The sequence below is a fragment of the Malania oleifera genome, chromosome 7 (assembly GCF_029873635.1).
Source record: "Malania oleifera isolate guangnan ecotype guangnan chromosome 7, ASM2987363v1, whole genome shotgun sequence".
NCBI classification, from domain to species: domain Eukaryota; kingdom Viridiplantae; phylum Streptophyta; class Magnoliopsida; order Santalales; family Ximeniaceae; genus Malania; species Malania oleifera.
Window position 1 is genome coordinate 27,870,031 of NC_080423.1, and position 235,717 is coordinate 28,105,747.

The 235,717-nt window shown below is 35.7% G+C and overlaps 1 protein-coding gene across 3 annotated transcripts; it reads left to right on the forward strand.

Annotated features, from left to right (window-relative positions):
* The first annotated feature begins 252 nt into the window (after window positions 1–252).
* LOC131160513 (tRNA threonylcarbamoyladenosine dehydratase) lies at window positions 253–121,905 on the forward strand. Of its 3 annotated transcripts, XM_058116282.1 has the most exons (12): window positions 253–519; window positions 1,216–1,262; window positions 13,168–13,285; window positions 24,861–25,008; window positions 45,876–46,088; window positions 46,566–46,700; window positions 64,793–64,927; window positions 65,171–65,390; window positions 92,502–92,622; window positions 96,934–96,991; window positions 121,215–121,321; window positions 121,415–121,905. In XM_058116282.1, exons 1-12 carry the CDS (start codon window positions 428–430, stop codon window positions 121,416–121,418), a joined length of 1,398 nt encoding a protein of 465 aa, XP_057972265.1. In that variant the 5' UTR covers window positions 253–427; the 3' UTR covers window positions 121,419–121,905. The 3 variants fall into 3 exon arrangements, with proteins under 3 accessions (XP_057972265.1, XP_057972264.1, XP_057972266.1); XM_058116281.1 differs by having other exon boundaries at window positions 65,171–65,386; window positions 92,498–92,622; window positions 121,215–121,905; XM_058116283.1 differs by lacking the exon at window positions 253–519 and having other exon boundaries at window positions 1,240–1,262; window positions 24,854–25,008; window positions 65,171–65,386; window positions 92,498–92,622; window positions 121,215–121,905.
* Window positions 121,906–235,717: the final 113,812 nt, after the last annotated feature.

Consider the following 235,717-nt stretch of genomic DNA (forward strand, 5'->3'; position numbering starts at 1 on the left):
TTTTAAAGTTATGTTTAAAAGCATAAATTTTAAATCTTGAATTTGAATTTAAGTGAATTTAGATAAATTTTAATATAATTTTATATTATGTCTTATTCAAATCTAGTTATAATTCTAAACTCAGTACCAAATATAAGGAAAATCTAATTACCACATAATGTTAATTCATTTACTTATTTAGTAAATTGATTTAAATATAATCTTTATTTAAGGGCCTTAAGCTACACCCTCTCACAAACTCTAGACTGAGATCTTTCTTGTTGCTTGATTCAATAATTTTGAGAGGTTTTTTAGTGGACTCTACTTCTACTACTTTTGAAAAATAAAGGTAAATAAATACAGACTTCCCGCCGGAAGACGTCGGAAAAGGAAAACCCATTAGTCGATTGGAGCCTACGGTTGAATCTGTGAGTCACGCCGCAGAGAGATGGAAGAACGATTGAAGTGGCTAGCTCTGGTGGGAGCCGGCGCTCTTTTCGGCTCTGTTTCTACAGCTGTCCTTCTAAAGCTTCTTTCCGAGTGAGTCACTCCATCTCTACCTCCTTACTTCATCTCTTACCATTTGTTATCGGTTCTTGATGGTTCTGCAAAACTCTGTTCGGTTGCCGGGAAAGCCGTCGCATTTTCTTTTTGAACTCGACACCTTGCATCGTTGAAGTTTTTGCAGATTGAAAAAAGAAAATTGGCAATGACAGAGTCCGGTTCATATGTTAGGTTCTGTTGAGTAAAGGTGTAACGATCAGAGCAATCAAGCGGATTGCGTGTCTCCTCTTGTATTTTGAATCATTTTCTTATGAAATATTTGCGGGTCACGTGCTTTATTGGGTCCTGGATAATGAACAACTTATGTTTTAAATTAAACTTTATTGTCTTTTTCAAAATTCCATTACCAGCCAAATATAGATTTAACTTGGACAGCGCAGATTCCTTAGTCGCACCCCCTCTCCCAACCTTTTTTTTTCCAGAAAATTCAAGCATATAATTTCAAATTATCTGAACAATTTCAAACTCAGTAGAGCAGACGTTTTTGTTTTCACAGATCCCACTAAATGAAAAACTTGACATTCAAAATTTTGATTGCTTCTTGTTTCTCACATATTCTTCTCAGCTGAACAAGCATTGTTGTTTGCTGCATTTGTTGTTGTTATTATTATATATATATTTTTATGACTTTGAGAAGTGTTAAGTTCGATAATGTTCTTGTGTAATTTGCAGTCAAGTTGTGAACAAACGCAATGGTCGAAAGGCAGTCCAATTTGATAGTAAGTTGCCTAAAGATTTAGTAAATTTGTTTGATAGGCTTATAATGGTTATGTTTTTTTCAAATTTAATTTTCACTATCATACATGCTATTTTTTAGGCTTATGATAGGGTAAGTTGGAATTGTTTGGATAAGGTTTTTTCTAGGAAGGTTTGGGGAGAGGTGGAGGTCTTGGATGAGAGGTTGATTGTTTACTGCTTTCTTTTTCGTTATTGTGAATGCTGAACCTAAATCATGATTTAGAGGAACAAGGGGTTTTAGACAAGCAAATCCATTATCTCCATTCTTGTTTTGTTACTAGTTGATGTTTTGAGTAGAATGGTTGGGAGGGCAGTTCGTAAGGGTCTAGTGAAGGGGGTTGGAAATTGGGAGGGGGTAAAGAAGGGGTTTGTGTATCCCATCTTCAGTTTTCTGATGATACTATGTTTTTCTTAGATGATCCTAAAGATTATTTATCTTTTTAAAAAACTTTGAGAGGGTTTCTGGGCTTAAAATTAATTTAAGAGTGGTATTGCGACCACTAATCTAATTTCTAATAGATCCGGGGCTTCATTGGCAGGTTGTGGCTACTTGGATTGGCCCTTGTCTTATTTTGGAGTTCCATTTGGGTGGCCTAGGTAAGTAGGTTTTCGGGATCTAGTGAAGGTGAGGGTGTCTAAGCATTTCGATGGGTGAAAACACTGAAAAGGTACATTATTTACCGTAGGGGTTGCATTACTCTTATTCAGGCTTATGTTGTTAGTATACCTCTTTATTATTTGTTTATTTATAGGATTTGAGTGGGGATAGCTAGCAAGATTGAGAAGATTATTAGTGATTTCCTTTGGCGTAGGGTTGGGGGAAAGAGGAATCATTTAGTTAGTTGGGCGATTTTGCGTATTTTAAGGTGGATGGGATTTAGGTCTTGGTGAGTTGGTGTCTATGTATAGTGCTCTCATGGCTAAATGGTTATGGGGATTTCCGTTAGAGGAGTTCTCTCTTTGGCATAGAGTCATTAAAAGTAAATTTGAATTACATGTGAATGGGGTGGATGCTAAATTGGGAACTTGATGTTCTTTTGAAAGTTTGGGGAGGTTCGTTTTGTATATTTATCCCTCTTCATTTCTAATACTTATTCTATTTCATGTAATGGTTCTCTAATTTGTTTTTGGGAAGATATTTGGGTGGGCAATACTACATCGTTTGTATCTTTTTTCCTGTCTTTATCCTTTTCTTTTGGTCATAATGATGTTATTTCCTCTTTTTTGATTTTTGAAGATGATTTGTCTTCCTAGGATTTCGAATTTCTGTGAACTTTAATGAAAGGGAGGTGGAGGAGATTTCTTTTTTGTTGCTTTTTTTTGGAGAATTATTGTCCTCCTTTCGGGGTGGATGGTCATTCTTGGTCTTTAGATTCTTTAGGGGTTTATTCTTGCAAATCTTTCTTTTATCTTTTGACTAATGCTAATATCTCCTCTTCGCTCCATAAAACTATTTGGAAGGCCAAATTTCCTTAAAAAAATCGAGGCTTTTATCTGGTTCATTGTTCTTAATAGAGTTAACACAAACAATTTGGGTAGACCATAGAAGGTACTTTCACCTGATGTTTGTTCTTTATGTCTTGATAGTTCATAAGCAACTTTTCACCTGTTTTTGCATCGTACTTTTGCTTAGAACATTTGGAATAACCTTCTTGGTCTCTTGGGAGAAAGTTGGCTCTATCTAGAGTTGGTGGAGGATTTGTTGGTCATCTCATTTTCTGGTTTTGGTAGAAGGAAGGAAGTGGATGCTTTCTGGAGTTGTGTGGTTTTTGCTGTTCTGTGGGGTTTATGATTGGAACAAAATGCTCGAAAATATATGAGGAAAAATCTGAATACCTTTTTGTTAAGGGAGAAGATTCATTACTTAGCCTCTCTATGGTGTGCTGCTGCTAGTTGTTTTAAAGGAGTGAGGTCTTTTGATATTCATTGGGATCAGCTAGCTTTATTAGTTTGATGGCTGCTGTTTATTATTTTATTTTATTTTATTATTTTCTTATTTTTTTTTTAGGAGTAATTTTTATTCTCATCTTTGTATATTCTTTCTCCTATAGTGAATTTATCTTCTTTTGTTATCAATTTTTTTCCTAGTTAATTTAGATTGTAATTTGGATGAAATGTGGTTGAAATTATGGAAAATTTGCCAATGATGGTGTCAAAGCTTGATATAAATTGTTGGTCCACAACCCAAGAGCTTAAAATAGTTATTAAGGCTTGTGGTAACTAAGTAGGACGATCTTATTAAAATGCTTGGTATTTAACAACTCCTAGGTTTTTCGAAACAGGAAATATATGAAGAGGATAATGTACCTAAAATCTTTCGGATAAAATGGGTCTAAGTTTGATCGCATCCGAGGCTTAAAAAATAAGGTTGGACGTTGGTACGAGTTAGAAGAGAATGGGTTAGAGACCTTGTCCTTCAATCACGCAGTCTTCTCTCCTTTTATAATATTCATCTTTTATGAAAAGGGTAGAGAGACTTCAAAACTTAATAGTAAAATGGAATTGAGGAAAGACAAGCTTGGACTAATGTAATGCAACTTCTGAAAGAACAAATAGAACCCTTCCACCCATCAAGGTGTTTTGATACCTTAACAATCAGTGGATCCCAAAATCTCTAAAGAGTGAGGATTCTTAGATAATGGAACTCGTAAAATAAGTCAAAGGCAATTGTAAGGGTTGAAATTTTTGGTAAAGCGGAAGATCTAACATAATGAGAGGTCTCTCCCTTTGTTTATAATATATATCAAGTACATTCTAATGATCATAAGATCCTTACTAACTCTCATTTATTTACATAACACTAACACACTTATAAAATGACTAAAATAACCATTAACACTACTCCTCAAGCTAGAGCATAGATATCAAATGGTCCTAACTTGTTACAAATAAATTTAGCATGAGCACCTCCCAAATCTTTGGTAAACAAATCAGCAAGCTGCATATCGGACTTACATAAATGGTGATAATGAGTTTCTATACAAGTTTTTCCCAAACAAAGTGGCAATGAACTTCAATGTGTTTTCTTTGCTCATGGAAGATTGGGTTCGAGGCAATATGAAGAGTTGCTTCATTATCACATTAACTGCATAGACTGAGAATGTGGAAAACCCAATTCTCCCAACATGTTTTTCAACCAAATGAGCTCATATGTAGTGTGAGCCATGGCCCTATACTTTGAATTCAACACTTGACGTGGCCACTACGGTTTGTTTCTTACTCTTCCAGTAAACCAAGTTACCACTTTGAAAGATATAGTACCCGGTTGTGGATCTTCTGTCTGAAGGTGATCTGACTCATTTGCATCAGTATATCCTTGATTATAAGTGTGACTCTGATCTTGATATAAGAGACCTCTCCTAGGTGTACCTTTGAGATATCTCAAGATTTGAGTTACTACTTCCAATGACTTTTCCTCATAGAATCTGGAGATTAACTTGCAACACTTGTTGTGAAAGATATATCCGACCAAGTGACTATGGGATAGTTCAACTTCCCATCAAGTCTCCAATATCATCTTGGGTTAGGCAACAAATCACTCATATTTGAGTCATCCGACGTTAACTTCTTGTTAGGATTTATGGGATCTATCAACTGGTTTGGGTCCCAATAGCCTAGTCTCATTCAAAAGATCAAGAACACACTTACTCTATGACAAAGCAGTTTGAGTACAACATTTGGATTCTTTTATCTATACTACTTATAAAAGGAGAATGAAAAGATGTGTGTTTTCACATTGGGGCATCTTCTCCAATATTTATCCTTCTTTAAAATTAAAATAATTTTTTTAAAAAAATAAAAAACCAAATTATGCATCACCTTTCATAAGCGATACATATTCAATCTCTAAAGGGTACCTATTCTAGTAAGTGTATTTGAAGAGTTATCTTCTTTCACAATAGATGCCCTATTCATAATAGATTTGTCTTCTAAACGTCCCCTTCCATGAAAGGGTGTCTCTATCTGAATCTCCCCTTTCACGGAAGGGTGTCTTTATCGCTATACAAGGAGATAATTCTTGTACATTTAACATAGAAGAACACAACAATATCATTATCTCCAATCTATCTTCTTCTTCCTTTATTTTAGAGAAGTTCCAAAACTTCTTACTTACCCCTATTTTGATCTTACAATTTTATCATTACTCTTTAAATGCTACCATTCCAATAGATGTCTTTTAAGAGTTATCTCATCCCATAGGAGATGTCTAATATTCACTGATCTCTAAAAGATACATATTTTGTACAAGATACTAATCATAGCAATACCTTTTAAAAGATGTCTCCTTTCATGAAAGGGAGTCTCTATAACTATATAATGAAATAGTGTTTATACATTTAACTTAGAAGAACACAACAATAACATAATCTCCTTTCTTCTTTCTTCCTCTATTTTATAAAAGCTCAAGAACTTCTCAAAATGACCCCTAATTTAATTTTACAATTTTATTCTTGCTATCTAAAAGGTAATATTCCAATAAGTGTCTTTTAATTAAGAGTTATTTGCTTTGATAAGACATACTTATTCACTCTCTAAAAGGAATGTACTCCAATAGGTATCTTTTAGGAGTTATCTCTATTAATAATAGATTTCTATGAGATGTCTACTTCCTTGAAAGTGTGTCACTATCACTACATAAGGAATAGTCTTTTATACATTAAACACATAAGAACACAACAATAACATCTCCTCTCTTTCCTTCTTCTTTCTTTATCTTAGAGAAGTTCCAAAACTTTTCAAAATTACCCCCATTTTAATCTTATAAGTTTATCCTTAGTCTCTGAAATGCGCTTATTCCAATAAGCACATTTAAGAGTTATTTGCTTTGATAATAGATGCTCACTCTTTCTTTGAAATGTACCTGTTTCAATAGATGTCTTTTAAAGGTTATGTCTTTCTAGCTGTTCACCCTTTAAAAGGTACCCATTTGGTGTTTTTTTTTTCCTAAGAATTATCTCCTTCTATAAGAGATATCTTGTTCATGATGGATGTCTTCTAAGAGATTCTCCTTTCATGAAAGGGTTTCTTTGAATCTAAATAATGAGGTAATGTTTATACGTTTAACATACAAGTACAGAACAATAACATTATCTCCTTTATCTCGTATTTTTTCTTTTATTTTGGAGAAGTTCTAAAACTCCTCAAAATTGCCCCTATTTTGGTCTTACAATTGTATCCTTCCTTTCTAAAAGTTATAAAAAATAGGTGTCTTTTATCCCCCTTTCTGAATAGATACCTATTCACTCTCCAAAAGGCACCCATTTGAATTAATGTATTTTAAGAGTTATATCTCCTTCCATGAGATACCTATCAACTCTCTACAAGAAACCTATTCCAAACAACTATTCCAATTTGTGTCTTTTAAGATTTATTTCCATAAGCAATGCGTTCTAAGAGATGGCCCCTTTCATTAAAGGGCATTCTATCTCAAGAATATATTTGTTATATGTTTAACACAAAAGAACACAATAATAACAACATCTTGTCTCTTTCTCTCTTCTTCCTCCTTTGTTTTAGGGAAGTTTTGAGACTTCTCAAAATGATCCATATTTTAATCTTACAATTTTATTCATCTTCTCTAAAAGGCATGTCTATCTTTTAAAAGTTATCTCTTTCTATAGTAGATTCCTAATCACTCTCTAAACTTGAACCTATTCAATAAGTGTATTTTAAGAGTTATGTGCTTCTACTTATTACACATGCCACAAATGTGACCATTCCTAATTCCCAAGAAGTATTTCAATGTTCTTAATTCTTTGGTCTGGGACTTAATTTGTAGAAAATGTTTTAGGCCTTGAATACCTTGATCACCATCACTTGTAATTACAATATCATCCACATACACAATAAGAAGAATCCTGCTTGATGAAGTATGACGATAAAAGACAGAGTGATCCACTGCACATTGTTGAAGCCCAAACTCAAATACTACAACATTGAATCGACCAAACCATGCTTTGGGAGACTGTTTTAAACCGTATAATGCCTTCTTGAGATGATCGGCAAAACACATTAAGCTTGACTCCCCTTGAGCTACAACCCAGGTGGTTGCTCCATATAAACCTCCTTCTCAAGATCACCATGCAAGAAGGCATTTTTTACATCTAACAAATGTAGAGGCTAGTGACAAGTTTTGGCCAAGGTGATGAAGATATGTATGAAGGTAATTTTGGCAATCGGGAAAAAATATATGAATAATCCAAACCATACACTTGAGTATATCCCTTAGCAACATGACATGCCTTTAGACGAGCAACATAACCATCGGGGTAGACTTTCATTGTATATACCTAGCAACAACCAAGCACAAATTTGTCAGGAGGAAGTGATTCCAGTTCCCAAGTATCATTATCTTGGAATGCACTCATCTCTTCAACCATCGCATTCCTCCACCCAGAGTGGGCTAAGGCTTCAGAAACAGGTTCAGGAAAGGCAATAGAATAGATGCTAATAGTGACAAAACAATAATAGGAGGGTGACAAGAAGTCATAACAAACAAAGTTGGAGATGTGATTATGTGTACATGTGCGTTTACCTTTTCGAACAACAATGGGAGGTTAAACATTGTGGGAAATATGATCATCATGTGAGGAAACCAAAAGCATGGTAGTAAAGGCTAAAGGGGACTCTCTTCCTTGGAGTCACCGTCATGAATACACCTGCAAATTAGGATGATTGAGACACTCAAACTAGATGGAGACATAGGTGGATGATTGGGCAAGGACAATAAACTAGAATATGGAAAATTAGGCCAAGGAAGAGACTCATTGAGATTAGAAGCACTCGAGGGCTGAGAGTAGTATGTTGCAGACTCAAGGAAAGTAACATTGACAAAAGCAAAAAAAAATTGATGCAGAGCAAGACTATAATAACGATATCACTTTTGAATGCACGAGTAGCCTAGAAAAACACATTTTATAGAACAAGGATCCAATTTATAAACCCCAAGAGTTAGTTGATGAATAAAGGACTACACACCTGAATATACGAGGAGGTAAAGAGAATAGAGGTGAATTAGGAAAGAGAATGCAGTAGGGAATTTTACCATTAAGAATAGAGGACCACATCCTATTGTTTAGATGGCAAGCAATAAGTACAACATCACCCCAAAGCACTTTAGGTACATGCATTTGATTAAGTAATGTGCGAGTGACTTCAAGGATATGTCTATTTTTCCTCTTTGCAACCCCATTTTATTTAGGAGTGTGGGCACAGGATGATTAATGAAAGGGCTCGCTACTTGTTTATTGAATTAGGAAGCAAAAGGGACACGATGATGCTTTCCGAACTGATAAGACTCACAATCAAGACTAGACATAGGACTCAAATCAGGAAATAATAGTTTCAACTTTTCCAATGCAGGATGACCAAGGAGACAATGGATTTGGAGAGGTGTGACAGCAGTAGTGCAAACTATAGAAGGAGATTGTTACTCAAAGTGATAAGCTCCATTGCTTCAGTATCTCATGAACATTAGCAGTTATACATTGCACGATGTTAAGTTCATGAATACGCTTCATCTCTGTAAAATACTCTATAACACTCCTATCTCCTTGTTGTAATTGAAAGTACTCCAAGGATCATATATACGTGTAATGTTACTAGGATACATAAGCTTGGCATAATCCCAAATCTCCTCACATCCATGTAATCTAGGGTTCCATCAAGTTCAACAAGAGAGAGACAATCTATGGATCTTAATACACACTTCTTTTCTCTTCTCATCAAAAGGGCCAGAGTGGAACAAGTGGTCAGATTTTCCTAATCCCGTTAGATAAACATTAATAGACTTAGACCAGTGAGCATAATTCTTTCCATCCAACTTTTTGGTTGTTATCTGTGACAGCAATGAAAGAAACATGTTTTTGGGATTCATAGACTCCATCCCAACACTCACAAACTAGACCAATGTCAAACAAGAGGTACAATTGAACTGACTCGAACAACCACGAACAAGGTGAACCACCGAAACAATCCTAGACAAGTCATCAATAAACTAATATAACAATGTCACAGCCTTACAAGCTCAACATATGAAAACTGCCACTGCTCCAAGAGGCTCATGAATGGCCTTTACTAATACCGAACAACAACTAACGGATTCCCATGAGGGCATGGTCGAAATTGAATTTTTGAAAAAAAAACATGCCCAACACCTTGATATTATGGACTATGAAAGAAATCAAAACATGTGAAAAAAATTGCTGCAAAAACTAATGTGGAACTCTCACATGCTAGCGCATGGGGGCGGCACTGCTGGCAGTCGGCCGGCACATGGGGGCACATGGGGTAGTTTCTGGCGTTGATATTTTATAGGGCTTCTGTGGTTGGTTTTGTGAAATATGAAAGGGTTTTGGTGGGTCTGTGAAGGGCAGCGACAACAAGGTGGTTTCTGGTGATAACTGAGTTTGATACGGTGGTAGACTATAGGTTGGAACTTGCTTTGATACCATGATGATATTTTTTGGTAGAACAAAAGACTTAACACGATGATAGGTCTCTACCTCTATTTATATTTTATATCAAGTACATTCTGATAACCATAATACCCTTACTAACTCTCTTATTAACATAACACTAACACACTAATAATGCTAAATGACTAATAACCATTAACAGTAAGATACGAGAACCCATGAGAGCCCCACAACAGCTGTGAACCTAGAGCCAAAGGTCACCTATGGACTTATATTAACAGTAGCTAAACAATTCATATCCAAACTTAAGCCTTGGCAGTAATCCAACATTGAAATAGAAAGAATATTACAAAAAGACATCCCATCATCACACAAAAAAAATACTGTCATTGCTTTTTAGCAATCGTGTGAGACACTCACCCCATCCCCCTTGCAGCTATTCCTTGAATAAAACTGCTATCCTTTCTCAGCCATGCTACTCATACCATTCGCAAATAAGAGAAAAGGAAATAAATGGGCCCCTAATTTCATTGACCCAGGAGATGAAAATGAAGTCCTTGCTTCACTATTAATAATGAATGAAACAGAGGTGGAGCTGGAGAAGAAAGATGACCTCTAGGGGTGTTCATGGGTTGGGTTGGGCCCAAAATTCCAACCAATCCAATCTTGTTGGTTTGGCCAAAATCCAATCATAAGACAAATTGTTGAGGGTGTGGTTGTATAGGCTTGATTATTGCGTTGTTTGGTCAGGTCGGGTTGACGGTTTAGCTTTTTTAAAGGCGAAGTAAAAAAAAAGAGATGAAGGAATGTCTCAGAGTTTTTCCAAAAATAATAATACATGTTACATTGAAAACACTACTTACACTAGTGTCATTCAAGTTAAATATATAAAATTGGTAGATTTCTCATAAAAAAAACAATAATATCAATATAATAATATGCATGTAACATAATAAGTATTTTACAATTTTCAATTTTGCATTGACAATGCAATATAAAGAAGGTTCTAAAAGTACTCAAAATTATTATGTCTATTGTCTAAAATGTATACTATCAACCATATTAAATCATAAAATGCAAAATATGTCCATTGTCTTCCAAAAAGACCAAAACATAAAAATTAAAAACATTGTCCTGTTGGGTAAATAGTTGTGGAGGTTTCGTTTAGAGGAGAACTCTCTTTGGCATAAAGTAATTAAAAGTAAATTTGGCTTACTAGATAATGGGTGGGACAGTAATGTGGGACTTAGATCTTCTCTGAGAGTTCTTGGAGATGTATATCTGATCTTTCTCCGCCATTTATTTCTACTACCAAATTTTGGGTGGACAATCGGCTGCACATTTGTTTTTGGGACGCTCTGTTCTTTCTATGTCATTCCTCCTTTTTATTGTATTTCTTCGTTACGTAATGAGTTTGTTTCGTCTATTTTGATTTCTAATGGGCAAAATTTTTCTTGGGACACCCTTTTTAGAGCTTTGAATAATAGAGGGGTGGTTGAGCTTGCGTCTCTGTTGAGGTTATTGGAGGGATCCTTCCAATAGGGAGGATGTCAGGAAGTGGAGGTTGAAGTCTTTGGGGGATTTTTCTTGTAAATCTAGTGTTAAATTTGGGAGAACTTGTCTTTTTCTCCTTCTCTTAGTATTTTGGAAGGCCAAAAGTTCCCTGTAAGATTAAGGATTTTATTTGGTTGGATCATCCTGCAAAGACAAACCCCTGAAACAGCCAGGAGAAAGAACAGTGCAAAAACAAATAAGAGGCAGATTCAAAACAATCAAATTAAAAACTCACACATCCAGTGATAATGCCTTGGAAGGCCTCCTAATCTGCACCGAAAGTTCACTGTAAGATTAAGGCTTTTATTTGGTTGGTTGTTCCTAATAGAGCTAACACTAACAATCTGGTGCAGATTAGGAGGCCTTCTAAGGCCTTATCACTGGATGTGTGATTTTTTGCTTTGATTGTTTTGAATCTGCCTCTTATTTGTTTTTGCACTGTTCTTTATCCTGGCTGTTTCAAGGGTTTGTCTTTGCAGGATGTTCTGTGTGGTTTTGGTGTGTTGTTTTGTATTGATTTTTACGCTCTTCTATTTTTTTTTTTTCCTTTTGTTCCTTTTAAGGAGGAATTCTTATTCTCCAGCCCTGTACTTCCTTTTCTATTAATATACTAATCTTTTTCGATAAAAAAACACCAACAATTTAGGAGGCCAAATAAAGCTTTATCTCTGGATTTGTATCTGTAATGTATTTTATTAATATACTAATCTTTTTCGATAAAAAAACACCAACAATTTAGGAGGTAAAATAAATCTTTATCTCTGGATTTGTATCTGTGATGTATTTTATTATTGATGAGTCACACTTTCATCTATTCTTGCATTGTCTAGTGGCCTAGAGCCTATAGAATAAGTTGGTGTGTGTTGGTGTGCTCAAGCTTGGTGCAGACTTTTTTTTGATGGCTTCTTACAGAGGCTTTGGGAGGTGTAAGAATGCTAGCTGATTGTCATTTTTTGTGGTCCATGCATTGTTTCAGTGTATATGGTTGGGGAAGAATGCTCGTTTTTTTAGTGATTGCTTGCTCTATTCGCCTTTGTTTGCTCTGGAACATGTTTTCGTTGCTTCTATGGGCTTATTCTTGAGGTTGTCTTGTGGGATTTGTTCTTTGGATTTTCAGCAGCTTGCTGGTTTGGGATTCTTCTTCATTTTTTGGTATTTCTTCTCTTTTTACTTTTTTTAGTTTTTGTTTTTGTTTCTGTTAGGAGGTCATTATCCTCTTTGTTGTACTCTTGTTTTTTTTTTTTTTACTTTCTTCTCCTAATATAATTTATTTTTTCTAATCCAAAAAAGGCAAAATATCCCAATGGCCTATGCAAAAATAATGATTACCCAAAGAAAAAAAAAAAAAACTCTTCAACATCAAGGCTGCAGTAGTGCGAAGAGTGTTTGTGCTGCAATGTTGCATTACAGTACCATAGACTGTTGTGCTACAGTAATTTGACAGTACCCAAACCACATATTCAATTCAACTTCCTAGCCAAGCCACTTTTGTCGTCATTCAGCCAATCAATGCTTGTGCTTGATGAATTTGCCTCTTTATTTATTTATTTTGCCTTCATCTTATTGCTTGTATCTTTCTACTAGAAAATACTTTTATTCTACATGAGCATGGTTGAACTTCCTAGCAATTGTGTTATTTGCAATATTATGAGTTTGATTGTAATAATTTTTTGACATTGTCTGAACTTTCATTTAAACTTTGAGCTTACTTTTGTTACAATTCCAACTCTGACGTCAGTAAATGCACATAGTTGTGTGTTTGGGATCTTAACATATTTGTTCACATCAACAAATAGGTAATTGGTTTGGGGTGGGGTGTGATTTCATCCTTTGAGTCTTTGACTGAGTAATTATTAACTACTTTCATTACAAGGTAAGGGCTCTTAACTGTGCTTCTTGTTATTGTTCTTAACAGGCAAAGGAATTATATCTGAGCCGAATAGGAATGACTGCCTTGCTGTTGTAGATGGTAATCATGGGTTGGCTGGTCCAGACCTTTTAAATGATGAAATTGTTTCCGAGCAACTTACTAGGTAACCTGATTTCATGCCCCTGATTAAATGCAAAGACACTACCAGAGTTGGCAATGCTTGATACAGTGAAATTGATGTCTGAAGTGGCCACTTAATAAATGTTTTTTTGCTTATTTTTAGATTTGTAGATTATTGTTTACTGTAATTTGTTCTGTATCTAGATTGTGCTATTAAGAGTAATTTAAATTTGAGATTCTCTCTCTCTCTTCTCCTCTCTCTCTTGCACATGCATGATAGAAAAACAATTGATTATGGTTATAAAATAGAGACAAAGGGGATGATAAAATATCCCCCTAAAAGAAAATAAATAGAAAAATGTGAAAGTATGCGAACAGAAAATAGCAATGTTGACTCGACAGAACCTACTTGATTCTGCTGAAAATCCATAAAACAAGCTCCCATATAACATCTTTTCCTTGGGATGAGATTCAGCACTTGAATTCTTTATGGGCTGTTGCTGCTGGTTGTTTCAAGGGATTACATCTTGCAGATGTTCAGCGTGATTGGTCTGCTATTTTACTTTGGTAATTCTGTTTTTTCTCGTATTTTTGGAGTATTCCTTTTCCTTTTTTCTCTATTAATGTACTTCTTTTGCCATAAAATTATACTTCTTTCTTTTTTGTGATAGAAAATGCTCCCTTATGACACCTGAACGAATAAGCCTAACATGAGAGAAAACCAATTCTCTCCCAAGGCAACTACAGAGACATGAACCAACATTTAAAAAATTTAGCACCTCTCCATCCAAATCCTCCAAACACCACACTAACTAATTACTCAATTCCATGACCTTCTAGCAGCCTTTCTCCCTCTAAATGCTCTAAAAGAAACAAGAAAGTGCCTCAAAGAGAGTCATGGCGAGCCAATACTCCAAAATAACCACACATCCTGCACCACTATCTTTAAGCAACAAAGCAATGAAAAATGAGAGTGCAACTGATCTCTGTTAAAGCACATTTTCTAAATATCAGAAAAAGCAGCCTTGTGCGATATCCTAATCCATAGTTGATTGTTGGTGTTGAATCTATTATGGATTGTTAACCAAAGGCCTTAACCTGGATAGTGCCTTACAGTCCTTATCCTCCCAAGTATGATTGTCCAAAGGAAAAGGGTCATAGAATTGATCTAATGAGAGAGGAATAAACAAGTGAACTGGGTAAGGCAATCAAAGAATAAGGAGGGTGTTGAACACTCTCAAGCGATCAGTTCTCTTTCTCTTGCAAAGTCTTCCTCACCTCTCATCGCACTATTGCTCTTCTCTGTAGTGCTGTTAGTTCTTGATGATAGCGGTTCGTTCAGTCCAGATCAAAGGGAAATTCTTCATTCTGAGATTGGATAAAGTGGGGAAGCTTATAGCTTTGTTTATTTTTGAGAAAAACTGGCAACACGATCGCGAGTAAGACTTTCATTAGTTGCAGCAACATGGTTCTCGTATGGCTTTTTCGTCACTTGTTGGAAGGTTGGGTAAGGGTTTTCAAAGCTTTTGGGTGGATTACTTGAACTATTGGATGGCGATTTGAGCGATGAGGGCAGGTAAGTTTTTGGGGTTAGGGCATGGATGGAAGAATTTTGTGCTACAGTGAGATCTTTTCTTCATGGAACTGATGGTTTAGATAGAAAAATATTAGTGAGTATTGCTCTTGGAGTCAAGTGGTTTCAGGAAGAATTGTTGTTGCTGGTGATTGGTTGAAGGATGTGTTGGTGGCTGAAGTTTTAGTAGACGCTAAGCAGGTGTGTGGTAGCTGAGGTGGGGGGGGGGGGGGATGCAAGAGGAAGTCTTTTGGCCTCCTTCCCATGAAGTGATTCATCAATTGAAGTCGCTAAGGTCAAGGATTCTTGTTGAGGAGTTGATTCTGGAGGTGGCTAGGGTTTCCTTCATGGAAGAAAGGATGATGATGGCTGGGTGGGTTGGGCCTGGGTCTTTGATGATTATTTTAGAGCTGTGCCATTTGTTAGACAGCAATGGAGGCCTCTTAACACTGCCGATGGGCATTCAGATAAGCAAGCCCACAATCAGACTTTTGTTTCTAATTTAGGCTTGTGTAATGAGAAGGAACACCCTCCAGATAAGTCTCATCTGGGCCAACTTAATTAGCAGGCCCAAAATTTTATCACTATTGTTATAAATATCGTGGTTGAGTGTTAGATCGTCAATTGGAATGAAGTGCATAGTCTTTCTTTAGAAACCTGTGAGGTGGGAAGACTTGATCAACCTTCAAGCAGAAGCAAGATGCCGCTGTCACAGTGCTTTGCTTGACTTCAAATCGGGTTCATGGTGGTCAAGAGGAGAGAAGTAGCTGCTCCAAAAACAGAAGAGAGAAAGAGGTGTAATTAGAAGGATTGGTTCCTAAAAATTCAACTAGTATTCTGAAGGGCGATTTTTCTCCTGTAGAGGATCGTTAGTGGGCAGTTTGTCAGGAATGAGATAGGGGGAGTTTCCTCTAAAGAATTATAACTCTTGTGAGGATGTAATTCAGGAATTTAGTGCTGGTGTGGAGGGAAATTCAGCTGATAATGGATTAAGGCTTAGTTTGGCCCCCCTGTAGCTTTTCAAAAGGAACTTTTAGAAAAGAGCTGATGTAAAGAAACTTATATTGTTTTAAAGATGCTTGCCCCCCCCCCCCCCCCTGGGAAAAGGAGTTGTTAGAAAAAAAGCCGACTTTTAGTGTTTGGTTAAAAGGTTGTAAGGTGCCTAAAAGTATTTAAAATGACTGAAATGGATATGTACAACAACAACAACAACAACAAAACCAAGCCTTAGTCCCACTAAGTGGGGTCGGCTATATGAATCCTTTTCCGCCAATTTATGCGATCATGGACCATTTCTTTTGATAGATTCAAAGATATTAAATCCTTACTCACTATCTCCTCCCAAGTTATTTTTGGTCGACCCCTACTCCTTCTATTGCCCCCCACAGTAACTAAGTCACTCTTCCTCACAGGTGCACTATAAGGCCTACGTTGCAAGTGTCCATACCATCTGAGTCGTTCTTCCCTTATCTTATCTTCTATAGGAGCTACACCTAACTTACCACGAATATGTTCATTCCTTAATTTATCTTTGTAATATTTTAATGCATTTATAGTTTTGTAATATTTGAAAAAAAGTTAAGGACAATAATGGATAGAATAATTTGGTGGAGAAAAAGCTAGCTTTTAGCTTTTAAAAGCTTCAAATTGTAACTTTTAAAAGCTACCCAGAAAAACTACAAGCTGGCTTTTAAAAGTTGGAAAGTCATTTATCAAACACGTTAGACCCAGCTTTCACTTTTAAAATGGAGAATTGAGGCGAAAAAGGGGGGCGCAAACTCACTCTAAGTTCTGATAATTTGAGGAGTCAAAAGGTTTGCGCTCGCAGTTAGGAAGTGCAAGTGGGTTTTGAAAAGAGAAAGCATCTTGGAGAAAATTGATATTTGTTTGGTGAGAAAATAAAAAGAAAAAGATCGTAAGAGAGATTCAGAAGGTGATTTAAGCATGGCCTAAAACTTGCATGAAATTATTGAAATTTCTGTGAAAAGTTAAGGCTTTTGTATGGTTGGTTGTTCTTAATAGAGACCTTTGAAGGCACGATGTGGCTCTTCAGCTTCTTTATCGTTAAGATTCCTGCAGGGATGAAAATTCCAAGAGACCAAGTTCTGTTAATTGTGAAAATCTGAAAGGCGATGCAAGTGAGGAAAAGCAATGGAAAACGGAGTATCATGAACCCAAAAATCTTATCTAACCTATGCTACACCCCTTGATGGATTATCTAACCTATGCCACACCAAAGAAAATCCTATCCTTCTCTAACTAAGCAGCTACTCCAACTTGAAATCTTAGTTTTAATTTTGTCACTTTGTGCCTTTGATGCTGTTACGACTTGATTACATGTTGGCTCACGACCTTACAATTTAAGCTTTTAGGTTAAGTGGTGACATTACATGGTATTAAAATTCTGGTTGCCTGGAGGCCTTGGCTTCTATTCTTGTTGCATGCATTTATTTTATGCAATATTATCTCATTTCCCATAATTGGTGTTATTCATCATCTGTTTACCTCTCTGTGTGCAGTCATTGTGCATCCATGATGATGTACATTATTCAGTGATAATCAAATTACTAAAAAAAACTATTCGTTGGCTTATGTTGCTATTGACAGGAAAATTCTATTTCTTTCACTTTTATTAATAATATGTGTTATAGTTAAATTAATGAAGTGAAATACATTAGCTTTTAATATGATATTCTCCATCAATATATTAAACACATAAAACATACAATGAACTAAACAGGTTCTACTAATTTATTAGTTAAATAATAAAAATATAATAAATTTAGACCAGCAAGTTATATTGTATTACCTAAGCTTTAAAATTACAATATTATAACTGCAAATTTATCAATAAAAAAGTAAAATATCAACAAGTATCAACTACTTCAACGAGACAATGAAGGCTAAAGTTCTGTAAAGAGTTAAGGCTTTTATTTAGTTGGTTGTTCTTAATAGAGTTAACGCCAACAATCTGTTGCAGAGTGGAAGATCTTTGAAGGCACTTTCTCCTGATATGTGTTCATTATGTTTTGATAGTTCAGAAACAATTTCTCATATGTTTTTTCAATGTGATTTTGCTTCGAAGATGTGAATAAGCCTTTTGGTTTATTGGGAGTAATCTGGGCTTAAGATGGAGGATTTGTTGGTCATTTCTTTTTCTGGTTTTGGTAAAAAAGCAAAGAAGACATGCTGTTGTGATGTCAGGGTTATGGCTGGAACATAATGTGCAAATTTTTATGGGGAAACAAAGTTGAATATCTCTTTGTTATGCGACAAAATTTGTTATTTAGCATTGCTTTTTGCGCTGGCTCTGGTTGTTTTAAAGGAGTGAGATTCTCTGATATTCGATTGGATTGGCCTGCTTTGGTAGCTTGATTGTTGTTTTTCCATTTTGTTTTTTCTCTTCTATGTTTGCCGTGTTCTTTAGGAGGATACTTCATTCTCCTTTTTTGTATATCCTTGCTTAACTAATGAAATTATCTTATTTTGTTATTTAAAAAAAAAGAAAACTTCAATGAGACGAAAACTAGATGAGAGAAGAAGGCTGAAATTGAACATGTAAAATAAATATTGAATTACGACAAATTTTCAAAATAAATAATTTTTAGAGTAAAATATTGTTTTAGTCAAATTGTTAATTAATACATATCTTGTGAATATTACAAATTATAAATAATTTTGTATCATCATCATAATCTTCACCCCCACTCTTCACATAGCTGATTGAGTTTGGTTTATGAAAGGAAAAAAAAAAAAAAGAAGAGAAAATGAGAAGAAAGTATAAAAATGAAAAATAATTTTCTGTAGCAGTCCTATACTGGTTATAGCAGTCTTTTAACTGCCATAGCGGCTGTTACGTAGTGGTACTGTTCTGTAACAGCAGTTAGAGTTGTGATTTTTGTTCACGCTGATTTATTGTAACGGTATCGGGGCCTCAAAAGTCCTTTATGTAATTGCATGCGTAAGAGTTGCCGCTCTTATTTTTAAAATCATGATCCCATCATGGTCATTTCTATATTTGTTCAGTTGATCCCCATCTATTTGAGCGGATACATAAATTAAATATTTCATTTTGTCAAAAAATATAGGCCAAACTGACCACACAGCGCTACTTGTGCATGGTAGTATTGAAGCTCGATAATTGATATGCATTGTTGTCTCAGTTTAAACCTTAGTTAAAGTGCTGACATGTAGGTGCATGAAGTGGAAACATGGTTGGAGACTCACCTCCTGTTTTGTTTGCAGAATGAAATTAAAGTAGGAATGCTATGTTTGATATTGCAAGAATGGAATGGGATAACAATGGAGTGGATTGGAGAATGGAATGGAGTGGGGAGCGGAATGGAATGACCATTCACATCCGACTGTTTGGTGACAAACATAGAATCACACTAGAATGGAATGGGTATTCCCATTCCCCATTCCATTCTCATGTTTGGTATAAATAATTAATAATGAAATGGAATACTCATTCATTTTTTAAAAATACATTAAAATGTACAAATCTAATAATTTTTTTAAAAGAAATTAACTCTTTTAAAATGAATTTTAACTAAAGAAAAAGAAAAATTAATGCATTCATTTATAATGCACATGTAGATTTTTTTTAAAAAAAATAGCCAAAATAAATCCCGACAATTTCATTATATCAATATCGCAGGGTTTTAAGTGCATACTAAAATGAAAGAAATTGTATTCTATTAAGAAGTTCAATAGTTTGTCAAATAAAGCTAACATTTACATAACAAAACAAACTGAGAATGATCTTCACCCATTCTTCCTTTTCAGAATCTTACCTCACCTGCCGTGCAAAGCAAGTGCATTTCAGATTCTTCTGAGTTCCAAGTATAAATTTATATCATAATTTAAACGTTTCATAACTGCAACATATACACCCGAAAGAACAAATTATAAATATAAATGAAATAATTATAGTAATGTTAAAAAAAAAAAATAGATCTAGTAGCATATGAAATGGCAGACAAGTTGAAACTCAAGACTAAGAAAGACCCAAGACCCAAGCACATCCATTGGTTCAATAAATGCAATGAGGTTCACGTGTCTTCACTCTTCAAGATGTATGGGAAGATATTTAATTGGCAATTCATTTAGACTTCAAACAAGCAGTTAACCTCCACACAGTTCATTAATAAGGTGAGATCCAATTAAATAAAAAAAAGTGCTGAAAATCTGATCCATGACATTAAACTCAAGAATTAATTGGCAAGATGACTTTTTCTTGCGACCTTCTCCATCTCCACCACCTTCTCTATAACTACAGACTAGAGTGGTGCTTTCAGGACTTTTTGCACTAGGACAGGTGACTCTTACTTTGCAGTTGCTTCTCTTTCTCCATCACCACCACCTCCTCTTCCGTAACTGATGGTGCTTCAAGGAGAGTATACATTGGCAAAGACTGCTAGATGATCTAAACAAATCCAACCTAAACCTAGCCCTAATCTACTATGCAGCAAAAAAGAAGTCTCAAGACACAATTCATGATGAGTAACCATAGGATCTTGGATCACTATAATCTTGCCTAGATGAGTATAACCATAGGATGTTGGATCACTATAATACAACTAGCAAGCTACACTCACTATGGGGCTACAATATGTATAAAGAGGAAATAAGACAGACAGAAAATTCATGATAAGTGGGCAAAAAATAAACTGTTCAGGCCGAAAGCCTCCCATATAACATAATGATTAACCTGTTATTATCCCAGTCAACGGCCACATCAAAGTGGAGAGATAAGTTCCACATTTTTGGATGCGAAAATAAGCGTACCATCGACACTAATTTTGAAACACACTCAGACCCATAACTATAAACACTCCAAAAGGTTGTAGGAAGGCTGATGTAAGTGCACAAGCAAATACCATGCACTTCCCAGGTGAAAATACTTGACTGCTTTGCAATGCTTGATTGCAATATAATCCTGTATTAATTTAGTCCACTATGTTGAAACCACAGGTCTATGTTTCAAATATTGTTGCCTCAATTTTGTAAATCAATTTAATCCAGGGAAGAAGAATATTTAAAGTAGTACATCTGCCATTTTTTAATTGAGCAAGGAACCACATTGTTTTAGCTCCATCCAGTAAGAAAAAATCAACACACAGGTGGATACTAATAAAATGGACAACATAAGTTCATCAGATGTTCATTGGTCTTATTGGGGAGATTTAACTACGGATCTCTCTAACCCCAACCAAAACTTTTACCAAGGTTAATTTTAGAATTTTTTAAATAATGCAGAGATAGATGTTTATAAGAAATGGACGAATCAAGGGTTTATTTTTTTATTTTTTATTTTTTATTTTTTTCAAATAATCTAGCACATTGATAAGTTTTTGGCTTGTGTAGAATTTCTTGATATTTATTGTAATACATATTTAGTTTTTGGGTTTGGTTTTGCTATGAATTGGTTAGGTGTTATTTGAATATTGGATTTTTTTTCATTTTTTTAAGTTATATTTTCTTATGTTCTTATATTCTAAAGCTTCTAAATCTGTCTGTCTGTTTTTAAAAAGTTCGTTAACTTGCTCTTTCTCTGCTTTGAGCTCAATCATGAAGACAGTCTTATATTATAATCAGCCATAATCTACAACACAGCAATAAAGAAATCTCAAGACACAATTCATGATGAGCTTTATACATGTAAAAGATAAGCCAAAAATGCAATAAGAAAAAGCTAATCCACCCTATTCTATACCCTACCAAGGTTTGCAGATTCACAGCTTTGCAAATCACAAACCAGTTTCCTAGAATCACAATGAAAATATTCTATCAAAATTTACTTTCCTTTTCTTTGACTGGGAAGATCAACAGAGTCAAATGAAGTTAAAAGAAAAAAATGCATAGAAAACAAATTATGTTAACTATCAAAAGAAAAACATGTTGGCTAATGACATAATATTACATACCTCTCATAACACTGAATTGGTGCAGGCTCCTGTTCAAGGAATGCGACAAACTATTCAAATGACACAAACACAAAAAAAGTTTGAATCAAACATCACTACCACGGCTAGGCTTTAGCGGTTGATATAGATCAAGATTCAAACTGAAAAATTTTGATATCTACAAACCAAGATCGAAGAACAAGAGACTGACCCTAGCTTTGATTTTGGGTAACACTGCTTGATCCAATGGCTAGATCTGATTTGGTGTTCTCTTGTTCCTTCCTCAATTGCTGTTTCGATTTGTGAAAGACTCCATTGATTTACAGCAGGAGAGAGCCGAAAGAGTCGAGGAGACAAGTCGAGAAGTCAGGGGAGAGTCGAGCGAGTTGATAAGTGGGAGAGTTGGGACTGATTCCCACTTTGGGGTGAATGGTCATTCCTCCGACATTTGGAAGGAATCCTTATTACCACTACAAGTTGGAACGGGCATTCTAGGGGAATGGACATTCTTACTTCTATAAGCCTTTCCAAACATGGGAATGGAATATAAATGCTGGAATACACATTCCATTCCATTCCAGCGTACCAAACAAAGCGGATAGGAACTGAGGAAGGAATCAAGGTAGGAAAGGAATTACTTTTGGAATGTAATTACTGTGTTTGGTTAGTAATATGAAATGATTGTAGGAATCCAATTTTAATTTCTTTTCAACATTTGGTGTTCTTCAATGGCTTCTATAATGGAATGAAAAATAAACCATTTTTTTGTAGAAATCTCGAATGCATAATTATTAATTTTGTATTATTATTTTTTATTTTATAATAGTAATTTTTATTCGCGTTAATATATATGTATATATATATTTAATATTGTTTTTTGTTTTTTATACTAATTATTATTCGTAAAATAATTATTTTAACCTTATTATTATTGTTATTTTTGTTCTTATTATTTTTATAATAACAAATGTTATTGCCATTGTAATTATTATTAGTTGTTATTATTGTTTTATATATTTTTATAATAATTATTTTCCATAAATAATAAAAAATATTATTATTTTTTGCAATTTTTTATTATTGTTCCTATTTTTATTATTATTTTAATATTCAATATTATTAATTCTTATTATTTTTATTGTAATTATTATTAGTTGCTATTGTTTTTATAATAATAATAAAAATTATTAGTATTATTTGTTTGATTATTAGTTTTTTATTATTTTCATAGTAGTGATTATTATTAGTGTAATTATTATTTTTATTCTTGTTATTATTATTTTTATTATTTTATAATAGTTATTCTCCTTAAAATAGTAATTATTGTTATTTTACCCCTTTTATTATATGGTTCTTGTTGTTATTATTATTTTACAATATTAAATATTATTTTTATTCTAATTATTGTTAGTTGTATTATATTTTTTTTTATAATAATAATAATTATTTTAAGGATAATAATTATTATTTTAATCTATTTTTTATTATTGCTATTGTTGTTGTTGTTATTATTATTTTTATAATAATAAATATTACATTTATTGTAATTATTATTAGTTTGTATTATTTTTATTAGAGTATTAATAATAATTAGTATTATTAGCATTTGTTGTTGTTTTTAGAATTTTTTTTTAATTATAAAAACAGTTTGATTCCATGGAATGAAGATTGATTCCAGCCCATTTGGTCTAAATCTCGACTCCCCTATTTGCAGATATCGTATTCCAGCTGGAATACGATTCCATCCTTAATTCCGCAAACCAAGCACAGAAATGCAATTTCATTCTTGAAACTTGATTCCATTTTGGACTTGATTCTGCAAACCAAATTGGGGGGGGGGGGGAGTCAGAGTTTTGGGCCACCTAGAAAGCATTTGAACTATGCAATATGCTGGAAACAATATGGTGAAAATCACTGAGAAAAACATGCTTTTATAATCAAGTTTATAATTAGAAAACAAGTGTTCAATTTTTTGTGAGGAATGTGTATTTTTAAAATTTAATTAATATTTAAGCTAGTTGGTAATTAAGTAATAGACGGCCTTTTAAATTTTCGTATTGTATAAATTTGGATTGGGCTGGTGGACCAAACCTCATTAGGACATCCACTTGGGTTGTGGATCTTCCTGCATTGTCCTACATTGTATAGTATTATGATAGCCCTTCTCATTGATTAATTTGGATGAGAATGGTCTTTATTGTAATCCTTGTATGTGTTTTGGAAAATCGCTCATATGTAACTAGGGTTTCAATGTCTTTAAATAAGAGCGATGGGGGCCTTAGAAAGTGGGCAGTATTGTCCTAGAAAGCATCTTACATTCTCACTTGTCCCTGAGTCTTTCTCCCAGCTTTTGTTATTCTATCTCTTTTATCTCTTGAGTCAAGACAACAGTGCTTAAGGTCTTGCAGTGTGGAAACATGAAGGAAGACTCTAGTGGCCCTCTTAGCACCATTAGAGATCATTGGAACTGAGCACAAGGGCTGTGAGAAATCTAAAAGGTAGAAGGAGATCAATCAGGATCTTTGAGACTGCTTTTTGGGCATTTACTTTGATAATGCCTACGGTAACTTAGGCATTATCAAAGTGGATGATCACTGTTTGCAAACAAAAATTGTTCAATTTTGCTGCCAAATATTTCAATTCTTCATCTAATTGATCAATCACAAAGGATTTCTGGTCATGATTCTTAATTTATGAAGAGAATCACCTCTAGGAGTGAAGGGGAATGATTTTCTATCAATGCTCACCCTCCAAGCCTTACACACCCTTTCTCCAATTGCTCACCCTTTTTATATGAAATTCTGAATAATAATAATAATAATAATGATAAGTATTATTTTTATGTTTACCAATGTTAAGATTGATATGGAAGGTTGCAGAATCTATCTGAAATATCTCTGTGCATCCTCGTGCACAACTCCATGTATGTGACAATATCTTTAGGCAGACAAGTTTGTTTACAGGTCTGCAGGCACTTGTGCCACCCTCCTCTCCCCCACTTCCTTGATTTTTGATGGGGGTTGAAGGCAGGCAATTGAGGCCCATGGAGAGGGAGGAGTTGAGATATATTTATTTGCTTTAATTTTATTTACGGTTTGTTATCTCAAACGATTTGACTAATTTCCTGCAGTTAATAGGAATGTTCAATTTTTCGGCCTTCAGTCCCAACAAAAAGTGGCTGCATCCTATGTTGTTATCATTGGTCTTGGGGGTGTTGGGAGTCATGCTGCATCTATGCTTTTGAGATCAGGAGTTGGCAAGATCCTCCTTGTGGATTTTGATCAGGTATCTTCTTTAAACTATTTTATTATTTTTTAGAGCTTTTTGTTAGCATCCAGATTTTTTCTGTACGAAATTTGCATTGTCTGTTTAGTGTCGCTTCATTGATTTAAACAACATGGTTGGAGTCTTATTCCACCCTTCTGGGTTTGCTTTTCGTTGGCCAATTCACAACCTTTTGTTTTCTTTCCCTTTATTCATTATGTCAAATTATTCTCATGTCATTCTTGTCTTTGCGCTGGAGTTTTCTTTCTTGTGTTTGTGATCTCTTCTTTTCTTTCCTGTGTTATGGGTGATCTCTGATAAAGTCAGCATTTCCTTTGCTATAGTAAATTGGGCAAGTAGAGCTGTAGAGGAAGGGTATCATAAGCCATTTCCTGTATTTCTGAGGTCCATTTAGTGAATTCTGGATCCCACTTTAATAAAACTCTGCACTCAATATAATTAGTACAGACTGTGACTTGCATCTCTGTCCTCAATTCATTAGGTGGAGTGAGTCTTCAGTTTGTTTCTTTGTTTCGTTGACATTCTTCACAGTATCTGTACTCAAGTTATGCATCCAGGAGCAGTTGGAGTTCTTGTGGTACTTGTATAAAAGATTTTGTTGTTTGGGCTGATAATACAATTTCTTGAATTTCAGCTTGAGAAATTTAAATGAATCCAAAACATTGGATTATCTTCTTGAACTTTCACATATATTTTCACTTTCTTCACCTGTTGTAAAAGGTGAAGAATCCTTTAAAATTTAAAGTAATGTCATCTCTTCAAAATCTTTGTTTGAACATTTGATGGCAAATGATAATTCAATGACTTTATAAATGGAAGTTTCACTCAGGTTCCATTTGGTTTGCTTGTCAGAAATTTTCCCCTGGAATGACCTTCTTTGGGAATCCCATCCTGGGAATGGAATGCCTGCTTCATGGGATTATACTTGTTTGGTTTGGATTGTATGGATGCTTGTGTTGACCTTTGGTTCAACAAGGGAACATAGCAGGCATTTAAAAAAGATTATCATTATTGACCTGTGTAAGGAGAGGCCTTTTGATGAGGAGGAGGTTAGGGTAGATTGTTTAGTCTGGGGAGAGGGATAAGGCTCCTGGGCCAGATGAGTATAATATAGATTTTTTTTTTCCAAGGAGTGTTGGGATGTGCGGGGGAGGATCTAATGAAAATTTAAAAAAAAAATAAAAAAATATATTTTATATCTGAATTTCATGGCAATGGAAAATTCAAGAAGAAGGTTAACTCTACCTTTATTGACTTATTGCCTTAGAAAGGTAGGTCAACTAAGTTATCGGAGTCTCAGCCTATTAGTTTGGCATCTAGTTTGTTCAAAATCATTGCTAAAGTGCTTGCTGATAGGTTTGAATCTGTCAACGTACTATTTCTCTTGCTCAAAGTACTTTTTTGGGGAGGGAGGCAGATGTGGATACTATCTGATTGCAAATGAGGTGGTGGAGGGTGTTTGTTACAGAAAGAACAAAGTTGTGGTGTTTAAATTGGACTTTGAGGTGGTCTATAGTAGAGTTAGTTGGGAGTTCTTGGATAGGGTTCTTAGGAGGAAGAATTTGGAGTTAGGTGGAGGAATTAGATGAGGGGGTGTTTATCTGTGCTTATTTTTGTGTGATTTTTAATGAGCAGCCAAAAGGTTGGTTTAGCTCATGAAGGGTTAGGCAAGGGATCTTTTATTCCCTTCTCTGAGTAGATTAATAGATAGGGCAGTGGGTATTTTTGGGGGGTGGGGGGAATTGTGAGGAATATTAAGGTTGGTAAGGAGGAGATTGTGGCGTCTCATTTGCAGTTTGCTGATGACACCATTATTTACTTGGATGATTATGTTGACTCTTTTGTTAACATTCTCATTATATTGCAGATCTTTGAGAAAGTGTCTTGTCTTTTAATTTATTGTAAAGTTTTTGATGGATGAGGGAAGAAAAGAAAAAGAAGAAGAAAGCAGGGGAAAAGAATGAGGTGTCAGTGTCTAGAGACTTACATACAGCTCCAGGTCTGCCCTCTTATATATTAATAATGAAGTCTTACTGACAAAAATACCCCCACTCAGACTACCTAATTGCTGAAATAACCTGTTGTCTTCTAACACTCCCCCTCAAGCTGGAGGTGTATAAATATGACCCAACCCCAACTTGTTACAACCATTCGACGAGGCAGGCTTAAATAAATGCTTTGGGAAAACATCACTAACTGATCTACAGATTTTGCAAAAGGAGTCCTTGCAACCTTCTTCAACACAACATCCCTCACAAAACGATAGTCAACTTCAATGTGCTCTGTCCTCTCATGAAATGCTGGATTGCTAGCAATATAAATGGCAGATTGATTATCACAAAACATATCATTGGCTTCATTACCAAAAACCCCATCTCCGACACACGATATTTTAGCCAGATAAGCTCACTCACAGTATGAGCCATAGCTCGGTATTCTGCTTTTGCACTAGATCTTGCTACAATAGTTTGTTTCTTGCTACTTCAGGTAACAAGATTACCTCCCGCGAATGTACAACATCCAGCAGTGGACCTTCGGTCATCAATAAAGCTAGCCCAATCTGCATCAGAGTATCCCATGATCTCACTATTTTTATTACATTTGTTTGTGGGGAAACCTTTAAGATACTGCGAAATCCTACAAACAGCATCCCAATGTGGTTATTTGGGATTTTCCATAAATCAATTCACCACCCCTACTGCAAAAGGTATATCATGTCTAGTGACAGTCAAGTAGATCAACTTGCCAAGTAGTTGCCTTTATTGACACTTGTCTTCGAATTTTGGTCCAACATCTCTAGCCAACTTCATGTTAGGATCCTTAGGAGTATCAATTGGTTTAGCTCCTAACAAACTAGTCTCACTTAGCAAGTCCAAAGTATATTTTTGCTAAGATAGACTCAACGCTTTCCTACAATTGTACAATCTCAATACCAAAAAAGTAACCTAGAGCACCCAAGTCCTTGATTTGAAATTTAGCTTGAAGCCACTACTTAAATTTGCAATCATGCTCTAGTCGCTGCTAGTGATGATGATATCATCAACATAAACTGCTAGAAGTACCAGACTTGCCTCTATTTTGCGGACAAAGACTAAATGATCATAATAGCATTAGATGAGATCAAATGTTGAGACCACTACACTAAATTTGTCAAACTAGACTCAAAGAGACTACTTAAGACTTTAACCTACATGCTTTACCATCCTCCCCCTGAGCAACATACCTAAGAGGTTGCTCCATGTATACCCCTTCTTGCAAATCTCCATATAAAATAACATTCTTCACATCCAACTGGTATAAGGGCCAAACAAAAATAATTGCCAACGAGATCAACACACGAACATAATTTAGTCAAGCAATAGGAGAGATGGTCTTGAAATATTCAGTACCATATGTTTGGTCGTACCCCTTTGCAGCCAATTGATTCTTAAGACGTTTAATGGAGATGTCAAGAAGATTTTTAATAGTGTAGACTCGACGACAACTTACCAACTGCTTGCTGAGAGGAAAATCTACCAAGTCCCATGTCCCTTGAGTGGTCAAAGCATCCATTTTTACATCCATTGCATGCTTCCACCTAGAGACGGCAAGCGCTTCAACACGCGAGGAAGGAATAGAAACGGAGGAAATAGACAAGGCAAAAGAATGCATAGGACTAGGAAGATGAATAATTGAAACATAATGAGCAATATGATAAGTAGCTAAGGACCATGTACATGTTTGGGTACCTTTCTGGTGAGCAATGAGCAAATCCAAGTCACACTGGGATGCATCTCCAAAACTAAAAGTTGAAACAATTGTGGGCAAAAGAGGCAGCTGCATGGTGCTAGAGATATCTATGCTTGGTTTTTTTCATTCATAAACCCTAAATTGTTATCTTTGTTTGTATTTGATGGATGTGGAAGAGGAGCATGAGATTTTTGGAGAGGGATAACCAAAGGAACCGGAGGATCAGGACATTGGGGGGAATCAAAAAACGTTGGTGGATTTAAAGTAGATTCATCCAAGGAGGACCCTGCATCAGAGAAATAAGGCATCCCTTAAAAAAAGGCAACATTTGCACCAACATGTTTCCTGCAAATGTGGGGATCATAACATCTATAACCCTTTTGAGTTCTTGAGTACCTAACAAGAACACATTTAACAACACGAGGAGAGAACTTGTGTTGTCCAGTATGTGGAACATTAATAAAACATGTGCAACCAAAGACAGGCCTCTATAGAGAATATGGATGTTTTTGGATACATGATGGAGAAGGGTATTTGTCCCTCCAGAACATTGGAGGGCATCCTATTGGGTAAATAACAAGTTGTAAAAACAACAGTCCAAAAAGTTTTAGAAACATGCTTATGAAGGAGGAAAGACCGTGCTATGTCGAGTAAATGTGTATTTTTTCTTTCAGCTACTCCATTCTGTTGAGGGGTATGTATACATGATGTTTGATGAATAACCCATTTGGCCAAGCAAAAGGATTGAAGCTCATTTTGAACAAATTCAAGTGCATTATCAGATTGAAAAATTTAAATATCGATGCCAAGCTGAGTTTTTATTTCTTGGTAGAATTGAGTATATATTTTAAAAATTTCAGACCTATCGTTTAGCAAAAAAAATCCAGGTCATACGCAAAAAATAATCCACAAAGGACACAAAATATTGATGGCCAGTCAAATTCTTGAGTTTACACGAACCCCAAATATCTGAATGAATAAGAGAAAACAATGAGTTTTGATCCAAGTGGTCCTTTGTCATCTTGGGATTCTACTTTTGTAGATTGTTAAACGATAGGGAGATGGTAAAGCTATCCTCTTTGCTAATCTTATTAACTGTTGTTTTTCATTAGTGAAGGATAGGTGGTCTTGATCTTTGGATCCTTGGGGGGTTTACACTTGCAAATATTTTTGTGATTTTTTGAATAGGTATAATTTATCATTTCCTCTCTACAGTTCCATTTTGAAGGCCAAAGTCCCCTTTAAAATAAAGGCTTTTATCTGATTGGTTGTGCTTGATAGAATTGATACCAATAACTTGCTGCATTTTGGGAGATCTTTGAAGGCTATATCTCCGGACATCTTTGTTCTTTATTTTAATTGTTCAAAATCTTCATCGTATTTATTCATTCATTGTGACTATGCTTGGAGGGTTTGGAATAAGTTATTTGGTATTTTAGGCTAATGTTGGGTGAGTTCTAAGATAGTGTTGGATTTTTGGGTAGTGTCTTTTGCTGGCTTTGGAAGGAAAAATGAAAGGGCAGCGCTTTGGAAGTGTGCCTTTTTTATTTTTTATTTTTTATTTTTTATTTTTTGCAGTCTTTTGGGGGTTGTGGATGGAGCGTAATGCAGGCATTTTCTACGGAAGAAGTTTCAGTTGCTGGTCTGGGGAAAGATACATTATTTGGCTTTTCTTTGGTTGTGTGGGACAAGGGAATTTTATGGGGATGACCTTTTCTGATATTCAGCATGATTGTCGTTATGTGTTGGAGTGTTAGTTTGTGCTGGTTTTTCTGTCTCTTGTTTTTTAGACTTTAGGCTGTTTCTTTGTGTTTCTTATCTGGATTTTTTAGACTATGTTAAGGAGATGTCTTATTCTCCTAGCTGTATATTCTTATTCTATTGATGAAAATTTTGTTTTATTATCAAAAGAAAAAGTGAAAACAATGAGTTTCTATGAGACTCAATTCTAAAGCAGAAAAGATGTTCGAACATGCTTTTTCAATTGACATGCAGTAAACACCCAAAACGAAAAACATGCTTGAACATGGGAAAAACTTCTTGTAGTTTATGAAGGATGGATGACCCAAACGAGCATGCCACTGAACAAGAGAAACACTAGGAGAAATTGATGAAGTGGTATGACGAGCTAGATCAAGCACCCTCACAATCGAAATAGTACAAGCAGTATTTCTCAAGCCCTCCACCAATCCTCTTCTTTGTCTAAAGATTTTGAATAACACAATAAGAAGGGAAGGTCACAAAACAATGAGATTTTTTTTTGTTGTTTCAAGGGAAACCTAGGCACATATAGGACTGGGGAAAGAGACATAGAAGGCAATGAGAGAATATTGCCACAACCGGAAATCGGTGTCACTGAACCATCAGCAAGAGTAACTTTAGAGTGTAAAGTAATGGGTTTCAAGGGCTTAAATAAGTTAGGACTTCCTATCATAAGGAAGAGGCACTAGAATCAATAACTCAGGGTGAAGAGGATGAAGTGGAAAGAAGCCCAGTTTTACTTGAATGGGCCACAATAGCATTAGATGTAGAAGAATGAGTTTGGAGTCGTTGAACAATGTGGACAGGATTGTTATACTCTTCTCGGAACACAGTAGATGATGTACCCAACACCGCAATCGAGTGGTTAAATGCACTTGGAACTTTCCATAATTGAGTCACTCTCAGCAACAAACTTGTTAGCCCAAGTTAGTTTCCTGTGGAGATCCCAATAATGATCAAGAATATGGTTTTGTTTGTCACAATGTGTGCAAATACGAGAATTGCCACTACGGGCTCCTTGGCACCTCTACCTTCCAAACCCCATCCTTGTCCTTCAACACTTCCCTTACTATGGTTGGACGCTGTACTAAATATGGATGAACTATTGCGGAAAGAAGCTTGAGGAGAAGATTGAGAGCCATCTTTGGTGATCCGCTGGATTCTAGTGGATGCTTCATTCATGGTAGGCATGGATTCACCAGGAAGAATCTGACTGCGGATCGGTTGAAGCTCAGAACTGAACCTACTCAAAAACTTGGCATCCAAAAATTCTGCCTTTTGCCTCTTCATCATCTCTACGTTGGAACTAGTTGGTTGATAAATGTTTAGTTCCTCCCACACCCTTCAAAGTTCTATAATACTCACTAATGGACCTACCTTCTTGGCCATATTTGAAAAACCTCTCAAATAGGTAAAAAAAGTTTCATTTCTATCGTGAGAGAAGCTTTCACAAAGATCTTCTTATACAGCCTTGACTGTTCTATGAAACATCGTGTTTGTAACAATTCATGGTTCCATGCTATTCCACAAGCACACAAGCAATGCATCATTCTGGAGACTTACGTACAGCTCCAGGTCTGCCCTATTATATATTAATAATAATAAAAATATAACGGACAAAAATACCGCCACTTGCACAGCCTAATTTCTGAAATAACCTATTTTCGTCTAACAAAATTAATTTGGTAAGAATATTGTTGGGCTATTTAACCTTTGTCTTGAGAGGGTTTTGGAGCTGTGCTCTCTAGCTGGCTGTAGTGTTTTAGAATGGCTTGTGACATATTCAGAAGTCCCTTTAGGAGCTAAGGTAAACCTCGTTCCTTAGCCTTTTGAGATTTGGGTGTGAATAAGGTAGGTAAGTGGTTGGATGGTTGGAAGGAGCTTTGTTTGGTTTAGCTAGTAGAACAACTCTCATACAAGCCAGCCTTTCTACCATTCCTCTGTATTTTTTTTTTTTTGTATATCTCTTTTTAGGATTTTAGGCGGTGTAGTTCAAAAGCTTGAGAGGGTTATGAGGGATTTTCTTTGGTCAGGTGTAGCTTGTGGGGAGTGGAAAGATCATTTGGTTAAGTGAAAAGTGGTGTACAGGTCAAAGGAAGGAGGGTTAGATCTTGGTAATATGATGTCTGAAAACATTCTTCCTATTGGCTAAGTGGTTGTAGCAGTTCCCTTGGAGGTCGATTCTCTTTAGCACAAAGTAATAAAAACAAAAGAAAATTGCATACAAGGTAATGGGTGGGGTGCTACTTTGGGTTTAAGAATTTATTTGGAGAGTCCTTGGAGGTACATTTAGTATGCTTATCCTTCTTTTCTTCCTTAAACAATGTTTTGATTGGGCAGAGGTAAGCGTATTAGGTTTTAGGAAGATGTTTGGGTGGAAGGGAATGCATTATCCTGTTCTTTTGCTCATTTTGTTGACCCTCTTCTCACCACAACGGTGTCATTTCTTATTTTCTTATTCTTGAGAAGATTTCCTTTTGTTTGGACTTTCATTTTAGAAGGGATTAAAATGATATAGAAGTGGAGGAGCTGTCTTCTTTGCTTGTGGTACTGGAGGTTCCAAAATCTTCAGTAGGAGTGATGGTAAGACTTTGGTCTTTGGACTCAAAGGGGGATTACTTGTCTAAATATTTTTCCTCTCATCATGTTAAAGCTGATGTGGTTATTGGGGGTACTTGGGAGCCTAAGGGTCCTTCTAAGATAAAAGTGTTTATATGGTTGGCAGCACTTGATAGAGTCAACACTAACAATCTGCTGCAGAGTAGAAGGCCTTCTAAAGCTTTGTCTCTCAATATGTCTCATGTGTGGTAATAGTTCTACTACGGGAAACTAGGATTAGGTTAGCATCCTGGAACATAGGGACACTTATGGGAAAACGCATGGAGTTAGTTGTACAATGATAAGAAGAAAAATTAGTGTAATTTGCCTTCAATAGACTAAGTGGGTAGGGGATAAAGCTAGAGAAATCGGAAAATCAGGATTTATAATTTGGTACACTGGAAAAGAAAAACATAAAAATGTGGTGGGAATCATTGTAGACAAATGCCTCAAAGATAATGTGGTAGATGCTAAAATAATAAGGATAGGATCATAAAAATCAAGATAGCTATAGGCCAAGAGATAATAAATGTCATTAGTGCGTATGCTCCCCAACCAAGCTTAAAAGAAAACTATAAAAGAGAATTTTGGGGAAGATATGGATAATATTATACAAGGGATACCAGTGCCTGAAATAGGAGCTGATTTGAATGGCCACATAGGAAAGGACAACAAAGAATATGAGAGGAATGGGTTTCTTTTCCCTTTATGTTCTTGTTGAAGTGAAAGGGAGGGATCAATGGTGGGTTTCCTTGGCTTATGGTCCTCCTAGAACAACTCTTGGGAGTGCTTTTTTGGATGAGCTTTATTACGTTTTTTGGGTTTTGCTCCCCTAGGTGGGTATTGGATGGTGATTTTAATGTGGCGAGTTTCTTGGGGAGAAGAAGAGTGGGGGGGGGAGGCAGAGTTACTGCTATGTATGCAGCACTTTGACCTGCTTAGCAGGGAGTGGTTTTTGTCTTTATTTGTGTGGTAGTGTTCCAGGTGTCTTCTCTCTACAGAATGGGTACGCTGTATATGTAGGAAAGGAAGAAGTAATAATGTTGAGAGTCCATTTGGGTAGAGGCTGTTGTATTCGATGATGATAATGGGCGATGGAGTTGATCTTTGGGAGGCTACTAGGAAACATGCAAATTTGTGGAATTTTTTGATGGGTATTTTAATTGGAAAGATGGTGGCGGCAGAGGATTATATTGATTGCGACTTTTTGAAGCTTAATATCATTATTTTTTAATAGAAAAATAATCTCATTAACAGAAAAGAGGGAAAATAAAAGAATGGTGGATAAGCTATGCTCCCCAATCCCTCTGAAGATTAGACGCGAACTCCCCGAAAGAAACCCAAAGAAAGAGTCCAAAAGGATGTAAAGAAAATAATTCTATCCCATAATAGATGTATTTTCCCATTAAAAATCCGTACATTTCTTTCACTGCACAAGGTCCAGGAAAGGGCAAAAAGCAGTGCATCTCCATAAGACTACCCGTCTTCTACTCCTCCTAAAGCCTCTGTCGGTGGCAGGCCAAAAGGTGCTTAGCTGCCTGACAATGGAGAAACAAGTGGATGCTAGTTTCACTCGCCTCCTAGCACATAATATAGATCATATTTGTCAAATTGGGATTTGAATCATGAATTGACAGCCTAATTTCATGAATCGTGAATTGATAATTGAATCGTAAGATTTGATAACAACTTTGATAATTGGTTCCAAATGACATGCATATGTTTACAACAAACAAAGTAGTAATATATATTGGAATTTCAACAAATATGGATTGATATGCTAAAGTCTTAAAATAGTCAAAACTAAAGCACTAGGTTGAAAGTTTAAGATACATTAAAGAAATAAGATAAGGATTTAAGAAAAACTATGGAAAAAAAAATAGACTTTATTATTTATGATGCAAGTGTAACATGTTATGACAGTAAAAAAGGTCATTGGTTTTTTTATTTTTTTATTTTATCTAAACATAAGGGCAGGAGTTTAGAAAAATTAATAAAAAATAAAATTGTATGGTTTTTAAGGGAATGAATCAACAAAAAATAATAAAAATTTAAACTTTATAGTGCTTCGTAAAAATATCATTTTTAATGTGTCGGCTTTCTGTAATAAAGCAAACAAGAAGAAAAATTTAATAAAGACAAACAAAACTGATAAAAAATTTAAAACTAAACACACACACGCACACACAAATACGAACCTTTAAATCTAGAGAAGGCATCCAGGAGTTCACCCACTGGTCGACCAGCTTTCTTCTCAATGGCAGAAGGGTACATTGGTTTTCTTTTGCAGACTCAGGTTTTCTTCTCAATGGCAGTCTTGCAGAAAATAGAGGTGCAGAATGAGAAGGTCATGACTATTTTCTTGTCTAAGAAACTCACATAAACAACAAATGGAATGTCATCGTGCAAAAAAAAGTTTAGAAGGCTTTTGGGTGCGTTTGGAAGCAGTTGTATCCCACTGGATTGGGGACAAACTGAATTGATTCATATGATTGGATTCTGATTCACTCCATTCTGTGACTCAATTCAAATCGATTTGAATTTTAGAGCCAAAGTCCATATAAAGCTGTTGATCTTGAGAGGAACATTAGCCTTTGAAATAAAGTAGTTCAAGGGAAAATAAAAAGGGTTTGAGGTTTTCAACAACTAAGAAAACATTTTTTTGGGAAAAGAACCAGCAGAATCCCCAATCTAACTACTTGAATTTTCCCCATTCAAGGAAAAAAAGACTAGCACTCTCAACAATGGCCAGCTCATTCAGATTTTTGAAAAAATGTAAGTCCCAAGAGAGAGCCCCCCCTCCCAAGAATAAAAAGTACTGATTGAGGCATTATGCATGGAATAAGGTTTGAAAACTCAAAGGATTCCAAAGAAACCTCACCCACTCAATTGTTCCCTGAAAACCAAATAAGATTCCTGTTCCTACTCAACCTAGTAAGAGGATTGAAAAATTGAGCAACCTATTTAATAAACTTTCATGGGCTTCCCTAAGAAGCATTGCATCACCTTTAGTATCCCAGCCATTCTGATGCAAATCATACTTGCATTTAATATCTGGCATAAGGAATCCACAACTGAGGGAACCTCCACAACTATTTCTAGCCAGAGAAATGGTTTTAAACACCAAATTCTTGAAGCCCAAACCCTCGCTTCAGACTTAGATCTTCTAACCTTGTCTCAATTAACAAGATGATCTCTCTTCTTCTCCTCGATACCTAGCCACAAAAGGATCACTTATAAGGCTCTCCAAAACAGCAACCACCCTCGTTGGAACTCTAAAAGGGAGAGAAAATAAATAGGGATATTATGAAGAGCCACATTGATGAGTGTAATGCAGCCCCTTAAGGACAAAAATGGCTACCCACTCTCTAGATCCCAAAATATGGAATAATTGGGATTTTCACCCAGAGTAAGACCCCAATAAGTCAGAGGCTAGTCCAAAATAGTGTAATCAATTGAGGCAGCGAAAAACCTTAAGACTCAATCCCCAGCGCCCGTAGTAATACCTGCTACCCTAGTCTTAGATATGTTGATCTTTAGTTTTGAAATTTTCTCGAAAATTTAATGAGGTTAACCTTCTGAAGTTTCATGACACTATCCTTGAGAAGAAGGGTATCATGATGGGATACTACAACCGCCTCCTTGTCAACCTTGAGACCCCGAACCATATCAAGGCCTTGGGTGTGGGGCTAGGCATACAACTCAACAAATCAACTACTAGAGTGAAAAGAAAAGGGAAAGAGCATCCCTTTGTCTTAACCCTCGTGAGGCCTTAAACCACTATGATGATTGACTATTCACTATTATAGACATAGTCACTGAGGATAAGCATCCTTTAGAAGCTTATATCTGTCAAATATTTTGTGAATGGCCGAATGAATTGGCCTTGAGTTCTGTATATTATATATAGACTTTACAAGAATGCTATACATGGAAAGTAAATAAGGTCTAGCATGATTTTAGCCCTATACAAGTAAACTATGATCCGTCAAGCCCTATACATGTAAACTAAATATATGCTAACTGTACAGAATAATGAATTGAAATATAAGGAAATAAATGTGGGCTGAAGCAAGGAAAGAAATCTTTTGCTTTGCTGTTCCGTTGATAGCCTCCCTCAAATTGATGCGGGTTGATCAACAAGCTTCAATTTTCTACTTAGGAAGCAATGTTGATGAGTGAGAGCCTTGGTGAAGATATCCGCAATTTGTAATTAAGTGGAAATGTGTGGAAGAGTGATAACACGAGCTTCAAATGCTTCACAGATAGAGTGAAAATCGACTTCAATATGCTTTGTGCGCTCATGATAGACAGGATTGGCCGTGATCTGGATAACACTCGTATTATTGGCATGTAGTGGTGTAGGATTGGTCTCAGAAAAATCTAGCTCAGCAAGCACGCCGTGAAGCCAAATAATTTTAGAACAACGTGCCAAATAACATTAGAACAACCAAGAGACATCGTCCGGTATTCAGATTCTGTTCAATGACTTAGAAACTCTGTCTTACTTCTTACTTTTCCATGAGATCAATGTATCACCTAAGAACACACACCAACCAGTGATGGGGCGACGTGTATCCGCACAGCCAGCCCAATCAGCATCGCTATAAGCAGCGAGGCGAGTAGAATTGCCTCTAGGCTAATAAACCACGGGCAGAAGTGCCCTGAACATAGCGTATGATCCTACGGACAGTAGCCAGATGAAGATGACGAGGAGTCTGAAGAAACTGGCTGACTTGTTGTACAACAAAGAAATGTCTGGTCTAGTAATGGTGAGATAGACAAGACTACCCACCAACTTTCGGTATAAACTGGGACCAGCAAGTTAGTCGCCCTCCTTTTTGTGAAGCTTGACACTTGATTCCATGGGAGTATCAATAGAAGTACCCTTCTAAAGGCCAACTGTGGCCACCAAGTCACTAGCATACTTATGTTGATTGAGTGAAATACCTGAGGGACTGCGATTCACCTCAAGACCAAGAAAATATGTGAGAGACCCAAGATCTTTCATATGAAAGGACTCTGAGAGATGAGTCTTGAGCTGAGCAAGTAAAGTAGAATCGGAACCAGTAATCACAGTATCATCAACATAAACCAAAACAACAACAATACCCATGTCTGATTTTCGAAGAAACAATGAAGTGTCATACTTGCTCTGCTTGAATGAAAATTGTAATAAAATGGTGCGAAATTTATCAAACTAGGCCCTTAGAGCTTGTTTGAGACCATAAAGAGAACGACGAAGCTTACACACATGTGAAGTCAGAGAGGGAAACAAGCCTGGGGGTGGCTTCATATAAATACACTCTTTAAGATCCCCGTAAAGAAAAGCATTCTTGACATCCATTTGATGTAGTGACCACTCACTAGAAGCAGCAATAGCCAGAATCGTACGAACATTAGTCATCTTAGCTACAGGAGCAAAGGTCTCTTCATAATTGACACCATATTCCTGATTATTCCCAAGTGCAACAAGGCGAGCTTTGTAACAATCCAGACTTCCATCAGATCAGGCCTTGACTAAGTAAACCCATTTACAACCTAGAGGAACAATGGTGGGAGGACAAGGCTCAATGTCCCAGGTGTGATTGGCCTCTAGAGCAGCAATTTCTTCTTGCATAGCTTGTTGCCAACAATCATGCTTGGCAGCATGTGAGTTGGAAGTGGGAATATCTAAATTGTAAAATGCAGTGGTAAGAGCTGAAACAGAGTTACCAGAACTTGAAGAGGGAAACCCATACCTGTCCAGGGGTACAGACACTCGAGAAGAGGGACATACGAAAGGCTCTAGAGGTGTTGCAACTGACTGAATCTGGAGCGTGGTAGGATGAGATATCAGATGAGCTACTGGAAGAGATTGTGGGCGGGGGTGCTGTGTATGCACAATACCTGGTTTAAAACGAGAATTGACTGGATAAGGATCCGAGAACTGCTCCTCAAAGGAGGGGAGAATCACAACATGAGAGGAGGGTACAGAGGACACAGGAAAGAAATGTTGATTTTCAAAGAAAATAACATTCCTAGAAATGCATGTACGATGTAATGTAGGATCATAGCAAACAAATCCCTTTTGACACACATTGTATCTCAAGAATCCACATTGAACAGTTTGAGTAGATAATTTATGTCGCTCGTGAGGAGGTAGATGAACAAAACATATACTACCAAAGTTACGGAGGTTATCGTAACTAGGTTACTTAGCAAATAAACGGAAATAGGGAGACTCCATGAGTAGGACTTGAGAAGGTGAAGGATGAATCAAGTAAGTAGTTGTTTTCAGAGCCTCAACCCAGAACAAGGATGGATCAATGGATATCATCAAGAGAGTACGAACCACATCTAGGAGATGGTGCGATTTTTCCGTTCGGCTACTCCATTCTATTAGGGAGTAGCAGGACATTAACGTTGATGAATAATGCCTTTAGAAGCCAAAAATGCTTGAAACTCAATAGACACATATTCACCACCAGAATCTGTGCGTAATGTCTTAATGGAAGCAGAAAATTGATTGTCAAGATACGCTAAAAACTCAGTGAAAGTACGAAAAACCTCAAATTTAGAGCGAAGAAAGTAGAACCAAGTAAATCTGCTATGATCATCAATGAAAGTTACATAGCATTTAAATTTTTCATGTGAACTAACCGGGGAAGGGCCCCAAACATTAGTATGGATAAGCTTAAAACACTGAGAAGCTCTACCAGCATGCGAAGGGAAAGGAAGAGTTTTGCTTTCACCAAGTTTGCAAGTGGCACACTCAAGAGATAAAGAAGAACGTTCTTTATTACCAAGTAAACTAGAGTTCAATACATGAGATAAGATTTGAGTGTTGGGATGGCCTAAACGACGATGCCACACTAACTAAGATCTGAAACATTATTACAAGCAAAAGACTTAATAGAAGAAACTGGAGAACATGCTGGAACAGGCATAAGTAGTGGAAACAAGCGTCCCATTTAGGTCCCTTTGCGATCGGCTCCCCCGTTACCTGGTCTTGCACAACACAACTATTACCAAAAAAATTAATAGCACAATTGTTATCAACTAATTGACCAACAGAGATAAGATTCGTGGAAAGCCGAGGAGCAAGAAAAACATTAGTGAACTTAGAAGAGGCATCTCCAACAATGGCTATTGGCAAAAAACTGCCACTAGTAGTTTGAATAGCAAATTGACCAGCATAGGACTGAACATGACACAAGGTAGTGGGATTATTCGTCATGTGATTAGAGGCACCCGAGTCCACATACCAAAGATTAGTAGAATTGTTACCTTGGAGCCCATTGCTAATAATGCCGAAATTAGCATTTGTTGCACCATTTTGGGTGTGCAGTAATTCGCTCTGAGGAGGTGCAGGAACAAAGAAGTCACCTGAAGAAGAGCTTGGGGCCACAAAAGTCACTATGGGGGGTACACTAATAGAAATCCAAAATGCCTAGGCCTGATGATTCTGCAAGTGGATATGACATTCTTTGATAATGTGATCCTTCTTCTGGCAATAAGAGCAGAATATCTTGGAACAATTTGCAGCGATATGTCCAAATTCTTTCTAGAAAAAACACTGCAAAGTGCTAGAATGCACAGGCGGTCCTCGTCGTTGAGCAGCATAAGCCACAGGGACAGACCGAGAACTACCATGAGATTGTGCCAGAGTAACTTGAGTACTAAGCCGTTGTTCTTCACGAAGTAACTCACAAAAACAAACATCAAGAGAAGGAATAGGAGAGCGATTTAGCAGAGATGAGCGAACAGATTCATGCTTGAGGCGGAGTTTCATAAGAAACTGATCATGACGACTAGTCTTGTGAAGACGTTGAATAATGGGAAGAGAGGCAGCAGGAACATCCGTAGTAACCAGATCAAAATATTCAATCCAAAGAGTCAGAAACCCTGAATAATAGTCTTGGATGGAACAATTGTCATGTTGAAACATGGCAATCGCATGCTCTAATTGAAAACGACGGACACTGTTATCTTGATGATATACTATTTTGAAATAAGTGAACATGGATTGAGCGGTGTGATAAGGTCGCAAGTTGGGGACAATATGTGGTTCAACCGAGCCAAGAAGCCAATACATAATCCGAGCAACAAGCACTGCCCATGATGGACAAGCTACGGACTCCTTGGATTTATTGGGTGCACAATTTGTGCCATCAATATGAGCCCAAAGATCTTTTCCCTTCAAGAAAAATTCAAACTGAAAAGCCCATGTAGAATAATTGTTGCTCGTAAACTTGGCTGACACAGGTGCGGAGTCCATGCTAAATAATGGAGAAAATCGAGAAGCCCACAAAAAAAAGACTGTTCTGAAAGAAATAGACCACCAGAAAATCTGGAAGCCCAAAATAAACAACGCAGGTACAAAGAAAGACCATGAACAACCTCCCTGCACTAAAAAATTAAAGCTCGAACCAAAATCCTGCTGTGCTGAGAAGATAAGTTCCAGAAACAGCAACAGAAAGCTGTTGCCTACTTGCCGAGAGTCACAAACAGCAACAGAACCTGGAGAAATAAGTGGCAAACCATAAACCTGCTGTGCCTGCTTGCTGAAAGTCACAAACAGCAACAGAAAACTGTTGCCTGCTTGCCGAGAATCACAAGGACATAAACTGGAGGAATAAATGGCAACCCAGAAACCTGCTGTGCCGACAGCCATGCAGCCACAGAAGTACCGAAAGAACAGAGAAAAAATTCCAGGAGAGAAAACAAAACCACAACAGCCACGAAACCGAGAAGACAAAATATTGAAGGGAAAAAAACCTAGCAATCGGCTGGCTCTGATACCATGTCAAATATTTTATGAATGGCTGAATGAATTGGCCTTGAGTTCTTTGTATTATATATAGATTTTACAAGAATGCTATACATGGAAAGTAAATAAGGTCTAGAATGATTTTAGCCCTATACAAGTAAACTATAATTTGTCAAGCCCTATACATGTAAACTAAATATATGCTAACTGTCTAGAATAATGAATTGAAATATAAGGAAATAAATGTGGGCTGAAGCAAGGAAAGAAATCTTTTGCTTTGCTGTTTGCTGTTCCGTTGACAATATCGAGCTTGTGTCCCCTTGTGCTATTGAGTATGCGTTTGTTATGATCCAAAACTTGTTAGTGATGATATGACCTTTTTTTCCCTAGAGGAGGGGGGGGGGTATTATTTTTCTATGGCTAGTTTAGATGAATATATTCCAAATGTTGGTTTTTTTTTTTGACCTTTTGTTGATCCTCCTTTCTTACCCTAATCCCTATACAAGATATTTCTACTAACGTTTTTTGGTGATACACCAACTATTGCTCTACCAACTGTTGAAGGTGTGTGAGTGTCATAAGAAGGATCTGACATCATTGTTGCCATTCAACCTCCTCTTCAATCTTGTAGTATATCAAATTCTTTTTCTGGAGACCCTCCTTAGTTAGACTTGAACTATCCCGATGCTGATTGGAAAGGTACTAGATTTAATGCTTCAAAGTCCCTAAGAACTTATCCTATTTTTGAGCTTTATCTTCCATTTTTCGTGCATTTAATTTGTCTATTTCCATTGTTTCTCTTCTTGCTTCACATGTTAGAGGCTCCTTGAAGGGAAGCATGCAATGGATGTAGAAATGGAGGTTTTACTTATCAAAGGACATACGAGTGGGTGAGTCTCCTTCCTGGTTAGTTGGTTAAGTGCAATGAGTGTATACTTCTATGTGTCAAGCTGTTAGTTCCATTGGACAACTATAAGCCTGGTTGATTTCCAATATTCCCAAATGGAGTTGATTACTTTTGAGATTTTTTATTCTCTAGCTTGGTTGAATTCTATTCGAGTTTTGATTTCCTTGGCCATTAATTTTTGACTGGCTATTGTAAAAGTTTGATAATAAGAATGCATTCTTGTATGGACCTGGGGCAAGTGGTGTATACGGAGCAACCTTCATGATATGTTACTCAAGTGGAGTGGCAAGGAGTGCAAGTTGCATAAGGGCTTGCTTGGGCTAAAGCCATATCCTAGATCCTAGTTTGACAAATTCAGCACGGTAGTTTTTGGCTTTTAGATTGATATAGTACTGTTCCAATCATTATGTGTTTCTTTGAATGAAGGAGATGGGTGTGTTGGTTTTTGGTCTTTATGTTGATGATATCATCATCCCAAGCAGTGGTCTTGAGGAATCATGGATCTTAAGTGTTGGTTTTAGAAGTTTGCCCAAAGCAAGGACCTGATCATCATTCGATATTTTCTCGCTATTAAGGTTTTAATGTAGCGAAGCATTAAGCTTTTGTGGAGAAAAGATACTTTAGACTTGTTAGATGAGATTGGTATGTTTGGAGCTAAATGAGGCGATACTCCCATGGACATGAATGTGGAATTATCCTGAGATGCACTAGATTTTAAAGACAAGAAATTGGATGCAAAATTTATTTGTTTTACTCTCACTCTCTGGTTTTCAGTATTTGACTCCATTGTGGGCTGTTGGTGCAATCATGGTCTTAAATTTCGATCTCAACTAAAATTTCGAAGCTCCAAAAAAATGGAATAATATAGTATATGTATTAAACATATTAGGTTAGTATAAATGAAATTCATAAATCAATTAAATATGATTAATTATACAAATAAAGATAATTTAGACATGGACAGATAAATAAAATGTTGTTGTAAGTTTAATTTGTCATGTAATTTCAAAAGCCCTTGTAGTAATTGATAATCTTTTGTTTCAATAAAAAAGTGATAAGATAAATTAAGCGAGAAATTTCACCGTGCGCTTAAGTCTCACATTTGAATTCTAAGGAAGTTTCATTCTATAGTTAAAATTTCGACAAGTTTCGCTAAAATTTCAAGATTTCAATAATTTTTGGATGATTCATTGAAATTTTAATAGAAATTATGCAAGACAGAAATCAACTGCCATATCAATCTTGAGGGTGATGGAAAGTAGAAATTTTGATAATTTCGTGTAAATTTAAGACCATGGTTGCAAATTGTTTGAATGGTTTAGCTTTCAAGATGTTTAGTAGGATTGGTGTGCTTTTCGTATTAAATTTTTTTGCTTTTCTTTTTTTGTTCTTTTGTTCTTTTTAGGAGGATTTCTCATTCTCCATTCTTGTATGTTCTTTCTCTATTAATATATTTCTTATTTTTTAATTTTATATATATATATATATTTTAATCAATCTAAATATAGCATATGCTTTAAGTATTGGGTGTTCTCATGATTTTCTTTTATTGCTGTTGGCGAGAATGAGCTTGTATTTGCTATTTTTCATTACTTATTGATTATAAGTGAAATTTAATCTAAGAATTTCATAAATATAACAACAACAACAACAACAACAACAACAAAACCAAGCCTTAAGTCCCACTAGGTGGGGTCGGCTATGTGAATCATTTTTCGCCAATTTATAAGATCATGGACCATTTCTTTTGACAAATTCAGGGCTATTAAATCCTTACTTTCTATCTCATTCCAAGTTAGTTTAGGTCTACCACTACCCCTTTTACTGTCCTCTGCAGTAATTAACTCACTCTTCCTCACTGGCGTACTATGTGGCTTACGTTGCAAGCGCTTGAACCATTTGAGTCGGCCCTCTCTTATCTTATATTCTATGGGAGTTACACCTAATTCACTGCGAATATGTTCATTCTTTAATTTATCTTTTGGTGTTATACCACTCATTCATCTAAGCATTCTCATTTCGGCAACTTTTTCTTTTTGGATATTCTGTTTCTTCGTCGCCCAACATTCTGATCCAAATAGCATAGCTGGTCTTATAGCCGTCCTATAAAACTTCCATTTTAATTTTAAGGGTATTTAACAATCACAAAGGACACTTGAAGCACTTCTTCATTTTACCCAACCTGCTTTAACTCTATGCATTGCATCATCTTTAATCTCTCCTTCAGCTTGCATAATAGATCCAAGGTATCGAAATCTACAAGTGCTATTTATTTCTTCATAAATATACAAAGTAAATATTTCAAAGAAGAATACACGGCCCTTGAATGTGTTTTTGTCTTAAAATTAGGTGTTAGAAAAATATAAAAAGAAAAATTGAAGGGGCTTACAATATGCAAATATGTATTTTATTTTAATGATGAAAAATTATATTTATTTGAATGCTAGTTATTAGAGAAACAGATGCCAAAATCAAAGCAAATGAACCCAAAATTATTTTTTAACAAAAATTATTAATTAAATTAAACGAACTTAAAATTGAGTTTCTACACTAATATAGAGGATAAAGATTGATAAAATGGAGATCTAAACTCTATTGTAGGCATTCACAGCCAGTCTGAGAATGTAGCGGCCTGTAATGATCTGAACTGTCCTGTGGCTGTAGGTAATGGCTGTTGCAGTTTCTTAATGAATCATATTGGTTGATGTGGTTGTAAACTGGGGGTCCTCTGATACGACTCAGTAGGAATTGTTTGCAAATTGTTAGATTTGAAGCTTTTGCTACCTTGAATGGGTGTGTTTTGCACATGAGGAATGGAATCAATTTTGCCTGTCTTAGTAAAGCTTGTGCTGTCACCACAATTGTTATCCAGTCATGCTTAAATTATAGAGTCAAAAAGTTTTTAATAAAATTGATTTTTTCCTCTTGCAAATTTAGTCTTACTCAGTTTGCTTGTATGACATTGAGAAATGTTACAATGTCGGATTGACAAGCATTGTTAGCATTAAATTGCATGAGGAAAACAGTAATGTTAGATTACTTTAAGATTTATATCCATCAGAACTTAAAGTACTAGCATATATGATGTAAGTGCAACTTATTTTTCCTTTGTATGACAAGGTGTCACTTTCATCACTAAATCGACATGCTGTTGCTACAAGAGAGGATGTTGGTATCCCAAAAGCTCAATGCCTCAAGAAACACTTCTCATTAATTTTTCCAGAGTGCCATACAGATGCAAAAGTGCTGCTGTATGATGCCTCAACTGAGGAAGAAATTCTGTCAGGCCAGCCTGATTTTGTTTTGGACTGCATTGACAACATTGAAACAAAGGTATTTTATTCGGCTATAGTTTGTTGTACTTTTGGCTAATTGATTATTTCCAGCAACGGATTGTCTTCTTGATGAGCATATTAGTTTTTTTTCGAGCTTTTAACATTCTTTCCAATTTATCTTTTATACCTGGCATACTTAATTGTCATAATTCGGTCTGTGAGTTGCTGATTTAATTTGTTATTATCTAGGCAGGCTCTTAATTATCAATTTTGAGTGCCTACCCACCTACATCCATTTCGTACTGGTTTTGTTTATTAAGCTTGATATGTTTTGTGCTCTGTAAATTAAATTTTCTAGTTGTTTATTTCCTTTAGCTTCTTAACACTTGATGCTTGTTTGGTTCTTACAAGTACATAAGATGAATGCTTCTATTTTTTATTTTATTATTATTTTTTACTTTTTTTAATTTATATTACTACTGATACATACAGATGTTTCATTTTTTGATTTGAAAGTGCTTATTGTCATGTGTAGGTTGCACTTCTTGCAGCCTGTGTTCATAGGGGTTTGAAGGTTCTGTCTGCAACAGGAGCCGGTGCTAGAGCTGATCCAACAAGAATTCGAGTGGCTGATTTGAGGGAGTCAACAAATGACCCACTATCTCGAGCAGTAATGTTTTTGACTTGTTTTCTATCGAGAATATATAGTAACTTAGATTTTCGCAGCTTAATCCATGTGATTGTGCATGTGGATTTTAGTTTGTGTTGCATGCCTAGTATATTTAGTATAAGCCTTGTTCTCATGCCCTATAATCCTGTTATGTTGGTCCCAGTTTTTCCCTCGAGGACCCTGCAGATGAAAATTGTGTTCTTGCAAATTCCGATTTATTTGGCTCTCCATAAATTTTATTTCAGATTAATAATCCTGATGCAACTTTCATTTCTTTGTTGTTGCTTAAATAGTTGTTTGAAATTTGACTTCACTGTAAGATGATCATCTTGTTGCATATTATCCCAAAACAAGTACAGTTGGGATCTAGAGCAACTATAGCTATTTTGATTGGCTAAATCACAATGTTCATGGGCAAAAACTTTTAGGGCCCATTTAGTTGTGGAAAACAGTTTTGAACTTTTTATTTTCCATTTTAGTTTTCCAAAAAAGTACAAAAAAAAGTTACGTAATTTTTTAGTTTTAAAACATTTGAACAAAATAAATGAACAATAATAAAAATTTTTGGCAATATTTGTTTGTGGAAACAGTTTTTTTTTTTGCATTTCTACTTTTTTCAAATAATTACAAAAATGCCACCTTCTTTTCCAATTTTCTAAATTTATATAGAAAGTTGAATATTTTTTTTATAATTATTTTCTGTATTTCCAATTTCTTACTTTGCATATGGGATCATGGAAGTCGGCTCTTGGGCTTTGATTTGTGTGGATTATGTATTGAGTTTCTTTCAAATCCACACAAATGCTAATTTAAGCCCCAAAATCCATGATTCTAAGTAGTATCTTATATAATTTTTGGGAAAATTGAAATGCAAGCCCTTTTTTTTTTTTTTTTGTAAATTCTAGAAAGAAAAAAATGAAAAATTATTTTGCACAACTAAATAGACTCTATTTTCTACCTTTTTAGTATGAATCTTGATAAGCAAAAAAATAAGTTGAAATTTTTATGAGTTTTTGGAAATCTTGAAAGTGGCAAATGGAAAATGTTTTCTACAACTAAACAGGCCCTTAGGATTGCTGAGAGCGTATTACTCATGAGGTTTTCCAATACACTTGGGCTCTTTCTCCGTCAAAAAGCTTAAGGCAGTAACTTAGTGAAAGTTTTAGATGGGCTTGAGGCTTCGGGTTGGTGGCACCTTAACATGTTACCAGTAGTTTTAAGGATCTGGGTAAAGGAAGCTCGGGTGATAAAAGTTAATGAAGAGGTTAGAACATTGGCTTTCTATGAATTTGGCTCTTCTACTATTGCCAAAGGGGAGGTGTCAGGAAGGCATTTGGTCTACTTGATTGTCCCAGAGACCACAGTATGCTGATGTTTTAAGACACTGAAACAGCCATGGTTAGGCAATGAGGATTTCTTGACAATCCTTGTCACAACATTTGGCCTAGAGGATAACACATTTTGGGATTTTGGAGATAGGGAAGGGGATTCCCTGATGATTTGGAGGGTTGTTGAAAGTGATGGTGTAGTCCCAAGAGGGGGGTGAGTTGGGTTTTTTAAATTTAATGCGGAAGCTTGATTTATTTTAATACTAATTTATCACGCCCCCTTTAAATAATCTTAATCACCACAAATAACTAATCAGCAAACGGCTATACCAAATAAACAATCCTAAATATATATAATTGAAATACAAGCCTTATTTTATCTCAAGCAGATTTAAATAGGTGATAAGATATACAAATATTTATCTTGTATTTAATCAATGAATATTTCAATATCAAACAATCCTAACAAATTTAACCAAGCAAATGCTCTTCTTGTATTTAAGCAATCAACCAATCAATATGAAATCTCAGTCAATTGAATTAATTCTGAATTTGCAAATTCAGCAGCATTTGTTTTGTAATGAAAATTAAATCATTCACAATATCCACAAGAAACTTTAAGTCAATCTCAGTATTCTCAAATTAATCTCAGCATTCAACAATTCCCAAATTAATTTCAACTCATGCACAGCAGTTAATAATCAATAAATAATTGCAGAAAAGTAAAGAGATTAAGGGAAAGAAGAACACCCATATTTTTTACAAGGTTCGGTGTTCCGCCTACGTCCTTGCCTCAAGCAACCCGCTGTGAGGATTTTCCTTACTCTCTCCGTTTAATAGGTGGAGTTCCCTCTCTCCGTTCAGTAGGTGGAGACTTCTCTCTGGCAAGAACACCCCTCTTGCTAGGCAACGATTCTATCCCCGAATTGTCAAGTTACACAACAAGTAACAGCAGATTTTCATACAAGCAAAGAGAACGAATTCGTACAATATCAAATCACTAACATACTCACAAAAGGTACTGCTATGAAGCTCAAGGTGATAGGCTAGGTTTTTTGGGTTTTGAAAGCTTTGAACTTGAAGAACAAACCAGAAAATATTTTGCAATTGCAGAGAATGGCACACAACAGCTTACGAAAGATCAAATTAATGTGCTTTGATGCTATTTGGTTGCCCTAACATGTTTAGGGTTAGCCTTTTATAGTTATGTTTGAAATATGACTGTTTGGCCATGTTTTGGTAACATTATCTTTCAAAATTGGAAAGATTTTAGGCCATCCGCGAGACTTACTGCCCGCTTCAGGCGCCTGAACCAATTAAAATTGAATTTCCAAAGTGGCAGTACAGGTTCGGTTGCCTGAACTCTAAGTTCGGTCGCCTGAACCTGTTTGGTCGACTGAACTTGAGGTTCGGTTGCCCGAACTCCCTCAGAAATTTCAGTTTCGAACACCCTTTAGTATTTGGGGCATAACTTTCACAAGAAAACTCCAAATAAGGTGATCTTGGTATTGATAGAAAGCTAAGAAAAAATCCCAAACTTTCGAGTTGAAGACTTTTGAAGATAAGAAGATATAGATAGAGAAAATTGCACTTCAAGACGGCTGCTGAAAAAACAGAGGAATTTGGAGAATCATGTTTTGTAGCTTTTCATTCCAAAAATAATTTTGACCTTTTTGAAATAACTTTTGATTTTATGAAAATATTTTTCAAGTATTTTAAAAGGTAGGTCCAAGTAATTAACCTAAGAGCTTCATAAACAAAGACCAATTGAAGGGTACTTACATGAAACCTAGTTTACAATACTAATTATAAACTAATAAGGTCGTCATATCCTTAAGCTTGATCTTCATCCAAGCTTTACTTCGATAGTCGTCTTTGATATGCTTGTATTCTTCATGGCTTTGCAGTATTCATCTTTCATTGTGCTTTTCTATTGAAATACCTGTAAATACACTTGAAAGCACAATCAGATGCCTTGGTTTTTCATTATCAAAACGAGATTAAGCCTTGTTAGGCCAATAGTTGTGTCACTGGCCCACTGCCAAGGCTTGGCAGGTAATTGTGTGCATTTGAGTACATGCCTGGCCAGTTCGTGTGCTTCAGAGACAGTGATGGCTGTGGTCATACTCTGGTTATTTGCTTGATAGGGTGTGAAAGGATTGAGATTGCATTGATACTCTTTGAGGTGGTTTTTTGTTGGGGGGTAGGGGTGGGAGAGGGGTCTGGGTTTTGGAGTAAGAGGATCAAGGAGAGCGTGAAATTCCTTTTGATGGTGATAATGAGCTGCTTTTTGAGAAATTAAGGATGTTTAAAGACACTCACAATCCTTGTTCTTCAACTTCTTTGCTATATCTAGATTTTTCTTAGAAGAGGACACAATTTGGGGGAAAGCGAGAAGCAGGCTATTTCCAAGGTTGTTCAAGGCAACACACAGATGGTGAATTTTGCTTTTAGTGATCTTCTACCCTCTGGGCATAATGAATTTTATAATTGAGGGGTGATTTCAAGAGGAATACAGTGTCTTGATAAGAAGGTTATCTCTCACTCTTTTCTATTTGGTAATCTTGTTATTAGTCCTTACTCCCTTAACTCTCCTTTTTTATTCTATTCATATTTTTCAGGTACTTTGGTGGTTTGACATAAATTTGGGCCAAGGTATTTTAGTTATGCTTGTTGAAGAATTTGTACAATCATTACTGTTGGGGCGGGGGGGGGGGGGGGGGGAAAAAGACACGAAATGTAACGTATTGACTATGGAACCTCTATGGGCTGAGAGAGTCATCCAGGGCGCACTGGGTTGCTTGATAGTTTTGTAGATAGTTGGTCCAAGTGGTTAGGAGGTGTGAGTTGCCATGCCTCCTAGGATTTTTGTTTGAATGGAGAAGAGGGTAGAAAAAGAGTTGGAGAAATTGACAATAAGCTGTTATAATGAGGTTATTCGGCTGGATAGTTAGGGTTTTAGGGGAATCTAGGAAGCTTGTAAAATTAAACAGGTTATTTCAAAGGTTTCTATGGACTTGGTTGTGATCTAGGAGTCCAATCTAGGGGTGGTTGATAGTTTTATAGTTAGGAGCGTTTCAAATTCTAGGTTTAAGGATTAAGATTAGACTAACTAGTTGCCCTCTTGTGATTTCGCGGAAGGTAGCTTTGTTATCTGCGACACTAGGTTTTGCTAGTAAGGTCGAGAGGCTCTTCTGCTCATTTCCTCCTTTTATTCTTCTAGAAGTGAGGTGTAAAATTCATTGGTGTTTTACTTCAGTTATGACCCTAATTCTCCTAGGCTTAAGAGGTTTTTCCACGAGGAGCTTTCTTCTATTTCTTGTTTGCATTCCCAAAATCAGCGCCTCAGTGGTGATTTTGATGTTATTTGATATTCTTGTGAAACATTCAAGGGTTCAAGTTTATTTCTAGTGTAAGAGGGTCTAGTAATTTCATGAGGAGTGTGACTTGAGTTGTCTACCCTTGTCAAATTGCAGTTTACTTTGCTGTTGACTGTTCTTTAGCTACTCGAATTGATAGATTTTCGTTTACTACAGAGTGGGAGGAAATTTCTTCTAATTTGTGTCGAGAAGCTCTTTTATGTGTGATGTATGATCACTATATTCTTGTTATTGATTCGAATCATGTTTGCTATGTGCCACATGTGGTTGTCTCTCATCCTTCTTTTGTTCACTTAGTTAAGGCGTGGTGTAAAGGGTATACACTTGAGGAGTAGGAAGGTGTTTGTGCTGTGCTGGTGTCTTTAGTGACTCGGATGCGAGAAAGAGGTATATCTTGCAAAATATTGATTGTTTGGATAGGTTGCAGTAAGGTCTTTTGCCTTAGAAATTGGCTAGTAGGAGGAGTAACTTTTGAATAAGTTTGATGAGGTTACTTTGAGGGAAGAGATTAATTAGTTGTAGAAAACTATATTAAAATGGGTTCAGGAATGGAGTTTTTATACTGTTTTGATTGTCCTGATTAGGAGGATCTCTGATTCCCCTTTCTTGTACATTCTTTATTGCTTAATGCAAGCATCTTCTTTTGTTATCAAAAAGAAATAAAATAGGAGTTGCAATACTAGTTTTTTCAATACTCTAGTGAATGATAGGAGGAAGAAAATTTTTATTGAATAGTTGGAGGTTATGGGGGTCATGTAGCTAAAAATCACATGGTCATTGATGTGGAAATCTCAGAGTTCTATATAATTCTACACTTGGAGGAGAAGAATGACAGGCCTTTGACTTAAGGGTCAGATTGGTGTCAGATTTTCAAGGATAAAGCTATTCTCATAGAGAGACCATTCGTGGATGAGGAAAGAGGACAGCTTTTCAAATGGAGGGGAAGAAGACTCTGGGGCCTGAGAGTGTTACCATGGCAAATTTTCAAGGTTTTATGGAATGTTGTCAATGGTGGTTTCATATAGGCATTTATTGAGTCTGCAGATCGTCTGATTAGGATGAATATTTACTCTACTGTGCCTAAGAAGGATCTGTTGATTAGGGATTTTAGGTCTACTATTTTATTCTTTTCTTATGAAACAAAGAAATTTAGAAGGAAGAAATAAGGCATGAAATTTAACATGGAGATCCAAGAATTCTCCGACAAAGTAAAGAATAAGGGAAAAAAAATACTGCAGAACAGCATTAGTATGCAAAGTAATCCAAACTTGGCACACGTTGTCTAGAGAAGCACCCTGAAAGAAAACCACAGAGCAACAGCCAGACAAGAAAGACCACTCTGCCTCAAAGACCACATTAAGAGCTCAAGAGCTCCTCCATAATTACCACCTTAAGCAATCCCCTTCTAGGCTAGCCCTGAAGTCTGACAGCGAGAAAGCCTTTGATTCAGTCAGCTAGCACCTCATTCTCAACATTCTCCATTGCATGGAGAGCCCTCCATTTTCATCAACTAGGTTAGAGCTTGCATTACCTCCCCTAGGTTCTCCCTCTTCAAAGGCTCTCTTGAAGGCTTCTTCCAAGGAAAGAAGGCCTGGGGCAAGGGGATCCCATCTCCCCCTACCTTTTTGTCATGGTCATGAAAGTCCTCCCTAAAATGCTTCGCAGAGTGATTTCTGTTGAAGCTTGAAGTCCAAAGCAAGTCAGTAAAACTGGTCTTGCTAATCTCTGTTCTGTAGATGTCCTCATCATCTTTGCCCACTGAGACAAATTCTGTCACGGGTATTAAGCATGCTCTTACCTTCTACCATTGGAGCCTTCAAGCTAAAACCTCAAAATCAGAGAACATCTGTGCTGGCATCTCCTAAAACACCAAAGCCAGCCTTATCAGCATTCCTAGTGTCAAAGAAGGCTCCCTTCCCTTCAAATACTTGGGCCTCTTTGTCACTAAATGAATAAAAAAACGTGATTGCAACATCCTTGTTGGGAGAATCTCAGGTAGGATGCATTCCTGGGCCCACTAGTACACCTCTCTCTTTCTGGAAGGATGCAACTTATAAAACACTTTCTTCACAGCATCTAAAACTACTGATCTTCTGCCCTCATCTTTATCAAAGTCTGCTGTCTTTTGGAATAATGTTGCAAACCTCAAGAAGAATGTTTTGGAATATATTTTATAAGTACAAGTTGTAAAAAAAGCCTCTAGGCAGTGACTCCTACAGCCAAAAGCACGTGGTCTAGAGAAAAATTCTAAGCTATAGAGAAAACTGCTCCTCCTGCATTGGAGTCCGGCATGGCAATGGTTCCCAAACCAACTTCTCTTTTGACAACTAGCGCCCAGACAGCCCCTTATTGGAAACTAGCGGCCCCTGGATAGCTGTTGAATTTGGTCTTCCTATCACAGCATCAGTTGTAGTCATTGTTCACAACTCTTGGCACTGCACTATAAGAAGCTCAACCTCCCCCTCCCCTCCTGGCCATCAAGTAAAAAATTCAGGCAGTATCTCTTAACCCAAAATTTGAAGATACCACAGTCTGGAGTATCCGCTCCTCTGGTGTCTTCAATTTTGCCTCAGCCTGGAATCTTTTGAGGAAGAAACTCCCCGGAGTCTCTTCATCAAAAGTCATTTGGTTCAAGAACCTCATCCTCAAACATGCTTCCACCTGCTCCCTCATCATCCTGAGCTGCTTACCAATGAATCAAGGAAATATCTCTTCTTCAGCTGCCCTTTCTCAAGAGAGCTGTCCCTCAAAGCTTCCATTTGCCTCCAAATTCACATGGCTACTAGTGTTTTGGACATTGCATAAAACTGGGTTTCTTCCCTTCATAACACAAGTTTCAACTCTTTGTTAGAGTGCAAGCTCTGTTGTCAGCCCCAATATATCAAATCTGGAGAAGCAGGAGCTTTAAAGTCATTCAATATTTCTCCTGATATTAGTTGAGTTGTTTCTGTCGGATTTCTAGGGAATAAATTAAGAAATTCTATTTTTTGAATAAAATCTGAAATTACTATTTCAGATTCTAGTAGTTTCAGTTTCCTGTTTTCTAACCTAGAGATCTGCTGATTTGATTTGCTGATTTTGTGGCCTTCCTAATTTGGTGGTCTTCCTCTACTATTTATCTTGTATCAGAGCCTCGTGCTCTTTTTCTATTTGGTTCTTTCTTCTGATGATGTCATACAAGTCGGCGATGACCAGCGCCCAAAGAAACCCTACCGGCTCTTCTGGTACTTCTGAAACCATTCCGCCCAATCCCACTATTCCTCCTGAGTCTGTATCTTCTAATTACTATTCCCAGGATTCAGCTCTTTATCTCACAGTTACAAAACTCAATGGGCGTAAGAAACCATGGTGCGAGCATTGCAAAACCCCGTGGCATACGAAGGAGACATGTTGGAAGCTTCATAATAAACCAGCGAATTGGAAGCCAAAATCCAAACGTGGCAGTCATGCCTACCAAGCCACTGCTGAAGAGACTTAGGAGCCTTCTACCAACTCGGATGCAAACCCTTTTACCAAGGATCAATTAGAGCACCTGTACAAATTGTTTGAATCTCCAAAACTGTCCTTAACTCCGTCTTGTTCTTTGGTAGAGAAGGGCAACTCTCTTGCCACTGCCTTTTTAGGTGTTATTCCTAATTCTATTCATTCTTGGATAATTGATTCTGGTGCAATTGATCATATTACTGGTTGCTCCAAATTGTTCTCATCCCATAGTTCGTGTGCAGGCAATAAAAAGGTCAAAATTGCAGATGGTTCACTCTCGGTAATTTCCGGGATAGGAACTATCAAACTCACTTCATTGTTAACTCTCCATGATGTGCTCCACGTTCCAAATTTGGCTTGCAATTTGTTGTCCATCAGTAAAATTACCTCTGATCATCAATGTCAAGCTTATTTCTACTCTTATAGTGAGTTTCAGGAATTGACCACGGGGAGGATGATTGGCCGTGCTAAGGAAAAAGATGGACTCTATTATTTTGACGATGGACCTAACTTGAGTAGACAATGTCAAAGTACTTGCTTAATTTCTGTTTCTTTTTTCAAAGATAATGATATCATGTTATGGCGTTATAGGTTAGGCCATCCTAGTTTTCAATATTTAAAATACTTGTTTCTTAATTTATTTCGGAATAAAAGTCCATCTTCTTTTCAATGTGAAGTTTGTTAGTTTGCTAATCATCATCATGCATCCTTTTCCACCCAACCCTTCAAATCAACTACACCATTTACTGTGATTCATAGTGATATCTAGGGCCCATGTAGAACATCTACGTATTTTGGCAAAATATGGTTGGTGACCGTTATTGATGATCACGTAAGATTAAGTTGGGCTTATTTGATAAAGGAAAAATCTGAAGTGAAAACAAATTTTGAAAATTTTTACTCCATGGTACAAACCCAATTTCAATAAAATATTCAAATATCGTGGAGTAATAATGGTCGAGAATATTTCAAAAACATTTTGGGCCAATTTTTTCTTGAAAAAGGAATTGTTCGTCAAAGCTCTTTTGTTGACACTCCACAACAAAATGATTTGTTTGAAAGAAAGAACAAACACTTACTGGAAGTAGCTTGAGCATTGGTTTTTACCAATCACGTACCTAAATATCTTTGGGGTGAAGCCGTTCTTATTGCTACATATCTCATAAATAGAACGCCTAATAAGGTTTTAAGCTTCGAAACACCTTTTGCTGTTTTTCATAAGTTTTATCCAAAAAATTGACTATCTTCTTCTTTACCACTAAAGATATTTGGTTGTACCGCTTTTGTTCATATTCAGTCATAATCGAGGAAAACTTGAACCATAAGCCACAAAATGTGTGTTTCTTGGTTATGCTCCCATTCAAAAGGGGTATAAATGTTTTGAACCCATTTCCAAAAAAAATGTTTGTTACCATGGATGTTACATTCTTTGAATTACATCCTTAGTTTACACCTCATCTTCAGGATTGGGGGGGGGGGGGGGGGGGAACCAAAACAAAGATTCAGCCGCGTTTCATGATTTTTTCCAAACTGAAGACTCACAAAATGATCCTCTCCAACTTTGATTATTCAACCTGAAAACCAAAGCTTTATTATACCAAGAGAAAGTAAGTCGAGTTTTTTAGATACTGAAAAGGCTGGTCTTCCTATAGTGCCATCTCATGATGTTCATGATCCTATAATGACTAACAAAGGAGAAACAAAAAAAAACACCACAGCGTTGGTATCATTTGACATTGTCTACTCACGACAAAGAACAACTCGAAAGGAAGGGTCTTCCAATCCTTTACACTTTTTAGAATCTGTAAACCCTCTTGGTAATGTCCTCACCGAGCCTTGCCTCATGTTCATTCCATTTCATCTTCGAATTCTGAGCCCTTTAGTTTTGAACCCAAGTCTGGTTCTAATCTTGAGTTCGATGATTCGGAACTTCCGATTGCTGTCCGGAAGAGTGTGAGGTCTTGCACCCAACATCCATTGTCCAATTATGTGTCATATGAAAATCTCTCACCTGTTTTTCATACTTTTATCTCACAATTGTCTTGAATGGAGATTCCTAATACTGTGTAGGATGCTCTGAAAGTTCTTGAGGGGAAGGAGGCTGTCTTTGAGGAGATGAAAGCTCTTGAAAAAAATGGCACGTGGGAGATTGTTGATCTACCAAGAGGAAAGACAACTGTAGGGTGCAAATGGGTGGTTTACAGTCAAGTATAAATCTAATGGTTCTCTAGATCGGTATAAAGCTCGATTGGTCGCCAAGGGATTCACTCAGACCTATGGAATTGATTACTTGGAGACATTCTCCCTAGTCGCAAAGCTAAACTTCGTAAGAGTTCTTTTGTCACTTGCACCTATTCATCCCTGGCCTGTGCAACAGTTGGACGTAAAAAATGCATTTCTTAATGGAGACTTGGAGGAAGAAGTGTACATGGGTGTACCTCCAGGATTTGGTGAAAAGTTTGGCGCAAAGGTGTGTAAATTGAAGAAGTCCTTATATGGGTTAAAACAGTCACCAAGAGCCTTGTTTGGGAAATTCACTCAATTTGTTAAAAGTTAGGGGTATGCTCAAGGTCAAGGTGATCATGCGATGTTTATAGGATATTCACAGGATGGGGAGATAGCAATATTGGTTGTGTATGTTGACGATATAATTCTCATTGGAGATGACATGCTTGAGATGAATCAATTGAAGACTTCCCTCTCATCAACATTTGAGATCAAGGAATTAGGAACTCTCAGGTATTTCCTTGGAATGGAGGTTGCTTGGTCGAAGAAAGGGATTGTTGTTTCCTAACGGAAGTATGTACTTGACCTCCTTAAGGAGACTGGGATGATCAGTTGTAGGCAAGTAGCCACTCCAATAGATCTTAATCAGAAACTTGGAGATGACAAGGAAGGTGATCCAGTGAATACAACTCGGTATCAAAAGTTGGTAGGAAAGTTAATTTACTTATCACATACACGGCTTGATATTGCTTTTGCTATTAGTTTGGTAAGCTAGTTTATGCATTCACCCTACGAGAAACATCTTGAAGCAGTTTATTGGATTCTCAGATACTGGAAAAGTACACCAGGCAAGGGTTTACTCTTCTAGAAGACCACACAACGGACCATAGAGGCATACATTGATGCATATTGGGCATGCTCAGTTATTGACAGGAGATCCACGTCAGGTTACTATACTTTTGACTGGGGAAATATGGTCACATGGCGAAGCAAGAAACCATATGTGGTTGCAAGGAGTAGTGTCGAGACATAATATAGGGCTATGGCTAATGGTGTTTGTGAGATGCTATGGCTGAAGAGAATTCTTGAAGAGCTGCGGATGCCGGTGAACATGCCAATGAAGTTGTATTGTGACAACAAAGCTACCATAAGTATTGCTTAAAATCCAGTACAACATGATCGCACGAAGCATGTAGAGATCGACAGACACTTCATAAAAGAGAAGATTGATAGTGGAGCTGTTTGCGTGCCTTTTGTTCCTACTACTCAACAAATAGTTGATATCTTCAACAAAGGACTTTTTAGACCTAGTTTTGAGCTCTTTGTTAGCAAGTTGGGTATGATAGATATCTACGCTCCAACTTGAGGGGTGGTTTCAGATTTCTAGGGAATAAATTAGGAAATTCTATTGTTTGAATAAAATTTGAAATTACTATTTCAGATTCTAGTAGTTTCAGTTTCCTGTTTTCTAGCCTAGAGATCTAGTGATTTGATTTGCTGATTTTGTGGCCTTCCTAATTTGGTGGTCTTCCTCTACTATTTATCTTGTAATTGTGTCTCTTGAAATTCAATAAGAATGGTTATTCTTCTTCTAAAAAATCCATCAGTTTCCAATATATATATATATATATATATATATATTTATTTATTTATTTATTTAAAAACTAGATTTGGCAACCTAAATGGTCCCAACCCTCTATAACTGGAGGCTTCTTCCTTCCCTTTCCTTGTGCTAATAAATTCTTCTTACCTTCCAAAAAAAGTCTTTGCTTCATTGTAAGTACTTATAACTTTTGTACTTACCCAAAAACTTCTTAAATATTAAGATTTTGAGATGTTGGGAGATGCTGATGACCTCTCGTAATAGGTTGAATAGTATATACTTATATTTGACTTTGAAACAGTAATATTTTTTTAGTTACCAATATCATATGATAGTAATATATGATGCTTTAATATTATCTTCTATTGTATTGTCATAATATGTTATATTATTATACCATATTATATACAATTATGTAATAAGTAGAATATTATTTTTACAAGAATATAAGAATATGTATTGCCCTACAATATTTTATTGTTACAAATAATACAATATTTTATTATCGCACTACTATGATATCTGTAATAAAAAATTATTGTAGTATTGAAATTTAGAATATTATTATTATGATGTTTTAACTATATAATAGTAAATTGTACGATGTTATGCTGTGTTGTTTTACTACATATTTTATGCTATTATATTTATAAAACGATAAAATATTGTCTTTTACTTCATAATATATTATTTTCATCCACTATTATAATAATAAATTGTTATAGTATTGAAAATACAAAGCAATACTATGTTATGGAATAATGATTTAATATAAATATGATACCATAATTGATTTCAGTATTGTATGATATTATTATACTATAATACAATATTATAACATTACAATATAAAAATAAATACTATTATATTATTTGTTTAGAATATTATAGTAACACATTATCATAACTATATACATAATAATTGTATAATATTATGTTATATATTAATTATTATAATATTGTTATATTAAGTTATGGCAATATGATTGATTCCATGTCATTTAGAATTCCGATGCTATACTAATATTATACAATAATTTAATATTTAAATAACTACGTATTATTATATTATATATCTAGAATATTGTATTAATAACTCATCATAATTATACTTATGGTTACATGATAGTATTCTGAATTAAAACATACTCATACATTATTATTATTGTTATTTTTGTTCTTACTACTACTACTACTACTACTACTACTACTTGAGACCATATTATTGGTCAAATATTTATTTTTTAACCTTACCAAAACTACTTTGAAGTCTTGGTGCTTATGGCTAAAAGTACTTACTTAGGGCACCTATTAATTCTTATTTTTGTATCCCTAATGGATAAGTAATTTTTAGAAAAAAAATTTCTGAACTAAATAAGTACTATTAGTTTTGAATACTAAAAGTTAAGTGTAATGTTTGGTACGAATTGCCAAGCCCGCATCCCCTTTGCATTTGGGTTTTCTAACGAACTCCCAACTAACCAAATTGTCTCTTAGAAAATAGTGATTGATTTGATCAATAATATTCTCACAACAATATTATGTCATATTTTACTACAATAATGTTGTGTTATGAACTTATGGCAATATATATGTTATGTTGTATTGTAACGTATATAGTGTTGCATTTTAATATTATAATAACTTATCATTGTAAAGAAAACTAAATTATTATATTAATTTATGAACATAAATAGTATAAAAATAATTTTTTTATTTACTTTTTGTTATAAATTAATAGAGGAATAAGTAAACGTGGATAATCAGAAAGTAATGAAGACAAGCAAAAAAAAAAAAAAAAAAAAAAAATAATAAATAAAAGTGAGACCAGATTTACGTGGTTTGGTTTATACCTACTCCACGGGTGGATTGGATTTGAAATCTACTATTTTTAAGAGGAATTACAAAAGTATACCTGACTTTTGTACAAATATCTCACCTTCTTACCTTACAAAATATCTCACTTTCTCTTTTCTCTCCTACTTCTTTCTTTTCTATTTTCTGCACGCTCAATATTCTGCACTCTGTATTTTGCACTCTGCACTCTTCGTTTTTCGTCTCCTTATCTCAATCAGGTGATTCCATTTATATAGCCGTGGGAGAAGCAAGTGGGTTTGTCTGATAATAATAATGGATTCACATGCATGGGAAACATGAGGGAGATGGGGTAGGTATGTTGAAGACATGGATGGTGACATCCATCATTCATTTCACAACACTCCCCCTTGGATGTCACCCATATATTAACTTATCTAGCTAAGATCTTTAAGATGTCTCATTCCACTAAGATGAACCAGTCTCTTGAATGTTGTAGGTGGCAAAGCTTTGGTGAATAAATCTGCTAGATTATCACTTGATTTGATCTGTTGTACATCTATATCACCATTCTTCTGGAGTTCATGCGTATAGAAAAATTTTGGAGAGATATGCTTTGTACTGTCACCCTTTATGTGTCCTCCTCTCAGTTGAGCTATACATGCGCCGTTGTCTTCATACAAAACTGTTGGAATATCCTTGATTGACTGAAGGCCACAATTTTCTTGGATATGAGAAATCATTGATCTAAGCCACACGCATTCTCTACTAGCTTCATGAATAGCTAGTATTTCAGAATGATTGGAGGATGTTGCTGTAATCGTTTGCTTCACTGATTTCCAAGATATAGCAGTTTTTCCATAAAGAAATACATATCCAGTTTGAGATTTAGCATTATGAGGATCGGATAGATATCCAGCATCTGCATATCCTACTAGTTGAGATTTGGAATTAAACGAGTAAAATAGACCCAAATAAGATGTACCTCTCAAATAACATAGAATGTATTTAATTCCATTCTAGTGTCGCCGAGTAGGAGCAGAGCTATATCTTGCTAGTAGATTCACAAAAAATGTAATGTCAGGTCTAGTACAACTTGCTAGATACATCAAAGAACCGATAGCACTTAAATATGGTACTTTAGGACCAAGTAATTCCTCTCCTTCATCACGAGGTCAAAATGGATCTTTCTTAACATCAAGTGATCGCACCATCATTGGAGATCCCAGAGGATGAACTTTCTCCATATAGAATTGTTTCAATACCTTTTTAGTATATTTAGATTGATGAACAAAAATTCTGCCATTTAAATGTTCAATTTGTAGGCCAAGACAATATTTTGTCTTTCCTAGATCTTTCATCTCAAATTCTGCCATTAAATAATTAGCAGCTTTAGTGAGTTCTTCAGGAGTCCCAACTAAATTCCAATCATCAACATAAACAACAATTATAGCAAATCCGGATTCTGATATTTTAATAAAAACGCATGGACAATTTGGATTGTTTATGAATCCTTCTTTCACTAGGTACTCAATCAATTGTACCACATGTGCCCAGATTGCTTTAATCCATATAAGGAACATTGGAGTTTGACTGATTATAAATTACTAAGTTTTGCTTTAGGCAACTCAAAACCTTTAGGGATTTTCATATAAATTTCACTATCCAATGATCCATATAGGTATGCTGTTACTACGTCCATAAGACGCATGCTCAGTCGTTCAGCGACTGTTAGCCCAATTAGGTATCTAAAAGTGATTCCATCCATTACAGGAGAATGTCTCTTCATAATCAATTCTGGGTTTCTGCGAGAAACCTTGTGCCACAAGCCTTGCTTTATATCGAGTAATTTTATTATTTTCATTTCGCTTGTGCACAAATACCCTTTTGTATCCAACGGGTTGGACATCTTCTGGTGTCTGGACTATAGGTCCAAAAACTTTTCTTTTCAAAAGAGAATTTATTTCTGATGTGATAGCCTCTTTCCATTTTAGCCAATCACTTCTATATCGACATTCATCCATAGATTTTGGTTCAGGATCTTCATTACTTCTGATAATGTCAGTAGCTACTACATATACAAATGTATTATTGACAACAACGTTATTTCTATCCCTAATTTCTCCTGTGTAATGAATTAAGGTCTCATTATTATTTCCAAGTACCTGTCCCTTTTCAAGGGATGTCTCTTCAGGAGTTTTCTCTTTAGGAGATTCTATAATAGGGATTTCATTTTCAGGAGAAATGGGTTTGTGAATGTCGATTGGATTACTTACCTCTGTAACCTTTTCTGGAGCGTTTACAGATTTCAATTTTCTCCTTCTAGGAGTCTTATCTTTTGCACCAACAGGCCTTCCACGTTTAACTTGCGGCTTAGATTTATTAGCTGACTGTTGTCTTTCAAGGACATCAATACGTGCTGGAGTATTTGTAGCAGGTATATGGGATTTTAGTATTGCCTTGGTATCTGCAAAAGAATCAGGTAACTGATTTGCAATCTCTTGCAAATGTATAATCTTTTGAACTTCAAGTTCACATTGATTTGTACGAGAAACTAAATGAGATAAACTCATGGCATTCCAAGTGATTTCATGTTGTGTTTCGGGCACTAATTTTGCTCTCCCTAATGTAGGGAATACCATTTCATCAAAATGACAATTTTGAAACCGTGCTTTAAACAAATCACCCGTTAAAGGTTCAAGATTTCTAATAATAGAAGGAGAATCAAAACCACTATAGATAACAAGTTTACATTGAGGACCCATTTTAGTTCTTTGAAGAGGGGCAATAGGAACATATATTGTACAACCAAAAGTTCTTAAATATTACGTTGTTGCCCAGAGACTAATTGTATGGGTGAAACATACAAGGATAAGAAATGAATAGAGCTGCATGCCAGGTTTATTTTTAATTACTTTAAGCCACAAGGAATTCTCTCTGATGGAAACTGCCGATGCCATTGACCCATTGAAGCTCTGTTTCTAGATATCAACTTAAAAGGCCTAACCCCCCTTCCCCCTCCTTCTTAGACTTACAAGCAATCTACCAGTTAACTGAGTGATCCTTCCTCTCCCCAATAACAGATGAAATAAAATCTCTCTAGACTCCCTATGCTCTTAGCTAACCCTACTAGAATTCTGAAAATAGGCAAGAAATTAAGAGGGATACTTCTTATATTTGATAAGTGGTAGAATTATTTGTTGTAAGTGATAACAATAGCTAAGTTCAAAACTTATTTATCACAAGTGCTTCTTATACATTTTATCATAAGCAAGGTCTTATATTTCGATTTCGACTCAAATTTCGAAGCTCCAAAAGTACGAAAATTTCGACGAAAATTTCAATTTCAATGAGGATTTTGATTTTGATTTGAAAAAATAACGGAAACTAGTAGTAAAGCATGAAATTCTTTGTGAAACTTTAGAAATGGTTAACAAACATAAAAATATAAGTTTTAAGACTAATATATTACAAATTAAATACATGTATGTTTTGTATGAGGTGGAAAAGTTGTAAAATAGTATGTGTATCAAACATGTTTGTAAGATAATGTACATTAAACATATTCAGTTAATGCAAATGAAATTCATAAATCATTTAAATATTATTTATTATACAAATATTGATAATTTAGACATGAATGGTTAAATAAAATATTACTATAAGTTTATTTTTTCATATAATTTCTTAAGCACTTGTGATAACCTTTTGTTTCAATAAAATAAATTAAAAGAGAAACTTCACTTCACTCTCGAGGTTTTGATAAATTTCAACAAATTTCACTAGAATTTCGGGGTTTCGATAAATTTCAGATGATTCGTTGAGATTTCGATAGAAATTATGCAAGACAGAAATCGACTGCAATTTCGATTTCGAAGGTGACGGAAATCGGAAATTTAAGATCATGATCATAAGTACTTCTTAGAAGTAATTAAGTGGTGTAATTATCTGTTTTAAGTGATACCAATAATGGGCTAAGTTCAGTACTCGTTTGTGAGTGGTACCAAATGAAGCTTACTTCTTTTTTGGAAATAATTATTCACTTTTGGGCTAAAATCTGCTGTGTGTGTATGCGAGAACCTGATATTTATGTGAAATAATAAGTATATATGAGGTTTGGAACTTGTGATGTTTTTGGAATAAATGCTTTTGTATTCTAGCTCTTCTTTGGAATAACTGCTTTGGTACTCTTGATGCTCCCCTTATTTTTCTTGTTGTAGCTTTATGTTTTGGCGACATATAATTTTTTACTTTACAGGTAAGACACAGGTTGAGGAAAGATTATGGCATTGAAGGTGGCATTCCTGTTGTTTTTTCTTTAGAGAAACCTAAGGTCAAGCTGCTTCCATTCAAGGGACCTAGTGGAGAAGAAGAAAATCCATCGGACTATCAGGTGAGATGCTTACCTTTTCCTTTGAAGCATTAAGTTCTTTCTGTTTGTTATGATGCATGCCATAATAATGAGGCAAATTTACCTAACTATGTTAATTGTTCCATTTTTTTCATAAATGAAGCTCACAAATTTCCTTTGCTTTTGTAGCACATTTATATCAGCTCTGTAACATTCAGCTGTTATGTGTATCATTGTGGAAACATTATAATTTCTGACGCTTATACTTTGGGATTCTCATAACAGATAGTACCCGGTTTCAGGGTTCGCATCATACCTGTTCTGGGAACCATTCCCGCAATTTTTGGACAAGTTATGGCCTCGTATGTTGTGACGCAACTTGCAGGGTTGCATGTTCAAACAGAGCCAGTGGTAAATTTGGATATGGATCACTACAGGATTCTTCATCAACGCCTTATTGAGCATGAGGAGTTACTGTATGGCACCACTGTGCAAGTTCAGGTACGTACTATGTTTGTGTAGTTGCATTGTCTGAAGGATTTTTTGCTAAATGTTTTTTCTCCATGCGTAGGATAGGTCAATATGCATTGTCATGTTCTAATTGTTGTTGTAAATTTTGAAATGGATGAGAGAAGAAGAAAAGATGAAAAAACAGGTGGCAGTTTCATAGAGCATCCTTCCAGCTCCAGGTCTGCCCTCTTATGTATTAGTAATAAAAAAGCCTCAAAGACAAAATGCTTCCTCTCACGCTGTGTAATTAGTAAAATAGCGTGTTCTTTTCTAAACACCCTCTCTCCTCCCCCCCCTTTCAAGGCTGGGGAAAAAAAGTGGGGTGTATAAACATCACCTAACCCAGCTTGTTACAACCATTACCCAAGGCAGGTATAAATAAAACCTTCGTGAAAACATTACCTAACTCATCCATGGATTTCACAAACAGAGTCTTCACAACCTTCCTCAACACAACAACCTTCATGAAATGAGTCAATGACAATCAACTTTGATGTACTTTGCATCTTATGAAGCACTAGGTTGCTTAATACATAAATGAAAGCTTGATCGTTACAAAACATATTTATAGGTTTTGTAACTAAAAATTCCATCATTGACATAAGAGATTTGAAACCACATAAGCTTACTCTGAGTGTAAGCTATAGCTTGGTCTTTAGTACTAGAGTTGTTTGTTTCTTGCTATGCCATTTAACAAGATTTTTTACCAAAAATTTACAATATCTAGTAGTAGACCTTTGATCATAAAAAAAGCCAGCCCAATCTGCATTGGTGTATCCCATGATCTCATAGTTTTTCTTACATTTATAGGTAAAACCTTTAGCAGAAGAGCCTTTGAGATACCATAGAATCCTACAAATAGCATCTAAATGTCTGTTGTGATTTTCCAGAAACTGACTCACCATCACAGTTTAGTGACACTGTGAGTCAAGTAGATGAGTAGATCAACTTACAAACCACCTTCCAATGTTGACGTTTATCTTCGAAGTCCAATCCAACATCCCTAGACAACATCTTGTTAGGATCTGTAGTATATATTCGCTGATAGATTCAATCCTTTCTTACAACATACAGTCTTAATACCAAGAAAGTAACACAAAGTACTCAGGTCCTTGATTTGAATTTTTTCTTGAAGTCATTGCTTGACATCTGCAATCTTGCTTTAATCTCTCCTAGTTATGATGATATCAACAACATAAACTAATAGAAGTGCTATTTTTTAATTGTTTTTGGGAACAAAAACCAAATGATCAAAGTAGCACCAGATAAAACCAAATGTAGAGATTGCCATGCTAAATATGTCAAACCAAGCTCGAGGAGATATGGTAGGAAATTGAGGATCAACTCTTGTTTCTCTTAGGTAATTGATGGACGGAAGAAGAGCTGAAATTTTTTTCTGGAGTAACAAAGGAAGGAATAGGAGGATCAACTGACAACGGGGAATCAAAAATCATTTATGGGCTTAAAATGGATTGATCCAAGGGGGACACTATTATAAAAATTAGGTGTCTTTTTAAAAAGGTTACACATGCACTATCATATTTGAGTGTTGGGATCGTGACATCTATATCCCTTTAGAGTCCTCGAGTACCCAACAAAGACACATTTAAGAGCATCAGGAGAAAACTTGTCTTGATCCGTCCATGGAACTTGAACAAAACATGTTCACGATGATTTTGTGTACACAAGATAGAAAAGGAAATATTTCATTGGAACACTTGCCATCTTGTTGAGAAGAAAATAGGCTGTAAGAAGAGCATTAATTCAAAAAATTTTTGGAACATACATATGAAAGAGTAATGATGTCAAGTAAATGTCTATTTTTTTATTTAGGTACTCCATTCTGATGGGCATGTTCGCATGATGTTTGATGAATAATCCATGTTAAAACATTGCTTTAAGTTTTTAGGTAAAGTGGTTGTCTAACATGGTATCGGAGTTGGTTACCAAGAGGTATTGGGTTCCAGTTTTGTTGCCTATGTTTATTGTGTGAAGTTTAAAAATTATTGTACTTCCTATGATGGGTGTTATTTATCATTTGTTTATCTATCCACATGTTATCAGGCTGCACATGCGGGTCTGTATTAAAGCTTGATATACATTGTTGGCCCACAACCAAACAACTCAAGTTTTTAGGCAAAGTGGCATTCTAACAATCCATTTGACCAAGCAAAAAGATCATTTTGAACAAATTTCAAGTGCATTATTTGATTGAAAAGAATTTGAATACTACTGACACACTAAGTTTTAATTTAATAGAAATTCATAGTGGTCTTTTAACAGATAGATCCAGGTCATGCTTGAAAATCATCCACAAAGGACACAAAATATTGATGACTTGCGGACCGCAAATGTCTGAATGAATAAGAAAAAACAATGATTTTTACCTCGAAACTAGACTCTAGACAGGAAAGATGTTTTAATATGCTTTCTTATTTGATACGTATAACAAACCAAACGAGAAATAGAAAGGAACTTAGAAAAAGCTAGTTGGAGTTTTAGAAGGGATGGATGACCCCAATGAGCATGCCAGTAATTAATAGAAACTTCATTAGTAGAAATTGAAGAATCTGCACAAGCCATCCCTCTCAAGTCCTCCACCAATCTTGTCATCCCTAAATAATACGAAGGAAAGAAGGTTATGTAAGAGCTATGTTATTTTGTTAATTGACTAATAGATGAAAGTTCAAGGGAAATTTAGGCACATATAACATGTAGGAAAGAGGAATAGAAGGAAATAAAAGAAATATTGGGACAACCAGAAACCAGAGCTGTACCATCAGCAAGAGTAATCTTAGGGTGTAAAATAATGTGTTTCAACGATTGAAATAATTGACTACCTATCATATGGGAGACGCAACAAAATCAGTAATCCAAGGTGAGGAGGAAGAAGAGGCAAGAAGCCCAGCTATACCTGAATGGGCCACAATAGCACTAGATGTGGAAAACTGAGTTTGGATATGTTGAATCATGCAAACAAGATTGTTATACTCTTCTCAGGATATTGTAGATGATGTACTTGACTCTCTAGTGTAGTGGCTAAGTGCAATGGAAGTGCCAATGATGGAAGCACCCTCGACACCCTTGACAAGGGACTTATTGCCCCAAGTAAGCTTGCCATAGAGATGCCAACCGCAATTATATGATTGTCCATGTGACATGTGTGCAAATGTGAGAATTTTCAGGACCAACTCCTCATCCCAATACACTACCTCTGCCACGACTGCCATCCAAACATCATCTTTGTCCTCCAAGACTTCCCCAGAGGATGTGCTAACCATGGATAAACTATCTAGAGAAGAAGCTTGGTAAGAAGATTAAGAGCTATCTTTGGTGATCTGCTGGTCATAGTTGAAGAACTCTTATACAGGTAAAATAATAAGTTTGATTTCTATCTTGTGAGAAGCTTTGACAAAGATCAACCCATACGGCCTTGGCTGTTCTGTGGAACATCTTGTTCACAGAAACTCATGATTCCATGCTATTCCACAACCACACAAGCAATACTCAGTTCCCTTTCATCCCATCTTCATAATCCTTGGAGTTTGGAGACAGAAAAATGCAGCAGATACTTGGACTTCCCTTTTGAGTTGGTAGATGCATGTATCCCCTGAGACAGACCACAAGTCATAGTTGGAGGATCCAAGCAACTTGCTTACTGTGATCTGTTATTAACAGTATCTGATGAAGGTCTCTCAAGCCATCTAAACCACCCCCAATACTCTGCAACCAACACACTCCGGCATAGGGAATGAGCAACACAGCAACAATGCACAATCAGGCAGGATACACTAGTCATAATTGGAGGATCCAAGCAACTTGATGGCTATGATCTGTATGTTCACCGTATCTGTTGAAGGTCTCTCAAGCCATCAAAACCACCTGCAATAGCCTGCAATCAACATACACTGGCATAGGGAATAAACAGCACAGCAACAGTGCACAATCAGCCAGCTACTCTCATTATTGCTGGCAGCAGCTAGAAGCAAGTGCAGGAAAGAGCATGAAATAGTCATTGAACACCAAAAGAAACCACCCAGCAGTTGATGCAAGATTGCAAGCAATTAGTTACGAACACCTACGGCGTCAAAATAGCATCATCATGCCACAACCAACCTGTAGAATAGCGGAATCACAGCAGCAGTGTACCGGAAACACAGAAAAAAATGACTTCACAGCAGCAAACCACCAAGAAAATACACAGCATTCTATCAAGTGTGCTGCACAGCGTAACTGAGAGGAAGAGTGTCCCTAAACAACTCTCAAAAAACCAAACTGCTTGAGGTAAAGAATAATTGTTAGATTATCACTTTACCTAAAAGCTTAAGCTGATAGGTTGAGGACGAACGATGTATATCAAGCTTTAGCACTCCCCTGCACACACAACCCATTTGCATGTGGACATTGTGGAGAGATAAAAAAATGATAAGTAACACCCATCCAGGGAATAAGATAATATTTAACCCTCACACAATAATTGTAGGCAAAAGGAAACTCAAGACCTCATAACAACCATGGCTCCATGTCTGCCCTCTTATATATTAATAATAAAAAAGGAACAAAAATCAAAATGCCCTACTCCAACAACATAATTACTAAAATAACATATTCTCTTCTAACGACCTAATCACAGCCATAGGTCTGCCCTCTATTTATAATGTGTTGAGTACATCACAATGACCATAATATCCTCCCTCAACTTTTAGTTAGCAACATAAATAATAATTACTAAATAATTAGTGACCAATAATACTCCACCTTAAGTTTAAGCATAGATATCATGTGCTCATTGCTTATTACAAATCGATTTGACCCAAGCACCCCTAAACTTTAGTGAACATATCAGCAAGTTGGTGTTCAAACTTAATATGAGTGGGTTCAATGAGCTTTTGCACAAGTTTTTCCCACACAAAATGACAGGTTCAATATGCTTCACTATCTAATGGAGGACTGGATTGGATGCAATATGAATAGACAAATAAGCTCTATAGGTTGTGACAATGGAAAACCTAGTTCTTTTGGTATGTTCTTGAGTGAAACCAATTCATATGTAGTGTGTCGTTGGTGCCACAACAGTTTATTTCTTACTCGTCTAGGATAATAGATTACCATCTACAAACACACACTAACTAGTTGTGAATCTTTTGACCCAACCAGATTTGCATTTGTATGATATAAGTGTGACCTTAATCTTGTAAAATAGGCATTTTCTAGTGCACCTTTGAGGTATCTCAAGATACGAATGAGAGCATTCGAGGGGCTCGTTTGGGGAGAATTGAGGAATTGGCTCACAACAATTGTTGTGAAAAAAACAGTCTAGTCCAATATAATCTAGAACTAGTCAGCATATCACCAATCCTTGGTAATAATTTGCTGTTAGGATCAATAGATGTATGATCATAGTTGGATCTTAACACTCAGTTTAATATATCGGATCTAGAACATACTTCCTCTATTACATTATAGTTCTTGAACAAGATGGATAAATTTATGCCCAAAAGTATTTTAGCAGACATAGACCTTGGTCTAAAACTTTGTGAAGTTGCTTCAAACTTTGTAATCTCAATTTCATCTATGTACAAAATTAGCAAAATCCTATAGTTACAAAAGCAATAAGGTAATTGATAAAGGTCAAACTCAAGCATAATTGCACTAAACCTACCAAACTATGCTCTAGGAGGTTGCTTTAGACCGTACAAGGATTCTTGGTCAGCACAATAATCTTGATTCTACCTAAGCAACAAACCCTTATGGTTGCTCCATATGGACCTCCTCCCGAGGATCACGATGCATTCTTTATACTTACGTAAAGGCCAACGACAAGGGGTTCCTAAGGAGATGAGCAAGTGAAGAGAAGCAACTTTGGTGGTTACGAAGAATATGTCCAAATAATCCTGATCGTACTCTTGAAAATATCTTGTGGACGTAAGGCAGACCATCAAATGAGATACAAAAACATTGGGATTGATTCTCATGATATACAACTTGTGATGTCTAACTAGAGAATATTGCAAATTAGGATAAGTGAGGCAATGAGAATGACTCAAACTACGTGAATATGTAGGTTGATGATTGAGCAGTGAAGATAAACCAAAATTTGGGCCCGACGGTGATGGCAAGCACCTTCGAACACCATTTACCCATATCTTCTTGCTGAAACGAATCTCCTCGGTTGACCTAGATTGGCATCACCCTCCTTCGCAACGGGGAACTCAGCTAGCACTTTCAAACACCTTTCTCCCAAAACGTCTAGTCAAAGCCATTCTTCTTCATTAACCTAGACCTGAAACTAATCAGAGCATCCTTGTTTTTGATCATAATTCCATCAGTCGGATTTGGTGATCCCTTGTACAAACCATTGCAACATTTGTGGCAAGTCATCCTAGGCTTTAGGGTTTTCTCAAAGTTTGTGGAAATCCAGCAAGAAATTAACTTTACTCGAGCTCAACAAACAGATCGTCTCAGCAAACACTGTTGGCCTTCTGTATCAAAATCTCTCACCCACTTATAGCAAGGCATCCTTAGCCACCAAGGTGTGATCGACATCCGTCTATGGAGTAAAAAAATACATACTGCTGCCTAAGAATATTGCCTAAACAGGGGCACAACTGAAGTTCGAGTTAATAACCATGGGGACGCTAGAGTTTGTGCTCTCAAGGTGGAGTGCAAAACTTTCTGCACTAATCTCCTCAACCCCTTGACTTTAGGATATTGGAATTCTTTTCGAGATGCTTCTCTTACTTTGTTATGAAGACTGAGGAGTTATCTTGGATCATTAAGGTCGTGGGGGTATTTGCGAAGGTTCAATAGGGGCCATTGAGTTGATTCAAGGAGGTTTTAACCTCAATAGGGGGGAAAGGATCTCCATTGCGCTGCAACTTAACAGGAAGGGGAGATTTCTACATATGGAGAAATGGATGGTGGAAGACGTCAAGGTCTATGTATACTAGAAGGTAATAACAACGAAGGGTGGAGAAAATTATTTAAAGCTATTTTGAAGCTTACAACTGAATCTACTAGGGAAGTTGCATTCCGTTGTATAGAATGTGGCTCTTTGAAAATCATCAGTGATGAGTCACATCTAAAGAAGTGGAGTGTGGAGCAGAAATTATTGGAAAAACTAACCATCGTCAGAATAGTGCCGGCGAGGGAGAGGAGATTGAACGAGAGAAGCAATTCTCATGATTCTTGGGGCAAAAAGTTAGCTTCTTTTCCTAGTTTGACCTTTAATTCTAATTTTAGGCGCGGGAAGGAGTTCATAATGGGGTTCAGTGGATCACCCAAAATTGCGGCAAAATGGGTTGTTAAACAAAATACGGGGATTGGGCCCACTCCTACTTAAAAGGAATCTTAGGCTCTAACTGGATTTAAATTAGGGGGCTCATTAACTCTTAGCCCAGTGAGTATCAATGTGTTGGATGAAGCTAGAATTGACGCTTCATCTCCTTTAGTCATTGTAGATAAGGAAGGAGATGACCAACTAAATCGTTTCCTGAAGAACCATCCACATAATAAAATGGACAACTTGACAGAGTTCCTAACTTCATGTGGGGACAGGGATTCCAAAGAGGAAGAGGCAGTGAAGGCTTTTACAACAGACAATAACCAACCGGAAGAGGTCCTACACTTCAATAAGGGATTTGTGGGTGGTGGTCCTGCATGTTTTCTCCTTCCAACAACCGTGTGTGAGGTAGCAAAAGAAGTCAGAGATGATGAAGTTGAAGGAAAGATATCATATTCGGAAGATGATTTGAGTAGTTTCCGCGACTTTGATAATGGATTGTTAGTCGAGCAATTGCAGATTGATTTAGATATGGAAGGAGAGTGTGATTAGGACCAATTCTCAGAGAGAACTCTTGCTACTGAAGATGAGGAGTTGCCAAAGATGTTTTTATTTCCTTCACAAGTCACTTAGCATCTAGGAGATGAGACTCTTCATTTGTCTTCTGACATTGGGCAAGAGCTTAATACTATAAAGCACAATGTAGACCAGAGCATAACATTGATTGAAAAGTGGCCTTTGCCCCTAGTTTCTAAGCAAACTCTTGAAAAGGTGGGCCCTGGTTTAAAATCCACGTGATGCATGGAAGGGTATTGATGAAGAGGTAGGTGTTCCTTTGGGTGATCATAATTCATGTAGATCAGGAAGGCATACTTCCCCTTCCTTCTTAGTCCTTTTTTTCTTTTGATGTAGGAAGGTCTTGCTAGGGGCAGTGCCTCTACTTTTGGTCTAGGGGGTAGAGAGAGAGATTGTAAAGATCCGAACAAGCTTCTGCATGACTTGGGCTTGACACTTGTGAGTCCTGGCGGTTTTGAGATTAGATTGGGTTTGAGCCCTAAAACTTACAAAAGGGGGAAGAAAATTCAGAAAGAACTTCAAAATTTGATTTCTTCTATCAATTATGGGGGTAGAAAGGGAACAAGGAGAGGGGATAAACGAGTTAAATTATGAGGATTGTAAGTTGGAATGTTATGGGTCTTGGGGATGTTAGGAAAAGAAGCTTGGTTAGGGAGGTTTTTCTTAGGAGTTCTCCTAACATTGTTTTGATTCAGGAGACTAAGCTTGATACAGTTGATTGGAAGGTTGTTAGGGCGATTTGGGAGGGGTGCAATAAGGACTGGGTATTACTACCCTCTCGGGGATCGGCGGGGGGCTTTCTAGTGGTGTGGGATACCTGTACCATATCCATAGTGGACAACTTAGTTTCTTTTCTCTTTCTGTCTTGTTAAAGGTGAGAGATTGGGGTCAATGGTGGATTTCTTCAGTTTATGGTCCTTTCAGGCCTTCTCTAAGGAGCTCTTTTTGGGGAAAGCTTTATTATGTCTTAAGTTTCGTTTAGGACCTAAAAGAATAGTGGGGGGAAATTTCAATGCAATGAGATTTCCTTGGGAAAAGAAGGAGGTAGGTAGTGTTATTCCAACAATGTAAAATTTTGGTCTCTTTATTACGGAGAGTGGCTTGAGGGATATTCCTTTAAGTAACACAAACTTTACTTGGTTGGTGGGTGGGTGTCAGATTTCTAGGGAATAAATTAGGAAATTCTATTTTTTAAAATTTGAATATACTTTTTCAGTTTCTAGTAGTTTTAGTTTCCTGTTTTCTTGCCTGGAGATCTGCTGATTTTATTTTGCTGATTTTGTGGTGATTTGATTTACTGATTTTGTGGTGATTTGATTTGCTGATTTTGTGGCCTTCCTAATTTGGTGGCCTTCCTTTACTATTTATCTTGTAATTGTGTCTCTTGAAATAATAAGAATGGTTATTCTTCTTCTCAAAAATCATTCATGGTATCAGAGCCTCGTGCTCTTTTTCTATTTTGTTCTTTCTTTTAATGATGTCGTATAAGTCGGCGATGACCGGCGCCCAAAGAAATCCTACCGGCTCTTTTGGTACTTCCGAAACCATTTTGCCCAATCCCACTATTCCTCCCAGGTTTGTATCTACTGATTACTATTCCCAAAATTCAGCCCTTTATCTCACGGTTGCAAAACTCATTGGGCACAACTATCTCGAGTGGGCTCAGTTCGTAAAATTGGCAATCGATGGCAGAGGCAAAATAGGGCATTTGATTGGTGAAATATCGAAACCTGCTGTTGATGACCTTGATCTAAAAAAAAGGCAGTTCGAAAATTCTCTTATTATTGCTTGGCTCATTAATTCCATGGAACCTTCCATTGGAAAACCTCACCTATTTCTTCCCACGGCTAAAGATGTCTAGGAGGCCGTACGAGATCTTTATTCGGACTTGGAGAATTCTTTTCAAGTATATGAGTTGGAAACTCGACTCCGGAGATCTAGGAAAAATGATCGTGATGTGACTACTTATTACAACAAATTGGTAACGTTATGGCAGGAACTTGATCAGTGTAATGATGATGTTTGGGAGAATTCGAACGACCACGCTCGCCACAAGAAGAGAGAGGAAAATGACAACGTTTACACATTTTTAGCCGACCTTAATCAGAGATTGGACGAGATCTGAGGCTGCATTCTCTGCAGGAAGCCATTGTTCTTTATTTGGGAAGTTTTTTCTAAAGTCAGACGTGAGGAGTCAAGGAGAAAAATCATGCTGCGCAACAACGAACCTAGTTTTAACTTGGAAGCTGAGAGGTTTGCTCATGTCAAGAGGTGTTAATTTTGACGACGATGGGCGTAAGAAACCGTGGTGCGAGCATTGCAAAAACCATGGAATACAAAGGAGACGTGTTGGAAGCTTCATGGTAAACCAGCAAATTGGAAATCAAAATCCAAACGAGACAGTCATGCCTGCCAAGCCACTGTTGAAGAGACTCAAGAGCCTTCTACCAACTAGGTTGTAGTCCTTTTTACCCAGGACCAATTAGAGCACCTGTACAAATATTTTAAATCTCTAAAATTATCCTTAACTCCGTCTTGTTCTTTGGTACAGAAGGGTAACTCTCTTGCTACTCCAGTAAGAATTATATCGTCTACATACACAATCAATATCACTATCTTCCCATTCTGTGAATGTCTTATAAACATCATATGATATACCCCTGATTTTTAACAAACTGAGTGAATTTCTCAAGCCAGGATTTTGATAACTGTTTTAACCCATATAAGGACTTCTTCAGTTTACACACCTTTGTGCCAAACTTTTCACCAAATCCTGGAGGTGCATCCATGTACACTTCTTCCTTCGGGTCTCCATTAAGAAATGCATTTTTTTATGTCCAACTGTTGTAGAGGCCACTCATGATTAGCTACAAAAATAAAGGAGATATTCAAAATTGTAATAACTATCGTGGAATTAAACTTATGAGTCATACGATGAAACTATGGGAAAGGATAGTTGAACAAAGATTAAGGTTAGAAACAAAGATCTCAGAAATCAATTTGGTTTTATGCTTGGGAGATCTACCATAGAAGCTATTTATCTTTTAAGAAGATTAATGGAAAAGTTTAGGGAAAAGAAGAGGGACTTGCATATGATATTTATTGACCTTGAGAAAGCATATGATAGGATACCTAGGGAAGTTCTATAGTGGGTTTTAGAAAAAAAGGGTGTATGTTGTAGGTATACCGATGTCATTAAGGATATGTATGGTGGAGTAATGACTAGTGTAAGGACTATAATGGAGAAACTAGAGAATTTCCAATTACCATAGGTGTACATCAAGGATCTGCTTTGAGTCTTTATCTTTTTGCTTTAGTGATGGATGAATTGACTAAGAGTATTCAAAAGGAGGTTCCATGGTGTATTTTGTTTGCAGATGATATTGTATTAATTGACGAACCTAGGGACGGAATAGAGGCTAAGTTAGAATTATGGAGAGAAGCTTTGGAATCTAGAGGCTTTAGGATAAGTAGAAATAAAACAGAATATATGAAATGTAATTTTAGTGATGATAGGAGGAATATTGGAGACAAAGTTAAACTTGATGATGATGAAATATATAGCACTTGTAGATTTCGATACCTTGGATCTATTATGCAAGCTAAAGGAGAAATTGAAGATGATGTAATGCATAGAGTTAAAGTAGGTTGGGTAAAATGGAGAAGTGCTTCAAGTGTGCTATGTGATCGTAGAATACCCTTAAAATTGAAAGAGAAGTTTTATAGGACAGCTATAAGACCAGCTATGCTGTATGGATCAAAATGTTGGGCGATGAAGAAACATAATATCCAAAAAGTAAAAGTTGCTGAAATGAGAATTCTTAGATGGATGAGTGGTATAACATTGAAAGATAAATTAAGGAATGAACATATTCGTGGTAAGTTAGGTGTAGCTCCTATAGAAGATAAGATAAGGGAGAGACAACTCAGATGGTATGGACACTTGCAACGTAGGCCTTATAGTGCACCTGTGAGGAAGAGTGACTTAGTTATTGTGGGGGGCAGTAGAAGGGGTAGGGGTAGACCTAAAATAACTTGGGAGGAGATAGTGAGTAAGGATTTAATATCCTTGAATCTATCAAAAGAAATGGTCCATGATCGCATAAATTGGTGGAAAAGGATTCATATAGCCGACCCCACTTAGTGGGACTAAGGCTTGGTTTTGTTGTTGTTGTTGACAAAAGAACTTTTACAGAGTTTAGCTTCGCAACTGGGGCGAATGTCTCCAAGTAATCAATGCCATAGGTTTGAGTGAATCCCTTGGCGACCATAGGGCTTTATACCGTTCTAGAGAATCATTAGATTTATACTTGATTGTGAACAACCTTTTGCACCCTACAGTTGTCTTTCCTCTTGGTAGATCAACTAACTCCCACGTGCCATTTTTTTCTAGAGCTTTCATCTCCTTGAAGATAGCCTCCTTCCATTCAGGAACTTTCAGAGCATCCTGCACAGTATTAGGAATCTCCATACAAGACAATTGTGAGGTAAAAGCACGAAAAACACGTGAGAGATTTTCATATGACACATAATTGGACAATGGATGTTGGGTGCAAGACCTCACACCCTTTCGGACAGCAATGGGAAGTTTAGAATCATCGAACTTAGGATTGGAACCAGACTCGGGTTTATAACTAGGGGACTCAGAACTCGAAGATGAAATGGACTGAACATGAGGTAAAGGCTTGGGGAGGACATTACCTGGAGAGTTTACAGATTATGGACAGTGTAAAGGATTAGAAGACCCTTTCTTTCGAGTTGTCCTCTATCGCGAGTAGACAATGTCAAATGGTACCAATGTTGTGGGGTTTTTTTTCTGTTTCTCCTTTGTTAGTCATTATAGGATCATGAACATCATGATATGGCACTATAGGAAGACTTGCCTTTTCAGTATCTAAAAAACTCGACTCACTTTCTCCTGGTATAATAAAGCTTGGGTTTCCAGGTTGAGTAATCAAAGTTGGAGAAGGATCATTTTGCGAGTCTTCAGTTTGGAAAAAAAATCATGAAACACAGCCGAATCATGATGTTCATGATTCAAAGAATGTAAAATAGGGATGTAATTCAAAGAATGTAACATCCATTGTAACAAACATTTTTTTTAGAAATAGGTTCAAAACATTTATGCCCCTTTTAAGTGGGAGCATAACCAACAAACACACATTTCGTGGCTCATGGTTCAAGTTTTCTTCGATTATGACTATGAATATGAACAAAAGCGGTACAACCAAATATCTTTAGTGGTAAAGAAGAAGACAGCCGATTTGTTGGATAAAACTTATGAAAAACATCAAAAGGTGTTTCAAACCTTAAAAACTTATTAGGCGTCCTATTCATGAGATATGCAGCGGTTAGAACGGCTTCACCCCAAATATATTTTGTCCTTGTGCAGGCAATAAAAAGGTCAAAATTGCAGATGGTTCACTCTCAGTGATTGCTGGGATAGGAACTATCAAACTCACTTCGTTGTTAACTCTCCATGATGTGCTCGACGTTCCAAATTTGTCTTGCAATTTGTTGTCCATCAGTAAAATTACCTTTGATCATCAATGTCAAGCTAATTTCTACTCTTTTTATTGTGAGCTTCAGGAATTGACCATGGGGAGGATGATTGGCAGTGCTAAGGAAAAAGATGGACTCTATTAGTTTGACGATGGACCTAACTCGAGTAGATAGTGTCAAAGCACTTGCTTAAATTCTGTTTCTGTTTTCAAAGATAATGGTATCATGTTATGGCATTATAGGTTAGGCCATCCTAGTTTTCAATATTTAAAATACTTGTTTCCCAATTTATTTCAAAATAAAAGTCCATCTTCTTTTCAAAGTGAAGTTTGTCTGTTTGCTAAACATCATCATGCATCCTTTTCCACCCAACCCTACAAACCAACTATATCATTTACTATGATTCACAGTGATATCTAGGGCCCATAGAGCATCTACGTATTCTCGCAAAAAATGGTTTGTGACCTTTATTGGTGGTCACATGAGATTATGTTGGGTTTATTTGATAAAGGCAAAATCTGAAGTGGAAACAATTTTGGAAAATTTTTACACCATGGTGCAAACACAATTTCAAAAAATTATTCAAATTTGGGCCAATTTTTTCTTGAAAATTGAGTTGTTCATCAAAGTTCTCGTGTCAACACTCCACAAAAAAATGGTTTGGCTGAAAGAAAAAACAAACACTTATTGGAAGTAGCTCGGGCATTGCTTTTTACCAATCATGTACCTAAATATATTTGGGGTGAAGCCATTCCTACTGCTACATATCTCATGAAGCTATTTCTAAAAAAAATGTTTGTTACAATGGATGTTACATTCTTTGAATTACATCCCTATTTTACGCCTCATCTTCTGTGGGAAAAAGAGGGGAGGGGGTGGGGGGGGGGGACCAAAACAAAGATTCAGATGTGTTTCATGATTTTTTTTTCCAAATTGAAGACTCACAAAATGATCGTTCTCCACTTTGATTGTTCAACTCGGAAACCGAAGCTTTATTATACTAGGAGAAAGTGAGTCGAGTCTTTTAGATACTAAAAAGGCAAGTCTTCCTACAATGCCATATCATGATGTTCATGATCCTATAATGACTGACAAAGGAGAAATAGAAAAAAAACACCACAACATTGGTACCATTTGACATTGCCTACTCGCAATAGAGGACAACTCGAAAGAAAGGGTCTTCCAATCCTTTACACTATCCAGAATCCGTAAACTCTCCAAGTAATGTCCTCCCCGAGCCTTTACCTCATGTTCAGTCCATTTCATTTTCGAGTTCTTTGTCCTCTAGTTCTAAACCCAAGTCTGGTTCCAATCCTGAGTTCGATGATTTTGAACTTCCCATTGCTTTTTGGAAGGGTGTGAGGTCTTGCACCCAACATCCATTGTCCAATTATGTATTATATGAAAATCTCTCACCTGTTTTTCGTGCTTTTACCTCACAATTGTCTTGTATGGAGATTCCTAATATTGTGCAGGATGCTCTGAAAGTTCTTGATTGGAAGGAGGCTGTCTTCGAGGAGATGAAAGCTCTTGAAGAAAATGGCATGTGGGGGTTAGTTGATCTACAAAGAGGAAAGACAGCTGTAGGGTGCAAATGGGTGTTCACAGTCAAGTATAAATCTGATGGTTTTGTAGAATGGTATAAAGCTTGATTGGTCGCCAAGGGATTCAATCATACCTATGACATTGTTTAGTTGGAGACATTCGCCCCAGTCATGAAGCTAAACTCTGTAAAAGTTCTTTTGTCACTTGTAGCTAATCGTGACTGGCCTCTGTAGCAGTTGGATGTAAAAAAATGCATTTCTTAATGGAGACCCGATGGAAGAAGTGTACATGGATGCACCTCCAGGATTTGGTGAAAAGTTTGGCCCAAAGGTGTGTAAGCTGAAGAAGTCCTTATATGGGTTAAAACAATCACCAAGAGCCTTGTTTGAGAAATTCACTCAGTTTGTTAAAAATCAGGGGTATATCATATCATGTTTATAAGACATTCGCAGGATGGGAAGATAGCGATACTGATTGTGTATGTAAACGATATAATTCTTACTGGAGATGACGTACTTGAGATGATCCAATTGAAGACTTCCCTCTCATCAACATTTGAGATCAAGGACTTAGGATCTCTGAGGTTTTTCCCTTGAATGTAGGTTGCTCGGTCGAAGAAAGGGATTGTTGTCTCCCAACGGAGGTATGTCCTTGACCTCTTTATGGAGATTGGGATGAGTGGCTGTAGGCTAGCAGACACTCCAATAGATCCCAATCAGAAACTTGGGGATGACAAGGAAGGTGATCCAGTGAATACAATTCGGTATCAAAAGTTGGTGGGAAAGTTAATTTACTTATCCCATACACAGCCCAATATTGCTCTTGCTGTGAGTTTGATAAGCTAGTTTATGCATTCACCCTACGATAAACACCTTGAAGCAGTTAATCGGATTCTCAGATACTTGAAAAGTACACTAGGCAAGGGTTTTCTCTTCCAGAAGACCACAGAGCAGAGCATAGAGGCATACATTGATGCAGATTGGGCAGGCTTAGTTATTAATAGGAAATCCACATCAGGATATTGTAGTTATGTCTGGGGAAATATGGTCACATGGCGAAGCTAGAAACAGAATGTGGTTGCAAGGAGCAGGGCCGAGGCAGAATATAGGTCTATGGCTAATGGAGTTTGTGAAATGCTATGGCTGAAGAGAATTCTTGAAGAGCTGCGGATGCCGGTGAACATGCCAATGAAGTTGTATTGTGACAACAAAGCTTCCATAAGTATTGCTCAAAATCTAGTACAACATGATCGCACGAAGCATGTAGAGATTGACAGACACTTCATAAAAGAGAAGATTGATAGTGGAGCTGTTTGCATGCTTTTTGTTCCTACTACTAAACAAATAGCCGATATCTTCACCAAAGAACCTTTCAGACCTAGTTTTGAGCTCTTTGTAAGCAAGTTGGGCATGATAGATATCTACGCTCCAACTTGAGAGAGGGTGTCGGGTTTCTAGGGAATAAATTAGGAAATTCTAGTTTTTAAAATCTGAAATTACTATTTCAATTTCTAGTAGTTTTATTTTCCTGTTTTCTTGCTTAAAGATCTGCTGATTTGATTTGCTGATTTTTTGGTGATTTGATTTGATGATTTTGTGGTGATTTGATTTGCTGATTTTGTGGCCTTCCTAATTTGGCAGCCTTCCTCTACTATTTATCTTGTAATTGTGTCTCTTGAAATAATAAGAATGGTTATTCTTCTTCTAAAAAATCCTTCAGTGGGGCTAGGGTTGCGGCTAGCAGGCTTGATAGGTTCCTTTTCTGCAATGAGTGGGAGGATGAGTTCCCTTATTGTTTGCAAGTCATGCTTCCTAGAGCCACTTCTGATCATGTTCCTATTCTGTTGGAATCTAGGAAGGTGGCTTGGGGTCTTATATGTGGTTGGAACATGAAACCTTTCAATCTTTTGTGAAGGGGTCTTGGAGTGAGGAGGTGGGTAGGGGTTGGGAAGGTATTACATTCTTGAGAAATTGAAGTGGTTGAAAGAAAAATTAAGAAGGTAGAATAGGGAGGTGTTCAGGGACATTAGGCTTGAAAAGACCCATATTTTATGTGAGTTGGCTAAGTTAGATAGTAAGGAAGAAGCTTTCAATCCCTTGGGGGAGGAGGAACTGAACATAATATCCAAAGAATAAATTGGAAGAGGTGATTTTTAAGGAATTGAAAAGTTAGATGCAAAAGGCACGACTTAAATGGGTAAGAGAGGGCGATTGTAACAAGACTTTTTCACAGGTTAGCAAGCGGGAATTTGAGGAGAAATTCTATTAGGGAGTTGGAGTTGGTTGGGGGGTGGGACTAGCTTCAAAGATCATTGATTTTAATTGTAATCTGTTTTCTGAGGAAGATGATTATAGACTGATGGCGGAAGGCCTTGAGTGGGATCCTTTGTCTTGTGATAAGATAGCTTGGGTAGAGAGACCTTTCGAGGAAGAGGAAGTAAGATCTACCATATTTGCAATGAATAGGGATAAAGCTCCAGGGCCAGATGGCTTTAATTTGACCTTTCTTTTTTATAACATTGTTGGGCAATGGTCAAGGATGCCTTAATGAAGGTCTTTAATGAATTTTATTGTAACGAAATTTTGTGCAAGAGTATTAACTCTACCTTTATAACTTTCGTGCCCAAGAAAAGCAACTCTATCAAGATATATGATTATCGGCCTATTAGTTTAGTATTCACTGTTTATAAAACAATCACTAAAGTACTAGCTAGAAGGTTGAGTTTGGTTCTTGGTACGACTATTACTAAGGCCCAAAGCACTTTTGTGTCCGAAAGGGGGGGGGGGGGACAGATCGCAAATGAAGTCGTTGAGGACGTTAGGAGAAGCAAGATGAAGGGATTAATATTTAAGTTGGATTTTGAGAAAGCCTAGGATAGGGTGAGTTGGAATTTCTTGGACAAGATTTTTATGAAGAAGGGTTTTGGTGAGATATGGCGGAGTCAGATGAAAGGTTGCATGTCTAATGTGTTTTATTGGGTGATAGTGAACGGGGAACCTAAATCTTGGTTTAGAGCTACAAGGAGGATTAGAGAAGGAGACCCCATTTCCCCTTTTTTGTTCATCTTAGTGTCTCATGCCTTAAGTAGGATGTTTGATAGAGCTGTAGTTGAAGTTTTAGAGAAAAGCTTGCAAGTGGGGAGGGAGGAGGTAATGTTTTTGCATTTTCAGTTTGCTGACAATACTATCTTTTTCTTAGAGGATTGTAGGTCATCTTGTCCGAATATTCTGGGGATTCTACATATTTTTGAAAAGGTTTCAGGGTTTAAGATTAATTTGGGGAATAGAAGTATTACCACCATTAATTTGTTGGAGCAAGGTTGGGAGTTAGCCTCAGACGTAGGTTGTGTTGCTTTGGATTGGCTGTTATCTTATTTAGGATTGCCTTTGAGGGGTAATCCTAGATCTGCTAGTTTTTAGGACCCATTTATCGAGAGAGTGGCTAAGCGTTTAGATGGTTGGAAGGAGGCACTTTTCTCTTTAGGAGGTAGGATTACTCTCATTTAAGCTTGTCTTTATAGTTTCCCTCCATATTTTTTTCTTTCTTTTCAAAATACATATGAGTGCGGCCTAAGAGAATCATGAGAAATTTCCTTTGGTCAGGGGTGGGGGATGTTAGGGATCATTTGGTGAGTTGGGGGAATGGGGGTGGTCTGTAGAGGGTGAGTTGGGTCTTGGTAATTTGGTATCTAAAAGCACGACTCTCTTGGCCAAGTGGCTTTGGTTTTTTCCTTTAAAGATTTCTTCCTTGTGGCATTAAGTTATAAAAAGTTAATTTGGACTTGATGGGAACGGATGGGATACCAATTCCGGTCTTAGATGTTCTTCGGAGAGTCCATGGAAAGCCATCTCTCAGATTTATTCCCTCTTTTTTCCCCATACTAAATTTTTATTTAGGGGTTATAATATTCGTTTTTGGAGAGACTTATGGTTGGGGAATCTTGTTTTGTCCAACTCTTTTCCTGGCCTATTTCGATTAAGCTTAGAACAGTACGGATCTATTTCTTCTTTCATTGTGAAATTGGGTGGTCCTTTAATTTCTTGGGATTTTCACTTTAGGAGATCATTGTATGATAGGGAGATGGAGGAGTTGCCCTTCTTGTTAGTCTTGCTGAATAATTGTTGAGTTTCTTTGCAAGCTGACAGTCTTCTTGGTCCTTGGATCCCTCAGGGTTCTATTCCTGCAAATCTTTTTGTGAGTTCTTGATCAGTTCTGGTTTTCCTTTTCCTATTTATAAAATTATCTAGAATGCCAAGGTTCCCTCTAAAGTCAAAGCTTTTATCTGGCTGGTTGTGTGTAATAGGATTCACACCAATAACTTGGTACAGATTAGAAGACATTTAAAGGCTCTATCTCTGGACATATGTGTGCTTTGTTTTAGTTGGTCTGAAATTGCTTCGCATCTTTTTTTGCATTGTGATTTTGCCTGGAGGATTTGGAACAAGTTATTTAATTGTTTTGGGGAATGCTGGGTTTGCCCAAAGACATTGGAGTTTTTGGCAATTCAGTTTGTTGGTCAGGAAAAAGAGGGTGAGGAGCTAAGAAATTGTGCTTTATTTGCTGCCCATTGGGGTTTGCAGATGGAATGAAACACGCGCATTTTTTCTGGGAAGAAATTGTCTCTTTTACTGGTTTGGGAGAAGATTCAATATTTGGCTTCTATTTGGTGCGTGGGTAATGAGAACTTCAGGGGAATGCGTTTTTCAGATGTTCAGCGTAATTGGCTTTCCTTGTTTAATTGATAGGGCCTACTGATTTTTCTGGGGTTTTTCTAATGTTCCTATGGTTTTGTCTTTCTTTATTTTCCTGGGGTCACCCGGAATTTTGAAAAGAGATGCTTTACTCTCTTCTTCTTGTACATTCCTATTCTATTAATGAAATTCTTTTTTTATCAAAATAAAAAATAAAAATTGAAAAAGAAAAAACAAAATCTGGAAGTCCATACAAAGGACAGGACTCATTGAGGTAAAAAAAGGGCTCTAAGGAAACGGCATGGTATGATGCCAAGTAGGATTGTAACAATGATAACCCTTTTGAATACTTGAGTAGGTCAGGAAAATACATTTGGTAGTATGAGGATCCGATTTATCCACCCTTGGAGTTAACTGATGAACAAACGACAGACACCCAAACATACAAGGAGGTAAAGAGAATGAAGGAGCATCAAGGAGAAAACAAAGTAGGGCATTTTACCATTGACAATGGAGGATGACATTTTGTGATAAGCAGGGTATCACATCAAAACACTTCAGGGACATTCATATAATGCAGTAGGGTAAGAGTGACTTGAAGGATGCATCTATTTTTCTTTTCTAAAATCCATTTTGTTTAGTGTGGGCACAAGATAACTAATGTATCATACCATACTTAGTATCAATTTTGGTGTTGAAGTACTCATCAGCACTATCACTAGAAGTATCTGACCAAGAAAATCAAATTGAGCCTTTATTTTAGAATAAAAGGAACCAAAGGTTTGAAATAAATTTAAGTGATCCTTTATTAAATAAAGCCAAGCCATCCTTGAGTAGTCATCTGCACAAGTTAAGAAATATTGGAAATCCAACCTTGACACAACCTAACTAGGGCGCTACACGTGAGAATGGACTAACATGAAAGGGCTTACCATACCTTTATTGACTTGGAAGCAAATGGAACACTGATGCTTTCCCAATAAGATTCACACTTGAAACTAAACACAGAACTACAAGTAGGAATTAGTTGTTTTTGTCTAATAAAGGATGACCAAGGTGACAATGAATTTGGAGTGGTGGCAGTAAAAGGAGATAGCAACTCAAAAGTAGTAAAGTTTCAGCAGCCTTATGTCCTCCACCAATCATCTTTGAGTACTCTTCCTTTGAAACAGATGCAGTACATTGTTCCCCACTTGCTGAACCCGAAGGAGTGGAATATGTGTTGGTTGCATTGGAAATTGCATGGCAGTATCATGAAGATCCCAACGCTGCTAAATTATATCTCCTCCTTATCCACCATGAGTGCACTTGTGTGGAGGGACTCTACCCCCTTCATCATACTGCGATGACCACTTGAGCCTCTCCTGGAACCTCTACAACTACTTAGTGTAACAAAAGCAGTTTTTTAAAGCTAGATATTGGAACACTAGAATACAAGGTTGAGGAACGGTTGTTGGAAGAAGCATGATGTATGCGACGATAATCATCAGCGAAGGATGGCTATTCCACACTTTTAAGAATCTAGGACCGGGCTGCCTCAAACTCGAGTTCCAGACCTACTAGAACCCAAAGGACTATCATTTGCTCCCTTTTCTTTTGCATTTCACAGGCATTTATGGTTGCATGATGTTGATTTCCTCATGGATGCACTTCAGCTTTGCAAATTATTTTGTGACACATCTATCTCCCTAATAAAAAAATATTCCATAGAGAAATCATACACACGGGTGATGTTGCTCAAATATAAAAGTTTGACGTAATCCCATATCTCCATGCATACATGGATGCATGCGGGTTTGTGTAATTTGGGATTTTACCGAGTTCTGTGGTAGGGAGACAATCAATGCATCTTTCTGAACCCATACTTCTTTCCATTTGTCATGATTGACCCTGATTGAAACAAATGTGCAGATTTGCCTACGCTTGTCAAATATAGCTTGACAACCTTAGACAACTACACATACTTCCTTCTAGCTTTTTAGTTGTAATTTATGGCAACAAAGAAGGAAACACACTTTTGGGATTCATGGACTCCATCCCAACACATGCAACTTGGACCACCAGAACAAATAATAAACAAGCAATGCAGTACCATACAGCAACAGAATACTGTATCAGGTCCCAATAAACGCAATGAACACTGACAATGTACTAAACAATCATTAACGAAGTGCCATGAGTGATCAACAAAAGAAGTTTGATCTTGAACAAAAACTTGACGCACGACATATTATGGCTTATAGGGGGATTCAAGACATGAGGGAGCAAATCTGATAAAAAACCTGAGGCTTGACGAAGTGTCACGCACCGGCACAGTTCTGGCTGTCAACCTTTAGCTGGTGCATGACTGGTTTTCCACCAATGAGATTTCAGGAGAATATAGACCAGCAATGTCTGTGGATGTTTGTGGTGTTGGTTCGTCAAAAAGCAGATACGATATTGTCAATTGAACACTGGTAATGACATCAGACTCCACTTCTGTGTGACTTTTTTTCCTGCATATGGTGATGTGGATGACCCTTCTACAATGGCAGACATGCATAGCATTTTGTGATTTAGGCTTGTTTTGCCAATGGACAATTAAGAAGTTAAGATCATGCTCTGACACTAAGTTAACAGTATTGTGTAAATTGGAAGACCTAATCACAACCATAGGTCTCCCCTCGATTTGTATTATATTTCAAGCACATTACAATGACCAAATACCCTCACTCAACGCTTAGTTACCAACATGGATAATAATACTAATTTTTTTTTTTGATAGCCAAAGAAAATTTCATTAGAAAGAGAAGAATTTACAAGAAAGAATGAGACATCTCCTGAAGAAAATCTGGAATAAACCAGAAAAAAACTACTAAAAACTACAAAAAGAGAAAAAAATCAACAATTCAGCACATTACTCCAATCTCTTTGAATCTCCTAGAGACTATGCCCTCTGAAAATTCCAAAACCAAAGCACTAAAATGATTCTAAATACTGAATCGTATCCCAACCCAGCTTCCTATTTAATTTTTCCCCAGAGAATATCAGTGCATTACACTCCATTCATATCTCCCATAAAACCATAAATATGCTACACCTCCATAAGGTTGCCCTATCCTTCCTTCAAAAAGAACGTGAGAAAGAAATGGCTAATAAGTCTTCAACTGATGCAGGGCATACCCAACTCTCTCTCCCACAATACTGAAAAGCTTATTCCAATTCCTTCAAGCAAAATCACTCTGCGAAAGGAGATGAGAAGCTGTCTTGGAGTTCTTGAAATAGAGCACACATACATTGGAGAGAGAGCCATCAAAGGTCTTCTGATTTGCAGTAAGGTATTAGTATTAATTTTTAAAGATCAAACAACCAAGTGAAAACCTTAAGTTTTGGAGGAGCCTTTGTGATAACCTCAGGCCACAGAAAATATAAATTACTTCGATATATTTGCATGATTTTGCTTTGTTTTTGTATTGAGCGAGTTCATGCTAGCCATGTCACTCATTAATTAAGTTATGGAAATCCCATTCAATCTATTAGTGGTAGGAGGGTGTGACACCTTGTATCACTACAGGCCAGCAAAAGCCACCTGGCAGCACTGCACACCAGCAGCAGACACTTGGCATTTGGCTGGCGGCACTGCAATGGCTGCTATTCCAATCTGTTTCCAGCAGTAAACACACCATAAATTCCTGCTATAAACCCAAACTCTAGAGAAGAAAGAGAGAGGCAGGAAAAGAGAGAAAACTCTGCAGGAAGCTGGGTAAATTCAGGGAATCAGGAGGAAATACAGAAAATTAAGAGGAAGCTTAAAATAATTTGGAGAAGCTGAAAATCAAGTTGGATGTTCTTAATTTTTGTTTTTTCATCTAGGTATTTTGGGTATTTAATGGAAAAATGGGTAGAAACTTGCATGGAGTCAAATCATAACAAGGAAGATGTAAGCTTGTTATTTCTAATTACTTGATATGTTTGCATATATGTTCTCCTTGGTTACCATAGTTGCATATTTTGTTCGATTGGGAAATTATTACGTGATAGATATTCATCTCATAAGGATGATGGTTTTTACTTGCTACGGCATTGCTTGTGTGTGCCAAGGTTGTTAGAATCAGGATCCTACATAGGATCGTTGGGAGGGTCCGCAGAATCGGATTGTAGGATCGGATCATGGATCGTAAGATTCTAATTACAATGTAAAGTAAATTAAAAATTTATATATTTGGCAATTTATGACAACCGTCAATAAAATAATCCCAAAAACTTGGTAGTAAGTTAAAAAATTAAAACAAATTTCAGGAATGTAGCTAGCTTTTTAGCTAGCACCTAGCAGGTTTTTCCTTCAACAATTTTGACCCTAAAACAAAATCTGAATAGCCTGAACGGCAAAGTGCTCTGGAAAGGGTGGCCTGTTCCTAGCTTATTTATTTAATACTTATAATTTAAAAAAAAGCAAAAAGAATGAAGAGAAGAAGGAAGAAGAAATTTCTAATACTAATTCAATGAACTGGTGTACATTTCTTAGTTTCTGCAGTTTTGTCATAAGACATAAGAAGAAAAAGAGAAGAAGCAGGAAAAATAGGAAGGAAGAAAGAGGAAGAGTGTTTCGTTAGTCGCAAAGAAAAGAAGAGGAAAAGGAAAGCTATATGCTCTCTGCTTTGGGAAAAAAGATAGGTCTCTGGCGTGTTGATAATAAGAGAAAAAGAAGAGGAAGAAAGTAAAAAAGACTACAAAAATACTGCATAACTGCTACAGGCCTGCAACTTTAAGCTCTTAGCCTGACTGTGCAACTCTTTATTTTTTGAAGCTGTCTACTGGTCTCGAAGCTCTCAGCTGGCCTCTAGTGCTGCTGGAAGAAGGAACAGTCCAAGCCTATTGATAGACAACCTAGAATCTATCTATCAATAACTCTAAGCTCTCAGAGAGCTTTCCATTTTGAAGGAAGTGAGCTTTCAAGAGATGCTCAAGTGCTCTCTTGACTTGGATCAAGAAAATCCCAGAACATGCTCGTTATTTTGCCCTAATTTTAATGCATTTGAACCAACTAGACCAAATTTTGTGTCTACTGCAAAAGTAAAGTGTTTGGGCCAATAAAAATGTAAACTTGGCCCTTTTCTTTAAAATCCTAAATAGAAAAAATCCATATTCCATTCCAAAAATAGGATCAGTAGGATCGATATCCTAAGATCCTTATTATCCAGATAAGATCCTACACTACTTTATTAGGATTCTACTTAAGATCTGGTTCGATTAGACAAATATGGATCATTATATCGTAGAATTGCACGATCCAGATCGGAATTTTGATAACCATGATGTGTGCATATATTGAATTGCTATTATGTGAAATTGCTGGCACCATGTGCTGTTTGTGGATGTGATATCGTGGGATTTGAGCAAGTAGGGATTGTGCTCCCTTGGGTGAAAGGCGTTAAACCTTCAGAGGGTATTTCCACGTTATGTGGTGGTTGGCCAAGTAGGAAATTGGCACTGGTTTGAGATAAAAATTGCACTTGGTTGGGACAGCACTGCTATGTTGAAAAGAAATTCTGAATGCATGCTATTTGAATGCTTTAGGATGGTAACTTTAGATAAAAGATTGCTCAGATTAAAGAGTGTGTTCATGCATATTGCTTAGAATAGTATGTTCACGCATCATATGATTATGCATGCAAATATGAAATTATATCTTAAAGTATTAAAATCCTTATTTGAATAAAGGGGGAATTAAGAATGTCTATTGAGCTCGTGGTTGCTTACTCTCCTTGAAATTTTAGGTTCAAATTGGAGGAGAGCCCCACTTATTAAGTTCTCTAAGAGACTGCCATTTGACATGTACTACAGTTTGATAGGAAGATATTAGAGATACTAGGCATGTATTTTTTTATTGGTGGATTTGTTTAGTCTAGGAAGTGTGAAAAATGTTCTATGTAAAGTATAGCCCAATGTAAAGAGCTTGTCAATGAAAGTAATTTTCAATTCCTTTATGAAATATATGTATCTCATGCTTCAACAAATATTCACTCTTAATTGGCTTCTCACTTGCTTTCAAATGATGGTTTTGCTAAACAAATTCTTGCCTAAGCCTGGTGCCTCCATCAGATGTTAGATGGAGTCACGGCTGGTCATGTGCCAAAATTGGGACGTGATAGCCTTGGCCTTCCATATAATAGGATAGAGTGGAATAAAAAATTAAAATGGATCAAGAAATCAAAAAAAGATATTGCGAGAATTCTCTCGCGACTGATCCAAGGACCAAGAATGAACATCCCTACCCGACGAAAGGTTACTTTCATTGAATAAAGGTAACAAAGAAGACAACTCTAACATCTCCGTATTGTTAATCTCCTATAATGGAGATTCTTGGAAACCAAAGGGCTCAGATCCCTAGCAAAGAAAAATATGGCTCTATTTTGCTTGGCACTCAAATGAAAATATGAGGGAATGAAGTGGAAAAAGCTACATTCCCCAGCCAAGGGTCTTTCCAGAAACTGATACATGAACCCCTCCATCCCTCCAGCCTAAAATCGAACTTGTTCTGACGTTTTGGTCCATGCAATCCTGGGCTCAACTCTCATAAAACATGTTTCTTCATTATGTTTATTTATTTATTTTTAATGCACTTTTTTTGTTCACCTCTTCACATGTGTGGACCCCGTGAAGTGGTTGCTCATGTGGTAGAGTGTTGTGTACCTTGATATACATTGTTGGGCTCTAATCCTGGCAACTTTGTTGGAATAACTGATGATCGAACAGGTTGAATTATTAGTCTTGGTTTACTCTTTCTGATTTTAAGAGACTTTAAACCTGAAGCTCCATGCAGGAAAACAGTGAACAACTTGAAGTTAAGAAGAATTTCTGGGAGTGCTATTGTTCTCAGATTAGTCTGTTTCCTTGCACCGGGTTGAGATTTGGATTTAGCAGGAAGTTTCACTGCATTGAGAGCAAGTATTTTCTTAAAATTATGGAAAAAGGTTGTTGGCAATGCTGGAAGTTTCAAAACAATCTAAAGTAACCATTGTAGTTGTAGTTTATGAAATGCTAAAAGTTTAGCAATGAACATGTTAACATGCCTAAAAAATACTATGAAATATCATGTGAACTAGCAAGATAAATTCATGGACAAAACTAGGGTGGGTCAATATATTCTGGTTTAACTATGGAAGTTTCATATCAAGTAGGCAAATTATTTGTTGTCCTTTGTTACTAGAGAGCAATAGATGGCCATTATAAATTTTCTGACTAGTGATGGTTTACAGCCTGGCAGCGCCAAGCCTTGAAAAACAATTGGTTTATATTTGTCATGTTTGTTTTACAATATCTCTATTATTTTTTATTTACAGATTTTCATCCTTGATTCAATGCATATCACCAAATATGGGGCTGGCTTATATAATGTATTTCTGATAGTAGGCAGTTCACTTTTTGTACAACATGTATGGGTCTATATTTCTATAATGTTATAGACATACATATGTATGTCTGTGTGTGTATTATTTCTTACATATTTTTTTTCCACTTTTTAAGGTAGATGTTGAAGAAGTTATGTATGTCGCAAAAGAGTTGTGGTCTGGCCGAAGTGCGAGGGATGAATCTATAAAAAGCACTGGACGGGGAATGTGGCGTTCTGTTAATGAGTTAATGCTTGTTAGGTATGGTTTGGTTTCAGACTGCACTACTTTGACAATTGAGGTTTTACCTTTTTCTTGGCAGTTAAGCTAATACAGTAATACATGTGTTTCTAGGCAGAGAGAGAGATATAAACAGAGAGGAATAGTGCCATTGTACGAGCACACACACACATGTAGGGGACCCAAATAGGTTCTTAATTCGTGAGTATCGAGAGAGTTCTTTACTCAAAATACAATGTCACATCTAGACAGGATTATATGGAGAAAAATATAAGCACTAATAAAGTTCTTCACTCTCAATAATAATATCATGTATGGGGCTTTGGGATCCAAATAGCTTTTTGTTTTTTATGTGAAAGATGGATGAAAAGGTGATGTATGGTGATAATTGGGTAATACTTTAGTTTCCTTATGCAATGATGAAGAGTAAAAAACGCATCAGACTTGACAGGCGAGAAAAACCTAACAGCTTAAAGCTTTTAGGGAAAGTGGTGGTCTAACAGGATCCTCTTTCTTTTCCCTGTAATGATGTGATTGCCTTCTCAGTGTTTGGGTGAAAGTAAATAACTGGAGTCTGGAGGTAGAAGGGGGAGAGAGAAACCACAAAAAGAGAGGGAAATATTTAACAACATAATGATGATTGGAAACAAGGAAACAAGATTAAGAAATCAAATAATAGTAGGGCATACTTTCATTCTGGACGGAATCCTTGAATCTACTAATTTTAAAACCTAATAAGATACTACCATAAAGTATCAGAAAAATAGGAAAAATAAAATCACTATAACAATATAATATCCTAAAATCCTAAATGTCTTGAATTTACATCTTCAGGGCTGCAGCATATGGTGGTAGTAGAAGTAATGTTTTGTGTAAGAAGTAATATTCTGTGTACGTTTTCTTTTGTTAATAAAGTGATGCAATGCAGCCCCAATTCCTTTCTCATTTTCTATATCATGTAGCTGGTATTTCTGTAATTCAACTTTTCTACCTTCCCTACCTGCGTGAACATGTGTCACCATGTGCTCGTCTAGAGACAAAGCTCAATGTCATGCAATCATGATTGTCGGCTACCTGAAATGTATATAAAAAGATTATAGGGACATATTTTCAGCATAATTTTCATATTAGAATTCCTGCGTAAAATGCAGAAATATTAAGCTTACTATGAAAATATTGTTAGCCTACCACTTTATCTAAAAGCTTAAGCTGTTAGGTTGTGAGCCAACTATGTATATCAAGCTTTAACACTCCAACAGCCTGACAGCACGTGGAGAAATAGACACATGGTAGATAATACCCATAACACGGAATACAATCATTTTTTTTAAACACCACACACAAAATAAACAGGGACAACAAGACTAGAACCCGGAACCTCCTGGTAACCAGCTCAAATACCCTGTTAGATTACCACTTTACCTAAAAGCTTTAAGCTGTTAGGGGTTGTGGGCCAACAATGTATATCAGGCTTTAACAAATATATTATATTTGACTCAAAATGTTAAGCAACCTTCAAATAAGCAGTTGCGCAATCAGGTGAGAAGGTGATAAGAGCATAAAGTTCAGGTCATGGTCTTAAATTTCCACGAAATTGTTGAAAACTCTGTCAAAATTTCCAATTTCTGCCACCCTCGAAATCGAAATGGCAGTCAATTTCCACTTTACATAATTTCCATCGAAATTTCAATGAATCATCCAAAATTTATCAAAATCTTGAAATTATAGGGAAACTTGTTGAAATTTTAACTATAAAATGAAATTTTATCGGAATTTAAATGAGATGTTTAAGAGCGAAGTGAAATTCCTTTCCTAATTTGTTTTATTTTTTTTTATTGAAACAAAACGATTATTACGAGGGCTTTTGAAATTATATGAAAAAATATACTTACAACAACATTTTATTGAACCATTCATGTATAAATTATCATTATTTGTAAAATAAATAATATTTTAATGATTTATGAATTTCATTTGTATTAGCTGAGAATATGTTTAATGCACATTATTTTATAAATATGTTTGATACAACATTATATTGCAACATTTCCACCTCATATACAACATGGATGTATTTAATTTGTAATATATTAGTCCTAAAACTTATATTATTATGTGTATTAACCTTTTCTAAAGTTTCATAAAAGAATTCCATGCTTTACTACTAATTTCCATTATTTTTCCAAATCAAAATCAAAATTGATGTTGAAATTGAAATTTCCATACTTTTGGAGCTTTGAAATTTGAGTTGAAATTGAAATTTAAGACCTTGGTTCACATTGAGATGAGAACCTGAAGATTGCTGTTCTTAAGACCTGCTGTTGTTGATAGGGCATCTGGTCATTGATGTTGCTTGCCATAGCCATAGTGAGTGCTACATAATAAAATGTTTCTGATTTGTGCTTCTGTTTCTTCAAACCCTAATGTGGTGTCAGCTCATGGATTTAAGAGACGATTCCCGGGAATCCTTGTTGATTCCTGTGTATCCCACGTTTGATCCACATTTTATAGTTGGAAATCCATTCCCAGGAATAATACATATTCCCACAAAACTCTTCAATACTGGCTTTCCTAACCCCATTTTAAAACATGGGTATTCAGATGCCCAACCTGGAATCACCCAAAAATTATGAATAGTGACATTGAGACCCTATTATTTGAAATCCAAAGAATATCCTCACATTTTTATAACCTATTTCAATCCCAAATTGTAGTTCCCTCTCCCTCACACTTTCCATTGCACATACAGATGGATTTTCAAAACAACATGGAAATTTTGGAACAGAAATTGGTGCTGAATCACAATTTTAAATTTACTTTTTCTATATAGGAATGTCCCAAAAAAATAGGACTTGCACATGATTAAACCCCACACCTTGAGACACATTTGAATGAATTGCATATATTATTTAAAAATAGTTTCATGCACTACTGAATTAGCTCTGAATTATGTAGTAATTTATAATTTTTTTTTAATTGTTGTTTTGAATATTGTTTTTTCTATTAGTTGGGCAATTTTAATTTTTAGTATTTTATTTTATCAATTGAATTTTGTGCTAAAATATATGTACAAGAATTTTTTCTTTTTTTTTTTGCGAAGTGTGACTTGTCCAACTTGAGGATATTTTGGGAACAAAAAAACATTTTATCACCATCCTAGGAATAAACCAAACGATGTCCATGAATTTATCAATAGTATGGTGCTAAGCCAAACATGGGATTGCTACGTTCACAGGAATCCTGTATCCTAGGTACCCCAATTCCCGAGAATCACAACGCTGGACTGCATCATGATGCTGCAAACCAAACACCACATAAATATTTCATCTAGAAAAAGATAGTGTAAATAAAAAAGGAAATACTGAATTGTGATGAATCAAGTTGCCACTCTAGTAACTATGATTCATCCAATCAGACTCCCAAATCTCAATTGACACCATGTGTTGGCCATAACATACTTCAGAGTTGCATGCCACAAAATCAGTATCAACTATCAAACATGTCTTAATGAAAAAGAGCAATGAAAAAAGTTCTGGATTTATTTATTTATTTTTTCAATAAAAGACCTCCCTAGTTTGAATTTCTTTTTGGGCCTTAAATCTTAATCTCAGCTGACCTTCTCATAGTTTTATTGCAAGACTTGTGAATTTGACTGTAAAGTGATTTGTTGACTTACTTTTGAACTTATGATGTGATATTTCCATGTTTCTTGTTTTTATTGTTTACAAAATGTTTGAGTACTGTAGTTTCTTGTAAACTAGTTTCTTTTATGGGTTTATTCAATTATTCTATATTGCGAATGGTCAATACTTTTTTCCAGTAGGTTGCAAAAACAAGCATTTTTTTTTCTCAATTACCTTAAACTGGGCCTAGAATACTGATGTATGGCTTTTATTTTGAGCTGGCCTAATGTTTCAGGTGGCATTTTCTTGCAGCAATTTCTATACATCTTCATCCTCGAAATTATTGTCAAATGCATCTATTCTTTATAGAAACCCAAGCATACAAGCAAAGTGGTAGTTTTCTGTATCACCAGAGGAATTTTAATGATGGATTGTCTATCATTAGCTGACTTGCAGACGTGCCAAATTAATATTTATTTTCATGTTTTCTTCTTCTTATGAACGGAAGATATTAAGAGACCCTCCTGGATGAACCCTACACTCTAGGATCCTTTTTCGAACCTGCTTCATGTGACTTGATTGTGTTCCTTCTCTCTATAGAGTTTACTTACAAAATTATTAATGTATCTGTACTCAAATTTTAATGGTATTTCATGGTAGAGGTGGTTTCATTTTCTCTCACAAACTTTTGTTCTTGGTAAATTTTCAGGTGGGATAGTGCAAAGCCAGCATCTGTCTCAAACTTGATTCTTCTAAAATTCAAAGAGGTATATAAATGTTACTTGGATTTTCTATTGATAAATATTTGGCGGGTTTTGCATAAGCTTGTAATAATATTCTTAGATGGCCTTTTCTTCTTCTCTTTTAATTAATGTCAAATTATATCTTAAAAAATGTTGATGCTGGAAACCACACTTTGTTTATTTAGCTTTTGAACTAGAAGGAAACTATAATTGTCATTTCCTTCTAGTTGAAGTACATCTAGAGTAAGCTTGGAACATCTTCCATGATCTAGCCATACCTTAAAATGAAGCATGCTCAAAACGCACTTTAGTGCACTTAGAAATGGTTAGCTTTCAAATTGGAAGCCTCTGACACGTACATGCCTTAAACGTATGCCTTTGTTGGCCAATATGGAACCTAGGAAGGGGGATGAATTGGGTGTAATAAAAAATTCTCTGCTATGAGCTTGATCAAAACAACATGCAAAGGCAATCACTAATAATAAAATAGCCTTATTGAACTAACATGCATTAGCTGCTGAATTTTTGCAAAATTATTGAGTTTCTAGGAGCTTTGGCTTGGATCTCGTGTGTTGGACTAATTTGCTTTCTGCAAAAAGATAATTCTCAATCTACTTCTTCTGATTGTTTTGTTCTTGATTCCATTTTCAAATGCTTGGGTTCCTCTGCTGAAGAATTGGGAAATTTTTTGGCTTCAATCCTGGACCCCAGGTAGCTTATTCATCAAATCTGTTCCTATTCCCCTGATTCTTCAGCTTATATGAATTTTAAAAGGGGAATTCTAACAGTAACAATAATTTTTGGTCAGATCCCTAGCAGAATAGCTCTGATATTCCTTTGATTTCCTCAAAAGCTATAGATGATGATCCTTGGTTCTTGCATGGTGAAAGATGGCTCCCTCAATTGGTGAATACTATTTCCTGATTCATCCCTTAGTGAAGTTGACCTGCAATAATTTTGACCTATTCAAAATGAAGGTAAGGTTTTTGTTAGTCCTTTGGATGAGATCTTGTGGAAGATAAGTGGAATGGCTTCCAATTTGTCAACCCTTGGCAAAGTCTCCCTTATTTCCTTATGTCTAAAAAATTGTTTTTGAAATCTTGAATAAAGTGCAAATTTCTGAAAGCTTTTGCATTGCATAATGGATCTTTTATCCTCAAATTCATGGATTCTACAGAAAGAGATTGCATTCTGAAGAGTGGACCATGGTTCATTGGGTTACTTCAATGTTTTTGTCACACTGGAGTTTAGATCATTAAAAGTGGATCATTAGATTGGAAAGGCTTCTAAGTTGGGTTAAGTTCTTTAATATTCTGGATCTATTGGACTTTGTTGGGTTTTGGGGTTTCCTTTATGCACTGGTTCTTTTTTTTTTTTTTTTGTAGCAAAAGAAGAGATTTCATTAACAAGAGAAGAATTTACAAAGAGGAGAATAAGACATCTCCCATCAAAATTCTTGAAAAATCCAGAAAAAGGAACTAAAAAAAAATTGAAATAATAAAGCAAAAAATTCCTCCAATCTCACTGAATTTCCAAAAAGCTCGCTCCCCGTAGAGCATCGAAAGCCAACACACCATAAAGAGGCCAAGTAATGAATCTTCTCCCAAACTAGCTGCCTATTCAATTGTTTCCCTGAAAAACTCCGCGCATCGTGCTCCAACCATAAACCCCACAGCACTGCAAATATTCCACAATTCCAAAGAGCACTCCTATCCTTCTTCCAAAACCCTCAAAAGATATAGCCAACATTCCTTCCACCGATGCTGACAAACCCAAGCTTCTCCCAACACGCCAAATAATTCATTCCAAATGCTGCAATAAAAATAAGAGTGTAAGAACAAATGAGGTGCCAACTCAGACTTCAAATAACAAAGCAGATAAACATTTGGAGATAAGTCCTTCAAAGGTCTCTTGATGTGCAACATATTATTAGATTGTGTCTGTTAAGTATAAAGCACAATCTGCAAAAATGAAAGCCTTCATCTTTGGGGACCTTTGGCCTTCCAAATACATGAGAATAGAGGAAAACAAGATTGGAATTGGTCAAAAACTCAAAAATAGATGTTCAAGAATATACCCCTGAATGATCCAAAGCCCAAGATCGAATGTCCCTAGCGGAAGACAGATGATAATTGTTCAATAACAAGAAGGAGGAGAATTGCATCAACTCTATCATTTAGGCTTAGTTTGGCCCTCTTGTGGTTTTTTAAAAGGACCTTTTGAAGAGGAGCTAATTAATATTGTTTTAAAAATGTTTGCTCCCCACCCCCCCCCCCTCCCATGAAAAAGGAGCTGTTGGAAAGAAAACTTAGGTTTGAGGGCTTGATGCAAAAGTTGAAAGGTGACTAAAAGTATTTAAAATGACTAAAATGTATATGTATTTTTAGGAAATATAATTAATGCATTCATAGTTTTGTAATATTTGGAAAAAAAAAAAAATAAGCACAACAGTAGGATATAATAATTTGTTGGAGAAAAAGCTTCAAATTTTTAACTTTTTAAAAGCTTCCCAAAAACACTAAAAGATGGCTTTTAACAAGTTAGAAAAGTTGCTTACCAAACACGTTACCCAACTTTTACTTTTAGAAGGATAAGTTGAAGCAAGAGGGGGGGGGGGGGGGGCAAATATCTTATGAAATGAAAGTTTTAGGAAACCAGAGGCCTAACCAAATCGATCACAAAGAAAGAAATCATACTATCGTGCTCCGAACTCAATTGAAAGAGGCATGGATAAGATATGGATAGAACATCATTCCCCAACCAGAGATCTTTCCAAAAATGAGTCTGAAAATCCCTCCCCACAACAAAATTAAAATGAGGAGTGAATGAGTGATAAATTTGAGAAATAGATCTGCATGGACTCTTTGAAGAACATCACAAACTAACAGCCGTTCTCCCCCGTTCACACCCAACCCATGCTTACTCCTAATCACTTTATGCCAAAGGGAATGATCTTCTAGGGGAAACAACATAACCATTTATCTAGGAGAGCAATGGTTTTAGACACCAAATTTCCAAGACCTAGCCCTCCCTCCAATTTAGACCTGCAGATCTCCTCCCATCTAACTATATGATCTTGAATACCCCTAACCCCAAACTATAAGAAATATCTCATTATTTTCTTAATTTTATTTGCTATCGCCACTGGAATTTTAAAAATTGACAAATAATATAAAAGGATACTAGCTAAACAGGCCTAAATAAGGGTAACTCTGCTCCTAAAGGAAAAAAATGCCCCCTTCCAACCATCCAACCTCTTGGCCACTCTTTCCACCATCAGGTTTCAAAAACAATGGATCTAGGATTGCCCCCTAAAGGGACCCTAAGTCAGTCAAAGGCCACTCTAAAAGACCACACCCCACTTTGGAAGCCCACTCTCCAGCATGCTTAAGAGGCACATTAACATTAGCTAGACCACTTTTCCCCAAATTTATTTTTAAGACCCGACACCCTCTCAAGGACGTGGAGCATACCCAAGATACATTTGAAAGAAGGCCTATAATCCTCTTGAAAGAAAATAGTATCATCTAAAAACTGAAGATGAGAAACCACCACACCCTCTCCCCACTGTCAAACCTTTTACCAACCTCGATCACCAACCCTATCCACCATTCTACTTAGCACATCAACTACTAGGACAAATAGAAATGGGGAGAGTGGGCCTCCTTGTCTAATGCCTCTCGAAGCCCTAAACGAAGACTTAGATTCCCCATTAATGAATGATCCCTTAACTGCCGGCGCCAATACTCCCCAAAATCCTTTCTCGCAAAAATTCTGTTGTAACAAATCTAACTAACTCTGTCATAAGCCTTCTCCAGATCCTGTTTGAAGACATCCTCTCTTCTTCCTCTTACAAATATCCTTTACCGCATCAATAGGCACCAAAATAGCATCCACTATCTGTCAACCCCTATCCCCCCCAAAACAGAAGCACTCTGAGCTATACAAATGGTCTAATAAGCACCACACTCAGCCTATTGGTTAGATTTTCCAATCAAAAAGGCCTTATGAATACTTGTGAGGATGTGGGAACTAATATCATCTCAAAAAAGAAGGAAGACATGTGCAATTCAGCACTTTTTAAATCATCTTCGAACAAGATATATTGTGATGAAAAGGAGAGAAGCAGTTGCTCTGAAAACGAAAAAGAAAAGGAGGAAGAATTAGCTAGTGGCTTGCTAAAAAGTCTACTATTTTTCTAGAGAGTGGTGTGTCTCTTATTTTGGAGAAGAATGATAGCAAGCGGGTTTCCAAGATTGAATTGGGGGATATTTTTTGATGAATTTTAATTCTTGTGGTGTTAAAAATCAAGATTTTATTGTTGGTTTGGAGGGGAACTCAGATGGTAGGGGAGTTAATTCGGATAATCTGAGGAGTCAAAAGGTTTATGCTTGCCGTAAGGAAGTGCAGTTAGGTTTTGAAAGGAGGAAGTATTTTTGAAGATAGTTAGGATTCATTTGGTGACAAACCAAAAAAAAAAAATTAAGAGATTCTAAAGGTGTTTTTTTAAGTATGGTGGAGGAGCCAATTGTTGAGAGGATTGATACATGGATAGTAAGAGATGGGGGGATGTTTCAAAGGACAATAGTGTAGGTTGTAATGAATTTGAATATGATAAGGGTTTACTTTTGGATAAAATTCGGGAGCAACAAGGATTTTTCCCCGATTCTTCTAATGATTGTCTCGAGGATTTATCTTATGTGCCACCTCCTTTACAAGGTTTAGATGGAATTAATATTTTTGAGGATGATGCTTCTATAGAGGAATTAAAGGTAAAAGATGGAATTCTACCTAATCCAATTCAAGAGTCTAATGAGAAAGACATTCAAACTCAAAATTTATTGGATAGCTTGGGCTCATGTTGTGTGATCATGGAGGAAATGAAGTTAGGCTTGATAGTGGTAAAGATCTAAAGCGAAGAAGGGTTAGAGGGAATTAGCGAATTTGAAGTGTTCGGTGAACTATGATGGGAAGGGATTACAAAGGGGCTTTCTTAGGTAAGTTCAACTTTTCATTTTTATTTATTTAAAATTTTTTATTTTTTACTATTTTTATTCTTTTCAGTTTTTTTCTGTGCTTCTATTTTTTTTTTTTTCTCTTAGAGGATTTAGTATCCTCACTCTGATTATACATTTTTTTTTTCTTAACGTATCTTCTTTTATTAATTATTAAAAAAAAAATCTTGTGATAATCTTATAAACACTAGAGACTACACTGATAGGTCTAAAGTCCTCTATCTTAATGGACCTTGATTTCTTAGGCACAAAGGTAATAAAAGTGGAGCTCTTGCTCAAAATCCCATTTCCATAGAATTCATCAAAGACTTCAAGCAAGTCATCCTTGATAGTATCCCAACAGTCTTGGGAATTAGCTAGATTAAAACCATTTGGACCCAAAACCTTATCCCTTTCTATCCCAAAAACTACCTGTGTCACCTCCTCCTTCTCAAAAGGTCTCCAAAGCATTTGATCTTTGGAGATGTGATCCCATTCTAAATAGTCAACCATTAGTCTACAACCCTCTTCTTCAGCATAAAGAGTGTTGAAAAAATTAGAGATCTCAAAGGCTATTCTATCAAGATCATTAATTATTCTCCTTCCTTGCACTGCCAGCTGTCTAATCATATTTTCCATTAGCTATTGAAGAAAACCAATATTACATTCTCTTTCTCTGATCCTTTTTAATTTGGTCTTTCATCTCCAACTCCTCATTTACTTGAAATCACATCCTGCCCTCACTTTTTAAAGAGATCGCTTTTTCCTCCTCACTTTTTGAAAGGTTGTCTCCTCTTCCTTTCTAACCAAAAAAGTCAGCTCACTTAGGATGCTGGCTTTTCTAATTCTAACATCCCCAACACTTCTTTATTCCAAATTTTCAAATTCTCCTTCAAACGTTTCAACTTCTTGATAAACCTAAACCTTTCTCAACCCCTCACTATGTCCTCTTCCTGCGAGCTCCTCACTAAGGGATTAAAAGAAGCATGGTCCTGCTACAAATTCTCAAACCTAAAAAAAAAGTGGGGCCCTTGGAAATCCTACTTGATTCCAGCATAATAAGGAAGTGATTAGGACTAGGTCTTGGGAGTACAATTTAAGAAAGGTTAGGGAATTCATCCTCCTAGCTACTATGAAATAGAAAACTATCCAATCTACTAGCCATCATTCTAGCCACCCCCCCCCCCCCGGCGGCACAGGGGCGCCAGTTGGACCAAGTAAAAGTAGCATTACTGAAAGGTGGATCACTTAAGCCACACTCCTTAATAAGAAGATCGAAATGCGGCTTATTAGCATCAAATTTGCGCCCCCCATCCCTTTCTTCTTGCCCACAAATTTGACTGCCATAAAATCCCTTCCCAATGCCCATCTAGGTGAGCAAAACCCAAAAATGTAATAAAGCTTATCATGGTTTTAAATAAAGGCCGCGACCGTTACGTAACGCCGTTACGTAAAGGTTTTTTGGGTTACCGATACCGTTACACACCGCGAAATCGGTGGGAAGAAAAATCACGGCCGTAGCGGCCGTTACGGACTGCGACCGTTACGTAAAGGCCGCTACGGCCGTTACGTAACCGCTACAGGATTGTTACACCAAAAAAATATTTTATTTTTTACTTTTTCTTCTCACTTTTTCTCTCTCTTTCATATATCATTCTCAATATACCAAGTGGCAAGAGGGGGAAAAAATTATAATGAGGATGAAAATGATACAAAATTTACTTTTTCTTTAAATACTCACAATAGATGCATTAATTAACAATTTCAAAATACTAACTTGTTAGGAATTTTCTTTTTTAATAATATTAGTAATGTGATATTTATGTTCTTTATTTTTCAACGTCAACCTTTTTTCTTTTCTAACTATTTTATATTTATATTATTCGTATGTCTTATGTGTCTAATAGATTAATGGAGTGTATAATGTATTTTATTTTATTAATTCATTTAGCACACATAAGAATTTATCACAGATAAGAACAATGAGAAGTATACATATGCACACACACGTAATTTTCTATCAATGATGGTTTAAAACAAATGTAAACTTGTTGCCCTTACCAAATAACTTAGTTACTCGAACTAAGGGTCCAAAATACACTAAAACCCTTTCTAAGAATGACCAAAAGCTTAAAACATGCAAGTACGCTAATATGCACAAGGTTGTGCGTGCTTCAAAAAAATTCACGGCCGTTACACCCGCTTCCCGTTATGTAACACCCGCTACTCCTGCTTCCCGTTACACCTGTTACCGTTACGTTACGCTACCCGCTACCGCGATTTAAAACCATGAAGCTTATCCTAGAAAGCACTCGTTAGAGTTGGTTTAAGAGGACCATACATAGAGGATACCAATCATTGGCCCCTCGATTTCACTTAGGAAATAATAGAAAGGGAAAAGAACCATTAAATTATCCACTTAAGAGATAGACCAAGAGTCCACATAACTAGAGCACCACTAGAGGCGCCTCGAAGGGTAAGAAGTCCCAATCCCTACAACTACTGCCTCAAATCCTCTTATTGATCCCTTGGTCAATCATCACCATTTTAGTTTCCTAAATCAATACGATGTCTGGGGAGTACTTGGACAACACTTCCTTGATTAGGCTCCTTCTTCTCAGACCTCATAGACCTCTCACATTCCAACTAATAATATTCCTATCTTAACCCGCTTTCCACCCTTCCTACCCCCTTATCCCCCTCATACTTGAGAAAACCAAATTTCTTAATCTTTATGAACTTTATTTTTTCCTCTTTCGTAGGTTCCAGGGCTCAAACCCAACCTCACCTCCTCTTCTAAGGGGTCTACTAGTTTCAAGTCAAGGTCTTCTAGGAGCTTGTGGGAGTCTATCAAGTCTTTCTCACTTCCCTCAAAGCTAATCTCACAGCCCTCCCCATGCAAGAATCCTCCCTCTAGCATAAAGTATTAGGGACAAGGCGAGGCTGATTAGGATGGGGAAGGATACCAATACTAGTTCTAGAGGAACCCAGATCCCCCAAAGAAGTGTCTACCTTCTCACAATTAACACCCCCCCTCCCCCAGTGCCCAAGAAAGAAACATCCAAGTTATTGACACGAAGGAGATTAAGCTCAGGGTTAGAAGACAAAGAACCCCTATATTCAAAAAATTTATTGATTTGAAAAATGATTAAAAGAGTCCTTACCCGTCTGTGTACACATAAGATACCTATGTTGACGATTATTCCCCATTGTAGTGAGATGTTACCAACAAGGCAGCAAGCAAGTCCCTCCACCATTTCTTTGGTCCCCTTCTGGAATTCACATTCGTAAAAATTATTGCTATTGGCCTTATTCAAGCATAAGAACCTTCCCCTGCCATTTTCAAGGACATTAACCGACACTGCTATTTGCCTTTTGGTATATGACTCCACTGCAGCTTGCTGCACCCCGTTAATTGGCTGTACTTAGCACCCCCATCAGCTTTAATACCCATAGGAGTTCCTCTTTTTCTAGTACGACAAAGAAGACAAGCTTGCCTGCGTATTTAGTGATGCAGAAATTTGAGGCTTTCAATCGGGTGATAGTGATCACCTTCCTCTCAGTCTTAAGTGTGGCACGTTCACCCATTTCAACTTTGAGCACTAGTGAGACCTGCTACCTGGCAAGCTGACAAGAGAGAGAGGGTCAAAAGGTTTACAACTAGGTATTAATGATTTCTTGAAGCTTATCTAGGACTAACGAGGTGGATGAAGGCTTGCCTACGTCAATTTTGGGTTGCACAATAGAACAGTTTTGATTTCTGGATTACAAGGGCAGGTTGAAAGGTTTCTCAAATCTTGAGTTTGGTTATGGGGTTACTAGAGTGGTTGGTGTAAGAATTGGCCCCCATCGGTTACAGGGTTGTGATTTCAGCGATTGATGGAAAATTTTCAATGGAAAACACTGATTGGCTGGGACAGCCTAGTTACCTGGTACCAAAAAGGGTTTTGAAGTACACAAATCAATTTTGATGATGGGGTTGACGCGGAGAAATGATTACTATTGTAGGATAAAAAGGAAAGGTTGTGGAAAAGAGTTGTTGAGTGTGTCGCCATGCTCATGGTCTCGAAGCTAAGGGGCACTGAGAGGAGGGAAGCATCATCTTGTCTTCATCCTGCCAGACCACTGTTCTCTTGTTCTTTCCCACTCTTTCTCAACAATGATTCTTTTACCAAACCAATGACGAACTTAAGAATCTGTGTAGTTGTGGAAGACAGTTATTTTCCAATTCCATTTTTCAAAACACTTACAAAAATAGCACTTTGTTTTCCAATTTTCTAATGTTTATATAGGTGTTAAATCTTGATACATATTGTTGGCCCAAAACCTAACAGCTTACACTTTTAGGTAAAGTGGTCCAAGAGATCCTGGGTTGTAATATTGTTGCCCACATTTATTGTGTGATGTTTAAAAAATGATTGTGTTCCCTACAATGGGTGTTATTTATCGCGTGTTTATCTTTTCACATATTGTTGGGCTGCATGTGCGGGGGAGTATTAAAGCTTAATATACATTGTTGGCCCACAACCTAACAGCTCAAGCTTTTAGGAAAAGTGGTAACCTAACAATAAGAAAGCTGGAAATATCCTTCTGTTGTTTTCAAAGTTTTGCCATGTAAATGTTGGAAAACTGAAAAACAATGTGCCATTTTTGTTTTCTTTTAAAAATTGAAAATGAAAAATGAAAAGTATTTTCCACAACTAAGCAGGCCCTTAGCTGCTAAAGTATTTATTGAAACTAAGTTTGAAAATCATATGCCTAGATCTGTGGCATTGAAGACCTCTGATAAGGATTCCGTTATTGTTAATGTGGTACACTGATTGAGTGCTTCCATATGTTCTCAATGTAAACATTTGGTCATTTTGACCGAAGACTATAATATTCAGTAGTAATGTGATGCTAAAGCACAAGCTGTGAGCTCTAATAATCAAGAATAAACTTTCTTGTAACCTGAGAATTCTATTATTAGTGTATAACTGGAGGGGCCTTCTGGAACCAAGGTTATAAGTCCTTGTCAGGAGATCAAGACCTCCAATTTATTTTTGATTCATTGGTTCTTGAGCCTGAAGTGGAAATTGGCTGGAATTGTTTGCTTGATGGAACCCAGGACCTAGTTTTAAGCTGTGAAGAAAGGTTTTTCTGGGAACAAACTGCTTTTGGTATCTTTTCTCTCAAATCAGCTAGGATTGCCTAAGACGCCTGCTATTAGTTGGGTCAACTCTGTGGTTCTAAAACCATACTCTTAAGCGTGCCCTCATAAATTGGCTGGTTTTTTGAATAGAATTTCTACCCAAGAAAAATTGCTGAAATGTGGCAAATAAATCACCTCCACTTGTATCTTATTTCAAGAAAGCAGAAGAAGCAAGGCACCATATTTTTTTCATCTGTAAAGTGTCTATGGAAATTTATAGCTGGTCTTTTGCAACTTCTGTGCAGTTGGCAAACTGAATTTCAATGGTTTCCTTTATGAACTCCAGGAATACAACTTTGTATCTCATATATGGCTAATTTGGGCAGCACCTGTTTACAACATATAGAAAGCCAAAATTCTGAAACTTTATGAGGACTTTCCAGTAGATATCAATTCTATTGTTCACATGATTATTTTTGAAGTTAGGAGTTCATGTAAAGGCCTAAATAAATTTAATTCTGTTTAAGATCACCACATTACCTAAAAGCTTAACTTGTTTGGTGGGCTAACAATGAATATCAAGCCTTAACATTTCCTCGTATGTGTTGCCCGATCAGGCGTGCAGAAGTAAAGATAAATAACACCCATTCTGGGAAAATTAGATGATTTTGACAAATTAATAATAAGTGCAGGCAACACTAATGGTACCCTGGACTTGTCGCAACAATGGCTATGATATGATGATAGATTGCCACTTGATCTAAAAGCGTAAGGTGTTAGGTTGTGGGCTGACAGTTTATATCAAGCCCTAGCATGTAGTTCTGCTAACTCTGAAGCTTAATCTTATATTGCCTCTATGATTGTTGTACTTTTGCATAAAGCTTAATATATTCCTACTTTACTTAAAAATAAAACAAAATAAACAAGCAAAATCCTTGCATGAATTGATTGATGTAGATCAAATCATGTTACTTTGATTTAAAATTAACTGAAAAAGCTGGAAAAGCAAAATAGAATATCCATGTGTTTGGCAGCCTGAATTTCAGACCTTGGATTTGGATTCGTATGGATTTGGAATCCAAGGACTGAAATCTATGCTCCCAAACACAACCTATATATTATTTCAAACCTCTTTCCAGAAGTCCAATTAAATAGAGTTCCAAGATGTAGGAGAAGAAACCTTGTACTGTAGATTTTCTGGCTGTAGGCAAAAAATATTTTAGTTGTGGCTCTATTCATTCATGAGCTACTAATAGAAATTCATATTGTCAACATATTGCAAACAGGACTAGCACCAGAATGAGTCATCTCACTACTCATTCTGCTTGTGATCAAATTAATACTATATAGATTAGTTCTAATTAACATTCACACATAAAAAATGTAACATATAAGTTCTGCAATGGTCAGTCGCCTTTTTTATGAGGCATGCGCTTCACTAGATCCCTGTTTCATTTTAGCATAAAAGGTTCAAGACTTCAAGTATGTAATGTTCTCAGCCCAACTCCAGTAAGTGGGAGGAGACATGGCTCAGTGTCACGGTCCGCCTTTTTCACACCGTTGTGAAGGGCCGTGCGGCGCTAGCTAAAGCACTCTTGCTTAACTAGCCAGCCTTTTGTTTACCAACATTCATCCACGGAACACTTTCATTAACATTCAATCAGATAGCAGCGGAAATTATAATCAATTCATGAAAGCCGTGGCAACCAAGCAGTAAATATTGAAGCAAACGTAATTCATTAACAAATCCTCCGTTGACATGTTGTACTTAGCGAGGGAGGCAAGTAGGCTAAGCACGTTGACAATTGCTAGTGAGTTTTACAATGATTGATGAACACTCACCCTCCCCTAAAGAGCTTTCTAGGCCATTCTCACTCTAGCACTAGGAAACATCAAAGTGACCGAGGAGTCATACTGCCTTATTTGGCTTACAATGAAAGAAATACTAGAAAATAACCCTACACTAGTATTTACATGATGGAAACCCATCCCAAACACACGAGATAAGCGGTCATAGGCAAGCATAATGCCCTGAACAAGCTTAGCCCGTGACATTCTCCCCCACTTATGCGGTCGACGGCCTCGTAGACTTTTGGCGATAGGTACACTTCAACTTTGTCCACGAATGGCTTCAAATCTTCCGTAGAAATCCAGCTGATTTCTTTGTCATCAAGGCGCTTCCACTTCACTAGGAACTTCTGCCGCTTCTTCCTTGAGGATATGAACTTTCTGCCTGCAAGGATCTCTTCAACATCATGTCTGTCAGGTTGCACTGTCTTCAACTCTACGCTGTTTGACTGACTTCTGCTCAGGTCGTTGGTGTTGGCGTTGAATGGCTTGAGGCAATTGACATGAAATTGCGGTTTTCTCTGCTGATCTGCCCACTTCTTCATCTGCTTAGAAGCTTTATCCAGATAGGCTTGGGCAAAGTCTGCATTCTGTCTCCCTTCACTGGTGAAGATGTATGCCTTAGGACTCTTTCGTCTGTACGGCTCGCCCACTGTGTGAGGTAACAGCGGCAGCTGGTCTATAACAAGCTCAAAAGGGCTCTTTTTGGTTGTTGAGCGCCTTTGGGCGTTGCCACAGAATGGAGCCACATCAAGTAGTTGCACGCCATTCTTCCGGTTGTCATTGACACAATGGCGCAAGTACTCATCTAGTAGCTCTCTGAATCTCTTCATCTGTTCGTCTGTCTGTCGATGATAACTCGAAGAGATGTCAAGGTGTGACCTGAATATCCTGAAAAACTCTGTTAAGAAGTTGTCAGTGAACATTAAATCTTGGTCACAAATAATAACTTGGGGAAAACCCCAAAGTTTCACAATAGTCACAAGGAACAATTGTGTCGTCCCCTCTACCGAACAGTACTTTGGTGCGGCCATGAAAGTACCATACTTCTTCCGCTCCCCCTTGTCTTGTTGGCAAGTGAGACAAGTTTTGGTATAATTAACCACATCATCCCGCGTGTGCGGCCAATAATACCTTCCCAGTAGTCCTGTCATTGGAGTCATTCTCCGCGAATACCCCTTAACGAACTTCCTGCAGTAACCAGTAAGGCCAAGAAAGGAACGCAACTCCTTCACTGTCGTGGGGATCTTCCGTTCTTGAATCCTCCTTACCTTCTCCATACCCCTCCGGATACGACCTTGTTCAACGACTTGACCAAGGAATTTGTTGCTCCACCGAGCGAAAGAGAAATTCTCCTTCTTCAAATTCAGACTGTTTCCCTTCAGCCTGTCGAACACCTTCCGTAGATGCTCTTCATGTTTCCTCTGAAACGACACCGATGCTCCCAACGGTGTTTTGGAAGGGCGAACGCATCCCGCTTCCACTTCATCAAGCTGTTTCCCCAACTCTACTATCTCTCTAGGCGCAATCCAACATGGCCTTTTAGTAGGTGGTTTCACTCCTGATAACAACTTGATTTCTTGCTCCACAGTCCGTCGTGAAAGCACATTTTGAGGCAGCTTATCCGGCAACACCTCCTTATCCTCATCCAACACCGCTTGGATGGTTGTAGGCTCTAGCTCTTGGCCTACTTCTTTGTCTACCACCACCGTGGCTAGACGTGTCTGCTCACCCTTACCCAATCCTTCATTGAGTTGAATGGCTGAAAGGGACTTCCCTTCGTCTCCTTTCATTGCAACGACTTGCACCATGCACGAGTGATCTCCCATCAGACACAAGGAACCAGCCGAAGGCATCAGCACTGCCCTCGTCCCCATTAGGAATTCCATTCCTAGAATGACTGGATAGTCATCCAATGGCACCGCTGTGAAATTCGCATGACCTTCCCACTGTCCAAGCTTTATAACCACTTGCTTGGCTACTCCCAGAGTAGGCTGGGCTACAGAGTTAACTGCTTTCACGCGTCCTGTATCCTTCTCTAAGGGTAAGTTGAGTCTTCCTGCTTCCAACTGCGAAACAAAATTATGAGTAGCTCCCGTATCCACCATAGCGCGAGTACTCTTCCCATTTATCCTCAAGTCCACAAACATTAACCCTTTTGCTCGTGTAACTTTCGGTAGTTTGGCCTGCTTTTCCAATGCGTTCACCAACCGCACTGAACCCACCCTCGGGGCTTCATCCTCTTCCCCATCGTCTTCCACTGCCTGTTCTACAATGGAAGCCTGTAAGGCATTAAGTGATGCTTTGTGAGGGCACTCAAAAACTCTATGAGGACCTCGACACAAGAAACACTCAATTTTACTCTTCCCCTTTCCATTGGGTGTGTTGAACCCTCGAGACGACGAAGCTTCCTGTAAGGTTGATGAATTAGGGTCGGCTCCCCCACTCTTGGGTTTGCCATTCTTGAAAGACTTTCCACCGTTTCCCTCTCCGCCAAACCGTTTGGACGAAGTGGTCTCATCACCAGCGTAGTCTGTCAAGCGTTCTGCAGCCGCTTGTGCAGTTGACAAGTCTTGAACCCTTTGTCTATGAAGTTCAGTTCTTGCCCACGGTTTCATCCCCTCTAGAAAATAGAACAACTTGTCCTTCTCCGACATATCCCGAATATCCAACATTAAAGCAGAAAATTGTTTCACATAGTCACTGATTGAACCCGTATGCTTGAGATCTCTCAGTTTTCTCCTTGCATTATACTCAACATTTTCAGGAAAAAATTGGGCCTTGAGCTCTCTCCTCAAGTCTGCCCAACTATCAATCACACAGCTTCCATTTTCAATTTCTCTGTACTTGGTACGCCACCACAGTTTGGCATCACCAACCAAGTACATGGTTGCAGTATCCACTTTCACCTGTTCCGAGGGCATCCTCACAGCGCGAAAATACTGTTCCATATCAAACAAGAAGTTCTCTAACTCCTTAGCATCACGGGCACCCCCATACGTCCTGGGTTCTGGCACCTTGGTCTTGCTGACTCCCGGAGTGTTGGAGTTCCCCATAGCAAGAACCATCAGATTCACCTTTGCATCCAGATCAGCCATCCGGGCCTGCAAAGTTTCCACAGTGTGGTGAAAGTCCTCTGACATTTCACTTGTCAAACTTGCTTGATGTTGCTGTGATCCCATCACCTCATCAACAAGTCCCCTCAGTTGGGCCATCTCGTTGGCCATATTGTTGGTTGTCTCTTCAACCTGTGCTTCCAGTGCACCAAGTCTCTCAGCAGTGTTTGGTGCCATGGTCAACTACAAAAGCTTCCCAAACCCAACAACGAAGGTAATCGAATTCACGTAGCAACTCAACCTTGGGCTCTCACCAAGTGTCACCGACTTGGCTCTGATACCAAATGTCACGGTCCGCCTTTTTCACACCGTTGTGAAGGGCCGTGCGGCGCTAGCTAAAGCACTCTTGCTTAACTAGCCAGCCTTTTGTTTACCAACATTCATCCACGGAACACTTTCATTAACATTCAATCAGATAGCAGCGGAAATTATAATCAATTCATGAAAGCCGTGGCAACCAAGCAGTAAATATTGAAGCAAACGTAATTCATTAACAAATCCTCCGTTGACATGTTGTACTTAGCGAGGGAGGCAAGTAGGCTAAGCACGTTGACAATTGCTAGTGAGTTTTACAATGATTGATGAACACTCACCCTCCCCTAAAGAGCTTTCTAGGCCATTCTCACTCTAGCACTAGGAAACATCAAAGTGACCGAGGAGTCATACTGCCTTATTTGGCTTACAATGAAAGAAATACTAGAAAATAACCCTACACTAGTATTTACATGATGGAAACCCATCCCAAACACACGAGATAAGCGGTCATAGGCAAGCATAATGCCCTGAACAAGCTTAGCCCGTGACACTCAGCATACATGGTTCCAAAAATGTGAACTGTTTGTTTGCATCTGGACTTTTCTTTTCAATTGTGCACGTAAAATCACTTTAATTGCACACACCTTCAACATGAGGCACACACCTCATAGAAACATTTTTTCTGTTTTAGAGTACGCGGTTCTAGTAAGATGAGCAGCTTATGTATTTGATTATAATTATTTACATGAATGTCATTTATTTAAACATGTAACTATAAAAAATTTTCTTACATGTAGGTGGGATGCCATATCGGTGATGGTGTCATCCCATCCACCATTTGAGCTGGATTCAAACCTCATCATATTCTTCACCCAGTTACCTCTAACCAAATGAAGAAGTGTGTGCAAGGGTGTTGCTCTGCAAACCTTTGAACCTTCTATTGCATAGAGCAACTAATTGAGGATGTTGAAATGACTATATTGCTGGGATTGGAAAGGGCAGAATTCCAAATGAATACCTGTCGAAGGGTAGTAAACTAGTAATTGCACAACCTGATACGTAGAGGAGACTGGAGAGAATGCTGTGAAGATCTTGACTGCATCAATAAGACATGTTATGGATCAAATTTGAAGGCGCCCAAGGCTAAACAGCCAAGTGGAATATCAAAGGGTGGCCAAGTTAAAATCCAAATAAAAATTAAATTACAGGGTAAACATCCTTTGACACTTTTAAAAGATCTTCTGGATCTTTTGTGTCATAATAGTGGATAAAGTGCTTCCCTACCCCTGAACGAGCATATAGGTATGCAAAATCTTCCTGTGTGTAATTCCTCTTTTTTCCACATGTTAGCTAGTGGAAATAAGAGTAAAAACTTGTTTAGGGAGCTGGATATGGGGGATGGGAGGATCACAAATGATCACTGTCTGATTGCATTTATTATGACTTATTTTTTCCATAATTTGTATTGGGAGGAGATCCATAATAGACTGATGATTGAGGAGCTAGATTGGGGCCCTACATCCGATGATTAGATGCATTAGTTAGAGAGACCATTCGATGAGAGGGAAGTGAGGAGGTTGGTTTTAGGGACTGATAGAGATAAGGCATGGTGATCTAGATGATTTTAACATGGCTTTCTTTCAATATTGTTGGGAGATTGTTATGGGTGATTTTTTGAAAGTTTTCAGTAATTTCTATGTGAATAGGATTTTGAGCAAGAGTATCAATTCCTCTTTTATAGCCTTGGCGCCTAAAAAATCCAGTCTTCCAAAGCTGAGGATTTTAGACCTATTAGGCTATCTCTAGTGTGTATAAGATTATCATGAAAGTATATGCTAATAGGTTGAGTGTGGTGCTCAATGATACTATGTCAAATCCTCAGGGTGGTGGCGAATGTTCATAAGAATAAGAAGAGAGGGTTCATTTTCAAAGTAGATTTTGAGAGAGCTTATGACAAAGTAAAAGAGTTGGAGTTTACTGGATAAGGTCTTCGTGAAAAAGGGTTTTGGTGAGCATTGGTACAGGTGAATTAGGGGCTGTTTGTCTAGTGTGTGGTTCTCACTTATTGTGAATAGTGAACCCAAATCTTGGTTTATTTCTTGGAGAGGAATTAGCAAGGAGACCCGTTATCCCCCTTTTTTGTTTGTCCTTTTAGCTGATGTTTGAAGTAGGATGGTGGATAGGGCAGTTGATAGAGGGTTGGTTAAAGGGTTTGGTGTGGGGAATGGGGTGGTGGTCATTTCTCAACTTCAATTTGCTAATGATGCCATTTTCTTCCTTGATCACCATAGCCCTTTGTTTAGGAGAACTTTGGGTATTCTTGAATTTTTTGAGTGGGTTTCTAGGCTCAAAATCTATCTGGGGAAGAGTGGATTGGCAGCCTTAAATGTTTCCATGAGAGACTAGTGATTGGGCTTCAAACATGGGGTGTGGTTTATTGGATTGGCCCCTGACTTGGGGGTTCCATTGAGAGGGAATCCTAGAGGGGCAAATTTTCGGAATCCAGCAGTGGAAAGGGTGAGAAGAGGTTAGATGGTTGGGAGGGAGCCCTTTCTTCTCTTGACAATAGAATTACACTTATTTAGACTTATTTTGTATTTTTATTTATTTTTTCTCTCTTTTTTCTGCTTTTTTTTTTTTTTTCCTTTTCTTTTTGAGGATTTAGTATCCTCCTTATGATTGTACATTCTATTTCCTAATATATCTTCTTTTATTATAAAAAAAAAAAAATTACACTAATTCAGGCTTATATTTCTAGCATTTTGTTGTATTTCTCATCTGCTTTTGAAACTCCAGTGGGAATCTCTAGGAAGCTTGCCAGAATCACGAGGATCTTTTGTGGTCTAGTGTGGGGAGTGTAGGGACCATTTAATGAGTTGGGCAGAGGTTTGTAGGTTTGAAAAGGAGAGGGGGGATGGGTCTTGGTAATTTGGTGCCTAAAAACAGTGCTCTTTTAGCTAAATGGTTGTGGTACTTCCCCTTAGAAGATAATTCCCTGTGGTATAGGGTTATACGAAATGAGTTTGGGTTGGATGAGAATGAGTGGGATGCCAATGTTGAGACATTCTTTGGGACGTCCATGGAGGTCAATTTCCCATATTTTCTTTTCACCCCCACACTAAGCTTGAGGTGGGGAGGGGTTCCTGGACTCATTTTTTGAAAGACCCATAGCTTAGGAATGTTCCTTTTTTCTATTTCTTTTCCTCATATTTTTAGATTGTGCTCTGAGCCGAATACAGTTATTTCTTTTTTTGTTGACAATGTGAGTAGCCTTTCGGTCTCTTGGAATCTCCGTCTCCGGTGACCTCTAAACGATAGGGAGATGGTGGAGTTGTCTTCCTTGTTGTCCATATTAAACAATTTCATCCTATCTTTGGGGAAAGGATGTTTGTTATTGGTCAACCTATTCCAATTCTCCTTTTCCTCTCAATCCTTTTATTTGGAAGGTTAAAGTTCCCCCAAAAATAAAAGCTTTTTCTAGGTTGGTTGCTCTTAAACAAAATTAATACCAAAAACTTGCTGCAGATTAGGAGACATTTTGAAGGCCCTCTCTCCATATGTTTGCATTCTCTTTGATAGGAATTTCCAATAGCATCCCTTCTCTTTTTGCATTGTGATTTTGCATGGAGGATATGGAGCAAACTGTTTGGTATTATGGAAGAGAGTTGCGTTAGAGTTGGGTTTGCCCCTATTCAGTGGAAGACTTATTAGTCATTTTATTGGCTGTCTTTGGGAGGAAGGATAGGGCAGCTATGTCGAAGTGTGGCAAGTTTGCTGTCTTATGGGGTTTATAGCTGGAAAGTGACACATGGATATTTCTGGAAAGAAGTTAAATTGGTCATTGGTGTGGGAAAAGATTCAGTATATGGCTTTTCTGTGGTGTGTCGGGTTTGCAATTTTTAGGAAAGCTAGTTTTCTAGATTTAAATAGGAATTAGGAGAACTGATTGGCTTGATTTTTATTTTTTTAGTTTTTTTTTTTGTGGTTTGAACTAGATTTTCTTCAGGAGATACCTTATTCTTTCTCATAAATTCTTTCCCTATTAATGAAATTTCTTTTGGTACCAAAAATAAATCTTCCTGTATCACACATAGAAACTGTATTTTGTACAAAATAAGGGATTTCATAGATGTGTAACTACTTTGAACGAGATTGTTCTTTGATCTTGTGTAACAAAAGAATTCCCAGAAATGTCACAATGTTGATCTACTTTCCTGTTTGGGAAACTGACCCATGATATGCTCTGCTAGTGAGATTTTCTTGGAAAGCCCACTTAAACAAATGAAAACTGTTTCTCTATTAATATCATATTGTCATTGGATCTTAGAATCAGTGTGAATGTTATAGTCAAAATATCATGTGCTTACTGCTTACCAGCAATTATCTTCTGAAGCACATCATATTTGCATGTCTAGTTGTTCCACTGTGTGTTTGTTTTTGACCATTTAATATGTTTTTGTCAAACATTTTTTTAGTTTAAGTTTCATGAAAATATATTCTTGTCTGTATTTTACAATGATACATCTGTATGTTCTTTTCTTCCTGCTGTAGATCAGAAAAAATTCCAGATATCAAAGTCTCAACATTTCCTATCCCATTTAATGCTAGTTTCATGCCTTTAATGCTAGTAGCTCACTATTTTAGCCCACTCTTCTTTATATTTTTAGTTCCATTGAACCATATTGATCATACTTACTACACTTTGCACATTAGATTGTTCTTTTCCAAACAAATATTGCAAACTCCATTGCGTTCATCTGTTCTCTAAGTATCTTGCCATGCAATTACACCATATGATTCACATTTCACAACAATGCGTGTTTGTTTCTACAGTAATGGCTGGTGTCGCTTATTTGCTATTCTTAAAATATCACTTCCATTTATTGATAGGTTGATTATTCATTTTGTCCATTTTGAATCCATTCTGCAACATGCGCTCCACATTTTCTTCGATCAGATGCCTTTTGGTATATAGCAGCCATCAATTACCAATATTTCCTCACTACTAATTGATTAAGATTGCTTCCTATATTTATGTGTTTATCTGTTTATTTTGTTTTGCGAACCTTTTGCTTTTCATGCACTCAATTCATAGTTGCTGAGGGCCTATCTGGTAATCTTGCTAATCTTATGCTTTTGTTTTTTTTGTGTTTATATCCAAGTGTTTAGGGGCCGTTTGGTATCACAATCAGAAATTAGAGAAACAAAAACAAAAAACAAAAACAAAAAATCAGAAACAGCAACTAAAAATTAGAAACTATTAGAGAAATATCAACACTTTTCATTTTCCAATTAGTGTAATTATTATAGAGCAGATATTTAGGAGTAATTTGGGATCTTGTTCCTTGACTCATGTATATAAATACACCCTTGTAATGTTGAATGTTGAATAATAGAAAAATGCCTTTCTCCAAATTTAACATGGTATCAGAGCTGGGCCTTGGGCTGCTTGGCTCCTCCGTGGGTTGGACTTCTCCTTGCATCATTTCCCCCTATGGGCTCTCCTCGCCTCATTTTCTCCATGGGCTCAAGGGGGAGTATTAATGTACGTCCAGTCCCACATCGTCTCTGTGAGCAGTTCCAAAGTCAGTATAAGATCCTCTTAGCCCTCTCTCCTTAATACCTAGGTTTTGAGGATGAGTTCTCTAACAGAAACCAACAACTTATTTGGTTAACATTTATAAAATTAATACAAATTAAAAACTTAATTAAAAATGCTCATTTTCATCTTTAAATCAAATAATATTATAAATTATGATTAAAATAATTTTTATTACAAATAACATAGTAAAAAATTACTATAATAAAAATAAAGTTATTGTAATTATTTACTTAATTGTTCTACTTTCAAATTTTACTTTACAATAAAAATTCTATTGGACATGCCAATTGAAAAATAGTAAAATTATTTTGTAATTGCTTTATTATTATTTTTGAAATTTATGTATATTTTTCTTTTAATTATATTTAAATTATATGATTATTTCATTTTTATTTTAATTTAAAAGTGTATAAGATGAATAATTTAATCCAAAAAAACTATTTTTGGAAATTAAAATTTGTGGCAAATCTGATTTTCTGTTTTTTTGGAAAACAGCTAAAAACCGGCAACAGAAATAGAAAACTAACAACATAAACAAACCCGTTTTTATAATTTGTTTCTTCATTGTGGAGAAACAGAAATAGAAAACAACAACGATATCAAACAGACCCTTATGTTTTCATATGTTTTTGTTTCCATAATATTTGAAACAAGAAACATGTTTGTAATTACCACCTATTTTGGAAATTGTTTTTGAAAACACGAACAAGAAATATGTTTGGTGACACCCAAAATTGGGCTACTGTATGCTACTACTATAGTACAATAATACAACATGTTATTTTCCTTCTCAAACTATTTTTTTTTTTTTTGTTTTCTAAAAAAATATTTCCCTTTCATATTTCTAACTAAATACTCTATATAGTACTAATGCAATGGATGGAAAAATTTTCACTTTGTAATAGCTTATGTAGGATTTGAACCTACAACCATTGTGCTATAATGATGCTTTACCTATTTTATCTAATAGAGCAAAATAATGTTTTAAATAAAAAATAATAATTAGTTTTTGACTTCAATAGACATCTATCAAAATTGAAACATCCTAATTTCAAGAGAAGAGGCTTAATAATGTGCGCAAGAGTTACAAAGGAAAAAAGAAGCATGGGTGCATCAAGTTATTGTTACTAGTATTAGAAGGGATAGGGGTAGACCAAAAATAACATTGAATGAGATAGCAACAAAGGGATTTAATAGCTCTTAAGCTAGCCGAGGAAATGGCCATCGATGGAATTTATGTAGCCAGTCCCACATGCTGGGACTTAAGGCTGCTTCTTCTTGTTCTATCTATTTAAGTTCTCAAACAAAGTTCTAAAACAGATTATTAACATTAGTCAATAATAAATTATAAAAGCTCAAGAACAAATTTGAGCATGGACCCATGGTTTTAATTAGCTCAACACACCAATAGTTTCACAAGCTACGTGAAGACACGCTTTCATTTACAATTTGATATGACCACTATTTTGTTCAAAGAATCTTTGTTTTGACAATATTAGTGTTTTGATACTTTCTTGTTATATTTTTCAACTTCAACCTTGTTTTCTTTCTAGCTTTTGTTGTGTTCCAATTGTTAATACTTTATTTATTTTAGGGCAAAAGACACTAACCTCCCCTAAAATTTGGCAAAAAGACAATGACATTCCTTAAGGTTTTGAAAATCTCGGGGACCTTCCCTACGGTTTCAAGAATTCCAGGGACCTCCCTAAGGTTTGTTAAGCAGACACAAACCTCCTCTTGTATTTTGCAAAAATATAAGTATTTTGAGGGGAGGTTTGTGTCTTTTTGACAAATCTTAGATGAGGTTTGTAGCATTTTTGAAACCTTAAGGGAGGTAAATGAGATTTGTGAAATCTTAGAGAAGGTCCTTGTTTTTTTTTTTTTTTTTGGCAAACTTAGGTTGAGGTCAGTGTCTTTTGCCCTTTATTCAATGTTAATTTTATAATTATTTATTATAATTTTAAAGATTAGGTTATAGTTATACAATATTACTTGGTCTAAATTTATTACAATTTTATTACTTTAACTAATAATCATTTTTTTTTATTGTATTATTTGTATGTCTTATGTGCCTAATAGATTTTTATTAGCGCACATGTGTGTTGTGTGTTTTATCAATAGTGGTTTGAACCAAATGTAAAATTTATTTCCTTTACTATAGACCGTTTGCAAGTTGAATAGAAGGAATCAAAATGCACTAAAACTAAGAAGGTTAGGAGCTTAAAACATGTAAATAAACCAATATACCTAAGATTATGTGTGCTTGGGGAAAAAAACTCATGGATGTACACTTGTTTCCTGTTATGAAACAACTGCTACTCCCGCTTCCTACTACACCCATTACTTTTTTGCACAAGCCCTGTTTAAAACCATGCATGGACCTGAGCGATCTCAAACCACAGCATATAATTTTGTTTCATTGCAGCCAGAAAAGAATAGCTTCAAATTTCATTCCTCCTATGTCCCATATCAGGTTTCAGTCCAGACACAATCCAAATATTAAAGCTATTACATCTGTTGATTTTTTTTTTTTTCTTTTGTCGTTCTAGATAAACATGGATGATGCAAAATTAATGAATTAAAAAAGGCAGAACAGAATTAAGGCACACAAGATTTAGAAAACAAAAACAAAAATCATCAACTTGTACTTGTACTCTGCATAACGGGCCTGCCCATTCCACTTGACTTCAATAGTTGCTCATACAACATACCTATTTCTTATAAGAATACAAATTTAGGAAAGTTAGAGCTCATTGATTGAACTAAAAATGAGTTAAAAAAAAATAACAAAAAATAGAAGATGCTGAAATCAACATTATAAAGTCTTCTGAACATTTAATAGCTATTTTCATTTCTCAACCATCCAATCCTAGACCATGATTTAATATAAGAGAAGTTCTAATTACTCTTGCATCTTGGGGATAAGAAAAACAAATGCATGTAACTGAATAGATTTCCATGGTTCATTCTTCAATAAATGGACCATTTGTTACATACACGAGACAAACTATAAAGACTTTTTCTCTTATTAAATTTCTCCAAATTTAAATTCATGAACTTTGGGATTGCAAGTTTTGGATTTGGTCTTAGTTTTACCTACTGCAGAAGCAATTTATGAGGCACCACAGTTTTAATGCTCTCACTTACCAATGGAGGCATAAACAGTGAACCCAGTAAACTGATAATGGAGTTTTTTTTTCTTGGTGAACGTGATCTTTCATTTCAAATTTTTGATTGTGAAAAAAATAATTGTTGCACTTTATTTTTCTGGGTTTATTTATGTGGTTCTTTGTCCATTTAGGCGGATGAACATGAATCAAGAACTCTCGGTGATATAAAGCAGAAGGAACCAGAATTTTTTGCAAGGGTGACATCTGTGCTAAAGCGAGCTGAACTGGACTTCTACCTGTAAGTGTGACAGCTTTTTCCTTCAGATATCACATTTGGAGGAATTGAAGGATTGGGGTGTGGTACATGAAGCAGTTCCTTTCTTTTTGGTAGATGAAACTCAAGAAACCTAACTGCAAAAGCAGAGTCTATGAAAGAAAGGCAAAGATGAAAAAGGAAACTCTTTGTTCTAAGGTGGAAGGAGCAACAAAGCCAAGAGTAGGCCAATGATCTGCTGTTGTTTATCCCAAGGGGCACAAAAAAGCCAAGATTAGCCAATCTGCCAAATGGTTGGCTACTCTGAGGGCATGTTGAGTCCATGCTGATGAAAACATTTTGGATTGCGTTGTGTAAGCTTCTCGGCAATTCATGCTAAGCCTCTGTCAGCCTGTTTCTAGTTCACTTGGAAGGTGGTGTGAACTCTACTTGTCAGGTGCCCCCTTGCATTATCTTAAACTAGGTAAAATCCCTGTGCGATGTGTTAACATTGTTTATAATACTATTTTTAGAACCTTCTGGTGATACTGAAGTTGGATAACAAAAATTTTGAGATTTGTTTGGTTAGTAAAAATCATAATATAATTTTAATACACTTTAAATGTGCAGGAATCTGTATTAAATTCATTGCCATGATCTATTCATCTATTAATGGATATCTCAGAAGTGAAAATTAGTTAAGCGCATAGGAGGAACTATTGTTAAGCTTTAGTCAAAGGACATGAGTTTGCACGTGGTTGAGCATGATATGAATGTGAGGAGAAAGTAGAGTGAGAAAGAAAAGAGGGGAATATGTTTTATTAAGTGGGGAAAAGGAAAAGGTGTGCGTGTTGTGGAGAGAGAGAGAGAGAGAGAGAGAGAGAGAGAGAGAGAGAGAGGCCAAATAAAAGAAAGGAAAAAGAGCATAGGGGAAAAGAGAATGATGTAAGAGTTGATAAAAAAGAAAGTAAGCGACTATATCAATGTATTTATGCAAAGATGTGGGAAGGTGAATGTTAATGGTAGAGTAACTAGTTCCTGTTTAAGCTTCATAATATGCTACTTGGTATATGCCTGCACATTGTGCGGTTCTGTTTATAATAATATTTTTTAAATATTTTCACTGTAAATTTTGATAATAATAATTTGGAGTTCTCGATGCAAGGAAAAATCATTCGAGTGTAATACTAAATGTAAATTTTTCAAATAAAGTAATCACAATGGCCTATATATTTTTCAGCTAACTTTTCAGAAGTAAAATTAGTGAAGCATCTAAACGAGTTGTGGTTTTAAACCGAAGGGTGCAAGTCTAGCAGAGAAGTAATAATGAACTGCACAATGCCACATGTATTGAGATGAGATGAAATAAGTAACAAGCTGAATTTAAGAAAGATAAAAATGATAGGAAAGAGATTGTTGTGCGAGTGAATGCAAAAACGATCATGCAATGCAGCAATCACAGTGAATAATATGGAAACACACAAAAATAATGAAAGCAATAAACACACGATACAAGTTATTTAATGTGGTTCGGTAGAATGTGTATGTTCACGGGAACAAGCGGTGGTTGAATTTCACTATTTATCAAAATTAGGGTTACAACATTGTATTTATGATAAACTTACACGTACAAAGGGATTAGAAAATTTCTCAAATACCCATATATCAATCTCCGGAGGATTTGCTTACGTATCCCCAACATATTGATCTTCCTAATTCAAATTTCAAAAATATTGCCGAACAAAATCGTCCACGGTTTCATCAAACTATTGATCGTTTTCTTCCTAATTAGCTTCTATCTGAAACCATCGACCCATTGATGGACTATGCAAATCGTTGACGATTTTCTTCCCGACTTTGCTTTTGTCTAAACTCGTCGATGTCATCATCAAACTGTCAACAATATTTTTACAAACCAATTTCGTTGTTTTTCTTGAGTATGCTTTTTCTGTACATGTGTTCCACTTCATATTAGCCACTTGCTACAACAATCTCCACCTTAGTGAATATTCACGCCTTAGGAGAAAACGAAAACATAACTTGCAGCTCCCCTTGGGACAATAGGTTGGGACGCCTCCTATCTAGCGTTTGGAGACATTAATCAAGTCCAAGTAGTGCTTGAACTTGTCCGTGGTGACAAGTTTTGTCAACATTTCTGCTGTATTCTCATAAGTGTGAACTTTCTCAAGCAGTAGTTCACCAGAAGAGACCAATTCCCTGATCTTGTGAAACCTCACATTTATGTGTTTGGTCCTCCCATGATACACCTAGTTCTTCGCCAAATAAATGACACTCAGACTATCACAATGCAGCTCAATTCCACCTTACTGAATACCCAGCTCCTTGATCAATCCTATAAGTCACAATGATTCCTTGGCAGCCTCAGCCACTGCCATATACTCTAACTCAGTTGTAGATAGAGCAACTAGAGACTGAACAGTGGACCTCCAACAAATAAGCCCCCACTGCAAAAGTAAATACATACCCTGTGGTAGACCTTCTGTTACCCAAGTCCCCTACATAGTCTGCATCCATATATCCCATAACTAAAGATCACCCTGTTGTCTTCTAAACATAATGCCATAGTTTGTAGTACCTCTCAAGTATTAGAAAATCTACTTGACTGCATCCCAATGTTGTTGTCCTGGATTTGAAAGAAACTTGCTCACCACACTAACAGCTTATGTTAGATCCGATTTTGTACAAACCATAGCATACATCAAGCACCCCACTACACTAGCATATAGGACCTTTGACATGTCCTGAACTTCATCATCTGCCTTCAGGTACTAAGCAGTAGACAATCTAAAATGATTCACCAAAGGTATACTTACCGATTTTGCATTGTCCATGTTGAACCTCTCCAACACCCTCTCAACATAGCTACGCTGAGATAACCACAATCTCTTGGAAGTTTTGTCCTTGCGAATCTCCATCCCAAGAATCTTCTTGGACGCACCCAAATCCTTTATGTCAAATTCTTTGCTTAATAGGTTTTTCAACTTGTTGACCTCAGTCATACTTTTCGCAGCAATCAACATGTCATCCACATAAAGCAACATAAAAATAAATGAACCATCATCAAGACTCTTCACATAAATACAACAATCATACTCACATCTACTATAGCCAATCCGGATCATGTAGGAGTCAAATCACTTGTACCACTGCCTCGGAGACTGCTTCAGCTCGTAAAGTGATTTCCTTAATTTACAAACCAAGTGTTCCTGTCAGTGCTGAGTGAACCCTTCTGGTAGTATTATGTAAATCAGCTCCTCTAAATCATCATGGAGAAACACTGTCTTTACATCCATCTACTCCAAATGCATATCAAAATGTGCTACCAGACCTAACACTGCTTTGATGGAAGTGTGTCTGAGCACATGGAAGAAGATCTCATCGTAATCAACCCCTTTCCTCTGTCAGTAACCCTTTGTTACTAGACGAGCCTTGAATTTTTCTCCTTCTTTTTCTGATACTGCTTCCTTCTTCCTATACATTCATTTGCATCCTATCACTCTCTGACTTGACTCTAAAAAGACCTTAGAGATTAACTCCTAAATATAACAGTGTGAGCAAGCAATAATTAAGGGAAGTCCCTAAGTCATCTCCACAAGGAACGGTGTATGTGAATTCCAAATTTAACTATTATATGAAATTGAAGAGAATTAAAACACTACAACTAACTAAAATGGTATGTACAATGAAATGGGGTTTCCGAACATGATCCAAAAATGGTAAAAATGTTTCCGGACATGATCTGAAAATGGCTCTGGACATTATCCGAAAATGGTTCTTTTTCTTGATTTTGTATGAGATGGCAAGTTGTCTAATCAATGGACTAAATGAAATTTAAACGCAACATGTTCATAACCCAAGTAAGACATAAAAGATAGTTACATAACAAGTTCAAAAATTCACGCACCAATATCCATGTCATCAACACTATTTTTGTCACCAAATCATAAGAAATTGAGGATGTGTGTTGAATGAATAGTGATTATCCTTGCTTCGAGGAGTTAAATCACATTCAACAAAATCATCTAATCCACTATTTCTAACAATAAATGGCCAAATATAGTGTTCATACTCTAATGGACATTTTATCAAACATCTTGTGTGCAACCTTGTTACTTATTTTAATTTTAGTCTTTTTGTGTTTTAAAACATCCCATGAATGCAAGTAAAACCTAGACAACTATGCAAAACCAACACAACCAATATTACTCACTCAATGATTCATTCAAACAACAAAATAAAAGATAACAAAATTAAACAAACAAAATAATCCTAGGTTTAAACATTCAGACAAAGAACCAAATCCTACGTTAGAAAATTCAGACAGAGGACCAAAGATGAGAACTTTATTAATCAAATAAAACATTCAACCATAAAATTCTCAATACAACATTAACTTAAAAAAAAAAAAAGACAAACTCAAACCAACAACTTAAATGAAACAAACTTAATTCAACAATACATCAAATATGGTATTGAAATAAACATAAAATTAAAGCGAATAAAGGAAAAAAGATGGACGAATGAAGGAGAGGAGAGAAGATTTCGTGGTGTGGTCGAATGGAGGGGATTCCTCTCTAGGTTTGGCTGCCTCAATAACTCTAATCCACTGCTTTGCAAACTCCCTTCAATAGCCTTCAAAATAAACTCCTAAATGGTGAACATAAGAACAAGTAATGGAAGAATGGAGAGGGACAGAGGACAAAAGAGTAGAGAAGAGAGATCTAATCCTTGTGATTACACAAAGATGCCCCAAAACTCTCAGTTGTATGTTGTCCTCAAGCTCCCGACCTCCAACCCCACATAAACTCCGCATTCATGGCCACAACATGCTTAAAACACCCTTTCCTTCCTCCTTTGCTGCCCTAGCTGCATTCCCCCTCAATATAGGTGCATGGGCCTATTTTGGGTGGTCCATGTGGCTTCTTTTTTTCATAACTTGACTGCCCTTGTAGCCCACACACAAGTGCACATGGCCTCCACTTGATAAAACATGTTTTTCCCCCAAAAATTAGCCCTAGCCGTGTGGGACTCCTTCAGGTGGGTGCATGGGCCTATTTGGATGGCCTATGTGGCTTGTTTCTTCATAGCTTGGCTACCCCTTGCAGCCCACAACATATATGCACGAATTTGCATCCTTCAAAACCCCAAATCCAACCAAAAATAGCCCTTTTAATCTTTTAAAACTCTAATCCAACAAGGATAGCCGCATGGGCCTTCTTTGCATAGCCCATGCTCTTGTTTCTCTTTAGTCTTCATGGTTCATCAAGTGTGTCCTCCTTGTGCATCTTTCCTTGCTTTAAAATGTTTGGGTCTTCACCTTTATTCTTGAACATTGCCTTACAGTAAATAAACACGAATGTCGTAAGTTTACGGGCAAAGATAGGATAATTATTTCAAGATCATCAATTGAGCTCAATGTTAAAATACTGGACATAATTAGGCATTTAAGTAAAATTTTAATACTTAATGCATTTAAACACCTAATTATTCAAGTTTGATGCGTAATCACTTTTTTCCCCTCTAGAAGCTCCACCAACTCTCACGTATGGTTCTTATGCAGAGGCTCCATCTCCTCCACCATAGCACCCATCCATATGCTTTTCTCTTGGCTGTGCACCGCCTCTTGAAAAGTAGTAAGATCCCCGCTACTAGTAATGAATGCATAAGAAACCAGATCATCAAAACCATACCTAGGGGTGGCCTTATAGTTCGTCTAAGCCCGTCCATAGCTATACTATGATGTTGCTGGTCGCCTGAGCTAGTACTCCTTGCATTTTGAACATTGTCATCTCTATCATGAGTCTCTAGCTTCACCTGCACCATATGCTCATTACTGGTACAATTTTTTGGAACCTGCTTCTCTTCTTCCTGAGTATGCTGCAACATGATTTTCTCATCAAAAACCACATCTGTACTGATCACTACCTTGTTTACCTTCGGATCCCAGAGCTTGAAACTTTTCACCCCTTTCTGATACCCCAGAAAAATACATTGTCTAGACTTTGCATCTTCAATCTCTTCTTACTTGAAACATGCACGTAGGCTAGACATCCAAACACTCTCAAACCAGAGTAGTCTACCGTGTTTTCTGTCCACACCTCCTCTGCTACTTTCCCATCTAGTGTTGCCCTTGGTGATCTATAAATCAAGAAACATGTCATACTCATTGCTTCTGCCCATAAGTGCTTTGCAATCCTTACATTCAACCTGAGACACTGAGCTCTTTCAGCTATTATTCTGTTCATCTTTTTTGCCACACCATTCTGTTGTGGTGTCTTGCGTACTGTGAAGTGTCTCCTAATGTCATGATGCTCGCGCAACTCCATGAACTTTGAATTTGTGTACTTAATACCATTGTCGGACCTGAGGCATTTGATCTTCCTCCTGGTCTGGTTTTCCACTTCAGCTTTCCACGACTTGAACTTGGCAAACGTCTCTGACTTGTGCCGCATGAAGAACACTCAGACCTTTCGTGAGTAATTATCAATAAAACTCACGAAATACGTATGTCCACCCTGTGATGCTACGCTTACTGGTTCCCAAACATTTGTATGAACATAGTTAAGAATTCCCTCCATGTTTTGAGACCCTTCAAAAGATTTCTCTTACATGTCTTGAACTTCACCCTATTCTGTTTCCCAATAACACAATACCTGCAAAAATTTAGCTTACATGTTTTGAGACCCTTCAAAAGATTTCTCTTATGAAGCTCCATCATCCCACGCTCACCTATATGCCCTTACCACATATGCCATAAGACAATGCTATCTGACTCAGACTTTGCAGTTGCAGCTCCACCTACAACAGTGGTACCTAACAATGTATAGATATTTGCTGCCAATTTCTACCCCTTCATCATTGTCAAGACCCCTTTACTCACCTTCATTACTCCACTTGTCGACTTGTAATTAAACCAATTACAATCTAAAGTGCCCAATGAAATCAGAGTCATCCTTAAATCTGGTATATGCCTAACATCACACAACGTTCTAACAACACCATAAAATATTTTAATTCTGATATTCCCTACAACTTTGCATGATGCATCGTTACACATCAAAATAAGACCAGAATTTACTAACTTGTAGGTGTTGAACCAATCTTTATTAGGTGTCATGTGATATGAGCATGTCGAATCCAGAATCCAAGAATATGTGAGATGATTTGAACTAAAATGAAACATAAAGCAAATCTCTGTCACCGCTCTCTGAGCCTTCTTCTTCCACTACATTCGTAGATTCTGATGAACCCTCTTTATTCTCTGCATTTCCGTTCTTCTTCTCTGGATATACTTGTTTTATGTGCCCTTTTTTTCCTACACTTAAAACACTGTATGTCCTTCCTCTTCTTGGAATTGGACTGAGGTTTGTTGCTACCCGATCTACTCCAATACTTGCTTCTCCCACATTCCTGGTTACCCTTCACCACAAGCCCTTCACCTTGTAGATTCTCATTGCTGGCTTTCTTCTTATAATAAAAACCTAAAATAGCACTTGTGATCTCCTCCAATTCAAAAGTTTCCTTTCCCTACATTAGAGTTATAACCAAATTTTCATACTTAGAAGATGCAGGTAGGGAATTGAGCAATATCAACATCTTGTTTTCGTCTTCGAACTTCACATCAACTTGCTTCAAATCACCGATGATCTGATTGAACACGTTGATGTGCTAGTTCAAATCTGAACCCTTTGACATCTTAAGCCCATACAGTTTATGCTCAACGACTTGGACATATACTGACTTTCCAATTTCAGCCAAACTACCATCGGCGATTCCTCATCCATAACATGATACATCACATCATCAGTCAAACAAAGCCTGATAGTTGCGACTGTATTCGCTTCTAGTTCCTTCCAACTCATGTCGCCCATGCCTTCCTACCGCCTTCCGTATAACGCCTTCACAATACCCTTCTACACTAACAAATCCTTAACCCTCCTCTGCCATAGTTCGAAATTTCTCAATCCGTCAAACTTTGCAAAAGAAATCCCAGCCATTGTGACTTATAGCTCTGATACCAATCGTTGAGCAAATGAATGGAAACGATTGTGCAATTAAATAATCAAAATGAAAAATATAGAAACACATAGAAATAATGAAAGAAATAAACACACGACACAAAGGATTTAACGTGGTTCGGCAGAATGCCTACGTCCACGGGAGCAAGCGGCGGCTAAATTTCACTAAAACCAAGATTACAACATTGTATTTATGCTAAGCCTACACATACAGAGGGATTAAAAAATTCCCCAAATACCCCTATATCAATCCTCGGAGGATTTGCCTCTGTATCCCCAACCTATTGATCTTCTCAATTCAAATTTAAAAAACAGCGCTGAACAAAACCATCGACGGTTTTCTTCCCAATTAGCTTCTGCCTGGAACTGTCGATGTAACCATCGATGGACTCTGCAAACCCTCAACGGTTTTCTTCTTGGCTTGGCTTCTGCCTGAAACTGTCGATGTAACCATTGATGTAACCATCAAACCGACAACGATATTTCTGCATACCAACTTCCTTGTTTTTCCTCAGCATGCTTTCTCTGTAAATGTGTTCCACTCGATATGAGCCACATTTTACAATAGAGATGAAATGTGTGAGAGAGGAGAGAAAGAGTTAGATTAATTTATGTATAAATATTAAAACAAAATCATGATAAATTAATTAATTATGTGTTTGGAGTATGAATTTTGAGGTTTTGATTGGATTTGTGTGGATTTGAGAGAAATTCAATATGATTTTGTGGTGTACCTAAATTTATGTAAATCCAAATTTAAGATTTGGATTCTATGCTTCCAATACAGGGTGAGGATTTAAGTAGAGTTGGATAAAACGTAGTACAAATATATCCAAATTACATATATCCAAATTCAAATTCAAATCTTGAAAGTTATGCTCCAAGCAATGACACCTCAACAACTCTACCCTCAAAATAATGCATGTGATAGAGTGGAACATGAATCACATAACTCATGAAAGACTTGTCCAAAGGTAACAAGATTAAAGAGGGGTAAACAGGGTTAATTTTCTTAATGGATTTTAAAATAAATTTAATAATACCCTTGGTGTCCCTAACGGTCATAATTTTGCCCATGCCTATATATACAAGTTGTTGGAATTGCTGTGATCCCAAGAGGGGGGGGGGGGTGAATTGGGTTTTAAAATTTTCGGCTAATTTAAACAATTTAGTCGATTCACCACGGTTCATATCCCATTTAACATACATACGTGTATATAAAGCGAGTTTAACAATAATAGCAAACATACACGTGTGTTGTATCTTATTTAAATCAAATGTGTGCATGAGAGTAATTTTGACATTAAATAAACATTTATACATATGCTGAAAATAAAGTGCAGGAATTTAAATAAGATAGAGAGAGCGACACCAGATTTGTTATCAAGGTTTGGCCAAACCAGCCTACATCCCCGCCTTGGGCATACCCCCTAAGGATTCCACTAAACCTGCTCACTTAACTAGGCAGAGTAAAAGCCTTTTAAATCCTCTCCTTACGAGGCGAAGAAAACCCCAACTCAATTACTAGGTTAAGCCAAACTAGTCTCACTTACGGGGTTGAGACTCCCCAGTTCAATTCCGGGCTGAACCGAACCGGTCTCATTTACGGGGCTGAGACTCCCCAGTTCAAAAAACGGGCTAAACCCAACAATTACAATAAAACCATTTTGTACATGAAACATGCTTCTGAAATACAAGCAGAGATGTACACGCTTAAGCTCATAAAATATGCTATCTCTTATGATATGCAATAGTGTTTAGTAGAGTAAGGGTGCTTATCTAAATACTATTTTGCAATCTTTGAAAAGAATGTATATAGTAAAGAGCTTCAAAAATTTAAACCCTAAAAAAGATTTTCTCCAAATAATATTTTTCAAGAATGAACTAGAGAACCTAGGGTTTTAGTTTCAAATACTTTTGCACAACAAAACAAAATACAAGCATTTCAAAACTATATATGCAAATCAAAATGAATGCCCAAAATAAAATACTCTCTTGTAAAAATGGTTTTCAAGAAAAATGAAAGAGAGTTTGGAAAGTGTAACAAAGATTGACCCCAAAAAGATTTTGCAATAAAATGGTTGTTTGGGGGAACTTTGATTAAGAAATAATTTGAAAGAATTTTAATGCAAATCAAAGTTACTAATCATGGCTTATGAAGGGGTATATAGACTAAGGGAAATTTTTGACCGTTGGGGACACGCTGGGTATTATTAGAAAAGTTTAATTAATTTTTAACCCTAATTACCCTAGTTAAAAAATTGCAACTTGAGAGATTCGGTCGCCCGAACACTCACAAAGATAAAAGGCATTTTTTTGAAGTTCGGGTGCCCGAGTGCAGGTTCGGTAGCTCGAACAAAAGTCAAAAACTTTCGTTCGTAGGTTCGGGTACCCGGTGCTAAGTTCGGTTAATCGAACTGACCATTTCGGTCGCCCAAGCCCAATTTGAACGTGTTGTTCGATTGCCCGAATAGTTGAAAAGTGCCCTAACACAGGTTCGGGTGCCCAGGGACGATACGTTCAAAACGAGTTCGGGTGCTCGACGCAAGTCAAGACGTTGACTAGTTTGGTCGCCCAAGCCATTTTACATAGTGACTGAACCCTCTCAACATTTTAAATTAAGTTCAATTTTAGCTTTGATTTGAATCCCTTGATATGAAAAGTGATGTTGGGGACTTTGTGCACTTAAGTGTGGGAACCTAGGGTTTGTCTAAGGCCAAAAGCCTGGCGTCGGCCGACCGACCCTAAGGTCATTCTACGGTCATCTGAGCATTCAAAACATATCATGCAAGATGTATGCATTATTACAGACCAAAGATATAAAAATTAAATGTAATAAAAATTTAAAATCAAAATGTCTTCTTCTCTTGCTCTTCATTTTCAGTGGAATTCGCCAGGAGTATGTGAGCTTTATGTCCCCGCTAGCTTCCATTTTGCGGTATCTTATGTTCGTGTTGAAATGACAACCTGTTTAAATACTAAACGCACACATAAGATACTAGTGGTTTGTCAGCATTAAAATAGAGATTGGACTCAAAAAGTCAACACAAACATATTTGCAAAATTAAGAGATAGCACCTAGATTATCTTAAAAATCCTCTGAAAATTTGTGTGCTCATATTTCATATACCAAGCCAAATACACTCTTTCTTTGTGATTCCCTCGACAAACCTTGTTTCCAAAGAGTGTTAGGGTGTGATCTTGATTAGCTATTTTTGCTCAAAACTCTCATTGAATATAGATTGATTGTTGATTTTATTGGAGAGTTTTACCTAATGATTTCCCCCGGTTTAACTAATATTTTTTGTGTGGGAAAACCTTGTAACTAGTGGGTCTTTGCATCATCATTGCAAGACTCACTTGGCTTGTGTTTTTCATTGTGCAAATATATTTTTCACAAGCAAACTTTTCAAATATCTCTTGAGCTATATTTTTTAGAAAATCATTTGTGAGATATTTTGAACACTTTTGTTGTAAATCTTTGAAACCCTTGCTATGATTGATCAATATTGATACCTGGTTTTAAAGATAGATTAATTTTACACTCTTTGCAGTTATTACATATTGACATGTGTTACAGTGTAGTTGAACACATTGCACAAAACTTATAGTTCCTATATTATTGATGTGCATTGATTGATTTGTATTGGTACATATCTTCTTATCAGAGAAGCATTATATTGTACGCGGTTTGTATTGTAATTCAGTTGTATTCCAGACGCGGCCTGAGGGGGCGGTGATCTAGCCTGTAAGGATCGGTATTGCCTTCTCCGCCCCACAAGGAGAATTTGTAAAAATTGAGGTTAGCCATGTGCTAATTGACCTGGTTGTATTAGGTGTCGCTCCACCTATTAAGTGAGCCTTAGTAGAATCCTTGTGTTTGTGAGCCAAGGTGGGGACGTAGGCAGTATTGGCCAAACCCCGATAACATTTCTTGTGTCGTATTTAATTTCCGCACTTAAATTTACGTACTTGAATGTTGTCATTTTAATTACGGTGAATGGTTCAAAAATACTGAGATTGCTTCAATTGCTACATTCTTATGCAGTTTGATTTTTTCTAAATTAGTTAATGCTTAGAAGGACCCTAGGTTGCGAAAGACTGATTTTGATTTGAATTTGACCCGGGAAAGTTTTAAATTTCCAATTCACCCCCCTCTTGGGAATGCATTAAAGCTAACAATTGGTATTAGAGCCTCGTTACACTAGACTTAAACATTTTTGCAAAAAGACCACAATAGCTCAATTTGGTGTATCCCTATTCGGAGAGGGACAGTCACCTTCTAGGCCTCCTGTATTTTGTGGTGTCGATTACACCACCTGGTAACAATTCTTGTGTTAAATTTTGTGATGCATTTTGCGCTGAATTGATTGATGGGAACATGTTTTTGAATGAAAAACTAGAAAATATTTTATCTAAACTACATAAGCTTCTAGATAGGTTGTCTAAGTAGAAAAAATTGTTGAAAAATGAAACTAACAAGGTAACAAAATTGTTTAAAGTATTAAAAGAATAGCATTCTATCCTAAAGAATAATAAAATTAAAAGGATATTGAAAATTGTTTGCTTAGATGAAGAAATAGATGATTATTTTAAAGTTGCTCTCAAAATTAAAAATGAAAAGAATAATCATAATAAACCCTTAGGAATTAAAAAGAAATTTCTATTCAGTAAGAGTTCAGGCTTAATTCATAAATCCTATAGTCTTGCCTCATCGAGCAAAAAGAATGTAAATAAGCTTAATTCTTCACGTATATACAAAATATGCTTATTTCATGAAAGAAAAGGGCACGTGTGGTTTAACTGTCTACTTAGAAGTGTCAGAGGCTTGAGTAAAGAGATGATATGGGTAATCATGATAGCAAACCCAATAGGAGATGAGGAAGGATGGCTTCAATAGAAATAGCATAATTATTTAATTCTTCCTTAGTTCCTAGATTTAAGGGTTGCGATGACTATAGGCTTGGGAAGTGGTGCGTGTTTAAAATTACAAATCGTAGTACATGTATTCACTATACACTATTTCCATACTAAAATCCATAAGATTAGCAATCCTATTCAAAAATTGAATAAAATCCACTTCCAAATGGGTTGCGCATCATTGCTAGGTAAATATTTCCTAATGTTTAACTCATACTTTAAGATAAAACATCTTAAGTTAAGCAACTATTGTCCATTGCACAAAAATGAGCTTTAGGGTTTCATCCTATTCTATATATCTTTAACCCTAATCTCATCAACCAAAATCTAGTCATCACCTTAGGTATAAGCACTGTTCATTAAAATTCCATATTTATTGTGTGCTTATTAAAAGTCATCATTCTCAATCAAAATTAGAGGCAACCACTAAGGGATTCAGGTTTTATTGATTAAATCAAAATATTCCCTTTGAACTTAAAATATAAAAATCCTCTATTTTGGTTCACCATCTCATCCATAGGGACTCCTTACAAAACCACGATCATATTCGGTAAGGTTTCTCCCATTCCTTAGTTCGTATCCTTGCTCCTCTATGTGATTGTGTCTGAAGGATACTTTCCATCCTCCAAAGAGCACTGTTCCATAAATAATAACATACTCCTATTTGCTCTTAGTGTAACTGTTAGGACATATTAGCTAGCATGAATACATTTTGAATAATGTCCTACCTCTACTAAATACTCCTCTAAACTTAATAAGAGATTTAACTGTTAAGAGTATTCATTCTTTACTTCGCCTCACAAGCTCTCAAAATGTTAAGTCATATCCTTTAGAGTTTCATATCTTTAGAAATAGGTCAAATGGCTAATATGATGACTATAGATTTCAACATATATGAAAATGCAATAACTAAGAAAGCTATGCATGAATGTTAAGAAAGAAAAACCATTTGAACTTGGGCCTCTATCATATATTGAAATTCATAAGTAAAGAGGCATACGTTGGCTTATGACCCTAAAGAAGTATTGCATGTGAATCTTTGCTCCTTTAAGCCTAAGCATGTTTTGTCAAGATTAAATCATGACAAATCTAAACACTTGGCTAAGTAATTAGAAAATGAAAAGGCATAAATTGGATTAGTGCATAACTCAGGGGGAGCTTTTCACTTTCATGGACATAACAAATTAAATGCTCTCGTAATTATATTCTGTGTCTACATGCCTTATGAGATCTAAACTATGGCAAACTATCCATTGTCATTTATTGTTCACGTTATCTTAATGGATGGTATATACTTTATATGTATTGTTGATTATATTACTGGATTGCATGCTTGTGTTGAAAGCCTCCTACATAGCGGATGCAGTTGATGTGTATTGCATGCTAGTAGTGGTTTTAGGTTCTTGTGTGCCTTAAACTAAATTATAAACTGCTTGATTGAACCTATCAGGTACAAGTTTTATGGGAAAATGTCTAATTTACAGACGGCGTGTTGCCAAAATTTCAGCAGGAATTTTCCCAACATAAAACCTTATCCAAATATGATTATAATAAAATTAAATTTAAAATATTTTTTGAAAATATGAGTAAAAATCAATTAAATAATTAAACTTCATCCTAGCATAATCATCAAACATTTAGAGGAGCTCAGTTCCATCCCTATATAAAAGGCTCACAGAACTTATACGCATCATTTCGTTTTTTGAATGTTAAGGCTCTTCTGAAATCTCAAAACATTATATCCTGTGCTTAAATCTTTATGATTTGATTTGGAATGTTCTTGGGTCATGAACTCTATTATATGCCTTAATACATATTCTCATATGCATTTGTAACCTATAGGGATGATTATACTAAACACATAGTAAAATGAATAAATCTTAACCCAGTATACTCTTTTTAAAATACTTATATATGAAGGCTTATACTGCATGACATGTTAAATGAAATTAGTCTTTAATTGGTATAAGCAATTTATCTCATCTAAGCAATAATTCAAACTGATAGGGGTGGCATCCAAAATTAAATTACTACCCTGTTTTTCTGACCTATAAGTTTAGCTTAGATCTGTTATTGAATCAAGTGTGGCATGTGTTTGGATGAAATGCTTTATTGAAAATCTTAAGTTGAAATATGTTAATTTGCCACAGTCATCTGATTGGCCATATGATCTTGTATGTGATTGTTAAATCTTTAGAATCATTCTGGTTGTATTTTTCTGGTCATGAGATGTTTTATGCTTAGATATTCACCAAAAAAATTCTGCTTGCATGTGCTTCAAATTAAAGTTTCTTCTTCAACAAACGACCCCCAGTATTTTTTTAAACATTTCAAAGGGGGATATATATATTTATTTACATATACTTTTTTGCAAGAACTAATCTCAAAACTAAATTCTTTTCCTCTTGCCTTATTATTATTATTATTATTATTATTATTATTATTATTATTATTATTATTATTATTATTATTATATACATATATATTTCTTAAAATTGCATAACTAGTTCGGTAATTTCATATGAAAATGCATACGAACTAGTTAGACAGTGTTTTTGTCCAAACCAACTATTTGCTATCATATGTCGTGTGCTTTAAACTCATATCTTTTACGGGTCTTATGATATGTTTCAATTGTAGTGGTTTGTACATATTTATGGTCTAATTTTGTTTTCATATCATTTAAATCTTTAAATGACTAGTTATACTATTTGTGTGCTTAATTTCTATACTCCGTGCTTTGTAAGATTGTTTGTGTTACTCATTTTTGCCCTGCATGATTATTATATATCTTGGTTGTTGAAAGATTATATTTATGTTTATTGATTATACTGGACTGTTTGAGTTAATTATTTTGGATATTTGTAAACTTCAACTTAATTAGGTCATTTCTATACAAACATGTTTTTGGGAAATGTTTTATTTTCAAACAGCATGCTGTCGAAATTTTTTAAAATTTTCTCAAACCATATCTTGTATATGAATGATACTTTCCTCTTAATTGCCTATATATACTTAAATGTTTATCTAGGTCCTTTTTGCTGTTACCAAAAGGGGGAGAAGTAGGCAAGTATTTATCATCATAATAAAATGGGGAGATTATTGACCCTACGGGTCATACCCTATTTTGATTATGACAAATACTCAAGTATTTAATGTCTGTTGAGTTGATGTGCAGGTTTTATCTTGGCAATATCATATGATGGCACTCAGAGACCAGAAGGAAAATGAATACCCGGAATGCTTTTTAATTGTTGTAATCTATATTTCATTTTGTTGGGTCTGTAATATTTAAATTCAAAATAGTCTATAATAATCACTGCATATCATGCATGTAAGATCTCTAAGCTCAGAAATTCTATAGACAGACCATAAGCTAATCAAATGACTTTAGGGCTGGTTTACCATCGCCAGGTTTTTAGGCGTACTTAAAAAGGCCTTAGAAAGACCTTAGGTCTCAGCACTTACACTTAGGAATGTCCCCATTATCTTATATATTATCTTGGGAATCTTATGTCTTGAAAGTAAACATAAATATGTAAAATCATATGACTTCACGCGACCCAACTTGGGTGTTCAAAACACCTCGGTTAGCCTAACTATTAGAAAGTCAAAGGGTTGACATGGTTTCAGGTTACAGAACCAAAAATGACTGTATCGTCCTCGGGTGACCGAACGTCAATCCTAACCTTTCCCAACAACTTGGTAGCCTGAACTCCTACGTTCAAATATGCCTCGGGTGACCGAATTGGCAAGTTCGGGCTACCGAACTCTGGACCGAGCACCCGAATCTTAGACATTTTGAGAATCGCCTAGTTCATCCACTCGAACCATTTTTCAGGCACCCGAACTTCAAAATTGACTTTTCCTGTTGTGTTTATTCGGGCGACCGAACCTCTGGTCGGGCACTCGAAAAATCTCGGGTTGTTTTATTTTTACCGAGATTAAAGAGGGGTAAAAAGGGTTAATTTTATTAATGGGGTTTAAAATAAATTTAATAATACCCTTGGTGTCCCTAACAGTCATAATTTTGCCCATGCCTATATATACAACCTCATTTGCAAAATTAAGAGATGATTAGCACCTAGATTATCTTTAAAATCCTCTAAAAATTTGGGTGCTCATATTTCATATATAAAGCCAAATTACGTAGGTTTTCCATTTCTTGTTGTTAAATTCAGTGCATGTTAGGATTTAGAATTTAAATTGCATGTTCATTTAATTTATCAAAATAAATCTCAAAAATCCTGAAAACCTAAATCTGAACTATGTTTAGTGACTTTTGTTTCTTATTTTCTCATTAGAATTACATAAAATTTGAGATTAAATTGCATTTCCTGAGGAGGCGATCTGACCTTTGTGCTAAATATTACATGAAAAAACTCCTATAATTGGGATAACTTCCGAGTTACTCATTTTTCAAGTAAGTCAGCAAGGGTTTCAAAAATTTGCAACAAGAGTGCTCAAAATATCTCAAAAATTATTTTCTCAAAAATATAGCTCAAGAGATATTTGAAAAGTTTGCTTATAAAAAATATATTTGCACAATCAAAAACACAAGCCAAGTAAGTCTTGCAATGGTGATGCAAAGACCCACTAGCTACAAGGTTTTCTCACACAAAAAAAATATTAGTTAAACCGAGGGAAAAACCTTAGGTAAAACTCTCCAATAAAATCAACAATCAATCTATATTCAATGAGAGTTTTGAGCAAGAATAGCTAATCAAGATCACACACTAACACTCTTTGGAAACAAGGTTTGTCAAGGGAATCACAAAGAAAGAGTGGTCTTTCAAGATGATAAGCAATATCACATTCAACACTCTTTCCAAAAATTAGATTTCAAATATACCTTCAATTAATATGTTTTTGGTGTTGACCAATTAACGTACTCTCTTATGGTTTCCGCAATTAATATTGATCAACCAACGTACTTCCTTTCGGTTTCTGCAAGTCCCAAAAACAAATTAATCTTTAGTTTATTTAAAATCCAATCCACGTAGTTTTTATGATTAGGAAATTTAAATCATCCACGCAGTTGATATTTACAGGAAATTAAAGAGAATAGGGAAAGAGAGTGATACCACGTTTTTTACGAGGTTCTGCTTATCCCCAGCCTACGTCCTCACTTTTGGCCAATACCACCAAAGGATTCCAATAAACCACTCCTTTACGGGAGAAGTAAACCTTACACACTCCTTCAATAGGCTAGAGCAACACCTCTCCAAGTGATACCGCACACTCGGTCACTCCTTCAATAGGCTAAAGGAGTGCCTCTCCAAGTGATACCCCACACTCAGTTAATGGTCCAACAACCTGGAATCGTCAAGAAATAAGAAACAAGAGTCGCGTACAATAATACTCTCACAAAGAACATATTAGTACAAATTTAATCACTATGTACTTCAATAATTAAATATCAATATGAAATACAATTGAAGCTCAAGAAAATTTATCACCGAGTTCCTTCTAGATGATAATTAGCAACACAGAACTCAAAAGTAGGATGGATCAGCACTTCAGAAATTCAGCAATTCAGTTGTACAAAGTGTTGAGCAAGATAGAGCTTTGTTTACAAGATAGCTTTCAACAGATTTTTCAATTCTTTATTTATTGGTATATAATTTGATTTGCAAAACCATGTATTTCTAGGCTTCTAAAAGTGATTTCATGTTGCCCAAGTTTACTTGGAGTATTTCGCAAGTTTTCATTAATTTTTGGGCACAAGAAACCTTAATTCAAATTTTTAAAACATTTAAAAAATTATCCATTAAATAGTGTTCAGACGACTGAACTATCGGGTTCAGTCTTCTGATGATCCTTAAAGCACTGAAAATTATAGTCTGGACATAGGATCAGACGACTGAACTGCAGGTTTTGTTTTTTGAAGTCTCAGCTCAGACGACTGAACTGAGGGTTCAGTCTTCTGAGGGTGTTCTGCCTGTTCTGTGTTTCAACAAATAAATTTTCAGTTGATTGAACTAATTCTTCAATCTTCTAAAGAAAATTTTCAAACGCCTGAAGTAAAACTTCAGTCATCTGAGGGTGCATCTTTAGAGGGTACACCTCAGTTGTCTGGGCATACCAACTTCAGAATTTATAATTTAGTTTTCCAAAATCATTTTTCCTCTCTTGCTTTCATTTCTTATAAAACATTTTTCGGGTTTTGAAATGAGGTCTCTAAGTCTATAATTAACCCTAAAAGGGCTTTCAACATATTTCACAAAGATATTTAAATACGAAGTATTTACACAAAGACTTCTTATGACGTTTGACATTCTAAACTCTTAAGTTTTCATGCTTTTCTTTAGGCTCTCTTGCTTTGTCTTTCTTTGGCTCCATCTTGTCTTCAAGCTTTAATATTCTTTAAGCTTTTTAGCAAGTCCTCCTTAACATCCATGTTCTCATAATCTTCAAGCTTTATTAGGTCATCTTTAAATCCATGCTTTGACTTTTTAAGCTTTATTTGATCATCTTTATTTGGAACATAAGCTTTGAATGATCCTTATGAGCATTTCACTTTGTATTCACATACTTGTGTCCTAAAATATCATCACTTAACCAAATATGTTAAGTTCATCATATTTGTTATCATCAAAACGAGATTTTAGGTCTTATAAGACCAACAATCTCTCCCTTTTTGATAATGACAAATAAGGAGCGAAAAAATTGAGTAAGCCTTAAAAAGGCTCCCCCTTTCAATAAGCATCATCTTAACAATATTTGCAATATCAAGATCAAGTTCAATATTTATTTCAATATAATGCTCATATATCAAAATCACATCATTCACATCATTCAAGATCAAATACCAATATATCATGTTAAGTATGCAGTATCATGTTCAATTTTGCCCAAAATTTCTCCCCCTTTTGACATCAATCAAAAAGAGTAAGATATCAAGAAAAATATAAATATTAAGGCATTGAGCAACCATAATCAAAGTTTGCATTCATCATGCATGAAAAGATAGACAACAAGATCCAAAATAACATGAGAAAATACAAAAGATTTTATATGATTATTTTCAATGATTTCCATCATAATAATATTATTTAACAAGTCTAACTCCCCCTAAATGAAATGTATCTCATATTCAATAAATTCAAATTTTCATGTGTAATACCACTTGAAAACTATGTATTCATAAAGATACCAATTTGTGTTTTTAAATTTATCATGCCATACTTAAAAAAAAAAAATTATTTTCATGTTAAGTCCTCATGGATACCAATATCAAGAATAGTACCAATATTATTTCAATATCATCTATGTCATAACATGCTTATGTTTATCCTTTAGTTAGACAATCATGCAAGAGATATATAAAGTGATCTATCATTAACATGTAAACTGATATGATCAAGAATTAATCTCATACTCTTATATCAATATCATCACATGCTCATGGATACAAATATGCTGGCATGCTTAGGTATCAATTATCATGCTCATAGATACCAATACTAATATCTTATCATGCCAAGATTCATGCTTTATAACCATGCTTAATAATTTCATGCTCAAATTTGCAATGTATAGTGAGCCATAAATTCTCAATATGAGTCGAGTCAATATCATGTCTTTGACAATAAAAAAATCATACATGTCAGCATTTTAGCAAAGCATATCAACATATGCATATCAGAATATCAGCATTTAGCAAGTAGCATATCAGCATATATAAGCATGGAGCATATTATTGCATTGTGCTATAATTTTCTTCAAATTGTTTTCTCATGTTTCTTGAATATTTTTCATTCAACTTAACTACCTCTCATTTTGCTCAAATATCTTTTCTTAATCAAAGTTCTCATGCAATAAGCTCAATTTTATTTTAGATTTTCTTTTCTTTTGATTTCATTTCATATTGCTTTCCAAATCTTAATATTTTCTAAGTTAAGCCTTCTACAAATCATCCTACAATTTTGGCCAACAATGCCATTTTTGTATTTGTTATAATTGTTATAGCTATCAATAAGCTCTTAAACTTATCTTTAAGATTTTCTATTTCAACTAGTTTTATATTCTTTATTTGGATTAAGTAGCTTTCTTAATTTCTAGGGGGAATAACTAATCCATATATCTTTGATGCCATTGGTTTATGAATTATTCTTTCATCTTGATACCTATACTTTCTTGGGTCCGGATGGTTTAACAAAAGATGTTTCTTTTACTTTCCAAACTTGTTTAACTTTCACATCTTTCCTCTTTAATGGACATTCAAACTTTATATGTAGTGCCCCGACCCAACACGTGGGCCCAGGGTGCTATTTTAGTGTCGTTTGTGTACTTGATATCATCATATCATACATGATATACAGCGAAATAATGAAACAATCTCAACATACTATTACCATAGTCTAAATCAACCTATATATCAAGGTTTTGTCCATACACATATTACATTTCAATCTAATAAGTTCACAAACTCGGTCCACACGACCATGAATACAAGCCCGAAGGCATACTCCAATAACTACTCATATTTGAGTTCTTGAAGACACTCACAAAAATAACTACACTAGTCTCCACCCCCTAGATCCCGCTAAACTCGATCTTTGGGATTCCCTGAAAAGATATGTTGTACAACGGGGTGAGACACCTCTTAGTAAGGAAGATTAAGTTAATGACAGTGTGTGGCAGCATGCTTTTCAGTGTATACTAGAATTATATCTCGTTTTCTTACTGAACATAGTATGTATACTCATTTCTCATTTCTCATAACATATATCAATACTGGGAAACATTTACATCATTACATAAATATACAGATATGCATAAAAGATACACCCTGGAACTACTCGCCATGTATAAACCCCCATGGTCAAGGTTGTGCGGCCCAAATGATGGACAAAAACACGGGGGATCAACCTAAGCTAAGTAAACTCCCTGCTATATACGTCAGCAGGCTTCTACAAGTTCACTTACGGTTTCGATTACATCTAGGTCAATCGGCTAGGACCACCTAACACCACATGCTCGTTGATGTGCGCGCATATGGTCAAATGGTGAAACTCTCACTAACAACGGTACCGCACTTGTAACACTAGGTTCACAGGTTTCCTAAAGCATATTGTGCAATTTAAGTAAATAAAACTGTACTTTAAAACTCATTTCATAAAACCCAGCCTCGGCCCTCTCATAAAGTACAAACTTGGGCCTCAGCCCCTCTGTTACAACTCGGTTGTTTAATACGAACTCCAACCTCAAAATAAACTCTGTTACTCGTAAAACACGGCCTCGGTCATTTAATACAAACTCAACCTCGGCCTTCTCATTAGTTCCTGCATTTCTCAAAACAATTCTAGTATTTTCGCAAATAGTTCAATATTACACAAACATATCCATAATAGTATTTCCATCATTCTAAAACTCATATTCTCATGCTACACAATTTTCCATATTTAAAACATAGCTCGTAGGCAACTACGGAAAATACTGAATAAATGGTTTGTAGGTCGTTTATTTCTATGCAAAATATCATATCGTATATCCTAGGTTTAGAAATAAACCTTTCGAATGATTGGTTTTCAGAAGAACGACTGAAAACATAAACATACTCACACCATAAACATATCCACCGGTCAAAAATGATAAAGCATGACATTAAACATAATCCCCTTACCTAATTTCGTAATAGAAACCGAAACACTCGAAAACCAAATCCTGGCCTTTATCACCAAACTGAAGATCTAAATCGCTAGAACTTGTAGATCCTAGCTCCTTGATCCTCGACGTAACTTTCGATCATCGAAACAGGATAAAACCTAAGGTGTAGTCCCAAGAGGGAGAGGTGAGTTAGGTTATTTGAAAATTTCTTTAGAGTCTTTTTAAGAATTCTTAATTTTTTACAATTTTTTAAAGACTTCTTAAAATTCTTGTTGATTTGGTAGTCTACACAAACACTTACTTCAACTATTCAATCCGCAACCACAACAACTAATTTAATAACCATTCAAGCCAAACAAACACCATACAAGTAATTAATATTAGTTTTGCAATATTCAGCAACCCCGTTTATGAATGTGTAAGTCTTGTAGTTGGCTTTTGAACTGAAAATTAAAATAACATCCAAACACTTTTTCAAGATCAGAAATTAAATAAACCTTCAGCTAATAGGTTTTGGGTTGTTAACCAATCAACGTACTTCCTTATGGTTTCCGCAAAAAATTGATTAACCAACGTACTCCCTTTCGGTTTTTGAAAACCCAAGAACAAATTAGGCTTTGGTTTATTTAATTTCCAATATGCGTTGTTTTTATAATTGAAAGAATTACAACATTAACGCAGTTTATATTTTTACTAAAATTTGAAAGGGAGTAAGGGAAAGAGAGTGACACCGTTGTTTTTACGAGGTTCGGCTTACCCTAGCCTACGTCCTCACCTTAGGTCAACCACCTAAAGATTTTACTATACCTTGTTCTTTCTAGGTGGAACAAAAACATTACAACAATCAACCTCTTTTTCAGGAAGAGAAACCTCTCCAAGCAACAACCAATGCTTGGTCCAACAATTCAACAATACTTTGAACCATCAAAGATCAAGTAGAAATGAATGGATATCTGTGTAGAAAAATACTCTCAAACATAAAGCAAGTTGTACAAGTTAAATCTCAAATCGTACTTCAAAACCAAAATTAGATAGAAAATGTGGAGCTTAACATTTAGAAGTCACCAAATGTTCTTTCATATTGATATAAGAATTTTAGATGCAACTCAGAATCAAAGCCCCTTTTTAATCCAGAAATTTCGTAGAGTTTTCCCCCAATAAAGGTGTAACGACCTGCTAAATTTTTTTTTATACTAATAAATACTATGAAATTTCACTGCTCCATTATTTTCTAATTAATATTAAACCATCAACCTAAGCAGCGAGAAGCTAAAGTTGAGTATCCACAACAATATACATATACAATACAATGCCAGAGTGCTAAATACTCCCAAAATATACATACATAACTGAACTAGGGCTACACAAATATACCCCTCTTTCCCAAAACACTCACCCTACTGGCAAGGTAGCACTGTTGCCCTCTCTATCTTCGAGCCTGTTCTGCTTGCCTAGCTGGATCACCTGAAAAATATTAATTTAATGGGATGAGACAACGCTCAGTAAGACAAAATATGTTATTGCTAGTGTGTGGCAAGTGAGCTACATGCTTGTAAAATCTGATTTAGAAAGATATAAAAAATAACACAACAGAATAAAACCTATATACCTTCTACAAAATAAATCATACCTAGGTTGCTTAACATAAATTGATTGTTCTAAATATTATTTCCATAATACTGCTAATATCTATAGGCAAGACTATTTTCTATGAAGCGGACCATACATATGTAAAATAACTGAGAAAATTCCCTCGATGGATAACTAAAAGTCATGATTTAACCCCTCATGACAGGGTTGTACGGCCCGAAGGCGGGACCTAACCTGACTGTCCAACCAGGATAAGTCAACTGAACTCCGACAATCAGATCGGCCCCCTTAACCCATATCAGATGGGGAGCTTGTCCACAACATAGGCACGATCAACTTCTAAATACCACATATTATCTGAATAGGGGTTGCACACTGAACTGAATATAACTACGATATCGTGCTCTGCTGCTGAATATGGTTCATCAGGGTCTAATACTATATACATAACTGATATTTCTAAAATACTATTTTTACCATGATTTTGCAATAGCTGAAATAACCATAACATTATATATTCTGAGCTGAATAAATTGTAATAACTAGATATCTGAAATATCTGCATAACCGAATAACTGAATTTCCTAACTAACTGTATAAACTGAACGTTATGGTTTTGAAATAGGTACATCTTAATATTCTGAAAAATACTATAAATTTCCTATTTCCTGTATGTATACTGAAAATCATGGTGTTCTGAAAATTATAGAAACCGTGTATTGGGCTAATAATAAACTCATGCCACACAATTAAACATTAATATTGTCAGCCTATGAAACTACATAAATAATAATTTGCTGAAAAACATAAAACTTATACTAAATCAAAGCAAGTTTGCCTAGCATAGCATATTTCCCTTACCTGATTCTGGCTAAAACCCCCTACTGTATCAGGTCCGACACCCGCAGGGCTTCCCACTCAACACCCTAAAAATCATATATCCCAAAATAAAATATTACTATTTCTACTTCTACTGCATTTCCTACAACTGTTGGAAAGCCAAATTTCAACAAAAAGGTCTTGCCCTGAATTTGGGATGAAATCCAACTTCATCCCACTAACGATCCGCTCTAGCAGACTTAAGGAGAACTTCCCCAAGAGCGTCGTGGTGGCTTCAGATCGTCGATTTGGTGGTTGACGGGGCCGAAATAGAGGAAAGAGAGAGAAGGAGCCGTAGAGGGAGAGAAGAGAGAGAGTTTCGCTGCATTTCTGCATAAAAATCCTCGTTTAACACTATTTATATTGTGGCCTTCGTCGACGAGCCACATCATCTTGTCCATGAGGTCACAACGAAGGTTCGTCGCCAAACACCATCTCCTCATCGACGAATTTTAGAATTTAGAAAACAGCCTCTCAGCATCTTCTCGTCGATGAAACATACCCTCGTCGACGAGACCTTATGTTATCCTTGTTGACGAATCCCCTATATTTGTCAATGAGTCCTTGATTAAATTCATGGGCTATTACACTTAAAGTGCAACGTCGTTGATGAACGCGAAGCGTTCATCAATGAAGTTTGCAACCTCTTTCTATTTCTGTTTCCATTTCCCTTCCTTTTTATTATTTAAATACCATTATTCTTTAGGTTATAACAAAAGGTGCGATCAAAAATGAGCTTTAGGAGAGTTTTAGCATAGAAATCATGTATTGCTTGAATGTATTCTTCATTTAGTAAGTAAGGTATTTATAAACCTTTTTAAGGAAAAGTTTCCTCATTTAACATGAAGCATTTCGGTAACTTTTCAAAAAATATTAAATTATAGAATTAATTTTTGAAAATCTTCCATTTAGGTAACTTTTCAAAAAATATTAAATTATAGAATTAATTTTGAAAATCTTCCATTTAGTCAACTTTTCAAAAAATATTAAATTATAGAATTAATTTTTGAAAAATTTCCCACAAGTTTGAAATTCAAAAATTCTCCGTAGAGTTAGTCGACTGACTCACTCGATTGGGTCACTAGTCAGTCGGTTGGGCAGTCCTCTTTTTCAAATATTTTCTATTTCTGATTTCTTTAAAATCTAGTTTACTTGAAAAACTTAATTATAACCTTTCAAAAACATTTTCAAGAGTTTTTTCAAGTATTGGTCTCTAAGTCTTTGTATCTCTAAGGAGATTCACATATCTAAATAGTGATGACTTGAAGTACTTACAAATATCTTTCTAAGCATGATTTCTTGGATCGCTGAGTCTTTCAGCCTCTTGAGGTTTACTTTTTACTTCAAGATCTGTTTGGCCTTTAAGTTCTTCATTTGTCGTTAATTGCTTCAATATACTCAGAAACTTTCATTTGATTGACATTGATCTCCAGCTTGCTTCCATGATTTAACCGTGAGTGTCCTTAGACCTGAAAAAACGTCACTCAACAACACATGTTAAACCATCCTTCGTTTTTTTATCATCAAAACAAGATTGAAAAGCCCAGTTAGGCCAACAATCTCCCCATTTTTAATGATGACAAATGAGGAGCAAAAATTTGAGTAAACCTTAAAAAGGCTCTCCTTAACAACAAGCATCATTTTACTCCCCCTTACAATAAGCATCATTTTAACAACAATATCATGCTCATCATACATTATTATGTTCAATTTTTTGAATTTTTCATATTTTTGCTCAATACTACTCCCCCTTTTGACATCAATCAAAAAGAGTAAAAAAAATTAAGTTCAAATGAACAGATGAACACACACTTCTCAATATGTTGCAATATAGCATATATAATGTGCTTCGATAGTCATATTTCATATTTGGCATTCTTATTGCATGTGTGTTGTGACATCTTTGAATTTTCAATCATGCATATGGTGCCCAACATTTATATTTGTGAAAAAAAAAAAACTTCAAAAAATCACATTTGTCATGCATAATGCATCATTCAAATACCAAGATCATGACAATGTTACCAATATCGTTACATGCTCATAATTATGTTGTATTGCTCAAAAATCAAGTGATATATTCATGGATACCAATATATTTCTTTAGTTACCAATGTTGATGTCATGTCATGCACTGCTCATGGATGCCAATTTTTCATTTATCCATATGTTCCATCATAAACATACATGGTCAAGAATTAATCAAGTCATGTCAAACTTCATGTTTCTAAATCATGCCTAATAACTTTATCCTTAAATTTTCAAAAATATAGTGAGCCACAAATCATTAATATTTTTGCATCATCTTAAAAGATTTCAAGATACCATTTTTAAGACATACACATGTAGCATATTGCATATCACATAAGCATGAAGTCTATTATCCAAGAAACAAGGGGAAAGATAGCAACCAAACTAAGTGTTGTATCATTCACCATATCAAAGTACATGCCAAAACAAACTTAGAGCATACAAAGAGATAAACCCTAGGTCAGTTGACTAACCACTCAAATGACTTGAGAGTCTAGGGTTGCTCTGTCTGTTAGTCGGCTGACCTCAGGGTCAATTGGTTAACTGGACTCTGTTCCGGGAAGAATTCTTCAGTCAGTTGGCTAACCTTAGAGTCAGTTGGTTGACTGTAGATTTTTCTTTAAGCTTGTCCTTTTAGTGAGTTTCTCTACTATGTAGTAGACCAAGCTCTCTTCTAATGGTTATAAATCTGTCTTCTGATAGAGATTTAGTGAAGATATCAGCCCATTGATCATTTGTATTGATAAATTCTAGAATGATGTCTTCTTTTTGGACATGATCTCTTAGGAAGTGATGTCTTATGTCAATATGCTTGGTTCTTGAGTGTGAGATAAGAGTTTTAAATATTTTTATTGTCATCGTATTATCACACTTAATTGGTATAGTTGTGTATTTCAAATTGAAATCTCTTAATTGTTGTTTCATGTAAAGTGTTTATGCACAACAACTCCCGGCTGCTACATATTTAGCTTCCGCATTGACAAAGCCATGGAGTTCTGTTTCTTAGAGAACCAAGAAAATAAAGATCTTCTTAAGAAGTGGCATGTGCCACTTGTACTTTTTTTTATCTATTTTACGCCCTGCATAGTCCACATCTTAATAGCTAATCATTTCAAAACTGGTGTCCTTAGGATACCATAGTCATAAGTCCATAGTGCCTATTAAGTATCTTAAGATTCTCTTAACAGCCATTAGGTGTGATTCCTTAGATGCTGATTGAAAGCGTGCACACATACACGCACTAAACATTTTGTCGGGTCTACTAGCAGTTAGATATAGTAGACTTCCAATCATACCTCTATAATACTTTGAGTCTACGAGTTTTCCCTTTTCATCTTTGTCTAGGCTGATAGAGGTACTCATAGGTGTTCCTATGGGTTTACTATTTTCCATACCAAATATCTGTATCATTTCTTTTATGTATTTGGATTGACTTATAAAAGTCCCATTCTTTTCTTGTTTAATTTGAAGTCCTAGAAAATAGTTTAGTTCTCTCATCATGCTCATTTCAAATTCTTCTTGCATACATTTTGCAAATTCTTCACATAATGTTCATTAGTGGCACCAAATATTATATCATCTACGTAGATTTGAATAAAAAGAATGTCATTTTTCTTAGTTTTAATGAACAAGTTACTATCAATTTTTCCTCTTGAAAACCCCTTCTCAATTAGAAATCCACTAAACCTTTCATACCAAGCCCTAGGGGCCTACTTTAATCCATACAAAGTCTTAGTTAGTTTAAATACATGATTAGGATGTTCTATATTTTCAAAACCAGGGGTTGTTCAACATATACCTCTTCATTAATATACCTATTTAAGAATGCACTTTTGACATCCATTTGGTATAACTTAAATTATTTGTATGAAGTGTAAGCTAACAGCATTCTTATAGCCTCCATTATAGCTACAGGGGCAAAGGTTTCATCATAGTCTATCCCTTCTTTTTGGTTATACCCTTTAGCTACAAGTCTAGTTTTGCTTCTAATGATTATACCATTCTCATCCTTTTTATTTCTAAATACCCATTTAGTTCCTATGATCGAATGATTTTCAGGTTTGAGTACTAATTGTCATACTTTGCTTCTTTCAAATTGGTTTAATTCTTCTTGCATGACAATTATCCAAGCGTCGTCTCTAAGAGCCTCTTCAACATCTTTAGGTTCATTTTGAGATAAGAATGCATAGTGATTACATAGATTCTTAAAGAAGATCTAGTAGTTACACCTCTAGATGGTTCTCCTATAATTTGATCTTGAGGGTGATCTTTTTTGTACTTCCATTCTCTTGGTAATTTCGGATTTTCTATAGGTTCATCTTTTGAGTTTTCTTCATTTACTTCCTTTTCTTCCTTGATTTCTATCTCATCCTCCTTTTTGAAAATATCATCCTTTTCTTCATTTTTTACTTCTCTTGAAAAATGATTTGACTCATCAAAGTCTACGTGAATTGATTCAATTATGGTGAGTGTTCTTTTGTTGTAGATCCTATAGGCCTTAATATTTGTAGAATATCCTAGGAAAATACCTTCATCCGATTTAGCATCAAATTTTCCTAAGTTGTCTTTGTTATTGAGTACGAAACACTTACATTCAAAGACATGAAAGTAGGTTATGTTAGGCCTTCTTCCTTTCCATAATTCACAGGGTGTTTTGTTTAGGCTTGATCTAATAGAAACCCAATTAATTACAAAGAAAGCTGTATTTACAGTTTCGACCCAAAAATACTCAGGTAAGTTATTTTCATTCAGCATAGTTCTTGCTATTTCTTGAAGGGTTCTATTTTTCTTTCCACAACTCCATTTTGTTGTGGGGTTCTTGGTGCTAAGAAGTTATGGCTTATGCCTTGATCATTGCAAAATTTTTCAACATCTTGATTCTTAAATTCTTTACCTTGGTCACTTCTTAGTTTTGAGACATTGTACCCTATCTCATTTTGAAGCTTCTTGCATAGAGTGATTAACAAATTACAAGCTTCCTCTTTGTTAGCTAAAAACAATACCCATGTATATCTAGAGTAATCATTAACAATTACAAAAGCGTATTGTTTTCCTCCTAAGCTTTGAGTTCTAGTGGGATTAAATAAGTCTAAGTGTATGAGTTCTAAGGGTCTACTATTTGATATATGTTTCTTCTTTTTGAAGCTTTTCTTAATTTGTTTTCCTAGTTGATAGGCATCAAACACTTTATCTTTGGTAAACTTGGTGTTAGGCAAGCCTTTAACTAAATTCTTTTGGAGAGTTTAGATATGAGATCCATGCTAGCATGTCCTAATCTTCTATGCCAAGGCGAACTATTTTCACTCATGGCAGTTAAGCAAGTTATATCAAGATCAAGCCATCAAGGTTTATGCAATATATATTGTTCATTCTATGTACAGTGAATAATGTCTTATGATCCTTAGGATTCTGAACAATGCATTTTTCTTTCTTAAACATTATTTCAAATCCTTTGTCGCTAAGTTGACTAATGCTTAATAGATTATGCTTTAGACCATCTACTAACAAGACATCATCTATAGTGAGTGAAGAGTCTTTACCTATTTTACCAATTCCGATAATTTTGCATTTTGCATTGTCACTGAAGGTTACAAATCCTCCATCCTTTTGAGTGAGAGAAGTGAACTTAGATTTTTCTCCCGTCATATGCCTTGAACATCCGCTGTCCAAGTACCATAAATCTTTAGACGGAGTGGTCCTAAAGCAAACCTATGAGAAAGGATTTATGTTGTTACTTTTGGAACCCAAACTTTCTTTAAATCTTGTCTAGTTTTAGCATTTATCTTCCATTCATTTTTTACTTTAACATACTTTTTCTTTAGTGGACAAATAAACATTATCTGGCCTTTATTTTTACACATGTAGCAAGTAGTATGCTCATAAATGTTTGTTGATGAAGTACTTGCATAATGTTTAGATTGATTTACAAAATATCCCATAAACAAATTTTTCTTTCTTTTGTTTAGTGCTCCATTGTAACCAATTCCTTCTTTGTTGTTTTTCATCCTTTGTTGTCCTACCATTTTTTTGAAATTATTTTTACCTTTGGTAAAGCTGTAAATGACTTTTTCCTTTTCTTAAATTTGGTCTTTAAGATCATTTATTTCTTACACTCTCTTGCTATCTTCATTCACTTGAGACTTAGCTAATTTTTGAGACAAATTATCTACTTTCTTCTCAAGCTCTTCAATCTGTAAGTCTTTTTCTTCTTCAACAAGTTTTGAGGATTCAAGCTGATTTCTAAGTATTCCATTTTGTTGTTTCAAGCTTATGTTCCTTTTTGAGACCTTAATGAACTTATTATGCAGAGAGAATAATTCAGCTTGAAGTTCTTTATAATAAGACATGCTTTCACATGAATTACTACATGATTCATCACATGAATCTTCACAGAGAGAGTGGTAAGATTTTACCTCTTCGGTATGTGCCAGGAAGCACATGTTTGCTACTTCTTGATCGTTTGACTCACTCTCTGATTCACTCGAACTTGTATCATCCCAAGTTGCCTTCATTTCAGACTTCTTTTTCTTCTTTTCCTTCTTGAGTTGTGGGCATTCCAGCTTGATGTGCCTAGCCTTTTTATAGTGATAGCAAGTGGGAGGTTCATTTTTGCTTTTGTATTCTTTTTTATTACTTTCACCTTTTTCAGCCTTTGATCCGTTGTATTTTCTAGTGAATTTCTTGTTTCTTTTGAAGAATTTTCCAAGTCCTTTAGTTATGAAGGCTAAGCCCTCATCTTTTAATTCACTAAATTCATTATCTTCTTCACTTGAATGTTCTTTCAAGGCTTTTAGAGCTATAGACTTCTTATTCTTATATTCAGTGCTTCTTTCTTTCAAAATCATTTAATGGGTTAGAAGTGATCCTATGAGTTCATCTAATGAAGTTCTTTTGAGATTTCTCCCTTCTGTAATGGTTGTGGCTTTTAGTTCCCAAATAGGTGGAAGTGCTCTTAGAATTTTGCGGATCATCTCATGGGTGGAATATGTTTTTTCCTAAGGCACTTAGTGAGTTTATGATATGGGTGAACCTAGTGTACATGCTTGTTATAGTTTCATCGGAGTTCATCCTAAAAGTTTCGTATTCACTAGTTAACATATCAATTCTTTTGTCCCTAACATTTACTGTGCCTTCATAGGTTACTTCTAATTTATCCCAAATTTATTTAGCTGTTTTACACGCCATTACTCTATTGAACTCACTTGCATCAAGTGCACAATATATAGCGTTAATTGCACTTGAGTTAATTTGTAGCATTTTGTAATCTGATTCAATTAGTTCTTTATCTTCTTTAGGTACTTCTTTTCCATCTACAAGTTTAGTAGGGATCAGATTTCCATTTGTGACAACATTTCATGTCTTCCAATCTATTTTTTGAAGGTAGATTCTCATTTATTGCTTCCAAAAGGTGTAATTGAGTCCACAAAAAATGGGTAGTCTAGTTGAGGATTGACCCTCACCAAAGGGAGCTACTCCTATTTATGTCATCTAGATCTTTATATAGCTACTTATTTGGATTTTCTATAATCGTATTCTGATACCAATTGAAACCTAAGGTGTAGCCCTAAAGGGGGGTGAATTGGGTTATTTAAAAAATTCTTTAGAGTCTTTTTAAGAATTCTTGATTTTTTACAATCTTTTAAGAACTTCTTAAAATTCTTGTTGATTTGGTAGTCTACACAAACACTTAATTCAACTATTCAATCTGCAACCACAACAACCAATTTAATAACTATTCAAGCCAAACAAACACCATACAAGTAATTAATATTAGTTTTGCAATATTCAGCAACCTTGTTTATGAATGTGCAAGTCCTATAGTTAGCTTTTGAATTGAAAATTAAAATAACATCCAAACACTTTTTCAAGATTAGAATTTAAACAAACTTTCAACTAATAGGTTTTGGGTTGTTAACAAATCAACGTACTCCCATATGGTTTCCGCAAAAAATTGATTAACCAACGTACTCCCTTTCGGTTTTCGCAAGCCCAAGAACAAATTAGACTTTGTTTTATTTAATTTCCAATATGCATTGTTTTTATAATTGAAAGAATTACAACATTCACGCAGTTTATATTTTTACTAAAATTTAAAAGAGAATAAGGGAAAAAGAGTGGCATCGTTGTTTTTACGAGGTTTGGCTTACCCCTACCTACGTCCTCGCCTTAAATCAATCACCTAAGGATTTCACTATACCCTGTTCCTTCCGGGTGGAAGAAAAACCTTACAACAATCAACCTCTTTTTTGGGAAGAGAAACCTCTTCAAGCAATAACCAATGCTTGGTTCAACGATTCAACAATACCTTGAACCGTCAAAGATCAAGTAGAAAAAAAATGAATATCTGCGTACAAAAACACTCTCAAACACAGAGCAAGTTGTACAAGTTAAATCTCAAATCGTACTTCAAAATCAAAACTAAATAGAAAATTTGGAGCTCAAGGTTTAGAAGTCACCAAATGTTCTTTCTTATTGATATAAGAATTTTAGATACAACTCAGAATCAAAGCCCCTTTTTAATCCATCAATTTCGTAGAGTTTTCCCCTAGCAAAGGTGTGATCAACAATGAGCTTTAGGAGAGTTTTAGCATATAAATCATGTATTGCTTGAATGTATTCTTCATTTAGTAAGGAAGGTATTTATAAACCTTTTTAAGGAAAAGTTTCCTCATTTAACATAAAGCATTTAGGTAACTTTTCAAAAAATATTAAATTATAAAATTATTTTTGAAAATCTTCCATTTGGGTAACTTTTCAAATAATATTAAATTATAGAATTAATTTTTATAAAAATTTCCCGCAAGTTTGAAATTCAAAAATTCTCCACAAAGTCGGTCGGCTTACTCACTCAACTAGGTCACTGACTCACTTGACTGGGTCACTAGGCAGTCGGCTGGGCAGTCTTCTTTTTTCAAATATTTTCTATTTCTGATTTCTTTAAAATCTAGTTTACTTGAAAAACTTAATTATAACCTTTCAAAAACATTTTCAAGAGTTTTTTCAAGTGTTGGTTTCTAAGTCTTTGTATCTTTAAAGAGTTTCACATATCTAAATAGTGATGACTTGAAGTACTTACAAATATCCTTCTAAGCATGATTTCCTGAATCACTGAGTCTTTCAGCCTCTTGAGGTTCACTTTTTACTTCAAGATCTGCTTGGCCTTTAAGTTCTTCATTTGTCGTTCATTGATTCAATATACTAAGAAGTTTTCACTTGATTGACATTGATCTCCAGCTTACTTCCATGATTTAACCGTAAGTGTCCTTAGACCTGAAATAACATCACTCAACAACACATGTTAAACCATCTTTCATTTTTTTATCATCAAAACAAGATTGAAAAGTCTAGTTAGGCCAACACGGGCGCTGAACGACGAAGAACTGTAGAGAGAAAGAGAGTGTGTGTGTGTGTGTGTGTGTGTGTACTCACTGGTTCTAGACACAGAGAGAGAAAAAGAGAGAGAGAGAGAGAGAGAGAGAGAGAGAGAGAGAGAGAGATTTTGGGATTTCTTCACCTTTAAGCAATGAAAAATAATATTTATAGGCCTTTTCACTTGGTCAATCTCATTGACGAATTGGTCCCTCATCGACGAGCCATAGAAGGTTATTCGTCGCCGAACCTCCTCCCTCGAAGACGAATCCAAGCTTGATATTTTTCCTATCAGTCGGGATCTCTTCATCAACAAGACTATAAATTTCGGTGATGAAGCACCGTAGGGCATTTGTCGATGTAACATTGGCTTCGTCAAAGAAGCTTGCAAAAATCCCCTTTTCATACTTTCCTTATTTTTTTACAGGTTTGGGTCTCTACATTATATGTCCCTTTTTTTTACATAGGTAGCATATAGTGTGAGTATAGGCATTAGAATAGGTTCTAGCATAGTTTTTGGATGCTTTCGTAAAGTTCCCCATATAGAGATTCTTTTTCTTTGTATTTTCAATTTCATTGAAACCTATGCCCTCTTTATTTAAAGACATTTTTGTGTACCTATCATTTTATCAAAGTTTTCTTTTCCTCTCGTGAAATTATAAATTATTTTTGCTTGATCCTCAATTTTTCCTTTAAGATCACAAATTTTCTGAATTTTGTATATTTTTGCCCTTTTCTTGTAGTTTTACTTGGTCTAGAGACATCTTGTTGATTTCATTTTCTAATTTAGAAATATACAAGTCTTTTTCATTATCCATGGAAGTTTTGGACTTTAGAACTTCTAGTTCTTTTATAACCTTCTCATTCTTGTTTTCTAGTTTATTGATTTTTATTTCCTTTTCTCTTTCAACAAGTCTTAAAGATTCTAGCTCTTTTATTACTCCTTCATTCTTGATTTTCAATGATGTGTATCATTTAGTCACATTAAATTAACTAGAATTTTATACACCTTGAATAGATCATTTTGAAGTTCTTCTTAAAAAGGCATACTTTCATCATCGGATTCATTAGATGACTCACTGCAAGAACTATTAAAAGATTTGGATGAGGAGCTTTCCTCATCATCCCAAGCCATATAGCTAGTATAAGCAACCTCTTGGTCACTTGATTCGTTATCAAAACTACTTGTACTCATATTGTCCTAGGTAGTTGCTTTCATTGCCTCTTTCTTTTTCTCTTTAGAATCTTTCTTAAGTTTTGGACAATCCGGTTTTAGGTGTCCGACTTTCTTGCAATTATAGCATGTAGGTAGTTCTTTCTTTGTTTCTTTCTTCTTAGTTTCTTTCTCATCTGAACTTGACTTTTGGATTTTTCTTTTGAACTTATTCTTCCTTCTTAGTATTCTTGCAAGTTTCTTGGATATGAGGGTTAGTTCTTCTTCTTCATCTTCACTGCTAGAGTTTTCTTTTGATGCTTTAAAGGCTATAGATTCTTGAGCTTTAGATTTACCACTTCTTTTATTCATGGCCATCTCATAGGTGAGAAGAGATCCTATGAGTTCATTTAAGGATGTATTTTTAAGATTTCTTCCTTCCGTTAGAGCTGTGGCTTTTGGTTCCCATATTGGAGGAAGTCCTCTAAGGATTTTCTAGATCATCTCATAAATGGAGTATGTTTTTCCTAAGGCATTTAGGGATTTTATTATGTGTGTGAACCTAGTGTACATATTAGTCATGGTTTCATCCGGGTTCATCTTGAAAGCCTCATACTGGCTTGTGAGCATGTCAATTCTACTATCTCTAACATCTATAGTACCTTCATAAGTTACTTCTAGTTTATCCCATATTTCTTTGGCTAATTTACATGCCATGACCCTATTGAACTCATTTATATCAAGAGCACAATATAATGCATTCATAGCACTTGAGTTTGTTGGTAACATCTTATGGTCATTGTTGATCATATCTTTTTTTCTTTGGGTACTTATTTTTCATCTACAAGTTTTGTAGGAATGTGGTCACCATGTGTGCCAACCTTCCATGCTTTCTAATACATTGTTTGAATATAAATTCTCATCCTTTATTTCCAAAATGTGTAATTTAAACCACAAAAGATGGGAGGCCTAGTTGAGGATTGACCCTCTCCAAATGGAGCTACTCCTAAGTGTACCATATAGACCTTTATATAACTACCTGTTAGGATTTGTTATAACCCCTCTTTGATACCAATTGAAAGTTAAGGAACTATCTCAAGAAGGGGGTGAATTGGATTATTAAAATTTCTTTTAATTCTTTTTGTGAATTCTTAACCTCTAGTTAATCTAGAAATCACACAACCAAACCTTATTTGGACAATCAATCCACAAACCAATACTTCAACACAACATAAAAAAATTGGTTTATAATCACAAGTTCAGCAAAAAATTAATTAAGTTATAAACCTTTGTAAGTAAGTGTAAGTATTGTAACTTGAATGCTTTTGTATATTTTTAGATATTCTTCCAATCAATTCAATTCAACCAAAATGATCAAAACAAAATACACAAGTTAGATTGATTCTAGCAATGCTTTCAAGATTCAACACTTTAATAACTCAAAGTAATCAATCACAAAATATCAATCAAGATATGAAATCCTACTCTTATAAAAGTTTCAGCTTTTGTAGCCCTATGTATATGAATTTGATTCAAGCCCTGTAGAGAATGAAATTGATTCAAGCCCTGTAGATAATGAAATTTAAGATGATAAGCAATATCACATTCAACACTCTTTCCAAAAATTAGATTTTAAATAAACCTTCAGTTAATAGGTTTTGGGTGTTGACCAATTAACGTACTCCCTTATGGTTTTCACAATTAATACTGATCAACCAATGTACTTCCTTTCGGTTTTCGCAAGTTCCAAAAACAAATTAATCTTTAGTTTATTTAAAATTCAATCCACGTAGTTTTTATGATTAGGAAATTTAAATCATCCATGCAGTTGATATTTGTAGGAAATTAAAGGGAATAGGGAAAGAGAGTGACACCACGTTTTTTATGAGGTTTGTCTTATACCCAGCCTACGTCCTCACGTTTGGCCAATACCACCAAAGGATTCCAATAAACTACTCCTTTACAGGCAGAGTAAACCTTAGACACTCCTTCAATAGGCTAGAACAATGCCTCTCCAAGTGATACCCCCACTCGGTCACTCTTTCAATAGGCTAGACCAGTACCTCTTGAAGTGATAGCCCACACTCAGTCAACGATCCAACAACCTAAAATCGTCAAGAAACAAGAAACAAGAGTTGCGTACAATAATACTCTCACAAAGAGCAGATTAGTACAAATTTAATCACTATGTACTTCAATAATTAAATATCAATATGAAATACAATTGAAACTCAAGAGAATTTATTACCGAGTTCCTTCTAGATGAGAATTAGCAACTCAAAACTTAGAAGTAGGATGGATCAGCACTTTATAAATTTAGCAATTCAGTTATGCAAAGCATTGAGCAAGAGAGAGCTTTGTTTGCAAGATAGCTTTCAGCGGATTTTTCAATTTTTTATTTCTTGGGCGTGTAATTTGATTTTCAAAACCATGTATTTATAGACTTCTAAAAGTGATTTTGTGTTGCCCAAGTTTGCTTGGAGTATTTCCCAAGTTTTCATTAATTTTGGGGCACAAGAAACCTTAATTCGGATTTTTAAAACATTTAAAAAATTAGCCATTAAACAGTGTTTAGACTACTAAACTATTGGGTTTAGTCTTTTGATGTTCCTTTAAGCACTTAAAATTATAGTTTGGACATAGGGTCAGACGATTGAACTGCAGGTTTAGTCTTCTGAAGTCTCAACTCAGGCGACTGAACTGAGAGTTTAGTTTTCTAAGGATGTTCAGCCTGTTCTGTGTTTCAAAAAATAAATCTTCAATTGACTGAACTAATTCTTCAGTCTTCTGAAGAAATTCTTCAGACGTCTGAAGTAAAACTTCAGTCATCTGAGGGTGCATCTTCAGACTTCTGAGGGTACACCTCAGTCGTCTGGGCATACCAACTTCAGAATTTTCATTTTAGTATTCAAAAATCCTTTTGGCTCTCTTGCTTTGACTTCTTATAAAACATTTTTCGGATTTTGAAATAAGGTCTTTAAGTCCATAATTAACCCTAGAAGAGCTTTCAACATATTTCACAAAGATATTTAAATGCGAAGTACTTACATAAAGACTTCTTATGATGTTTGACATTCTAAACTCTTAAGTCTTCATGCTTTTCTTTAGGCTCTCTTGCTTTGTCTTTCTTTAGCTCTATCTTGTCTTCAAGCTTTAATATTCTTTAAGATTTTTAGCAAGTCCTCTTTAACATCCTTGTTCTCATAATCTTCAAACTTTATTAGGACATCTTTGAATCCATGCTTTGACTCTTTAAGCTTCATTTGATCATATTTCTTTGGAACATAAGCTTTGAATGATCCTTATGAGCATTTCACTTTGTATTCACATACTTGAGTCCTGAAATATCATCACTTAACTAAATATGTTAAGTTCATCTTATTTGTTATCATCAAAACAAGATTTTAAGCCTTATAAGGTGTTAACTTTGGTGTATTCCCAATAGGGGGTGAATTGGAATTTTAAAACTTATTCTTAGGTTAAACCAGATGTTAATAGAATATCACAACCCATGGTCTTTCTATGCAATCCCAAATGCGCAGATAAATATAATATGTGGAAATTTAAATCATGCGCATCATTCACACTATAACATACATATGCGGTAAATATAAAGTGTTGAAATATAAACAGACACACAATATGTTATTGGGGTTCGGCCAATACTGCCTACGTCCCCACCTCTAACTCACAAGCCCAAGGATTCCACTAAAACTCACTTAACGGGTGGAGCAGCACCGGATACAACTAGGTTAATTAGCGGGGCTGACCTTAACCTATACCTTACCATAATGGTGCACCTAACTTTCCTAACCAGGTCTAAGCCAATCCAGGACTATTCAACCGGGCCAGTCTCCCTCTTCAGGCCCACGCCTGGAATACAACAAATGATATGAAATTTTTGTACACGGAAATACGCTTCTTAACAAGCAGATATGTACTACTACGCACAATATAATCAAAGCACATCAATATGTATGAACTATAAACTCAATGCTATAATGTGTGCTAAACATTTAAATAAGTATAGATAATCAATCTAGATCAAGAGTGTATATCAAAGAAAGATTTGAAACACAGTATATGAATATTACAAAATCATATCAAGTTTTCAAATATTCTTAACAAGATGAATCAAACAAACTCAACAAGATGTTCTCAATATACTAAGCACAAGGAGTGTGTCGCGGCGTCCTGGGAGCGCGTGTGCCCCGGGCGGGGAAATAAAAAAAAATTAATTTTAATTTTCAATTAAAAATAAGATTATCGGAGTCGCCACTAACCTTTAGTGCAGTTAGAACACATGATTACTACCCCGTTATGGGTAGAATCGGTCTACATTACCAGAGTTGGGGCCGGGAGTTTGGTTACGCGAGGGGAAGGTACGAGCACCCCCTACACGCCCGTTCTTACGAACGGTACCTAATTAATTTGAAATTATCCCTTAGTTAATCTAATAATTCTTTAAATTACTCTTTTTTATGAATTTATAAATACATAGAGAAAATAAATAAATAAATATATACATATATTCCCTCAGAGCTTAAGGTACGTGAAGCCCGAAGGCTCATACCCCCGCATTTAAATCATAGGGAAAATATACACACGAAAATAAATAATACCATAAAATAATAAAAATAAATATCATAATACATAATACAAAATATGAATATACCCAAGAATCAAAAATACTAAAAATATTTAATATTAGTAATAATTAGAAGTGATGACAATATTGACAATAATATTACTATAATAATAGTCCTGTACTAATAATATCATATTAATATTGCGACGCTACACTATAATAGTAGTATATAGTATCATAATAATACCATACTAATATACATAGTAAATACAATAGTAATAACAACGAATAAATAACAATAGTAAATAATAAATATGATAATAATAGTAAGTAATAAATGATAAGGATAATAATAAATAATGATAGGAATAATAACAATATTTATGGTAATAATGATATACATATTTTATTTTCTTTAATATTGACACCCGGTTAAAGATTCAATACACACGTATATTGGCAATTAATTAATGAAACAAATCAAATTAAAGACAAACAAATAATGAACTTATGGAAACCTATTCAAGCCATTACCAATATATAAACAATGAGTATGGTAACTTATAGACTTATAGAAATAAATCAAATCAAATTCGATATACAATTCTAAATAGTTAACATGATAATTTACATTACATACAATACAAAATGATAAATTATATCATATACATGATAATAGAAACAATATAATAAACCTTAATATACCTAAATTATATGTGCATAACAACCTCATAACCTAATAAACCCTAATAATAAAAATAATATGAAATAATATATTACCACATTACCTAAATACATACATAAAAAAAAAATACTAATAAACAACAATATTGCAACATACCATTAAGAGCTATGACTTAAATAATACAAATTTAATAATAATCTTTAAACATCAAGCAAACATCCAATATAAACAAAAATCCTGCACCAAAGAAACGTAAACCCATTAGTATTTAATATGCCTAAACAAAAATAATAAAAACTTAAATATGAACCAAAATCCTGCACCCAATAAAAATAAATCGATTAATATTTACCATTATAAGAATATTAAAAAAAAAAAAACGGGTATTAAACAGTAAAGATAATAGTAATATATTGATTATATAACAAGTATAATAATAACAAGTAAAATAAAAATAAATAAAAATAAGAATTTCAACTTTATAAAATGCAAACTGAACCTATATATATTTGTGTGTGTGTGTGTGTGTGAGTGCGTGTGAGTGAGTACGTGTGTGTGTGAGAGAGCAGGGAGGCTTACCAGAGGGGCTGTGTTCGGAAGGCAGCAGCAGTGCTGCGTGGGCGGTCTGCTGGAGGCTGAGCAGGAGCTGTCTGGGCTGAGGTTTGCTGGAGGTGCGGCCGAGAGACAGAGGAGTCCGTGGCTAGGAGTGAAAGCGGTCGCCGGGGCAGTGGTGGATTGCAGAGTTGGAGGTCCCCGGTTGCTCGGGCTGGCCAAGGATGACCAGAGAAGGCTGGCCGCGAGGTGTTCGGGTCCTGGAGTATGACTGTGTGGTGGCCGGATGGCTGGAGGGTTGCAGCGTTCTGGCCGTGGAGTGTTTGCAGAGAGCTGGAGGCTGCCGGAGATTCAGGTTCCGCTGGGAACTTGTTGTGACTGCCGAACTGGGAAAGGCAGAGCGGCGAGGCGGATGATGATCTGCTGCTGTGGGGGCTGCTGGTGTGTGGCCTCTGCGAGAAAGAGAGGTGGAGATAGGAGAAAGTGATGAGGGAGGTCCTGCTGTTGTTGTAGCGAGAGAGAGAGAGACAGTGAGGTTTTTTTTTTCGGTTTTTCTTTTTGGCCTCCTGTGCGCTGCTGTGTGTGCGCCCCCTCCCCAGAAGCCAAAAGAGACCCCCTTTTTTAAAAAAATTTTAGAAACCCTAATTTCCTATTTCCTTTTTGGTTTATTGCATTTTATTACACATTTTTTTTTATTTTTCTTTTGGAAATAATATAGATGAGTATAACTACTAATATGGTAATAATAATAATAATAATAATAATAATAATAATAATAATAATAATAATAATAATAATAATAATAATAATAATAATAATAATAAGGTAAAAATAAAAATAATAATAAAATAATAGTAATAAATAAATAATAATAATAATAGTAAAAATACTAATATTAAAAATAATGTCAATAATAATGAAAATAATAAACAATATAAATAAAAATAAAAGTAATAATAATAATACTAATGAAAAATAATAATAATAATAATAATAATAATAATAATAATAATAAATAAAATAATAGTAATAATAGTAATAAAAAATACTAATAATAATGATAATAAAAATTAAAAATAATAATGAAAAAAATAAATAATAATAATAATAAAATAGAAGTAAAAATAAGTAATAATAATAATACTAATGAAAAATAATAATAATAGTAATAATAATAATAATGAAAATAAGAGGGGACCCATTGTTCTATTTGGCTAGGGCAAAAATAGGGTGTCTACAGAGTGTTTGAATACAAGCTATGAAAATGATTTTGCACACAAAATATAGGCTTAGGTGTCTTCAATGACAATGCAAGAACCACAAACTTCTAAGTCTTCCCACACAAGATTTATCAAATAAAATTGGTGGAAGAACTTTAAGCTTTACTCTCAATAATAAAATCAAACAATAAGCACAACAAATGAGAGTATGAGCAAATGAGGATTAAGTACAAACACTCTAAATATACTCACAACACTTGAAAGATCAAAGAAAATGAAGTTCTGGAGTGTTTGGGAGTAGTATAGGCTAAAGTAGGATTTTTTATTTTGAGAGAATTTGGCCTTAATTATTTTTGCTAAACCTTGCTAATCTAAGCAAATGAACATGTATATATAGGCAAGGAGGAATTTTTGACCATTGGGGACTCAATGGGGATAGTTAGAAAAGTTTAAAACAGGTTTAGAAAAATTAACCTAATTTACCCCTGTTAATTTTTAGTAAAAATTAATTTACCCTGTGAGATTTAGGTGCACGACCTAAGGTTCGGGTGCTCGAATAGACTCAGTCATAAAATCAGTTTTTTAATGGTTCAAGTGCCCGAAGTCAGGGTCGGTTTGCTGAACAAAAGACAAAATGTTTCTGTTCATGATTCGGGTGCCCAGATACAAGTTCAATCGCCCGAGGGCTTTTTGAACACAAAGATTTGGGTGCCTAGGTTCGTAAAAATACTCTGACATGGGTTCGATCGCCCTAGGGCGATACGTTCATTATAGGTTTGATCGCTCGAAACCTGATCAACTTACTGACTTCCCAACGGTTTGGGTGCTCGAGGTGTTTTGAACACCATAGGTTCGGTAACCCGAGACCTCTCACGGCTTTTTCAATTAAATTTAATTTTTGCTTCAATTAATTCCACTAATATTATAAGTGATATTGGGGGCTTTCTTGCAAGTGCTGGACCTAGGGTCTTTCTAAGGATTTTTTAAGTATGCCAAAAAATCTGGCATCGGTCGACCAAAGGGTGATCCCTAAGGTCTCTCTAAGGTCTTGAGCTTATAAGTTCTACATACATGATATGCAGATTATTACAGACCTTTTTGAAATGAAATTACTACAGACCCAATGATAAAAAATACAACAATAAATATGTTAGGTCTTCACTTCTCTTCAGGTTATCGCATGTCATTATATGAACATGCCAATAAGAACCTGCAAACAAACTTGGCAACCATTAAACACCAGAGTATTTGTCATTATCAAAACTGGGAATGACCCATAGGGTCAACATAAGGCCAACAATTAAAGTCATGAATGAACAAGCATACACATGATGAATCTAAAGTGCATAAATTAAATGAGATAAGGAGAGAGAGACAAGTGATATTTGTTATCGAAGTTTGGCCAAACCAACCTACGTCCCTACCTTGGGTATACCCCCCAAGGATTCTACTAGCCCTGCTCACTTAAACGAGCGGAGCAAAAACCGTTACAGCCTCTCCTTACGGGGTGAGGTAAACCCCAGCTCAATAACAAGGCTAAGCCCAACTTGTCTCACTTACGGGGCTGAGACTCCCCAGTTCAATTTCCAAGCTGAACCGAACCGCTCTCACTTACGGGGCTGAGACTCCCCAGTTCAATTAATGGGATGAACCCAACCAGTACAATAAAAATTATTTTTGTACATATTAAAACGCTTCAAAATACAAGCATGGATGTATACATTAAGAGCTCTAATGCACTCTCATATGATATGAAATTAATGTTCAAATAGAGTAAGGTTGTTTCTTTAAAATAATATTTCAACCTTTAAAAGTAATGAACCCTCAAAGGTTTTGACCCTAACAAAATATTCTCCCAAAAATATTTTTCAAAGAATAATCGGAGAACCTAGGGTTTTGGTTATTCAAATGATTCTTGCAAGATAAATTTTTTCTATGAAAGCATAAATGCAAGAAGTAAATGTCCTAAAATAAAGATGCTCTCTTTCAAAAGATTTTCCAAAAAATAATAAAGAGAGTTGGGAGAGTATAAAATTTACTCCATAAAAGATTTTTGAAATATGAATTGAAATAGGAGAACTTTGATTAAAAAAATATTTAAGAGAATTTTAAATTTAATCAAAGTTCCTATTTAAACAAATGAAATGGGTATTTATAGTTTTTCTAAAAAATATGACCGTTGCGGACATATTGGGGATTTTGAAAAAGTTTAATTAAATTTTAACCCCAGTTACCGCAGTTAATTTTTGGCAACCCGACAGTTTCGGTCGCCCGATCCTTAGAGCCGATCGCTCGAACAGACACAAAGAAAAGTTAACTTTTTGACTTTGGATGCCTAAGCGAGAGTTCGGGTGGCTGGGCCAAGGTGATTTTCCAAACGTTCAAGGTTCAATCGCCCTGTGAGTTGTTCAATTTGTCGAACCTCACAATTCAGTTGCCCGAGCCTATTTTGAACTAAAAGTTCGGTTGCCCGGGGAGAGTGGAAAAGTAGCTTTTGAGCATTCGATCAACTGAGGGTAGTTAGTTCAACTTAACTTCGGTCGCTCGAGCCTCAATCAACTTGTTGACTTTTTAGCCAACAGAGTGTTCGGTCGACCGAGGGCTATAATACATAAATAGTTTGCTTGCCCGAAGCTTTCAATTAAGCCTAAAAAAACCTAACGTCAGTCGATCGAAGGTCAACCAAAGTCTTTGTAAGTCCTAAATTGACTCTAAAGTTATATTAAAACCTTTGTAAGATTTTATCTTGTTATGAAAAGGTTTTGTATGAAGTGTAGATGCCCTAAGGTCAGTCTACGGTCATCTGAGCATTCAATCTATATCATGCAAACGCATGCATTATTACAGACCAAAGTATGAAAACCAAATGCAATTATAATTAAAATAAACAAATGTCTCCTTTCTTCCTTTCTTTTCTCTTCATGGAATACGTCAGTATGATGTGAGCTTTTAGTTCTTTTTGGCTTCCATCTTCCCCTTATGTGTGTGCATTCTGAATTGTAAATCTGTTCAAAACACTAGGCACACACATGAGACACTTGTGTTTGTCAACATCAAAGTAGAATCGAACTCAAAAAACCAATACATTACTAGACGACAAAATTGTCGAAGCCAAAAAATGCAGAACTCCGACGACAAATCGATCGATTTATCAGTCACTAGTGGATTCGATACCAGCCAGTGGTGGATTTTATACACTCTTTTTAATTGAAATAATTAATAGCATATTAAATTATGTACATTTATTGAGTAGTTTCAAACTATTAAAAATGGTTTTTCCCAAAAAAATAGTATTCCAATATTTAATGTTTTTACCAAAGTTGAGTTTAAGGAAAAAGTTTGAAATATATGAAAATATTATCAAAATTACAAAATGTATTTATGATTATGTGAAATTTGTAATTTAACATTCAAAATTTTTTATTTTATATTTTTATATTATTATAATTTAACGAATTTCTTTATGAGTTATTATTAAAATCATAGCTCATGCATGGGGGGGGGGGGGGGGAGATTGCTTGTATAAATAAATCTATAATCAATAATAATAACTTATAACCAAGGATTTTTCATGTTTTCTCTCGTTGTCCAAGTGGCGATGCAAAAATATTTTATTTTATTTTTTCTGAAATCGAGAAAATATATTTTAAATTTTTTTTTTTTTTTTTTCAAATTACATGTTCTGTTCCCCACATACCCTTTTTTATTTCTCAGAACAAAGCCTTTCCAACTTCCCAAAACCAACTTCAACCAAGTAGGCTCCATGGTAAGGAATGGGAATGTCGTTAGTGATGGAGTGAACCTTCAAATTCGAGGATGGAGATGAATCATTGTGCAACTTTGCCCATCTCTCCATCTTCAAAACTGAAAGAAGTGATGTAGATCTATTTAGAGAGAGAGAGAGAGAGAGAGAGAGAGAGAGAGAGAGAGAGAGAGAGAGAGAGAGAGAGAGAGAGAGAGAGAGAGAGAGAGGGTCCAGATCTGTTTCTAAGGGAGAGAGAGCAATAAGGAAAGCTTTTAAATTTTAATCTTTAGTTCATTATATTGGATTTGAGTCCCAAATATCATAATTTTTTAACCTTTGAATTTATCTCCTTCTATTAATTAATTTATTTTAAATATTAAAATGTGTATTATTATATCATGTTTATTGTGGTATAAATACATTTAATAAAAAGTCACTACTTCACTTTTTTTTTTGGTGAAATTAATTATGCCAAGAATCAATGGATAAAACTAGTGTTGGTTTTTCAAACCTTTTATAAGAAACTTTGAATTTTGATTTGTGTTAATTTGGACAAAAGATAAAACAAAATTATATTAATTTTTGTTCAAATTCACACAAATTGAAACTTAAAAACTCAAAATTCATACTCCCAAATCCATAACTGTAAAGACCCGAAAAATGATAGTAATTAAATAAAGAGGAAAAGGAAAATTTAAAGGAGGTAAAATAGGATTCGTCGACGAATGCCCTAACTACATCAACGAACTCCCTTATACGGTTCATGGACGAGATTCAGTGCCACGTCGACGAAGACATACAGAGAGGGGGACATGTAGACCCAATGAGTCCACGTGTCTCATCGACGAACTCATTATCCTCGTCAACGAACTTCCTTCCTCGACTCGTCGATGAGTCCACGTGTCTCGTCGATGAAACCACGTGGCAAAAGTCTATATATATACACAAAATCGGATTTGGGGCGAAAATTCAGCTAATTTTTTTTTCTCTCTCACTAGATTTCGGTCTCTCTCACTTCTCTCTAGATTTCTGGCCCTATTTCTCCCCGGTTCGACGATCAAAAGCTACCACGATGATCCTGGGAAGATTCTCTACAACTTAACCGGAACAAAATTTCGATTTGAGAAGTTTGAGAATCATTCCAAAATCAATGTAAGTGGATTGTTTAAGGGTTATTTGGCTTGTAGGTTTTTCTGAACCCAGATTTAGTAGTAGATGTTGTTATACTGGTGTTTGATATGATTTATGTGAGTGTTGTAAATTCAGGATTTTGGGGCTTTTACTGCAGGCAGGTTAGGGAGTCTAGTGGGTATACCCAGGAACCTAGGTAAATGATAAATAGTTTATGATTTAAGAAATGTGAGTATGAAAATTATTCTGGAAATTCAGTTGGATGACAGGGAAATATGTATGTGTATGATTTCAGGAATTTGGGATTATGAATGCCATTGGCGTAAGTTAGGAAGTTAGTAGACGAACTTAGTTTGTCAAGTAAAGGAAATATGTTATGCTAATAAATTCAAAAATTTTATCAGTAAATTATAGTATTTGTTTATTAAAATACAAGGTATCAATTTATACAATTTTACAGATTTTAGAACATGAGTTTTATAAATTGTATGGCCTTAGTAGATATTTTGTTCATTACTGAATTTATATAGTTTTTCAAAACACCATGATTTACAGTATTTTTGGCATAGAAATATATTTTACCAGATTTTACAGAATTACAAATTGCAGTGTATATGTATAGATAGATATTATACAGACAGATATTTTACAGAGACATATTATACAGATAGATATTTACAGACAAATATTTTACAGTATTTACAGAATACCATGATTTCCAAAATTATAAATCCATAACACTCAGATATTACAGTTTATTCAGTTAGATAATATAGATCAGATATATAGTTATTTCAGTAAGATATTACAGTATTTACATATTAGATTTATAGTGTTATGGTTATTTTGGAATCATGATGAAATAGCAAGATAATTATATATTAGTATTATATAGTATCAGATCCTGATGAATTATTTCAGTCAGATTTAGTCAGTAGAGCACGGTACCGTAGCTATTTCATATCAGAGTGCAACCAGATATCTCAAATAGTGTGTGAATTCTATCTACCGTGCCTTGGAGAGATTGCACGCTCCCCAATATTCTGGGTAGAGGTAGCTGATTTGACAAGGTAGATACCAATATCGTGCCTTTGGAGGGATTGTAGTAAAGGCCGAACTGAGGATTGGTAGAGTATTTAGGTGACTTACCTTGGTAGGCCAATCAAAGTTAAGACCGGTCTACGGGCCGCACAACCCTGTTATGAGGGGTTAAATCATGACATTTAGATTTTCAAGGATATTTCTCAGTTATTTATATATATACAGATTTACAGAATATCAGCAGATATATTATAATACTAATAGTATAATTAAATAGAAAACTCATATATTATGAGTGTATTTTAAGTCATGTAGGTATGAGTTACATAGTATTATATTTTACATGATATCTCAGTACAATTATTTATCAGTAGATTATTTATGTAAACTCATTTTCCACACACTAGTAATAGCATATTTCATCTTACTGAGTGTTGTTTCAACCCAGTGACTTAACATTTTTCAGGTGATCCAACTAGACGAGCAGATTAGTCTCGCAGGTAGAGAAGTTGTCAAAACTATCCTATCTATAGGGTAAGTGTTATCAGGGGGTTGTATGTTTGCGTAGCATTCAGGAGTTTTGGGTAGTAGATTTTAGGATGATGAGTAATTATGTATATATATTTTGAGAAAATACTAGATTCTGGTATCGTAAATATGGATGTATGACTTTATGTTTACTGTTGTATAGGTATACTACTTTATAAACAGGAATTTCCTCAGTGCCCAATTGGGGCCTGAGATGTTAGAGCAAATATTATCAGGGGTATCAAAGTATTTTATTTTGCAACATATTTAAAAAAAATGGTATGAAATTTTAGGTCGTTACAATAACTGTTCATTTTATACATTATTTTTTGTTATATGACTTAATTATTATGTTATATCTCTTTTTTAAAATAGAGGGAAATGAATTTGAGATCTTGTATTTTACGGTTGACTTAGATTATACGATTGGCGCTAACTAAAGCCCTTCCTCACAATCTTTTTGTCTCTTAACATTCGAATCCACGACCTAATATAAAGTCCCAAACCAATAATTCCTTAGAAAAATAAGGGGTTGTTTGATATTACTATCAAAAATTACAAAAAATGCAAACTAGAAACGAAAATCAAAAAGATGAAATAGAAACTAAAACTAGAAATGAGCAACCGGTTTGGTAATATTTGTAAATATTAAACAAATGAAAAACTTAATTAAAAATGTTGATTCATATTTAACTCAAATAATTATAAAAATATGATTAAAATAATAAAATTAAAAAAATACAAATTAAATCATACTATAATAAAATAAAATTATAATAATTATTTTACTTAATTGTTATATTTTATACATGACAATTGAAAAATACTAAAAATATTTTATAATTGATTTTATTATTTTTAAAAAAAATATATGTATATTTTTATTTTAATTATATTTAAATTAATATGATCATTTTATTTTAATTTTATTACTATCTTGAAAATTTAAACTATTTTCGTAATTTAAATTTTGTACCAACTAATGTTTTGAATTAACATTTTGAATATGATATTTTCTATAACTCACAATCATAATTGAAATTCATATTTTGTAATCGTCAACAAAAGTTGATTTCGACCATAATTATTTTATTTTTCAAAATTTATTGGAAACAAAACTCTATTAATAATTATTATTTTAAAAGAACCTCATAAATAAAATTTGAAACCATCTCATAAATTTATAATTGTTGTTCGCCAAAAGCACAATGGAAGCACACAATCACATAACGAATTAATCAACAAACAACCAATGCAATCACTCAATGATGAAATATACTGAAGAAGCAAACACTTAGTAATGAGAAGAATGAAATCACTACCAAAAGACACAATATTTACGTGGTTCGACAATTTGCCTATGTCTACGGGAGCAGCAACTTCGTTTTCCACTATGAACAATGTCAAAGCTTACAATAGAGTTACAGATCATTGATTATATGTTAACCCTAAATGTACAAGAACCTTAGATCCTATCTAAAATATCCCTATTGCAATCCCCGATGGAAATCCCTCCGATTAGCAAATCTACTAGCCTCTTAATTTGAATTGCCTGACTTGCGTTAACTAAAACTGTCGACGGTTTAGGCCAAACCATCGACGGTTTGAAGCTACTAGCACCCTGTATTCTGCTAGCAATGCTTGAACTTGTCCATTGTAATCGGCTTCGTCAGCATATGAGTTGTATTGTCTGACGTATGAACCTTCTTAAGAAGAATTTCCTTGACCCTGTGATACCGCACATCAATGTGCTTCATCCTTCCATGGTACACCTGATTCTTCGCCAAGTAGATGCAACTCTGATTATCACACTGCAATTAAACTCCACTCAACTCTCCGACCAATCCAGCAAGTCATAACGCTTCCTTGGCAGCCTCAACCACTACCATGTACTTTGACTCAGTAGTAGACAAAGCCACGAGCGACTACACCATAGACTTCCAACAAATAGGTCCTCCCACAAGGGTAAATACGTACGTTGTGGTAGACCTACAGTCATACAGGTCTCTTGCGTACTTGGCATTCATGTACCCTACCACTAATGGATCACTCTATTGTGCACTGAACACTATGTCATATCTAGTCGTACCCCTCCAGTACATAAGAATCCACTTCATAGCATCCCAGTGCTATCAACCCGAGCTCAAGAAGAACTTGCTCACTACGCTGACAGCATGTGCCAGGTTCGACTTAATACACACCATGGCATACATTAGACACCCGACTGCGCTAGCATAGGGTACCTTCTACATATCAAGAACATCATCGTCCGTCCTTAGGCATTGGGCAATAGATAGCCTAAAATGACTTGCCAAAGCCATGCTCATCAACTTAGCATTAGCCATGCTAAACATCTCCAACACCTTTTCCACATAGCCACCCTCAGATAACCATAGTCTCCTTACAGCTCTGTCCCTCCGAATCTCCATGCTAAGTTTCCTCTTGGTTGTACCCCAAGTATTTCATGTTAAACTCTTTTCCTAACAGAGTCTTCAACCGATTTACCTCGGTCATGTCTTTAGCAATAATCGGCATGTCTTCAACATACAGCAATGGAAATATTAGAGACCTGTCCACAAGTTTCCTCACATAGATGCATCAATCGTACTCACGCCTCCTATAGCCAATATGGGTCATACAGGCATCAAACCTCTTGTAACACTACCTCAAAGACTGCTTTAGCCCGTACAGTTCTTCTTTAGTTTGCATACTAAGTGCTTCTATTCAAGTTGGCTAAACCCTTCCGTATGTGTCATGTAAATCAGCACCTCCAGATCACCATAGAGGAACATCGTCTTTACATCCATCTTCTTGAGATGCACATCATGTTGCGCCACCAGTCCCAATACTACCCTAATGGAAGTGTGTCTGACCACAGGGGAGAAGATTTCATCATAATCTACTCCCTTCCTCTGCGAATATCCTTTTTCTGCCAAACGAGCCTTGTACTTCTCTCTTTCCTTTTCCAAAACTGCTTCCTTCTTCCTTTGTACCCACTTACATCCAATCACCTGCTTTCCAACTGGAATCTCCACCAAGTCCTATGTCTGGTTCTTATGCAATGACTCCATCTCCTCCACCATGGTGCCTATCTAGTTACCATTCTCTAGGCAGTGCATGGCCTCCTGAAAGGTAGTAGGATCCACGCTGCTGGTGGTAAGCACACAAGACACCAAATTGTCAAAATTGTGCCTGGGGGATGGCCTGACAACGCTTCTAAATTTGTCTACAACTATGCTACAATGAGGCTATTGGTCATCTAAGCTAGTACTCTCTGTGTCTCCATACTAAGTTTCTAACTCCACCTGCACCACTGGCTGATCTCTCGGGCTAAGACTGCATGCATGTCTGCCCTAAGTCTTTAACTCCACCTAAATTGGGTGCTCATTGCTACTGTAATTTTCTAGAATTTGTTTCTTTATTTCTTCCTGAGTATGCCACAACATGGCTTTCTCATCAAAAACCACGTCCCTACTGATCACCACCTTAGTTGCCACTAGATCCCATATCTTGAACCCTTTCACACCTTTCTGATATACCAAAAAGATGCAGCTTGTAGACTTCACCTAGCTTAGATCTCTCCTCAGAAGGAATATATACATAGGCCAAACACCGAAATACTCTAAGTCCAGAGTAGTCTACCTTGCCACTTGTCCACAGCTCCTTAGTAACTTTCCCATTCTTTTATGCCCTTGGTGATCTATTTACCAAGAAATAGGTCATACCAACCTCCTCGGCTTAGAAATTCATGGCAATCCCGGCATGCAACCTAAAGCACTGAGCCCTTTTAGCTAGGGTTTGATTCATCCTCTCTTCCACACCGTTTTGTTGTGGTTTCCAGCGTACGGTAAAATGCCTCCTTATGCCTACTACTTGCAGAACTCTCTAAATCCCGAGTTTGTGTACTCAGTTCTATTATTTATCCTAAGGAACTTGATCTTTCTCCCGGTCTGGTTTTCCACCTCATCTTTCCACATTGTAAACTTGGCAAACATCTCTTAGTTGACACACATGAAGTAAATCTAGACTTTAAGTGAGTAGTCGTCGATAAAACTCATGAAATACATATGCCATCATTGTGATGCCACTCTCACCGTCTGAATGAATGTAGTCCAATACTCCCTATATCTTGTGCGTGACTATCATGAACTAAACTCAATTATACTTCCCAAGCACAAAATACTTGCAGAACTCTAGCTTATATGATTTTACCCCCTCTAAAAGATTCCTCTTGTGAAATTCCTTCATCCCACGCTCACCCATAAGCCCTAGACGCATATGCCATAAAACAATACTGTCAGACTTAGACTCTACAGTTGTAGCTTCACATACAATCGTGATACCCAACAATGTGTATATATGATCTGACACTCTCTTCCCCTTCATCACAGTCAGAACTCTCTTGCTCACCTTCATTACCCCACCTTCAAACTTGTAATTGAACCCATTACAATTCAAGGTGTCTAATGAAAACAGATTTTTACTCAACTCCGGTATGTGCCTCACATCACACAAAATCCTCACCACACCATCGTACATCCTGATTTTGACATTTCCCATCCCGATCACTTTGCACGTAGCATCATTCCCCATCAGAACGAAACCAAAACTAACCAATATATACGTAGTGAACCAATCCATGTTGGGCATCATATGATAAGAACGCACTGAGTCCAAGATCCAAGAATCTGCAAAATCATCCAACCCCAATAAATCCGAGCGCATATCACCCTCACTACTCCCAAAGTCTCCTTCTTCAACTAAATCCGTCGTCATTAACGAAGCTTCTTTTCTTTCAAAAACTCCCTTCCTCTTCTCTTGACACTCAGATTTTATGTGCCATCTTTTCCTGCTTTTAAAACACTGTGTATCCTTCTTCTTCCTAGACTTGGACCAAGCCCTGTGGCTGCTCGATCCACCTCAAAAAGCGCTCCTCCCATGATCCTGATTTAATTTCTTTATGTGCCCTTCAGCATGTGAACCCACATCAATGGCCTTCGTCCTTTGGTGGAACCCCAACAATACACTTGTGATGTCCTCTAACTCCAAGGTTTATTTCCCCTAAGTTAGCATTGTAACTAGGTTTTCATATATAGGAGATGTCGGTAGGAAATTAGGTAGCATCAATGCTTTATCCTCTTCCTTAAACTTCACATCAACTCGTTTCATATCACTAATGATCTTAATGAAAGTGTTGATGTACTGAGTCAGGTCCACACCCTCTACCATCTTAAGCTAATAAAGTCTTTACTTAAGATACAACTTGTTCGTAAGCGACTTGGACATGTACCGGCTTTCAAGCTTTAACCAAATCACGGACGGGGATTCCTCATCCATGATGTTATACATCATGTCATTGGTCAAATGATGTCGGATAGTCAACATAGCCTTTGCTTCAAGCTCCTTCCAACTTGCGTCATTCATGTCGTTCAGCTTCTTTTCGTATAAAGCCTTCACCATCCCTTGCTGCACTAGCAAGTTCTTCACTCTCTGTTGCCAAAGCCCAAAATTACTAGTTCCATCAAACTTTATCGAAGAGACCCCAGCCATTGAGAACCAATAGCTCTAATACAACTTGTTGTTCGTCGGATGCATAGTGGAAGAACACAATCACACAATGAATTAATCAAAAAATAACTAATGTAATCACTTGATGATGAAATATACTGAAGAAGAAAATAGTCAGTATTAAGAAGAATGAAATCACAACCAAAAGACACAAGATTTACGTGGTTCAGCAATTTGCCTACGTCCATGGGAACAGCAACTTTGTTTTCGACTATGAACATTGTTAAATCTTACAATAGGGTTACAAATCATTGATTATATGTGAACCCTAAACGTACAAGAACCTTAGATCCTATCTAAACAATCCTTGTAGAAATCCCCGAAAGAAATCCCACTGATTAAACCAATCTACTAGCCTCCTGATTTGAATTACGTGACTTGCGTTGACTAAAATCGTTGACGGTCTAGGCCAAACCGTCGATGGTTTGAAGTCGAGAGTAGCACCTTGCATTCTGCCTGAAACTGTCAATCGTTAGGGCCCAAACCATCAACGGTTATCCCTTTGCCTGTAGCCTCCTCTCATGCTTTTGCTCCTCGTTTCACGCAACTTTCCTAGTTCAGCACTTCCACTCAAAATATGAGCCACATGCCCAACAACTATTTAGTTTACCTAATATTTAATCATAATTAACTTAACTTGCATAACTACTCATATATATTGATATTTACCCTCACTATTAATTTTTTTCTTTTGCTAATGAGAGCATGCTTTTATTTATGATAATTTATTGTTATGAATGCAAATATATATATATATATATATATATATGATTTTTAATGACATTAATTTAGAGTTTTAAATACACATACCCTCACATAGGGTAAATACTACAACCATTCTTGGAATGAGTGCTTTAGAGTATTCGGATTTTAAATTCTCAAGTTGAAGAAATTTAAAAGTCTACCTTCCTCATTCACAATGGTACCTTTGAATTGGATCTTTTGAAAAGACAATTTTTTCCTTTATTTTACCTTTAAAACAACTAAAATAAAGTTCGCAACTTTATTTAAAATCAAAAGGGTAAGTAAAAGAATCTAGGAATGGTTAATTTACTTCTTTTGGTTTACTTAAGTAACCAAACATTGGCAACCAAAATAGTTCCTTTAAACCTAGTTTTAATAGTTTTGGCGACTACGCTAAAGACGTTTGAGAGTCGAGTCACCTCTTATGTGTGTTTGTGTGTGCGGTTTTCTTTTCTGTTAAGTGTGCTTGCATGTGTTTTCCTACATGTTATGTTATATATGTTGCATTTGTGAAGTGATATATTATATTATGAATGGGTTGCCATAACCATGCATTATTTGCATCTTCTTAAGTGCTCTATTCACACACTTTCACTACACTACACAAATTTTATACCCAAATTACTTCCTTTGTAGTTTGTAGGAGATAGAAGAAGTAGTGAGATCTTTCGTGGGCCTTTATCCTCTATATAGGCCTTATGAAAGTTTCTTCACTCGATTTGGTATCTTTGAAGACAATATAGAAGCCTTTAGAGTTTGTGAAATGTAGAGCCTAATCATGCACCAGAAAAATTTAGCTTATATCCTAAGATAGAGTTTTTACCCAATGTTTGGAGATAAACAAAATATTAAGACTCAAAGGGTCACAGACATGATCGTTAGGGGCATGCTTGTTAGTCTGAAGGCAACCCAAGCAGAGGATGAATTGGGTTTAATACAAATTAAAAGTGCTTGATTTCAATATTTAAAGCTAATTACACAACATAAGCAAATATACTAATAAATAGAAATTTAAGTAAAGGAGAGTAAAGAAGAGAAATGGCAAACACGTTTATAGTAGTTTGGCAATCCAACCTACATCTACTCTCTCAAGGTCAATCACCTTAAGGCTCCACTACACCCCTTACTTTAATGGTGGCAAGGACCCCTCTTATAATTTCCTTGCTTCCACAGAGCCAAGGTCACCATTTTACAAAGAAGAGTGAATACATAAGATATTTTCTTCACCTTTGAATGGTAAAACTCTATATATATATATAAGAAGAGATGGCACTTTGAATTTTCTAAGCTTTCTCTCAAGGATGAGAAGGTTTGAGCACAAAAATAATTTTTGAGAGAGAGAGTTTAGGTACTTGATAAATTAGGTTAGAGTGCTTAGCATGCTTTATCTAAGCTTAAATGGGCATATATATATAGAGACTTGAGAAAAATTAGTTGTTTTATACCAATTGGAAAAGTTTTCAACTCAGGAAAATCAACCTCTTATAAAGCCTAGTCAACCTGGAACTAGCCTTTAGAGAGAAATATCAGATCATTGTAGGCAGAACTGGTCAAATCGGTTGACCACCTTCAAAGTTTCATCAGCTTCTACCCAGACCAATTGACTGTCATAGGCTGAAAAGCCTAGATTTGGTCTCCTTTTCAAGATTTTTGTTTGTTTTAGTCCAAAAGTGTCATGTCCTTTGTATTCTAAAAAATGTACATAATAAGGCTCAATAAAATATAGAGAAATAATACCATTTGAAACAATTTAAGTCTTTAAAAAAACTTCTTTTAATCTTCAACCTCTTTAACTCCAAATAGCTACCTAATTAATCACATCTTTAAAAGCAAATCCTTTAGACCAAAATACTTTGTTATCATCAAAACATGGTTAATGAAAGTTTGGGGCTAACAATGCTAACATGTCATTACATTGCATCATGTCTTACTCATTGTAGAATTAAATTGCATAGACATATAACATGTCAGTAGAGTTGAATTGCATAGATATATAACATGTTAGTGAGACCAACAAATGTAATAGAAGAGGCATACCTTTCAGAAAAACAACATACCATAGAAAGGGGTGTCATTCCATTTGATTTTCAAAGTGCACTACAAAACAAGATAAGTCTTTGGGTAAACAAACAAGATGTAGCTAGAATATTGAGGTGTTGGAATTGCCTATCGAGGGATGATCAGGGGAAATTCACAACAACATATGGGGTGTACCATGGATGTTCTTAGAGTATATGTAGATTAAAAGATTCTGGATATCATGATCCAACATTAGGATCTAATCTATCGATGTTTCACCTTTGGACCAACTAACATTGTCCCACTCATTAAAGAATATGAAGAATTGCTACAAGTTCTAAAGTTCGCTTATGAAAAAGTCTTCACGTATAATCTTAACACTAATCTGATCTGAGCATTGATTCAAACCACAGGGGGCAAAAATAAAGTATTTATATAGGAAGAATCAAAAGAAAGGTAAGATTGAGGGTTGGCATTGGGATGAGATAGAGAAAGTATTCAAGAAGCATCTTGATGATCCGAACTCTAAGTTCAGAATTCATATATTGGCCTTTGCAAAGATGGAGCATAAGGGGCAAGCACTTGTTCCAACCACCATTGTCAAGACCTTGTCTTCAAATAACTTATGCTGGGAGAAAGGACGGGAAGTTCTTCTAATTATACTCATCTCTTGTACATGTGGTTCGTTGCTCATGTAGCTCCGCACTTGTTCTGAAGTGTCTTAATATAAGGAAGGATCTATTGCTAGATTGTGCAATCGGGCATCAAAAGATAGGCATAGCAGTTGTACAGAAAAGCTTGTAAGTGAAGATGATTAGATGGTTAGCTAAGTGGGTGTCGATCGTATCCATGCTTTTAAGGTGTTGAGATATGCCTTGTATCCTACTATTTGGATCTAGGGGATGCATTATCTATTTAACCGCCTTAGCTCTACATTAACTTGGCCATTTCCAATTCATAACTCAGAATATGGGACTTCATTGATTTCATTGCCAATATCGAGATAGTACAACTACTTTCTTCATTGAGCATACCAAAGGGGTCTTGTCTAAGTCCTAGGATCTTGGAGAAGGAAGGAATCACTATCCAAACCTCATTGGTCTATCCTACTTAGCAGCTATGCAAAGGAAAAGGCTAAAGGTTTTGTCAACACTGTAATAACCTGAAAAAAAAAAATATTTAAAAAATTAATTAATTAAAAAAATTAAAATTAAGAGTAATTATTGCTTAGTTAATTAATTAAACATTATTAAATCAATTAATTAAATAAACAAAAAAAGGAATAAATAAATTAAATTAAATTAAAATTATTTATCATAAATCAATTAATTAATTAAGTATTGTTAAATTTGATCAATTGAATAAATAATATGATATATATATATATATATATATATATTTATCATACAATAAGTAAGTAAGTAAAAAAAGAAAAAAGAAAAGGAGAAAAGAAGGAAGCTTGCAGAGAAGCCCCTGAATCCGTCTCTCTATACTTTCTCCTTCTCTCCGTCATCTTCATCTCCGCCTCTCTTTCTCTCCTCAATTTTGTCAGTCTAACGAGCGCCAATCAAGAAACGGAAGGTGCTGCTGGATTCCTAACTCCGCCACCGATATTTCTATTAGAGCGGATTTGTCGTGGGAGCAGCGTAGACACCATTCTTGGGTAAGGCAACTTTCCCCTAATTTCTCAATTTCTCATTAAATCTGCTGTTAAATTGATGATCAGGCACCACTACGTGGTCCTAGTCACGATCGTCGACGTTTTGGTCGGAGTAAATTTCCAATTGGGGTTTTCTAGGCCCCACTCCAAAGCGAGAGTGGGATTTGAGAAATTTGGCAAATTAGTTATATTTAAGGGTATAACTATTTATTTGGTATTTAAGCGTCTAGGAAATATTAAAATAGTATTTTATTTATGATTAATTTAATGAACATAGGATTTTTGATTCAGGGTCCAGGTGAGCGCCGCAGGTATTTTTTAGGGTCTTTGTTGGTGTAGTTCAAGAAACCAAGTTAAGGGAAATTATATATTAAATCAGATTTTATGAAATTAAAGGTAATAATTTATGTCATATTATATGTATGTTTTGGTGTGAATTATTAAAATGTCAACCATGTAAAACTATGATTTCTGAGCCTAGGACCACTTATTTAGTTATGTATTTGTGGAAATTAACTGAAGAAAGTAGAAGGAATTTTCTGGATAATTATGTAAGAAATGGAAATTGTATTTTCAGTAATTAAATGCTAAATATGGGTTGGCCTATTTTATAGGAATATGTATGAATTTTACTGTTAAATTGTGTGGCATGAGATTATGTGCAAATATATGTTAAATGTATGAGATACAGGTTAAGTAAGTAAAGTATTGAGAATAAAATATGTTATGGACTATGTTGCTTGTGTATGCTAAATGCAACCATGTAAATGTAAGACAACTGAAAAACAGTCATGTTAATAGATTCTAAAAACACTTCTGTGTAGACTAACTGATGACAGCTGAAAAAAGCTATATACTAACTGATGATGGCTAAAGACCAGCTGTAGTACGAAGGAAATGAAATGAAAATGTTATGCAATGACAATGAAATGAAAATGGAATGAAAATGACAAATGTGAATGATTTAATATAGAAGATCACGTAAAACGAAATGCAATGCAATGTTTAAGCTATGAACATAAACAGAAAAGTATGATTGATTAATAACAAAGAGAATAATGCATTATGATATCAGAAGTACCTATGTACGTAGAACACATTATGATTGGGCAAGGTGTACTCTTCGCCTAAGGGCTTGCTGAGAAAGGCGAGTGCACTAGTAGCTTCAGATGTGGCGGTAGCTACATAACGTACTAGAGCAAAGGGAACCTACTTGCATGGGTGGGTAGATTTCCCTATCCTTAAGGCCTTTGCTGATAAGCTATTGTTGAACGGTGTGAGTACGAGATCAATTTAAGACTTGATGGCTTACTAAGTAAGGTAAGTGCCCTGGTATGCTTCAATTGTGACCTTTGGGTTGCCAAATGTACTAAAGCAGAGGGGTGCTACTTGTATGGGCAGGTAATTACCCCTATCCTTAGGTAATCTCCTAGGTTAAATCTTTTGCATGTGTTTGGTTAAGATAAGAGAATAATTTTAGAAATTATGTTAACGATTTTCAAATTTTAAATATTTTGTTGTTATATAGACTTATGTTGGCCACACACTCTTTTAATATATGATTTCTTCCAATACTGAGATGTGTCTCACCCAAATATGAATTTATCTTTTTCAGGATTTTCTCGAGATCGAGCTTAAAGAGCTCGAGGTTTTATAACATTTTTGGAAGATATAAGAAAAATGGTATAAACATTTTAATGATGTTTTTTGGGAATGTAGATATTTTATGTTTTATATTTTAAGTCTTCTAGATTTTATGAATGATTGTGAAACATACTGGTGTTGTGAATACTGGAAGTGTAGGTTATGTTTTTCTAAATATGTATATATTTGAATACAGGTGGATGATTAGTTTATTATGGTTGGTAGATAGATTTAGAAAACTGTGGTATTATATTTTTGGGAGATTATATTTATGCTTTCCGCTGCGTACATGATGTTAGTGTGTGGATTATCAAGGAAATGAATGGATTAGTAGCACTTCGGGCCCACGTAGAAGGTCGGGGCATTACAAACACCAAGTTCTATCCAAGGATGCCAATGAAAGGGAGTTGCATGGCGACCCCCAAATACGAAACCTAAAGGGAAAGAAAGATGTTGTTTACTAGAAACGAATGATTAAAAAAAAATGGATATGCCACCTTCATTTTTGCTAAAAAAAAATGGGGGAAGCAAAGAAAAAAAAAACCGCTAATAGATCTATGAATCAAATAAAAGGGTTCGAGAGTACACTTGTACATAAAGAAGGTGGTTAACCAACCATTCTAAGGGAAATCGGTCAACTAGCACATCTATCAACACCCATTCTAAAACAGTTATTGTTGAGTGTGTGTGTGTGTGTGTGTTAAATGAAAAAAAAAATGAATAAACTCCATTTTCCTGTCACCTGATGAAATATTGTTGTCCAAGAGTCTCAAACAATAGGGTTAGAAAACCTAATATGCTCTTGTTTGAAAAAAAAAAAATGCTAGTCTCAGGAAACCCTAATTTATTATTTTTTTTAAATTAGAGAAATTAAAAATGAGTGGAAAAAAGATTTTATTGATTGCAATCAATGAGTTCAAAGATGATTGGATTTCAAAACCAAATTTTTTTAAAAGAAATGAAAAATGGAGAATTTTGGTTTGTTATCAAATTCAAAATGAGGTTTGTCTTTACTGAAGAAGATGAGTGGATTTTAAAACAATTTTTTTAGAAAATAGATGTGATGGAACTTGATTTACAACCGAATGAAAAGGGGCTTGATTTAATCTTAAATCGGGGATTAACAACGATTACAATTGGAATCTCTTGATTAAAATTAGGGATTGAATGTGTAGACACCCAATTTTAACTGGGGCCTTAAAAAATAACAAATTCTTCATTAATGTTTGTAAAAATACATGGAAATACATCAAAATACAAGGAAACACATTAGAATACAGAGAAATATATTAAAAAAATATAGGGGAAATATAAAAATACACAGAAATATAGGGGCAAATAGAAAAACACAGGCAGACAAAAGGAATATCCAACGGATCTTCAAGAGCTACAGCTAGCACCTACACACGAATTCAGAACAAAATCAAGCAATAAAGAGAGAAATTTTGATTGATTCTATAAATTAATTGGAGGATTTGCATGTTTGATATGTTTCCAATCCCAACATTCAGCCAAAGAACCCATATGGAAAGCAATTAGCTCAAATAAATTGATTTCAATGAGCCATGGCCGATGATGGGAATTTTGTTGTAGGAAGGAAAGCACATACATAGGAAACTTAATACGAGAAAAGGATGGGAAAGGGAAGGTTGGTTTGTTACCTATGCTGGCTGAGGCCCCAACCCTATAAATAAGGGGCCTTCACAGATAGTAAAGGATGCGAAGAAAAGGAGAAATCAAGAAAGAAAAAAAAAAAAAGACAAGATAATAGTGAGAGTTGGGGTGAGAAACCCTAGTTGAAAGAAAAGGGTAATATCATACCTTTCTTAAGAAAAAGAAAGGGTCAGAGCTGAAGAGTCCATAGCCTAGGGGTTCCCACAACTGAAAGGGAGTCGTAGCCAAAAAAAACCCTATAGCCAGAAGGGTTCCCACAACAAGAGGAGGTAGAGGCTAAGACCTAAGCACGTCCCAAACACTAGAGAAGGAGCAACAAAAAGGGCAGAAAGTAAGAATAGAAGACTCGAAGGAGTGGAAGACCTAAGGTAAGTTCGGTTACATGTTTGCTTTACTTCCATGATTTTGCTATAAATATTAGGTCAAAACAGAAGGGAGTATCTCCCATACAGACCAACATATAAGCCCCAGCTTAAAGGAAACCCATGTCTAAAAAGAAAAACCCTAAGCCCCAATGCTCAAAAGGAAAGGCCCAGAGCCCATGTTTTAAAACTCCCAAGCCCAAGACCAAAACAAAAGCTCCAGGCCTATTTTTTTTTTTTTTTCAACCTAGAGGCATGGGCCTAAGTTTTTTTTTTTAACCAAAAAAAAACCCAACCCTAATTTTAAAATCTAGAGGACCCTGGGCCCAATGTTAAAACCAGCCCATTTTTAAAAAGCCCAAAGGGCCATGGGCCACTTTTAAAACCAGCCACATTTTTAAAACACAGAGGGCCCTAGGCCCAATGTTAAAACCAACCCATTTTTAAAACCAAAAGTTCCTGTGCCTCATTTTAAAACTAGCCCATTTTAAAAACCTGAATAGCCCAGGGCCCACTTTTAAAACGAGCCCTATTTTTAAAACCCAGAGGGCCTTGGGCCTAATTTTAAAATTTGACCCCATATAAAAAAAAAGAAACCAAAAGTCCCAAGGCCCAATTTTAAAAACCTAGATCCAACCCACTGGGTTGACTCACAATTAGTCAACCCAAACCTTCACCCGTTAAGCGGACTCACCTAAGTCAACTAGTAACCCCCCCCCCCCCAACACACTAAGTTTGGCGAGTTAACTCACCAACAAAACATATCTCAAAGCAAGCCCAACCAAAACGCAAATCGGTTAGATCTATCTAGTCTAAACATAAATAAGAAAATAAAATAGAAAAAAGGGGGGTTGACTTATCGTTATCCTCGAACAAATCCAATCGATTATCCTCCCCAAATTATGATTTGCAAAAAATAGTAAAACACAACATGGGTTAGAAACATCATAACTTTGAAAAGAGAAAGCGCCTAGAAAAAGAGAGAGAATAGTATATCAAAGAGTAGATAAGAGAAAACAGTAGATCAGAGAGTAGATCAAGGAAGAGCTTTATAGTAGACCAAAGAAGAGAGATAATATTATATCATAGAAAAGAGAGAGAACAATAAGATTAGAGAGTGGATCAGAGAGTATAAAGAAAAAATAGATCAGAAAAGAGAGAGATTAGATCAATGATGAGAGAAAATAGATCAAAGAATAGATCAGGGAAGAGAAGGAGAAGAGAAACAGACAGAGAAAGAGGAGAGAGAAAGAGAAGAGAGAATAGAGAGGAACTCGCAAAAGAAGAGATAAAATGAACAAGAAATTTTTTTTTTTTTTTTTTAAAAAAAAGGCAAATGGAGGCTTTTATTCCCTAAAGTAAAATGGGATACGTGTCATCACCTGAGTGGTGACATGTGGCTCAATCTAGGCCAAGTTTCACTTGAGAGACGTGGAGAGATATGAATAGTTCGATTTGTGTTTTTTCTAAATGACTAGATTTACGCCATGTCGACAATCTTAGGCAACTTCTTTAGGTCAACCGTAGGTTGGCACGTGGTTGGATGACGTCACCCTACTACAATAATTCAAAAATAATAAATAAATAAATAAATTAGAGTGGGCCACGTGTCACCCCCGCAGGGTGACACATGGCACAATTTGGTCCAAGTTCGTACAGGCGACGTGCCTGCATCTCAACTATCTGATTATTGTTTCAGTGAATGGTCTAGATCATGTCTCCTTAGCAATCCGTGTCATTCCCTAAGGGCCACTCTATGTTTGCCACTTGTCAGGGTGACGTCTCAAGTAGAATACATATATATAAAATAAAATAAAAAAACATTTTGCCACGCGTCACCATTCGAGGGTGACACATGGACCCCACTACCCTGAACCGGTTGATCTTATTTAGAACGATCAAAACAGTCCATTTTTTGAATTGCTTTTCTTCATTTATTTATTTTATTTTGATTTTTAATTATTTTTCTAATTGGAAAAATAAAATAATTATAAAAATATAGGAAAATCTCATAAAAAGTAGAAAACTTGGGGAAAATTAGGGAAAATATTTTTAAAGTCATAAAAATAGGAAAAAAAAATATGTTTGGGCTGCTTGGAGCCAAAATAAATGAGAAAAAAGTTTTTAAAAACCCCAAAAAATTTTAGAAAAATTTTGAAACAAAATTCAAATTTCTACAAAAATTTTGAAAAATATATGGATGTTTTTAAAGATTCTCTTGCCTATATTTCGACATTTTCCCAATTTTTGCTTGCATGTGTCCCTATGATTTGAAAAAGGGCAATGATGTATTTTAGATGTCACCTGTATTAGCTCTGAGGGGGGTTTATCTAACAAAATCCCCTCGTTTGGAGATCTTATTAGATATTCCTAAATCACACCTAGATTTTTAATCTTCTTCTAATTTGTTCATTTATTTATTTACTGGTTTATTTATTTGTTTTAAAAGGAGATAATTAAATATTATTAAATTCAATATGGGGATAATTCATAATTAATTAGGTACAATTTGTTGAACGAGTGTGTAGGGGGTGCGAATACCTTCCCCTCGCAAAACTATACTCTCGATCCCAACTCTAGTATAAGCAGATCGAGACTACTGGTTCCCTAGCCTATGTCTAGTCTAGGGACCAATCAAATGAGTAGTGATTAGGTGTTTTAACCGTACCTAGGTAAATAAGAGGTTAATGGCAACTCCAACTTCAAAATTTTCAAAAATCATATTTTATCACCTCGCGGTCCTGGGCCCTGCTCTGGGAGGTCACGACAGAATGATTGACATAAAAAAAAATCCATTGATTGGAATTAAGGATTAATGGTGATTAAAATTTGAAATCCATAATTGGAATCTTATGTAAAGGGTGCTTAATAAGAAAAAAAAAAACTATTGATCGAAATCAAGTATTAATGATGATTGAGATTTGAAGTGATTGAAGTCAAGGATTAAATGATGAATGATATGAAAATCCATTGATTAAGATCAATGATTTAATATTGATTAAGAGCAAACCTGTAACGCCCCGAAATCTTAATCCCGGGTCCAGTGCGTTATACCTAATAAAATCCTGATAATCCATAAATCAAAACATACGTAGTGAAAAACATAAACATAATCTCCATAAACAATACCAGAGTCTACTATTTCCTATCTATAATCCATATTATTCATTCATCACCTGCATTTCCATATATACATATATCTCCAAAACATTTCAATATTCACAATCATTCCTTTCTCAGCAAACTAAAAACATAAAAACATAACTTAAACTTTATACAACCCAACAATGTTATAAACCCTCAAGCTCTCTAAGCTCAACCTTGAGGATGTCCTGAAAAAGAAATAGTTATATTCGGGTGAGACACATCTCAATAAGGGAAGAAACAATATATCAAAAACAGCATGTGGCTAAGATGAGGTTTATAAATATCATTTTAATAACATTTGCAAAACATTATCATAAACACTGAAACCATTCTCTAAACCTAATCAATCACATGCAAAAGATTTAACCCACGAGATTACCCAAGTATAGGGGTGATTATCCGCCCATACAAGTAGCACCCCTCTGCTCTGATACTTAGGCAACCCAAAGGTCACTACTGAAGCATATCAGGGCATTCACTTTACTCAGTAAGCCCTCTAGTGTTAGATTGATCTTGTACTCACACAGTTCATACGAAGGTTTACCAGTGAAGGATCCCAAGAATAGGGAAATCTACCCACGCATACAAGTAGTTTCCCTCTGCCCTAGCATGTTATGTAGCCTATTGCTACACATGATATGACCAGGGCACTCACCTTTCTCGGCAAGCCCTCAAGTGAAGAGTTTGCCTCACCCAAACGTAACATGTTCTATTAGCATAAATACTTCTAATATCATAATACATTATTCTTTCTATCATTATTCAATCATTCACTTCTATTCATGTTCATAGCTTTAACAATGCATTACATTTCACTTTAAATGACTCTTTCCCATTTACATCGTTCACATTTCACATTTTATTCCATTTTCATTCATTCATTCGTACTACAGCTGCTTTTTAGCCGTCATAAGTTAGTATACATAGAAATGCGCTAAAATCTTCTAACGCAGCTCCTTTTAGCTGTCATCAGTTAGTCCACATAGAAATGCGCTAAAATCTGCTAACACGGCTTTCAGCTGTCATACATTTACATGGTTGCATTAACATACACAAGCAACATAGTTCATATCATATTTCATTCTTATTGCTTTACTTACTTAGCCTGCATCTCATACATTTAGCATATATTTGCACATAACTTACATGTACACATGCCACACAATTTAGCAGTAAAATTCATACATATTCCTATAAAATAGGCCAATCAACTTTTAATGTTCATATACTAAAAATATACCTTTCATTTCTTACATAATAATCCTGAAAATATTATCACTTTCATTGGTTCATTTTCACATATACATAGCTAAATAAGCAGTCCTAAGCTAAAAAAAAACATAATTTACATGATTGACATTTTATACCCACATAAATACTCGTATACATAGATAACATAGTCCATTTTTATTTAATTCATAAAAACATGATTTAATATATAATTTTCCCCTACCTGACTTCGTGAACTACGCTAGTAGGATCCCAGAACCGATACCCACGACGTTTACTTGGACCCTGAATGAAAACCCCAGTTTAGTAAGATATACCCTAAATAACCCGTTATTTCAACATTTTATCAACTTTTAAATCTCAAATAAGCATTTAAAACCCCCCAAAACTAAGAAATCTAGCCCTTACCTTAACTTAGGAGCATTCCCCAAAAAGCCCAGTTTAAGAAACTGATTCGCTAGATGTGTAGATAATCCTCCCTATAACACTATAGCGGCTTCCGTTCAGCGATTTGGGCTAAATCCGGGCTGGATCTGAAAAGAGAAGAGAGAGAAATGAAGAAAACCTATTTTCTTCGCATGGAAGCAACCTTAAATCTTTTTATAGACGCTGCTGCCATGTGGATTCGTCGACGAGACATGTGGGTTCGTCGACAAACCACTGAAGAGACTTCATCAACGAGAAGATACATTCGTCGACGAAACTCAGAGTTTAAAATTTAATCTCTCGAGATTCCTTCTTCGATGAGGAACTAGAAATCATCCACGATCTCTAGAAGGACACTCGTCGACAAAAACAGAACATTCGTCAAGGAGGCCTGCTATTCCTTCCTCTAAAATCTTTCCTTTTTCTACCTATCCATTAATCCATTTCATTTATTATACTTCCCAAGTATTTTATAGTTTTAATTTCTGGGTCATTACAAAACCCACTAATTGAAACCCATAATTTGATGATGATTGGTACTAAATCCACTTATTGAAATCCATGATTTAATGATGATTAGGAGTGAGTCCCCTAATTGAAAACCATAATTTATAATAATTGAAATCAATTATTTAATGATGATCGATAGTGATTCCACTAATTGAAATCCATTATTTAATGATTATCAAGACGAATTTCTATTTGCAACCAATCAAAGAGACGATGGATTGAGAGAGAAAATATTTGATTGGATATAGGATCCAATAATGGAATTTTTTATTTTTTAAAATGAGAATTTTGACAAAAAGGAGTTTTTTTTTAATTCTAAAAATGCTACTAGGGTTTCATCATTGGTCAAAAAAGGAAACAATTCAAAATCCATTTGAAAAAGTCTTTTTAGAAAGACGACACTTTGAAAAATGGAAGAAGAATTCCAAGTTTTCTCTTCACATTTTAAATCCATGGTGCAAACACCTACTATCATTTACCCATACGAGCTTAAGGGAGGGTACTCACACTAAGCCTAGGGAAGCAAAAGAGAAAGGCACCATATGGTGAAATTTTCTCTCCCGCCCCTTATAAGCACACAAATCAAACCACATTATATGCAAGTCAAAAGGTGCCCCATCATACTTTTTAAAATAAACTTTGTCATCTTTGACCACTCTTTTTTATTAACCATTTTCAATTTTGTATTTGTTAAAACCTTCAAAGTTTTTTTAAAAAAAAAAGGAAATATTTTATTTTGTTACATAGTACTATATAGTAATAATATTAGATACCATAAATATTAAGATACTAATAATAGCTAATAATAATGATAATAAGTAGATAAAAAAGGACTTTGTTTAATCGAAGAGAAATATATATATATATATATATATATTCTGAAAAATAAAAATAAAAATAAAACAATAGGCTAGTCGACCAATCAATTGACCCAATCGACCGGATTACATAAAGAAGGGAAGCAATCAAATGATCCAGTAGATCGGTCAATTAATCAATTAAAAATTGGGGAGAAGTTGCATTGTTTTTTCATCGTCTTGCACGCGTGCTAGGGTTTCTGCAAACCCTATCCGCGAATTACGCCATCGCGTCTCCCATCACTTATACTCCTTTTTCCCACATTCTTTTTCCTTATGTTCCTTCAATTACTTATTCGATTCATTTTTCCTTTAACACAAGATTTTAAACACCATAACAAAACTAACGAATCCAATGAAATATGATCATTTGAGTTCATCCTGACAAGACTACGAGATCTTTTACATAATTTACAAGAAGGAAACCAACAAACAACTTTGACATGCTAATACACAATAATATTTTTCAAAGAAATGACAATGATAGTCATGCTAAATTTGAAAGAAAACCAACCTTGAATGTGTTCCTTATAGAAAGAATTAGGAAAAAGGCCAACAAAATCTTTAATCACACAAGGCTTGGGATGGCCCGAATGATTATTGTATAGAAGAGAAATTGATGAATCCAAGTGGGACATTCAAGCACCCGCAAGATCTACTTCCCATGTGTGCCTCCTTTCTTCCAAGAATGCAACGCATGCTACCCTCTACTTCCTCCTTCCTACTTTCTCCCATTAAGCTCTTGAACATATGTTCATGTGTTCTCACTCTCTCTCTCTCTCTCTCTCACTCTCTCTCTCTAGCATCTCTCTCACACTCATGTGGGGAAACTTTATCCACATTTCCACCTCTAGGTCTCCTCCACCCTAACATCATATTTATAAGAAAAGTCTAGAAGGTAAAATAAATTCCCAAGAGTACCCCCGATAGCAAAGAAAACTTACCTTCTTGCCCTTCAGGGTGTTTGGGCACGCAAATAGAGCTCAAATTAATCCAAAAAGGTCAATCCAATTAGGAAAATGCCTCACCATCCCAAAGTGAAGCACTAAGAGGCTCCCAAAATGCAATTACATGGGAGAAAAAGCCAAAAAGGGGTACAAAATCTCCTTCTACATCTGTCGAGCTAAGGAAAAAAGGAAACCTGCTTAAAATGGGCATTGGCAAATTCCACATGCTCATGGACCAAATAGATCTATGCCTCACCCCCAATGAGTTGAAGGATTACTACAAGGAGTTCTAGGCTAGAAAACAACACTATCATCAGGGATGGAAGGGAAAGGTGATCTGGTTGAAGGAATTAAAGAGGAAGATGGACAATATGTTGAGGAGAGAAGTTGAAGAAGGGGAAGCTCTGTGAGCCCGAGTCTTTGAGCTAGACATGTTAGTTGATAGTTTGGAGAAATCTTGGGAAATAGCTATGGGAAAGAAGATGAAACACAAGGTAGCCAAGTGGAAGCTTCAAGATGAAGTGAACAATTTGACTAAAGCTAACTAGGAGCTAAAGAGACAAAAGATTGAGTGGGAAGTTGAGAAGGTTAAATTAGTAAAATGGGCATGAAAGAAGGAATAGTCAAAAAGACAAATCCACTGACTTCTAGCCTTGAACCAAGACTTGGGAAACAATCCATGGGAGGCTAAGGCAAACATACATAGGCAACAAGAGGAGATGGTAGCACGACAAATGCATATTCAAGAGTTGGAATGGATCAATATGCACAAAGGAAAAATAGTTGTCATAGTTTTTGGCATATAAGGAGGAACCTTAAGACAAGTCGCAGATTATCATACAGGTTCATTATACGATGTAGGAGAGGTTCTTGGCCTTAGATCCCATCCTTCAGCAAGCAAGCATAGAAGCTAAGGAGTTATACCCTATGGTCAAGGATACAATTGATAGGTTGATCTACTAAATCTTTCGACGTATGTGAAGTATTGACTCATGTTCTAGCCTATTTTTAAAAAGCCTAACTATGTATATGATGAGGAGAAGGCAAAATCTTTCCCCTCCAATGAATAGATGTTGTATTGGAACTTCAAATGGAATAAAAAAGTATTTTCCTCTCACCAAAGTAAGGATCTACTTGGCATGTTGTCCCCATTATACAATTCAATTCTATGTGTGTTGTGTGCCTCATGTTTTATTCTTTTCCTTTCCATTTATCTTAATTTATGTCATATATTCAATATGGTCAATCAAAATTCCATGAAGGAATAAAATTATCAAGCAATCCTTGACCAAATCATTACAAGAGCTTAGTCACAAAGCATGGAGATACCAGAATATAGCCAATATGAAGAGTCTCGTATGGACAAAAGAATTGAGGCTTTGGAAAAATTAGTAGTGAGCCTAGTCCAACTCATCAAGAGAAAGGCACCCTTTGTTGATGAAACTCAACCCTCAACTACACAACTGGTTCCATAAGATATAATATTCATCAACATAACTGGGCAAGGAATGAACATTGAACTAGAAAAAAATGAAGAAATCAAGTCAGAAGGAGACAAAGATCATATGGCATATATTAAGGAGCAATTGAGATCAATCCAAGGACTACAAGAAAAATGAGTATGTGACTTTGAAGATCTCTGTCTCTTCAAATATATGCAAATAAGACGGCACTACATGCAAAGAACCAAAATTGATTATGCATGTGTTCCATGAAAGTTTAACTGGGCCCTCTTTGAGGTGGTATGCTTCATTCGATAAAAGCAAAGTTTAGAAATAAAGGGATCTAGCTAGTTTATTCGCAATGTCAATTCAATGTCGACGTTGCCATAGACCAAATTATCTATAGAAAATGGAGAGTAAAGGTTCTAAAATCTTGAAAGATTATGCACAAAGATGGAGAGAGGCTAAAGCACAAGTGAATCCACCATTATTCAACATAGAGATTGTGAATACTTTGTGAGAACACTAAAAGAAATGTACTACGATAAGCTAATCCCACAAAGTCATTTCAACTTCGTAACAGCGGTGGCAATTCCTGAAAGGATTAAAGGTGGTTCAAAGTCAGAAAAACTTAATGACTATACTACTCTAAAAACAACTAATAAGTCACTACAAAAAGGACTTTCATCAAGAAAGATAAGAAGATACATAAGTCAATGTGCATAGAACCAAACTAGCCAAACCATTTCCACCTATACCACTCAGCCTATTATTTATTAGCCAACTAAAACTCCAAATCCACCAATCCTTGGCCCAAAAGAGAATTCACAACATTATCAATACCTTTAGTTGATCTTTACCATCAATTAGTGTCCCAAAGGAAGATTGTCCTTATTAGCATAGCTGTAAATAACCCTTATGAAGCACCATAACAAAATCTGAAACTACAGGAATCTCTCTATTATTCTCTCCAACTATGTAACAAACTTGATTCTCTTTTACTTGTATATATACTTGATAAATATCAATGATAATCAGTGAGCACATTTTAGCCACAATGATTTCCTGACAAGGTATTAGAGCTCAATCCAAACCTCCGCCTCAAATGGCCGACGCCTCTACTACAAGTATCTCTTCCTTTGCACCCTCCTTCTCTCACATTGTAACCTGCAAGCTCACCTACCACAACTTTCCTCTCTGGAAAGTTCAGATCAGTGCCTATCTCCATGGGCAAGACCTGTATCAATATGTCGATGGCACCCTCCCTTCTCCTCCTTAATTTATCCCTAACCAAACCACTACTAATCCTAAATACTCTGCCTGGATGAAGTTAGACCAGCTTGTACTGAGCATTTTATTTTCTTCCTTTTTAGAATCCATTCTTCATCATATTCTTTCTTCCTCAACTTCCCATGAACTCTAACGCTATCTTGATTCCCTATTTACCTCTGAATCCCAAGCCCAATAATTCTAGGTTTGTTCTCAAATAGTTAACCTTGCTTAAGGTGAGATCTCCATCACCGATTACTTCTCAAAAGTCTATGCACAATCAAATGTCTTGGCCTTAACTGGAAGTCCTTTTAATGACCAGGATCTTGTCACTCACTTACTCACTGGCCTTCGTCCCTCTTATGAATCCTTCATGACATCCATCGCCACAAGGTCCACTTCCATCTCCTCCTAAGAATTGTTTCAGCTTCTACTCGTTCATGAAAGTAGGTTAGCTCACTCAACCAAGAACACATTTCCTACTGACCCTTCGGTGAACGTCACTGTAGTTGGCAGTCATGACCAATGTGGTTGAGGCTACTCCGACAACAGAGAAGGAAAATCTAGCCGAAATGGATATTTTAGAGGATGCTCCACCTCCTATCACAGAAGAGGTCTCAGCGACAGCTGCCCCAACTCACCCTCATTTACCTTCCCTTCACCCTCAAATGCTCGCCTAACTTGTCAAGTGGGTGGTAAGCCAAACCATGTCGCCCTACAATGCTGACACCACTTTAATCACTCCTACCAATATGAGGCTCCCCCATCTCTTTCGGCCAATTTCACAAACACTTTCCAGCCATCCTCTACCTACCTAGACACCATCTAGTATCCTGACTCGACCGCTACCCACCACACCAACAACCTTGACAACCTCAATCTCTCCTCCCAAGCCTATACCGATGGTGATCAAGTTCAAGTAGGTGACGAATCTACCCTCTCCATCCATAACATCAGTGACTCATACTTTCTCTCTTCCTTTTCTTATTTTACCTTAAATAATTTGCTTAATGTTCCCTCAATCACTAAATATCTTATTTTCGTTTGTAAATTTTGCTTAGATAATAATTGCTTCTTTGAATTTCACTCCTCCTATTTCTCTATGAAGGATAGCTTAATCAGGAAACTCATCCTCACCAGTCCAAACATTAATGGACTATATGTCTTTACCCCCGCACCAACGCCCTCGTCTTCCCCTTCCACACACATCAGTGAAAATACTTCCACTACTCAATGGCATTGTCGCTTCGTCCACTCTTCGCTTTAGCTTGTGTCTCATATCCTTCATCGCCACCGCTTGATCTCTACTCGCACAGACCCCTCCTATGTTTGCCTAGACTGCCCCTTGGCCAAAAGTCATCAACTGCCCTTCTTACCAAATCAGGCCCAAGCCTCATAACCTCTTGAACTTATTTGTGCTCATGTTTGGGGCCTAACCCCGTATTTTTCCAAATGTGGTTTTTGTTATTACTTATCTCTTGTTGATCAATATACTCAATTCTATTGGTTTTTCCCACTCAAACTTAAATATGATGTTTTTCATGTTTTCACTACTTTCATACCCTATGTTGAACATTTATTCAATTCCAAATTGATTTCTATTCAAACCGATGGTGATGGTGAATTCAAGTCACTCACTCCCTTTTGCCAAAAACTTGGCATCACACATCATATAACTTGCCCCCCACACCCATCAACAAAATGGATTTGTCGAATGCAAACATAGACACATTGTTGAAACCAGATTTCCCTTAATGACTCATGCAAAATTACCTTACAAATATTGGGCCGACGCTTTTAAAATTGTCGTTTACCTCATAAATCATCTTCCCTCTACTACCTTACACAATAAATCTCCTTATTCCCTGGTGTTTAATAAAGACCCGGACTACAAATTTCTTAAAGTTTTTGGTTGTGAATGTTGGCCAAATCTTCGGGCTTTTAATAATCGAAAAATGCATTTTAGATCCAAATCTTGTCTTTTTCTGGGCTACAATCCCTCACACAAAGGCTATAAATTTTGGAACTCTCCTCAAATAGGTTGTATATCTCTCGAGATGTCTTATTCAACGAGGCCTCTTTTCCACATACACACCTCTCGGCCTAGCCCACTCTCTCCTCTCTGAAACCATTTGAAGCTCTTCTTCCCCTCATTCCTACCTCTATTCTAGACCCAAGCCCATCCACCTCACATTCTCTCCATTCGGCCCCTTCCCCTTCTAACCTATCACCTATCTTACCCACTTCTACGCCTTCTCCCTCAAATCCCTCCCCAATTTCACCATCTAACCCTAATCCCATTCCTCCCACTCGCACTTCTCATCACAATATCATTCCACCTCATTCTTTCATCATCACCAGAGCCCACACCCACTCGTCTCATCCCCGCATATTCACCGATGGTATCATTCCTTATTTTGTTGACCACTATCTCACCACTACAACCACTTCTCTTAACACCCCTCTCAGCTACTTCGCTGCCTCCATGCTTCCCAAATGGTGCTCTACCATGAATGAAGAGTACAATACTCACATTCAAAACAACATTTGGACCCTGGTTCCTCCTAGCCCCACTTGTAATATTCTTGGTTGTAGGTGGACTTATTGGACGAAATACAACTCTGATGCTCGATCCAACGATGGAAAGTGCACTTAGTCGCAAAGGTGTTCCATCAAAGAGAAGGGGTTGATTATCATAAACCCTTTAGTCCAGTTATCAAAACTCCCACCATCTGACTGATTCTATCTCCCCTTGTTGCCCAACAGTGGTCCATGTGCCAACTAGATGTTCAAAACGCCTTTCTTCATGCCGATTTGAATGATACTATTTATATGTAGCAACCTCAAGGTTTCATTGATCCCCTACATCCACATTATGTTTGCAAATTGGAGAAGGTGTTCTATGGGCTCAAACAAGCCCCACGAGTGTGGTTTGCACAACTAAGCTTATGGCTACTTGGGTATGGTTTCTTTGCCTCTAAAGCTGATCCATCATTATTTATATTTGCTCATGGTGACATCTAAATCTATCTACTAGTTTACGTTGATGACATTGTTATCATATCATCTCATGACACTACAATTGATTCCCTCATTGCTGCCCAAAGTCAAGCATTTCCTCTTAAGGACTTAAGCTTGTTGTCTTACTTTTTGAGTTTGGAAATTGATTATCTAAGGAATAATATTCTACTCACTTAGAGGAAATACATTAAGGACTTGCTACTTCATAGTAATATGTTGCACGCCAAAACCATGTCCTCCCCCATGGCAGCTTCCTTAAAACTATCATCCTTTGATTCTCCTATGTTTTATGATCCAACCCTTTTCAGAAGCACTGTTGGGACCCTTCAATACCTATCACACACTTGGCCAAACATCAATTTCTTAGTAAATCAAGTATGTCAATTCATGCATGACCCAAAGTTTCCCATTGGAGTGATATCAAACGAATTCCAAGGTACCTTAGGGGCACTATCAATTTATGGTATCTTGTTTCCCTTCAAAACCTCCCTAACACTTCAAACCTATTTCGATGTCGATTGGGCTAGATGCCCTGATGACAAAAGATCAATCGGTGGTTATTTTATTTTTATTGGCAACTATTTGATTTTATAGAGTTCCAAAAAGTAGAAAACAGTAACTCGTTCGAGCACCAAGGTTGAGTACAACTCCATTGCCACTACTGCAGATGAGACAATCTGGTTACGAATAGTTTTGCGTGAGCTACGAATATCTCTCTCGCATGCTCCAACCTTATGGTGTGACAACATTGGAGTAGCCTACCTTGTATGATTTTCATTTTGTCCATGACCGAGTGGCAACAAAATCTCTGACGGTCACTTTTATCAACTCAAAGGACCAAATTGCGGATATCTTTACTAAGCCCTTGGTCTCTGAAAAATTTCTTCTCTTTCGGTCGAGTCTCAATGTTCTTGACACACCATTGGACTTGAGGGGGCGTATTAGCATAGCTATAAATAACCCTTGTGAAGCACCATAACAAAATCTATAATTACAGGAATCTCTCTGTTATTCTCTCCAACTATGTAACAAACTTGATTCTCTTTTACTTGTATATATACTTGAGAAATATCAATGATAGTTAGTGAGCACATTTTAGCAACAATGATTTCCTAATAGTCCTCATACCTCTAAAACTGAGGTAGAAAATTAGGTTCCATAATCCAAATATTTCATGTGAGTATTATATAAGCACAATTGGTCACGCTATAAATATTTGCCTTCCTCTCCAATGCAAAATATAGGATCTAACTGATACTAATATCCTAAAATTCCAACCCACTAGAGATGTTGCCACTCCTAATATCAAAACCAATCCCTTGCCATCTTATGGAAGCACTCTTATCTATGCTCTAGAAGTCTATGAAGTCCAAAATTTCATACCATCCATCACCATTACCTACACAGCAATGTACATTCAATACTATGTACCATCTCCAACTAGTGTGGAATCCATAACTATCAAACCACCTACACCATTTCCATATTCCTTAAACCAAGTTGTGCCATGGAAGTCTAAAATAGAAGTAATGAGTTCAAATGGGCAAACCAATGCAGCCAATTTGTTAGGTGTGGGAGGAACGACAAGAAATGAGTGATGTTATACCAAAAGAGCTAGAAATAAGAAAGAAGAGAAAAGATAATGTTGTCAAATATATAGAGAAGGAACTTGAGAAAGAAAATAGCAAAGAAGTTAGCGATGAAGAAGTGGTCAAGTTCTTACAATTTAAGATTAGTAACTATGGTATTGTGAAGTAGTTCAATAGGACTTTAGCCAAGATCTCCAAACTCAATTTGTTTACATCTTTGTAGGGTCATAAAAATGCATTGGTGAAGGTTCTAATTAAAACTCACGTGCCTTAAAATATGTCCATTGAACAATTTAGGGACCTCATTAACCCCATATTAACAATTAACAACATAGTATGTACTAATGATGAAATACTAGTAGAAGGAAGAGGTCAAATGAATCCTCTACACATTGTAGTGAAACATGGTCAAATGATCATACTAAATGTACAAGTTGATAAAGGATCAACATTGAACATGTGTCCATACTCAACATTGGGAAAACTAGGAATTAACAAGTCTGAAATAAAGAGCCTTTAATTTGACCATGAGAGAGATAATAGGAGAAGTTGTTCTCAATATTGAAATCAAGCCTTGTACCTTTGAGGTAGCATTTCAAATACTAGAGATTGCGCCTTCATTCAACATACTATTAGGGAGGCCATGGATCCATACAGTTGGGGCAGTGCCTTCATCTTTATGTTAGAAGTTGAAATTTGTTTCTAGATATTATTTGATCACTATAAAGGGTGAACAGGGCATCAAGGCAGTTAAACTTGGAATAGTACCTTACATTAGAATTAAAATAGATTATCCTTTCAATATGACAAAAATTACATCTTTTATGACAAAGGTGACCATGAGTTACAGAAGTTAGCATGATGACCACAAAAAAAGTGCTAAAGCAAAAATATGAACTTGGAAAAGCATTGGGGAAACATTATGAGGTATAACAAAACCAATTACATTGAAAAGCCACAAGGATACATTTGGAATGGGTTTCCAACCAAAAAAAAAAAAAAACAAGACAGAAGCATGCATCCAATATAAATAAAGAAGGTTGGCCAAAACTGAAAGAAGAAATCATATTGAGCCCAAATTACTGATTCCACACATATGTTATACATTTCCAAAGCCATCATGCGTGTTGCACCACAAATTGGGGACAATTCCTAAGGAGGAGATCGAGCTAACAACATCGTTTCAAAATCAATGTCCATTAATATGGTTGATTGAGAAAAGAATTGGTTGGATGTTTCTAAATTTGCATTAGGGTCACTTAATAACTAGATTGCTGAGGTTTTGCCTATGTACACATAATTTGTTGAATAAAACACTATCACTAGTTTGACTTATGGAAAAAGATAAATAATTCATCAGTGGGCTTATCTTTCTTGTTTTATCTTTTTAGTAATTCATTTAATCCCTGTAGAAAACCCATATTGTGCCTTGAGAACTTAGTTGATTGCAATGAAAATGATTTTTCGAATCCAAGTGAAGGAGATGAGGAGTCAAAACCATCAAAATAACTTTTAAGAACGTTGGAGCACGGGAAAAGTAGATTAAGCCACACAAAAATGGAATAGAAGTGGTGAATTTGGGAATCAAGGAAGCCTCATAGGAAGTGAAGATTGGTACCCCGATGAATTCATAAGTAAGACAAGAAGTAGTGAATTTACTCCATAAATACAAGGACATATTCACTTGGTCTTACTAAGACGTGCCAAGTTTGGATAACAACATGGTAACTCATTAGATATCTATGATATAAAATCTTAGAAGAATGCATTCAGAATAATAAGTAAATATCAAAGAAGAGGTCAAGAAACAATTTGATGCAAGTTTCTCAAAAGTATGCAACTATCCAAAATGAGTAGTTAACATTGTTCCAATTCCCATGAAGGATTGAAAAGTAAGAATGTGCGTCGATTATCGAGATATAAACAAAGTTATCCTAAAGAATGATTTTCTATTACACCACATTGACTCATTGGTAGATAATAGAGGTAGACATAAGTTATTTTCATTCATGGATAGTTTCTCTAAATATAATCAAATCAATATGGTAGAAGAAGATAAAGTAAGGACCATATTCATAACTCAATGCCTTTTGGGTTAAAGAATATTGGTGCTACATATCAAAGAGTCATGGTTATACTATTCTATGACATGATGCACAAGGAAGCTGAAGTGTATGTAGATGACATGGTTGAAAAGTTGAAAGCTGATGAAAAACACCCTCAAATGCTGAAAAAGTTATTTGAAAGATTGATAAAATACAAGTTGAGGCTAAAGCTAGCTAGATGCACTTTTTCAACAAATTCTAGCAATCTTTTAAGATTTATATCAAGTTAAAAAAAATTGAAGTGGATATAGCTAATATCTCAGCCATAGAGAAGTTGGAGCCTTCATCCATCAAAAAACAAGTACAAGGATTTTTGGGCAGATTGAACCACATTTCTTGGTTTACAGCTCAGTTAACACTTGTGAATCATTCTTCAAACTATTAAATAAGGATAATTCTTTTATTTGAAATAAAGAATGCCAACTAGCCTTAGACAAAATCAAAGAGTATCTGAAGAATCCACGAGTATTGATGTCATTGATACTTAAAAAGCCATTAATCCTTTATTTGACTATACCAGAGGAAGCTATGGGATGCATGTTGTGTCAAAATGATGAGATAGAGAAGAAGGAAAGAGCAATGCACTATCTTAGCAAAAAGTTCAAATAGTGTGAGTCTAAATATTCAACAATGGATAAAAGATATTGTGCCTTAGCCTAGATTGTTCATAGGTTAAGACAATACATGTATCACACAACTCACTTGATTTCTTATGTGGATTCATTAAAGTACATCTTTGAAAGTCAGCATTGTCAATAAGAATATCTTGGTGGAATATGTTACAATCTAAGTATAACATTGTCTTCAAATCAACTAAGGCAATCAAGCAATAAGTGGTAGCTGACCATTTGGCCAATCATGTAATAAAAGAAGAATGAATGTCTAATTTGAGTTTCCCTAATGAATATGTCTTAACTACAGAAGAAGAAGAGAATAGATGGAAGATGTACTTTAACAGAACACCAAACATATATGGATGTGGAGTAGGGGCAATTTTGGTATCACTTGAAGGGGAGCAGTTTCCTATTGCAACAAAGTTAACTTTTCCTTGTATTAACAATATTGCTAAATATAAGGTTTACATAGTTGGATTTAAAGTTGCACAAAAAATGCCCCCATCAAAGATCTTGAAGTATATGGGGCTTCAGATTTTATTATGTTAAGTAGTCGGGGAATGGAACCAAAGACCAAAAGTTGATAGCTTATCAACAGTTCATGGAGAAGTTTGTTCAACAATCAAAATTCATATACTTTGAGCATGTGAAGGTCAAAGAAATGATTTGTGGATGCATTATAAACTTTGGCTTCTAAGATAAGAATTACTAATAAAGAAATGATCAACCCATTGAGTGTGGATGTACAAAGTGATCCTGCTCCTTGTATGGTCATTGAAGTAGAATTAGATGAGAAGCCATATTATTATGACATCAAGCAATATCTACAAACTTGGCAATATCTGTCTCACTATCTATAAATCGCAATTTATATATGGGATAGTAGCTTAGTGGAGATACCTTATACAATAAAGGATCAGATATGACTCTATTGAGATATGCGTATGCCAAAGAAGCAACTCAGATTATGGAAGAAGTTTATAGAGGGGTCTTTATTTACTCACTCAAATGAATAAATATTAGCAAAAACAATCTTAGGAGCTGACTACTATTGGACCACTATAGAGATCAATTGCATCGACTTTGCCAAAAGATGTTACAAGTGCCAACTATATGCTGATAAGCTAAAAGTTCTATCTATTCCATTGCATTCCATGGTGGCTCCTTGGCCATTCTTAATGTGGGAAATGGATGTAATTAGACCAATTCCATTTTAAACATCAAATGGTTATTGCTTCATTTTAGTGTTATTGGTTACTTAAAAAAAATGGGTTAAAGCAGCATCATGTGCAAGCAAAACACGAAAGGTGGAAATCAAATTCATTAAGAAAAAAATAATCTACAAGTATGATATACTAGAACATATCATTTCAGACAATGCCCCAATGCTAACAATAAGATGATAAAGGACTTACGTAAGCAATTCAAGATCTAGTATCACAATTCTTCCACTTATCATCCCAAAATGAATGGAGTTGTTGAAGCTCCAAATAAGAATATTAAGAAGATTATGGAGTAAATGACTATTACCTATAGGGATTGGCACAAGATGTTACCATTTGCATTACATGCTAATCGCATAGTTGTTAGAGCATCAACAAGGACAACTCCATATTTACTAGTATATGGTATGGATGTAGTGGTTCCAATATAGGTAGAGATACCATCTCTTAGAATCCTAATAAAATATAAATTGACTAAGGCTGAATAGGTACAAAACTAATTTGATCAATTAAACTTCATTAATAAAAAAAGGTTGAAAGCCATACACCATGCACAATTGTATCAGCAAAGAATTTCCAAAGCTTACAACAAGAAAGTCTTACCTCGGAACTTCCAAAAAGGGGACTTGATGTTGAAGAAGATCTCAGTTAACAAAAATGACCCTAGAGGAAAGTTTACCCTGAAGTAAAATCAGCCCTATGTAGTTAGGATGGGTTTCTCAAGAGGTGTAGTGATTTTAGTTGACATGGACAATGGAATGATTGACCAACCTTGTAATTCAGATGTAATTAAAAGGTTTTAACCTTAAGCCTTGTATTGTACCCATGAAACAATGTAATACTCATTTCATTGATCAATAAAAATTGCAAGTTTCTCTATTACTCTAAGTCTTCTAGTGTCATATGACTTTGAAAAAAAAAAAAAACAACACTAAAATGGCATCTAAGCTATGGATGGACTTAATCCCCAAAAGTGGAGCACATAGGCAACTTATCAAATGAAATGATAGGTTCATTCTAGTAGTCACAAGTGCGGGTTTAAGGGAAATAACTTGCATAAAAACAAAGATTCTAGGATAATAAAATATTAAAGATAAACTTTTCCAAAAATGTTGGATTAATAAATATTCGATTAAGATTTGAATGTATTCATACTGGGGCAGCTTTGGAGAAGTATTCACAAGTTTCTTGAAAAGTGTTTTTCGTGGTCAAGATTCCTTGTCTCCTATCATAAGGAATAACAAAGTGTTTTTAACATGATCAACAATGATTTCATTCTCACTTTTGATAACCCTTGACGCCTTTTCAAAACCTTTTACAAACCAAATACCAATTTTGTTCAACATTATATGCTTTAAAATGGTGCAAATTTTAGAAAAAAAATACATTAAATGAAGGATTTCATGGAAAATACTAGTAGATGCAGCTAAACTCCAACTCAAGTAATGATTGGAACTAAATGAAAAAGCTCAACATAAATGCTATTTTCTTTATAAGAAGGTCAAAATCAGAAATGTCCAGTTCATAACCAACTATCACTATGGAGCCAATGTCACTTTTTGGCACCTTTGTGTGGCAACTGCAAGTTAAGGTACTCTAGATTTGTTATAGCGCCACCATACATCACTATCTTTTCCTAACATTTTATACCAAAATGTTTGTAAAAGAGGTATAAAATATTAGGACAAGATGGGCAATTGTTGAAGTCCTTTTTTTTTTCCTTATATATGGAAAAATTAAGGTAAAATTCAAAAAGAGAAAAGAAAATAGCTAAGGTGGTTGACTAGCCACTTTGGGCGATCGATCAACCCTTTCCAACCAATTTTCGCTTGGCATCCCAATAAGCGAACAACTGGCCCCAGTAAAATTCAAAATTTTGAGTTGTCTTATTGTGATTGACTGGGGAATTTGGGCATTCCATGCTTGTTTCAATGATGTCACACGTCAACCAATGACATTTGCAGTTAATTTTGAATTTGAATTTTCAAAATTCAAATTCAAAAGGGTTTTCCCTCCCTTCCATTGGAGGTCTACAAAAAGGGCTATATAGGAGAGATAAATGGGTACGTCCAAGTGTAGGCAAGGAGAGTTTTTTCAATTGTTCTAAGTAGTTTACATTGGGGGAGTGATTGAAGAAAAGAAAGTGAGATTCTTATATCTCAACTTTGATTTTGGGGGTACTTGGAGAGTGATTTGAAAGAAAAGGGTCCCCCACTTGATCTATAGAGTTGGATTTTTCATCAAAGTCAGTGTCTAACCCTTCTCTTTCATAATTTTCTCTCCCTTCCATTGGAGGTCTATAAAAAAACCATGTAAGAGAGATAAATGGAAATGTCCAAGTGTGGGCAAGCAGATTTTTGTAAAGTGTTCTAAGGAGTTAACATTGAGGAAGTGATTGAAGAAACTAAAACAAGATACTTACATCTCAACTTTGATTTTAGGGGGACGTGGGGAGTGATTTGAAAGAGAGGGGGTTCTCCATTTGATTCATAAAGTTGTTTTTTCATCAAAGTCAGTGCCTAACCTCTTTCATAATTTACATTCATTTTTATGAATGGTTAAATGCATGATGTATGAAGGCTTTTGTATGTTTATGATATGGTGCGTTATGTTTTCATCATCATTTTATGTTGATAATAACATGAAAGTGGTGTTAGGATTGTTGGCACCCTATTTTGTCTGGGGTGAATTTAGCAAGAATTGGGGCTAATTGAAAATTAGAAGAGCAATTTAAGAGGGTCAATTGAAGTTTAGGAGCAGTTAAATTGAGGTTTTTTATCTTTACTTGCATTTCATTATGCAAATCTTGCATTCAGATTAGTATTAAGTCTTAATTTTTGTGATTTGATGCCTATTTAATCAAGAAAGGAGGCTTATCTTCATTTTAATGAAAAAAATGGACAAGGATGTTAATTTAGGTGTAATCCCAATAGGGGGTGAATTGGGTATTTTAAAATCTAGGTCACTCAAGTCCTAATTTTGAAAACTTACAACCATACACGTACAACCTAGATGACAAGCAATTCAGTATTTCCCAACTTATCAATTTAACGTGTGACATAATTAAGCAAACTAAATTACCCAATTACTTAACATACACAACAAACAGATAAATAAGTGCAGGTGGAAATTAAAAGAGTTAAGGGAAAAAGAGATGCAAATGCCAGATTTTTACGAGGTTCGGCCTACCTTGGCCTATGTCCTCGCCTTGAGCAACCCCTTCAAGGATTCCACTAATCTGCTCCTTTAACTGGGACGGAACTTCCCTTTACAGTCCGCTGCTTACAAAAGACATAGCCTCCTCCTCACCCTGGTTCACAACCCAAACCATCAATATAATAGACAAATTAAGATTCCTGAAAAACTCATATGCTTCTCACAAGCTAATGAGTACAATAAAATCCTAATACATACTCAGATGATAAAACTCGAAGCTCAGTTGAGTGTATGTAATATGTTCAATGAAATCTTTTGCAATAAACGATGAATGATCGTTGTATAGAAATATGTATGACAAATATGCTCCAAAGATCTAATCAAATGTATAATCTTTATTAAAATATTTGAACGACAAGTTTGCTTCAAAAATCTAATCAAATATTTGATCTTTATAAAAATATTTGAACAAGAAGTTTGCTTCAAAGATTTAAATCAAATATATTTTGCTTAATAAAGTTGTGATGAAATCTTTGAATAAAGAATAGAAATGATATTTTTCAAAGATTCAAAACTTTAGCAAAGCCTTTTCTCAAAGAAGATCTTCACATAACACACACACACACACACACACACACACACACACACACACACACACACATATATATATATATATATATATATATATATAAAATATTTAACAACAAGTTTGTGAGAGACTAAAAGCTTTGAGAATAAGATTGAATATCAAAATGCGATACTTTGTTTACCAAACCTCCAAGAACATTATCTTGATTGCAACAATATGAATGAATGCCCTTTGATATTTAAAATCAACATAGAGAATGCCCCAAAAGAGTTTGAATCTGATAGAGTGTAGGCAAGAGTGTTCAAGAGTTTTTTTTCTAGGGTTTAGAGTTTGGTATATATAAGTACTTTCGGCCTTTGATTAGATTTCAACCGTTGGATCATTTAATTAAGAAGTTCTCGTGCATTTCTACGCTGAAGCATTGTTCTTCACTATGGATTCCTTGACTTGTTGGACACATTCGTCGACAAGTGTTCAACACTTATTCGGCGATGAAACCAGAGGATTCGTCGATAGGTGGACTATATGAGATTTTTGAGCTCTTGGTATTTTCTCATCGACAAGAGCAAAGCGTTTGGTGACGAGTGGCCTTCAGTCATTTGTCTATGAGACCATGGGAATTGTCGGCGAGGCCTCTAATTTTTAGAGTTATTTTGCCTCTAATGTGTCCATCCAACCTAGAACTAATGTAAATAAATTTTTCATGCAATGCAGAAGTCCGAATGTCAATCTAGGATCTTTTGAGCTTCTAACTACATCATATGAGACATGTAAATGCGAACAATACTAAATACCCATTACAATTTAAAACTTTGAGCTTCTTTATCCTTTTTCTCTTCTAATTTCATGGAGTGTGCCAAGTTGTATACACTTTAAGTTCCTCATGGCTTCCATGACATCCTTACTTTCTGTGCATGCTAAGTAATGATCATGTTCACAATCTCAATGCACAGGTAAGATACAATGTGATTTGTCATTATCAAAACGGGATTAGACTCATAGAGTCAATAATGTCCCCCTTTTTGATGATGACAAATACATGAGCAAAAATATGTTAAGTTTAATAATATGGTAATGTAATCCAAAAAAATATAACAAAAAAATAATTCTCTAATAAATATCCTCTTCCCCTTTTGACATCAATTAAAAAGGTATACAAAAATATACAAAGTTAAATATTTCTCCCCTTTGTTAAAAGAAAATTTATCTCTCCCCCTGTGTTAAACAATTTATCTCTCCCCTTTCTAAAGATACAGTTGTTTTGTGAAATCAAATTTCATGTTTAACATACAACAACATTTCAATCGACATTGATATAGGTAAGCAATTTAGTTCATTAAAGTTCAAAGATCAGCATATCAACATGTATCATATATCTATAAAATATTTAACATGCAATAGTCATAACCAAATTTTAATTTAAGTTGCACCCCCTCAGTTATGTATTCTAATATATCTCTAGGCAACTTCTTTACTGTGCATTAGGCCTAATTCACGTCTAATTTGGATAAACCTATCCTCCAAAAGTGGTTTCGTGAATATATCTGCCCATTGTTCATTTGTGCACACAAAGTCAAGTGTCACATCTCCCTTTTGCACATGGTCTGTAATAACCCCAAAAAGGGCTATACAAGATTAGTAGAGTGATTCCTAAAAATAAAAAAATAAAAAGAAATAAAAAGAAGAAATAAATTAATTAATTAATTAATCAATCAGATTTTTAAAAAAAGAAAAAAATTAATTAAAAATTTATTTTTATTTTTATTAATAAAATATATTATTATTAATATTAATTAAATATATTATTATTATTATTATTATTATTATTATTATTATAACCTTACCTCCTGAAGCAGAAGCTTTCAGAAGGAAACAAAAAAAAAAAAATTTGCAAAGGCTGCGCAGAGCCCCCTCTCCCTCTGAAATTTATTTCTCTCTCCTCTCGTTCTCTCTCCCTCTCTCCTCAATTTTATGACGGATTTTCGCCCGATCGAAAATTGGAAGATACCGCTAGACTCCATTCTCCGTTGCCGTCATTTCTACCGGAGCGGATCGGTGGTAGGAGCGGCGTAAACGTATCTCTTAGGGTAAGCCAATTTCCCCTTTTTCTTTAATTTCTTGCAAATTATAAGTCCAATCGATGAACGGACACCACCATGAGAATCTAGGGATGATTCTTTACAAGTCTAGTGGGACAGAATTCTCATGGGCAAAACCCCAAATTTGGGGTACGGGGGTTATTAAAGGCTTATTTTTAATTAATTAGGATTAATTTGGAAATGCTAAAATGTTGAGCATCTGGGGTTGTAGTAGGATTTTTGAAATTTAGGGTTCGGGTGAGTGCCGCGGATGTAATTTTAGGACCCGCGGGTAAAATTCAGAAAATTAAGTGGGGTGTTAAATATTAGTTTAAATGTTAATTTGGGGTGTATGAAGCCTAGGGAAGGTTAGATAGGTATTATTTTGGAGAAATAGATTAATTAATTTGGGAAAAATGCAAATTGTATGAGTTAAATTTCGAGCACCAAAGGGGTAGGATCTAGGTGTCAATGAGACTCTCAGTAAGCCAGGTAAGGGGAATAAATTATAGCAGTGTTTTTAGAATTATTATTTGAATTAATATGTGAAAATGAGCATATGATATTTTGTCTAAAAATTATTATGATATAAATATTAGATAAATTGTGTGGCATTTGAGTAATTTTAAATTGTGATATTTTGGAGTGTGAAATATAACGATGAGTAATTTCTGAGAAAATATTGAAATGAGAATTATTGATGTGATTAGTGAAAAATAATGAAATGTAGTATTTATATGTGAGTAGAAATGTTTTGCCTGAAAAATGAGATTTTGTGAATTATTAATATTGGAAGATAATGAAATGTGGTATTTATTTGTGAGTGGAAATTATTTGCATGAGAAATAAGCTTGTACAAATTATTGATATGAGCATTTTGGAAAAATATGAAAAATACGTGAAATATGATATATGTTATTACGAGATGATGACATGTGCACAGAAAATGATGAGAATATTTATATTGAACTGAATTATGATATACTGGAATATGATTAATGAAATGCCAATACCGCATAATGATTGCGAGTATGTGGTAGTGAACCCTGATGGATGGTTATCATATTGAGCACAGTACTGTTGCTAGTGGTGTTAGTGCAACCACACAGACTCTTGGAGCGTGTGGCGTGACAGTCAACTGAGCCATTTTGTAAGGTTGTTGGGCCCCCTAAGTCTGGATCAGGGTTATAGGCCGGCCAGTCAAACTAAAGACGCGATATGTGATATGGTATTTGATCTAACCGGGTCGGCCAACCGCGATTAGATCCAGCCTTCGAACCGCACAACCTTGACCATGGGGGAAGCATGGCGTGGATAGAAAGATCCTTAGGGTGGCCATGAGTTACAGACACGATGTTGGTATTTGATACCGAGGATACTCATGAGCCGAAAAGTAAAATGGAAACGGAAAAATGAAAGAATAAAATTGGCTAAAATGAGAAATGAAAGGAAGAATGGAAATTGAGAAATAGAGAATGATAAAATTGAGAAATGGAACCGTGTGAGTTAATAATATAAATATTTGAGGCGAAGAGAATCTCTCCGCCTGAGGGCTTACTGAGTAAGGTGAGTGCCCTAATATGTATCAGATGTGGTCATACCTGCCTGCATAACGTGTTAGGGCAGAGGTAAGCTACCTGTATAGGCGGTTAATCTTCCCTATTCTCAGGAACTTCACAGATAATTATGTGTTGGAAATTATTGAATTTGAGAAATTATTTTTAAAGCTTATAAAAGCTTGTGTTGTATATCTATATGACTACGAGAATATATTTTCCAGTGTATTTTCTCAGGTGAAATGATGATTTGAAAAGTAAAGTGTATTATAATTGTACTCATATGGCCACACACTATAAATAATTTATTCCTTCTTACTGAGATGTGTCTCACCCAAATTATCTAAATTTTTTAGGGGACAGAGATAAGTCAAGCAATAGAGCTCCGTGACCATTGGGAGCTGAGACCCTGACACACAGGGTGAGTTTCTGGACTAGGAGAGGTGTAATTCCCCTAGTGTTGAGTAGTTTTTGAGTTTGTGATAATGATGTATGTGTGTGTATGTAGATACTCTAGGTATTGTATTCTGAATGATATAAATACACTGTCTTCTGCTGTTAGGTATTATAAATAAAATGGCTTTTTACCCAGTACCCAATGCAGGTTGGGTCGTACGAATGGTAGTAGCATTGTTGACGTGGCCGATTTGTGAATTTTATGGATGACGTGTGAATATTTAATTAACTTATTTATTATAAAAAAAATTGTATGAAAATAGGGGCATCACATGGTCACATAGAAAATGATGTCTAATTTCTATGTGCTTAGTTCATGAATGTGATATGGGGTTCTTTGAGATGTTTATTGCACTTGTTTTGTCACACTTTATAGGAACAGATTCATAGTGCAATCCATAGTCCATTAGTTTTTATTTCATGTAGAGTGTTTGAGCACAACAACTTCCAACCGCTATGTATTCTACCTCGGCTGTGGACAATGCAACTGAATTTTGTTTCTTGGAAAACCAAGAAACTAAGGAATGTCCTAAAAAGTGACAAGTGACGCTTGTACTTTTTCTATCTACTTTACTACTGACAAAGTCAACATCAGAATAACTGACAATCTCAAGAGAAGTGTACTTAGGATACCATAATTCAAGTTCAATAGTTCCAATAAGGTATCTAAGTATTCTTTTAACTACTAATAGATGTGACTCTTTAGGTGCAGCTTGAAATCTTGCATACAAGCATACACTAAACATAATATCAAGCCTGATAGTAGTCATATATAACAGGCTACCAATCATGCCACAATAGAGCTTAACATCTACCGGTATACCTTGCTCATTCTTATCTAATTTTGTGGAAGAGCTTATAGGTGTTCCTAAAAGTTTACCATCTTCCATGTTAAACTTTTTGACCAAATCTCTGATGTATTATGATTGGTTTCTTAAAATCTCATGTTTTTCTTGTTTGATCTGAAGTCCTAGAAAAAAATTAAGTTCACACATCATGCTCATTTCAAATTCACTTTGCACGCAAATGGCAAACTCATTACATAACTCTTCGTTTGTTGCTCCAAAAATGATGTCATCTACGTATATTTGTACTAGGAGCAAATTTCCATATTTAGTCTTTATGAAGAGTGTTGTGTCAATCTTCCCTCTAGTAAACCCATTATCTAGGGTAAAACTACTAAGCCTTTCATACCAAGTTCTAGGAGTTTGCTTCAATCCATACAAGGCTTTTGTTAATTTATAGACATGATTTGGAAATTTGTGGTTTTCAAATCCTGGGGGTTGTTCAACATAAACTTACTCATTAATATAGCCAATTAAAAATGTGTTTTTGACGTCCATTTGATATAATTTAAAATTATTAAATGCAGCATATGCTAGTAACATTCTTATGGCTTCCATTCTAACTTCAGGAGCAAATGTTTCCTCAAAATCTATGCCTTCCTCCTGGTTGTATCCTTGAGCTACTAGTCTAGCTTTGTTTCTCACTACTATTCCATTTTCATCTTTCTTGTTCTTGTATATCCATTTTGTTCCAATAATTGTGTGATTATCTGGTCCAGGAACTAATGTCCAGACTTTGTTTCTCTCAACTTGATTTAATTCTTCTTCCATAGATATTACCCATGATTCATCCTCAATTGCCTCACTCACATTCTTAGGTTTTTCTTGTGATAAGAATGCAAAGTGGCTAACCATAATTCTAAGTGAAGATCGTGTAGCTACTCCACATGATGGTTCACCTATGATTTGATAAATGAGGTGATTCCTTACATATTTCCATTCCCTAGGTAGCTCGTTAACCTCTCTTTCTACTTAATTATCTTCAGAAGATGTTTCATTAACTTCAACGTTCTTATCTAAGTTATTTTTAATAGATAGTTTTTCTAATCCCTTACTTATCTCAATCTCACCATCATCAGTTGTTTTGGAGAAAGGATTGGACTCATCAAACACTACATGGATGGATTCAATTACAGTCAACATTCTTTTGTTATACACCCGGTAAGCTTTACTATCTAAGGCATATCCTAGAAAGATACCCTCATCTGATTTGGTGTCAAATTTTCCTAAGTGTTCATTATCTCTAAGAATAAAACACATGTAGCCAATGACATGAAAATATGAAATATTTTGTCTATGGCCATTCCACAATTTGTAGGGAGTTTTATTTAGAGTGGGTCTAATCAGAACTCTATTCAATACATTGCAGGCGGTGTTCACTCCCTTAGCCCAAAAATACTTAGGTAATTTATATTCATTAAGCATAGTTCTAGCCATTTCCTATAAAGATCTATTCTTTCGCTTAACTACCCCATTTTGTTGTGAAATCTTAGGTGCTGAAAAGTTATGAGAAGTACCCTCTATGTCACAGTAGTTCTCTATACCCTCATTTTTAAATTATGTTCCCCTATCACTTCTAATGTGTGTTATTTTATATCCTTTTTCATTTTGGATTTTCTGCAAAGTCTAAAAAATTGTTCACAGGTTTCATCTTTATGTTTAAGAAATAGTACCCATGTGACCCTAGAATAGTCGTTAACAATGACGAAAGCATATAACTTACCACCTAGACTTTTAGTTGGATTAGGACCAAATAGATCTAAGTGCAACATTTGAAGTGGCCTAGTGGTGGAGATAACTTTATTCTTCTTAAAGCTAGATTTTACTTGTTTTCCTAGTTGACATGCATCACATATTTTATCTTTCACAAATTTTGTCTTAGGTAATCCCTTAACTAATTCTCCTTTAACTAGTTTAGATAATAAGTCCATGTTTGCTTGTCCTAATCTCCTATGCTAGAGCCAACTAGCTTCATTTATAGCAAAAAAGCAAGTTACATGTTGAGAAGCAAGATTATCCAAGCTAGTGGTGTGGACATTTTCATGACGATCAGCAGTAAACAATATTTTGTTTTTAGATTTATTCTCTACAGTGCTTTTTTTGTTGACTTTTTGAATCTGATCTCTGGTTTTGATGCTGACGAAACCCAAGAATCTTATGTGTGATCAAGTTTGTGTGCATGATAATACTAGCAAGATTATATTGATGGCATGTGACAACTTGAAGAAAAATGAAGACCCCGGTATATTTGTTTATTGTAATTTCTATTTGGGTCTATAATTTTAATTAAGAAAAGGTCTGTGATAGTAAAATAGGAATGATCCGTAATAATTGATGTGCATCATGCATGTAGGAACTGATAAGCTCAAGACCTTAGAAAGATCTTAGGGATTCGACTGACGCTAGGTTTTTGGGCTTAATTCAAAAGCTAAAAAAGGCCTTAGAAAAGACCCTAGGTCCCTTCACTTTGATGCATTATAATCAAGACCAAAATCACATAAGAGAAGCAAGTTCAGTCGACTGAACCGGTCCAGTTCAAATATGCTGGTCGACCGAACAGCTAGGGAGGTCAATGAGTTGACCATGATATGGTCGACCGAACCATTTTTAACTTCACCAACTTGGTCGACCGAATCCTCACATAGGAAACCTCAACGCTATGATCGATCGACCAAACCAGTTCATTTTTTCATGTTGGTCATCCAAAGTTGGGAATACAGTCAATCGAACAAGTTTCGGTGAACCAAACCGCGGACACTTTGGAATCGCCCTAAGTCTAGTCAACCATATATTTGGTTCAAAAATGAGCTAGTCAGGTGAACCACCCAAAGTGGTCGATCGGACCTTAAGTACAGTCGACTGAACCTCTCAGGTTGGTCCAAATTTTACCGCAGTTAAACATGGTTAATTTTATTAAGCATAATTAAAACATTTTTGAAAATTACCAACATGCTAGTGTGTCCCCAACGGTTAATTTTTCCCCCTTGTCTATATATACACATTCATTTGTCCTGATTAAGGGGGGATTAACAAAAATCATTAAGCAAAAACTCTCTAAATTTTTCCAATCCTATTTTGCTCATACTACTCCCAAATACTCTCCTACTTCATATTCCTTGATTATTCAAGCCTAGAGAGAGCATTTAAATTATTTTTGCTCCATTTTAAATAGCCATTAACTCTCATTTGAAATTTGTGTTGATTAATTTTTATCTTGAGAGTTAGGCTAGAGTTTTTCCCACAAATTTGAATAAATAAATCTTGTGTGGGAAAACTCATTGGCTTTAGGGTCTTTGCATTGATATTGCAAGATTCCTTAAGCAATATTTTTGCGTGCAAAATATTTTTTACAAGCTTGATTTCAAACAACTCTTGTGCTTGCTACATTGAGAAAATATTTTTGAGTTTGTTTGAATATTATTATTAGCATCTTTGAAACCCTAATCTGACATTGAGATTTAATATATCTTGTTTCAAAGAATAGCTAGTTTGAACACTCTTGTGCATATTTGAGATTATACATTATACTGAGTGTTGTTTGCACATATACGCCATTAAGCTTATAGTTCTTACATGATTGGTGTGTGTTGATTAGTGCTTGTGCTTAATTGGTACATAGTCTGTTTAGTTAAGAAGCATTTATTTGTACGCCAAATTTTTATATATGTTGTATTCCACGCGTAGGCCTGAAGAGGGAGACTAGCCCTGTTGAATAGTCTTATATTGGCTTAAACCCGGTTAGGAAATCTAGGTGCACCATCTTGGTAAGGTGTGTTTGTAGGTTGAGGTTAGCCCCGTTAATTGACCTAGTTGTAACCGGTGTCATTCCACCCATTAAGTGGGCATTAGTAGAATCCTTGTACTAGTGAGCTAAGTCGAGGACGTAGGCAGTATTGGCCGAACTCCGATAACATATTGTGTGTGCATTTTATTTTTTCGTAATTTATTTACCACACGTGTATGTTATATTATGAATGTTGCGCATGATTTAATTTTCGCACGTTTTATTTATCTGCGCATTTGGAACTGTATAGACATAACTTAGGTTGTGGATATATTACTGCTATTTAGTTTAACCTAGGAAGAAAGTTTAAAATTCCAATTCACCCCCTTCTTGGGAATACACTAAAGCTAACAGTCATGTTCAAAGGAAACCCTATAACCTTTATCACACAATTGACTTGTACATAATAGGTTATATTTTAGACCATCAACTAATAACACATTATCAATAACAAGGGAAGGTTTCTTACCAACCTTACCATCTCCAATGATTCTACCTTTTGTGTTGTTGCTGAACGTGACGAATCCTCCACCCTTAGGTGTGATGGACACGAACTTGGCTTTATCTCCGGTCATGTGTCAAGAGCATCCACTATCTACATACCATTTATCCTTTGAAGAGGATGATCTCAAGCACACCTGCAATGAACATTCAATTGACTAATTTTGGTACCCATATTTTCTTATGTCCATGGGGATTAGTGCTAGGCTCTCCTTTGACTTTCCAGATTTTCTTAATTTTAACGCCTTTGTTCTTAAAAGGATAGTCAAATTTTATGTAACCTAGCCTCACACATTTAAAACATGTAGTATATAAGAATCTTTAGTTGAAACATAAGATTTCGACTCTCTCACAATGTATCCCATGAAAAGATATTTCTGTTTGAGGTTTTCCTTTCCATAAAAACCAAGACCTTCCTTATCTAGGAAATTTTTTTGAGCTCCAAAAGGTCTTTCAAAATTATTTTGACCCTTTGTGGATTTATAGATAATTTTAGTTTTATTTTCCAAATTTCTTTCCAACTCCTCAATTTTCAAATCATTGTTTTTTATTAACGATGCATTAAATTCATTTTGTCTTTCCAACAACTTTGAAAATTCCTTTAATTTAAATTTCAAATCAGAATTTTTCTTAGTCATTTTCTCTAGAATTTTAAGAGTATACAGATATTCTTGTTGCAATTCATCATACGAAATCATGCTATCATCATTATCAAAATCACTAGAATAATACGATGAAACTGAACAAAACCTCATGGTCTTCGTGAGCCATAAGACACAAATTTGCAATCTAGTCGTCGTTAGATTCAAAGTTTGAACTGTTGGTGCTATGAGTATCCCAACCGACCTTTAGTGCCTTATTCTTCTTCTTGTTTGGACACTTTCTTCAACTGGGGACAATCTGACTTGATGTGCCCAACTTCTCTGCAGTTATAGCACGTAGGTGGATCATCCTTTTGCTTCCTTCTGCTTGACTCTCCCTTTCCTATTTTTGATTCCCGAAATTTTCTGGTAAACTTTCTGTTCTTTTTCAGGAACTTTCCACACTTCTTAGTTAGAAGAGCCATATTACCTTCTGATTCTGAACAACTCTCTTCACTAGAATTACTGGAGGATGCTTTGAGGGTTGTTACATTCTTAGTTTTATTCTGCTCACCCAACCTTTCATTTATTGTCAACTCATATGAGGTGAGCAACCCGATCAACTCATCTAGTGTCATTGCTTTTAGGTTTCTTCCTTCTGCTATGGTTGTAGCCTTTGCCTCCCAGACTGGTGGTAATCCCCTAAGAATTTTCCTGATCATTAAGTGGGGTAAGTTTTACCAAGAGCATGCAATGAATTCGTGATGTGAGTGAACCTGGTGTACATGCATTGGATTGATTCACTGGAAGACATTTTAAAAGATTCATATTCACTTGTTAGCATATCTATTCAACTGTCTTTTACATTATTAGTGCCTTCATATGTGACTTCTAATTTATCTCATATTTCCTTAGCAGTTGTACATGTCATGACCTTATTAAATTCATTTACATTTAAAGCACAATATAACAGATTCATTACAGTAGCATTTTTTGAAGAGCTTTCATGTCCTCATCTGTGCATTCATCTTCAATCTTAGGTATATTTTGTTTCTCTACAATTTTCATAGGAATATGATTTCCTCTAGAAACAACTTGTCATACTTTCCAATTAGAATTTTGAAGAAGATTATCATTCTTTGTTTCCAGAATGTGTAGTTAACACCACAAAAGATGGGTGGTCGTGTGGATGAGTGTCCCTCACTGAATGGGGTTACATCGATGTATTCCATTGTGATCTTTTATAAAAAAAAAAGTTTAAGTCTAGTGTAACCCCACTTTGATATCAAATGTTAATTTAGTTGTAATCCCAAAAGGGGGGTGAATTGGGTATTTTAAAATTTAGGTCACTCAAGTCCTAATTTTGAAAACTTACAACCATACACATACAACCTAGATGATAAGCAATTTAATATTTCTCAACTTATCAATTTAATGTGTGACTTAATTAAGCAAACTAAATTACCCAATTACTTAACATACACAACAAACAGATAAATAAGTGCAAACGGAAATAAAAGAGTTAAGGGAAAAAGAGAAGCAAACACTAGATTTTTACGAGGTTCAGCCTACCCCGGCCTACGTCCTCGCCTTGAGCAACCCACTCAAGGATTCCACTAATATGCTCCTTTAACTGGGACGGAACTTCCCTTTACAGTCCGTTGCTTACATGAGGTGTAGCTTCCTCCTCACCCCAGTTCACAACCCGAACCGTCAATACAATAGACAAATTAAGATTCTTGAAAAACTAAGATGCTTCTCACAAGCTAATGAGTACAATAAAATCCTAATACACACTCAGATGATATAACTCCAAGCTCAGTTGAGTGTATGTAATATGTTCAATGAAATCTTTTACAATAAACGATGAATGATTGTTGTATAAAAATATGTATGGCAAATATGCTCCAAAGATCTAATCAAATGTATGATCTTTATAAAAATATTTGAATGACAAGTTTGCTTCAAAAATATAATCAAATATTTGATCTTTATAAAAATATGTGAACAACAAGTTTGCTTCAAAGATTTAAATCAAATATATTTTGCAATAATAAAGTTGTGATGAAATCTTTGAATAAAGAATAGAAATGTTAATTTTCAAAATTCAAAACTTTAGCAAATCCTTTTCTCAAAGAAGATCTTCACATAACATATACATAAAAGAACTCAAGATCTGGCTCTCAAATAATATTTAAAAATAAGTTTGTGAGAGACTAAAAGCTTTGAGAATAAGATTGAATATCAAAATATGATACATTGTTTACCAAACCTCCAAGAACATGATCTTGATTACAACAATATGAATGAATGCCCTTTGATATTTAAAATCAGCTTAGAGAATGCCCCAAAAAAGTTTGAATCTGATAGAGTGTTCAAGAGTTGTTTTTCTAGGGTTTAGGGTTTGGTATATATAAGTACTTTCGGCCTTTGATTAGATTTCAACCGTTGGATCATTTAATTTAGAAGTTCTCATGCGTTTCTATGCTAAAGCACTGTTCTCCACCACGGATTCGTCTTCGTTGATGAGTATTCAACACTCATTCGGCGATGAAACTAGGGGATTCCTCGACTGGTGGACTGTATGAGATTTTTGAGCTCTCGTTATTTTCTCATTGACAAGAGCAAAGCGTTTGGTGACGAGTGGCCTTTTGTCATTCATCGACGAGACCAGGGGAATCATTGACGAGGCCTCTAATTTTCAGAGTTATTTTGCCTCTAATGTGTCCATCCAACCTAGAACTGATGTAAATAAATTTTTCATGAAATGCATGAGTCGTAAGGTCATTTTAGGGTCTTTTGAGCTTCCAACTACATCATATGAGATATGTAAATACAAGCAATACTAAATACCCATTACAATTGAAAACTTTGAGCTTCTTCATCCTTTTGCTCTTCTAATTCCATAGAGTGTGTCAAGTTGTATACGCTTTAAGTTCCTCATGGCTTCAATGACATCCTTACCTTCTATGCATGCTAAGTAATGATCCTGTTCACAATCTCAATGGATAGGTAAGATACTATGTAATTTGTCATTATCAAAACAAGATTAGACTCATAGAGTCAACAAAGGATGAGGTAGAAAGAGCAACCAAACACCCACTAAGCTCCTTTTAAGATGAGGGGCATTTTTTGAAGAGGAGAATGAAGGAAGCCCTAGCCTTACTCTATTTAAAGGGGCTTAAGTTTCAAAGAAGAGGGGAGGAAAGATATGTTCAACTCATAGAGGGGGCACACAAGGAAATTGGATACACAAAGAGGGGATTTTTTTAGGCAAAGGGGAGCCCATTGGAGCACAAAAGAAGGGTTATACACCCAAGCGAGGGAGAGAGAAGGGAGAGAGGGAGAGAAAGGAGGAAAGGAAGAAGGAGACTCTGCCAATATTAAGAGATTAGTTTGCAAAAAAACCCAGAATTTCTCAAAATTTAAAGTACCAAGATATGAGGTGAGTCTTTCAATATTGATTTCTCATTAAGATCCTGTGTTTGATACATTTAAACTTTGATTTGTAGCAGAAGACGATGATCAAACACACGCGGGGAGGTAAGATTGCTTAGGCTTTGATTCGTTGAAAGCTTGAATTTTTATGGCTTAAAATTTCAATTTTCTATGCTATGAAGTCTTGATTATGTGAGATATGCGATTTTTAGGTGGTTTGAAAAATTAGTGTTTTTGTATGCATGACACATCTAAAAGGTAGAAAATAGTGTAAAGAGAGTTCTTTAGTAAAAACTCACAAAAATACTAAGTTGAAACAACCATAGAAGCCAGTCATCACCATGGTCATTGTTGATAACCAACCAAACTTGAAACAAGTGTATTTAAAAAACAATTGATAATTTTCGGTTGAAAAAGATTTTGGGGTTGAAATAAATCGAACAAAATAAATGATGCAAAAATATGACCATTTGAAATTTGAGGGTTACAGTGTGCAGGGGTGTCTAATATTTTCTCTTCGCATGATTGAACTTCCGAACATGGCTTTAGAACGTAGACTAGAGACTATTGATTCCTTAGACCCTAAGATTAGGTAGAAACCAATTAATCGATAGAAAGTAGGTGAACTTAACCATACCTAGGTAAAAAAGGTTAGTGGCGACTCCTTGAACCTTAAAGTGTAAGATAAATGACATTAAACACATTCTTTGGATAGTCATTCTTGTCAAGGCTTTGGATCCCAATCCATACGTGTTGACAAGGATATTTTATTTCAATTTTATAAGAAAAAATATGATAAAAAATATTTTAAAAAAGCAATGTACACAATTTTATTCTGCAAGCGGTCGACTGGCTCCTTTAGGCGATCAACTGCCTCCTTAATGTTTGAAAAAGCAGTTGTTGGGCTACTAGGCAGCCAACCGCCCCTCTACAAAAGGTTGATTGTCGAATCCCAAAAGTGAATTTTTTGCACTTTTTTCAAGTTTTCCTCCAATATTCTTAGTGTTTTTGAGTTTCTACGCTCATTATTATGTAGTTAGAAAGTTGTATGCTATTTGGATGAAGGTTTTCATGGTTTTCCACAAAAAACCAAACTTTTTACTTCAAAAACAAATTCATTCAAGTTTTCTTAAAATTTTCAAGTTTACAAAGTGTTTCTTAAACTTCCTTGGAGTTATACATCCAAGTTTTCAAAGATTGATTTCAAGATGGGTTTGTGATTCTCCTACTATAGATCCACAACTTTTCCAAATTTAAATAATAAAAAAATTATTTTTCAAAGTAGTCAACCATAAAGTGGTTTGACAGCAGAAAAAGGAATTTCTTAATATTTTAACTTGATTTTAATCTCTGTATTATAGAGTTTTCATTGAAAAATCAATTTTCTAATCAAGAATAAATTATTTTTCAATAAGATTTCAAGTGTTTTCAAGGATTTCCAAATGATTTCAAGTATCCCAAAGCAAACACCAAAATATTTTCTAGAACTTGTTTTTGAAAATATTTTGAAACGACAAGTGGTTTGATTCCTCTAGTGGAGGATATTAGGTCATCTACCTTGGTAGATTCAGTTACAACTTAGAAACCTTAATGCTTTCTTTGTTTCTTTGTCTTATCTTTTCGTTTTTTATTTGATTTGTTTGAGGAATTTGTTAAGACATCGAAGTAGTGGAATTCCCATGGAGTTTATGCCTTTATATGAATTCCATGAAAGCCTTTCAGATGGGGTAAAGGATGAGAAATTTGAATTTCAACAAACAAAATAAAATGAAAATCAACAAGGGGCGATCGACCACTTGATCCTTCAAATGCATATTTGGACTGTTTTTCACTTCTTGTTCTTTTTTCCTAAAAAATTTTAATTTTTTAAGTGGATTACACATACTCACATAAGATAAGTGTTGCAACCATTCTTAGAATGGGTTGTTTAGGGTGTTAGACCTATTAAATCTTAAAATAAAGAAATTTAAAAGTCTACCTTTCTTATTTACAATGGTACTTATGAGTTAGATCTTTTGAAAAGAAAATTTTTTCTTCTGTTTACCTTTAAAATAACTAAAATAAAATGACGACTCCATTTAAAATAAAAAGGGTAAGTAAAAGAACTGAGGGATGATTATTTTTACTTGCTTTCATTTACTTAGGCCATCAAACTTTGGCAACCAAAATGGGTCCTTTAAACTCAATGTTGACACACATATACTTGAACCATTTTATTTTCCAAAAAAAAATCACCAACTTTGATGCAAGAATGGTTCAATGGAGCCTTCCATTTTCCCACATCTAATAGAATTCCCCATTCCTCTCCACCATTTGTCTCTGCAAAACTAAATGCATACCATAATCTACGAAATTGAATAAACAAATTTTTTTTAAAGAAAAAGTAGAATCTAATTAATATGTAATATCAATTTTAAAAAAATCAATAAACATAAAATTTTAATGAAAAATCTTGTAGACTTACATCAGGGAACGACATGGTGCAAAAAATCTACAGACATGACTTCTAAAATACACCAATGTGATATGAAACTTGTCAATTCAGTTGAGAAACAATAGAGTCATCACAAATAAAACTTCATAAAAAAAATTCTTTATTTTTTCACAAAAAAAGATTAAATTGAATACCCAATAACTTAAAAATAATATAGAGAGTCGGCGCTTACCCCATTGAAAAATAATAGAGAGAGAGAGAGAGAGAGAGAGATAGAGATCTTATCCTCATTGAATAAAAGTCCACATCTTGTCCCAATTCCCATTGCACTTGAAGAGCTAGAGTATTTAGATTTTTTGTGCAAACAAAAATGATCAAAAGTAGTACTTTCCATCCCAATGCTCCTTGAAGCAAATCATCTTCAAAGATGAAGACACCACAGTAGGCTTAATCGTCATATATGTATCTCTGTAAAGAAATTAATTTGTAGAATATTTTTACCAGAATATGAACTTAATCAAAAAAAATTAACAAAAGAAAGAGTGAGCTAACTTGCATTGCATCGATTCGCAATCACTTCAAGACTTCAAACACCTTCTCCTAATACACATTGCAACTGAAAATATTGAGCATGATAAGATTTTTGCAACAATAGTAAGCGACCTAAAACTATAAAGAAAGAAGAAAATGTATCTTCTCATTATATTCAACTGATCAATTATGAACCATTTATATTGATAGTTATGGTGCAACCTTAAGAGGGGGGTTGAATTGGGTATTTAAAAATTTGTTGCCAAGGTCTACTGATTTTAACAACAATGTAATTACCCTAGGGTTAGTCTATGCAATCATCAAACACACATACACGTGTAGTAAATGTAAATTGCAGAAATATAAAGAACACGCACGATATGTTATCGGGGTTCGGCCAACTGTGCCTACGTCCCCACCTTGGCCACACCAACACAAGGATTACCACTAAAATGCTCTCTTAAATGGGTGGAACGACACATATACAACCAGGTCAATTTAAGGGGCTGACCTCAACCGTCATGCCTTAACAGGATGGCGCCCCTAGTTTTCCTAACTGGGTCTAAGCCAATCCGGGACTATTCCACATGGCTAGTCTCCCTCTTCAGGCCCGTGCCTAGAATACAACCAATGTGTATAAGTTGTTTGTACACGTAAATGCGCTTCAACACAAGCAGATGTGTGCACCAATATAGCTCAGTCAATAATGCAAGCACGGATGATATGTAAATATGCTCAGTGCTCTAATATGTGCTAAACACTCAATCAAGAATATATTTTCAGTCCAGATCTAGAGTGTATATCTAAGCAAGATTTGAAACGCACTATTTGAATATCACAAAATCAGATCAAGGTTTCAAATATGCTAAGCAAGATAAATCAAACAAACTCAAGAGGATATTTCAATATATAAAACACAATGGAGTTGTTTGAAAGACTAGTTTTTTATAAAAGGATTTTTGCTCACAAAATCTAGGTTTAGGTAACTTGCAACAATAATACAAGAACCAAAAACCCTTAAAGTATTTCTACACTAGATTTATCAAATGAAATCGATGGAAGAACTTTAGGCTATACTCTCAAGTAAAATCAATTAATCAATATATCAAGAGAGAGTATAAGCTAGAGAGATTTAAGCACAATAGCCTTATAAAGATACTCACAATGCTTAGAGAAAGAGAATGAGGAGTTTGTGAGTGTTTGCAAGAAATATTTGGCTAATATGGGGTTTTTAGGGTTTTGAGAATTGAGAAAATTTTTGCCCTAATCAAGTTTGCTAATCCTTGCTAATTAGACAAATGAACTGGTATATATAGGCAAGGAGGATTTCTTGACCATTGGGGACACAATGGGTATAATTAGAAGTGTCTAAAAGACCATTAAGAAAATTAACCCGGTTTATCCCATTTAAAAAATTAGTAAAAATTATTTTAACTAGCAAGGTTTGGGTGCCCGGCCTGAGGTTCGGGTGCCCGAATAAACACAGTAAAAAATTCAACTTTAAGAGATTCGAGTACCCGAGTTGAGGACTGGTTGGCTGAACCAAAGTCAGTAGCCAAATGTCCGAGGTTCGGGTGCCCGAGGCTGAGTTTAGTTAACCAAACCAGGCACTTCGGTCGCCCGAGCCTCTATTTGAACGTAAACAAACGGCCGCCCGAGTAGTTGAAAAGTGCTTTGAGGAGCATTCAGGTGCCCGAGGAAGATATGTTCAAAATAGGTTCTGTCGCCCGAAGCTAAGTCAACATGTTGACTTGTTCAGTCGCCCAAGCCGCTTTACACAACATAGGTTCAGTCGCCCGAACCCTCTCAACCTTTTTAATTTTCAGTCAAATTTAGCCAATTGTAATTCCCCTAATATGAAGATGATAATGGGGAGTTTTTGTGCATTTGTTTAGAGACTTAAGGACAATCTATCCTCTTAACATTAACAATTTTAATGTTCTATACTCCCCTAATGGATGATTATGCAAGGATGAAGATTAATCTTTCATTTGGTTTTCACTCATCCTTTCAAAAATATTTTAAAGTTAATTTTATCATAATCATCTTTGGTTTCCAAAACAAACATGTATGCCCATAAGGTATAGTATAATAAACATGTGAGTCTGATACCAATCGTTATAACTACGTGGTAGAGAAGATACCAATTATTAAAACAATACTACTAGTTATAAGGACATATTATTAGTTTTGAAATGAACATGGTATCAAATATAGATTTACCAAGATGTGCTCATTGATACCAATTGTTATTATTTTACCAAAAGATATAGTTTGTATATATATATTTAGAGCCTAATGATTTTGAGATAATGGACTCCCCCTAAGAATATGCATTTTCTTTATAAATTAATTTGAGTAAAATTCAAAAAATTTCTTAGAAACACACTCAAGTTTTAAGGAGTTTAGCATTAAGAAAATGATATTAGGTTATGTGCAAAGGTTTCAAAAATTTTGGCAGCATTTTGTCTAAAGATGTAAGTAATCCATAAGAACCTGCCAGTATTCTAAATAAATATGCACAACCAGCCCCAAGGAGTTTTAACCATTAAATGCAAATGAGCCAAGTGTAAGTATTTAGACTTTAAGCATAAATCACATTTGCACACAACAAAGCAAATCATCTCAATTATTTTGGACAAATGTCTATAGAAAATTCGGCAGCATGCCGGCTGTAAATAGACATTTCTCAAAATCAACCTGCACAAAAACAATTCTCAAACAGCAATATTTCAAGAGTAAGGCAATTCTCAACCACTGCATCCGCCATGCAGAAGGCTTTCTATACTAAGCATGTATTTTAACAGAATAATCATTTAAACACAAACACATGCAAATCAAGGTACTGCATATATATATATATATATATATATATATATATATATATCATAACCAATTAGCACAGTCACCATATCGCAGTATCTCTGTGTGTGTGGTGAATGTGAAAGTCAAATAGGAACAGATATATAAGTTGTTTTAAGTATAGGTACAGACCAAATAAAAGAAATGTATCTGAATGAAATAACATAGATGATCAAATAAAAAGCTGTATAATGACGGACTTGATCCTCATGAAGCACTCCTACGTCTCTCTATCTTCATGATCATCATCTCCCTCCTCCCCACTCAGCTCCATCTGGTCGTCCTCACCAATATCCTTATCATTCATCTCTCGCAGTCGCTCACCAAGGATTAGCCCGCACCTCCAACCGAAAATCAATGAACTCGCTGTAAAAGGAGTCAAATCTAGCCTGAGAAGAAGATGCCTGCTCAGTTATGGAGACTCGGAACTCTTGAAACGAGGCAAGGAGATCGGTGATGGTTGTCATGATCTCAGTGGTAAATGGTACATGAGGCAGCTCCTACGGGACCTCCTAAGCTTCGAGCTCTCTCTCATGTGCAGTAGGCAACCACATGTTGCCAGTTTGCTCGTATCCCATCAACTTTAAGGTGGTGGAGTTGAAGACATCGAATGGTAGTACTTTCTTGATGGTGGCAAGTGGTGACCTATTTAACCTCTCCCTAACAAATATCCTAGATAAAATCCCACCGTAGGGTAAAATGATCCTCTTTCCCACGGTTTTGACAAACATCCACCGTAGGATCAATCTAGGCAGGTTTAGCTTCTTCTTGGTGAAGAGGCACCACATGACGAAGTAGTCCAAGTAGGACACATGATCCCTCGATCCTGACTTAGGCAAAATGTTATAGGGAATCAGGTGGTGTACCACCTTTGCCTCTAAAGTCAAGGATTTGTAGCTGTGGGTATGGGTCAAATCAGCTACTGGATGTGCCATGACCAAATTGAAAAAAGTACTCACAGTGAAGTCCTGCTCGACTATCCAGGTGGAGGAAGAATAGGGGCAGATGAAGTCACCACGCTAGATGTCAAAAGTCTCTGCTAGGTATGCGTTATCGAAGTGGATGTCTGTCTCCAGCACCCTGGTGTAGTAGCCTTGGCCGTCTTGGGCAAGATTGGCATAGAAAAGCCAAACAAGCAGCAGGTACATCCCTCTAGGCTGAAAGGCGATGAACTCGTACCATCCCTGATATCGAAACATGTCTACAACATTGTTGAAGTGGGTTTGCATGAATTTGATATCGAGGATTTTTCCCAGAATGGGATCCTTCAGACGAAACACACCCTTAAATTTTATTCGCCGATCAGGTGTGGGAAACCACTGATCCAATGGAACACCCGCGGCAACACATCTTTCTTCTCTTTCCATGGAAATAGATCTCACACAAAACTGGGAAGGATGTGAAAGAGAAAACTAGGAAGGCTCTCAAGGAAATGGAAGAAATGAATTGAAATTTGTAGAGAACCATATATATCAGCGCGGTTCGGGTGCCTGATCATTGGTTCGGTCGCTCGAACAACTTTAATTATGGAGGTCACTAAGTCTGTTCGGTAGCCCAAAGCAGGGTTCGGTCGACTGAATTTCAGGTGCCATTTTGTATTTTTGAGGGCCGGCCGCCCGAACAGATTTTGAACTAATACAATTGGTTGCCCGAAATGATCAGTTCGGTAGCCCGAGTATATATTCAGGGACTCGAAGATGGTTCGAAAGCCCGACATAATTTGACCTTGACAATTCAGCCACCTGAAGTGTGGTCAACGACCTAGTCAACCTTCTGGTTCAGTTGACCGAAGTACAAATGCACTGATGGATTCGGTCGCCTGACCATGGTCCACTTGTTCTTATTTGATATGATTATTAAAGCAAGAGACCCTATGGATTATCTGTAGGATTTAGGATAATGAAATGGCTTGAAGGTAAGATTAGGACAAGATTTATGACTTTAATTCCAAACCTCAGAGCTGAATAATGGACTAAGTATGCTTAATGTAAGATGTTCATATTTGAGCAGGGGTTAAGCAATTTGAGGTTTAAATGCAAGGCACTCATGCCATGTCCATTTAGGAGAGGATTTTTATTTAAACAGCCAATGATATATATTTAAACCAACAAGAATATTCATTTAGGCCAAATTGGTTTTGTGCTTCATTTTACATATTGGCTTAATTCTCTAAGATGCTTGGTATGCTTTTGAATGATGAAAGTACAAGATTTCATATTAATTAGTCCCAAGCCACTACCTAACCCTTTAGAGAATGCTACCCCCTACAACTAATCCTAACTACTAAGGAAGAGCTATGTGATCATGTAATTCTTGTTTAAGCAAGTCCTTCCTTTTCTTTCTTAACCATCCATACCATTTTTCTTCTTTTTACTTTTGATGGGTTAGGAGTTGGTGATTCTTTGGCTTTCCATACTTGTTTAGGTTTCACACCTTTTCTTTTAAACGGGCAATCAAATTTTGTGTGCCCCTTCTTTTTACATAAGATGCATGTGGTGTGAGTGTATGGACTAGAGGAGGTACTGGCATAGTGTTTTGATTCTTTTACAAAGTACTCCATGTATAGGTTCTTTCTTTTCTTATTTGTAATCCCAGTAAACCTATACCTTCTTTGTCTAAGGTCATCTTCTATGCACCTAGTAGTTTATCAAAGTTTTCCTTGCCTTTAGTGAACGTATAGATGATCTTAGATTGGTCTTCTATTTTCTTTTCTAGATCTTAAATTTTTGAGTTTTTCAAATTTTTGCAAACATTTTGAAGTTTCAAAAGTTCTTTAGCCATGTTGTTTGCTTTACTTTCAAGATCTGCTATCAGGTAATCTTTATTATCATCATTAGAAGTTTTAGATTTCAAAACAGTTAACTCATTTTCTAATGATTCATTCTTGCTTTCTAGTCTATTGATTTTCAAAGTATTTTCTCTTTTAGCAAGAGCTTTAGAGTCACATTCTTTCATGCACGTTTCATACTTGTTTTCCAAAGCAGAATATTTTTTGTTACATTTAATAAGTAACTTATGAGTCCTAAGATATTCAATTTGCAATTCCTCATAAGTAGGCATGCTTTCATTCTTAGTGCTATCATATGATTTAGTATTAGATGCAGTATTCAAATCGGCACAAGAATCATGCTCATATTCATCTACTAAGATAGATGGAACTGAAGTGACCTCATTATTGGTTAAAGCTACATAACATTGGTTACCTTCCTTAAGATCAGTGGAGCCTAAGTCGTATGGAGAGATGACACCCTTTTGCATGGACGCACCATATTTCCACTCAAGTTCATCCCAAATCTGCTTAGCACTACTACAAGCCATAACCTTACATAAAACGTTAGAATCTAAAGCATGCAGTAAGGTATTCATGGCATCAAAGTTTACCTGTACTAAGTCCCTATTATGATCATTCATTTCAAACTCAGATTTAGGAACATCAGTACACCAAATAAACTTCATAGACACACAATCACCCTAATCAATGACTTTCCAAAATTTCCAATTTAGAGCTTTTAAATACATACATAATAATTCTAAATTTCCATATAGCATAATAAATACCATAGATTACAGGCGAGTGTGTGACTAATCTTTCCTCATAGGAAGGGGACGCACTAACACGAGCCATCATGATCTTTTACAAAATAACTTCTAAGTCTAAGTAATGAGGCTCTGATACCAATTTATAGTTATCATGTAACCCCAAGAAGGGGGGGGGGGAGGTGAATTGGGTATTTAAAAATTTGTTGCCTATATCTATTGATTTTAACAACAATGTAATTTAGCCTAGGGTTAGTCTATGCAATCAACAAACACACATACACGTGCAGTAAATGTAAATTGTGGAAATGTAAAGAACACGCATGATATGTTATCGGGGTTCGGCCAACTGTGCCTACATCCCCGCCTTAGCCACACCAGCACAAGGATTACCACTAAAATGATCTCTTAAACGGGTGGAGCGGCACCTATACAACTAGGTCAATTCAAGGGGCTGACCTCAACCGTCACACCTTAACAGGATGGTGCACCTAGCTTTCCTAATCGGGTCTAAGCCAATCTAGGACTATTCCATAGGGCTAATCTCCCTCTTCAGGCTCGTGCCTAGAATACAACCAATGTGTATAAGTTGTTTGTACACGTAAATGCGCTTCAACACAAGCTGATGTGTGCACCAATATAACTCAGTTAATAATGCAAGCACGGATGATATGTAAATATGTTCAGTGCTCTAATGTGTGCTAAACACTCAATCAAGTATATATTTTCAGTCCAGATCTAGAGTGTATATCTAAGCAAGATTTGAAACACACTATTTGAATATCACAAAATCAGATCAAGGTTTCAAACATGCTAAGCAAGATAAATCAAACAAACTCAATAGGATATTTTGTTTGAAAGACTAGCTTTTTATAAAAGGATTTTTTCACACAAAATCTGGGTTTAGGTAACTTGCAACAATAATGCAAGAACCAAAAACCCTCAAAGTATTTCTACACTAGATTTATCAAATGAAATCGATGGAAGAACTTCAGGCTATACTCTCAAGTAAAATCAATTAATCAATATATCAAAAGAGAGTATATGCTAGAAAGATTTAAGCACAATAGCCTCATAAAGATACTCACAATGCTTAGAGAAAGAGAATGAGGAGTATGTGAGTGTTTGCAAGAAATATTTGGCTAATATAGGGTTTTTAGGGTTTTGAGAATTGAGAAAATTTTTGCCCTAATCAAGTTTGCTAATCCTTGCTAATTAGACAAATGAACTGGTATATATAGGCAAGGAGGATTTCTTGACCATTAGGGACACAATGGGTTTAATTAGAATTTTCTAAAAGACCATTAAGAAAATTAACCTTGTTTACCCCATTTGAAAATCAGTAAAAATTATTTTAACCCGCAAGGTTCGGGTGCTTAAACAAACAATCAAAAATTCAATTTTAAGAGGTTTGGGTGCCCGAGTTTAGGACCGGTTGGATGAACCAAAGTCAGTAGCCAAATGTCCAAGGTTCGGGTGCTCGAGGCTGAGTTTGGTTAACCAAACCAAGCAGTTTGGTCGCCCGAGCCTTTATTTGAACGTAAACAGACAATCGCTCGAGTAGTTGAAAAGTCCTTTGAGGAGCATTCGGGTGCCTGAGGAAGATATGTTCAAAAGAGGTTCGGTTGCCCGAAGCTAAGTCAACATGTTGGCTTGTTTGGTCGCCCGAGCCGCTTTACACAGCATTGGTTCGGTCGCAAGAACCCTCTTAACCTTTTCAGTTTTCAGTCCAATTATAGCCAATTGTAATTCCCCTGATATGAAGATGATAATGGGGACTTTTTGTGCATTTGTTTAGAGACCTAAGGACTTTCTATCCTACCAGAAAAAATCCGGTGTCGGTCGACCGAATGGTGATCCCTAAGGTCTGTGTAGGTACGTAAAGTCCAACTATGGTAGTTTTGAGCATACTTACCTACCATGCATGATGCAAATTATTACAAGTTATACACGCGCACAGCTCATAATAAATTACATCCCAGAATAAAGAAATATTCAAATGAATACAAAATACAACACATAAATCTTTATTCTTCAGCACGAACACCTCACGCCATCATGATACGTCTTTTGGTCCTAAAGCGCGCACAAGGTGAACCGGCATGCACTTCTCAATAGAATTATCAGTACCAAGAGTATTTGTCATAATCAAAATTAGGTGTGACCAATGAGCTCAACATATATAATGTAATGACATAAGTAATAACTGAAAGAATAACAAAATTATAGCAGAATTTGTTTTAACAAATACAACTGAAATTGGTTTTAAACAAAGAAAGCTGTTGGAGTACTCTAGCTTTTACTTCTGCAATTAATTGATAATTTTGTTACCATGGCAGCTCAACTTTTGTAGAAGTTTGATGAAGAAGCTGAGGTGAAGAAGTATCTTATCCACCCCCTCAAGATGGTAGTGGGGAATAAATATTCAACACGCCTAGCTTGCGTAAAAAATAATGAAAAACATCAGAGCCCAAAGCTTTTGTAAAAATATCAGCTATTTCATGATGTGTGGAGACATGAAGGAGATGTAAAAAACCAGCCTGAACATTGTCACGAACCAAGTGACAATCAATGTCAATATGTTTAGTTCGTTCATGAAAAACAGGATTAGAAGCAATGTGTATAGCAGCTTGATTATCACAAAATAAGGAAATGGGTAATGGAACTGAAACACCAAGATCACGAAGCAGAGTAACAAGCCAAGTAAGCTTACAAGAGGTAGTCGCCATGGCACGATATTTAGCTTCAGCTGAAGAACGCGAAATTGTAGTTTACTTCTTAGACCTCCATGAAAGAAGAGAATTACTAAGAAATATACAAAAAATAGTAACAGAGTGACGAGAATCAAGACAACTTGCCCAATCAGAGTCAGTGAAACCAGTGAGCTTGAGATTGGAATGAACAGGGAAAAATAGACCCTGGCCGGGAGAGGATTTCAAATATTTGAGCACACGATGAGCTGCATGAAGATGAGGCAATCGTGGTGCATCCATGAATTGAGAAAGAACTTGAATAGAAAAAGCAATATCAAGTCTAGTGATCGTTAGATATAGTAATCTGCCAACAAGATGACGATATTGTAGAGTATCAGTAAGCAGTACACCATCGGACCTGGAAAGCTTGAGATATTGAGTCATTAGGAATGAGACTGGCTTAGAACCAAGAAAACCAGTATCCTATAAAATATCCAAAGTATATTTATGTTGGCAAAGAAAGAATCCTTTAGAAGATCAAGCAACTTCAAGTCCTAAAAAATATCGTAAGCAGCCAAGATCCTTAATTTTGAAGTTGGAATGTAGAAATTGCTTAATGTCATTAATGGATGTCATACTGGAACTTGCAAGGATGATATCATCAACGTAGACTAGGAAAGCAGTAAAATGTGTGGCAGACTCCTGAATAAAAAGACAAGAATCAGATTTAGATTGAATAAATCCGTAATCAATAAGAGTTGTGGCAAGCTTCGAAAACCATTGTCGTGATGCTTGCTTTAAGCCGTAAAGGCTTTTATGAAGACGACACACCAAATCATTTTGTCCTTGAATTCTATAACCAGGAGATAACTTCATATAAACCTCTTCTGATAAATCACCATGAAGAAAGGCATTGTTTACATCAAGCTGATGAACAAACCAATGTTTTGTGGCAGCAACAGCTAATAAACAACGAATTGAAACCATTTTAGCAACCAAAGAGAATGTTTCAAAATAGTCAATACCTTCCTGTAGAGTGTATCGCTATGCTACTAAACGATCTTCAAATCTCTCAATGGAACCATTTGAATTATATATGATTCGATACACCCATTTGCAGCCAATAGGTTTGTGACCATGAGGTAATGACGTAGGTGACCAAGTTTTGTTCTCCTCAAGTGCTTGTAGCTAAGCATTCATAGCATTATGTCATTCAGGAAATTTTACAGCTTGATGATAATATTGAGGTTCAGAGTGCATAGAAACATTTAACACAAAGGAACGATAAATTGGAGAAAGATGAGAATATGACAAAACAGAGGATTAAGAATATGGTTTACCTGAAATATTCTGAACTGAGCTGTGAAGAGGAGAAGGAACTGAGGTAAAATTTCTGGCCAAAGAACAATGATAGTCACGAAGATAAGAAGGTGGATGTCTAGATCTTGTTGAATGTCGAAGAGGAATATCATGTGAACTAGATGGATTGGAAGATGAAGATAAGGGAATGCCTGAAGATGGAAAATTAGAAGAAAAATTGAATTTAGTAGGAACAATATCTGATGATTGAATAGGTAGAGGTATATCAGAAATTGATTGTTTTGTAAGATAATTAGATGGTAAAGTGGCAAAAGGAAAAACATTCTCATGAAAAATAACATCCCGGGAAACAAAAATTTGATGAGTTTGTAGATCAAATAATTTGTATCCTTTGATGCCAAAAGGATAACCAAGGAAAATAAAACAACGAGAACAAGCATCAAATTTATGATGATTAAAAGGAAGAGTACAAGCAAAACATAATGCACCAATAACTCGCATGTGAGAGCATGAAGGAGACTTACCAAATAAAACTTCATAGGGGGTTTTATTTGATAAAAGAGGAGTAGGTGTTCTATTAATAATATAAGCAACAGCCAAAACACAGTCAGACCAAAAAACTAGTGGTAAATGAGCTTGAAAACGAAGTGATCTAGCAACATTAAGCAAATGCTGATGTTTTCTTTCCACAACTGAGTTTTTTTGTGGAGTTGCAACACAAGATCTTTGATGTATAATACCATTTGAGTTATAAAATTCTGACATATCAAATTCAGAACCATTATCAGTTCGTATAATTTTAACTATGGTCTAAAATTGATTTTGAATGAATGAAAAGAAAGATTGAAGGAGTATACGAGTTTCAGATTTAGATTTCATAAGATATATCCACGCGCATCTGGAAAAATCATCAACAATGGACAAAAAATAACAAAACCTTGTAATGAATGAGTTGCAAATGGACCCCAAATATAAGCATGAATAAATTGAAAATTAAAAGTTGAGACAGATTTACTAAGTGGAAATGATAACCTGCGTTGTTTAGCAAGTAAACAAATATTACAAGATTCATGATTAGTTGATGGTGAAAAAGAAATACAATGGTGTAACATATGTAATCATTGAAAAGAAATATGTCCTAATCGTTGATGCCAAAGATCAAACAATTGGTGTACATTATTTGAAGAAAAAGAATTAACAGTTGATGAATCAGAATGAATTTTATTTGAGAAAGGAAGCAAGTAATATAGGCTATTAAATAGTTGGCCCAGTTCAATCGTCCTCCATAGCTTCAGGTCCTGAATATAACAAAAAGAGGAAGAAAAAATGAGACAACATGCTAAAGATGATGATAATTTGTTAGCAGAAATAAGATTGAAATTGAAGGAGGGAATACAAAGAACATCATGTAGAATAAGAGATGATGACAATGAGACAGTTCCTATATGAGTTATAGGAACACGAGTACGATTTGGTAGATTAACAAAAGACTGAACTGAAGAAGTTATAGTAGTTAACAAAGAAATATCACCAACCATATGATCAGTTGCACCTGTGTCTATAATCCAGGAAATGGAAGAAGATAAAAAAGAAGAACAATTTGAAGATATACCTGTTATAGACATCGAAGTTAAAGAAGGACTACCATTGAAAATTGTTGATTCAATCAGAGTTGAAGATGATGGAGGTGAAGGATGAAGTAGAGCCAACAATTGATTGCATTGTTCTTGAGTGAAAGGTAAAGTATGAACATATGAAGTGACTTGATTTGTAGAAGACACAATTCTTTTAGATTTTTGTGAATTTAAAACCTGGTGGAAAACCGTGAAGTCTGTAACACTTATTAACTGTATGGCCTGAAATTCCACAATGAGAGCACACAGGTTTGTCTTTCTTGAAAGATTTGGAGATGTTTAATGATGGTGAAGAAGTTGTAATCATAGCAGCAAAATTAAAAATTGGAGTTGAAACAGATGTAAGCTGCCGTTGGCCTTCATCTTGAAGAAGAAGAAGAGAAAATGCCTTGTTAATGGTGGGAAGAGGATCCATCATTAACAATTGTCCCCGTATGGCTGAAAAAGAATCGTTTAATCCCATGAGAAATTGAATAATGTAATCAAATTGCTCACAATAAAAAATTTTCTAAAGTGCTCCACAAGTATAGGACGGAGAACAAGAACAACATGGAGTTGGACAATAACTTTGAAGGTCATCCCAGAGATTTTCAATTGACTATAATATTGAGTGATGGATAATTGTCCTTGAGAAAGATTTGATATTGATTTCTTCAATTGATAAACCCGCGGTGCACTACTTCTCGAAAAACGCTGTTGCAGATCCAGCCATATGTTTCGTGCATTATCAGAGAACAAGACACTAGATACAATGTCTTTAGATGATGAATTCTTAATCCATGCAACAACCATGGAATTGCAGCGTCCTCAAGCAGATCTAAGAGGATCATTTACATCAGGTTGCAGAAGATATCCATCGATGAATTGGCATGGAGAGAAGTAATCATGGAACGACTCCATGTATGATAATTTGCTTCTGTAAGAGGTGAAGTTACAAGAGCAATTCCAGAATTTTCTCCATGATGCAGATAATATGGATTTGTGAAATCATCCACAGTAGGTGGGTTAGTAAATGTGGAAGAATTTGTGGATGCCATGAAACAGAGACTTCAAAAGAGTTCGCAGGAAAGCTCTGATACCATGTAAGAAAGAAGAAAATGTATCTTCTCATTATATTCAATGGAATAATTACAAACCATTTATATAATATAATTACAGAAGTAATAATAGAAAGAATAACAAAATTACAACAGAATTTGTTTTAACAAATACAACTAAAATTGGTTTTAAACAAAGAAAGCTGCTGGAGTATGCTGGCTTTTACTTCTGCAGTTAATTGATAATTCTATTACTGTGGCAGCTCAACTTTTGTA

Coding starts and splice junctions, on each gene's coding strand:
- LOC131160513 (XM_058116282.1), top strand. CDS start 428: ATGGAAGAACGATTGAAGTGGCTAGCTCTGGTGGGAGCCGGCGCTCTT. Junction 64,928..65,170: donor AAAATCCATCGGACTATCAG/GTGAGATGCTTA, acceptor TTCTCATAACAG/ATAGTACCCGGTTTCAGGGT. Junction 92,623..96,933: donor AATGAGTTAATGCTTGTTAG/GTATGGTTTGGT, acceptor GTAAATTTTCAG/GTGGGATAGTGCAAAGCCAG.